Source organism: Cygnus olor, chromosome 22 (assembly GCF_009769625.2).
Source record: "Cygnus olor isolate bCygOlo1 chromosome 22, bCygOlo1.pri.v2, whole genome shotgun sequence".
NCBI classification, from domain to species: domain Eukaryota; kingdom Metazoa; phylum Chordata; class Aves; order Anseriformes; family Anatidae; genus Cygnus; species Cygnus olor.
The window spans coordinates 1,617,635-1,905,992 of NC_049190.1; the positions used below are offsets into that span (position 1 = coordinate 1,617,635).

General features: G+C 46.0%; 5 protein-coding genes and 3 long non-coding RNA genes across 14 annotated transcripts; 2 read left to right on the plus strand and 6 right to left on the minus strand.

Annotated features, from left to right (window-relative positions):
• Positions 1-7,858: 7,858 nt before the first annotated feature.
• On the minus strand, positions 7,859-9,043 carry LOC121058690. 4 transcript variants are annotated; one of them, XR_005814302.1, is made up of 3 exons: positions 8,926-9,043; positions 8,241-8,567; positions 7,859-7,922 (listed from the first exon to the last, which is right to left on the minus strand). It is a non-coding gene; the product is annotated as an uncharacterized LOC121058690 (long non-coding RNA). The 4 variants fall into 4 exon arrangements; XR_005814300.1 differs by having other exon boundaries at positions 8,241-8,570; XR_005814301.1 differs by having other exon boundaries at positions 8,919-9,043.
• Positions 9,044-19,193: 10,150 nt separating this feature from the next.
• Positions 19,194-49,647, plus strand: DRD2 (dopamine receptor D2). Of its 2 annotated transcripts, XM_040534524.1 has the most exons (8): positions 19,194-19,432; positions 38,301-38,613; positions 41,375-41,484; positions 43,041-43,177; positions 43,826-44,016; positions 44,868-44,954; positions 45,589-45,928; positions 46,422-49,647. In XM_040534524.1, exons 2-8 carry the CDS (start codon positions 38,332-38,334, stop codon positions 46,613-46,615), a joined length of 1,341 nt encoding a protein of 446 aa, XP_040390458.1. In that variant the 5' UTR covers positions 19,194-19,432; positions 38,301-38,331; the 3' UTR covers positions 46,616-49,647. The 2 variants fall into 2 exon arrangements, with proteins under 2 accessions (XP_040390458.1, XP_040390459.1); XM_040534525.1 differs by lacking the exons at positions 19,194-19,432; positions 38,301-38,613; positions 41,375-41,484 and adding an exon at positions 41,765-41,899 and having other exon boundaries at positions 46,422-49,644.
• Positions 49,648-67,283: 17,636 nt separating this feature from the next.
• ANKK1 (ankyrin repeat and kinase domain containing 1) lies at positions 67,284-76,334 on the minus strand. Its single transcript, XM_040534591.1, has 8 exons — positions 75,907-76,334; positions 73,186-73,480; positions 72,630-72,781; positions 71,642-71,691; positions 71,382-71,537; positions 70,999-71,117; positions 70,049-70,094; positions 67,284-69,666 (listed from the first exon to the last, which is right to left on the minus strand). The coding sequence occupies exons 1-8, from the start codon at positions 76,092-76,094 to the stop codon at positions 68,318-68,320; spliced, it is 2,355 nt and encodes a 784-aa protein (XP_040390525.1). The 5' UTR covers positions 76,095-76,334; the 3' UTR covers positions 67,284-68,317.
• Positions 76,335-76,526: 192 nt separating this feature from the next.
• On the minus strand, positions 76,527-87,639 carry LOC121058708 (nascent polypeptide-associated complex subunit alpha, muscle-specific form-like). Its single transcript, XM_040534589.1, has 6 exons — positions 87,405-87,639; positions 81,130-85,603; positions 80,338-80,577; positions 79,495-79,651; positions 78,864-78,993; positions 76,527-78,368 (listed from the first exon to the last, which is right to left on the minus strand). The coding sequence occupies exons 1-6, from the start codon at positions 87,460-87,462 to the stop codon at positions 78,217-78,219; spliced, it is 5,211 nt and encodes a 1,736-aa protein (XP_040390523.1). The 5' UTR covers positions 87,463-87,639; the 3' UTR covers positions 76,527-78,216.
• Positions 87,640-88,238: 599 nt separating this feature from the next.
• TTC12 (tetratricopeptide repeat domain 12) lies at positions 88,239-108,373 on the minus strand. Of its 3 annotated transcripts, none has more exons than XM_040534594.1 (21): positions 108,174-108,370; positions 107,796-107,947; positions 107,157-107,187; positions 106,573-106,650; positions 105,938-106,059; positions 105,064-105,123; positions 104,023-104,094; positions 103,288-103,348; positions 103,011-103,199; positions 102,357-102,426; positions 101,199-101,287; positions 99,959-100,127; positions 98,256-98,348; positions 97,988-98,051; positions 96,813-96,947; positions 96,178-96,279; positions 95,807-95,875; positions 94,852-94,953; positions 93,869-93,968; positions 91,899-92,124; positions 88,239-88,706 (listed from the first exon to the last, which is right to left on the minus strand). In XM_040534594.1, exons 1-21 carry the CDS (start codon positions 108,232-108,234, stop codon positions 88,691-88,693), a joined length of 2,061 nt encoding a protein of 686 aa, XP_040390528.1. In that variant the 5' UTR covers positions 108,235-108,370; the 3' UTR covers positions 88,239-88,690. The 3 variants fall into 3 exon arrangements, with proteins under 3 accessions (XP_040390528.1, XP_040390526.1, XP_040390527.1); XM_040534592.1 differs by lacking the exon at positions 88,239-88,706 and adding an exon at positions 90,611-90,952 and having other exon boundaries at positions 108,174-108,373; XM_040534593.1 differs by lacking the exon at positions 88,239-88,706 and adding an exon at positions 90,611-90,952 and having other exon boundaries at positions 99,959-100,124; positions 108,174-108,368.
• On the plus strand, positions 105,936-133,331 carry LOC121058714. The gene is made up of 3 exons (XR_005814313.1): positions 105,936-105,946; positions 122,526-122,536; positions 128,914-133,331. It is a non-coding gene; the product is annotated as an uncharacterized LOC121058714 (long non-coding RNA).
• On the minus strand, positions 115,609-228,457 carry NCAM1 (neural cell adhesion molecule 1). The gene is given in 21 exon segments (XM_040534590.1): positions 115,609-117,794; positions 117,796-117,838; positions 120,236-121,018; positions 122,841-122,957; positions 123,377-123,584; positions 136,333-136,513; positions 137,877-138,001; positions 154,372-154,503; positions 154,680-154,850; positions 155,599-155,695; positions 156,050-156,234; positions 156,803-156,953; positions 160,710-160,739; positions 165,190-165,332; positions 165,861-166,030; positions 166,243-166,360; positions 166,852-166,989; positions 167,854-167,997; positions 168,729-168,947; positions 170,482-170,556; positions 228,183-228,457. Coding segments are annotated over 21 exon segments (3,408 nt in total). The 5' UTR covers positions 228,235-228,457; the 3' UTR covers positions 115,609-117,668.
• Positions 228,458-228,679: 222 nt separating this feature from the next.
• LOC121058712 lies at positions 228,680-239,729 on the minus strand. The gene is made up of 4 exons (XR_005814312.1): positions 239,588-239,729; positions 230,556-230,645; positions 229,518-229,874; positions 228,680-228,887 (listed from the first exon to the last, which is right to left on the minus strand). It is a non-coding gene; the product is annotated as an uncharacterized LOC121058712 (long non-coding RNA).
• Between the last annotated feature and the right edge of the window lie 48,629 nt (positions 239,730-288,358).

Sequence of the window (288,358 nt, forward strand, 5' to 3'; positions counted from 1 at the left end):
CTAAAGCAATCTCCGTTCATCTCTGCTGTTACCCAGCTGTTTCCATAGCACCTCTGTGCCTCCCAGCCTCGCCTGTTCCAACACAGCCCTCACCCTGGAAGGGACAAGGGGCAACGTCCAGATGGTTCCTTTGCCGGTTTTTCTGTGCCTTCAAAAGCGTCTTAAAAAGTTACTTTTAACGCCAAGAAGGAAAGCAATACTTGAGCGTTTGGGGATGCAGAGGATAGATTATGTTGCACTGACCTTGTGCTAAAGAGAGCTAGAAACAGAGGACTCAGTGGTTGGGATGCTGGGCACACACACACTCTGGGTGGCGAGTCACGGAAGGAAGGATGCCCTTTGTGTGCACAGCATCGTGGTATTTCAGATCTGCTTAAATCCTGGCCGGGATTAGGCATTTGGGTAGCAGCCTTCTGGCTTCCCTGGTAATGTACCCCTCGGTTTCTGTGTTTACCAGAGTTTTATTATTTGTTCTCCTTCACTTGCCTCCCAACAAAACAAACTCAGCTTGCGTGTGCTTTTTGGAAATCACAGTGAAATCAACTTGGACTCCTGTGCTCGGCCATTAGCACCTGCTGACAGCCAGGGCCAGGTGCGGGAGGAGAGGACAGAGGAAAAGCAGAGAGAGAAGAAAGCTGGGGAAGGATTTTTCTTTTCCAAGTGAACTGGACACACGGCCCAAGAGGTTACAGGTGGGGCAAAGGCGTGGAGATGCGCTGGGTGCAGCACAAGTATGTGACAGCATCTCCTCCTTCCCTGCTGCCAGCCCAGCAGCCAGCCAGGAGCTCTGCCTGCGAGGGTGAACTGGGCTAAGCATGAGCAAACCAAGCACCAAGGACGGTTTTAAAAGAGCAGCAGGATTAACACGAGGGTTGCAGCTTCCCTAGTGAAAGGAGGGTGATTTCCTTACAGCCAGCCATCCTCTGCCCTGTGTATCCACACTGCACAGCAGCAGGACCCAGGCTCATGTCAGTAAGAACAATTCTAACCAGGGGAAACAAAAGCTGCGAAGATAAATTCTGAAGAGTGGAAAGACACATCCAAAGTAGCAAGGAACAGCACAAGGACCAGATCAGCAAGAATCACCAGATCAGCAAGGATCCAGATCCTAAAGACAGAGTTTTCTTGTTTGTTGGTTCAATAAAAAGCACCCTGTACTGATATTTATCAGCTGGTTCAACCTAAATTACCTCTGAGAATTTCTCTGTGCAATTAGCAGTTCGGTCCCTCTCTTTTTAATAACATACATATTGTGATTGCAGCACCATTATGTGCTGCAGACTAGGTGGTTAAACCTGAAACAAATGCAAACTAATACGCAAATTGGTGCTTGGAGATTATCTGCAGGTTTTTTTCCTTTTAAAGATCATTTACTAACTCATCAAACAACCCTTTGCTAGTAATGGAGGGCGGAGGAATCAGTAAGTGGAGATGGTTGCAATGTTCTTGCCGAGATGTTCTTTTCCTCATGCTCTTTTTTTCCAGCATTTTTCCAGCAAGTTCCAGCAAAACTTGGGGGAGAGAATGAAAGAAAATCCTGGTCCCTGGGCTGTTGGCCTCAAATGCAGGAGACCCAAAGGCACCTCCTGTCTTTTGGGCAAGATCCTGCAAGATCCAACCTAACTAATCGGGCATGCAGCAGTGACCTTTGCTGGCTTTTATTGAACAGGAATGAGTCTCCTAAAGGACAGAGGCTCATCACGGCAGGCGAGCTCTGTGCAAACAGAGGCAGGTCTGCTACTGAACTTTGCAGAGGCTCCCGCTAGAGAGACAAACACACACGTGAGTGAGGAGCATCCCAGCACTGTAACCCCTTCTTGCAGGCACCGAAAGCAAGCAAAGCCTGCAGCTTCCACCCTAGCATGCCTTTTGGATGCAAAGACTGATCGGGAGGAGGAGAGTTCCTTGGTAGCCCTGCACCAGGACAGTCAAACCCTGCACTTTGTCACGTCAGCTACTCTGGGAAAGATGCCAAAGAGAAGCTTCCATCAGCACCATCACACCAAGGGCTGGGTGAAGGATCCATCTGCAGCCAGCAATCTGGCACTCGTGCATGAGTGGAGGAAGAGGGGGTGAAAAGCTCTGCAGACCCTAGGAAAACACCTGGCCTCTCTTTAAGGCTAGCTGCTAGGCCTGTAGTTTGCTGTTGAAGTTAAAAGGTAAAGCAAAAGTTTAAGTCCCCCTAAAATCTTAAAGAAAAGATCTCGGCTGCACATGGCAGATACTGCTTGTGGGGTTGTTCTTTCCCAATACCCAACTGAATCCCCAATGAAGAACTTCATTAAAAGAGTCCACTACATACAGCCTGAAAAAGAGGCTGAGCTGTGTTTAAGAGTAGGTTTCCATTCCACTAACAAAGGTCTTTCACAACAAGACACGCGCAGGGTAACTGGCTTTTGTGTCAATGACAGACCAGGCTAGGTGAAAAGTTGGCACAGATTTTGCATCCCCTGCTTCGACTTTCTCTTGCTCAGAGCATCTCCGGGTCCTGAGCACAGATATTTCAGCATTCCACGGGCTACATTAGCACAACAACATGCTCCCTACGTACAAGGTGTCCCAATTGTAAGGCAAATGCAGTAACAATAGGAACGTGAACTTGGCACCTAGTTTTCTTCGCGTGACAATTCAAAGGCATAATTTCTGTGACAGTTTCTCCCTTCTTAGAATCATAATTAAAAACTGCACTTAAAAAAAAAAGGAGGGGTTGCTCTTTTCCCATTTAAGGGAAGAAAATCCTTTCATGCTCAGTTTAAAAGCGAGACTGTGTGAGAGGAACTACTGGGGTAAGTCCCTTGGAAACAGATCTAGTTGAGTTACTACCCTCTTGAACAATCCAGGTAAGTGCTTTTTCAAGGTTAAGTAAAAGTATTTATCTTTCAACCCTTTGAGAAAGCATTCTGGGACTTGTGTCAGATGCTCACGCTTCCCTCTCTTCAAAAGGAATCCAGAAACATCCTGTGAATTAATACAGAGAAGGAAGGGATAAAGTTAGTGAGAAAGAAGAGAGGCAAAAGCCCCTGTCTCACCTTCAAGCAATGAGTATGCCTAAGAGTATGCCTAAGCAAGGGCAGGCAGGCCACCTCTACTGGTACTGCATGAGGACATAAATGGCAACACTGAGACCACAAGCCTCACGCATCAAGGATCCCGATCAAGGATCCAACACTGCTATACAAATAAATATACAAGAAATGTGAGGTGGAACGTTTGCTGCTTGTGGCTCACCTTCCTTGATAATTTCATGACACAAAGCATGAAAGAATAGCCTGGTGTCACTAGCAGACACAGGCAGAGGCTAGGAGAAAATGTAGAGGGCAGCCAAAGTTGGGTTGAAAAAACAGAAGCAGGGCAGGATAAAAATATGCAATCTTAGAACATGACTTTTTACACCTATCTTGCCTTTCCTGCTGCCACTGTAAAATAATGAAAAGAAAATAAACAATTAGAGCTCAGACTGATACCCATGAAGCTTTCGCTGATTACTGCTTCAATGTCGCCTGACCATATGAATTACAGAAGGAAAACTCAGGAACTGCAGCCAAGTAACACCAACACTCACAATTTCATTGGAACAGCCCCATTTCTGCGATGACAGGCAGAGAGATTCAGAACACTCAACTAATTACAAGGTGGTGGTAATTATTTGTATAAAACCAATGTTAAAGGCAGATGAAAAGTGCTGGTGTCATTTTTTTCTGCAGAGTTACAAGGCTCAGAAATGTCAAGTCAAAATTTAATTTTGAAATATAATTCCAATCCTTTTGTATGTACTAGTTGAGGCTAATGTCAAACTGGAACACTCACTGAGAATAGCTTTCTTTAAGGAAACGGACCTATTTTTAATGCATCTTCTTTTTTCCCCAAAAGATTAAAAAGGATTAGGCAGAGATGGCTTCAACCAAAGATATTTTACAATAGCTGAAGTAAAAAACAATAATGAAAGAGAGGAGGGTCAGGACAATGATAGACGTGGGGGATGATAGCAACACAAAAAAGGACAGCACCATGTTAGGATAAGGAATATCGCTGAACTTCTGTAGACACAGCCCTAACTTATGAAGAAAAGATGCTGTCTCCGCTAACAGAGCACAGAGCCCATGTGAGGGTCAAAAGGTGAATATCACCATTTTCCTAATTACTGAGTTACAGAAAACCTCTTGTTGAAATTAACCACACAGAAGCCTAGGAGTAAACAAGAACAGTCTGCCAGTAACAAAGGAGCCAACGACAACTGGAACAACAAAATTTTATTCCAAGCCGAGTTGTGTATCACACTAAAGAAACAGGAAACACACCGTAGAACAAAGTATTTTACTGAGTAAGCTTAAGATAAAGCACTTGGGATGAAGTACCTGCTCAACCTCTTCTGACTTATCATTACCCCAAAACATAGAAAGGTGCATCCTCCCCAGAAATAGTCATTTGTTACTCCCCCCATCCCAAAATCCTGCTCCCAAGTGCTTTAGCACAGCACTTCACCGGCAGAGAAAGAAGGACTCAAAGACGAGTAAGAAAGCATTTTCCAGACGAAAGGGAGTTGTCCATTCAGCTCCAGTGAGTGAGAGAAGCACAGTACATTGCTACAAACCCGAGGATAACAAAACATGCGCTCCCCACCAAACCCATCTTAAACCAGCTCTTCTCACCATGCTAACAAGCGAAGGAGCTCCACCCACTGCTGCAGGAGAGCTCCGAAGCAGGCACCCTGCTTTGAAACTGAGGCCACTGTGAGTGAACATGCCCAGCAGCAGCCCCAGAGCCTGGACCCCTACTTAGGGAGGAGGAACTTAGGTCAGTTCACCCTTGACAAAGGAAGACTGAGAGGGGATCTCACCCATGTTTATAAATACCTGAGGTACATGAGGAAGAGGGGTACAGCTAAGATCTTTTCAGTGGGCTGTGGGGACTGGACAAAGGGCAATAGACACAAAATGGAGCACAGGAAGTTCTGCACCACTATCAGTGAGGGTAATGGAGCACTGGAACAGGCTGCCTAGAGAGGTTGTAGAGCCTCCTTCTCTGGAGTTATTCAAGACCAGTCTGGACCCCCACCTGTGCAATAGGCTGCAGGGAACCTTTTTCAGCAAGGGGGTGTGCTGGTTTGAGTTAGGACAGAGTTAATTTTCCTCCTAGTAGCTGGCAGGGTGCTATGCATTGGATTAGGATGAGAAGAGCGCTGATAACATGCTGATGTTTTAATTGTTGTAGAGCAGTGCTTACACCAAGCCAAGGACTTTTCAGCTTCTGGCTCTGTCCTGCTAGCGAGCAGGCTAGGGATGCAGCCGGAGGTGGGAGGGGACAGACCCAGGACAGCTGACCCAAACTGGCCAAAGGGGTATTCCATACCATCTGACGTCATGCTGAACAATATACAGGGGTGGCTAGCCGGGGTGGAGGGGGGGCCGGCTGCTCGGGGATAGGCTGGGCATCGGTCAACAGGTGGTGAGCAATTGCGTTGTGCATCACTTATTTCATACACATTATTATTAATACTATTATTATTATTGTTATTGTTATTTTCCTGTCTTAATAAACGGTCTTTATCTCAACTCACAGACTTCACTTTCCCGTTTCTCTCCCCCATCCCAGAGAGGGAGGGGGGAGGGTGAGCGAACGGCTGTGTGGTGTTTAGCTGCCAGCCAGGCTAAACCACAACAGGGGGTTTGACTGCACAAGCCCTCAAGGTCCCTTCCCACCCCTACAATTCTGTAATTTTTTTCTTCTATGCTGGCTGCTGCAAACGAAGACAAAACCATCACAACAAGGTTGGAAGCTCCAACTCCTGTACCTGAAGCAAACATGGAACCAAAGGCAGCTCCTCATAACGACCAACCTAACCAAGACAGCCTCAGAGGTCCCCCACCCTCCCTTACCGTAACAAAGTCAACCTAAAGCAGCTTTTCTCACCATGTTGATGCACAGATGAACTCCACCCGGTGCTGCAGCAGGGCTCCGAAGCAAGCTCCCTGGGCAAACGAAGCTGGGCACACACGGCAACTGCCCAAGAGCCTGGACCCCTGCTTACAGGGGGGCTCGAGGAGCTGTTGACAATTTAAAGTGCCCAGAAACCCAGGGCAACGGCACCCTGAGCTACAGGGCTGCCCTGGGCCCAGAGGCCGGGGGAGGCTCCTTCTCCCCTAACTGGGGAATCCAAACCTGAGTCCCGCTAACAGCTCAGGCACCCCACAGCTGCCAGCGGAGCAAAAGGCTCCCAGACCTAAGCCTGGTTACAGGCAGGTCCACAGCACCCCAGGAACCCCAGAGCTCAGCCTTCCCCCGCCAGCAGGAAGGACAGGCAGCAGAGCAAGACGGCCTAATGCCGAGGGTCGGGCCCCAGCCCTGGTTACAGGGAGGGGGAAAACCCGACCCCATTTCTAGTGGCCCCAGGCCCATGTAAGGCGGGGCCACGGAGACCCACCTGGCTACAGGGGGCTCCTTGCAGCAAGCGACACGGGGGCACGCTCCACCCTGCTTACAGGGCAGTACCCCACGCCTCAGCAGTGCCACAAAGCTCCACAGAGCACGAGGCTCCCACCCGTGGCTGGCCCACCCGGCTGCGCCACAACTTAAGCGCTTCAGGAGCCCTACAGGCACACTAAGCCCAACCTTTAGGGACTACAAACATAACCCTGACAACAGAAGCAGCGCCCCAACCCGCGCCCTCTAGAGAGCCGGGAAGGGGCTGTTCCTGCCAGCTGACTAGAGCAGCTGGCTCCAGCGCCCGCTTACAGGCTGGCCCTGCTCCTGGGGACAGAGGGCTCCACAGCTCGTGGCACAGACCCCGACTACGGGGTTGGCACTCGCACAGGTCTCCGGCAGGACAGCCAAGCACACGGGTGCAGACCCAGGCCCTGGCTACAGGGTGGCATTGCCCATACTACTGTTGTGCCACTTGACTGCCCTAAAAAAAGGGGTCAAGCCTGGGCTCCGTCCCTACCCACGGGCTCCCTCGTCAAGCCGCACCGAAAACTCGGTCCCCCCAGGGAAGTTTAGGCTAAGCTGCAGCAATTTTAAGAGAGCCCTAAGGAAAAACTCACTCACTCCATCACTCACACCGACCTGGAGAAGGAGCACAGAGGACAGAACAGGGACAGGTAACGTCCCAGGGAGGAAGGAGAGCCCAGCGCAGCCAACTCATGGGTGTCAAAACGCCACCCGCAAGCAGAAGGCAAGAACCTCAGACCTGCCCGGAAGTTACAGTGATGCCGGAGACCTCCAGAGGCCAAAAGGGCTTCTGGTGTGGCCAAGTGGTACTACGCACCCCAGCTACGGGGCAATACTACATAAGAACGCTTAGTAATACGTTGTTCCAGCAATGGCTCATCTAGTTCATAGAATAGCTTTTCATATAATTCATATTTTTCATTTATCATATAATATTTGTCATATTATATATAATATTATGAAATAGCTGATGTTATAGATTACATCACATATTATTTATACAGTAGTTTTTAATAGTTCATCATGTTTAGACAGACAAGTAGTTTAGACAAAGAGCTAAGTGGCCGAAAAAAGGGGGTGGGGAAAGGCTCTCCCCTGACTACAGGGGGGCCTTGGGGTCCAGTGAGCTCCGAGGTCCCCCCAGGTGTGGAGAGAGCAGCTGTGCCCCTGCTTACAGGGGGCTGCTCCCCCCAGGCAGCCGAAGGAGCAACGAGGCAAAAGGCCAACTACAATAGCAAAGACCCGAGCCCTGCTTACAGGGAGGTTGCCCAGCACAAAACCAACCTGGGCACCTAAGGTGCCAGCGCTGCTGTCCTCTACCTAGAGCCCTGCTCACAGGGCGGTGCCTTTGCCCAGGGAGCCCTCCTCTTTGCCCCTCGTCTGTCTTCTGCTCCCTCTTCCCGTCTTCTGTTCCCTCTTCCCGCTCACCCTTGCCTCGTCGTTCCACATGATGCCTCTTCGTCCTTCTGCACCAGCTGCTGCAAATGAAGGACAAACCATTAGACATGTGTTGGAAGCTCCAAGTCCAGGGCCTGAGGAAAGTAATACCCATTTCCAAGTCCACCTTCGTTTGGATAGTCGTTATGAGGAGCTGCCTTGGGATCCCTGACTTTGCCCTACCAACACCAACTTAAAGCAGCTTTTCTCACCATGCTCACGCACAGAGCAGCTTGAGCCACTGCTGCAGCAGGGCTCCGAGGCTGGAACCCTGGGCAAACAGAGCTAGACACGCACAGCACAGCCCAAGAGCCTGGGCCCTTGCTTACAGGGTGGTCACGCAGTGCAAAACCAACCTGGGCACCTAAGGTGCCAACACTGCTCTCCTTACTGTAGCCCTACTGACAGGGCGGTCTGTTTCCCCAAGGTGCCTTCATTTTTGCCCCTCTTCAGTCTTCTGCTCCCTCATCCTCTTGCTGCTCATTCTTGCCTCACAGTTCCACATGATGCCTCTTCCTTCTTCTTCACAGGCTGCTGCCAACTGAAGTCCTTACCGGTTGACAGGGCAGTACCTTTGCCCAGGCTGCCTTTCTCTTCAATCATCATTCCTGCTGCTCTACTCTTTTTTGTCATTCATAGAACAAGCTCCCCTAGATGGATTTTTTTTTTTTTTGTTCTAGCACCTGCTGCTAAAGGAACAACATACAGGTTAGAGATTGTCATCTACTAGTATCTACTACCAAAAAGCAGCCATCTAGCAAACAGAATGTTACTGCACATTAAGTTCTTCTCAGCATTCTTGTTTTTCTTCCTGTATATACTTTCATCCCACTATAGCAAGAGATATTGGTGGTATTAGTTTCTACCCACCAGCCCCAAGCCTGCTCTATACTACCGTCCCCTCTCGTCCCCTCAGCACGGCCCTGCCCACTCGCCACTCTCCCTCCCCATTACCTCAGCCCAGGCGGGCTCTCCCCGCATTTCCCCATGCAGCCCCCCAACACCGCCCCATCTCGCTCCCGCTCAGTACCGACTGCTCACCACCTCCCTGACGGGGCTGCCCGCCGCGATCTCCTCAGCACCTCAGGATAACACAGCGCAGACCGAATGCATGCTCACCAGTTCCTCGGGCAATACCTCACCTCTTCCCTCAGAGCGCCTTATATACCGGCCCGGCCCGGCCGCCAGCCAGTAGCAACGCGGAACGGCGCCCGCCACTTTCGCCTTGGCGGTCGCGCCCGCCCATTGGTGAAAACGGGCACGCGGCCGGCTTTGATTGGTTGAGACCTCTGAGGGCGCCGTGGTAGCGGTCGGGGCTGGCAGCGCAGGCGTGCTCGCTGCCCTGCCCGTCATGGCCAGGCCATCAGCCGTGAGGGGTTTGTGTCCGTCACAGCAAACGGGGGCCTGCGGATGCGTGTTGGAAAACTTGTGCGCAGCTAGCCAAATAAAAGCTAAAAACCTCCTGGTTCCAAGTGACCAATCAGGGAAAATGTTACATGTTCCTTCCAAAGAAATAGGTGTCCCCAAATAAATTAAAAGTATATAGTATATATTTTTGTTATTTAGTTCTCCACAGAAATTTCTAATATCACTGCCTCCACAAAAAAAAAAAAAAAAAAAAAAATTCTTTGAAACTCAGAAATATGACAGACAAAAGGGAATATTATTACAGAGAAAATGTTAAAAAAAAAAAAAAAAAGTCTTATGTCAGGTAGCTCTCTCTCAAATCTTCTTACAGACTGTCGTCTAACTTGCTCTTAAAACTCAACAGCAAGATAATATCCTATTGCAGCAGTTTATTCCTTAAAATCAGTCTGCAGTTTTTGAACTTTTAGTGCCAGTGTCACAGGAGTGTCTGAGCAGCTCAGCTGTGGCAAAACGCATACAGCTGAGATCTACTTGGCTACCTGTGCATCCTTAACTCTTAATGAGTGAAAGTCATACTAAAATGCACTTCATTTTACAAAAACATTAATGAAATCAAGTATTTTAACTATGTATCTGTCATGAGAAAAACAAACAATTTTAAAAGTTTTATAAAAGTAATTGAGTGAAAAATGGTAAGTTTCAATTAAGTTGAAGTAAACAGGCCCAGATCAGGGTAGACTTTAGTAGTGCAGCCTCACAAACATGGTGGTATTGCTGCAGCCCCATCAATTCTGATGTCACTGATTTTCTTTTCCTGCAGCTGGTGACAACTTGTGGCTGGTACTGGGAGAGAGGGGGTCTGAGAGCTTTTCAGAAGGTACTGAAGGATTTCTGTAGCTTATGGAGCCTGGAGCTTATCCCCCAGGCAAAGTCAACACTTACCACATGGTTTCTGATGTTGCAGCAATTTGCACAAAAGCACTCATTATAAATCATATCCACATATCGGTTCTGCCTGCAAATTTAATGCTTTGTACATGTTTCTTTGTTTATTGGTTTTTGGCAAAGGTATCATTCCAATGGTCCTTCTCAGCTCTACCTTGCAACAGTACACAGATTCTGCCTATTAACTAGCTCTAGTAGCTGTCAGTAATGCAGGAACAGCTCCCTATATTAATGTGATTTACACTTAAGTAGTACAAGACAGTAAATTTTCAGTATAGTCTAATGGATACCAAGATCTCCTGCAACACAGGGTGTAAAAACTAGGGGATCCTACCACACATGGCCCAGCCAGCTGCTGATAGCAAGCCCTGCTCTAAAGATTTTGATGCTTTGATTATGTAAATAAGGGAGATTATTCCATCCATAAAACTCTAGCAAGATAATCATCAAACAATAAATCATCACAACTCAGGCAAACACAAGTGAATTTTGAACATTATCACCATAATTACAACTGTATTGCTGTTATTATCTGAGCGGGATAGAGGACATCAGGCCCCAGATATTATTCCCTCCTGGTTGCGATTTAAATTGGTTGACATTATTTAGCCTGTAGGGACATTGCATAGAAATGTCTTCAATTTTCATTTATTTCAGCTTCTCTGCAGCCATGATTTCCACTTGCCTAGCACCCTGTTTTCTGGCTGATTTAGACACGTCAAAGACCTAATCCAAAGCATACTGAAGGGAACAGCAGCCTTCCTACTGCTATCAAGAAACCCAAGATCAAGTCCTAGCCCCCCCCTCCCCCATTTGCTAAAATTACCACAGTCAGAGCTGAAAAACTCTTTCAGTCTCTCCTGCCTAAACTCAGTTTGATTGTCACCCTTAACTGACTCTAGTTTTGTAAGATCCAAGCACAGTTCAGCAGAACTTATGTGTGTATACACACACTCAACTCTTACTAACACGTCCCCTCAGCTTTCTTTGGAGCGTGCCCCAGTGCAAACACCCAGAAAATGATATATTCTCAAGAGTAAAGCATGGTCATTTGCAGCTCTTTCTAGCTGCTTTTTCTTTGGAACAGCCACTTTCCAAGCAGTAAGAAAACCAGGCTTGGAGCTCCCTAAAACTATGCTGCAGCAGGAGTTCCTTATTATGTTAAGTCACAGGTACCTATAGTGTTTCAACAAATTAGATGATGTTTCACTAGAGGTTAATTTATATTCAAACATAATCGATTATAGGGATTTGGGACAGACCTATGTTGTGAATTTAGGTGACAAAGGATGAGATTTATTATAAATACATTTATAAAGGAGGAAAATGTCTGATGGCTTGGGAAATTTAGAGATATTGAAAGAAGAATTTGACATCTATATTAACTCAAAGCCCTAAATGGGCTGGGCTTGTTTACATTGCTTCAGTCTTATTACAGGGTGAATTCTACCAGCTGTCTTGCTGAGCAGTCATTTAGCCTTAAACTATAGTTAAAACTGTCATGGTTTTAAGCAAATTATATTGCGTAAAGTAATTATTTCCCTAACTGCAAAGAGAATCCAGGTAGCTTGTGAATCTCATTTCCGAAAAAAAGAGCTAGCAGAGCGCCCTCTGCACAAAATATAGGAATGCAGAGTTAAGGATTTGGAAAGGTCTCTAATCCAGAAAAGGGTAGGAAGGCTTGATTAGTTAGTGGTATACATTTGGGTATGAAGGAGACAGGAAGGAAGTAGATTTCTGCCAAGCCAATCTGTTAATTAAACAGATTGACTACTACTTCCAGAACATCAAGGCAAAACTTGTTTCCTTTACAAGGTGTTGCTGGACCAATAAATGTTAATCCTCATGATTAATACAAACTTTACACTTACTTTGTCTGAGGGGAAATTGCTAAAGAGCCATTTTGGAGAAATGAACTACAGCAATTAGTGGTTAGCCAGGATAAGGAGGCATGCAATGGGCAGAGGTCTCAGAGTACCCTAAAATCACCGTTTGCAGCTGACACTCGCCACGTGTAACAGGAAGGCTCCAGTATGCTCATTTGAAACTGCTGTGGGGCCTGAAAACCTTAAGCTATTCAAAAATGTGACGGCCTTTCTGCTGTATGCATTGCGGCAAACCATGGCTGGTGTCTGGAAGAGATGCTTACTTAGCTCCATACTGCATGGATAAAGAGCTCTCAGCTACTCACGGAAATAAGCCCTGTGCATGGATTTACCGTTTGTTTGGTTCATTGCTGTATCCCTTTCTGATCGCTTCTCCTTGGAAATCAGTGCCTGACCGGTGACTTTCCTTTATATAATCATATTCACCTCCACACCTGGTGCTGGCTCTCACTCTGTTTTTAATTAGGAAGGAAAAGCTTATTGCAGACAAGTATTTCTCCAGGACAATCCTATTGCAAGGCTGAATTTTACACTATACATAGTTTGTCTAGTGGCAATTTAACATTGCCATCAAACATTCATTATAACATCAGAATGGAATTTGCATCATATCTGCGTGCTTCCTTTAAAATGTGTGCTGCCTGAGAATCCAGCAATTAATTCACCCAGCAGCAGGAGCTCATACAATTGCTATCAGCAAGGCAGAGCACCACTGAAGCACTGCCTGTCTTTACATGGACTGCATTGCAGTCCACTGAGTAACCAGCCCACAACGAGGGTAAATTAGACGTTTTGAGGGCTATTCAGCTATGTTCCTTTAGCCAGAAAACAAGACAGGTTATTTAACGGAGGTACTTCTGAAAACATGATTTGTCAGAAAGGCACACTGGAGCTAAATTCCCAGTGAGGTGTAGATTTAACTGTGGGATGGGACAAGACTGTCTTTGGTCCCATAAGAAGGTGTCCTCAGTGTGCTCTTCTGCCTCGGGGTTGAAATCTTGCAGCAGAATTATTTATTAGTACCAGCTAATATTTTTTTTCTAGAATAGATAAGGCAAATCACCACTTACAAACTTCAAAGAAGGCTAAATGGAGGAAGACACCTGTTTTATGCTCATTTTTGAATGAAGTCAGGGTGAAAGGGAGAAGGAAAGTGGGAGTGAGAAATCACAGATATCGCATTAATAATAATGTGATAACAATGTTTAGATAAAAATTTTTCATTTCGATGCTTTTTAACAGAGGTGGGATTTTCAAATGCATGTATTACTGTCTTTCTTGGAAAAAGTTTTACATTAAATAGAAAACAAGAAGTTTCTGAAGATCCCCAAATCCTCCAAGACAAATTGCAGTTTGATTGTTCCCGATTGCTATTTTGATAAGCAGGCTTCCAAGACAGGCTTTACATAGTGTATATAGTTTCTCCTCTGGGCAATGGGGAAACTGCTTTCCATTCAGTTTTAGTGATGACCTGAGTTTAAATCTTTTCCTGCAGAATTACAATGGTGTGTATATTTGTATTAATGTAATGTCTAGGGACTGCAGTCAAGAACAGGATACCATCAAAGTACAGAAAACCTCTGCCCAGAAAAGCTTATGATCAAGACAACAAAAAGACCCTTTTAACTCCATCTGATGTGCTGATGTGCCACACAGGGAGTCTGTGCTACAGCGAGGAGTGAAATCCCCGTGGGCTGATCCACGCATTAGCTGCTCGACCATGGATCGGTCACAGCCAGCCACGCTGGCCAGGTATTAAAACCCTTGTAAAAAGTGAACTCCCTGGCTGCTGATGCTGTCGGAGTGTACAATTGCTTGGCTTACACAGCCAGAAGTGTCTTCAGTGCCAGTCCAGCACCGTGACCTGCACGTTTGTCAAGTGCTGGAAGCATGGCCAGACTTGATGGTTATGCCAAAGGATCCTCCTGGGGGACAAGGTGGGATTGCCCACCTCTCCTCGGGAAGTGTGCCTGTTTGTGCTCACAGGCAGCAGCTGTGTGAGAGCCACAGGCACCCTGAAGCCATGTGTGAGCATCACTGAGGAGTCACAATTAGCTTTAATTACACCTCTTCACTGGCTGCTGAGCTTTGGAAAAATAACAAGGGGGTACAACAAATAATAATAATAATAATAATAAAAATAAAATAAATAAAAAAGGAAGAAAAGAGGCTCTTGCAATCCAGGTGAATTTTTCCAAGCTGATTGCCAACACTCAAGGTTCCCAGGGGCCTTTGTTAGCAGAGAAAAAAGCACCAGACAAAGAGATGGATTGAACAGGGAGACTTTTTTGTCTCTCTTTTAAAATAACCTAGCTAGCATTCAAAATCTGGGACATTTCTACCTCTACTCTGCACCTGTCTTCAACTGAATGGTGGCCATCACAGTTCAACATTTCTCCACTCCCCTGATGTGTGACAGGGGATGTCTGACAGCACCTGCTCAACTCCATCTACACTGAAATACTTCGGTACTGAATTTTCTTAAGGTTAATCAGAATTCATAAACTGCACCTAGACAGGTGCTTCCAAAACCTCTCGGTCTTGTCCTTACCTGGCATGAAAAATATTGCATACGGTGAAATGAGTACCCAGCACAAAAGGCACCAACTGGTGAAAACCAATGGTAATACCATGGAATCGTGCTAACTTTTAGCAGTGCATTTTTTATAGTTAACCACAAGAAGCAAATTAACTCACTTTAGTTTCCAAGCAGCCACCCTGAAGGAGAGGAGTGTGCTCCGCAGCCCCAAGAGCTTCGGTATGCATATTTCTGCCCTTCATTCCCTGACAAATTGTTATTGACAATCTGCTTCAAACCTGGATTCGCTCTCTAGAGGCTAAAACAAATGTTTTTAAAACAGCTCCAGCAAATTTTATTTTACTTGAATGTGCACTGATAGCAGTTCCCCTGTCGGGAATCCTGTGAGAACTGTGTAGACCACTTTAGAGGAAACAGCAGCTGAAAGGAATACTAAATGGTTAGAGGAGAAACAGCAGAAGTGGCATAGTGCTCTTGGAGGATATTTTCATAAATAAAATGGAGTTTGGAAGGTCTTCAGAGCACCCTGTGCATTGAAGTAAATGTGTTAATTTCCTTATTCTCCTTTTGCAGAAAGGCAAAGAGGCAGAGAGACGAATGGCAAGGTGTTCACCATACCTGCACTTACACCGTGTTTCCTTTTTTATTCAGAGGCCTCAGCTTAAGACATCAGGGTCAAATCTGGCTACCTGTGCTTGGTCGTGTCCGGCTACTCCATAACGGCACACAGAGCAGCTGAAGTCACATCAAATATTTAGCAGTAAATCCTTCTGCAAGGAGACAGACCTTAGTCACCAAAACAGGTAGAGAGCACAGATCAGGCGAAATCTTCGCTGAGCACGAGATGCTAATTTATACATAAGATCCAAGTCCCTGGTAATCCAGAAATTTTGTCCTAACTTTAAGCTATGACAGAGTAAAAAAATACTTTGAAGTCAATACTGACTCTTTATCCATGGGAGAAAGTAGCATTCTTCCAGCCTGTCTTTCGAAAACACGTAAGAAGATGCGAATTCTTCTTTTCCTATCCAGAGAGATGTCTATATTCATCTTGGCTTATGAGGAAATTTTCAGAAAACAAAACAAAACAAAACAAAAACCACCTTGAAATGAACTGATTCAGTCATTTCCTGCATATCATGACCAGATTGGATGATAGCTTCAATGCACTGAGAGTGCCACAGGTCTTTTGCAAGGAAAAATTCTTCTACAGAAGAAATAAGATACAAGAGTCTGATACTGTTAATTGTTTGGCAAATAGACTAAAAAAAAGAAAGCAGACATTTAAGTTCACAAGACACATTCTGACTAACCTGCCTTCCTGAGCTTTGAGACTTTTATTCAGAAATCTGACGTCTGCTCTGAAGGGGAGCATCTCGGGCCAAAAAAAATAATAAATAACTAATAAATTAAATTTTAATAAATGCTTGTGTGCTCTTTATTTCTAATACAAGTGGCACAACTTCCAGCCAAAAGACTTTGCACCAGTCCTCTGTGACGGAGGACTGAGCAGGAGGTGAGAGAGAAGCCCTGCCAGCTTCCATTCAAACGCACATGTGGATCCACCTCGACCTCTCTGCAAGCAGTCAGGCTGCTCGTGGGTGTCCGTAAAGAGAGGAAGAAAGAATGACAGCCTGAACTGTGACTAGGCAGTGCAAGAGGCAGTGGGACTGGCATTTCGGCCCTCGTCTGGGGTCTCAGTTGCTAAATCTAGAGTGTAATATTGGCTGCAGGGCCACAGAGAGAGGAGTTGTGGGGGTGAATGGCCTGGGCTTATGATTTCATTTCTCTGACCTAGCCCCTAGCGGCACAGTGCTGACCTTGGGATGATCGGCGTTCTAGGAGCTTGCAGATCCGGAGTTTTTTACAAGATGCTCGCTCCTGGGAGCTAACAAGCCCTGCACTGTGACCAGGAGATTTCTGCCCTGCTCGGAGTTAGTTTTCCTGTGACGGACTTCATGAGAAGTCTCAGCACCATTTCAAAGTGTGCGGGAAATACTTGAATGAATTACATCATATTAAGGAGTTAGATTTTCTTTGTTACCCTTGAGTGAAAACTGTGCATGCTGAAGGAGTTTGCTTTGAAAATCCTCTCTGTTTTCGTATTTATTTAACATTGATGCCAGAAAGACAAAGCCAAAGAGACAAGCCTGACACAGAAGGGAGCACAGTTGTGACAAAGTCTCAGTGAAGATCCGTCTGTGGTTCAGGACTGGACCCTAAGAAACCTCTGTCTTGTCCTCAGTGGAGTCAGAAACATTTCATCCTCTGCGTTTGTTGCCAGCTTTTCCTCACATCAGAAAAATAAAGCTGTCAGTCAAGATCTTTTTCTTCAGAGATTTCCACACCACCAGCATGTAATAGAAGAGTACCATAATAAGCTATCCAGCCGTGATGATCCTGATGACTGATATATCACTGCCATTTTACATTGTCAGTGGCATGGTGCAAAGCAGGAGGTATCTTACCTTAATCTGCTTCCAGTGCTGATCAGATGACTAAGTATTCTGTCAGAGAAGCAAAAGGAGAGAACACATGTTGAAGAAATATTGCCGAGCACTCATGATGTTTGCCTCAGGAACTGTACTCCAGTAATTACACCCCTAAAATCAAAGAGGAGATATGTCCCAGGAGAGGTGTCTACTCCAAATTAACCAGTTACAACCCCTCATGATTGCCTGCTTGCAGAGAGCTGCTGCTGAACAACCTCCAACCAAAGAGCAACTCATGGAGCCTCCTCGATGAGCAATCACAAACCAGAAATGCATTGGGAAAAAAAAAAAAAAAAAAAAGATTCTGCTTGTGGACAAAACTCTTATAAGGTGGTTATAATTGTGGATTCGAAGTTTCATTTTACTTTGGTTTCAGGTTTGGGGTTGATTTTTTTTTTTTCTTGGTGTTTTTGTTTAAGTGCATCACTTCTTGCTGTTACTGTGTTTCATTCTCTCCAATGATTCATCTAACTCTGGGCCATTTATTGAAATTCTTGATACAAAATCCAAGGGAAATGAACCTCACTTTAAACTTTGCAAGGACAGCTACCTAGTCCGTGTAAAGCCCCTTGCACTTTTCTTCAGCTGATGTTTCCTCTACAGGTACTGAGAAGCAGTTCAGAGGAAAATGTCCAGGTTACTGCAACGTTACAGCAATGCCTGTGGCTGTTCCTAGGTTTTGTGCTGAAGGTTTCAGCTCTGGTGTTCATTTGTCTCCCTTGGCACCGCATGCAAAACTGACAGTGTAGCATTACTTGGACAAAAAGGACAGTATTTCAATAATGCTTGGAAAGCCAAACTGATTCGGTGCGACTGAGATGCCTCAGAAAGACAAGTATATGTCCATTTCACAGCAATTCACGTGCGTGATATCCTAAAGGGGTCAGTAGCTCTGCTATAAAATGTTTAAGGTTCCACATTCAGAAAAGCTTGAATGCACTGTTCCGGGATCCACTCCTTTGTAGAAAAACTGCTAGAAATAAACACTTTTTGAAACCTAACCAAAGAGATGGGTTTCATTCATTTTTCTCTCTGTTTAGGGTTATGTGGTAATAAGAAAAATACAATAAGAAAAGAAAACAGAGCCATTTCTGTCAACAGAAACGCTTTCTTAGGAAACACCTTGACAATTATGGACCCCTAATACTCTGAAAGTTAGGCAGCATGAAAGATATTAAAATATAGGGTAATAAAATATTGCAACTGCAGCTACATTTTCATCATCCTTTCAGGAAATGGTTCCTCTTGGTATCTGAGTTGCAAGGAGACCTATTTACCTTCGCAGAGGGTCTGAGCACCGCTGGGGATTTCAGCCCGGGCGCTCAGCAAAGCCCCGGCCCGTGCTGGGACTTTGGCTGGGGAAGGGTGCAGAAGAGGGCTGCTCGCTCGCTCTCTCTGCCATCGATCCGCTTCTTTACAAAGAAAGTACACAAGCTGTTTTCAGCAGAGATAACGCCTAGAGGCAGCATCCGGACTCGGAAATTCCTGCCTTCCTTCCCTTCCCTATCCGTACCAGGGGGGCACTCTGCTTTTGCCTTCCACCTGAGACCCCGCAGCCGTGCCGGGAGCCGGGCTCTCACCCGACAGTGCGGCCAGGGGCTGCCGCATCCCCTCGCCATCCCCTCGCCATCCCCTCGCCGCCCCCTCGCCGCCCCCTCGCCGCCGGGGACCAGGCGGCAGCCCCGCAGCAGCATCCCTCGGGGCGCGGGGCAGGGCAGGGCAGGGCAGGCGGGGAAGGGCAGGGCAGGGCAGGCGGGGAAGGGCTCCTTTCCCCCCCCGGGGGGGCATCCTCGGGGCGGGGGCCGCCGCTGCCCTCCCCTCTGCGGGGCTGCGGCCGCCTCCGTGCCAGCCCCGCCGGGCGCCCCCCGGCCCCGTCCCCGTCCGCCCCCCCGGGGCCAAGGGAAGCGCCGCGGGTCCCCGCAGCCCGGGGGCAGCCCCGGGGGTCTCGGGGGGAGCAGGGCGGTGGGATCGAGGCGTGCGAGGAGGGGCGAGCCCAGCCCAGGCTCCGCGAAACGGGGCCGGAGCCGCCGCTTCTCCACCCAGCGCTGAGCCGGGGGAAAGGGCCGGGGGATTTCGGCAGGAAAAAAACCGCTCCGAAACCGCTCCGCAAGTTCCAGCAGCTGCCAGAGCAGCTTGGGGTGGCTTTGGGTTTGCTCCTCTGCGTGAGCGTGGTCGGGAGGAGTGCCAGCGAATACCCAAAAGTCTGCCCCAAAACCCGGGAGAGCCGGAGGAAAGCCGCGGCGGAGAGTTGGGGTGCTGTGGATCTATTCGGCACAAAGTCCTGCCACCGCTGCTGGAGACATTCGTATGGCTTGAAGGTAAGAGAGAAGTGCTGATGCTTTTCTGCCAGAAATCCAAGCGTTGTGAATATGCCGGGAATGCGATAGAGACAACAGCAGATGTTGTAACCGCCACTGCCTAGCAGTGCAAATAAAGACGAGCAAAAAAGAAAACACTTGTCATTGTACCGTCTGGTCTATTGAGGCTGTTCTCTTTTAAAAAGACTAGGTGAAAGCAAGTTTTGAAATGAAAAACAAATACAGAGTATTCTGATTATTTTTTTTCTTCTAAAACACTAACTGCAAACCAGTGAACAATTGCTTTAAATACTAAAGATGCAGTTAGGGATGCTAACTAATTAGGGTTGTTTGTAGAAGTTTGGTGCTCAGTGTTGCTCTCACGTACACACAATGGAAATAAAGTGACAGGGAAAACTGTAGGAGGAGGACGCGTAGATGGAATATCGTGTAGGTCCATTCCCCGAAAGAATGAGAGTGTGCAGATACAGTGTTTGAGGAAAAACACTCTTACCACACTCATTTTTATAGATAAAGCAAAGCTTCTGTCCCTTCCCTGCTTCCCAACACCAGTGTCGATGTGGAGCTATCCTTCCCAGTGAAGGACGGCAGACCCGTGCTAATCACGCTTTCCAGTAAAAGCCCTGAAAGGCAAGCTGTCAGAAATTCTCCTCTAAATACTGGGAAGAGATTTTCTGCGAGGTTTGGAATAACCTCTGTGGCATGAAGGAAGCCCGAATTGTTCCTGTGTCTGTCTTAATATTTTCCATTGTACTTCAGCTACAAGTTGCATCTGCCTTTTTGCAGACGGCATAAAGCAGGGAGTTGGGGCAGGCAGGCAGACAGTAGGGTTGTTTTGGGTCAGCACTGTATTGTATTCAGCACTGAAGTATTTTTGTTGCAAGTTGTTGACTGTAGGTGGTTTCTACACAGATCACACATCCTCACATGTTAATTGTCAAGTCTCCTCAGCCTGACTTACGCACATGCAGAGCCTGGAGCCACAGAGCTAACAGCATGTGGAGCATGAATCACTGCTCTTCAAGTAGGGTTTGGAGTCAAAAAGAAAAAAATAACTTTATTGTTTTATAAATAACCAGCCATGAAATTATGATATAACTCATCAAATAGATTGCACACACAATTCACGGCAAAGTAGCATGGGTTGTATTTCTCACATGTTCAGTGTTTCGCTTAGTTGTTCCTCTTTAACCACACAACGATGTTCAGAATTCACGTCCTAAATTAAGTAAAAGTCCGTGAGTTTCTTTGTAGCAATTTAGAAAAAAAAAAAAAAAGTCTATTGACAATATTACTAAATCCATCAGAGGAGTGTAAAGAACCCTAACAAAGAAGTGTGAATAGCACAAACTCTGTAGTTTTTGTGTATTTTTTTCTCCATTTATCTTCTTTTCCATGCTGCAGAAATTCTGCTCCCTTAGAACCTTTATTCTTTATGTGCCATCCTTCTGGGCAGAGTTGCTGTGAAAGTATTTCCACTGATCTGTGTAGCCTGTGATTACCTGCTGCTTGCACAGACAGTGGATGGCATGGCAGGCAAACGTGGTGGAGAGAGGAAGAAAGAAGGGAGGACTTTACCGTTAGAAATGGCAAAACTGTAAAGAATAACCATCTATCTACAGATTATACAGGTGTGAGTTTGGACACTGCCTTTCCCCTTATTATTATATCCTGGGGAGTCCCCCATACGTACTTCACGCAGCTGTGCATACCCAAACCCAGTGCGTATAGCCTGCCGAGCTTTGCATTTGCATGTAACTTCCATGGGCACGCATATATTGGGATTGCTTGAGTGTAAAACAGCTTCAGCTTGGTGCACAGTGGCATTCATAGTGCAGAAGTGCATGTGTCAGACCTAGAGGGAAGTACATGAACCTCTGGAAAGCAGGTGAGGCTGGGTTAATAGTACAGGTCAACTTGTAGCAAACATGGACCGTATCCAGAAGCAAACAGCTTCCTTTTTCCGTTGCATTTTCCTTCTGTGTCACTCCCATACTCTGCCTGAAAGCCTAGGTTATGATTAGATAAGTGGTCACCCGGTGCCCATCCTGGCAGTGCTGCACAGCCCCGTCCCAAATCCTCACCCCGTCCCAAATCCTCGTGCTGCCCGCTGCCGTGGGCAGGCTCCATCCCTGCAAACCTGCAAAGCGAAGGCGATTTCCTGCATGTGCTCCTCCCGCGAGGGGATCGCAGCTGGCCGTCCACTCACTCTGCATGCGCTGCATGCATGCACGCAGCAGGCACAGAGATTGCACTTGAATCCTTCCCAGCCTGGCTGAAGTAGGAGACACCTGCCTGGGAAAGACACTCGGCATTTCCCTTAATGGCACTTCATTGCGGGCTCGGTGTATTCTTCCTCACATCCTCGCAGGGCAGCAGACTCAGGCTGTTCCTGCTGTTACCAAAGGCACTGGTCAGTAGATAACACGAGCGATCAACGTGCTGCTAAATGCAACTGGAAGAGAACGGCAGCGTTCTGCAGTCAGGTTGAAAGGTCTGAGCAATGGCACAGGCTGCAATCAACAGGAAGGCCCTGCACATAGCTGCGAGTTCTTGTGCGTTCTTCTAAAATCACACCTTTGTATTAAAACAAACAAAATCTCACCGTCCCACTCTCTGGTTACGCAAACTTTGGAATTTAAATTTGCCTTTAAAGAGCTTATAGTGCTTATACTTTGGTGTGTCTCAAAAGGCCACAGGGAATTGCACTCTCTGTGGTAAAACCTACTCTCGGAAAGCATAATTACCCTGGGTGCCTCTGTGTTCACCACTGGATTAAACAAAAAATAAAAAGCAAAGCAAAGAAAAAAAGAAACCGCCTTATTTTAAAGCCCCTTGCTGCTGAATGGGTCACTTCAGTCCTACTGGATAGACAGAGCCCACACTGTGTAACATCCAAATCGCCCTGGGGTTGTGATAACCCCAAGGAGCAGATAAGAACTGCCTTACCCCGAAGCTTTCTCATCCTTGCCATCTGAGGTATTATACAGAATTATCTTCTGAAGCTGCTTCTGAAACTGCAGGGAATAGTTGGATGGGAAACAAACAAACAAACAAACAAACAAAGCCAAACAAACCTTACAAAATCAATCTTCCTCCAGAAGGGAGCAGAATTTCATATTACTTGGAAACTTTTGGATGTTTTTATTTCCACTGTATGAATAAAGCCATGGAATGCACTTCTAAACCCTGCTCTCTCTTTTTATAAAGCATTTGCTTGCTCATCTCTGACAACCTTTTGCTTGACTTACCCTTTTTCTCATATACTTCTTTATGTAAATATTTTTGACAAATCTTACATACAGATTCTCTAATACAACAAGGAACTTAAAACAAAATACTTATTTTCAAAGGCACAACTGTTCGTAGCTCTTTGGATATGAATAAGAAGGATTTGGCTCATGAACCTTACAAGCATCTCATAATAACTCTTTTTCAATTTCACCCTCTGTGCACAAAGTCCTTCTGAACACTTAGGAAATCTGGAAATGAGCATTGGCTTTCTCACACGGACACAGCTGACTTTTCATAGCTAGGAGATGTAGGATGGGGAGCAGGTTCACATGACATGCAATTTAGCTATAAAGCTTCTTGCCACAGGATGCTAAATGTTCCTAAACGCTGTTGACCAAAGTCTAAGGGGAGAGTAGGCAATATCAATTCCAAGGGAAGAAATCCACTGATGGTTAATAAATGTATAGAAAGCACCCTTGCTCAGTGAATGCCTGCGATATAAACTGTTGTCTGATGAGAGAGTGCTTGTAAAAACACCACGTCCACTTGCTTCATTCTTATGCTCTTGCCCAGGCAGTAGTTTTTGGTTAGCACTGGGGAAAAGATGCTGGACTAGGTGAACTTTGATCTCTCATTGTTATCCTTGTAAGGCTACAGGCAGAAAATACAGTAGGCTACATTTTAAATCACAGTACAGTTTGAAATTTATGGAGGAAAGATTTGTAAAGATTTGTTTTGGGTCTAATGCCGCTGTATTTTACAAAGGAAAACTTTTAGTAACTGCATTTGCTTTGGCTAATTCTTTAGGCGCGCACAAATGAGACTGATTAATTTGTGCCAGAGAGTTGCTAACAACCTTCTCTGGGGAAGGGGGAGGCAATTGTTTAAGTCCTGTCAGATGCATCACTCCTTGTGCTGTTACAAAACCAACCTATATTCAATCTAAAATGGTTGCTAATAAGTATTAACTCCCCTACCAATTGTTCCACCTCAATCATGTTTTCTCTTGCTGTCCTTCATCTGGATATTTTTAGCATTATAATTTTTTTAAAGATGTGACTATGTGTTCAATTGCTTCTCTGCTGTACATCCCTCCCAATTATCTCGGTGGGTATTTTTCTCTCAGCCCCCTAGAACGGGTTTATTTCTGGTTTACTCTTCCCTGTTGGTTTCCATGTGGTTATGTGGGAGGCTGCACACTCTTTATCAAAGCAGAGAGCCGTGATTAGTCCATTCAGAAAATGTAAATGCAGCCTGATGTGTTATGTAGCACTGGAGAAAAAGAGAGAGACTGTGAGGAGCAATAAAAGCAGGCAGGCACAGAACACAGTGCCGAGCCCTGTAGGTAGGCCTGGGTGATCAGAATGACGTCCACACTTCAAATTTCAAATGGAGCTAAATAAACACCCAACCTGTGCACTGCTGTCTGGGGAGGGCTAATCAGAGTGCAATGCAGTCCTGCTGAAGTAAGTGAAATCCGCTGTGACTGTGCAGCCCTAGCAGTTAACAGTCATTTTGATTTGTACCTCCCTTCCTGTGTGTGTTCCATTATTTATCCCAGATCTCAGACTCTGTAGCCTCGGCTGTTTCTATCTGAGATGTCCCAAGAGCTGAAAACACACTTATTAGCTGATAAATACATGTATTTGATTTTACTCGCTGCTTCAGGTTGCCAACTGCTAGCGCTGTGGATGTATCAGCAAAATCAACACTATTGAGGATGCGCTGCACAATTTGCAGCTTTATAGAAAAATGAACTCTTCACCAACATCGCAGGTTTTTGAATCATGTTCCCTGGGATGCTAGAACTGAGAAAATGTCTCGGAAAAGTTAAATGCATTACCTCATGTATTACACCTTGCAAATTACTTGTCTGAACAAGTAAATGAGCTGAGTACTGGCCCCAAACACTATTTACGTTTCTCAGATAATTTGGAGTTTTAACAAATTACGGTTCTGTCTGGTGCAGGCAATCTGCTGACCTCCAGTTACCTCCCTATCTGCATATTTCAAGCTTTCACGTGTTTCTGTAACAATCCAGAGAATTGTGATTATCTACAGGATTGAAGAAGCCTAAAGTTAGACGTCTAACCTTTTTATCTGCTTTCTCTGGTGGCCACTCCAGGCAAGAATACCTCTGAGGTAGAGCCTTATCTCCACGCTTGGAAATCTCACCCTCTCCCACATCAGAGAGAGCAGGGTGCCTGCAGCCAGCCTGCTCTGCCTCAGACATCTACGTGCAGAGACTCATTTCAGTTAATCGTGCTTGAGAAGCTTCAGTTATAAAGATCTTATTAATTTGAAAAAAATAAAAATTGGAAGAAAAAAAAAGCCATATATATGATTAAACAAGAACCACCCTGGTCCCAGTAGGTGCATCATTTATACTCTCTGTGGGGCTGTGCATGCTTTAAAAATGTGTTTGTGGTGGTACAGGAATACCTCGGCACACCATGACTGTGTGAATGGGCTGAGCATGTGTAAGCTCCTTACTTGTGCTTTTTAATGGCAAACTGACAGTAATGATTGGAAGGTTTTAATTATCTGACTAACTGGGAAATCACAAAGTCAACATCCAAATCCCCGTGTTAGGAAAGATTTCTTCGTGTCATTAGTTAACATCGTTGTTGTTATTCACAGAGCGTGGCTCGTGTTGGCCATGATCCATGTCTGGGGACCCCAGACCTCCGCCAGTGTAAAGAAGGAAGAGGAGGTTATTGAAGCGTTAGGGTTACCTCTTTTACAGCTGCACACAAGGGTACCAGGCAACCTTTGGGCTCCCCATGTAAACGGCGAGCCCCCAGCACCCGCCCAGGTGCAGGACAGTGTCTCCTAGGCACAGGATGGGGCACTGGGCGAGCTGTGTATTTCCCAGGCTTAAATGAAAACGTCAGCTCCCCACAGCTGCAAGGTGCAAAAGGTGTCAGGCTCCGGCCACACGGAGCGTTTCCCAGAGCCGTATGGCCCTGGAGCCCTGCAGGATGCTGCGGCACACGCGGAACTGGCACGCTGGGAATCACATCGTATCGAGAGCTCGGCTGGCGCAGGTGTGGTTTCAGAAAGCTTCGAGTAAACTGGGAGATGTTGCTACGCTTGGTGCAAAAGGAAAAGTGCTCGTTCAGCAGGTTGGCTGGGGGGAGGCAGCACTCATTGAAAAACGCTGATTTGGTGCCCCCAGCCACAGCACTGCTTCTGCAGAGCTTTAACAGCCAGGGCTTGCCAAAAACTTCATGGCCAAAACCATTTCCATTGGAAGTTGAACTGAATCAATGTTTCGCAGAAAGTAATCCCTTTTCTTGCTTGCTTTTTTACCCAGTACAAATTCAGTAATATTTCCTCACTAACATTTGGTTTAGCTGCAAAAGTTCTGGGTTCAGAGCTTCCGACAGAGATTAATGGTCCTAAAAGAGAGATCGTCTCTGTCATTAGGATTTTACCATCCCCTTGTTCCACACCACCAGTAAAGCCCAAATATTCTTTCTAAAATAGAGGCATATGCATTTCCTTTGAAAGATGCTTTACTAATAAAAAGAGAACTCCATGCGATGACGCTGTGCAATTACTCGCTATGTAGGAGGATGTTTGTCTACATATGATGTCTATTGCTTTGCAATTTCCTTTGCCGTCCTTCCAAGTGTTATTTTTATTTATCTGTAGATTTTTTATTCTTACTGCGAAAGAAGAATCAATTAGGAAATTACAACAGCAACAGAAAACGATGAAAAAGGATAATAATATACTTAAGATCCTTTGGCACTTCACATTGCAATTCAGCTAACTGCTGAATTTCTGATTCAGAAGGCCACAGAAACAAACCCACAAAACCTCACGTAACAGACGGTTTATAGAAACAATAAATGTATTTTAGAAAAAGAAAGAAAAAAAGAACATTAAGAGGAAATTATAAAGAAAAGCAGTGACTAAACATGTGCTGGAGACAGTCCAACACTGTGGCCATTTCTACCAGCATTTCACCCCACAGGTCTTTTCCTGAGGATGTCCTTCACGTGCCAGGCATGGCAGCACCTCGACCACTACAAATGTGTCTGATTTTCAGCTGAGTGAAAAATTCAAGTCAGAAACAACAACAGCAACCCGTGCTTACGCTGCAAACTGTTTTACTTACAGACGTGGGTTGAGTTTTTTGATTTGTTTTATTGTTTTTCCTGGAGAGACCCACACACTCCAAGGCCATGTAGACTGCTACCCTGGCACGCTGCTGCTCCACATCCTCTGTTGCCTCTGCTCAATGGGAAAGGTGCAGCTTTATCATTTCATGAGATTTCCATCCTTGCTGTAGATGTGATTTCAGCCAGAAGTACCAAGTTTCAGCAAAACAAATATATCTGAGAGGTCCCTAAGGCAAAAAGAGATGTAGAATATAAGGAGGGGTATAATGGAAGTGTTCGCATCCATCACTCCAGAGGCTCTGAGATAAATGAAAGGAGGGCTTATCAGTGATGGCAGCTGGGAAGAGGGCTTAGAATTTGTCCAGCTCGGCATTTGGTCTGCTGGATATGGGGAACCAGTAGTTTCCCCCGCAACCCATCCCGTGTGTGTGTGTTCAGAACCAAATAATAGGTGCTGGTGCTTGCTCTTTGCTTCAGCCTTGCAAAACACAGCAGAGAGGCCACAGATGGTAGCAGCACCGCGAGGCAGCAGAGGCAGGCCGGTTTACACGGGCAAGGGATGTCACATTCACACGTTCCTGACTGAGGCTTTCCACTCTTCTGGCTTGTGTTTATCAGAACGAGAAAATATTTAACACTAGGAGAAAATTCACTGTTATTTTGGTACTGTTACACAACAGTTTGCAGAGAAGAATCAGACATGGGTTTGGTAGAAAACAGCAATTAAAACCTCCTTTGAATCTCATTGCAAAGTATTTCTTCAGAAGGGGATGCCAAGACTGAGCTTTGATGGGAGGATGAAGGGGACTGTGTCTGCAGGATGAGCATGTAGGAGAACACAATCCTTCTTGCAATGTTACCAGGCATTTCTGTTGGGAAGGCTGGTGCCTGCTGGAAGGTTTTCCTTGGACTTCTCCGCTTGTTTCACCTTCAGCAAACAGGGCGTGTTTGTTCAGACCATGCACATTTTGCTTTTAGTCGTCCCTGCTCCCTTATTTATACTGCTGATGAATAAAACAGCCCCTGAAGATAGCACTGGGTTTAGTCCTGCTTTAGCTGTCACAATTACTTGTGCCAAGCACTCCATAATTAAAAACATTAGCGGCTCCTCGTAATGTTTCATCGGAAAGAGTATCTGCTCCCTCCGAGATAGGGTGGAAATATTCATGACTGTCTGGAGCCCCATTAATGACGTTCCGGATTAAATGAATATGCAAAGGATATGACATTCATAACTAGAGCAGGTCCAGCTTACTGGGTGCATGAATTGGACTCCTTACGGCTGCTGTTTGCTGTGGCTGATTTAAAAGCTTCCGATTAAGCCAAGTCCTTGCTGTCTTAGGTGAGCACCTAGGCAGCGCTTTGGGACAATGGTCACAGCCACAGCATTTTTCCAGCTGCACCCACCCAGGGAATTGTACTGCAGGAGCTGTCGGTGCACAAATCATCCCCAGCTCTCTCTCTTCCCTCACTTGCACGGAGGGAAGCTGGGGACGGTCCCTGGGGACCGAGGCATTTCTGCAGTGTAAACAGCAGCCCTGAGGATGTTTCCTTTCTCGTCCTCTCCCGGTGTTTGTTCTGCCGATTCAGTTTACTAACTTTTCAGGGCAAAATGTCTGCTGTGTATACTAATGCCTTTTGTACGTTAATGGCTCGCAGCAGGAGGAAAATTTCACAGAGGACGTGAAAGCCGCCAGGTAAAACCCCCCAAAGCGGCTGTTCAGTGTGCAGGGAGCCAGAGGAGCACAGGCAAAAGCCTCGACCAAGGTGGGCTGTGAGCAGAGGCCTCGAGATCCGCAGCCAGTGTGGGTTGAAAAGCAGCACTCGTGTGGCCGAGCTCCTGCAAGCAGCTCTGCCAACTGCGGCTGCTCCGAGCTGGCCTCTGGAGCCACCTCCTGCTTGCAGTAGCTCTTTTCTGCGGGTTTCAAACCCCAATGACTCAAATCACTCGGGGGATCAAACATCTCTCGGACTTTGAAATTGCTTTTGGAGCTTTGAATAACATTTTTTCCCCTGGCTAAGGATTTGCTGGTGATGCTCCATGGCAGAAAGGGGGGTTTATTTGGTCTCAGAGCTCCCACCAGCCCTGCTCCTCTGCTGCGCAAAGCTCCCACCAGCCCAAGCTCACCAGCTGGGCAAAGGGGCTGCAGCAACAGGTGGGTTTCCTTGGCCGTGAGCTGCACATGAGCTGCAGCTGGACTTCAGCAATCTAATGAGCTTATGGGGTGTTAATGAAGGCCTCTGTGAGAAGTTCAGTTTCGTACCTCCTGACCAGCAAAACCGAGCAGGACAGGCGCAATCTTCACCCCCCCCTTCTCCCGCCTTAGCTCAGGATGAGGCGAAGCAGCCATGGAAAATGAGTGCACCGTGCACCAAGGAAGCACAACGCAACCTGTGTCAGCAAAAGGGCTCTCGGAGATCTCTGATGAGCCACAAGGAGGTGGCCGCCTTCTTCTCCCACTACCAAATTCCACTAAACATGGAAGCACTTAACACGCAGTGTAAACCCCCTGTGGTCTCACGCAGCTTGTTTGACACCAGGCAAATGGTTCATAAGAGAAAAATGCACCCGCATCATAGACAAAAACCTCCCCTCCTCCTGACCCTGCTCAGTGCAGCCAGGGGAGCATTGCCATTTAGGAAACCAGGAGAAAACCACTCAAATCAAGCTGGTGAGGGGTTCGATAAGACATTTAATTTCTTTGCCCATGCTTGAAATCCCATCCTGAGACACTGGTGGGATGAAGGACGGCCTCTCTTTATCCCATCTGCCTCCACGAGAGGCTGGGACCGTGGACGCTGGGTGCTGCAGCAGGGCACAGGGCAGCGCTTGGCTCCCACGATCCCAGCGAGGGAGCCAGGCAGGGGCACCACCGGCATCTTACCGGGCCGTCTGATCGCGAATGACACTCCTTGTCACATCGCATCTCCAGGAGCTCAGCCAAAAGGCTGGGGGAAAAGGCGCCTGAGTCCTCTGGAGCCTGCCTGCCCGCCGCGTGTGCCAGCAGGAGGGGCTGTCCTCAGGTACCCCAGGGACAGGAGGGGTGGCAGCGAGGTGTCACTGCCTTGGCATCATGGCCAGGCACAGCAATTTCCTTCCCCAGCCTCTGCAGGGTGAGGGAGGACACCAGGGATTAGGCCCTGCCAGGGGGCCCAACGCTGGTAACTCTCTGCAGGCTCACTCTCTGTACACTTTATGTGCTTTCTTCCTTTCTTTCTTCCTTTTTTTTTTTTTTTTTTTCAATCAGTGCCCTGGCACTCCTAGGCAAGTTTTATTTTAAATATTGCATGTGGCTCTTTCTCTCACTCCCTTACATGTCTGCTTAAGATCCAAGTACATACGCTATTTCTGCTTCATGAGCTGGGGGCCAAATCCATTTGAAATACTGACAAAGCTCCCCTTGGGAAGGAAATCATGCCTAGTAGCAATAATTCTTCTAGGAATGCGCGCTTCTGTATCACAACAAGTAGCAGCAAAAAAGATCTCTGCCTCCATGGGCTGACTGAACTGAACGAGGAGGGGGACACGATAATGCAACAGCATTAGAGCTGCACGTATACTGCTCGTATGAAAGGGAACGTGCTGCTTTGCGTATCTGGAAGATGCTCAGGAAGGCTGGATCGAGATGATCAGACAAACACTTGCCGTGGAACGGCTGTGGTGCAGAGCAGGACCCACACGGTCCCTCCCAGCCCTTTCCAGCACTACTGCTAGGACAGCAGAGGCCAGTTTGCTGAGGATCCAGCCCCATTCCTGATGGCTGAGCGCCCGCTCTGCGGCAGGAAATGTGACAGGACAGGTCCCGGCCTGGATCTCTGTCCTGCTTCCATTTACATTTTGCTTGCAAAGCTGACCAAGGTGGGTGCTGGAAGTCAGCATTTAAGCTGATTTAGGCGGAGCTGATTTGGGTCAGGGATTAACTGATTAAAGATCATTAGGATGTGAAATTTGAGAAGCACTGGTGGGTGTAGGAGGAATACACAGAGGCTCCTCGCCTCCCCTGCTCTGACTGCAGCTGCCCTTTGTGCCCATTCGGCAGGAAGGACAGGGCAGAAATTCATCTCAGGTACCCCTGAAGTTACAAACACAGGGAAGTGGCACGGAGAGCGAGACGGAGTCACGGAGTCACGGGATCTGCTGTGTGATTGACACAGCTGCCTCGAATCTGCACAAAGAGTCTATTAAAAGGGGCTTCATGGAAACTATTAGTCACTTACAGTTCAGGGCAAACACCCACAAAATCTTGGAAAAAGGGGAGGGGAAGGGAAGGGAAGGGAAGGGAAGGGAAGGGAAGGACTCTGCTTTCCTTTGGAATTTGCTTCTTTGGCAAACGTTTTTGCAAACAAGCTTAGTGACAAGAGTGGCAATGAAAAGACCAGATGTTAAATGAATGTTAGGTGGCATAAGTGGAAGGCAAATATTTGATCTCCTCAATCTGAATTATTATTATTTACTTTTAATAAAGTGTGGCTGAAGGCCTCAGTGCTGAAACATCCTTGTGCTAGGTGCTGCATAAACACAGGAAGCCTCACTGCAGGGAAAAATTGTTTATTCAACCGAGGAATTAACACAATCTACTTCTGCAATCAAATTAAGTTATACTCTTCAAATACCAAGCATCAAAATGTGGAGTGAACGTTAAACAGACAAAACCAAGTAATTTTTAAAATCCTTCAACATTTGCCACATTTTAACCAGGACTTAAATAAACATTTTGTTCAAATTTCAACCACTTCCGTAGATAACTCTTGCAGATGGGAGAGAGGAGATTCATCCTTTTCATTTCCTCAGAAATAATGCAATTAGCTCTACCAATGATTAAGGGTTATTTGCAGACATTGGTGGATGATCTCAAATATATAACAAAATCTAAAAGGATCGCCAGCATCATAAGGCTGGGAGGTTATTAGATTAGTCAGAGTCTCTAGTCAGAGATTTAGCATTGGTATACGTATAAAAGAATTAGGGAAAAATGGTCTGTTGTACAAAACAGGATGTTAGGTCTATAGTAATGCAATAGTTAATCAGAACCGATGTCTTTCTAGTCAGAAGACCTGTCGCTGACAGCAGCCATCTCCATGTGAGAACACTGGAGCGAAGCGATGTACGATATCTACCCTATTAATTCACAGCCTTATCTGTGGCTGTTGCAGACTTCGCTAGATCCCGCGGTACAAGATCTGGTGGTTTCCACAATTAGCTTTTGGGTGTGCCTGACAGAAGACTTTGGAAGGGGTCTTTGTTTTTGGGAAGGGAATTGTTCAGCCTTAAACACTGAAAATCGAGGTCTGTGCAGTATCTGGCTGGGTGTCCAGAACCGAGAGCACATACAAGTGATTTAAATCCTTGTCTGCCCATCCTTTCCACCAAGCTGAGAAGTGTTCAAGTGGGCTGCGTTTGGAGCAGCTCCAGCCTGCAAAATTCTTAATCTGCCAAATGCTCAGAGGATTAAAGCTTGCCCTGTACCCACGTCTTCTTCCAGAGTAACAGGAATCAATGGCTCTGCCCCAGCAGCCTGCCAGGCAGGAGCCAAACCTCTCCCGAATTACGTGGGTAAAGGGAGGGATGGGGTTTTCTGGAAGGAGATTATTGTTGGAGGAAGCTGCTTATACGTACTTCCACTTTGGAAGGAAAACTACTGATTTGCAATGTAAAGTGCCCTTCTGCATTCGAGATGCCTGTGAGCTGCCAAGCCTGCTTTCAGGAGGGCCAGCAGCAGGAGCGTGTGCTCCAGCGGCTGCCGGGGAGCTGGAGGAGCCAACGCTGCAAGGCTGGGGAACCTCACCAGGGCAGGAACAGCTCGGGATTGTCCATATCATGATAGAGGATCAAATCCCTAGAAATGCTCGCAAAATGTGTTCCGAACTTGGATAACCAAAATGTTTTGAGTTAAAGCTTTTCAAAGAAAAGAGCATGATTTAACTAAAATTTCAGAGCAGGCACTTATTTTATGTTTCCTACGTTTTATTTTTTCATTTTGATGCGAGATGTAACAGGTTTGAAGTCTTGATGTATTCTGAAAACTGCACTTACTCAAAAAAATCCACAACTTTTTGTTGCTAACATTATTATTTTTGATTTTAATATAAAAATGGTAAAGTTGAAAAATTACAAGTAAGTTCTGGTAAACCCCTTTGAGAAGGTGCAGGTCTTGAATGAAGAGATGGCCTTTTTGGAAACAAAATCTGCATTTTGTTGGCAGAAAGACATGCTAGGGCAAGGTATATGTTGCAAGGTATATGTGTTGTCTCCACTCTGGGGAGAATATCACCGAATTTCTCCCTTCCAGTAGATCTTGCAAGAGAAAAACACGCCCCACACTGTCAAGCCCTTAGTTCTGGGCACTTACAGGAGGAGCTGCCTCCGTTAGGTGCTTTACAACACACTCCTGGGGGACACACGCGTGCCTCCTGGTAGGAAGACACAATTAGATATTACACAAGACCAGGTGAAATGCAGCAAGGTTTCTGACTCAGAAGTGAACAATAACTGTGGTTAAAATGCCGTGCACTTGTATTTTGAATAACAAAGGACTTGAAGAGTGGGGACCCATAGAGGAAGGCAGGAGAGGAGGAAGCTTTTCAAGAGGTTTTTGCAAGGAGCTGATGGGAAGAACTGTTGTATTGGGTAGGTACGAAGGCTGTGTGATGCTGGAGAGCTAGATTTCAGCTCCAAAAAAAAATCTTTGTCTCCAATCTCTGTACCTCTAGGTGCAAAGGCAGCTAAGACTACTGCTTGCACAGTGCTTCTGAACAGGGAGACAAAACATCTCTTCTAAACCAGTTTCCCTTTCTCTTCCTCTTCCACCACTTCCCTCCTCCAACATAACATGTCATTCCCCTTCACTGCAGTGCCTGAGCAGCATTCTCAGTGGAACTCAGTAAACAGCATCAAGAGGCATCTTCAGGACAGAAAGGATGGCAGTTTGACAGCTTTCCTGTGTCCCACTGATTCCAAAATTTCATATGAAAATGACAATATTCCGGGAGGCACTGTACTGTGCAAACATCACTTAGACATTGATTTCTGTGAAACTGCCTTTGGAGCAATTCTGTCCCTGAACACCTTTCCTATCCAGCCCTAGGCTAGGTGCTCGGTAACCTGATGGGCATCTCTGGGTAGCTGCTGCAGGGGGAAACAGGCAATGCAAGAAAAATCTTGGGAAGGGAGGCAGAGGATGCTCTGGGGCTGCAGGAGGAACACCTGCCAGCAGGGTGCTGCTGCTGGTGGGTTTTGTCGTCGTGCTGCCAGTGGGCCTGCGCAGAGCTCGGCCACCGCAGGTGCTGGGAGGCGGCAGTGGAGGGACGGTGATGAAGCTCCATCCCCCTACATATGTTGTGCTGGGGCACAGCCTTTGTGCTGTTTTAGGATGAACCAAAGGCTGGCTGCATGTTTTGGCAGCCCGGACCAGCCCAGCCCCTCACCAAGGCTCCTGGGGCCTGGGTTGTGGTGTCACAGGCAAACAGCTTCGGGGCTGCCAGCGCTGAGCACCGCATGAGCACCAGGGTTGCGATGCCTCTTTGCCACAAATCTAATGAGGTGATCAATCACCAGGAGCCAAGGAGAAATACCTGCATTGCAAACAAATCCATTTCCAGTTTTCTCTCCAAACAGAGCAGGGAGTTAGCTACAGAGGGGAGAAAACCCCTGCGCTCGCAGCCTCCACCCAGCTGCATGCGGACCCGTGGGGAGAGGCTGATTTCCTCAGGATGGCAAACAGCTCCCAGGCAGGCCGTGCCGACCAGGGGCTCTCGAGGAAGCTGGTGTGGTAGGGATCAGCCAGGGCCGGCCACACGCAGCTCCCATGCAGGGGAACGCAGCAGAAATGCTCCGGGTGGTGCTGGCTCATGGCTGTGCCGTGGCATCAGGTGCAAGGCTGCAACCGTGCTGCTCTGTCCTGCCCTTGACCACTCGGCAAATCCGCAGCTGGATTAGCCCCGGCACGCTCACAGTCTGTGTGGGCTCCGAGTGGGAATTAAAGAGGCTTTGCTGCAGTTAATTCACCAAATAATTTGTTCCGTTTCAGGACTCTACCCCCACCCACGTCCCGAGTCTCTGCACTGACAGACCCCTGAGGTTCCCTGCTTTGCCTGGGGCTGCTGACACTCCACAGGTCCCACAGGGAGGGCCCTGAGACCTCCTTTCCTGTGCATTTGTGGTCCCTTCCCTCAGCCACTGTAAGAGCATGCAGGTGCCTGGACAAAGCACTCTTTTCTCGAGTCAGCTTTGTAAAGTGCTGCCATGAGACTGTCAGCAGCAGAAGAAGCAGGGCTCCGCACCGCAGCGCTGAAAGTCTCACGAGACGCTCTAATGGCCGCTGTAACGCTGCCAAGTGATGCCAGTCTGAGTCGGGAGAAATTAAGGTTATTTTTAGGATTGAAAACTCAAACTGTCCAAAGTTAGGAATTAACAGAGATTAACAGAATTGTGCCTGTAACTGTTGTTTTCTACCATATAGATATGTACTAGGTACAGCCTTTAATTACACGATCACAAATTGTGCTGTTTTAGTTCCCTTATTTCAAACAAAATATTTGGAATTTTGTGTTTTATTTACCCATATATATATATAACAGAAACACCAAACCTTCCCATTTTTCCCATGTTGAGCCATAAGCATTCAACTTTTCCCGTGCTGACCAGCTGACTGCAGGAGCACAGAGGAGGCAGAGCAGCTGTGCTGTCAGACAGCCCCACCGGCAGCTTCCGCAGAACCTTACACAAACTCCAGCCTTTGCTTCTGTTTCTGTGATACTGTTTGTTTGTGTGAAACTGTGGAGAAAAGGAAAATAATTCCCTGCTGACCTCATCTCTCTGTCTAACCACACCAGAAAACCAGAGCAGACCTGCTCAGAGCCTCTCATGACAGTGGGTTTGGGAAGGGTGGCAGGGACATACACCTGGGGTTTGTCCCTTCCATTGACCTTCCAAGCCTTCCACTGACCACCTGAGCAGCAGAGAAAGAGGGGTTGTGTTGCAATTCTCTCATCAGGAAATGTCAGGCAGCATCCATTGGGTTACCCTAATTCGCAGCTGCTGAGAATGTGTCACGACTCTAGATCCAAAAACTTAAAAATCCCAGTGTACAAAGCCCTTGTGAAAAAGAGAAACAAAACAGAACAAAACAATTTTCTGTATAGATAGGTCTACTTATAGAAAAAAAAAAAACAAATCTTGCAGAATCTGCAGAGGAAAATGGAAGAGAATTTTTGCTCAGTTTACCCAGGGTTTCAATATCCTCCCAGCCTTGCCAAGTAAATCACCGATACCTGGACCTAGGGGACTGGCTGTGCACAGAACCTCCACTTCTTCATTTCACAACTCTTTCCTGAAATTAAAATAAAGGTTGAGGATGCTGGTGGCTGGTGTAACAGTTCTGTGGTGCAGATGGGTTTGCAACCAAAAGCCAGTCCCATACTTTTCTCTTTTTTGCACCAGGCTAAAAGCTGAAACAGACCAAAGCCACCACACAGAATTAGGAGAGGCACAAGGTTGCCTTATTACTTGGCTCTCTAAAATAACCTTGCTGTTCATCAATATGATGCCACTGTGGCCTGCACAAAATGGTCTTGAAAACACCTCTGCAAGACATGCTGTAAATGAAAGCGTTGTAGTTTTAATGCGTGAAGCCCTTCTGCATTTATACACCATGAACTTCATGCGAAAGCCACTGACGTGGGCAGGGTGCTCAGGGAAGGGATGCGCACGACCTTGAGCTGTTTTTGTTCCCCAGACCAGAACTGAGCCCGAGCTGTTCTTTGTGACTCCCACTGGGAGCAAACACCCTCTCACATCAATTCTTCTTCTGGGTTCTGAAGTGAACCTGACTTGTGGTTTTGAAATTTTGTGGAGTTATCAGGTTGGAAATGAACTGCGGTCAGAGCTCAGGCGCTGGAATAGCCACGGGGCTGATCCTGCACATACCAAATCATTCCACTCCTTTTATACTTTCCAGATACTTTTCTGTGTTCCTGTTTTTTTTTCTCTATCCTGCATTTTATGCATGTTTCTGCCTTCTGTAGATAGCTTTGCATTATCAAAGGGCAATGGGAGAAAAGAAAAAATTGTTGCTGCATTTAGCATTGATTTTTCCCCTTCACTCTGAGTCACATAAGATAACATTTAATTAATTTCTGACACTTTGACAGTTTTTAAGAAGACATTTGTAGAGCTATCAAGTGCCGCTGATAGCACTGTCAGACAGACACTTCTTGAATTATCAGCTATTAAGGACCCATATGCAACAAATTTCCAGGGTTTATTATACAAATTGTTCTTTGAATGAAAAAAGCACACAAAAGCTCAGTGAAACATAAAGAAACCATTGTTCCCAGGTGAATTTGATATTTGCAAATGTTTTGCTATTTTGATCACTTGCATGGCTTTATAAATCTAATTTGCTTTGTCTTTTGTTAGGAAAATGAAATGGCCTGCTTTAGGGTGTCTTGAGAACATGGCCAGATTTTCACATCACAGTGGTCTTTATGGAGATGCAGCTTGAGAAATACGAAACACTTGATTTCAGGAAGTGCTGAGCAGTGAAATGAGGTCTGTTTAAGATCTCTCAAAGCTGAAACTCCAAATCCAAAGCAGCCAAAATCTCCAGTTGCTTTTAAACAGCTCTTGCCTTTATTCTTTAACCGTGCTCTCTGACACGTCACCAGTTTTTGATATAGTGACTGCTTCAGGTAGAGACCGCAACCCTTTGCTTTTAAACACACACGTTACCTTGGCAGGGGCGTGCAGCACGAGGCCAGCAGCCAGGAACAAGGAGACAACTTGCCATGGTGCCCCAGGTGCCCGATGTGACTGGTCCTCCCACAGCCAGATCTGCAGAAGCTGGGTTCTGGGCGGCTCCCCGGCGTGTCCTCCTGTTCTCCCCTTTGAGCTGCAGCCTCACCGGGAGATCCACAGAAGGCAGGCACGGTCCAGCACTGACTTCCAAACTGCTCTGTCAGGTCTCATCTTCATCACAATTCAGCCCGTGGTTCTTTTATTTATTTATTTCCGTGCTGCGGGGAAAAAAACATAATGAAAAGCAAAGAAAAAGAAAAACAAACACACAAAAAAACCCAGAACCCATCCCAAAGCCCCATGAAAAATAAACCAACTGGGTCATAGCTCATCTGCTCTGAACCTTGTGCACCTAACATAGAGCTGTTAGCAGACAGGGAATGTCAGGAGAGCTGATGCAAAGACCGCAAGCTCTCTGCCTGAATTAGCTGTGCCACAGAGCAACTGATATCCCACACCACGGAAACCTGGGGATGAACTGCGAGTAGAAGCAAACTTCCTGAATCCCTGCCTAGTACCTGACCACCAGCTCAGCCTCCCCTCTGGCTCTTTATCACATTTCCAGTCCGCCAACCATCTGCACATAATTCAGGGAAGGGGGAGCAGGATCTGGGGAATCCCAGGAGTCAGGTAGCATGTGCACGACCATTTTATTCTTTATTTTACATGTTGACCTTTGACTGTCTTTTCAACACCTTCTTTGCATCAGGGTGGAGCTGGGACCTGGCACATTTACCTTCATGGATCCCCTAAACCTCTCCTGGTACAACGGTGACATCGGAGACAGGAACTGGAGCAAGCCACTCAACGAGACCAATGCGGACCAGAAGCCTCAGTATAACTACTATGCCATGCTGCTCACCCTCCTCATCTTCGTTATCGTGTTTGGCAACGTGCTGGTGTGTATGGCTGTGTCCAGGGAAAAAGCCCTTCAGACAACCACGAATTACCTGATCGTGAGCTTGGCAGTGGCAGATCTCTTGGTAGCAACTCTGGTCATGCCATGGGTGGTCTATCTGGAGGTAGGTGACCCAGCTGTTTCTCCCAGTACCAAATGTTTCTGGCAAGTGGATGGAGAGAGGGAAAGTTTAGCAGCCCAGACATCAGCTATTTCAAGGCCTCCCGATTTTCACCAGACAAAGGTATTTTACATTTCCTAACAGTTGATCAGACCTTGCCAGGAAATGGACATGATAACAGATGACAGATTCACTTGAAAATATGCTGGTGTTCAGAGGGCTGAATTGCAACCCAATTACATTGAAAATCTGGCCTATAAATGTGGAGTGAAAGGACCCCAAGTTTGTTTTCAAAACTACACGGGCAAACCATACATTCCCAAGCATAAGAATGAATCTGCAACTACATCACGGGTATCGCATTAAAAAAACTGCAACAAACAGTAATCAAAAACCTCTTTCTGAAGGACTACTGTAGTAAGAGGAGCACGCAATTGTAGAAGTACGATGTAAATCCAGAGCTTTTATGTCACAATATATGAGAAACAGATTCACAAGTGAGCTACTTGTCACATTCCTGCTGTTAGCGTCGCTTCGGTACAAAAGAGCTCTATGCTTCTGCATACAGAGCCATATTTGAGTGGCACAGTGTTTTGTGAAAGCCAAATACTCCCAAGACTGCTACCTGTTTACCCGACAGCAAATTATCCTTGCAACAGTAAATAGCAGGAAAGAACGAAATACATCTCTAGAGGAAAGAGCAGGAGAAGCTACACTTTCCCCTTGCTGGGAAGCCCACGTTCTTCAGCCAGCCTGGAGCTGGAGCACCATGCATCACAACCAAGAGAGAAACCATAAGACTCAAGCTCCGTTCAATTTACAATTTATATCCATGCATTTGTTTAGGAGAGAAAATAATGAAACAGAGAGGCGAGCAGTGGAAGCCATAATCAATCAGTCCATTAAGTATTAATGCGAAGCAGAACAAGCCCACTGACATGATATGGGCTGTTGAGAAGCCACAACACTAATTATCACTCTAGTTAATTATTGTTTGTGTTGCACTTTAAAAATGTAAAGCATTGTGCATGTGCTAAAGCGTATTAACATGACCACAGGCTGGTTGTGATTGTAGTTAATGCCTCTGGGATTAGTTACAATCATCTATTGTATTTCTCTCTTATAACACTCCACTTTAAGCAGAGGCTCATGCTGTGAGGAGCTCTGGCTCTCTGAGGGCCAGCTATGAGTCTCTCAGACATGTTGTATATAATGTGGAAGAGTAAAGCACAGATGATGTAAGATGCTCCCCTCTTTCTGCACTCAGATGTGCACGGAATTGGCCAGGAAGCTCAGATTTCTCAATCCGCAAAGTGAGACAAATTCAGCTCTCTAGATTGCTGCTGTTATTGGTGGACTTCTGCACTCTCTGCTCATATCCACACTCTGTTAAGCCTACTGGTAGCTTGAAGCAACAAAACCCCTGACGATACTTGCTGGCAGAGAAGGAGCTATTGCCATGATGTGTGTTAGGCACACTATGGTGCCTCGCTGGCTCTGCAATCTGAAATCAAAACCGTCCAGAGCCCTTTGTTCTGTAAATATCTTCATGGCTTTTAGGCTTTGTGTCACAAGGTGGTGCAGAAATGAATGTCAAAAGACAGAAAATGCTTTTAAAAATCCTTCTGGGTGCAAACAAACTTCCTACCTCCAAACTTCTGACGTTTCCCCTACATAAATGAAAGCGCTAAGAGAAAGAACTGCTGTAGTTTGCAGCATCTTCCATAAAGTCAAATCTGGGAGTTCAGGAAAGTGATTTTGCACAGGCTTATATCTGGCTGGAAACCTTTGCCTTCGGGCAAATTCTAGTCAAAGTTACTGATGTGACTTTGTCTCAAGTGCTTTTTAAATCACTGAGTGTTCATCTGTCACTCAAGCTTCAATGCAGTCATTCTTTCTTTCTTCTTCATGCTGCCTATGGTTATGTATATCAGAGCAGAAATAACCAAAGAATAGATATCTTATTCATTCTATTTTCAAATGCAGTAGGACTCTATTTTTATTAGAGGGAAATATACTTTTTTCATCACATGCCAAATACAGTAGTCCTAATAATTGCTATTAAACTTTATTTTCAAAGTTTGGTTTCAACAGCAAGATATGGGAAAAGAAAAAGTCTACTGGTAACTAGAAGTGTTATCATAAATTATTTGTCTTTATTGCAACACGTAACACATCAAAAAAATTCACTATGAATTAAATTAATTTTGGTCACAAGAAATTATATGCAAGGAATTACTTCCCCAATTTCTAAAACTAAGAAACAAAGGAAAGCTTCTGCTTCTCTATTACTGATCTTTGCTATGTATAATTAAAAAAAAAAAGTGTCTAACAAAAAACTATAAATACAATTGGGGTTGCTTGTCATATAAAATTAATGTATTTCCTTTCTGATTCTTATTTGTAATGCTTCAGAGACCTACATAAGTTACCGCATAGTTCCCTGGCTTTGAGGAGACTTGCACTCCCATGTCTCACTGCAATATGAGCCAGGTCTGTGTTCGCCATTTGCGCTGTGCATCTTGCTCTACAGACTAACAGGCTGGACCCGAGAAGGATAAAAACTCCACCAGCCCTCAGGGAAATGCTCCAGAGGATGGTTCGGATGATTTTCCTTCTGGCAGTGCCATCATTTGAGACCTTTAGTCTAGAGAGAACAAAGTCCTCAAAGGGATCAGTGAACAATCCTGCTTGGCTCAGCATGGGACTGATCGAATGCGACCAGATTCCAGCTGCAATTTGACCGTATTCCCTCTCTTTGCAGGTGGTTGGTGAGTGGAGGTTCAGTCGCATCCACTGTGATATCTTCATGACCCTTGATGTCATGATGTGCACCGCCAGCATCCTCAACCTCTGTGCCATCAGCATTGACAGGTGAGGGCTCTGCGGCAGAAAGCCATGGCCACCTTGACACGGCCTGGGGGACTCAAAGACTCAGGAAGGGTGACAGCTAGTGGTGCTAAAGTCTTTGGGAAGAGTGATTTAGAGGGCACAAATTACTTTAAATAGTACAGTAGATGAGGCCGGCTGCAGCACCGGGCCCCAAACCGCAGGTGGTTTGGGCCCTGCCTCGCCTGAGGCTGATGGGGGGGCGGGCGTTGCCCCCAGCCTCTGCCTACAAAAGGCCCTGGGAGGGCAGCTCCACCTGGGAGGGCTGTGGGGCCATGTGGAGAGCTGGTCTGTCAGTGAAGGGAAGTTTGCAGTTGTCCTGGGCTAAAGATATCACCAGCGCACTCCCCCAGCCTGGTGCGCTCCACAGACTGCTGCCCGCTGCTGATGTTCTAGGCAGGTGGGGAGAAAGCTGCATCCCGTGGGCTGAGGGGAATGAGGAAAGGCTTCAAGGCTTTGGGATGCTTCATGAAAGAGTTTGGGGTGCAAGTGTTTTTCTCTTCTCCCCTTCTGTTCTGGGGTGATGATGTGGGACAGAATATAAAAATCCAGTCCACAAATGATTGGTATGTGACTGGTGCTACAGGCCTGGTTCTTTCCTAATGGCTGGTTTTATAGGACACCAAGCCTGACAGTAAAATGTGGGAAAGGTTTATCTACCAGGGGCAAAAGGGTTCTGGGACAGGAATTAGCAGGGCTCGTTTGCAAAGCTTTAAACTAGATCTGAAGGGGGATGGGGTTGCAGCTGGGCTTGCACAGGTGGGGCAGAGCTTTAGCAGTGATGAAGAGCACCTCCCTGATGAGGAAAGGCTGTGGGAGCTGGGTCTCCTCCTCTTGGAGAAGAGGAGACTGAGGGGTGACCTTATTAATGTTGATAAATATGTAAAGGGGAAGTGTCAAGAGGCTGGAGCCAGGCTTTTTTCAGTGACATCCAATGATTGGACAGGGGGCAATGGGTGCAAGCTGGAACATGGGAGGTTCTGCTTAAATATGAGATGAAACCTCTTCATGGTGAGGGTGACCAAACTGCCTGGGAGGGTTGTGGAGTCTCCTTCTCTGAAAACATTCAAAACCTTCCTGGATGCGTTCCTGTGTGATGTGATCTAGGTGTTCCTGCTCCAGCAGGGGGATTGGACTAGATGATCTTTCAAGGTCCTTTCCAATCCCTAACTTTCTGTGATTCTGTGAGGTCTGAGCCCAATTCAGTCAGAAGCAGTCATAGGAACACCACCTGAGGATGTAAATGGCTGTCTGTGCGTGTCCCCATTAGTTCAGTCCTTCTGTTTATAAGCTTGAGTGATGGAGCAGTGGGCAGGCAGAAGCAGGGAAAGAGTGGAAGAAAAGAGCTTTGCTGAGCAGACCCCAGTATCATGCCTTCCAAAACAGGGAGTGTGGAGATCTTGGAGATTCAGCAGCCTGACTTACCCTGCGTTCTCGTGCTGCTCCAAGCGTTCAGACACAGTAACCAGCTGTGATTTCCTGCAAAGTTTGTTGGCACTTGCAGAATAACCAAAGCCTGGGTTTGTATCTTCACTCTGCAGGTACACAGCGGTAGCGATGCCAATGCTGTATAACACCCGCTACAGCTCAAAGCGCAGGGTCACCGTCATGATTGCTGTGGTCTGGGTGCTTTCGTTTGCCATCTCCTGCCCTCTCCTGTTTGGCCTCAACAACGCAGGTGAGTTCTGCCACCTGCAGATGGCTATTGGCATCAACCTGGCTTTACTGGCTCCCCAGGTAGTCTTCTGTTACAAGATAGGAATAAAGGCGTGAGCCTGGTTTTAGGTGTCCTAGGATGCATCCATCCCTGTTTCAGGTATGCCCTCCCCACACCAATCCAGGATATGCCAGCTGCTTCTAGTCCTGTTTCATCTCTCGTTGTTCCACACCAGGGTGGCAGAGGCCTCAGATCTGCAGTGACATGAAGCTTACACGATGCTTGTCAATGTCACATTAATGTTTGTCTGCTACAAAACCCAAATCAGTGTTACCTTAAAACGTGATAAGGAAAGGCAAGGAGCAGATGTCTTCAGCGAGACAGGAGAGAAGGGAAATGGCAGTTCAGCTTGCAGTTTCATGGGAGGACTGGATTGCAAACAGCATGGCATCAGCGCTTTCAGTTGTTGGCCAAGTAATAGCCAGGGCTCTTGGGTCTGTGTGTAACTGGCAGTGATACATGTGAGGGTCTCTGGCCATGAACTGCTTCTAGCTGATGTGGTGGGCCCTCCACTCTCTGGGTATCTCTCTTCAGAGAGAGAGAGAAGGGGGAAGCTGGTGCTAGCCCTGAGCAGCAGGGATGACGAGCCCAAAATTTTTTGTCTTCCAGATGATAATGAGTGCATCATTGCCAATCCTGCCTTTGTCGTGTATTCATCTATTGTCTCCTTCTACGTCCCCTTCATCGTCACCCTGCTGGTGTATGTGCAGATTTACATCGTGCTCCGCAAGCGCAGGAAGCGTGTCAACACCAAGCGCAGCAGCCATGGCCTGGACTCAGACACGCAGGCACCGCTGAAGGTAACCAGACCCTCCGCCTCACGCTCGCCCGCCACCGTCCTTTCCCTTTCCTGCCCCACTTCATCCCCAAAGCGCTTCCTCCTCTCCCCAAAAAAGACTGTCTGGAGGATGTGAAATATTGGATTACAAAGGTGAATGCTGTGTCGTGAGCTGTTTGGGAGGCCCGGCCGCACACGCTGGATTATCAGGTCACAGGCTGGTGCTTCAGAGGGATGCTTCAGCAGGTCTGCGTTAGGAGCCATGCCGTTAACTAGACTGCATTCCTTTGGCTCTGCTGAGTTTGGGTACCCCAGGCTACAAGCTGTGCCACCTTCTGAGTCAGCTGTGCTGACAGAGATGCAGAATTTCAGTGGCAGTCAGTTGTTGCATGGCTGGGGTACCAGCTCCATCCCTGGTAACAACATGTCTGCAGAGCAAGCAGCCTCTTGAAGCATGCAACAGGCATGATGCTGGTGGAGTCCAGCTGAGCATGCTTAGTGTGAGATGGTCAGAATTCTACTCTTGCAGCATGTGCAAAGCAGCTAGCAGGGATATGTAGTCCCGGAGGTGCTACCTCCAGCCCACAGTGCCCCAGAGGCCAGGGCCATGACAAGCAAAGGAAGCAGCGAGGCAGGGTGGACCAAAACATAACCAGATCTCTGTAGCCTCTTTCCTTTGGTAAAGAGCACAAGGGATACTTGCCTGCACTACTGCTTCTCTAGGGTAGTTTTCCATCGCTGTTAGCAGCTTAGTCACATCGATGAATTTCTGCTTCATGCCCTGTGTTTGTATTTTCACTCGCCTCCCTTACCAGCTACCCTTCCTAATTACTATCTGCTTGTGTAACCTATGAGCTGGTGCTTGCCCCTTAGGACAAATGCACTCATCCAGAAGACGTGAAGCTCTGCACAGTTATTGTGAAGTCCAATGGGAGTTTCCAAGTTAATAAGCGCAAAGTGGTGAGTGTTAAAGAGAAGTGGTAGCTTTTCAGAGCGCTTAGTTTTCCCCTTTTCTCAGGACACAAAATGAATTTACGCAGTGTGGGAGAAAATAAGCTAAGAACAAAGGTTACCATTCAATCTAAAAATTTAAATATTCTTCCTGTTCCTTAGAGTGAGGCAGGGGGTTTAACATCATAGAGCTCAAAAAGCCAGACTAAGCTCACCTAAAGATCAGCTATAAAAGCCATGACATTTTAACATTTTTTCTCTTTGATTTTCTTCTCTCTATTATTTAAGTCCTGGACTGCATTGGCTATGTTGGGCTTTGCTTGTTGATTTTGTTTTCATTTACCTATATTCTGAAATAAAATACATGGGGAGTGGAGACAGCGTCTCCCATTTCTCACCCTCCTTGTGCAGTACAGGAGTCAGAGTCATTCTCTGCAGTTCTGTCAATCTCATCTATCCAAATGTATCCTTACGTGTCAGTGATTTATAGCCCGTTCTTCAAGCATCTACCAAAAAAGGTAGGGAGGGAGAAGAGGGGTTGGTTGTTTTCAGCGTCATCCAGCTTCACTCTGTAAGAAACGTTCATTGCTGCTCCCTGTATATTTACCTGTCTTTATGTTGTGGGCATTTGATTCTTGTCCAGGAGGCAGAGAGTCACATAGAGATGGAAATGGAGATGGTGTCCAGTACCAGTCCCCCTGAGAAAACCACCATCAAACCAGCAGCCCCAAGCAACCACCAGTTGGTTGTGCCGGTTGCTTCTAATCGGGGCACCAACTCAACCCTGCAGGCACACTTGGGCAGCCCTGGGAAACTGGAGAAGAATGGACATGCCAAAGAAAACCCTCACACAGCCAAGGTCTTCGAGATCCAGTCTATGCCCAACGGGAAGCTAAGGACCACTCTTCTCAAGGCTATGAACAGGAGGAAACTGTCACAACAGAAGGAAAAGAAAGCCACTCAGATGCTAGCCATCGTACTTGGTGAGAGTGCGCGTTGGCTTCGTCTCGTGATCCTGCAGAAAGCCAAGAGCTACCCAGGGTTAGGGCATCCATTTTGAATGTCCAGTGTAGACTGTGAATGTCCAGTGTAGACTGTTTTTTGTTTTTCTAGGCCTCAACAGAAATAGTTGCACAGGATGCATCAGTCTGTGTGGCTCTCCAGAGGAAGGTGACCTCCCTCCCAGCCAGGAATAGCACACAGTGCTGTACAAGGGGCTCACAAAGCTGTCCAGCTGCAGGGTGTGTGCATTGCCAAAAGGCATGGGTGGTACAGCTACAGCACAAGAGGCAGCGTAGTTCAGCAACAAGATGGCACCTCTGCAGGACTGATTTCTTTAATGTAACCAGTGTACTTTAATCAGCAAATAAGTTATTCGCTACTTGGGTACTCAGAACAAAACAGACAGAAGGCTTACTGTTCTCAGTCCCAAAAATTTTCTAGTTTTCAGCAATCAATGTTTTTTTTTTCCCTCAGGTGTTTTCATCATCTGCTGGCTCCCGTTCTTCATCACTCACATCCTGAACATGCACTGCGATTGCAACATCCCCCCAGCAATGTACAGCGCCTTTACGTGGCTTGGATATGTCAACAGTGCTGTCAACCCAATTATTTATACCACCTTCAATATTGAATTTCGCAAAGCTTTCATGAAGATCCTCCACTGTTAAAAGGAAAAACAGTAACCACATTTTTAAGAATGAGTGGGGAAAAAAAGAATCGAATGCCATTCACGCACACAGGCAAGTGGGCAGCCATGAAGAGGTCTCAAGCTGTTGCATTGGGCATGGGGAGTACAGTGCCACAGCAGCGCCGTGCCCATGCACCTCTTGGCAGGGACGTAATGAGGACCTTCATGCGGGAGGGAGGTTCTCTTGCCCCTTGAGGTGACCTTTGGACTCCAGGACATCGATCCCAAGGGCAGCTCTAAGAGCTACCCTCACACTGTGTTTGAAGTGGAAGCAAAAATGGAGACGCGCTCACTTGATTGTTCCCTGTGGCCATCTGACCCGGAGTGCATTAAACAGACGCTTGCAGAGCCATGTGCAGGGAACAATGGGTCACTGCCGCTGGCTTGCGTGTTAAGTCATTGACACAATCTCACCAAAGACAAGACCATCTTTTCCGCTTTGCAAGAGGAGCCAGACAGAGCTTGCGGAAACTCCGTGCAATAGCTTTGCCTTCACCTCCAGCTGACTTACCCAGTATTAAACTGCTGCAGCCTTGAGGGGGAAAAACAAAACAAAAAACAGTAACAGGTCCGCAGGTGCGTTAGGAAGGTTCTCCTACCTATGGATCCAATCCTTGCAACAAGCAATGGGCAGAAGGAAGAAAGGGAGCATAAGTCTCAGGTGGGACTGCTACATCAGCATAAATATGAATAAACAAGATGAATCAGATAGAAGCCCAAGCCAAAAAAAAATAAGCGGAGAGAAATTAAAGAAGTGATACCTGGTACTGCATGGTATGCACTTAGTTCAAACAGGACCCCAACTCCCATCAGCAATTTTTGCTCACCAGCATTTCATCTCCAGTCTCTCACCAGAAGTTACAAGATGAGGTGAGGAGTGATAGCATGATGAATGTAGAAACATGAAGACTGTGCCAGGAGCAGCATCTGGAGCCATGTCCGTCTCAGATGTGAACTTGGACAAGTCAAAGTTAGGTCCAGTTCTTCCTACCTAACTTGAAGGTATCATAAAGCCAAGGATCACCTCAGATATGATTTGCCTAAGTCTCTCAATAGAGAGTGTGCAGAGTGACATCGTGCCTCATTTAAATAAATAGCAAATGAAATAAAGACTGTGTATTTTGGAAAAAAAGCCAGAATAAAAGCCCAAGTACGTCCATACCTAGATCTGCTTCTGTGTCCGAGTTCGACTCTTGAAAGGTCTGGATGTTTCCAGCTTCTCTTACCCTCTACTAGCTCTGTTTCGCAGTTTAAAACAACTGAAAATTCGTAACAGCATAACACCACCGTGCTGACTCTGGCTTTGCCAAATCCACCCTGTACTTATTAATTGTACTCAGTTCACAATATATTTTGTAATATCTCTGTAAATAAAATACAGTAAGATGAATAAAATGACACAGAAATAGGTCTGGCTAGAAATTAATGTAGGCTCTGGAGAGCTCAATGATTACAATAGCCATATGCAGAGGCAGGCTCCCACATTCAAGTTACCTGCTGTTTTCTAAAGATGTTAAAATATAATCTAGAGAGCAATAGAATCCCTTTTTTCTCTATGCAGTTTGTTGAACATGCACGTAGTTTCTGCTTCAGAAGAGATAAAGATCGCTACCAGGGTGGGCTTCTTTTGTTACCTTTTTTCCTATATTGTTAACAAAGCATTTCGCTGTGGGATGGGCTGTGCTGGCAGTATGTGTTCCAGCTGCATAGCAAGGAGAGACTGTGTCAAGCAGCTGTAACGTACGCTCTTGGCGGTCTTCTCACATTGCAACAGGAGTCCCACCTTGATCCAAAGGTTTCCTATCTAATCCTTCTGTTGTGGAGGAGGCTGATAACCAGTGTTATTAGTATTTAGCCCGTGGGTTGTGTAACATCTGAATGTGGCTCTTCAAGATCTGGTCGTAGCTATAAATTTAAATTACAAATGCCTAAATGTGTCCTGCCTTAGTGAGGGGTTTTTGCATATACTTTCTGCAGAAATAGATCCTGTGTAGGAAAAGAAGAGCAAGCCCCTGCTTATCAGAGCAACCTTTTTTTGACGTACATGAACCAGGTGTTACCTGATGCTTCCAGAACCAAAAGTTATGAACATATAGGATGTGGCCAGTCACTCCTCTGTTAGCACTGTAATGCACGTCTCGGGAAGCTTTGTACTTTGTAAGTTAATGGGATTATAAGGGTAAACAGTTCTTACAGAAGCATAAAAAATTGTTTTTTCATTTGAAGACTGGAAACACCAACAGAAGGGGTTTCAGGCACAAGATTCGAAGATGTTAACTGTTCTTTTTTTGCCAGTTTTAACCGTGCACATTCACTCAGGAATGGGAATCGTTTCAGACTGGTCCGAATTAAAGGAGTCAAAAAAACATAGAGTGGAAAAAATAGTAACAAGCTACTACTCAGTTTTCTAGCATGTTTATAATTGCAAGGTAAAAAAAGTGCCATTTGGCTTAGTGAATTACCGGGTGGGGAGCTGAATCAAAATAGAAAATAATAAGCTTTGAAGCATTTTGAAGTTGCCATAGGTGATATTTTCCCTGTACTAAAAACTGGTGTGAGCCCCAAAAATAAGTTGAATGTGAACAATGTCTTAATTTTATGCCATACCTTTACTTCATGTTTAGTGTTAACCCAGGATGGGACGAAACCATCATCTTTGATACTCTGTACCTTTTCCTGATATTTTTTTTCTGAGTTGAACCTTATAGCTCAACACACCTGAATTACTAGATGAACAACTCTTCCAAAGCATCATGGAGAAAAAGCTGCTGAAGAAGGGCCTACGTCCTTCTTAAGTTCTCTAAATTGTACCAAAAATAACAGGTATCATTTCCTAGAGATTAAGTATTAGTTGGAAAAATTACCTGCAGCCCATCATTCATCCCTGTGACATTCTAAGCCACTTGTTCCTAACACTCCGGACTCAAAGGTATCCTATGGATTTAGGATATCTGTATGTGCATCCCCACTGTCCTTGGAAAGGAGAACAAACTACAGCACTTTCCACCCATGAGTCAAGCCCTCATAACTCTGAGAAAAGACAAGAACACATCATCTCTGGCTTTGCAAAGAATAAATGAATGCCGAGAGCAAGGACAGCCTTTGCAACCTGTGTTTGTACGGTTCCTGGCACAGTGACATGCGGCGCTGGGTTGTGATGGAAGGTGCTTGTGGAAACTTGTGAAAGCGACGAGGAGTCAGCTGCAGCACGCAGGGCTCCCAGGCCTCTCGCCCCCAGACCTGGGTCTGGCAAATGCAGTCCTCACTGTCACTTCCCTCTGAAAAGTACTGCTTTCCTCAGGACTTCAGATGGCAGAACATGATGATGATGGCGAGGGTACTAATTTTCTTATTTTTCTCTTTTTTCTTTTATTTTTTTTTAAGCACAATATGAGAAGGTTTTATTTCTCTGTTCCTGAAGAAAACTAAAAATTGCAAGGTGAATTCTACTAAGAAAAACTTGTTAAGACCCTTGCGGTAGTCCCTATTTTGTGATTCATTATTTGTGTTTGAAGCTTTAGTTCTGCTTATTGAGTCTTCCCATTCCTGCTTTTCCTCCCTGTGATTCACGGCTCACTGAAGCCCAGGTGGCTCTGCACCCCGAACGGGTTTTAATTAAGAAGCTGGTGAATCCTGCCTGCACTGTATCGGCGCTTGCCTGCTTGCTCCCACCACAGTCATGAGACTGTTTATCTTCCTGATTGAAGAGTAAACTAATTACAGTAGCTCTAACCAGCTCGTTACGTCTTGCTGAAATAAAAAGGAAAACAGAAAAAAAAAAAAAAGCCACTACCTCTGTGGTGAAAATCTCCAGTGAGAACATGACTCCCTGAAGAGTCGGGAATGTATATTACCCATCACAAGTACGTGTGACGCCACCAAATGTCCTCATCCAGCACTGTAATTAAATAGAGACTTGCACAAGCTACCCTGATGTCATATGCTTATTTTGTTCTTTTTACCAGAAGCTGCAACAAAGGTGCTTTGCTGTAATGGGTCGGTCTCTAGGGACCTACGGTTATGCTGTACATCACACAGACTCATAACAGGAAAAGATGGCCTTCAGGTGAGATCTTGTCTTTTTTCTGACTTGCTTTGCAGACTAGTTGCATTTTCTTTTTTCTCCCTTATCTCAGTTTCTGCTCAAGAATCCTAGCTTTTCTCTAGACCGAAGTCTAGAAGCCTCAGACTGGGAAAGAAACAGAGACACAGGCAGAAAAGAAATGGCTCTAATCTCCCCAGCTCTCCTCTCTTCTAGACAAAAGCAGACTGGGGAGGATTTGGGGGCGGAAGGGATGAAAACCAGATGAGTACCCAGCCAAGAGCAGTCACGCTGGTGCTTTTGGCATCACCACGGCTGCCTGCGTTTGCTTCTTGGCACTGCTCATTCTGGCACATGGCAGTGCAGGTTGAAGGTGGTGGTTAAAAGCCACTGCTCTCCCCATTTGTCAAGGGCACCATTTGTCAACCTGACTTGTAAGAGTCAGGAGAAACAAACAGAAACGAGTCAAACATAAGCACCAACCTTTTACAACCTGGGTTGGCAGCAGTAAAAAATTTATTCAAGAACTAATCCAATAGATGCATGTGAACCTCAGCCAAGCTTAGTCAGCACGACAGCAAAACCTCAGCCTTAGCTGGCATGCAGATGGGGTTCTCTCCAGATTATTTTTCTTCAAACAAACAAACAGAACAAAATAAACAAAGAAAAATAAAACCACCAACCCTTCTTACTGCTAGGGTAGAAAACTTTCAATCTCCAAGAACTAGCAAACCGAAATTTCACCTTAATGGCAGTTTGGATCCTGGGCACAAACCAAAGGCTTTGGTCTACTTGTTTTTGAAACAACACAGAACAGAAAGATAAACCCTGCCCTGAAGCCTTCAGTTTCCACAGTAAGCATGATTTCCAAAGCTACGACGTTAAACACGTGCTGAACTCCCCTTGCTGCGTGACCCAGCTCAGCACCCCCACGACCACCCAAAAATCAGGCACTGAGATGACTTCCCCCTCCTAACGCAGCAGAATTAATGGTGTTCCCAGATGAGACAGCAGGACACACACACACCAGCTTGTTTTTAGCATGTCTAGCCCCAGCCCGTCAGGATAAAAGGCCAGCGACTACGGAGGTCCTCCCTTCCAGCAAAATTTCATTTTGGAGCCTGCAGACTACAAAACAACCCCAGCCACCAGCGCCAACCAGAGCTGTTCACACCACTCAAAAGAAATAAGGCAGAGCTGATCTGTCCATCTCCTGGGGCATCTCAGTGAGCCCTACAGTTTCAGATCAGCCCTGACAGATTAATGGAGATGCTTTCTTCTGCACTTCTAGGAGGGGGGAAACAAAACAAAACAAAGCCAAAAACAAAAACACAGCCAGTTGTACCTGTTAAATTAACTCATTCTCTGTAATCAAAGCTTTTTTTAATAATTAAAACAAGTCCCTCAACTCACATCTTTCTGAGGATACCAGACTGTCTGTTTCATAAATAGCTTTTGACTCATAAACAAAAACTTTCTTCACCAAAGAAATAGCGATGAAGACAGACTAAATATAATTAATGTATGATGAATAATTAACAGACCTAGAAACGAGTTTAAAGAGATTTAAAAAGCAAAGCAAAATCCAGGCCCTTTAAGTGAGGAAGAACTGCCCGCATTCCCAAGCCGCCGTGCTTGGTGAGCGCATTTACCCAAGCTTAGCAGCGCTTCCCTGCTGCATGCAATCAGCCGTGTCCATAGCTTTGATGAGTCTGTAAAGATTATGTCACTTCAGCCCCAGCTGCAGAATTTCATGCCAGGCGTGCTGAAGGGAAGCGAGCAAGCAGCACGGGGGCTGTGATGGCTGTGCAGCAGGAGCCAGCGCTCCTGGTTGTAACCAAGCCACCGCAGGGAGATCAACGCGCTGCCAGGGGAGACTGTAACACGTAACTGCAATACGATGTGCTGTATGTTAGCAGTGAGCTTTATAAAAATAAAGCCCAAAGGGGGTGACTTTAGCCCTCTGGGGCCAGCATTGGGCGCCTGTCCTGGGGCTGGGGACGGTCACTGCTTAGCGGTGGTGCCAGGGATGCCCTGAGGCACAGCAGATGCCTGCAGCAGGGCCTTGCTGCTTTCCAAAAGCAGCAGCTCTGGGCTGGCAGCCGGACAGGGAAGCACCAAACCTGAGCCTGTGGTCACAGGTCTACTGCCAGGCCCCAGCTCCTCGCACTCATGGAGCAGGGCTGCACACATCCCGTGCAAGGGCTGTGCTGCGTCTTTCTGCAGGCACACGGGGCATGACTGGGACGTGTCAGGGTCAGGGGCTATTGCCATGGGCCTTGGCGGTGGCTCCTGCGTGTGGGGAAACAATTTAGTAGATGACAACTGTCTTCACAGACCTCTGCTTTCCTTACCCACCTGTGGTTTAAGCACTATGCGAACCCTCTCGAGTTGTGTGCAGAGCAGATGGAAAGGCAGCAAACCTCACCTGGGGGAAATCAGGCCATAGCTTCAGGCTTTGTATCTGCATCAGGCATTTAGTGCTAACTATTTTTAATACAGATTTATTAATGCAGTCATGAAGTTGATTTTACAGACCACAAGAAAAAGCTAGGAAACCCCCAAATTAGCATTAACAAGAAACCTAATCTTGTCTCCAAATAATAACAGTGACTCAGGAGACAACAACCAAGAAAGCCTCTGCAGAGCTCGCGAGCTCTGTCAAACCAAGCTGCAAAATGTCCAGGGCTACAGAGGAAAACACAGGAGCTGAGAAGATGATGAAAAGAGACAGGTTATAAGCTTACAGCTTGTCTATGTGAAGAAATCAGCAGTCACTGCTAATCTGAATAAATATTCCTGCACATGGCTTTCATAATCCCTCCCTGCAGGACAGCTTTAGTGCAAAACAAAATTGGCTTTGATCAGGCATAATTCTTCTGGTTTATTAGAAAAAAATATATAAAATAAAATAAAAAAAAAAAACATAAAGGCTGCAGAATGGCTGCTATGGCTCCTCACAGGGCACCAAAAGACTCCAGCAGCAGCAGGGCGGCCGATGCCTGGTCTGAGGCTGATCCAAACCCTGACATAACCACGGTGCCAGCATGTCAAATACGCTCCGACATGCCCACGTCTGGCCAGGATGAAATCCATTGCATCAGATGATTCAGTGGCACATAGAGCTGATGTTAAAGAGCTGCATTACAGCTTTGACAGCCCCCTGGGCCGTGGGCTGGGCTCACTGACAGGGAATAGCATGGATGAGGATGAATGAAAGGGTTTGACCAAAAACCAAAACTGGTGAGTCTGGAAAGGGGCTGATCCAAGCCTAATGAGTAGGCTGGCTAAAGGCGGGGACACTGGGGACAGGGACTTAGGCACATGTAGCACAGTGCACTCGTTTTGCTGTTACAGAATCACAGTATCATTAAGGTCAGAAAAGACTCAGAGAAGACGTTTTGCTATAAATGACAGTTCAAACGCAGAACAACAGGGAATCGGCTCCCGCAGTATATGTGCAGGCTGGAGTCTAGATGAGAAAGTCACACCAAATTAACCTGGGGATGCAGATTTATGACTGAATTATTGTGGCTTGGCAATTTACTGCGCTATGGTAATTGAGTTTGGGCATGTTCTCAGCTGGTGGCAGATGTGCAGCAAAATGCTCTGGGTTACGCGCTTTCATTGTGTTTACAATAACACACTTACCTTGCACTTGCTTTGAGTTAAGATTACACAGAGTGATTTACTGTGGCTCAGGTGCATGGAGTAACCTGTTTAGCCACGGAGCTGTGCCCGTGCGTCTGAGCCCACCTATGCACAGATCCCCCAGGCCTGCATGGGGGATCTCAGGGCACGTCCGACTGCCTTCTTGGAAAACAAGCTCAGTAAATGACTTGAGGGATGAAAGCAGAATCACACAGCAAGATTACAGAGAGTGAAGCACCAGAATGCGATCCAGAGAGCTCAGTGCAAGGGAAAGGATTGGTAAACTTTATCTACTTATTTGAAAAAGCAAGAAAGTTTTCCATGAAGCAGCTTAATTTTGAGACTTTCTTCTTCACCCCCAGTCTGACAAATACAGGCTCTCTGAGTGACACAGGGTGGTTGGAAACAGATCTTTAGGTATAGAAAAGTAGATTGAATGTTTCACCCTGTCTGCAAATGCAGTTAAGCCAAGTCCCAGAGCGAGAGGGACGCATCAGAGCTGGACTCCAGACCCCGGTCTGCAGAGAAAAACCTCCGCTCTGGTGGGACAGGGACCGCCAGCTGCTGAGCACAGCACGCACAGGACACATATCTCCTGCTGCTGGAACACATCCTGCAGCTTGTAGAAAGGAGCAGGCAGCCCCCTGGGCCAGCGGTCCCAAAGGGGCTGTTGGCTGGTCCAATGCAGCCCCCTGCAAGCTCTGTGCCTCCTCGCCCAGCACCGTCTGCCTTGCCCCCGGTCTCATTCGCCAGCTGCCTCCGGAGGCTGCCCCGACCCACTCAGCACCTCTCCCCCTCACCCAAACAGTCTGAAACCCTTTAATCTCTGCTGATAACCAAAGGTGTGCATCTTTCCACACGGAGAGGGCAAAGAGTAGATGAGCTGAAAAACATTCAATAACAACAATTTGGGAGTCGTTTCTCTGTCGGACGTAGGGCAGAAAAATCCCTGGTAAAGCTTTGGCCTTTCTGCTCACATCATTTAAAGCTGATTTCCTCCTGAAATGAGAGTGCAGCCAGCTCCCAGGGAACTAATCTTTGCAATTTAGCCCCTGCTACCCACACTAAGACAGCTGAGCACAGGGCACTTGACATCGAGGTTCAAGCAGCAGACCAGGCCGTCTTAAGCATCTGTTGTATTTGCTGGGTTCAGCTAGATCAATGCAGCATAAAAGAGGCAATTAATCAATTGTGCCCAGCTGCTGTGACCCAGGAAATCCAATTGGAGGCAAAATAATTAATTATCACAATTACCCTGGTATGTTCTGATGGGCTGCAAGAGGCAACGCCCCAGGGTGTGCACCCAGGGGACAGGCTGAGGATCCCAGCCCTGCGCTTATGGGTGGCAGCAGGCAGCAGTCCCTCTGCCACCCCCAGGTGCTCAGCACAAGCAACTGGCAAACCTCAGCCTGGCGAACCAATTTTGCCAGGCAAAAAGGCCAAAGAGATCCATTTCAAGCAAGGGAAGGAACATCAGAAAGCCTTTCTGAGCTGGGGAGGGAACAGAGCTCCTGTTGGCATGCACAGCCATTCCCTTCTAAATTCATATAAGCTCCCCAGCCCAGGTGCAAAGGGCAACATGGGGTTCCTCTGTTGCTCCTTTATGGATGTTTTTCCATCAGGAAATGCCCATTTCTCCCAGCCCTTCAGCAACGTGAAGAGTCTTGACATCCTGAACACCTTGTTAACGTGAAAACAATCTAGAATGCTCTTCTTCTGCCAGAGCCTCAGCAGGTTTTGGAAAAGTTCCACCTTTTGTCTGCTTTTGTTTTACGGTGGCTGCTGGTTTTGTTCCCCCCATTACTCTTTAAAAATGTCTCAGAGGGTTCGTGCCCTGTGACATCTCCCTGCTCTCACTGGAGTCCCTGGGGACAAGCCCTGAGCGGGGCACAACCGTATGCAGGCACTGGGAACAAGCTGGCTGCCAAACGGACCCACTCAGCTCCCCCAGGAGACAATAAATATCCCAGCAAAATAAAGGCAGGTCAAGCTCTCCAAAACTTTTCGGCAGACTTGTGTCACTTCCAAAACAACACATTATTTCCCCAGACCTCTTATAAAGATTTTTTTTTCCTGTTTGGAGCAGACAGATACGTTTATCCAAAGAATAGCAATAACATCTCCAGTTATATGAAAACACTGCTCTGCCTCACTGAGAAGCAAGCTTTTATGAAGAGCAGAAGTGCCGTGGAGTAAGCCCAGATATGCCCCAAACTTAAATGCTGTCGAAACCAAATTCTCTCAGCATCCATAGGGTTTCTCTTTCTGAGGCAATGGCACTGTACCACAACATTCACAGCAGTGAACAAAGTCTCATTTTACCCTTTATTGCAGTTAATTTCTGTACCTCTTTATTATCGACCCTAGCCTGACCTTCCTCTCCATAATTGCTCCGGAGAGAGAAGGAATATCTTTTTTATTTTTATTTTTTATTTTAAATTCAGAAGCACAATTGCCAGAAGTCTCTAGGCTGGAGAACCAAGTCATGTTCTGTGGGGGCTGGCTGAGATTTCTGTCCATTGGAAAACTTTGATCTTTTACCTCCTTCATTTTCCAGTTTTGAAACCTTATTTTTTTTTTTAACAAAAAGAAACCAATTAGTGATTAAATAACTAACAGGCTAATGAGCTATCACTTACGTGTTTCACAAATTGCCTCTGTTACCTGAATGGTACTCATGCAACTCAGGGTATCATAAATGGATATTTGTATTCTCGAGATATTGCAGCCAGTAGATCGAAAAAATCTCTGGGATATTTATCCCAGGAGTTCACACTTGCCCTCCTTAACAAGCGGCATGAGACAGAAGTGAGCTGTAACAAAACCAGCGTTAAGCTCTTCACACTGCCCTGCTGTGGAAATTGGTTAACTTAGGCTGAGCACGTATAGGGTTGACTCGGTTAAATGGCTGCACATTACAGATTTGGGACCCAAAGCTCCAGTCTGTTAACCTGTGTTCAGAAGTTCCAACTCCAACAATAAATCTTGGAGACTCGCTTACAGAAAAGCTCCGCCGTCACCTCCCTGCAGAAGAAGAGCAACTTAATAAATGCAGCAGTGCTTATTAGTGACTCATGAAAGCATCTGCAGTCTTGCCTGTGAACCAAACAGAGCGCAGCTTTTCGACAGGGATACAATGAGAAACTGCCTCTCTGAACCATTAGGTGATTAATTCTGTTCTCATAGGATTTTAGCCAATTTGTAAGCAAGCTATACAGGAAAGCTTGGCCCATGATCCACGGCTTGCTAACAAAAATAATAATGTTACGTATACTTTTAGTTTGGGACTGACCTATTTGCAGGTGCAATTATTTGAATCCTTATATAAACTACAGCAGGGAAAATACAGATTAACCTCTAGGTCTTTTTTTGGTTTGTTTGTTTTTAAACTGTAACAACAGTGCAGCATTGGAGCAATTGGAAGGGGAAGATATCTCCCTGCCAAACTGCCCCCACGCTGCTCAACTCAACTACAATGACACAAAACATTAAAAAGAATATTTTATTTTATTTTATTTTATTTTATTTTATTTTATTTTATTTTATTTTATATTTTATCTTATTTTATTTTGTTTTATTTTATATTTTATTTTATTTTATTTATTTTTTCCCAAAAAGGAGAAAAGGGTTTCATGCTTTGCTCTAAGCCAGAATAAAGGAAAGCAGCAGCTGATGAAAGGATCAAAAGATGTTCAACTTGCTGGGGACGAAATGCCTGGCAGAAGAAACCAGCACATGCTCCTTGATGCCCAGTCAGGCATTTCTTCCCCTTCCTCTGATGCACGCGGGGATGGAGCCAGGTGGAGAGCTGCTGTTGGGAGCCGTGAAGCCTGGCCCTGGGAGCTCCGGTTCCCCACATCAGGCCTGGCCAAGCCCGCGGAGGGTGAGCACTGTTTTGCGCACCTGGCACCCGGTACATACAGACCCTACAGCTGCCTCCTTGTAAACACACAGAATTCACCACTTCTTACATTAAAATCACATCAGTGCTGTCAAACATCTTGATTCACTGCACGTATGGGGCCATGTGGGAAAAAACAAACAACAGGCATTTCCACTGAACAGATTTCCCCTCCAGCTGTATTTTATTCAGATCTCCCCTCCCCAACACACAATTATTTTAACTTAATCTCGTATCTATCGTGATTCCACTGCTGCTGAACAAACACCTTTGTCACTGCAGAGCAGAACGAGTTTTCCCCCTGGGATTTCCCACTGCTGAGAAAAAGCCACTTAGGGAGGCAACCACTGGAAACGCAGCCAGGAGAAAGTGGCGGCTTCAAAAGGTTTCTGTTGTGAAAATCCAGGGCTCTAAAACACTTCAAGCAAAACAGCGCCTATGGGGTGAGCGCGGCTTCAGCCCGAGCTGTCTGGGAGGAAGCGCCACGGTTGCAGACAGTCTTTGAAGACGTATTTGTGTGATAAAGCATGTCAGGAGCTTTGGAGACAGCAGGGAACGAAAAGACAGAGGTTGTGACAAGGTTTGGCTCGCTGAAAGATCTCATGTCTTACACCAGGGTGTGGACAGGATGGACAAGGAAGAGCCTAGGTTTTAATGGACAATTTTTAAAAACAAGAATTGAGCAGCTGACAATAGAGAGGAAGAGCAGTGTGTCACAGGCAGACATGTGGCACCCCAGGCAGGAGGTGCAATGATTTAAACGACGCCGTGCTGTGATCCTCTGACCAGATTTGTCCCGACAGAGGAGGTCACTCTGCAAGCAAGCTGACTCAGCATGTAGATAACACCGGGGATGGATTTGTACTGAGGCAGGACAAAAACTTTCCGATTCCTTTCCAGAGCATGACATCCTCCTGTCTGCACTGAGCTGAGGGCAGATATATATTATTGGGGAAAGGGTTTTCTTCCCCTCATCCTCTCCCGCTCTGCACCACCCTCCTACCAGTCTGTGCAGCAGAACCGAATGGTGAAAAGGGCAGGAAACACTGAAATCTTTTCCTTCTTCTGCCTCTTCTTATGAATGACTTTTCAAAAGAAACACAAGATGATGATGGGAGGTTAGAAAGGTGGTTCCCAGAGCTAGACCTGAATTTAAAGGTTGGGAATATTTTTTCCCCAGAAAAGTCTCTTGGTACTGAAGAGTGTCCTCGTTCCTTTAGTGATGTTTCCCAAAGAGCCACAGTGAATCAGGAGGGATAAATTGCAGAACTGCTGGAGAACCATAAATCATGCACTTATGCACGATAGCCCTTAGTCTGGAGAAGAATCTCTTGGAGGAGTTTTTTTCCCTGGTTTTGGAAAGGGGAGGAGATAATGGGAACAACTGGCCAGTCCTTGCCTCTAGCCCTGTTCCTAGGAGGACCCCAAGACTTGTCTAATCACAAACGGAAGTTAACCCTCCTCAAGCCAGATACTTTACAGAGCTCTAGATACTTTCTTCTAGAGGAGAGGTTCTAGGTGTGACACCTGCATTCATTTCAGATCAGAAAAATGCCAAAGTGTTATCAATTGACACTGACCATTATTTTGATTTCAATAATATTGAAACAAAAATATTTCATGTTTCATCAGTACAAAACACAAACTGAAATACTTCAAGACGTTCTGCTGTAAAGAGTTCCCCACAGAAAACCTAAACCTTTTATTGAAATTCCCACAAATTATTTTGATCACGACAAAAACACCTCTCCTGCAAACAAATTTTTCATCAGGACCTTTATTGTTCCATGCTAGGCATGACGAATGCCACTTGCTCGCTTTCCCTTAGCCAGACTGTGAATTTCTCATGTGAAAAATTGTTTGTAGTCAGATACAGCACTAAGAGAGCAGACAGCACTTAAGAAATCGATAACAGTCCCAGCTTTCACCCCTCTAGTAAGAAAGTGAGATGTGGCAGGACCATTCCCTGCTCCTGCTGATCTGTTACCTCTCCACTGAATATATTTGTGGTGTTGGTTGAGAACTGTGTGTGTTAAGAGTCGGAGAGGAAGCAAAAAGCAGGATACTAATAGCATCCACTGCACTCCAAAATGCTCCTTGGGATGACTGGAGACCTTGGCTTGCTATGGATACAGCTGTATCCATAATACACTTCACTTAAATAACCTGAGGAGATTTAGGAGGTTTGGGAGATGCTATGGGCATTCAGTAATATGGGCAGAAATCCTTGATCACTTAAATGTCTGGAAGTGGCCATTAATGCAGACGGTCTCAGTGCATGGAAAGCCTCTGTCCTGAAAACATGGGATTTCCCCACTTACATCGTGTTAACACCCTAGCCATTTCTCCATGGATCTCCTGGGTGGAAGCAGTGAGAACTCAACACAGACAGCATGTTCAGCACTCCCAGATTAAACCAGTGTGGTTAATTGAGTGGGAATTGCTGCAGGAAGAGCAAATAGGATCGAGGTCAGTGGTGCCTCCAACCCAGTGCAAAAGGAAATAAAATATCCATCTGAAAAAATAAGTGACCAGAGTGGTTGTTTATTTTATTGAAGAGCTAGTAGAAGCTGCTGGGGTCCAGTCTCATGACCAGAGCTGTATAGAAATACTTTAAAAGCACCCCTCCACCCTCTGCATTTCAGCAGCAAGCATTTCATTAACTAAAGGCATCTGAAATTGTATATGAACCCAGTTGCCTCTGGAGCTGATTCTTCAACATCTTCTACAATGCATAGTGCTAAGTAAATGGAAAACACTGTGAAATCAGACCGGGAATGAATTACACCAATTACCCATGTGCATCTATAACTCTGCGAGGTGCCAGATGACAGAGGTTCGGCCTGTCTGGCTTTAGCTTTTCAGCTTCACAAGTACAAATCACAGAAAACCCGAGTTTCAGACACATTAAGTCCTGCGCACAGCGCTGATGTAATCTGAACGTTGCCCCCTTGCGCTGTGAAGTGTTGCATTTCCCGAGGGATTTGAGCGACAAGGAAAGAGGTTTTGGGGAGGGTTGGTTTGGAACCGGCCCAGCGGCAGGGGGCAATGCACGGGGTAGAGGTGTTGGGGTGGCTCTCCCAAGCCATCCTGCCTCAAGCACAGCTCCACAGAAACCCCGACACAAAGCACCCATTGCAGGAGGAAGCTACTTGGGGTTGTGGATCGCAGCAGATACAAGTGAAGCATCCATTCTCTGCCCGTGTGTGGGTCACCCAGGGCTGCTCAGCCTCACAGGGAGTGATTTCCCTTTCTCAGGTTGCAGCCAACCTGGAGGGTTGTAGCACTGCTTTGTTCTGCCAGCTTGAGCCCCAGATCCAAATTCTTCTCAGCTCTGGGCTGCTTGCAATTTGTCCTCCAGAGCAGCTGTGACCAGCAGGGAAAAGCAGCCACTCAGTCACAAAAGGTGCACCCATCCCACACACCCCGTGCCCAGAGCAAACTCAGAAGCTTCCCTCTAGCTTCAGTCTCACAGCAAGATGCAGAAGGTGCTCTCAGTGCAGGTCTGTTGCGAAAAACATCACGGGGAGCCCTGCCATCTAAGATCACTGACAGGAGCATGCTGCTCAGCACCATTTACCAATGGCACTTTTCAGATGGAAAAGAGAAAGTTCGTTTCCAAGCACACGGGTCCAAAAAGAGCCAGGTTAAGTTTGGCCTACACAGGCTGATGAGAAATAAAACTTGGCACTCCTTCCTCGATTTCCATCCACAAATCTCAGAGCCTTTTACAAATATTAGCAGAGCAGTGACCTTCCCGGCTCGATTGCAGAAACCAGACACTTGGAAAGCCTCATCCAACCCCCCACCCTGTATGTGGTCCTCACACTGTGGCTGCAATAAAAGCATTTCTTCTATTGCAATAATAATAAAATATAATAGCGCTGCAGAAAACGAGAAGCACAACATGACTGTGTTGTGTATCGGGGCAGCGAGCAGCACTGCTCTGCATTCTCCCAAGCAACTTCGGATACTTTAAAGACATGATTTTCGTGAGGCTTGGGGCTCGACAACATAGGTCTTTAAAGGAGCCGAAGCGGTGCACTCAAGCAACGAGCTGTTCGGAAGATTTACGTCCTGCTACTGCTCCTTTCGAAAGGCACAGCTGATGTGCTGCCTTGGCTGTCAGCGTTGGCAGCCCTTGGTTCAGAACATGATATAATCATCCGTATATTTATCAGCGGGGACAAAAGACTAAAATGTATTTGAACAAGTGAAAAGGGGGGATGGAGACCCACGATTAATTTTAGAAATAACAAGCTGCAAGTTGCACAGTCACAAAGCGGGGGCTGGAATGCAGTTTTCCAGAGTTTGTAAAGACTCATTTAATTTCTATAGAAACTGAGCAGCAAACAGGTAATTTTCTCTGAAAATTGCTTCTATCACCTCCGTAATGCTCTGTAAGAGGAATACATTTCCCTTGTGCCTTCTTAATCCCCTGTTATTTTCATTATAAATTTAATTAAGCTCTTCTGGAGAACGCTCTATGACATACGAGCTGAGTTTTGTTTTTCTATCGGGGCGATGATAGAAATGAGCTGCTGAATTATGTGGCAATTGCATTTCTTTATTCTGTGTTAATTTTTCAAATGAGATTATGCAGTTTGCTCCCCCAGGTCAATCTGTACCACCAAAGCTGAGTGCAGGAGCCGCATGGGGATGCCCAAGAGGCCGAAGTGCCTCCAGCCGCTCCTCTCCTCCTTGGTTCAACGCTGCAGCTCCCACCTTGCAGAACATCCCCAAGGAAAGCAGGTGAATTAAAGCAGCTCTCAACGCCACAGCAGAAAGGAATCCAGAAGCATCTCACTCCTTCTGGTGAAATCGGTGTTTGAGGATCCTCCCTGCACTAGGGCTCAGCTGAACACCGCTGCCTCGCGATGTCTTCTGCCGTGGGCACTGGCCCTTGGAGCAAGATGTTGGTGTTGTTCCTGGGGGGCTACAGCTGCCCTGGGCTTTACGGGGCCAGTTACCAAGCAACACGTGCAGCATCTTCCCTGCTCCTCAGAGCAGGACCAAGGCACCTCGCCTTGTTGTTTGCCTCTCTGCACATTTTGAAGAGAAGATTTATTCTAGGCTGATCCCCTGCTTCTCAGCATCCCGCTTGCTTCATATAATTAGTTGATAATCCTGGATAAAATCTATCGAATCATGAGATTGCCAGCATCTGCAGTTATACAAATTACGTCTGAAGGCATTATAATAATTACAATTTATGTTACCAACACAAGGGTTCTCAAAACAGAATCTAGGCTGTCTCTTGTGCGAAAACCAAACCCGTGCCCCCTAATTTTCCATTTTCCCCAAGTGGCAGCTGAGAGCAGCTGCCTCTCCTCCCGCCTGGCAGGCGGCTGCAGCACTGCCACGAGCTGTGCTCGAGCTCAGCACCTGGCTTGCCAAAGACCCACACGCAGTCTTTCCACATCTCAGCCACAGGGTTTCCAGAGCTGGACACAAACATCAAGAATAAAACCTCAGGTGGCACCATCATTACTGAATAATTAAAGATTGAATGCCTGTCATTGCTCAGCATTTGTCAGGGATGCTGCTGTCCTAAAGCCTTCAGTTCAGCTTGCTGAAAGCAGAGCGGTAATGTAACATCAGCATCCCCGAGAAGGGAAGGAAGTAAGCAAGAAAAGCTCATGTGACATGGGCTGACATCAAGGATGAATAGGTAAATATATATATATATAATTTAAAAAATATATTAATATTAAAAAGTCTTAATTTTACACATTAACACACTCCCTGGTTGCTTCTCCCCTCATCCATCATGACAAATGCCATCACATGTAGGAGTACGGAGGCCAGCAAAGCAGCTAACATGTATGGATAAGACACAGGGAAGGGAGCTCCCATGTCCCTGCCCCTTGCTGAAAGCCACAACAGCACAGACAGGCTGGGACACAGGCCCTGTGTGTGGCAGAAGCCCGTCCTTCACGCCTCACTTTTCTCCCTCTGCCTCTCTGTCTGGAGGTTATAGCGCATAAAATGAACACCAGAGGTTCCTGTCACAAATCTGGGCCCCTGGGAGCTCACATCAACAATCCCCCCCCACACACACTCCCCCCGACTTACTTCAGTTACCACTGATGGTTTGGGTTGTTTTTTGGGTTGTTGGCTTTTTTCATTAGCAAGACACTACCAGTGCAGGGAGACAGACATGCCTGCTGCCAGCCACATCCATCATCTCGCAGAATTTCAAGCATCACTGCTAAGAAAAACATCTTCAAAGTGGTGTTGGAGAAAAAATGTCACACCAAGGGAGAGCTATCTGTCTGCGCCTCATCCTTCTTTAATGTTACGCCTCTGACAGCTTAACAACAGCTAAACAGCTTGGGTCTCAGCAAGAGATTTCCAAGCTGTTTGAGAATGAGAAACAAGACGTTTTAATTAGAGGCAAAGCTTCCGCTTTGCTGCCGCCGCCCCTAGGCGTGAGGCTCGTGGTGAGGAGCACTGCGGCGGCACGGTGTGCGGGCCCTGGGCGTCACTGCACACGCTGCCTGTCCCCAGGGAGGACACCCGTCCTCTCCACCAGGCATGGAGCATGGTGGTGGCATTTTAGCCAGGCACCCATTCCCAGCTTTGCTGTTGTCGATAACAGTGCAATGAGTTTGCCTCCAGCACGCCCAAGAAGTAACCGTAACAATTGCAAGACGCATGCAGAGGTATTGTCCTTTTTATTCTCCTGCAACACAGACCCACGGATATTTGCCACGGTTCTGCTGTCCACACGATGCGGTAAAACTGCCTTGGATTTCAAGCTCCCATCAAGGCGCTAAGAAGCACGGGGAGATAATTTCAGTGTATTATATTGCAGGCTTTCCCCTGATTAACCAGAAAGGGATAACCCCACCCAGCCATCCCTGCCGGTGGAAGATCCCCAGAAAAGTGGCTTTGCGAGAGTCACCGGGGACACCGGCTTTAGTCTTTGGTTATCTGCCTCCCCCCCATTTCTTGGGCACTGACTTTGTGCAAGAAATGCAATTATCCTTCTACCCTTACACTCCAACTGTTAAGAAAAGCACCAGCAGCAGCACAGCCTCTTCCAAAGCCCAGCCTGTGTTCATGCCCTGGCCTGAAGTCAGGGCACATTTAGCAGCCAATGTTGGGAAACAACTTGGAATTTCAGAACTGGGCTCCAAAGCTAAACAGATGGGTTTAGCTCTTTGTCAGGGAACTATTTGAATGGTGGAGAAAAGCATGGGGACCGAACTGAGCTAATGAAGCTCCCCAGTCATCTGCGGGGCAGTTCTGCAGATGCTCTCTCTGCACAGAGTGCTTCATCCTTACAAAGGGAAGCTCATCCATGAACGGCCACTAAAGGGTCTGTCTGAAGTGATACAGCTGATGTATATATACAGTCTCCACACTGTGCAAGGCGTCCCTTAGGGAGATGTAACTGGGGAAAGGAAGGAAGGAAACTGAAGAGATAACAGCACCATCTGATAAAGGCTTCACCCTGTACTGCACAAAGGACACAGGCTACAGAGTTCCTTTGTCTCACTTACGGCAGCCCCTGAACCCACCCTGAAAGTCCCCTTCCTCCTCCAACTCTTTGGAAACTCACATCAATATCTGTAGTTAACATAAAAATTAAAATGAAATTAGTAGATATTTTTTAATCTTGTCAAGATAGAATATTTGGGTTTTACTAGGGAGCAGTTAATGAACCACTTCATTTTTTTTCCCATAAGTAACATCATCCATTTCCCCAGAGAAAATGGTTCAATTGAAAACAAAGTCAATTACATCCCATCACATTGTAATAAAGTTAGTCTTCTGAAGACAGCCAGAAGAAGAAAACCTTTTTGGCATATGAAAAATGGGGAAGGTTTCCTTCAGGATCTGACGGCGGAGAACAGCAAGGCCGTGTTGCAGACACCAGCCCTATTCCCACCGGGCGAGGCAGGTTCCAGAGCCCAGTCGAGGACGCTGCTGCCCCCTCCCTCTGCCTGGTTTATGGCACAGCCCCCGTTACATCTCCAGCTGGTCAAATATCAAAAGAAAATAAACGTGCAAGGAGTGACTAAGAGATTTTTAATAGCAGCCATGGTCATTACAGCCATCCCACCTGATCTTTTATTTAGCGCAGTCCAGAGAGCTTCAGTGGGTTACAGCTAATCTAAGGAAAAGCACGCTGTGCCGAGCAGTGAAATACAGTTATGACTCACACTTGACAATATATCATCATTTCCACGGAGCACTTGAAGCCTGATGTTTCTGTTCCATCTCCCTGCTCTGTCCTGCCCAGCCAGCTGCCAGCTTTCCCCATACAACAAGCAACCCTCAGGCACAGCGAGCCTGTGGGGAGCTGCTGGGCACAACCTCCCTGTGTTAGGGCAAGTCCAGCTTTTGGCCAGGGAGGACAAGGAGCTCCCTGTCCTCTGCCATTCGCCCTGCTCACACACTACAACATTTCTGAGTGGGTAAAGCACCAAAGATGGCACTGGAATACCAGCAGAGCAAATGAAAACAGTAAGAGCCATCCAACTGGAGGAGATGGAGCCTCCAGCACAGCTATGTTGCTTTTCAGCCTGAGCACAGCTACCAGAGCTCGTACAGTTATTTTTCTAGAGCCCACCGTTGGCTCACTGCTGGGGCAAAATGACCTGTTGGCACGATGGCTGGGACCTGGAGCAGGGCTGCTGGGGGCTGTTACTTGTTGAGTACTGCCTTCCAGTCACTTTACTGCGGGGTTTGAGACCAACAACTAATCACTGTGCACATAAATTGACATTTCTGTCCCTTCATCTATAAAGGCTGAGAAGCAACGCTTGCCAAAGCAATGGCTCCCAGCTACTAACGTCCATAAGGAAAGATGCACCCCCTCTGGGGAGCCGTGGAGTGTTTGGTTATGTTGCTGTATCTTTCTAGCTAAGACGAAGGAAGAGCCATCATCCCATGCATGCTTTGGAAGTCCTTAGTAGATCACAGTGGGATTGGCACAAGCTGTACTAAAATACTACTTACTAGGAGAAAATAATCAAATCCGTGAAGACTGCATGCTTTCCAGAAAGATAATCAAGCTTTGTGTGCTAATTACCTGAAGCTAACGGGTGTAAGCAAGCCCCATCTGAGTGCTTCCATGGAAGTGCTAAGTACTTTCCTAGCTACTCAGTGCCTTTAAAAAAGCAGGCCATGAGATTTGGTTACCCAGATTAAAGACTGCTTTTCTAAGAAGGAACTCTTTTAGCCTGTGAAAATCTTAAAGCAGCATTTTGTCACTAGGACTGGAGGTTATTGGCAGCCTTCATGGCAGAGAACAGGATCCAGAACCGCACCCCTTTCTTGGCTTATCCTTCAAGTCCTTCAAGCCATCTTTCCAATGACAGCCTCAGTGCTGAAAGTCTGAAGTGTGGAGGTGGTCAATAAATAGTTTGAACGTTCATGAAAAAAAGCTCCTGGCTCCTTTTTTTTATTTTCTATGAAAGGATTGGGTGGAATTATTCTGAAATTTCTTTTCTCTATGTTGCTTCAATTTAAATCCTTCTTACTAGTGATTTTTCTCCCTAGTTTTATTTTTAATAAAGATTCTTGTTTCAAAAATGAGATGTCAGAAAACCTGACACATTGCTGTACCATATGCTTAGTGTCTATTTCCAGCAGCAGGTGAGAATCTCAAGATTCAATTCCCACCTGTGCCAAGCCATTTTACACCAATCTGCTCTGTAGGAAAACACGGAATAAAAGCAATAAAATCTGTGGAAGACATGTATATATGTGCACTGCTGTGCAGTTTCAGCATTGTCCTTATAAAAAGGGAGTTCATATATCCATTTCCATCCCCCCACAATGAGTATCACAACAGGAAAGCATTGCCTAAAGCCAACAACACAAAGTCAACTATAAACTTGATCAGACTCAGCTATTAACTTCTATAAACTTGGTCAAACTCTCTAAAATAACTTGTCATCCTCCTTCTATAGCTCTGTTTACTTTTACTTTTTTAGTGTTTATACTTAGGAACTTCCATTAAAGAAAAAAATAAAATAAAATCTCCTGCAATCACCAGGTGCCAGGAGATGGTGGTTTAAGACATAGCACCTCATGTTGGAAAACTCAAGTCATAAATGCCAGACTTGATGAGTCTACAAATCTGTCCTTCTTGGAACAAATCTGGGTCTTGAAATCTTTGCATCATTCACCAGAGTCCTATTCCCTGATTTATTCATCAGTGAGTCCTTGCCTTGGAGCAGCGTAATGATATTTTCCTTCTGATGTCTAATTGCCAACTGGAGGGCTGTACAGCCAGTAATATCTTCCACATCCAGCAGAGCACCGGCCTTAATCAAGGTCTTGATAATGGCCATATTGCCCTTGAGGACAGCAAGGTGCAAGGGTGTCCAGCCCACTTTGTTCTTAGCATTGACATCTGCCCTGCACTCCAGCAGGTTGATGACGGTCAGAAAGGAGCCCCGCTGGACTGCAAAATGCAGGGGGGCCCACTCCGACTTCTCAGCGATGTTGGGGTCTGCCCCACATCTCAGCAGCTCGCAGACCACCGGCTCTTCGCTGTAGCGAGTGGCCAGGTGAAGCGGCGTCCAGTCCATGCTTCCTCTGGCGTTCAGCTTGGCGTGGCTGTCCTTCAGCAGGTGGATGATTTCGATGTGCCCTTTGAAAGAAGCCAGGTGCAGCGGGGTCCAGCCTTTGTCCGTCCTCAGCTCCACGTTGGCTCCATATTTGATGAGCTTCTCGCAGATGAGGTACTTCCCCCTGGCCACAGCCAGGTGCAGGGCACTGTAGTGGTTTTGATCCAGGCTGTTGACAGAGGCCCCGTTCTTCAGCAAGTAGTGGACGACCCTGAACTTCCCCCGCTCCACCGCGACATGAAGCGGCGTCCTGTGGTTCTTCTGCTTCTTCTCCAGGTCTGCTCCTTGGCTGGCAAGGAGTTTGACCAAGCTGACATGCCCAAAGCAAGCTGCCACATGGAGGGCCGTTTTCCCATCTACCTCCTGGGTGTTGGAGTCAGCCTGGCGCGACAGCAGCACTCGGGCCACGTTCTCAAAGTTGTTCTGTGATGCCAAGTGCAGGGGGGTCCACCCGTCGTGCTCCTGAGCATTTACCTGTGCCTGGTGGTCCAGCAGGAGGCGGACAATTCTGTCGTCCCCATTCTGAGCTGCGAAGTGAAGAGGCGTCCAGCCATCCTCATCGGGCATGTTGATGTCTGCATTGTGCTCTATCAGCACCGAGCAGATGTCCGGGGACCTCCTCTGAACAGCCATGATGAGCGGGGTGTAGCCGCAGACTGCCCGGCTGTTCACGTTGGCTTTACAGCTCAGGAGAAACTTCACCTTGTCCACGTCTCCCTGGATCACCATGACGTGAAGCAGCGTGAGGCCGTTGTCGTGGACTCTGCAGATCTCCTCGGACAGGATGTCCTCGGGACTTTCGGTCTCACCCTGAGAAGGCGGCACACGGACCTCCTCTTTACCCGTTTCTAAAGGTGGGGGAAACAAAACAGCAGGAAGGGAGTGAGACCAAGTGAAATGGCTTGGTGTACACAAATTGGGAAGGAGGGACGGCAGGTGAATCTTCATACTATGCGATGAAATAAAGAGCATCTTAGAGATAAGGATCATGAAGTTAGGCAAGACGGCTACAGGCAGTCTCTTACAAAGCAAAGAGGCCAACCTCTCCGTCATGGGAGCTCTGCTATTTCCTGTATGGTTCATTTTCCTTAACTTAAAATGAAAAGTCACCCACATGGAAAACTTCCTTGAGCCACATCCTTATCTCTGGAGAACAAGGAAATAAATAGGCTATTCTTGTGGTTTTCCCCCTCTTTATCTTTGAAATATGAATAAAAGTTCCCTACTCACCAGCACTTCTGGGGACTTGGGAGAAGATAAACTCTTCTTTGTCACTCTCATTTTCAGGAAGGGGAAAAGAAAAAGCCGTAAGAGAAAGTTGCCTATTTGCATTATATACTTTTTGCAGAGTTCTTCTTCGCTCTAGAATTTCATATTACCATTAAAGTAGTTTTTATCCAGTCCTGTGAAAGTCAGCAGAGCAAATCATGACACTAATAGGAATGCAGGAACTTGAAAACGATCTCTGGATATCAGTGAGGTTTTGCCCCTCTCACTCCTCTGCTCCCAAACATACCCGTACTCTACCTCCTTATTTCAGCACATGCCCATGGCAGCATCTCGTCTGCTCATTTCCCTTGTTGTGCAGAGAATCCAGACCCCCCACTCCTCCTCAATGTGCTGTGCTGGATGGTCTCGCTTCTTGCAGACTGCACAACTAGGCAACCCCCCAGAATAGCTCTAGTCCTCAACTACTAATTCTGTTGAAACATGATTTTTTTACTAGTCACAGAAACAAAGGGATTTAAAACTCTTTTTTTTTTTCTTTCTTTTTTTTTCCCCAGAGGTTATTTAAACTGGAATGTCCTCAGTTCCCTGAAGCTAGAAAATGATCAAGTGAGCTCATATGCCAGTGCCATGAGCAGAACCTGAGTGAATCTGTGTCTGCTTGAGCTTCTGTTAACGACCGAGGCCTCCGTGACAAACCCCCTTCCTCTCAGCAAGCAGAAAGAAGGGTCTTCCTCTTGGACTGTGTATCATTTAGCACACTGGCCAGCTTCCTAAATTTATTTATTTATTTTCCCATCCCCCTAAAAGAACCATGGACTTAACCCTATGCAAACAAACTGGGCAAAGGGTGCCCAGTGATGGGAGAGGAAACCTAGCCTCGGGAAGTGGTAAGACGAGGGAAAGGTGTCTGGGAAACTTCCCGAGGGCGCTGGGAGGCCTCCAAGGCTCACCTGCTGGCTCCCCGAGATGGCAGGCTTGTGGGACATCTTCCTGACAAGGCGCTCGTTCTCCGGATCTACGACGAGGCTTTGTATCAGGGACAGCAGCATGTCTGTTTCCACAGGGATATCTGCAAAGGGACCGTGAGCTGCACCGACTGCCCACACGCTCAGGGCCCAGTCGGCGCCCAGGGCTGTGGAAGTCTTCCACGCAGCCCCCGCATGGGGAGGGAGGAAAAAGGGAGAAAGGGAATGTGTTGACAGCAGATGGGCACCAAGCATTTCCACGGCAACAGGCAATTTATCTGGCAACGACTTACACACAAGCTTATCCCCCCTTTGTGAATCCATGCAGCTGACCTTTCCCTAATCTGTGCCACGTTTGGTTACTGCACCTGTAAAGCTTGGCCGCTGCTTAGGGTCCTGGTCCCAGCACCTCTTCATCAAGTCTACCATCTGCTGGCACTCCCCTGGCCAGTCGTCACTGGTGGGCTCCAGGCAGGGCCTCTTTCCTGCTGCAACCTTGACTATAATGGCCATCATGTTGGCTCCTGAAAAAGAGCCACAGCGGTGTGTGCTGGGCTTTTCTCCATGAAGGTGGGTGTAATAAACATTTCATAAGTGCAGAGCATGTAAGAAGTGCTCTCATATTTACCTGCATAAGGTTTCTTCTGCATAAGCACCTCCCAAATGACGATTCCGAAGCTGCAGGCAACGAGAGATCATGAGCAATCATTCCCATTGTGTTCTCATTGTGCATGGACATAAAATCCACTTATTGCTTTCATCTTCTTGAGAAATGGAAAAATTAGGAACGGCGTCCTTCAGGATGGAAGAACTAGGATTTCATCCCCCATGCCCCAAAAGGACAATATCTTCTGAATCACTGCATACATCTCTAACGTCTCAGCCGCAGGGCTGGTGCAGTGAATGAGTGACTTACAGCATTTCCCATGAAAGTCAGGCTCTAAGTCCCTTTGTAGTCCATTTTATCCCTATTTTGTCACAGAGTCCCTGGCTAGTGCAAGTTCATGTGCCCGTGCAAATCCTTTGCTTTTTGTCTTGGGTTGCTGTGCAATGCAGTAACCAAGGAGCTGACAAATTTCCATAATGTACCTTGTATATGTGGGTTGCACAGCAATTTGGCCAAAAGGAAAAAAGTAAAGTTAAATATCTTTTCTCCACCTGCTACTGACCAAAATGAAGTTGAATACCCAAGTAGCCAAGCAATGTTACAGTTGTCTTAAAAATCAAAATAAATCTTAGCAATGGCTGCTACGAAAGAGCAGACGCCGTCTGCTCTGTGCTCTAATCCTACTCCTTTCCCATAACAGCTCTCAGCAGCCTAGCAGGGTGCGAGGGAACCTAAGGCAGTCTGGGAACCTAATGCAGTCTGCAGCTCACATGGGACCTGGAGAGGAACAGCTGGTTATCCACACACCATCCCCTGCCCTCTGTTTCCACCTCTGAGGTCAGAGCAGCACACATCGCTCCCAGTGCTCCCAGCATGTCCCACACCAAGGACATTTGCAAGGCAGAGAGCCAGGGGGCAACAAAAGGAGGCGATGCCAGAGTCTCTCTTCCTCTGTGCAAGAGCCAGGTGACAACCCCGTCTCACCTCTGCACAGAAGGGCAGCCCTTACCTGTACACATCGTATTTGATTCCTGGGGGCTTGGTGTTCTGGAGGAACATTTCTGGGGGGATGTAGCTCAAAGTGCCTCTCAGAGCAGAGCTTTCAATGTATTGCATTCGGCTCGACTGCTCCATCCATTTGGAGAGCCCGAAGTCTGAGATCTGCAAGCAGAGACAATGAGAGCCCCCTCCCCAGCACTCGCACACCTTTCCCTATTTCAGCTGGGAGATACCTCCATCCTTTGCAATCAGGAGTATGAGGAGGCTCCTAGCAGCTGAAACACAACAGGACCCTGGTAAGACTGAAGCCAGTGCTTTCCTCTGAGTCCAGCAGATCAGCATTTGCCACAGAAATGGACCCCAAAGTTCCCACTTCTGGCACAGATTGCCTGTATGATCTGGAGTGTACCAGGCAATTTGTTTACCAGCTGCTTCTTACAAGACCCAGTGGTCTATTGTTCACTGAGTGTTCCTGAAGATCACACCTCATTAGGTTTCTGGACTGAAAACAATACATGCTACTACTAAGCAAAAATAACCTGTCCCTACAAGCATTAAGGTCATACCTTGACATGCATATTCCCGTCTAGGAGAATGTTCCCTGGCTTTAGATCTAAGTGAAGCAAAGGAGGTGTCATGCTGTGCAGGAAATTCATAGCCAAGCCCATCTCATGGATAACCCGGAATTTGAGCTGCCATGACATTTTGTGAGTGGGGAGAATCTTCTCCAAGGACCCTCTGGCCATATATTCCATCACTATGCCCAGAGGGCTGTTGCAGACCCCATAGATAGTGACAATGTGCTGGAATTTGATTTTCTCCATCTTGGTTGCCTCTTCCATTAGACAGTTCACACTGGTTCTGGAAAAATAAATAAATAAATAAATAAAATAAAATAAAATAAAATAATAAAATAAAATAATAAAATAAAATAAAATAAAATAAAATAAAATAAAATAAAATAAAATAAAAAGGAACCAAGAGATGTCATCAGTGTTGGTCCACAGGCAGAGTTACTGAGAGACCGTATAGTTTAGGGATATCCAGCCTTTCCAAGCAGCCCTGCAAATCCCAGAAAGATTCATTCCCATAAATCTAAAGCACGAGGTGTTAGGACTTTACAAAATGACCTGAGGATTTTGTGGGCAAATTCAACCACCAGCCTCCTAGAGGAATCCTCATCCACCTGCTCGTTTTCACACCTTGGTGCATTCCCCAAGTGCCGCTTCCCCGAGAGCACGACATGGGGAGCAGCAGGGTGCTCCCTGCCTTTTTCATGCCCCCTGTCCCCAGGACACGCACGCCGGCTCACGAACCTGCAGGGACCTGCCCATGGCTAACCTCTGCCTGCAGCTTTGGTCCCGGGGCAGTCTAGACATGTCTGCCCATTGTTGCCAGCTTTGCCAGACCTGTTCCACTAAACCTTTGCATTTCCCAACCTGTTGAACAAGCCGGGGTGCTCAGAGCACCCCTGGTGACAGCAGCCAGGCAGTAAAAGTGCCAAACCTGCACTCTTAAAGCACGCCTGGGAACGGCTCTGGGCTTGCAACTACATTATGCCAAGACACTAATGTGTCTAAACTTAGTTCAGCTAAGCAAATCCCTCTGCCAGACTTCCTCCAGCAGGCTCCCCCCAGTAAAACACAGCTCTGAAGGAGTTGTCTCGGGTATTTTGCTTCCCATGGAGGAAGAGAGGCTTACCCCGGGAAGGCAGCTGCTACCCGCAGCACGGAGCGCAGCCCCCTTGGTGCTCGTCCCTCCCAAAGAAAGAAGCGACACGAGTGGCCTCTGGTCCCCTTCCTGGGACAGGACCAGGGCTGGGCACAGCAGGAAGGAGGATGCTGGAGCCCCAAGAAATGAGGCTTGTCAGGGAGAAGAGCAACAGCCCCGAAGCAATTCTATAAGAATCAAAGTGCTTTAACTGTCTGGGAAACCTGTGACTGCATCTGTGGTTCTATTTTCTTTCTATGTGTTCCCTGGGATTTTTTTTTCTTTTTTCTCCCTAAAAACTGTCATCCCCAGCAGATCTGCAGACCAAAAGCCTTTGCAGCTGACAAGGGTTGAAGCAAGAGCACCTTTCAGACACCCTCTGTCCTCCCAGGTGATGCACAGGTTCAGCTGCACTCACCGAGCTCCTGCCCTCCTTGCATGTGCGTGGCCACTGGGATGTCTCGGATCACCCCACTAATCCACTGAACAAAATCCCACAGATTCGCATGGCTGTGGGACTGATGCTGGTCCTTCCAGCCCTCCTGGAAAGGAAGAATTTGGGGCAGAGCCATAGTATAGGACAGGATGCTCTTGCCTCGTAATCCGGAGCTCGTGGGGGTGACATAAGCATGTTGCTAGCCAGAGCAGTCCCAAGGCTGCTTGCCATATGTAAGGGGAAGGAAGGCCTTTGAAAAACATACATTAGAGTGCTAAGTTGTTTTAAGGGCAAAATAGAATAACCTCAGTCCCTAGGAGACCCGTACAGTAACTCATAAAGGCACATGCACTGCCAGATATTTTTCCTAAACTCAGATTTTCAGATTATTTTTTTTTTTTCAAATCCGGGTGACTGCAGAAATATTTTTTAAATCAGCTAACACTTCTGCTTGCATTCAACAATTCTTCTGGAACATCTACTAGGAGTTGAGATAATCCACAAGATCAAACCCATTAGAATGGTACACACAGAATTAAAACTGATTGACTTGACACATTTTTTTCCCCAGAAGAAAAGTGCAAATGTAACATCTAAAAAGTGTAACATCTAAAAAATGTAACATCTAAAAGTGCAAATGTAACATCTAAAGAGCGCAAGCATCGCAAACTAAAGGGGACAATCATACAATCTATGATCCCATGAATCACTGCCCAAATGAAACCACCTCACTGTTGCCAGCAACATTACAAGAAAAGTCCTATCGCTATGTGATTTTTAACCAGACAGGATCCTTTCAGCTTGAACACAATAAAATTTTAGATAAACAACTTCTTTGTCTCAGCAAGCGCAGCAAAAACAGCTGGAAATTCTCTGTCCTTGGGCTTTAAATCTGGCAACTTTACTAATTTAGTTTAAAGTCTACTCCTAACTCCCACATTTCAATGCTGGCTGTCAGAAATAAGCGCTCCTTTCCCCTTGCACGTGCACATACGCGTATAGGAAAGAGAGTCAGACCTCCAGGTCGCTGGTGCTTGCTGAGTACCCAAAACCTCTGGGGTCCCCCTGTGGACACCTCGGCCAGTTTTAGCACCACGTCACTGCAGACGGCTGTCCTTGGTGGAAGAGAGCTGCCAGTTACCTCTCCGTGCTGGAGTCCTGCAGCAGGTACGGCGAGCATTTCACCGCATAGACCGTCCTCCACCTCCTGTGCTTGACTTGGTACACGCACCCAAAGCCTCCGCTGGCCACCTTAACCCAGTCCTCTTCGAAATCCTCCTTGCTGAAGACGGTTAAGCTGCCCAGTTGCGGGTCTGCCTCCGCAGTCATGACAGACAAGGCAGCCTGGCTGGCTGCCTCCCGCTCGGGCGCTCTCGGGGAAGAACCAAGGAGCTCCTCTGCTCCCGATTTGCATGGGGAGGTGGGGAGTTACCCGAAATGAGCCATGTTACTCACTGCCAAGAGGTGGATCCCGAGCATCACCCTCGCCCCGTGCGAGGAGCCGCACTGCTGCAGTGTCTGGAGCCTCGCTGGGCACAAATCCCCATCCGCCCGCCTGTCCCACATCAAGCAGGGCTTACACTAAGCCAAGGACTTTTCGGCTTCTCTCTGTGTCCTGCGAGCGGGCAGGCTGGGGGAGCAGCAGGAGCTGGGGGAGGGGGGGTGGGGGGGGTGGGGTGACAGACCCAGGACAGCTGACCCAAAGTGGCCAAAGGGGTATTCCATACCATAGGACGTCATGCTGAACAATTATATTGGGGGGGCTGGCCGGGGTGGGGGGACCGGTTGCTCAGGGATAGGCTGGGCATCGGTCGGTGGGTGTTGAGCAGTTGCGTTGTGCATCGCTTGTTTTGTACACATTGTTATTAGTAGTACTCTTATCATTGTTGTTATTATTTTCCTTTATTTTCTGTCCTAGTGGACTGTCTTTATCTCAACCCACAGGCTTCATTTTTCTGATTCTCTCCCCCATCCCGGAGAGGGGGGGGTAAGGGGGAGGCTGTGTGGTGCTGAGGTCAAACCAGCTCCCCCCCCCCCCAGACAACTCTGACCCCCTCCACCATAACCATGTTACCATAGGGTGCCTGCTGAGCACCACCCCGACAGTTCCCCGCCTGCCCCAGAGGCAGCCGCTGCCCCCCGGGCCCTGGTCCCACCACGGAAGCCCCACCCTGTGTCCCCCCCACTCTGCTCCTGGCCGTGCTTGGGCACCGTGCCCAGCTCCTGAGCCACGACCAGCCTCTCTCCGTGTTCCTGAGAAGCTGCCGTGCTTCAGACGGGGCCGTGTTTTGGGTGCACGTCGGTGCAAAAAGCAGCATGGCTTTCTGTGTCGCTCCTCCGCTCCCTGCTGCTGGTGCAGAGCCTGTTGTTGTAGGGAGGAGGGCAGTCCTTCGGCTAAACTGCAGGGCTGGGGCGCAGGAGAGCCAAACTCTTTGAGCTATGAGGTACACAGGCTTTTAGTTTGCTTTATGCCTTGAAAGCTGTAAAGAGTGTTTAATGACACTTGTCTGGGGCATAAATGGCATTAACAACTTAGCACAGGGACTGTGTAGGTTAAGTAAGTCACTGTCGAATACAATGTGGTGCTGATTTCCTTAGCACTACTGCTGTGCAAATAATAATTAGTGTTTCTGCAGGGTAATTGTCATCGGGTTTTGATCTAGAATTTGTAGCTACATAGCAGATCTGCAGAGATTCTTGTAGGGAAATGGACCCAGGTAGAAGTGTGAGCTGCTCCTCTGCTGCATTTGGCACAGGTGCTCTGGCAAGGGCCCCTTTGCTGCCTGCATCCTGGCCCCAGGGGTAAAGAACCTTAGGAGTTAGAAGGTGAATGGGGTGTTTTTTATGTGCTCTGAAGTGCAGACTTATGGACAAAGCTTTTGCGTGCTGAACTTTTTCCCATTATGTAGATTTTACTAACAGGCAGATACTGGAAACTTGCTTCCGCCAAAAGCAAGAGAACACCAGCATGAGCACAGGCGAAGAGAAAGGGGACCCAGCTCCTGAGACGTGAGAAAAGCCAATGAGATGAGCTGCTGAGCTGGATCTCTGAAGCTCTTGGTTCCTGTCCCTGTTCCCAACCAGTAACCTTGAGTTTTTTTATTTTCTCAACAATCTGGTCTCCCTGATGGCATGGCTCTAGTCTAGTGCTTTATTTTAGGTAGATCTACTGCACCCTGACAACTTTTCCATTTCTGTGAACAGACTGTGTGCTGGTGCTTGCACATATGGCATTTTAAGCTCTGCTCTCCCTTTTAGCTGAGCTGCTCCTACAGCCCTCTCCATGCTGCAGCTTGTGGATCTCCTTCACGCTTAAAGCAGAGGCTGGAGAGCTTGCTCCCTGGGTCAGCAGAAGCTCTACAAAAGCAATACAGTGTGCAATGCAAAATCAATCTCTCTTCTGATCGTTGTAGCTGTGGTGTGGGATCTGCAGAAGTCAGCCGCTCCTAGTTCACAGGCCACAGATTTCTCCAAACTGTGGACAACCTAGGCTTTTGGTTTTCCGTCTGTGATGCAGCCAAAGGCTGATGAAAGCACTGCCCAAAACTGCAAAGCCAGTCAGGGACCCCAGCAGAACAGGCACCAGCATGGCAGAATCAGGACCTGGAATTAAAGTAATCGAGCTGTGAACAGCGTTAAGGAGGTAAGGAAGAAGAAAGGGGAGGCTAAAACCCCATCCATCTTTACAGCACACCAAGCAGGTAGGACTGCTTCTTCCATAGAGTAGTCTGGATGGGTAGTTCCCTTTCTTTGGGAAGACCTAAACACTTTACCTTCAGATCTCACAGTAAATACTCTTTGCATAAGAATGTCAGACACAAAAGTTAAGTGACTCTCAGAGATGGTGCCAGTGATTTAAGTAGTCTGTCATGCTCATGACATGCCGGAATGAATCTCTCTCCTTTTTAACTGCTGGACAACAGCTGATTAACATAAACCAGCTGCTGTATTTCACCTGCGGACAGAAAGAAAAATGAAAACGCTCCCAATTGGTGACCAGCCTTATTCTGCTATCATTTTTCTTACAGCAGGCAAAGTCACACTGAGCAGAGACTTCTGCAGGAGAGAGACAGAGAGAGATGCAAATCAGGGACCCACCTTCCACAGGTTTATAGAGAAACCTGTCCTTGGTTCGCAGAACTGGACCAAACGAGATCAGGTTGTGCAGCTGCCCAGGGCTGTTCCTGTCACCTGGCTGGGGAAACGGCTCCACACTGTCAAAGCAGCCCTGGGGAAGATACGTGGAAGGCTCTGAACGTGTCCCAAACACGGCGGTGCCTGGGCAGAACCCCGCACCAGCGGCTCTGCTCTGTCCCCATAGCTGGAGCCGTCCCCTGGGCTCGGGCTCCGTCCAGTTCTGCTGCTGCTCCAAGGATGATTTGCCCAACACTTGGACCTGCCCCTGTGTCAATTCCATAGTTCCTTTCCCTAGCGATTAACTTGCTTGTTATTATGCTTCTTCGGTGGACTACACGAGGCAAAGGTAAATCATTTGTGGTCAGAAAGTGAAAATAAAGCACGGTGAGCTCAGTTGGCTTAACCAGGTGTAGAAATTCACCTGGGGCTTTAGGAGACGCACAGTGTGCAGGAGATTAAAAGGAGGGCAGGAGGCAGAAAGTGGAGCTCTGTAGCCTACCATCAAGGCTCTTTACATCGACCGCACTTGCTGGAAGCACCAAATCTTTTCAAAAGATCCTGAGACCAGCGAGGGCGGACCCTTCCCACTTACCTGTTCGCAGCCCAGTTTGCCGTGCAGACAGACATTGAGCTCGCAGTGCAAATAGGCCACCGAGTGATTCAGCATCTGGAACGGCTGGATGGTGAAGCTAGCAGCTCTGGGCTCGCTGCTCTGCAGTAACTGGATGTGTCTGCATTCAGACAGCAGCCTGGCAAGGACAAATGGAAGCAGCTTCAACTTCCAGCACCCCCTGAGTAAGGGAGGGAGGAGGGAGATGTGCTGGCACTGCTCTGCACAAGCTCTAGGCCAGGTGTCTGTAGCTGCAGGCAGAGTCAAACAAATCCAGCAGCCTCAGCACCCCAGCCTGGACGTGTACCTGCTGTGGAGGCCAGCACCCTCGAATAGCAGAACTGTTTCTTGGAGGGTTATCATGCTAAACCATAACAAAGGCTGCTGTGATGTGATGACCCTTCTCTGATCCAGACACCTTCAGAGGCAGTGCAGAGGTGACCTCCCCTTATATCCAGTACAGGTAAATCTGAAAGCCCTTTTTACTGATGGCAATAACATGCAGCACTGCCAAGACACATTTCATGGCCCGGTGGCTTTATAAACATCAACCCATGAATCCTCCAACACCCCTGTGCTCAACCCAGACAGGTTAGGCAGCAATAGCCGTGAACTTCACATGGAAGTGGGACGGCTCACTGCATAAAATAACGGGTGAAGGGAGGAGAGCCCCACGTCTCACGGAGCCCTTGGTGCTGACAGCGAGGGGAGCAGAGCGCTCCTGGACTCGTTCTCACCGCTTTCGTTTTGCTCAGCACCAAAGAGGCCGGGCTGCAGCCCTGGGACAAGAGTGAGGGGTGTCCCCAGGCCAAGCCCATGCCGTACCTGGGGAGCAGGCAGCACACGGCGCCGGGGCCCCCCGGGCTGCTGGACGGCGTCACGCAGCAGGAGCGGACCCGCAGCACGGGCTGGCTGCTGCTGCTCCGCACAGCCAGGGAAGCCAGGAAGGCGTCCTGGGGAGGTGCTGAGCCCTGCAGCTCCGGACTCGCTTCTGCCGCAGGGCGCAGGCTCATCTGCACGGTGTAGTTGCCAGAGCCACAGGCCTCGTCGCTGACAACTGCGATCCTGGAGGGAAAAAAGGAAAGAAGCTGAAGCCCAGCCCAGCTCTGCATTAGGATCACCTCCCTAGGTGAAACCAAGCAGATCGGTGAGCTCAGTTTGCAAATGAGCTGAATCAGGTGAACGGCAAGTGGACCCCGGCATGGCAGAGCCTCCCATGGTCAGAAGAGCCTCCTGCGGCTGCACAGGCACCTTGTCTGAGCGAGGGAAACGTGGGAGCGTGGCGCTGTGTGGGGATATCTGCCTCTTTGCTAGCACATTGATCATACTAGCAGATGCTTCCACTTGCAAATCTGCACGTAGAACTGTTTTGGGAGGAGAGGCAGAGAGTCAAAGGCTACTGTGAAAAAGAAAGCGAGGTCCAAAGGACAGCATTAATATCTGAAACATGAAAAGATTTTTTCCTCTAAGATGTGAGGTCATTGCAGAATGAACTAAACGTTTTGGAAACAACAATACATCATACCCGTGATGCTGAGCTCATGGAGCCATTTGGATATTAACCCCCCACACCCCGTAAATCACACAGCCTAAACACCAACTCGCTGTGACAATTACCCGCTGAGAACGGCACCGTCCTGCTGCAAAACCCTCCTCTGCCGGGATTCACTCAGCAGTGCCCTGGGCTCCGAACCCGGTGGCATTAGAGCAGATTCTGAGCCTGCGGGGTCTCCGTGGGTCACCCCGTGTGGTGCGGCCTCCTCCTCGGCCTCTGTGCCCGGGAGCAGCCCCTCGGTGGGTGCGGTGGCCGTAGCACCCTGCCAAGGATCGCTGGCTGCTGTGCGTGCTGCCACGGCCCCCGCAGGACGCGAGGGGCTCCCCGGGGTTGGAGGCAGCGGGCTCAGGTCTCTGGTTAGGAGCATCTCAGCACCATCGGCAGCTGCTTTATTTAAGGCAGCTGGCTGATTGGTAACCTTACTCGCAGGTACAGAAAGTGATTTTGCTGTAGATGGCCCCGTGGCCTGCCCAGCAGCGTGCTGGCTGGAGTGGCCAGCCTCCTGCTCCGTGCTGGCTCCCAGGGGCACCTTCTCCTCCCGTGCCCGAGGTGCCGAGGACGTGGCTGCCCGACCAGGCACCTGGCTGGCGGTGGCTGTGTCCCCTTTCAGAAACACGCCCTCGCTCTTCGCCCCCGATGCAGGGACCTTAGCTGAGCTGCTCATTACGGCAATTGTAGGAAACACCACGTTCGGGTCAGATTGCAGAGCTGATGTTGGCAGGAAAAAGACTTTCTTTTGGCTAACTGAAGTGGCGATATAATCATTCTTAGCCGCAGAGAGAGAAGTCACCGCTAATGGAGATGGCGAGGTGGTCTGTGTCAATTTAGGCTCGCTCTCGAGAGCAATCACAGGCTCTGCAGCCACAGACGGCTGTGCCGGAGCCACACCAGCCTGGCTGCCGAGAGCTGCTGCGGGGGGCTGCTCTGTCTTTGTGCTAAACACGGCTGGCAGAGACGTGCTGGTTCCCAAGAATCCACCAGCTCCCAATTTTCTCGGGCTTGCGCTGCCTTCAGTTGGTTTCCCATTTTCTCCCACGTTGGCCGGTGAGAACAATGCAGAAGGTGCTCGACTGCTTTGGTCACGTTTCACAGCCAATGGCAGGAGAACGTGGGCAGACACCGGTGAGGGCAGGCTCGCGGGGGACCTGCCGTACATCCTCGGGGGGGTGCTGGTCGCCAGCAATTTCCCAGAAGCTGCTGTTTTGAGCTTTGTTGCAAATAGGGTAGGCGCTGGTACTGGTGTTGGGGTCTCCATCCTGACAACAGGCTTGGGCACAATGGTAATAAATTCCAAGTGCTTGGTGAGATCAGGCTTTATAGAGGTGGGGGGGACGGGTGCTGCTTTAGCACGCAGAGTGACTCCAAAAGAGGCAGTGCTGCCCGCTGCTGAGCCTCTGCCATCATTGCCAGCTGGAAATACTGAGAAAGCCGACACAGTGCTGGGTACAAATGGAACTTGTGACAGCAGCCTTCGGAGCGACTCGGTTCTTAGCTGACTTTGCGACGTGGCCTGCAAAGGCACAACGTTTGGGGACATCTTTAATGGGTATTTTACAGTTCTAGCTGAGCTCAAACAATCTGTGCACGGTGCACGGGCAGAAGAAGACGGGCTCACTGAGCCCTGGCCATGGGTGGTGGTTTGCAGCGTCAGTCCCGTACCGTGCTGCACCTGATCCACAGCCCCTGCGACAGTAAACGGAGGCTGGGCCGGCATCGGAAGACCAGTGAGCCCCACTGCTGACAGCAAAGGGGTTACAGAAAAAGAAAGCGGCTTTTCAGCTTTGAAAAATCCTGTGGGGGCTGTAGGGGGGCTGTGCTGCGCCGGCACCAGTACTGGTGACCCCGGGGAGGCAGGAGGCTCGGTTGCCATCCCACCAGGGGAAGGCACCTCAGCCCCTGGGGAAGGAGCAGCAGCTGCCTGCAGCCCCTCGGGCAGCCCCTGTAGGTGAGGAGCCTGCGCTGCTGTGCTCGTCCTCAGCTGTGGGTCCAGCAAGCGAGCTGCTGCTGGGGCAGCGGCTTGAAAAGAACTAGGGATGGCCACGTAACTCGCAGTAGTCAGCACTGGCTGAGAAGTTACTTTTGCTTTCTCCGCTCGCTGGTCAGAAGCAGTGGAGAGAGTAGTTTGAGGTCTCAGAGACTCACTAGCGGGATACGAGGAGCTAGTTTTCTCTGGGACATCATGGCTGTGTTCATGGGTAACCACGGTCAGACCTTGCTTGTTTGTGAATGAGAGGGCGCTTTTGTGGTCATCTTCACCCTGAGGAGAGGGCACCATCTGTAAGTCTGCTCTGTCCGTGGCAAAAAGGATAAATACAGGCTTAACCAGAATTAAGCTAGAAGGACTCCCATTTCGCAAGTTTGCAAGATCTGCTAATGAAGAGTTTGATGCTGCCAGGATTTGCTGAACAGAAACCAGAGTCCCAACACTGATATTAGGGAAACTTGCAGGCAAAGGGGACTCTTGCATGGGAAGCAGGCATATCATGCCGTCGGTATTCCTAAGCAAAAAGGACAAATACAGGGATGACGGGAGCATTTTAGGGTGATTGGTTCTGAGAGCACTGAGGTTTTTGGTAGCTGCATCATGCGATGCACCAAACTGCTGCAGCAGTGCTTGGGCCACATGTGCTGGAATCTCAGAAACAACAGGTACCGCTGGCTCAGGATGTGCTGTTGTTGTGCTGGACTGGCTTTCCTGTGCATGGGGTGGGTGCAGTCTGGCAACAAAAGCTTCCAGGCTGCCAGCGTGCTGGATGGGGGAGGCTGAAGGGGCAGAGCTGTGAAGAGAAGCTTTCTGGTTCTCATCATGCAGTCCAGAGGGGCTGGAGACCACACTGGCTTGTGGAGTCAGGGGAGGAGAACCAGCCTTATCTACCTGATGTGGAAGACTTTTCTGTCCCTTGGAATCTTCCACTGTGCTCATCTGCGGCATCATAGCGAATGCTTCCCGAGGTCCGGGATGGGCCAAAATGCCTCGAACCTGAGACCCAGAACCAGCAGCAGCAGATGAAGTCAGCACATGGAGTCCTCTCGCAGCAGAGGTGGGGACACCCATCGGCTGCAATCCAGCATAGGAAGGAACAGATGTAGCTAGTGGCTGAAGTGCTGCGTGAACAGCAGCAGAAGTGGTTACAGGTAGAAAGGCTGCCTTCTCAAAGGTAGATGCACCTGGAAGGAGTGGAGATGTTGCTCCTTTTAGCTCTCTAGTAGTTTGGGAGAGGTTTAACGTGAAGGTTTGTGACTGGCCTGATGAAGATGAATTAGAAGAAGCCTGCAGGCTCTCAGAGGATCTGGATTTTTCAGGCTTACTTGTCATCATCAGGTGATCGGCATCTCTTTGTAAAACTAGGACTGTGCTTTCCTGAGCGCTCCTGTTGGTGTCATGTGAAGCATGGTGTTTAGTACAGTTGAGAGTCTGGGACAAGAGGAGAGGCTGTGGTTTATCGGCTGCATTAATGGGCCCTTGAAATGGAGGTGGAATCAATTCGTCATGACCTAGAGCTTCAGGATGCATCGGTAATGAAGACGACTGTGCATTGCCTTGCAGGAGCTGCTGAAGAGCGGGCAATAGGGTTGTGTGTCTAGAGCCATTTATTACAGCTGTTACTGAGTTTCTGCCTTCACTGCCTGCTGGTTCTTGGTTCAGAGATAAAAGAGGGGAAAGCTGAACAGCAGTTGTCTGTGTCACTCTGAAATAGGCTGCATCAAGGCCCACCGAAGCTGGCTTTTGTGGGAATGCAGAAGTAGTAAATTGAGCATCCACACTCCGAGTCCTCTTCACGTATGCAGGTGTCACAGCAGCTCTGCTGTCAGGCTGGACTTGGGGACTTGCGTCCCTTGGCCTTTTGGTAGTGGGAGGTGCTAATGGTGGTAACCGGCCCACCCCTGCGCTTACAAGAGCTATCTTAACGCTGGTGGGAAACGGAGATGGTGCTGTTTCTTTTCTTGGAGGATGGAAATTTACCGTCGAAGTCAGAAGAGAAATTTTAGGACTTGGCACCTCTGTCTGCTTGATAACAGGAATAGGAGAGACAGCTGCAACCCCCCGAGAGTCTTGGTGCACCCCCCCAGTGGGAGTGGGCTGGGGCAGCCCGGCACTGGAGCTGGTCGGGCTGACAGCAGCCTCAGGGACAGTTTGTGCTTTGCCTGGCACCGACCGCTCTGACTGTTCGGGATGGGTGGTGGCCTGTGAGCCTCGTGCAGAGGTGGGGACACTTACATTACTCAGGAGATCGTTAGGAAATGCGTCTCCATCCTGGGGTTTTAAAGCAGACAGTTGATCAGGCCCCTCCAAGTTTCTAACCACTTCCTTAGGCAGTGTGGCTGTCTGTGTGTGGACAGGAATGAAGTCAGCTGTCATTTCACTGGTAGGATCAACCCCTGCAGTCTGGAAGTGGAACGTCACCTCCTCCGAGTCACCTCTTGTGACAGGGAGCTCCTTGCTGGGCACCGGGCTGCTGTCGGCTCTCAGCTGGGCTCCTCTGGGAGAGCCCAGGCCTGGTGCTCCACTGACTTGAGGCTCGTCTCTGGAGGCACCTGATGAACAGAAAGCAAGCTTTTGTCTATTTCCTTGTAGGTGAGCTTTTCACAGTTTGCAGCAGGCTGAGAGGGAAGCAGAAAGTTTCAGGAGGAGGACGGGCAGCTCCAGCACTGCTGTTCTTACAGGCATTACAGAGAACGAAGCCCCCAGGTTGCCCAAGAACAGGCTGGTAGCTCTTCAATAGCACCACAAAAATCGATGTATATGTGACTGAGCTCACCCACCTGGCCCCCCTGTACCCCAGTCCTGTGATGAGTTTCCCCATCCATAGTGGGTGACCAGGCTGTACAAAGCTGTTTTGTTTTGAAAAAGTGACACAGGGCTTAGTAAGTTTGCTACCTTTAGCTTTTCACATCCAAAGCAGACACTGTGTCATTTTAGAGGCAGACCTAAGGTTTTAAATGCTATTGTTTTGTCCGCACATTTTATTTTTTTCTCCTCACATTCAGAAGGTTGACATTTGCAAGGATGCTTTCAAAGCCATGGACTAAAATATTAATGTACTTTCCTCCCCCAAAACTTTAAGCATTTTTCCTTAGGCACCTGCCAGCAACTGCATGCATCTAAAAACTAAGATGTGATTATGCATTTAAGTGCTATGCATTTAAATTGTGTTTTTGACAAAGGCAAAGCAGAGGCTGGGCAGCTTCATTTCAGATAAAAGCCCTGGGGTTGGTGCCCAAGTGCAATGCCTTGAGAGGAGATGATGACTTGCCCATGGTCACCTGCAGAACCAGTACTACTCCGGTAATAATGAGCAGGGGAAGCTGATAAAAGGGAACCCAGGGCGCTGATATATTGCTAAAAAACAAATGGAAGTTAATGGATGATAGAGACGGGGATATTAAGCTTACAAAATATTTTGAATTGTGATTCTGCATAAACAGACAGAATTCCTGTTGTTTAGCCCCAGCTCGGCAAAGCAACACAAGTGATCTGCCTAAAGATATGCATGCACTCAAATGCTTTACTGAATCAAGGTCTCAGATTAAGAAAGTGTTATAAATATACATAAATACACCTCGCAATGGGACAAGTTAATTTAAAGACAAGACAAATAGAATTACAAATTTGGTGGAAAATTCCTTGAACGCCCACTCCTAAGTTTATCTTTACTGAAGAAACTACCCTGCCTGAAGACACAAAGCTGCTTTCAAGAGCCAAGTTTAATTTATGCACCCTTGCAGGGTATGCTCAAAGGCTCACAATAAGAGGTAGAAAGTAAAGACTGACTGGTGCCCTGCTATGAGTGACAGTAGCCCTAGGAAGTTGCTCGAGGCACGACAGCATTACAAACTCACCACTGCTTTCAAACTGTCAGAAATGTTTGGCCAGCCAGCTGTACCCAAAGAAAATGCAGAACAGTGCACTGCTGTACGGTGAACAGGCAAGACCATGCTTAATGTAATGAAAAATGATGCCTGGAAATATATTTTTTAACCTGGGCTGCAGCAGACATGAGTTTGGCCCCCAGTTCTGCTATTGACCGGCTCTACGAGAAGTGGCTGTTTGGCTCTGCTTTCCCCCACACCCTTCAGGGAAGGGACCCTCTCCCAGTTCAGATTCATATCACAGCTGTGCCCTGATCCCAACACTCCCACAGCAGAAACCATTGAAACCAAATCTTGAGCCTTACAGCACAGCTGCACAAATGAACAAGTTGCTCCTTCATCTCCTTGCTGTCTCACACCTGAGACTGATGGCACAGTACCTAACATAGGTTTTCTGCTCACTGACACTATAGGAGAAGGCGGCAGAAAGACAGCACATGAGATTAGGACAGGGCACATCACTCACCAGATAAATCCAGTAGTTCAGATGCAATCAGGATAAAGATGGGAAACTTTTCCTGCATTTTGTGAAGCAGCTCCTGAGTCACCCCAACAACAGTCTATCCAGATCGGGAGCAGCTTGCTAAGGACTCACTGCTGCCCTGTAGCAGTGAGCATTTGCTGGGATTGTTCTGGAAGAGTTTTGTTCTGGGCAGAGTATTGGGTTACTTTATAAGAGCTTAGGCCAGGCAGCAACCAATAACCTGTTCCAAAAAAAAAAATAAAAAATTAAAAGCCTTCACCAATTGGAATCAAATGATTTTTAACAAGAACTTGTGTTCATGTGAATGGCAAAAATAGAAAATGTGAACGTGAGAGGTTGCCTGTGCAAAGCAGCACTTTGTTTCTGAATTAAAGGTTAAAATGGTGCCTGGTCCAACAAGGGTCTGAAGTTTCTGACGGTTTGTGCTGAGGCAGACATACACAGGGATCGGCCTGGATGCCCGATGGAGGCACCTCACTAAAAACCAAACCATTCTGACCGCTTTTTGCCTCCGTGAGCCCAAGGGGCACAGATTCTCTCCCCACGACCTGTCGGGTAGTACTAGGCCACAAAGGAAAGTGGCTGTGGTGCTGCCACCACCACCCCGCTGTGCCCAGCCTGGGTTTCTTCCCCAGGACACAGGATGAACCAGGAGAGGTAGGGCACAGCATGGGCCTGACCCCTCCGGCTCATTCTGTGACGCCGGAGTAAGGACCATGGGGAAAGAGCAAGCATGACAAACAGGCTTAACAAGTACAGCTTAAACTTTCATAATAACAGAAAAGGCCAGAGGCTTGTTAAGCAGAGTCACAGTTACGCCCCTTTCTCCTTTGGGACTTAGGCCCCGGCGTCCTCGCAAATGTTGGCCTGAAGCTTGCAGGCAGTACGGGTCAGGCACCCTTTTAGCAGCTGCACACATACAAAAGCAAGAGAAACTCTGGGAGACGGGAAATTTAGAGCAATGCAGGCTAAGGAGATAAGAGAGAACATTATTACATAGCCACGAGTGTTGTGAGTGCAGTGGAAATCGCATCTAAAAAATGAGCAAAATTCAGATAAGCAGCATAATGACAGCTCAGAAAAGCACTGTAAAGGACACCAAGGAAGAGGTGATTGCTCTTGAGGGTAACAACAATAAACCATTATCTGCCCTTCAGCAAACTGATGAAGTGTTGTGCAGATAGCACAGCAGGTTAGGTACTGACAGACCCCATTTCCAGTCCCAGCCACGTCACTCACCTGAGCAGGATAAGCAAGGTCAGGCCACTTCATTTCTTTCCCACTCTGTAAGTCGTTTGGAAAAGGAAATTATCCTGACTGGCATTTGTACAGCACCTGACACACAGGGACACTAGTTTTAGTCAGTGCCTTAACCCCCAACCAGCACACAGTAATTTGTCGTGTTAGCTAGCACAGAGCCGTGTTAGCTAGCACACAAAATGCTCCATTTCCAGGAGCTCCACACCTCCCAGCTGCAGCCTCCTTCCTCTGCTGCTCACTCTTCTGACCCCTGCCTGGCCTTGTCTGCACACAGCTGACAGCAGGCCCAGTCCTGCATTTCTTAGATTAGAGCTGCTCTTCCTGCTTCCAAGGCACTGTGATCAAAATTTGAGATCTGCCGTTCAACCTGTATCAAGCTGGCAGGTTCTTTGTACTTCAAATGGGATTATAGCTTGTACAAGCTCAATGACCCTTCAGAAGTGGCCCAATTGCTTGGGTCCATGCCCCAATCCCAAATGACAATAGTGCCCGGCCTGCTCATAAACACTCTGCAGTACTAATGCTTTTTGATGAGGATGAGTGAGTTCAACGACCTTTTGCAGAGGGAAATTAGAAGCAATTCTGTTACAAGTTCACCATTTTCTTTTGGGAGCAATAGCAACTGGAACGTCAGGGCTTCTTTTAAGCAAAACCCAACTTGTCAGTCAAATTCAAGAAAGACCTTTAGCTTTCAGGCTTTTAAGGGGATTTCAACTCCTGCAATTTTCTGGTGACACAGTACACCTGCAATTCCCCTCTGACATCCTACCTCTGTAAACACAGGGTTCAATGGATTTTTTCACTAAAACAATGCTTGGCATTTGTCAAAGTCAAAGAGCAGTGCTTATTTGGACTTGAACACTCCACACAAGCAGCAATGTTTGTTACATATTTGCCTAGGCAGCATATAATTTAAAGGTAGTGGTTTAAAAAAAAAAACAGGGAGATCATTAGTTTTCATTGTGAGTGGAGAAAAAACAGGCACATGAGAATTTCCTTCTTCTGAAGCAAGAAGAGTCAGCTGCTGTTTGAAAAAGGAGATGATCTGTAATTTATCAGCCGCTGTTCTAAAGGGGTAAGTTTACATACATAGACTTCAAAGTCTTCAAGGGATATGTTTTAAGAAGCATCTTAAAAACCCACTAAACCTGTGCTTTTTTTGATTTACAGATGATTAACACACACTCCTAGTACTTTGCCTTGATTCTAAGGCTGTGTTTTATTGCTGACAATGAACTTTGGCAATAAAGCTGCTATACTTTAATGCAGAAAGCAGGTTCTTTACACCAAACTCTTCTTCATGTGATTTAAACTGCCTTTTTGGAAGGGCACATAAGAGCAGCAATGGATTAATGCCTTGCTTTTTAAGTTACACTTTCCTTGCCATTACCCTTAAGTCATTATTGACCTCTCCAGAAAACAGACATTTGAAGGATGCACTACTTGTGTTATTGTATAAAAAAATGACCATAGAGCTGATTAGAGAGGAACACAAAGGGCTATGAGAAAGTACTTAGAATCAAGATCAGCTACTGTTCTTACTCTGCACAAAAGTAAAGGGCAATGGAATCTGACTAAATTTACCAAAACAGCAAAACTAATGCTTTTAAAAGCAACCACCCCTAAATTGTACATAAACTGCATTACCGTACGTTATCACAAAGACTCACAGCTTAGTGAAATTAAGGCCGAAGTATTTAAGCACCCAGGAATGATATTTAAGCAAAGCAGGAGGTGATATCACACATGCAATACCAAAGCATAAATTTAGCAATCAATGTAGAGTGCATGGGGAAAAGGATTCTCCAAAGTGACACCTTACTCCAGAAGTGTAGAGGATTATTTCTATTTTCTTCTCAACATTGGGTTCTGTCACCAACTAGAAAGTAGAGTAGATGACCCATTACTCAATAATTAAACAGCAAGGAACTTGCCCCTAAGAAAGGGTGACATCATTTATTAAGGTAAATACAAGCTTAGCAGAACTGTTATTTTTGTAAGCTTAGATAATAAATTAACTTCTTTCTCCTGATATTTACATCAATGTTGTTTCACTGGCTTCTTTGTAGGATGAGCACACACTTCTGAAAAGTGGTTGAACAGGTTATCTGCTTTGAGTTAGTTTTATTAATAAAAGAAGATATTCAACAGCAAGGGCTATTAAACAGTTTTTGTATAAGCTTTCTTGAGGACATCAGATGCTATGTATGTATTTCATAGAAGAGTTCAGGATGGCCATGCCATTGAGTTCACGCAGTTGAACGACATGCCTGAAAAGACAACAGAAAGGTTGCTCAGAGATATGAGGTGACTAACAACAAGAGTTTTAAGCTACCACTGCTCTGCTGTACCCCATGACCAAACCATCCGGGATGTTTAATGCTAAATTTGAAGTAACAGGACAAAGCGTTTCTAAATTATTATTCCCCACAAAAAAAAAAAAAAGGAAATAAGTTCTAAATAATAGTTGACAATTGTTCAAATAGGTGAAATTTCAAATTAACAGAACCAACTAAACAAAGTCTTTCCCTTTCATTCTTGCGAGTGTTTTGCCAATCTCAGAGCAGATAGTTTAGCTATTGCTCATCTCAGAACTCCAGCAGGAGCAAGGTCCTTGAACTTCCAGAACCTAAGCGTTATCCTTTGCTTTCTGCAGTGGTTCTGCAGGAATAGTAAACATGCTGGAATTCAGTTCTACCAGAATGCAGCTCGGTGTCCAACTGACAGTTTGCAGCTAGCTAGGACTCGGCACACTCTTGGCAGGCAGCAGCACAGGCATTCTTTGCTGACATTTATACTTATGTTTTGCATTTATTTCTCTGACCTCTACAAAGAGAGCATCACTCCTCCCATTCTTCCAGCAGAAGCAACATCAAACAATGCAAAATGAACTCCAAGAAACAACTTACATAAGACCACTAAGAACACAAATCCTAAAGCAAAGCTGTGTGGACAGTAACACAAATGAAAATTCCATTGGAGGAAGAGTGATACATTTCACAGAATAGTTAAATAAACTGCTCATGTGCTCTGTACCTGCCAGGTCTACGAATGGAATTGACTTATGCTGTTTTGGCGTTACTAGATTTCCCCATTTTTCCCCCCACCAGACTCTAGTTCCCAAGTAAGTTCTCGTATCAGTTTTTCAAGAATTATCAACTAGTAACAAGTGAACAGTGCAGGAGAAGAATAGTGTTTTTGGTTTTTTTTAAATACCTTGGTTCAGCGACACACAGCTTCCCCAGAGCAATTGCAGCATTCTCCTGCACTGAAGTTCTCGTAGCGTCACCACCAGCATGTTTCAACAAAGTCATCACAACATTGGAATTCAGTAATGATGTCGCTGCTCCAGGAACTACAAGGCACTGGCCAAGGCAGAAAGCAGCATTTCCCACGATGATTTCATTCTCTGATTCCAAGAGCTTCAACAGCACACTGAACCCTGCGAACAACAGATTTCTTGTACAAGAAGTACAGACTTGTTCAAATAGCACTGATATTTTCTGTTGCCTTTACCTACACTAGAGGGCAAGCATTGTTCCATGGAGTGTATTTTTCTAGATTTTTTTTTTCTAGAAAACTTGGAAGAACAAGGGAATTTCTTAGCAAGGTTCAAGGCCCAGTATGCTTCACCTTCAGGTCCAGTCCTGCTTCACCTACCTAGATATTTTTCTCACAAAACTCAATCTACACTCTACTCTCCATTTGTTAAGTAGTCCCCTGAAACAGAACGTGCCACCTTTGTTGCTTGCTAAGGGATATTGCACTGAACTTGAAAAAGCAACCCCTCTCACCCTACCATACCAGCAAACCAAGAACAGGGCTGAGATTGTGGAAAGAGCAGCTGGGAAAAAATGGAAAAGGAACATAAAAATGCTCTGTGTGTGTGTATAAATGTATGCTTAGCTAACACAAAGCAGCTCAGCTCCATGTACTTCTGTAACCTACACTAACGTACGGCAGCAAACTATTTGGGCTATGCTCCCGACACAGAGCTGTACAGCAGCTGCTGCTGGCATCTGTGAACAGCAGCCCCATCTCCTCAGGCCATAGAATCTAGAAAGAGGCTGCTTTCAAAATAAGATACACCCATGGCCTTCACATGCATGAAGTCTCCTTGGGGTTACATAAGTTTGACTTTATTTCCTTTCCTGTCCCCATCTGTTCTTCCTAATCACATTATGCTTCTTCACTTTTCTGCTGCAAAAATACCTTCTGAAAAGGGAGGGCTGCTCCAGACTGCCACAGCGGTACCAGCACTGGCCAGTGAAGGCAAACTAACTGGCCCAGCTAGAACATCACTTAATGTCATAGGCTTTATAGCTTGATTTCAACGGGCTCCTAGCAGCAGAGCAACGTCTGGGTTGGCAAACTGAGATGACAAAAATAGTGACTTTTCAAAAGATGAATATCCAGAGTTTTGCCAAAAGCAAAGAGAATTGCTATCGCTAATCTGAGGTAATGTAAGCTTCATCTGCATATGACAGTGAAACTAATTTAGGGTCTACAAAAGGAAGACGGTGCTCTGAGAGACTTTTAATGAGTGTAAATCCTTAGGGTTCAAGTTGAACTACATGAGCTGACAATTTCTTGACAGGTTCAACCATTTAGATATCACCTAGGTATTCTCAGTTGTAATTGCATAAGCATTAATTGAACCTGGATTTCAAAGCCATTCAAGCAGTATTATACCATACAACTAGAGCAAATATTAGTAACTCAAAAATACTCCAAGACACCTACCTGTCTGATAGCATCATTCCATCTCCACTGCCATTTCCTTTTAATAGCGAACTCTAAACAACCTCAACCTCTTGAAATCAGATCTCTAAATGAAGTTGCTTGTTTTAGCCACTAACATCTGGAAACATGACCCAACTCAGTTAAACTTTACAAGTACTGTTTTCAAAGATACAGATTTCTGGCCCTGAAAATGTATAGCAAGCTATTTTACAAAAGTAAAGCACAGTTTGTCTACATCAGGCTCATTATCTGACGTGCATGTTTCCATCCACACACAGAGCTAAGGCTCATTAAGCATTATGTCAGGCCACATTATTCAGAAAACATCGCTAAAGTCTTGCAAGAGTAGAAGTGTTCAGTTCTGTTCTAGAGAAGAAAGTCATTGGATGATGCTGACATTACATCTCTGCATTCAGTCTCCAATTAATGAAGTTGTCACTTACTTTTATCTGACTTCACCACCTCTTCTTGAGCTTGTTTGTTACTTCTTGTGCAGACAGAAAGAGTCTTTATAGCGTAATTGGATGTGATCTGTCCTCCAGCCTAGATTTTGATTAGAATAAAGTGTACACTAACAACCATACAGTCCATGCCCCAACTTGCTCAAGGTTACAGAATAGCTTAGGTATCATGGATACAGTTATTCCTTAGGCCTAAACCCAAATACAAAACTAAGACATTTGTAGAGTAGGTATCTCAAGATGAACAGATGCTGAACACTAGGACAAGAACCATCTCCTCCCTGCCAACAACATGCACACACAATTCCTTGAATCTCTGGAGCCCAATTCCTTTCAAACTAACGACTCCTCTGATGCTGGTTACTTACAAGAGCTAAACTGAACACCACAGCCTTTTTCTAGACTTATTTTATCCACTGGATAGTAGGAATGTGGCATCTACACCAGCCTGGGAGGATATACATTCCACTAAATATACAGACATACAGCAAAACAGTGTCTACAAATTAATATACGTATATATTTAGGGATAAATTCCTCCCTGGCTCGATTCAACACTCACTGGTAATCAGGGTAAAGGGTTCCACTGACTTTCGGTGGTCCAAATTTGACCACTCCTGTTTTAAGCTTGAATCCTCCAACTGAGCCTGCAGTAGCAGATTCTTACATTTGCACGTCCCTGCAAGTAGAGCTGTGCACAGGTAGAGACAACTGGCTCATACGTAAACCACTGAAAAATTTGGGCTACAGACTACAAGGCAGAAGCCTAGGCTCAAAACTCCTTAAAACTGTACTTGAGACCACCATTACCCTGATACAATGGACAACATAGGTGAAATACGTGCAGTCAGAATGACTGCACGGGTCTTTTTCCTTAAAAAAGGAGGCTAAACACAGGGGCAACTATGGTTTTCTTCAGGGACTATAATAACACAAATAAAGCGAAGTCAGCTGACACAATTTACCTTCAAGAATTTGATCATTTTCTTCACCACCCCTTCTTTCACTACTGCTTCTACTGCCAAAGAGGATGCCGGAAGGACACGACTTAACACTCCAGTGGCTCTCTTAGCAAGAACAGCGTGGGAGGAAAAAAAAAGTAATTTATTTATACGGACAATTTTATTTAAGGAATTTTCACATTATTTTCTTTCTGCAAATTGTTGAATAAAAGCAAAGTAATTAAAGCAATAAAAGTAGAAGTTTACAGAAATATTAGGAACATTCAGGGCATGGCTTTGTTATTGCTTACTGGAAACTCAACTCAGCAGAGTTTCTAAAGATTCAGTGTAGAGAGAGGTGAGACCAAACCAAGATCGGGACAACTCCCGGCATACTTATTTATTGAAACAAATACCTAGTAGAAACCAGCCCAGCACTGCTGGCATTGAGTCAAAGTAATTCCAAATAAAACAGATCAGAACAGTTCATGTTAGTTCAGAGAGGTGAACCGACCCCCAGCTGAGACCACATCTGCTTCTACCCATTTGCCTTGAATAATTGCTATCTGTGGGAGTTACACACCATTAATAGGAGTACAGCCTCCTAGGAATGATTCACATAGAGGAATTGTAAAAAGAAACAGCTGTTAAACACCCAAATTGTTCTTGCTCCTTTGCTTCTCCATTGATTTAATGCTTTATACTGAAAACGAGCCTAAGGATGAAATCTTTTGTATGAGCTTCTATTCAACGGATTTCAAGGGAACGCTGAAAACTCCTGCACTAAATGGAGTACCAAAACCCAAATAATCTAAGTGGTATATTATTTCGTTAGTAATAACAATACTCAAATCTCATTGTAGGCTTTAAAGCCTGAAGTACAGGCTTCCACAAGAGTTGCACAGGGTAATAGTTTGCACAGTAGTGTTGAAGACAGATCATCTGTCAACCTTTTCATAGACTACAGATATCTACTTACAGTCACAATTCTTCCATCCTTATCCCCGAGGAGAGACATGCATCTGCCACTTATGTCCACAGCAAGGCACTGAAAAACAGTGTCAAGAACTCAGGAACAGCTGATTGCCAGAAAGCATTAAAGCAGGAACAGGTTAATAGACAAATTACTCTACACAAGAGAATCCAGGGGAGATTAGGGCACCCATGGCTCGGTGTTACTAACAGTTCAGCACCCTATTGGAATGTTCCTGTATAGCTTCAGAGACTCACATCAGGCCCATTTACGGGGACAAGGGAGGAAGATGCTCCAACCGCTCAAACAACTCTCAGTCTCCAAGAAAGTGATATTAACAAGAAAGCTACCGAAGAACATTCACAGATCTTGCATACCTGGATGATCGCATTTGATTCAAGCAGTAAGTTCATCATTAGGCCCAGCACCGCAAACAAACACTCCTGATACTTGGGAGTGTTCACATCAAAATATTCATCCTATGCACGAAGGAGAAAAAAGTCTAGTCAATTCAGAGGTTCAGAATGGGCGCTTCCTCAGACTTCTCTGTGCGCCCACCTACTGACCAGTGTTCCCCGATGCACCAAAAACTCCAGGGAAGAAAAAGTTCTGTGAGCACCAGTGACAACGACACCTTTTTGATACGGATTTGTTTACGTGCAGGTTTCGCTTTGAAACTTATGATGTGTAGGGAGTTAACAAGATCCTTTCCCAACCCCTGAATTCTTCAGTTCCAGAGGACTGAGTTCATATTGCATCCTTATCCTGAAAGGGGCTGCCTACAGTAAAGGACCAGTCATTCTCCTCCACCCATCTATCAAGCCACAACTGAGGTGAACAACAGACTGCTTTGAGACTTCCTATCATGCTATCAGACTTAAAGGATATCAGTCAAGGGTCCACGGCTACTACGGGAGGCAGGCAAACCCAAGTCACCAACATCACACGAGTGCCATTTTCCAAAGCAACAGGGTTGAAAACACTGTTGTAGGGAGCCATCAAGTCTCCTTACCACAAGCTTCATGCAGGCTTGCCAGCACTCTTTGCTCTCAGCCATCTTCATTCGGATGACTGCATCTGCACACAGATTCCCCATGATGCCAATGCACTGGGCAAGGGCTGCCTGGTTCACCATCTTGGCAGAGGTCTAAAAAGAGAAAACAGAAGAGTGGAGTACGAAATTAAGAACACATGACAGGAATACCTATATGTTGTTTGCTTACCTCCCTGTCTGGGATTCCCGAATCTTTCTTGCCGGTAGTAAAGCCAAACTGCACAAAATTTGCAAATCAAACCCGTTTTCACAGCTAATCTCCCGCTGAAGTTCTGACAGTTCTACATCTCAGCAAAAAGTGACTGGCTTCTGTAGCCCCTAACCTCGAACTGGGAATGTAGCCTCTAACCTCAAACCTCTTACTTGGGCCACCGAACAGAACAACCTCTGCTTCGGTTGCAATTCCAGGAAGTTCCGTTCAAAAGGAGAGAGCAATAACCCATATAAAAATGGTATAATTACTGCATTTTCTTGGTGCTCAGCTGGAGAAGTGGAAATTTCTGAGCAAAGTGGAAATGTTTACCTTCCAGCTGCACCTGCTCTTCTGCAACAGAACCCGTCTCCCCTGTCATCTTCCTTCTTCCTGAGGATGAATTTCTGTGTCAACAGTATTTTAAGTTTGTATAGTTTAAATAAATGATAACCAGAGAAGGGATCTGAACAACCCAACATGTTTTACTTGTAGTCTAATGTGATCTTTTTACCCTGATCTCTTCTTAGGAGAATACAGAATAAGCCACTATCCAAGATCTATTTAGTTAGTGACAGTGGATTAAAGTCACATTACGAAAAGTGTAAAACAAAGCTGAGGGGTGAAATCATCGCCTGACAGATTACCACTGGGAACCTGCAGCCAAGTCTAGAGCTTTCACTGAGTACGCAACATGTAGAAACCAAGCACTAAATATTGAAGACAGAGCATTTTCCTGAGGGAAGCGTATGACAAAATTGGATTTATTACGCCTACAGAACTTGAAATGTAACTACTGTAGTCCTGCCACAGAGGAGTTCTGTCTATGAGCAACTGGCTATAAAACTGGAAGGAGTCGTGAGATGTGGTACAGAAGAATAAACCATATTAGAAGAATATTAGAAGAATTAACCAGAGATATAGAAACTGAGACTTTTCGTACCAGTAACTGGGTGAATAAAGGTAAAACACCTGTGGAAAACATGATGCGACACTGGGTTTTGAACCTGTTGGGGATAAAGAAAGCCATATTTGGACACTTAGAGCTTTAGACCAAAGTCACACAGAAAGGCAACAAAACAGCAACATCCAGAGAAGGTAAAACAAGTCAACAATGTACCCTTGCAGCAAAGAAGACCAACAGCCTCTATCATTAGGTCATTTAGTACATTTCAAAGCACAGGTTATCAAAATGAAGAAATGAAAGTTACTTCTCCTCTTGAGTTAAATCAGACAGTATATTCATGGCACTGCTAGCTCTGGCATCAGTGGTTTTGACGAACATCATCAAGATCTGCAGCCATCTGTTATTAAAAAACACACAAAACAAAACCAACAAAACTTACATCATCCCTGCCTTAATAATTAAAGATCAAAATTTTATTTTAAGTGTACCAACACAGTTTATAATCTTATGATCTACTCTCCTTGAGTTCACGAGATTTTGCCCAAGTTTCACGTACTAGGCCCTACAAATATATTCAGTCACCTAACTGCCCCTAGGATTTTGGCACTATATTCTCTCGCAAGGTCATACCTCTTTGCACAACAACCACAAGTACCATGTTCCATCAGCATCAGAACACTTTATCAGCATCTAAGCTTCGCAAGACATTTGAAGCCTAGCTGCTTTGCCACTGACAAACATCTTCGAGATGGACAAGTAGAATGCAATAGCCAGGGCGGAGAACACTGTCAGCATAGCCTAGTACTGAACAGCTTCCGCAGATTGTAAAGGCTCACAGGGAAGGTCAGTGATGATTGCATGGCTTAAAAGGACATGCTGAGCAAACCCAACAGTCCATGTGTGTATGCGTACGGGTAAAAAGGTGTTACCTTACAAACTTTATAGTAGCAAAGAAAAATTAATCTCCCGCCTGAATAAAAACATCCTACCAGTCACCTTTTGAGCTTTTGGAACAGCATGCTCGCTGCTATGGGATTTGGAGCTGCATGGAATTTACAGGACTTGAGACTGCAAACCCATAACCTCTGCCCCACAATAAGCACCTCTGCAGACACGTGCTGGCATTTCCACGTGCTCCTCTGGTGAGCTGAAATTCCCTGCTGCTCTCCTCCAACTTCGTAGTTTGGTAAGAGAACCTATAGTTATCAATTAGCTCCTGAGCATCCTAACTCTTTTATAGCAGTCAAACCCAGGATCTCTTTCAGAAGTTGCCTGAAGAGTTTTCAGACTCCTGATATTCCAAGGCAAAGTAATATTATTTGCCTCTTTTATGCTTCCCCTTAGACATGGCTCATTTCTTTAGCCTTTCTTGCAAGCAAAAAGGTCTTGTGATTAATGTTGTATATAATACAGTGAAGTGTGTACATCTGTTGGAGAATATTTTCTGTTCACCCGTCTCTTTAAACCATTTAGTGCAAACCAGTACATTAAAATTTCTCCTCTGCTTAACTCTAGAATAAAATAGCAGGACAATAGCATAGAGGTAATAGACTGTTTCTTTCTCTACTCAGTGAGTCATGGCAACACTGAATAATCATAAATGCCAATTACCAGATGAGGAGCGATTCGCAGCTTGAAACCATGAGCTATTAAGAGACAGCAATGTAAGCTCTTGCTGGAGTGCTAGACAAACACACACTTGTGGGTTTAAAAAAAGGTAACTATGCCTCAAAAATACGTTAATGTCCTCAGAAATAAGCCCTTTCTACTTAGTTGCACAGGCCTCTGCAAGTATAAAGTTTACTAAAGTTGTTTTCTCCATGTGCCTAACTTCCACTTTTGCTCAACTAGGCCTAGCCCTCTAGGGCAGAACCCTCAATGTCATTATATTCCTTTCAGGAAGTCTGACACTTATTTATTGCTCAATGTGGTGCTAATGGAATGAGTTCAGGATCTCTGAACCCAGGGATTAAGCAAGCTTTGCTGAATTTTAGTTGCATTAACTACCTGGATAGGTCCTGATGCCTGACCAACAATCTCCTCCCATTTTCATTCTCCGAGTAGAGCATGATTAGTGCCAATGTCTCCTTTTGGATCTCCGATGCACCAGAAGCAAGTAGTTTTGACAGCTGTGCATTCACATCAGGGTGAGTCAATAGAAGCCGTTGATTTTCTTCTGAAAGCAGAGCACATCTAAGAGCAATGTCACACATGATGAAATCCCCATTATTTGATACTTCTTTCTCTCTAGGTGCTGATTTAACCGGTTTAGTATCTTTATTTCATCCACTAACGTGCTCATTCGCTCTGGCGTGTTCACCTTGCATAACATTCCTGCAGAGCAATGCTAAAGTAGAACTCACTAATCTGCTCTCAGCTTCATGACTTCATCACACACACAGGTGTTTGAATTTCTACTCTCACAAGCTACATGTTAGCTTCTCAGGCACCATACGTTGCTTCAAAGGAACAGACACCAGAACCGTGAGCACAAAGTGCTCCTCTCAACAGATCTACTTTGTCAGCTGCCTGCGAACTGCAAGCAGCCAGGCCGTCCAGGCGCAATAACACACTGCCCCACCAGGCGAACACATGTAGCTGCACGAGTGTTTCTTTCAGCTACTGATAGGAATATAAAGCAAGTTTTCCTCCTACCATGCTGCATGAATATTCTCTCGGGCATCAGTTGTACCCCAGCCTAGGTGCAGATACCAAACTTTCTGTATTGCCCTCGAGTGGCAGCCTTGCCACACCAGTGGACACTTCGCTACCCCAGCCCATTTCCTGGCTGCCTATAGACGTCATAGAAATAGAGGCTAAGGCTACCTAACCGGTGACTGCTTACTGTGAATGACAAAGGAATTCACCCTTCCCTAACAGTACTTCTACACAGCCCTGCTTTTCACTGGTATAACTGCTTAAAAAAGATAAAATCATAGAAGTGGTATTGTCTTAAGAGCCAGCAATAATCACAGGGAATTTACTTTCTGCCCCTTCAGTAGATTTAAAACTTTCATAGAAATAGCCTGTAAGTTTCATCTCATGATAGACAGAAGCACCACGCTGTGGTTGCTGTCAGCAGCATACACCCAGCACTTGTGTTTGACCATTAAATCTTTGTTTACAATAAGGTCTAGACCCAAGTGCTCTGGGAAAGTGATGTTCACGCCAAACAACCATTTTAGACACAGCAAGTGCCATATTAACAGTACATTAACAATGATTAATGTCGGTTACACCGTTTTACCATTCCCGGCGCAGACAGCTTGCCAAAGGAAGAGAAGAGAAACAGACAAATCCACTTCAGCCATGTTTTTTCTCTCTGCACAGAAGCCCCTAAATTAGAAACGTGAGCTTGTAAAAAGAACTAAGGACAGGTGAAACAATTAGGGTTAGCTCTTTGGCTAGGAGAAATCAGTAAAGCCTCGCAGAGATGAGGCTCTGCCATACGAACACTTAAGCTTATAAGCCCCAATACCAGCTTATTAGTTAAATGTTCTTAGGACTCCCAGACTTGTTTTCCCCAGGACCTCTTCTGAGGCCAGATTTATGTACTACTAGCTCTACACGACCCTCAACACACACAGACCCTACACAAACATTGTAAACCACAAGTAATAAATTCAGTTCTGCACTGACAAAGTTGTGGCTAGCCAGGGCATACCAGCTTGGTGCAAATTTGGAATTATGCCTCAGGAGAAGAATAGCTCTCATGCCTCGTTTAACCAGATCATGCTGCTCCAAACCAACTTAGCTGTGCAAAATTTTCAGATCACAACTTCTGCAGAACTATTATTTGTTTCCATTATCTGTCTGGAACTGACTCAGATATACATTCAGACAGGAGATTCCTTATGAGGCAAAGATTAGAAAGCAATTTAGATAGGTATTAGTCAGATGTGTTTCTTATTTACCAAAACACGGTGTAATGGCTGCCAAGAAAATACAGCAGCAGAAGATACAGGTCTCCAAAGAGAATCCTCTTCCTTGATTACAGGAGTGAAGAGTTTCACAGGTTACATTATAGAGCTGAGGCTGTTTACCTACATCAATTATTAGCACCACGGAGTCCAGCCAGCATACTTAAAGCGACTAACTTCTTACATCAGATGTTCTTTTATGGAAAGCTTTTATAAAATTGCTCTCACCACTAAAGATAGGGTAACTGCAGAAATAGGAGATCACAGACAGAAGCAGGAACTCGGGAATTCTGTCCACTGCATCTAAGAGAGCACTGTTTGTTTGAGTCAGATATAAGCCAGTCTATTCAGACATTAAAATCAGTTATTCCATTATTATGTGATCATTTCATCTGCATTTCATGAGGTGATTGTGTTTCTTGAAAACAATATTTTCATTTCCTTATGCTGTAACATGCTACTGTTCTCTTTTGGAGAGCTCTTACCGTCTTACGACCTCGTTGTCATTGATGATACTGAATCCATTGTTTGTTCTAAATAAAGTTTGCTCAGTGCCTGAAAAAATTTCAGAGATAAACAAGTCAGCTCTGTGAGCCATCTGGCTGATGCATCATTGTGAAGGCAGACACCTGCTCTTCTGTAATACAATGTTGAAGGAAAAGGTCACTGGATCAACAGCTTTGGGGAAAGAATGTTTGCATCATGAAAAGAAGGCAAAATCTTCAAGAAAAATACTTAAAGTAGAAACTGCTTTGAAGCTGAAGACTACTCTAATTCATGCCTGGTGCTGTAAAAAATGATCGACTTCACATTAAAGGCTTTTTAGGATGGCTTAAAAATGAGAATAGCTTTGAAAATCCATATACTTTAACCGAGAATTACCTACTTAAAAAAAATAAAATTAAATACCTCTTAAATGACCCAAATACTTAAGGAAGTCTCAACAGCTCTGCTACAATATCAGTTTAGTTATTTAAAAAATAAAAAATCTACTGACCATAAATTTTGAAATATCAAACAATATTGATTTTATTTTTTCAGAGGAACAGTGCTTTTGTTCCTTTAAAAACTACTCCAGTTGTATTCATCTAGTTGGATTACAACTCCCATGACCAACCACCTTTGCATCAAGTACTCACAATCTTTCACGGCTCCTGTCAGAGCTCTGATCCCTCCTGTATAGAAGAGGATATTCTGGTCAGGCCTGTCAAGTTTCCGCAGCAATTCTTTTACTGACAGAGCCGCAAGTTTTCCGGACAGAAATTCCTTCATTGCTCTGTCTTCTTCTTTCATTCTTTTTTCCTCCAAGTTCACCTCATTTATACAGTCTTGGAAATCAAAAGAAAACAAAGCAAGTTGGTTAAATATTTTGATCAGAAAACAAGGGTCAGCAGTATAAAACTTTATATTTCTTACCTTTAAACAGACTTTCCTTTTGGGGATCAATTTGTAAGATCTTCTGGTAACACTGCCTAGACTTAACTCAGAAAAGAAATAGGCTCTTAACTTATGATAAAAATGGCAAGATGATAAAAAAAATATCCTAGTCAGAATCATGCTGCTTAAGCTCAAAAGTTTTTGGGCTACAGTACTTAGAAAGTCTGAAGAACAAAACTTATGAAGCAAGGCAAATCAAAACTTTTTTTTTTTAAACCAAAAGTGTGAGATGAATATTATTATCAGTCCCTAGATCTGAAACAGCAATAGCCTGCTATTCCAAATTAGAAGGAAAAAAGTCAAGTACAAACCTGGGAACACAACAACAACAAGTTCCAGTGACAAAACAGCAAAAAAGGCATAAAATGAAAGTTGCACGAACTCTAATTATCATCTGGGATTCAACTTGTGTGTCTTGTTAGCATGCTTGTAATTAAACACATCGATAGGCTTGGGATAGCAAGTACTTTCTTCACAGACCAAACTGCCAACAACCCTCTCACAGTGGACTTGTGTAGACTTCTACGGTCCATCCTCTATAGTTATTTCTATTAGAATCATTTCTGAAAGGTTTCCTCATCAAGGCTCTTTGTTTTTGAACCCTTTTTTGTTTGTCCAATGCACAAGACCACAAATTAGTCCCTCTCACTCACAATGTCACACCAAAATCAAACTGAAGCACAGTCTCACAGCCACAAGATTTAGTCAACTTACCTCACTGTAGTGCTTAAGGGCCAGGTGAGCTTTCCCCATTAGAAAATAGGCTTTAATACATTTTTCACTGCACTGTGTTAAAAAGGAATTATTCATAAAGTATTTAGAAACTTGAGACGTTAAATACTGTTTCAGATTTCTAATTAATAGTTAAATGTTGGACTTGATGATCTTAAAGGCCTTTTCCAACCTACATGATTCTATGATCTACTAGAGACATCTAAAGTTTATATGCTGAATTAGTACCCCCTGGTACTAACTTCTCTTCTGCATGCAAGGAACACAGGCTTTGGTCTGGTTAAATGCTGAAAGCCGCTAGTGCTAATATCCTTCCCAGAAAAACTTACCCAGAACAAGTTAGGTAATGTTAAGGCCTGCATCAATAAGTCTGTAATCACAGAACTTGTATAATAACACAACTTCCAGATGTGTTTTTATGAATTCTACCGTGAATGAAATTAGTAGTAATTTCCATTAGCTGTACACAAATAAATAAATATAATTGTTGAAACATCTAAGTCAAAACTAACAATCCAGGTGACCTTTTACAGTGCGATTATGTGTCAAGAATAGTGATTTCTTTAAATGATGCTGCCAGTAATATTAATAATCTGTTAATCGTGTTGTACTCATGGGCATCACTGGTGTAACACAACTCAATTTGGATTCAGCTATTTGGCATTTTATGTAATGTTCACCTTTTCCACCTGACATCAATACTTGCTCTTTGTGAGCTTAAAGACTCACTTTTTCCTTTTCCAAAGGATGGGCAAGATATTGCTTGCCAAAGTGCACAGTTATAGTTTATTGTTACTTTTTGTTATGACAAGTTCTTAAGAGCTAAGAAAGTTCCGCATACAGGTAGCGCTGAAATATAAACTGCCTTACAGCATTCAGGTTAACTCAGGATGCAGAAGTCTGTGCGACACCACCACATACTTCCATTTCCATTAGCAAGCTGTCTCCGTAACATCAGCTATACACACATCCTTCCTCCAAGAGCATTTAACCTGATCATAAAATACAGATTGCTGAACTTACCTTCAATGCCCATTCGCAATCACCAATGGCTTTTTCATATTCATGCATTTTCAGGTAGGCCTGAAATACGACCAGGAAAACCCAGAGAGCAGAATTAGAATACGTCAATTTCCAAAAACTATTCCACGAACATTAGCTAACTAAAAGAAATTACATTGTTGATATGCCTAGCTATTGATTTTGCAAGATAACTGCTATCTGTTTTTGAATTTCTTTTCCTTTTCACCGGAGTTTGTAATTTAGAATACATGTAATAAAACAAAATTTAAATGATACATATGGATTAGACCAGGCACTAAGAGAATGCAAAGTAAATGTTAACATTCTACAATTATAAAAGTGACCCTTAAAAAAAAAAGGAAAAAGGTAATACATTTAAACAAAACTATACTCCATAATGATTTTCCCCCCATTTATTCTGGGGGGAGCAGGGGCTGACCTGTGCTACCTCCAGGAAGAAGGAGGCATGAATACCTCCCCAAGGACTTGCCCCTGCCAAAGGGAAGGTTCCTGGGAGCGTCAAGTACCTTAATTAAGAGGAAAGAGTTTATACCTCTAATAATCATCCTTGTGCAAGTCTTTCATCAAGCGTGTAAAAAGATTAAAAACTTCAGTCTGTACTGCCTTGCTGTTAACTTGTAGCCACAGAAGAATTTACTGTTGGTAGTATTGTAGCAAAGCAGAACTCACTAATTCCTGGAAGCGGAGAACGGCCACGAAAAACTGCTTGCACTGCACTTTAAGCCTCTCTATAAGGTGGCATATATTACCTTTTATGAAATTCACTTAAGTAACAGAAAAATCCTTTTTGGATTCTATCCTGGCAATGTAATACTGAAAACAGTACACGGGTAGCTCAATTTCACGTGCTCACCTGTGCTCTGTTGGTATAGAGTTCCTGCTTGTCTTTCAGTTTTTCCAGACCTTCAGTGTATCTCTGAATGGCTGTGTCATAGTCTCCTTTCCTGAAGGCATCATTTCCTTTCTCTTTCAGAGCTGTATAACAACACACATGCATTCAGAATAACATATTTTGGCATTTATTTTTGTCCCTAAACGGTGACTGAGGAAACAAGCCATATCCTCCTGTTGGAACAATCATCAAAATTCCAGTCCAGCTCCACTGCAGCTATCTTTGTTAGTCGTTATTTGCAAGGGACCTCTGAGCTCTTCAGTGCACAGGGTGCCCAGCCCTCTTTCAAAGAGGAAACTGAGCGTCTTTGCCTAGCCCACCTTTTAAGCACTGAAACCTTCTCCCTCCATCCCAAACCCTTCTTATAAGAAGGAGATTATGGAGAAGAATAGGCTGCAACGCTATATGAAGTATATAACCCTGTTATATCCCGCTAATTGGCGATGTCCACAAGACCACTGTCTCAGAAAAGCAAATCATTGCTTCAGTGTACCTAAGAATCACATTAACAGAGTATCACAACAGACACTTAAATCATCCCAGTTCCTGCTAGGTAGTTTCTGAAGGCTTTAGCTAGAAAAGCCTTTAGCACTTACCGTTCGCTAAACGTTCATTTCTTTTTCTTCGTTTAGCTCGTTCTTTTGCATCTTTTTCCAAAGCTGCCAGAAAGCCATCTTTGAGACAGAAAAGTTGGTGGCATTTTAGTTACAAACATAAAAATAATTGCTGTATTAAAATTAATCTGTAGATGAGAAAGACGTCATTTCTAGGGGATTTCTTCGTCATTTTTCTACATAGGGAATCTTAAGGGGATATTTCAAAAGTTAAACTGCAATGTGAATGTCACACTACTACACAAAAAGACCATCTTACTTTTCAGGATTTGCATACTTGCCACAAAATAGCTCATGTCTAGATATAAGCTTGTTTCTTTTCAAATTCAGAATACCAGCTTTGTACATGAGGCCAGAATATGATGACAAACTACACCAACAAACTTCCTATTTATGAACAAATGCAACCATACCGGTAGATTTCTAGATGCGACTGAATTCTAAAGAAAAGTTAGCTTGGATTTTAGTGGGAGTGGAATTTGGTCTTGCATGAAGAGCAATTCTCACTCCATTTCTGCTAAAACAGGTGGAAGAGCTGCTAAATGCTAGAGGGAACACCGTCCTACCTGGGTTCACCGCCTCTGCAGTTGACACGTCCTAAAAAAGAGAAATACAGCACACACATGTACACACACAGATACTTCAGTAAAACAACAAAGGAACACGTGGTTAAGTTGCTCAAAGCTACAAGCGCTCTGAAATACCTGGACTGACACATTACGGATATCAGTTTGACGCTTTACCAAGAGATGGCAAGGGCAGGCTTAATTTCTTCCAGCATTACCAAAAAGCTTCCATATGCATCATTAATGAGGCACGTACTGAAATCCAGACCTCCCACATGAATCGGAGCCTAATGAACTTAGCAAAAAGACTCTTGTGTCTTCAACTGGTTTGACTTATACAGCTCAAATCCCTGAAGTGCAAGTAAAAGTTACAAGTTTTAGCAACTCAATACTTTCATCCAGCTTGAATAAATTCAAGGGAAGTACTTTGTGTCATTAGCAGCCTTAAGACAAAGACAACATGACATGAACTAATTCCCAATAAGATAGCTAGGGAAAAAAATTTTAAAAAGGTTACATTCAGAAGAGGTTTTTACGTATTGTTCAATTTTTTTTCTGCTTGGCAAGGTCTGCGAGTTAGCATTAGCTGAAAACACCTAAACTGCATACAGCTTCAACTCTAAAGGGAAAAGCCCTTACAGAAGCCCGTGTGTTGATGACTGTTCTGTTCACCGTAGTCTTGCTTTCTTCCTGCTTGCCGGTCTCCTGCTCACGGAGCCTTTTCTCTGTTTCTGCAAGGGCATTTTCCTTCACAGCTGGGTCCGGAGAGTTCAAGCCTTGAAGTAAGTTGGCTAAAAAAGGGATAAAGGAACCAATAAGGGGATGAAGAAACCAATAAAGGGATAAAGGAACCAACGGCTACCTCCGGTCACAAAGCGACTCCGGGCACCAGCGGGGCCTCGACACAGGGCAAAGTTTTCCCCTTTTTCCCCTTTCCTGCCCCATTTTCCCCACCCAGTTTTTCTCCCGGCGCCCTGCCCGGGGACCCCCGGCCCCCTCCGGCCCGGCCCCGCTTACTGATGTCGTCCACGCGGCGCAGGAAGCGCTGGAAGTCCTCCTCCTGCCGCCCGGGCAGCATGACGGCGCGGTGCCGAGCCGAGCCGAGCCGAGCCCAGTCCAGCCGAGCCGAGCCGAGCCGGGCCGGGCCGGGCCGGGGCCTAGCGGTGCCCGCGGGCCGAAAGATGCGCAGCGTCCCCGGCGTTGTTATGGAGACCGCGCCCCTGACGTGGCGGCTGCGGAAATGGCGTCTGGGGGCGGGGTTCTACAAACACAGGGGCGGGCGGGCGGTGGCGGCCATTTCGCGGCCCCTCAGCTGGCTGAGTGGATCAGAGCGCAGCGGCCCGGGCTTGGTTTCCTCACAAAGTCATCGAGTCGTTAGGGTTGGGAGAGACCTCCAAGATCATCTGGTCCAACCATCCCCACCGATGTCACCCACTAAGCAATGTCCCCAAGCACCACGGCCAACCCTTCCTTGAACGCCCCCGGGGACGGTGACTCCAACTCCCTGGGCAACCCGTCCCAATGCCTGACCGCTCTTTCTGAGAAGAAATGTCTCCTAAATCCCAACCTAAACCTCGCCTGGCGCAACTTGAGGCCATTCCCTCTAGACTGAGGCCTCCTGCTGCTGCTGCTCTGTCAGACACCCACTGGGGCTGCTTTGGCAGAGCAGGCAGGCTGTCTGTCCCGTGGGCAGGCTGTCTGTCCTACTAGCAGTCTGTCAGTCCTGCTGGCAGGCTGTCTGTCCTGCTAGCAATCTGTCCATCCTGCTGGCAGGCTGCCCGTCCTGCTGGGAGGGAGTGCAGCAGCAGCAGTACAGACCCTTCTTTTCTCCAAGGAGCATTTCAGATCCTCTAGCCTGCCCAAAAAGAAAACAGTAAATAAATAAATAGTGAAAAGGGGTTTCTTGGGTCAAAATAAAAGTTAACTGAGGCATGGATTAGCAGAACCAGCCACAGGGAGAGGGGGCCTCTTTTAGGAAACGTGCATGCTCATCCACAGCGATATGCCTGAGCCCTTTGTGCTCTGATTTTTATACCACGCCGAGTGTTTTTTAAAGACACCCTGCAAAGACTTGGGTACAGCGACTGCTTTCTGTCCCTGGGAGGGTCAGGCCCCGGGTTTGCAGGGCCTGGGGTCTCCATTCTCGGGCGGGACACGCAGCCTGCCAGCAGCAAGACAGCCAGAGGATGGCACCATCCTCCAGCACAAACACATCTGGGCAGCTCTCCCAGAGCTGTCATTTCAGACCTCCCTCTGCTTTGTCTCCCGAGTCCCCAGAGCAGCTTCCACGCACCCACCAGTGCGTGTGCAGGCAGACCCCAGCTGTTCGCCCAGCTGTGCTGCCGATGCCGGAGCCCTCCGGGTGATGAAGATGCAGGAAAGGCGATGCAGGGACTGGCTGATCTCCGGCAGCACACACGCCGAGGAGCTCAGGAGCTGCCCAGCCCTCCTTTACACCATGTGGCCCTGCTGGGATGTGTCAGATGCGAGGTTCAGAGCACTCCCTGCATCCAGGTCCCCCCGCATGGGCACTTCACCCAAAGCACGTCCCCATCAGTTCACGCACGAGAGCTTGTGTGGCTCCTACAGCCCGATGGGGCCTTGCCACCATGCTGTGGAGACGCATTATTAGACCCAGAAGGTTGGAGATTGCAGCAATTGGAAGACATCAGCCTCAGAGCATCACTGAGTCCCTGCTGCCCCAGGGTATTTTAATCCCAGACATGGTAACGCAGCCATCTGAGGAGAAGAAAGTGAGAAACGGAGAGGGAGGTGCTCTGGCGAGTCTCCTGAAAGCGGCAGCGTTGCCTAAGACGTGGAATACCAAGGACAGGCCACTGCGGTGTCTGCTGGGCGTGAAATTAGAAATCTCACTGTGAGCTTACAAATCTCAGCCACGTTCATCCTCCTGCCCGTCAGCGCCCCACCGCACTGCTGGGAGGAGAAATGCGTTCCTGGGCTGTGTGTGCCCACAGGGTGCTGAGCTGCACCATCCCTGCAAGCCCCTGGCCCCAAGGGCTGCCAGGAGTTGCCTTTCATGCACATTTAATAAATATGCTTCCTTCTCTCCTCTTGCTGCAAGGCAGCTCTGCTCATGCAAACCTCCATCCCAGAGGCGGGGCTTGGTTCACTAATGAAGCTGTTTCAAATCCAGTGTCTATGGTGTCCAATTAAAAATACCCAGGAGGCAATAGCTATATTGCTGAGATGCTCAGCAGTCTAGCTTGTATTCGTTATCCTAGGAAATCAAGGGAATAAAGCCACCCCTAAGGTCTAAGAGAATAAAAAATGTTATAAATAAGCCACAGGCGAAACAAAGAGCTGGGCTTGTCGGTTCATTAAGTCTGCTTTGGAGGTGCTGAGCTGCAGCAGGCAGATGCGGGCCAGGCTTCCCTGCTTGCCTCTCTCTCCTGTCCCTTGGGTGCTGCATGCGAGCAGCAGCATCGAGCCCTGTGTGCTGATGGAGAGTGAAGCGTTGGGTTCTGCCTCTCCTGCAACAGCACTGCGAGACAGAGAGAGGGAAGGGGGGCACTTCGGAGGGTTTCTGAGCGCTGAGAATTTGCAGATGTACCCCTGCAGATGGGTGGGAGATGGGCAGATGCTGTTCCTGCAGGCTGTCACTGGGTGCTGCAGTCCAGCTGTCCCTGCACTCTGCTGCCAGCTTTGCACTCTGCTCTGCTCTGTTCTCCTCTCCTGCCTCCCGGATACCCCCCTGGGTCAGCGGCCCGGATCCAAAGCCTTTTGGATTATAGCTGTGGCATCTCACATCAACTGCATGAAAACGGCCTTTACTTCTGCCCCTCCCATTCAGCTTCCCATTCTCTCCCCATGCAAGAAGCTGCCGTTCATTCTGCTGTCAGATCCATTGTTTATTCCTCCTGCTCCTCAGGCTCAGCAGGAGGGCTACAGAAGAGAGCAATTTGCTAGCGCTGCATGGAGAGCTGCTGCTCGCTCCCCGTGCCCTTCACATGCTCCTGTAGAGTAACTCCCAGGGCAGCTGCGGTGCTGTTCTGCTGTGGGGCCCCTGCCGTGCCAGTGCCCCCGCACAGCGCCGTGCCCACCAGCTGCACCCAACAGCCAGAGAAGCCCGAGGAGAGAGCTGAAGGACGTGAGCCTCTTGTGGGCAGAACAAAGCTAATAACACGGCTGCGGAAAGTAGAGTTGGGATTCATTTAGCAGCCAGGCAGAGATTTCATTACAGCAAAGGAAATGAAAATCTTGGGTCAGCTGTGCCGTTCAGCTTATGAAGAAGGCAACACCTCTGCTGTAAGCAGATCTGCTTAATCCCTCCCGGTGCGTGTGGCTGTGGCGCCTGCTCCCCGTCTCAGCTCGGTGCAGCCCTGCTAGGTGCAGGATTTTCCTGCCACTTCGCAGCTAACGGGGAGAGCTTACCTGGGGACATGCAGGGCACAGAGCTGCCTTCACAGAAATGGTGCCAGGGTGGTCATGTTGCCATACAGCTCTGTGCAGGAGCGTTTAAAATGAAGTCCTGGAAGTGTTTGCAAGTCTATTCATAAATCTGTATCGGTTTTTATTATAGCTATGGATCAAAACATATTAAGTATATATGAAAAAATATCTGTCAGGGATTTATATCCTATCCAGGGATTATATCCTATTTATTAGGATTGGTGAGGTGCATTTGGGATCACACAGTCATTAGCGGAGTCTACCAGCAACAGAAGGAAACGTCTTCAAGCTCACTCTCCCCTTGCATCTGTTCTCTCCTTGCACCTTCCTGATGTACCCATTACCTTGCTGCAGGCCTGTGGGTTGCTGATGTAGCAGCAGTGAAGCTGGCCTCCCCCGCCGAGAATCCAAGAACCATTTAATTGTTCAGGGGGTATGGGAAGGTGGGGGGCTTGAGAATATCTCCAAAAATTCAGGCAGCGTAGACTTCATTTTCAGGTGGAAATTTCCACTTTGCTGGAAAAGAGCCGTTTTCACACTGATTAATACTTCTGTTAGGATGATCGTGCTTGTACTTTTTATTCCTTCCCCACACAGATGCACTTTCTGCCACCCGTGTCCTCCTTCGTGCTTTGCTTGGAGTCCAGCACAGTGTTTGATCCTGGTTGAATTTTCTGGGTACCACGAGGATGTGAGTGTTGCCCCATGACAATAACACCAAAATGGCCCTGGTGCTTTCAGCCCTGCTGTTGTCCTGCCCTGCTCTCAGCCCAGCCTCCCTGCCTTTAACCGGCGGAGAGAATTACTGCCGCTGGCAGTACCTCTTGGACTTTCTTTGTAATTACTCCCTGTAATTCTCAATCATCTTTGATTTCAGTTTACTTCTGTCCAGATCTCGTCTCATGCAGTGTTCTGGTCCACTCCAGTTGCTTTTTGGTTACCATTATACAGAAATGAGAGACGTGGCTGTTTTCCTGCAGGGTCTCACTGTGCTGAAAACAGTAATTATACTTGTTGGTACTACTATTCAATGGGCATGGACCCTGCTTGAACCCTGATTCTGCTTGAACACCTTTCCCAGCAAATTCCTTTCCTCCAGGAGTTTGGACTCTGCAGGTTTCAGGCTTTTGAACGGTGACGGTGTTTGCTCTGGGGTTTATCAGTTACATCAGCAACAAAAACATTTCCCAGTTCCCGGTGGATTAAAGCTTCCAGAGAGCTGAGCGGGGCTTCCAGACCAACGGCGGGGCGATGGTCCCACAGCGTGCTGCTCTGCCACTGCACACAATTCTGGGCCATTGTCTCAAACAGGGGGTGGGAAACTGTGATCCCTCATTAGCGGACCTGCTCTGACATTTGCCTTGCAAGGAGGAACTGAGAAAGGGTTTTAGAAGAAAATGATGCCAGCGATGCACCCTCAAGCACAGCGTAGGCACGAATCATTTGTTCGGCTGCATTCATTTGGAAATGAAAGCAATAAAGGGATTGGATCTGTGTTGCCTCGGGCTAGGATTCAGCCCCCAGACTAGGGTGTATTCAGAGCCCGAAGATGTGGTTTTCCTATGGAAGCCGGAAGCCACGTTATAAGTTAACATCGATTTTGACTGCTTCAGCCTGCTGTCATTTTCCAAGAGGAGACTGGGACAGCCTTTTCTAAAGCAGTAGCACCAGGCACATACGGGGCCAGTCACAGCAGCTTTGCTCAAACACTGACCGCAAAACACATGGCAAGCTGCGTTCAGGAAGAGAAAGAGGAGTGCTGGCGAGGAAGCAGAAGAGACAAAGCCGTTCTCTTGGGATAACAAGTGCTTTAGCTCAACACACTTACCACTTTTTTTCTTCTGTGAACAATTCTGGCAGCCGTGTACTGCCACGTACCAGAGCTCTCATTTCCCCGTCCACATCTCCTGAGAGATCGGTGCTTAGGACAGAATTGAATTTGGTTATGTTAGTCCAACATTAGCCCAGGCCAGGGCCCTGATCTGGGATGTGATAATGCCACTTTTATAGCCAACACTTGTGCACACACACACACAACACTCACAGCCAGTGAACAGAGCAATGTTTTTATGGGAAACCCGGCTGACTCAGATCCACAGCGGGCATCAAACAGCATTTGTGTGCTAGTGATCTCAAGGACAGAACCCGAGGTGCGACAGAGGCTCAAACTTCAAAAATATTCCTCTTGTAGAGCATTCAGCACTCGGGAAGCGCTGCTCAGTGGAGACACGTGCGGTCAGGTGCTCCTTCTGCACATCAGGGGTTCGGAAAGGCACGCAGGGTGCCCACTGGCACCGTTACGCACCTGGTTGTGTTCCCTGCTTCGCTACAGCCCAGGGCCTGGCTCATGCTGTCGGCATCCCATGGTTGGATGATAAACACTGGGAGATAAACGCGCATGCAAATACAGCCCAGGGAACCCATGCTTGCACACGGGACCTAGCAGAGAGCATCTGAAGAAGAGCAGACGGTAGGCGTGAGCTTTTTTTTTTGTAACTTTTATTTGAACACAGTATTCTGACAGAATGCAAAGTCAAAATCCTCAGTTAGTATCAGTATTTACACCAGTGAGAATGGGAATAAAGGTGGAATCGATGTTTCACTCGGTAAAAAGATTTTTTGTTTTTTCGTTTTTTTAACAAGATAGAAGGCCCCCAAAAGTAGGGAATGCTGGGTAAGGATGTCAATGGAGGGTCTGAGAACAACTATCAAAACAGCCTAGTGTGAAAATCTGGGGTTTGAAGGCTCCATAGAAAAGTGTGAAAATAAAACTCCACTCTAAAAGCTGAACAACTGGATGCACTATTATCTCATCATCTTTACGTATGGTGCAGCATGAAATGCAATCACTCCACAACTAGAAGCTGATCAGTCTGAGTTGCCATATAGATATATATATGTATGGCATGGATACATATATAAACATATACAGCGCAAACGGCATCAGGTTGGTCCCTCTTCAAAAGGTGAAATAAAACCAATGAAGCCTAAGCTACCTTCGGAGCGGGATACTTCTAAATTAAAACAAATTCTTCTCTGGTAAGGGGAACTATAAAAACACTCCTCAGAATGAATCTACAAGCACTGGGTGTCGGGCGGTGTCACGGGAGCATTAACAGCAGGAGGACAGACAGACCCAGGGCTCAGGCACCACGGGGTGACTCCCGCCTTGGGATGATGCTCACTCCAGCAGTTGATAAAAACCCACTGCAGCCAGCAGGGTAATTTCTAAAGACGTGGCTGGGTGGTGGATCGGGCCCTCAGCTGGTTACCTGCTACGACAGAAATGCCACCCCAGGTGACAGTCCCAACTTTCACCCGGCAGGCGCTGACCAGTGCCCCTGGACAGGTTTCTGGTCATTAGCATTTGTTCCCTATCGGCTGCCCAGCTCTCAGCGGGTCATAACTTATGAGGTATAACATAAAGAGGACAACAGCAGTCAAAAACGTCACAGAAATGAGGAACAAGCTGTTGTGGCCATCCCAAGGAACAGAGGTACGTATTGCCTGCCACCGGTCAGTTCTCCACTGCCCCAAGGACCCTCCCCAGCTGCAGACCATGGTGAGTTTTTATGGTGGACTGATTTCTTAGAAAAGAAAAAGCCCTAGGGACCACAGACCACATTTTGCCTTACTTACACCAACACTGCTGTCCTGGGTCAAGCAAAGGCCAAATCTGCCACAAGGCTTTGAAGTGAGGACCTATCCTGCCCTGATGTCCTGCTCGGGATGGGTATTGCATGCGTGTCTGTGCCTGCATATCCAGTCATCCTCCATTTCCATCCCCAGGAGCTGAGGAAAAAAATGCAAAAAACCCCACACTTAGCAAATGACAAAACCATTATTTTCACAGTTTGAAATTCTGCGATGCCACTGGAGAAGACTGCGTACTTAGAAGAGTACAGCAACGAGAGTGGCTCACTTTAGCTGAGCCAAACTGCAGTCTCTCTGCCCCCCATCATCCTTCTGTTTGTCACCTTCGCACATCGGAATGGATGCCATCGTCAGCTCGGTTTTGTTTTTCATTTAAAGGCTTCTGTTCCTCGTAAGAGTTGTTCTCTTTTTTTTCCTGAATAAATTCTTCAAATCTGAACTATCCGCTACACCTTCCACATTCAAACTATGTTGAAGCTTTTTTTTTTTTAATTATTTCAATACTATGACAAAAAACACGTTTCACACTAAAATAGTCACGCACCCACAGTGCACAAGCTTGCAGATCTAAAGTAGAATTAAAAAAAAAAAAAAGAAAAAAAAGAAAAAAGAAAAAAGAAAAAAAAAAAGAAAAAACAACCCCCCCCAGAGAAGGAACAGCTCTATACAACGCGCTGGTCTACCCCTGTACACCTCTGCCTTCCTTCTGCTCAAGCGTCTTCTCACCCCTAAATCTCGGTATTACTCCGTGACTCCCAGTGATAACTCCCACTGCTAAGCTCCCCCCTGCACAATGATGCCGCATCAGCCCCTTTTCTGACTCTTAAAGACATGATCCAAAGACCAGGGAATCAAGGGGAGCCTTGGCACCGCTTTCCAAGCACTGATTGCATGGTTTTGATTCTGCAGAGGACCCACGGACAGACGTGCCCTGCTGGGGCTGCCTTTGCGGGAGGGGGCTCACGCTGCCAAGCATCCTTGTGCTCAGGAACTTCACCCACATGAGAGAAGGACGTTCCTTTTTTTTTTGGTGTTACCACTCCTCAAAAGCTAACTTCATTTTTCTCTAAGTGCAGAAAGTCACTGCTTTTAAATCAGCTTTCTGGGGTCAAAGGAAATGGCGTTTACTGACGTATTAAGGAGAAACTCATGTCCTCGAACATCTGAGATAAGACCAGCCCAGCCCTAACTGTACAATCTCTCTTCTGCCTCTCAAAGCTCTGGGAGGGTTCCATGAAGGAAAAGGGAGAATGTCCTAAAAAAGCAGAGATGATATTTTTCTTATGCAGTCAGGCCCAGGTCCAGCAAGGGACTTACACTCTTCATAAATTTAAGCATATAAGGACTCTCGCCAGCAACTCTCTCATTCCAAGCTAAGCGTGTGTTTATGTGGACTGCTGGGTACAGACCTCGATTGGTGACAAGTGGTTGGAATATCCCCACCCCCCCACCCCCCAAAAAAACAAACCAAAGACCAGCATTACTCTTTTTCTTACTCCAGTAAGAAATAATAATAATAATTATAATTATTATAATAATTAAAAAAGATAAAGGGGAAACTACTGTAAACATCGATATTTAAAAATGTCTCCCTTTGCAAAGCAAGCATGCTGCTAACCTAGCATCTATAGACTGGATTCACTTAAAAAAAAAAAAAAAAAGGCAGCTATTTTACACATACATTTAAACACAACAAAAGTTAAAAAAAATATTTGTCAATTGTAAACACTGGAAAGAACAAAAGTTGGCAAAAATTAACATAAAATTTAAAGAAATGTAGAGTCTGAATACTGCAAATTGAAATATATCCCCCGAAGCTGCAATTTTGGCATTCTTCCTAAAAAAAAAATAATAACCCCCCAAATAAATGTCTAATGTGGAGAACAGAATTCAGCCACAAAGAGCTCAAGACACTTTGCATACTGAACAAATACAAGGTGAACAGAAATTATAACTTATTTATGAGGCTTTACATATTTCAAACTCGACTGAAAAGTATAAAAATAAATTGTGGACTTTGTTCATTAAGGACCATCTGTACCAAGTAGTCAAGCAGTACAGTGGTTATATCTAGTATACTAACCAAGGAAAGAACAGGGTCTTTTTTTCTTTCTTTCTTTTTTTTTCTTTGCCTAAGACTAGTTGATTTTGAGCTCCTCAACGATGTTGTAACTGGTATTTGCAATTTTGCCTATTTGAATATACAGGGTCAGCTAAGCCCCGGTTTGGTTGTGGGTTTAACCCTGTTTTTAAAATGTATTACTTTTTAAAAGCAAGTGCACAACAAATAGAACCTTTCTAAAAATCTTTTTAAAAAAAAGAAAAAAAGAAAAAAAAAAGAAAAAGAGAGAACCCCCCCCCCGTTTATGCATTTTCTGTTTTGTTTTGTTTTTTTTAAAAAAAGGCAACAGACACTAGAGGAATGAGATGTGTGTTGTGTTTCGTGTTTTAAATGCTTGGGTGAAGTTGTTCTGTCATTTTTTTCATCTGTCGCTGATCATGCTTTGCTCTCATTTTCATTTGTTTGTGTGGCTTCGTTTGGGACCGTCTTGACTTCTGCTGGAGGTGTCTTAGTTTCCGTTGCTTGCACTTCAGATTTGTCTTCTACTGGGGTTTTCCTGAGGAAGAATCACCAAAATGGCACAGTTTAGAGACAGAGAAATACAGACCATCTATGGTGAATTAGCGATAAGGAAAGAATATGTTTCTGGAAACATTCGAACATAGCTCCTTGACAGATGCAAAGATAAAACCAACCTCCCGTCCCCCTCCCCTCCATTCCCCCCAACATTTAGCTCTAGGATTTCCCTCCTGCCCTGAGCTGACACACGAGCAGGATCTGGTCTTAGGCTGCAGCAGAAGCACAAGGCGTGCTGCGGTGTGAAATGCCACAGGAACGAACAGGAAACCTCACACAATCGCAAAAGAATTGGATTTTTACCATCACTAATTACGTCACCCAAACGTCCTGTTGGAACAGACTGCCCCTCTAGCAGCGAATCTCTTTTTCTACAGGAGCTCATTCTCAGAATTTCACAGTACGCAGAAGGAAACACAACAAGTGGATTCTGTCAGATGCCTTTTCGCAAGCATACGGAAGGTCAACAGCTTCCCAGGCTACAGCTCAGATTCATCAGCCTGCCTTTGGCACTTCACTGAAGAATGAGAGACGCCTGCCTGTCCAACACTCTCTTCGCAGCCAGAAGCGCCACGTCTCTGTAGCACCCAGCAGCACACGGTGGTAGCTTTTACCCGCAGGGAACTGAAGCGGACAGGGGTTTCTCCGCGCCCATCAAGCTGCCTGCCTCCCTGCAGCCCCGGGGCATCTGGGGAGCCACCAGACATCCCAGGGAGGATCTGGAGCTGGGGGGGCACAAGGCAGTGCTGTGGAACCATCACGTGGCAGCACGTCCCCCGATTTAGGAGAGGACGGGAGCACAGCAAGGGAGATTGGGAGACCAGGGCCTTAGGATGAAGGACAGAGTAAAACAGCATGGGTTTTCACTCCGCTGTGGGAAAAAGCCTAACTCTCGGCTCTGCGATGTCTGCCTGACTTCTCTTCTGGAAGTGTGAGCACCATTCTAACCACAGTGTCAAAGCAAGACGACCCAGGCCCGTGCTTTATTTTGGATGAAATGCAAAGCTGCCAGAACGAGGCAATTTTCCTGGAGAAACGAGGGTGGAAGAAGTTCTAACCAGACCTGTCACTTAGGATATGCGTTCACTGTGGTAGCTGCAGCATAGCTTAGAGGTATCAGCGTGAGCTGCAAACCTGGCTCAAGAGCAGCTACTTAGGTCCTGGCAGCAGTCTAGCTGAGGCAGCGTAGGGCCCCGTGTCACCAACACGCCTTCCTTTGCCAAAGCCCAAGATGCGGTGTGGACTCAGCCTTCCGGGAGCTTCTCCCAGACCAGATCTGAGCTGCCTGTTCAGGAGTCTTTCTAGTTACAAACCACAGCCCCTGCTCAGGCAGGAAAGAGGAGGTGTTCCTTCTATTTGATTCTCTGCCTTTGTCAACACGTGGAGACCACATAGGAAGCCCGAAGGAACGGGGAACTTCAGCGCTTGTGTCCTAAAGAGAGGCTCATTCAGCCAGCATTTTCCAAGCTTCTGCTCTAACGTCTCTGTCACCACCACTGCCCAAACTGGCACACCAAGAGCGCTCTTGTCCGCCATCTGCCTAACAGCTGAGGACCCTGCCCCCAGTTAGCAGGTGGGGACTTCAGGCTTTCACTCTCCAGGTACGGCACCTCCTGCCAAACACCAGGTGCAGACTCATTTCAGCTGAGAAAGGTGGGTCCTGGCCAGAGGGAGTAAGGCTCCAAAGGACTTGTATGGCTGTCCCGCCTCGGGGCGTGCCGGTGCTCTCTGAATGAACCAGCTGGGTATAAAGGTGACCAAGAATGGTGGATGGAGACTTGTCTCTGACGAACCAGGACAACAAAGACACCACCCAGTTCTCCTGACCCAACTGTGAGTGCTCCCCCTCTCCCAGACAGGATCGCATTGCATTGCCTTACCCCTCTGCCTTATCCTGTCCCTTCAAGCACAAACCCAGAGGTATCACAATTTAGTTTCATACAGTACTACCTTCTGCCCTGCCTTACACTGATGTCAATTCTGACTGGCTTCACTAATCTGTTAGGAAATGGAATTTGGGTGGCTGCAGGAACTCAGAGCCTCAGAGAACAGCGCTTCCTTTGCACCAAACCAAACTGTTTCCAATCTCTTTCACAAAAGAATAATCTATGATAGATAAAACTGCAGAAAAGTATAAAGAATCACACGTTTATGATAAATTCCTGGGTTTGTCTTTTCTCTGCTGCCCTGGCACAGCCTATTCCTGCTTTCCTCCTGGACCTTTAAAGCCAAGCCCTGCTTAGTTGGTTTACTGGTGAGTTAGTTTGCTATGGAAACAACGAGATTAGTTCAGAGAACACCCAACAAGAACACAGCACAAGCACCAGTGCACAAGAGAGACAGCACACAACCAACAGAAGATTAAAGGCAGCCATACTCGGTCTTTGCAGGTGCAGCAGGTACAGAGCTGTCTGCAGTGGAAGAAGCAAGCTCGCGAGCTTGCCCGCTAGTCACACTGGCAGGAGTAGTAGTGCCAAGAGCTGCAAAAACATCCTTTGCAAGATCAATGTCTGGTGTCTTGAAGGTCCCTTCGTCCATTTTAAAGTCCTCATTCTGGGAAGGGTTTGTGGTGCTGCCTGAAGCAGCCTCGCTCTTCGCATTGCTTGGGTTCTTGGTTGTCTCTGTTGGGCTCTTCACTGTGCTGGGCTGCACAGTTTCCTTCTCGGGGCTCTTGGTGCTCGAGACCTCCTGCTTGGGCTCTGACGGAGCTGAAGGGCTAGTGAGGTTTGCAGGGGTCGGGGCAGCCGACTTGTTACCAGCTGCCGCTTTGGAGGTCTCGGCCACATTAGCAACAGTGCTGGGGCTGAGCACTGCGCCTTGGTTGGACAGGACACTTGAAGACAAATTATTAGCAGCTGGAGTAGAGCTCGGGGTGTCGCTGAGATCGACAAGGGGGGCCACTTTGGGGGTAGAGGAGGGCGGTGGTGAAGAGACTGAGGCGGCTCCCCCTTTGGCTGGAGTAGCCTGGCCAGGCGACATGGAGTTGGAGTCGGGAATGGCCGCGGCTGGCATGGCAATACTGGAGGTCAGTGTGGTGGTCTCGCTGGTGGGGCTGTTCTGAGCAGTGGCAAAAGTTTCAGTGATAGTGTCAGAGTTTGTGGTGCCCGTAGTTACAGAAGGCAGCATGTCCTCAACGGTAGCTGCGGTATCGGCGGTGTGCCTGTGAAGAGGACAGGAGTAGAAGAGAAATAGAGACAATGAAGCCCATAAACGACAGCAAGGGAAAGGGAAGCAGAGCGTAAGCATGAGAAGGCAGGTGGGTGGCACGGCAGCAGCAGCAGCAGCATGGCATGTGGTTACGACACAAACACAACATGGAGGCAGAGAACGAGAAACTTTTCAGAGATCAAATGTGCAAAGGGTAGCAAGGGCTGGCAGGGACGACTGAAGGACAACTAGGAAGAGAAGGAAGAGCAGAGAGGACACAACCTTCAGGAATGGCTTGTTCACGCAGATTTTGGTTCAAGTCTTAGTCAACGTAACCCCATCGACTTGCAGAGAATCTTCTCTTTTAGCCTAACTTCCCTCTCTTCCTCTTACACCTAACCTTACAAGGAAGCTTTCTACAAATTCCCAAAGCTCGCAGCCTGGTGCCATCTGTAACCATGCAACAACGTCCCGGCGTAGGACCCCTGAATTCTCCCCCTTGTCTTGGCCATATCCTTTTGCCAAGAAGTCTCAGATCTTCATCAGACAGCACAGAATATTTTCTCATACACACACTTAATATATATATACACACACATGTAGCTTTGGGATGATGTTTTCCACCCTTCTGAGCACGTTCATGTCTGCCTATTGTTCTAGATGGAATAAGGCTCACTTCAGGACAATGTCTGACTCTAACTACACTTTAGTAGCCGTGCTATAGCACTGATCAGTGTAAGAAGTACACAGATGAGGCTGGAAAAAACACACAAGAACTCTTACTGCATGAGAAGCCAGCGTGCCTCAGAACACCACCACAGGCTTATTAACTAAGAGAAAACCTTTGTAGAGGAAGGTAACTGAGCTAAAACCCTGGTAAGACAAGGCAAGAAAATCATGACGAGATAAATTCCAGCTATTCTACAGTGCGCCACTTCTGCATTTCTGTACTGCTTGTGGACACGGCCTCCTTTCTCCTCTTGCCTCACACAGACTTCCAGCAGAGTCGTAGGAGCAGTGGGCCCCACTGCTAACCTAATCAAAGTTGGTGAGACAACGAAGGTGGAAGAACCTGACCACATCACCACTGTGGTGACCCTGCTGAAGGAACCCAACTTGTTCCATCAATCCCAAACCTGACCCAAACATTACCAAGCATTTCAGCAGCTTCCTGCAGTGAGCTGCTGCTTTTATTACTCCAGAAGTTCTGGAAACGTACTTGGAAGGCACTAGAACGTCAACAATTTAGGAAACAGTTTAATGTAGGCAGTGAGCAACACTTAAACCTTATCGAAACTCTGTTAGCAGGGATTCACAGATTCAGGTCCTGAACAAATTCTGATACGAACAAAATTTGTAGGTAGTTTTCAGCCCTCCCAAGGAATAATCAGACTTACCGCGCCTCCCCCAACATGCAGAGCACAGCAACTCTGCTGCTGTCAGTATAGAGGGCTACTTTCACCACAGGGTGTTCACATGCTCATTAGACATCGGTAGGGCTGAGCTCAGACAGGATTCAGTGCCATCTCAGGTCTAACTTTTGCTCTGGATCCCTTGCAACAAACCACAATGGGTGCTGGATCTACGCACTGGACCGGACCAGCAGAGACAAGCCTTTCAAGCAATACTGCTTCATTCACCCTCCAGTGCTGGAACTAGGAGTCAATCAGGAAAAAGAGGAAGCGTTTTCTCACCAGTATGTTGGGAATCAAGTACGGAGATTTTACCTGTCTTCCTCTCTTCCTGCCCTAAGTCATGTGCACTAGAGATCAGGGATTAAGGCAACTAAGGGCACCGGACTGACACTGTGCTAAGATTGACGGTTATCAACATACTCTGGCTCTGTCAGTGGGGTGGTCTCATTGGGCTCTGTGTGTTTTCCCCCATCATGGTTGGGGGTCCGCTCCTCTTCAGTCCGCACTTCCACGATAGGCTCCTTGGACTCATCTTTCCTGTAACAAGGGAATTACATAGAAAATGTTTCCCATTCACATTAGGAATCCTCCTGCAAAGACATACTTGAAATACCAATGGTGACTGACAGAAACAGGTTGGCTTGGTCAGCAGATCACTTTTTTTTGTCACCCCTCCTTCCAATTATTAGCTACGGTACAGAAGACCACTATGATGTCTAGCATATGGGTCAGCCACTTGATAGCTACTCAAAGGAACGGGACAAAACCTGAGAAATGTCTGAAGGAATCCCTTCCTGGAAATAAAAAGCAGAAACAGCATGGCCCCAATTATTTTCGGTACCCTCCCAGCAGAGATGGGAAAGCCAGAACTCCCTGAAACACAGTTTCTTTTCTGGAGTTGCTGCTGGGACACATTGCTCAACGGAAGGAGTAAGAGAAGTGATAGCAGTACTCACGAAAAGGCGGCTTTGCCCTCCTCCATGTCTTTGCCCTTGGCTCCTGGTCCAGACTTGCCACATAAGTTGACAGCAATGCACATCAGCAGGCCACATTTGTTCAGGAAGTAGCAGGTGACATCCACAGCCACCAGGAGCAGCACAAAGATAACAATGAGAATGCCTACAATGGCAGCAGTCCCAAGGCCTGATGTAGGGCTAGTGCTGGCTTTAGAGACCAAAAGAGAAAAAAGAAGGCGTCATAGTTAGAAAAAGGCGACTTGGGGCTAGCTATGGCTCAGATTTGGCAATACTTAGGTTGCAAGCATGGGAAACTTAGAAGGCATGCACTCTTTCCCTAGCAGCCACGTGTTATAATTAGTACTTTATCCTTTAGACATGCAGGACAACCTACCTGAAAAGACAGATTCACTGGGACCTGATGGGGCTTATCTAATCTCTGCTGGACTAAAGCCAGGAAAGCAGACTACAGAGAACTCTTCTGCTGCAGCGTACACCCAGCTGGAGCTCTGAACTGCTCCTGCTCTCCTTCACCACCTCACCCAGGCGAAGGCTGTGCCTGGGGCACACAGCGACTGCCACTGTCAGCCAGAACAGGACTAGTGTCATAGCTGGAAGCGAAGCCTAGACTCTGGAGCGTGACGTGCGCTGGTGGGACGCAGAAAGCTGATGAACACCAGCGAGGCCTGAAGGTCGACTAGCCCCTTACATGGCACAAATGAACGCGGTGCAACCAGCTATGCAGCGCACAAGCTTCGTTTTCACAGGGGTCGTGCAAAGCTGCTGCCTGTCTCCCCACATATTCTTGGTCCCAAGCAAGCTCTTGTGTGACCAGGGACTCATGAGCTCTGCCACCTGAGACCAACTTTCGTCAGCATGAAGGAGGCAAAGAGCGGCCCCTGGCAGGGACAGATCAGCGCCTCTCAGGGTTCAGGGATGTGAGCAAGGCATGCAGCAAAGCCGGGACTCACTCCAGGAAGTAAACGAAATTGCTGGAGGAACCAGACTCGCCGAGGTTCTCCCTTCTGCTCGCCTTGCTCTAACAACTGCAGGCTGGGAAGGTCTGCTAGCTTATTCAGTGGGGTGCTTGAAAGAACCTGGTGGTGGCGGATCACCCTGACGAGAAGAACTAGTGGCTCCCTAAGGAAAGCTCCAGGTTAAACCCCAGATCCATCCTCCACTTCCCCTGCCCCCGTGAGAAGCACGTGCTTGCCTCAGAGCACAGAGGGACCGGTGCCAGCAGGCTCCTCAGCAGGTCAGTCGTGAGAGTACGATTTGTACCAATGAAATCTGAAGCGATTCTTTAAGGCAGCAGCCAGGCAATAAGCAGCAAAACCCACAGGCAAGATATGCATGTTCACATGCGCTGCAGTAGAGAATTGGGCCCAAACTCATGCCGCTATCCGAAACTTACAATCTTCGATGATTTCAGTATTTGAATACAAAGGCGAGACATTTGTACAAGGCAAACCTCCAAATTTACAACAGCCAGGGCAATTCTGCACGGCTGCAGGAGCGAGCCCTCTAGAACCAGGTCAGGAAACACCATCTGGGCACGGTGCTGTGCAGGTCAAGCACCGATAACGCTGCCTGTGGTGCTGCCTGGTTGCAGCTTCCCCTGCCAGCTTCCCCGACCAGCATTAAAGAAAGGACACTTAAATAACTGTTTGGTTATTCATTTCTCTCTTACCAGCTAAAACATTACCTGCACAAGGTTACCACAGTCCGGAGCATACCAGGCCCACAGGACTGTGCTATCCTAGCAAGAATTGACCCCTTCCTGAAGGAAACTCTCCATACTCTATGAATTGGTTGTGGTTTGCAATATAACAATACCCTCCTTTGCTGAGTGATATTCCAATATGTACCTAAAGGAGGAGCTGCTCCTGAGACAAAAATCTAAAACCCCACGTCAAACCTCACCCCCCAACAAGCCTCAGAACTTACAGACACTGTTATCTGCAGTATCACAAGCAGCTTCAAACAGCTGGGCGGTGTTACTTGGGGCCTTAGGCTCTGCAAGAGGCATGGCCTCAGGTTCTGTTGGTCTCTTCAGGAGGGGGAGATGACTTTTACTGTGCATTTGACTTCTCTTTTGTGTATTCCTACTTTCTTATTATCTCCTCTCCCAATAGGAGGTGACAGCAGAAATGACTGGATATCAGGATCAGGGTATAGGGAACAGGCCAAAGGAGGAGGCGCACCCCTTCCTCCGGTAAGACCCTGCTATCCAGAAGCGAACCAGAGAGAGTAGTCACAAGCTGTTCACGTCTAGTCCACAGACTGCTGAGCCGACCAGTGAATGCTCTACGAATATTTTGGCTTAGGTACAGCCAACGGCCCAAGCAACCTTCTAAGGAAGCAAATGGCAAAGGCAGGCAAGTTGTCACTCTGTTGACACCGTCCTGGTCACAGCAGCTGCCTGTGCCAAAACCCAACCTCCACCACGTTTCCTCAGCTGTGAGACAGAAAAAACTCCTTTGCCTTTTCCAGTAGACAAAATGCCAGCAGCTGAGAGGTGCTGAAGGAAGCCTGGATAACACACAGGGTTGCCCATACAGTACTAACCTTCAGACAAGTGGTTTTGACTTCCTACCTGCTTATCAAATGCCAACTGCTTCCTTAGAAACAGGAGCAGATAAACATGAGTTAATCCTGGCAAAGCACTGGATTGTCACAGAACCAATACGAATGGCCTTGAATGCTGTCAGATGGGGCTTCCCAGCCTCCTGCTAGCACGCCCTAAGCACAAACTAGTTTTTGTTCCACTTGTTTTATTCAGTGATTCTTCCCAAGCCGACCTGCGGGCAGAGATTTGGCTGTTGGCTCTCAGGCAGTTCAGCACTGAGCAGATGTACCGAGCCACCCCAAAGAGCCTGCTGGTTTCAACCACCACGTACCCTGCGCCTCGCAACGGGACCGTGCAGTGAGCAAAGGCCTGTGCATGTCACAGAGCTTATCGCTGATGTTTGCAGAGACAGCTGAACGGGACCAGCACGCTCATCATTGTCCTTGGAACCTGTTATTTTTCGTTCAATTAAGACGCGATTCTCTTTACTTCTCATACATTTTCACCACTGGATGTCACAACCCCCAACCACTCGGAATCTCTTCTCTGCTGAAGAGCCCTGCAAAGCACCCCTTGACCTGTGAGGCTAAGTGATGTTGACTTTGGCACGTGGAGAGATTACTTCCAGGGCTCTCACAAAGAGGGTCACTCCTGTTGCTGTTCTTTTATTACTTAAAACCAGGAGGTGGGACGTCCTTAGCACCAGGTAGGTAGGTGTTGTTTCATTTTGTAACACCAACGTGTGCTGAGAAAACCAGACTCCAACAGGAAAAGTTTTTTGCTTATTTTATTGTATCTAGAAGTCACTCTGAGGCACCCAACGCTGACACTTCCATCACAAGTCCTTTAAATGCTTGGCAGAATGTCTGTGCTACAGACCAGCCCCGGCCAGCACCTTGCAGGGAGCTGCATAATTAAATGAATGGATGAACCTGTGGTACATGCAGGAAGCGAGGGGGACATACATTTGGTCTTCTAACGTATTCGGTATTCTTTCATGGATTATTCAATAGGTAACACGATCCCGCTCCCAGCAGCTCCTGGAGGAAAAACTAAGGATGTGTCAAACTTCTCATCTACAACATCTTTCCAGGAACGAGCTCCTTGTCATGCTACTAAAGACGCACAAGGGAAAGCATCACCCGTGAGCTACACATACTTTCTCACTGCACCTCCCAAGTCTACCTCATCCCAGGCCACCGCTGCTGGAGTGACACAGAGGCAATCTTCTCACGTGACAGAAACCGTCTTCTGGAGAATTTCATTCAAACAAGATTCCTACTCTTGGCCTCCATTCTGCGCCGGCTTTTTAAGGCCTGTCAGTATCAACTACAAGTCTCTTAGGTCAGGAATGTTCTGTGGCATAGATCACACGGATAGCCTTATCGCTACACTGCCCACACGCTGCAACCCACCGCACATGACCCACTGGATCGGTGAGGACTGCAAACCCAAGCCAGGGCAACCAGCCTCGGTCTCTGGAGCACAGCCACCACCTCTGGCTCCTCAGCAGGCAGTTCAGTAATGTTTTTTTCAAGTGATTTAGTGTTTGCACATCGTATGGGACTTGGGCAAGCTGCTTTACATTAACGGGATGGAACCGACTTCTTCCCCAGGCAGGAGGCACAGTTTGCTGTACCACAGGAGATCAAAAGGTTGAGGCATTCCCAAGGGAAGGCGGGCTGGCCTCTTACCACTTCACTTCTGGCAATACCCAGCACGTACATAAGCAGGGACGCAAGGAGCTAGAGATGAAAGTACAGTTCTCTGGGGCACGGGTATGACTAATGGGGAAAAAATCAGGAGTATCAATAGTTGCTGTTCACTACCAATGCTAAGGAATAAGGCTAGTCAGGGAAATTAAAAAAAAAATAAAACAGGACTGACTTCGGAAACTCAGCCAATATAACTTAACAAAAGAAATGTGCAGGAATGAACTAGGTCAGCGTAACCCTAAAAATACCTAAATGCAGCAGAACGGCACATACAATAAGGCACTTTATTCGAGAAAAGATACAACAAATTTCAAAAGCTGGAAACAGAAGGTGGATGAGCTCAGGCTAGAAATAACGTATGAAATTTTTACAGAAATTCCCACAAGAGCAGAACGCCATGTCTTCCTCTACCAACACGGTTGCACGTATCTGCTTTACTTCCTAACCAGAGGTGTTATGGAGATTACTAAGCACTACTGCAGAACAGGCTGTCTGAATACTCACCTTGCTATTTAGGATTAGTAAGAGAAAGCAAAAATGGATGAAAAATGGTTCCTGTTCCAAGTAACACTTGCCGCTCCACACAAAATGACAATAGCAGGTTCTCCTGTTTGCATCTGCGTGTTTGTGCACAGAAATGTTTGTGCATTTCTGTGATTCATGTTTGGGAAGCAGAGTATTGGGTCTCTGATAGCCCTTGGCAAGCATGAAGATCCATAAGGGCAGGAGACTCTCGGCTTTGCAAAAAAAGCAAGCAAAACCCACAACAAAACCAAAACCAAACCACCAGTGAGTATCAGGCCCCACAAAATGACTGATCTTGCTAATTGCAACGTGTGCAATGGAGAAATTGCCAGACTTGTACTCCAAGGCCCAGTGATGGCTCCATGATTTGATCTGCAGCCTCAATTTTGCTTTTCCCTAGCTTTCTTGAGAGGCACTGAAAACACTTGCAAATGGAATGTGAACAAAACCCTACAGGTTTACAAACAGAAAGCCTGGAAACTGCTGCAGGTATCAGAGGTTTTATGGATCTTGTCCAAACCACAGGCACATGCTACCAGATAACCTGCAAGGCTTTCCCCACACCAAAGGTTAGATATAATTGAGAAAACATGCTTCTATGAGTAACAACAGATACAGATGTTCAAGCCTAGCATCAGTTCTGTGTTATGCCACTGATTTTCTTTGCGACTCTAAGCACCCATGAAAAAGCAAAGCTTCAGACACTGAATACTATATATAACTGCCAGAGATCTGCTGAAAACAATATAACCAACAGTTTGTATCCAAGATGAGCCCTGCTGTCTTTCCTTCTGCCTTGCAGAGGAATCCAGATCGACTGGAGCACTGGGCGATCATCAGCGGGACGAAATTCAACAAGGGTAAATGCCGGGTGCTGCGCCTAGCTCAGAGCAATGCGGGGGACAGGCACAGCCTGGGAGCTGAGCGGCTGGAGAGCAGCCCTGCAGAAAGGATCTGGGGGTGCTGGCTGACAGCAGGCTTAACGTGAGCCAGCAGGGTGTCCTGGCAGCCAAGAGGGCAAACTGCATTTTGGGGTGCAAATGCAGCATGGCCAGCTGGCCCAAAGGGGTGATTTTCCAGCTGTATTTAGTGCTGGTGCAGCCTCACCTTGAATACTGCATGCAGGTCTGAGCTCCGCAATCCGAAAAGGCTGTTATGCTCCTTGAAAGCGACCAGAGGAGGGCAACAAAGCCGGTAAAAGGGCTGGAAGTCACGTCCTGTGAGGAAGGCTGAGAACTCTTGGGTTAGCAGGTCTGCAGAAAATAAGGCCAAGAGGTGACCGCATTGCTCTGCAGCTTCCTGAGGAGGGGAAGTGGAGACAGAGGCACTGATACCTCCTCTCTTGGAATGGGTTACAGGACACATGGGAACAGCACAAAGCTGCACCAGGGGAGCTTCAGACCAGATATGAAGAAGAATTTATTTACTGTGAGGGTGGTCAAACACTGCAATGGGCTTCCTTGTGAGGAAGCTGATGCCCAACGCCTGTCAGTGTTCCAGAAGCACTTAAATAACGCCCTCAGCAAAATCCTTGAATTTTTGGGTAGCCCTGAAGTAGTCAGGCAGTTGGACTCAATGATCTTCGTAGGTCCCATCCAAGCGATCTAATTCCAATCTCTCTTAGGGCCCTTTTGTATTTAGGAAGCAGGAGCATAAACCTTTTCTAATGCTATGCTAGGAGGGCTCCCATATAACTACAAAATAATTCCAAGTCTCCTCAGGGGTCCTTTTGGTTTCGTTAGCACGCGGATACACTTCTAACAGAGACTGCTGCTGTCTTGCAACCACAGGAAATGATCTGCAGCCAACCCACAAACTCATCACGAAGAACACCCAAGTTATACCGAACGTGCTGTCAGTGGCTCTTCAGCATGAAGTGCTGCAGGACAGCAGTCCCGAAGAACTGCTGAAACCTGGTGGGGCACTGACCAGCTCCACACGTTTGGAACCCACTGCATAAGGCCATAAAAACCACCGAGCACTTCTGTTTACAAAGATTCGGTTTCTTCTATGATAGCTACAAATAACTCCTTTGTCTCTAAACACCCAGAGGACAGCTCCGAATGGGTAGAGATCTCCCTCCTTTCTCCTCCAAATCCTATCTTTCCTGCTCCGACCCTCTGGCCCAAGGGATCACGAGTAGCTGCAAGAGGAAAGGCAGCCAGGCAGAAGAGTACAGGGAGAGTAAGGGCAGATCTGCAGAGGAATGGCCTTCTTTTTGCACTGTTCTCAGGTTTTGTATTTCAGACAATGACACTGGGCCAAGTTAATTTCCTGCAATTGACTTGGGCCCAGAATTGTTTCTTTTCTAGGCTGGGAAGAAAACCCTGCGATTTTCATTAACTTTCAAATCTCCTCCGCTAGTTCTGGTCTCATAAATTCTAATTCACGACACAAATTGACATTTCAAACCTTTCACCGACTAGCAGTAAGAGTAATATAAGAATCCTTATAGACCTCATGTTGTCGGCGCTAACCTACTTTGTCTGTGCATTTCGTAAAGGAATTTTGCTGTTGCTATAAAATGCAGGAAGCATGGAGTATATTACTCAGCTTCAGGGACCAGTGCATTTGATTAAATTCCACTGATCTACAAATATTTTAAGAACCACACATTCCACCCTACAGCTAAAATGATTTAGGAGTTAATCAAATTAACATTTAGACTCTTAATATCTCTAACTAGTTTGCTGGAGCCCCAAACAATTAAGTATACAAAAAAAGCGTCTCTGCACATAAAATGCATCTCTGTAAAAATGTAGAAACTTAACAACAAACCAGGAATACAGGTGCCGGAATCCCATGGGCCAAGTAAGATCCTGCAAAGCTCTGCAGTTCATCACACACACATGGAAGCACCTCTTCTAAAGCCCTCCTGTAGGTATGAGTTATTCCCCCAGAACATTTACTTGCAAAATTGTACGTGTGCTGAAAATCTGAGTGCTTAAACCTCTTCTGGGTCCAGATCTGAATCTCTGTCTCATCTCCGACTCCACAAAAATAGCGTTGGCTTTTCTGCAAGCTTTTAAAAACTTTGTTCACATCAAGAACAAGACCTGGAATCTTGTCCAGTTTTGACTGTCAGACCTCAAGGATCTAACATGTTACAACCCACATAAACAAGAGGTGAAAATACCACTTATGCTCTTTATTTTTGCAAGCACAAGGATGGGAGCTCTTTTTGCTTATTTTCTATATCAATTGCATTTTCAGCTCAAAGGGGATTCATTTCAAATAACTTGAGCCATGTAAATGATCTGGGCTTTGCTTAGTCACTAAAGGGAGCAGCCCATGGGAGGGTAATGCACCTCCAAAGTCTTGAATAGGAAGAATGGCTTCTGGAGGCGGTGCTCTCTCTTCACCCAACAGTTACGAACACTAATAGTTTAGGCAAGATCATTTTAATACTCTGAGTTGGATGCTTACTCTCACCTAGTAACCTCTGTCTGTGGATAAAAAAGAAAGCCACAGGACAAGCTGGCGTCAGATCTACAGATGAGCTTAAACTCAGCTAGGTGGAAGTTCACACGACTTAGAATTACTCAGAATTACATTTACTTGAGCTGTACTTCAGTAACGCTAAGGTGTAAACTCAAGAGATCAAACAAGTCTGCTACGCTCTAGAATACCAGAAGCAAGAATGTGTTGCATTTTCGTGTTTTTTTTTGTTTGTTTAAATAAGAAATCCACATGCTTTTGTGTGCGATGCCTGCAAAAAGTTTTCATTTATAATTTCGACAGACAAGAAGTTCACAAATTATCATGAACAAGGTCTGAATGAACACAGCAGAGTCTTATGTGCAGAGCATAAAATGCATAGTTAGACAAGACTGATGGCAGGGTTTGTTCTTTGTCAGAAAGATTAATCCCATCCTGGACAACTGACAGAATTTGAGACGTTCAATACAGACAGCTCAATAACTACATCAACAATTCATTCTTTTCAAACCCAGGCCCACTTTCAGAGAAAGAGACCTAGATGGAGAGAGAGCCCTTTTTAGAAGGGCAACACATCCGAATGGATTTCCCATCGCAAAAGACAATTCACGAGGGGCACAGGGTTTTGTTGTTTTGTTGTTCTTTTTGAATAAAAACAGCAAAGAAGAAAGTCACCTGAAACTTGTTCATCAAAATGCAATACACAGAACTCAGTAACAAAGCTGCATATTCACACCATGGATTAATCCTGTCTGACAGCGTCACATGCACAGTTAACCGTGAATATGATTAAGGATCAGTAATAATAATCATTTAGATCATCAGGTCACTTGATCCAAGCTAATCCTTCCTGTTAAAATGGCAAAGAAAAAAAAAAGGATCTCTCTAGGAAGTTGGTAATACAGTAAGTGGAGGACCAGAAGACGTTAGACAAGCATCCATTGCGAACTTGTATGTTCTTGGGCTGCATTACGCCCCAGAGATCCGCTATGGGTCAGGAGATATTTGACTGCTCACAAGGGGCCAATGAAGTCCCAAGGACTGAACCACACAGAAGGGGAAAGAAAGAAATGTCTTCAGTGCAATTCCCACGAGATGTTTATATTCAGGCCACCACGTCAGGAAAACTTTCTGATGGCCATCAATTCGAACCCACGTGCAGAAGCCCACAGAGAAATATGGGCCAGCAACAGGTTTCTTTCCTTTTCTTTCCTTTTTCAGTCTGCCAGGTTACATTTGTGGGTGAGGCTTTAGAGAAGTTTTGCACAACACAGCGGTGATCAGCACCAGATGTGTGGACAAATCAGTAAAGATCGGTTTGCATGGGGTTTTTTCGTTTGTTTGTTTTTAAAAGGCTTTCAATATTGTACCTTCTTATGACAAAAAAAAGCAAGCAAACAAAAATATCTTCCTTTACATCCATTAAAAAGGACAAATTCATTACAAGTAACAAAAAATTGTTAAAACACTTGGCTTAGACCATTTTTCCTCATTACAAAATATTAACTCTTTCAAATTAAAGATTTTTGTTTCCTCCTGAACTGACAGGATCCTCTGAAACAAAGTTATCTGCTTTCACACCTTGGCGGGACCCAGGCCTTTTCAAGCAAATATTGCTTTATTTTAAGTTTCTAACAGAGCAAAAGCAGAGTCACTGCAGAAAGAAGCAATGAAACAAAGGAGGACGACGTTGATGGACTTCCCAAGGTCGCTGCAGGTGCCAGACAATGGTTCCCAGGAGGGGAAAATATGGTTGTTTAAAAAGCAAATTTGGTGCATGTGGCAAGCGTGGATGTGTCCCGTGAGATCCAAGGTGACATGTATGACGACAGACATAGGAAAGGAATAAGGGGGAGAGGGGAGGGAAGGAAGGACGAGGAAGAAAGAAAGAAAGAGAGAAAGAGAAAAATAGATAAAAAAAATTAGGTCATAAATATAGAAAACATAAGAATCAAAGGTTTCTTTATTTTAGTAAATTAAAATGGCTAAAGGTTAGAGGATAGCATTAGCACATTCACACCGACAAAAGGGTCAGGTTCAGAAGCTCAGCAATGTCCAAAGCCGCAGAGCAGCGTCCGGGTCAGGGCTTACGGGGTTAGCAAGCAAATGAGATTAAAAATGATGGAACAGAAGGCTCAGTGATCAACACGAGAAAATGGCTGGCTGGTATTTGAAAGGACAACACTGCCTTTTACAACTAAAGAAAACAAAAGCTTTTGCGGAGCAGACCATCCACCTGCCTGTCCAAGTTCTTCCCCCAAAGCCTGCTGTACCGAGGATTTAGATAACAGATCCAGGTGAGCAAAACCTCAGAGGCAAGATGGACTCAAGAATACGGGGCTGACTTCCATTCGGCCTTCTAGTTGCCTGTGAACTACTGTAATGCAATTATTATTCTTTTCAGCAATACTCTTATCCTTCCATCCACTTTAGGAACACTGTGAAAATTCTACAGATGATGGTCCTACAAAGGACTCTACTCAATAAACATACATTTAGTCTGCATAAAATATCTAGCTATTACTGTCAAGCACAGCAATGCTATTTTAAAGGTCTTGGCTCTGGCTTTGCTTATCTAGCTCATTTCGAAATCAAAACACAAGCTAAACTCTATGAAAACAAGAGATGCTAAAGCAAAGTGGTAGACAGAGCCTCTTCCCTACTGCAATTGGGCATAGCTGCCTTCATCTCCAGAGAGGCCATGTCAGAAAAAACTACCCTGCCCTCCTGAAGTATTGTGCCAAACATGATTAGTTTGGAGTACAGCTCAGGGAACCAAAGGATCTGGAAATACCTTGAAAGGCCTAATGTAAGCCAAAGCTCTGTACAGAATGAAGACAAAAAAGCTAGAGAAACTGAGTCACCAATCCAGCATCGGCAGCAGTAACCATGTCACTGCACAGTGCTCTACTTGCTCCTTAACCGAGGCACATTCTTCCTAAGGATCAGCTGCGTCCATCTGCTGGGTCAGCCCTGCAGCAAGATGCAGTTTGAGAACAACTGCTTTTCTACGTGCTTCCAACATTTCCAAGCGCAACACTGGAAGCAGCAAACTCAAATACTGACTCCTCCTGTGCTTCACATAGTAATTCCAGAGAAGCCAAAGAAATTACACCCATGAAAACAAAATGGATATTTCAAGAATTCCCATCCTTTTAAGAAGTCCTTGCCCATGTTTCTGCTGCATTTAAAGGGCTCGGTGACAGCTGTGCTCATCGCTCCTCACATGCGATAGACTACAGCACGAACTGTATATCGCAAAGGAAACAGAGTTCTCCAAGATTGCTATTAGACCTGCGCAAATCATCCCAGCTGTCCCAGGTACCTCTTGGCATCCCACTGGAGCACGTAACAAAGTCTAAGAGAAAATACCAGCACCAGAAAGCATCACTGGCTGCAACCAAGGAGTGTGGAAGAACAAAAATGTTTATCAGTGCTTGTAACTTTTCCCTGAGGAGATATACAAGAGCGTAAAGGAACCATCTATTCGCTGTTCCAGCCTACTGCATTTGACTGTTCTGGTCTGAAATACCATTAAGGCACGCTTTGCCAAATACTCCCCACCTTCCCCTGCCACATTAGTCACAGTTGTCCTTCAAATATGCGAGGGTAGTAAGTAGTAGTGCTGCTGAAAATGAGAATCAGAGGGTAAGTTGCTTAATGAGTTACTGAGTATTCTTCCAACCAAAACTGCAGCCCTGTTCAAACACACATCCCAGTCCCTTATGCCCCATTTCCCCTCACTCTCCCTACCCTCATCTTCCCTGCCACAAACATTGTCGAGCCCCAACCACCCAGGTCACTCCTTTGTATGTCCAACAACGCTATCTGACTTAATCCAGTGGAGTTTTGGCATGCAACCGCACGAGCTCTCAGCTGTTTACTTCAGACAGCACAGGAATAGGGGCAGATTAAGGACTGAAGTCTCAGTGCAAGGTGAACACTGATGAAAACTTTCTGATTGTTCTAAGGAAAACGTGAGACTGAGTTAGAATCTAGAGGACAGAATGAAATCAAATCACTCCCTTCAGCACAGACTGTCAGCACCAATCTTGGCAAGAATATGCTTAAATTGGGCTGCGCAGTCAGGAGGTGGCTGATACATCAGCTTCAGTCCAGCTGAAGTTCGTCCATCTGCCTTAAAGCAATCAGAACTTCAATTCACAGGTGGTCCAGCAATTTCACCCCTGAAGTTCTTTTTTTGTTTTGTTTTGTATTTTTAAATTGTGCGTTACTATACCTGCGCAGAAATAAATAAAAGAAGGATGAACTGGATGGACAAACGGGCAGTAAGCAAGCACCAAGCAGGTTTGGAAGGGAAATCTGTATCGTGAAAAGCATTGCGCCAGAGAGCTCTTCTGCTTCAGTTTGAGCTGGGGATCCTGTTTTCAGAAAGCACTTTTCTGTCCACTGCTTTTCTCATCTGGTAATCCCGTTACCCTGATACAAAAAGCCAAGGTTCCCTGTGAACAGTAAGACAGGGTGGTTGTGCAGCATTCCTGCCCGTGTACTGCTAATGCTGTACATACGGTAACAGGGACTGCAGTACACGTATGTACGTGGCAAAAACTAAGCTTTGGATGGGTAACCAATTATGATAATGGCTTTAAGCAAGCAAGTTGTCAGGGTTACTCAGGCACATTAAAAGATGCAGCACCGTTGCATTAATTGGAAGCAGAAAACAATGGTAAAGCTTATGACTGCCGTACCTGGGATGACAGTGGGCTGAGCAGACGTTCGGAAAGCGTAGTGAGCTGGTTTGGACTTCCCTTGCTGGTTTTCAGCTATCACATAAACCTCGTACTCTGCATTCCAGTCCAGAGACTTGAGCATGACGTGGTCGCTGCCAGAAGGAAGTCTGATCTCTGGTTTCCATTCTGAGGAGTGCTTCTGCAGAACAGCAACAAGGCAGGCAGAGATGCAAAACATACAGCACAATGTTAGCAGCCAGCTTTGTGAACAAGGTAATAGCTAACTAACAAATGGAAAAGTGGGGAGGCTTCTACAGAAGGCACATGCTTCTCAGGTAATTCCGAGGTGCAAAACAACATTTGCTGATAGCTCTAAGTGGACAGGACAAGAGATGCTGAAGCAGTCTCTTTCCTGCTCAGAAATCTGTTTTCTGCAGTATTACCACGGCTGAATCTGTCAATTCTCCCTCTCGTCTATGTCACATCATGAGACTACTTCAATTTTAGAGGAGAAAAGCTGCAACTTCTGTACGTCTCTGCTCCACAAAGCACTTTAAGGATGTTCTTACATGTCTTTGAGTATCAAATTTTTATCATCTGCAGGACACACTGACCTCTTACCAGGGGGCTGGCACAGCTTATCATGACCGTTCTACTCTGCACTGTTTAAGAAAGATTTTAAAAGGGGCATAAAACTATCAACTTTGATAATTCCTACTCCAATTTTTCAGGGAATCCAGATGTCCACTTTGCTTGCACTTATTTGAAAAAGCTATTTCCAAGGTAGTCATAGGTAGTTATGGGGCAAGCGGAGTGGACTAACAAGCTGCTTCATCTCTGCTGGAATTTATGGTTCTGTGACACTAAATAATCCTTTTGATACTCCAAAGACACTCTCCGTTCTAAGAAGCTCTTGGTAACCCAAAAAGCACAAAATGATGGTTGTGAAGAACCACAGTGCAGGTCAATTACAAATGAGATCTGATTTAGTTAGCCCTAAAAGGGAGTTGCTTCCAATAGCATCTCTTACCTTATTATTTGGGTCTAAACTGTTGACGCTGAATGTTTTATTCTATAATCTGGAGAAAAATTTGGTATTGAAGCACCTGTTACTCAATAATACGTGACAGTTTTAATGACCAATTGAAAGCTGTGGTTAGACACACCTCTGAATATGGGCAATGCTCTACACTATGAGCCTCTGGTCTCGTTCCAGTTGCTGCTGGCAATCCTGTCTCAGAAGCATATGTAATGAAAAAAAACCCTAAGTGTATGTAATTATCATATGCTGACAGTTCCACAGAAGATAGAATGGAGAAATAATCTTTTATAATCAAAGTGAAAGGAAAGAAAATGAGACAAAATATTTTAAGTTGCTCCTGTGCATATCATGTCTCGTTTCCTGTCCGCTTCCACTATGCCTGCTCAGCACGTACTTCTCTACTGGCCTACCTGCAAGATCTTAGCTTCAGGGTTGTCTGCCAAGGTATCTGCTTGCATCACAAAGCCTGAGCACTGAACAGACTACATACAAATCAGGCTTGAGTGTCAGTCATACTTACGGCTTTGTATTTGATCAGGTAATGTCTAATTGGAGAGCCACCATCATCCTGCTTGATAACATTCACTTTAATGGAGTTTCCATCTTCTCCCATCTGACCTTCCAGTTTGGGTGCACTGGGTTCCCCTGAAACAATGGTGGATTTACCTTTGTGAAAAACTCATTAGGAAAAGAGCGCTCAAAAATCAGAAAAATACTTCACTACGCTAAGCTGCCAGGGTGGTGGCCTTACCCTGGCCCAGACACATAGGACGCTGCATGTCTAGAGACACAAGTATTTGCAAGACTCAAGTACTTCTTGAATTTGGTAGTTTGTTTCCACTGATGTACTTTACCATTTCTGTGTGTGCCTAAATTGAGTCAGAGGCTAAGTGAAAAAGACCCAATCATTCTGCAAGGATACCCTGGAGCAAACCCCAATTCTTCGCTTTTTCTGTTCAAAAATGCTTGTGTGAAACAACCTGGAAAATTCAAGTTACAGAACATGGCAAACAGGCAGGATTCTCCTGTGCAACACGGAAAAAGGGAGCATCACTGATAAGGGACATCATAGTTGTCGTACAGACCTGTGTTTGCACTTTGAATGCTGTTTAGGTTTTATAGTCCCTGGACCAGAGACTCGCTGTTTGTGGCCGCTTAAGCGGGTGTGAAAAAGTGGTACTGCATTGCAACAGTTTCTGTTTCCGGTCTGTTTGCACTGGTGCATCTAATTGCAATAATGAACACAGGCTGGAGAGAACTAGAACCCTTTCGCTCTTCTGTACATTTTTAAAAAGAAAAAAGCCATCGTTTCCCAATTTGCATCCCTGACATCAGCAGAAAAAAACTGAAATTTCATTCTCCTCTTCAGGGCACGGTGATTTACAACAACACCCTTTCACACCTGTGTCTCTAAGAAGTGCCCTTTCCTCGCCAGTTTCTCCCTAACTTTCACAAGCAACCTGCAGAGGATGCATTCTCTCTCCCGCATGCAATCATCCTGTACCACCTCTAACAAAACTAAAATCCACAGGTTGATTGTATATTCACAACATCCCACTTCAGAAATACTGCAGCAGACTGATAAAGAGACATTCTTCCTCCTTCCATTTTCGTACTACCCCAGGGATCAATCGTTTCTCAAGTGCTCTGATAGCCTGTGAACGCACTGTGCAAGAGACGTTACTACCTGCTTATTTGTTTTTATGGAATGAGAAACCAAGCAACCAAACAACCCCAACGACATAAGCATCAAATTAGAAAAAGTACTTAAATGATAAAAGAGCATTGGTCTCTTTTTTAAAAATGACACGGACCACAGGAGAGCTCAGATCCTGCTAACTTCGTCACTGCCTGGATGCTCGCTTTGCTCCATTTTATGCAAGATAGAGGCACAGGTTCCTCTACACCAGTGCTCATCTGAGAGTGGACCTTGAGCTATTATTTCTACAGCTCTGAAATGTCCCAGGAGCTTAAATGCTACTGGAAGTCTGTAAGATTTGAGAAAAATTATCATAAATCTTGCTGAAGCTTGCCAGGCTGTTTTATAGTACTTACTGACTTCTTTACTATCGGCTCTGTGCTGTAGTCTCAGTGTTTCACTCATGAATTCTGGGCTTAAAAGCTGTTTAGGAACTTCTGACCATTTCAACTGTTATTCTCTAAAGGCTAATCTACCCAATTTCTTTATGGGTAATTTGAGCAAAAGCAACACTGCAATTATTTGCAAATTAAAGCTTACAAATCAGCTGCAGTTGGCACTTCCAACAAACTCCTGAAATTAATTGCACTACGTTGGCTGGTCTCATTACAGGCTCCTAATTCTTACCAGTATTTTATACATCTATTAAAGTGGCTGGGCGTCAAAAAGCAAAAAAAAACCACCTCCTACACCTCCATTTAGCCACAGTCTGTACAGGTCTGCTAACGCTGAGCACACACCTTACCATTCTAGCTTCAAGTGGCTATGGTTCTGCTAAAGCACGTTTGTCTTTACTGGTAGTGCTGCTTGGGATTTGGACAACAGGCTTTCTTAAAGACACGCTGACATGTGCCCCAAAGCGTGGTGAAATGTACAATTGAAACATGTCCAATTCTGAATGTATCCCCCAAGGAGAACAAGACCAAAACTCGGTGACGTTTGTGACTTAGGAGCCTGAACGAATGAGAACAAAACCAGGACTCTGAAATAACATTTGTGACCTTCAAGTTCAGCCCATTGCCTAAAACAAAACTTTTAAAATTTAGTTCTGCTGAATTATACTAGAAGTGGAAATAAATAGTAAGTCAGCAGTTGTATTAACTTTGGCAGGCAACACCAGCTACGCAAACTTACAGGAGCTTCTGTATTTCAGCCCAAAAACCATTCTCAATTCTAAATCTCTTCTGTCTGGATTTGTATTCAGCTGTTAATGGAAAGCACATGCAGTTTTGACTGGCAAGAGCAAAGGCTAACGTTCCAATAACTTTCAGAGTTCATCTTCAGAAGTAATTTGAAGCCCTTCCCCTTCCACCTCCAAAGCAAGAAATCATGGGGAATTTTTTTTTTTTTTGGTGAAACATCAATGAAAAAACCCCAAGACCTAGACTGAAACAGTAATTTTAGATTAATTCCATTTCCTTGCAGGATAACACACCAACTGTTCCATAAAGGTAATTACAATCCACGGATACACAGTTCTTTAATGTAAAATGCATTTGTGTCTCACAAAGTCCTAACTTTTCTTAAAGATGTAAAGATGGAATGCTCCTGTTTGCCATGCTTTTCCATGTTTTTCTGTATTTCTCTTTTCCAAATCCTCGCTTTTGCCTACATCCCCATGACAAGGCTTCCACGGCAGGAGGAGCGGACACAAAAGCTCTGCGTCCCGACATGTAGCAGGTTTCTCCGTGACTGTACGTTGAAAGCACAAACGCAGGGCTCTCAAGGTAAGTGTGGAGCTGCCCTTGCACGGACATCTAGTGCAGTTTGAAGCAGCCCAAGTTCTATTGCCGTGTGCCATATTTATCTTACGGGAGGTGCTACGTGCTCCTCTGGAGCTGTCCGGGTTCACGCAGTACAGGGCCAACTGCATCACGTCCTCAGTAAGGACAAGAGAATTTCGTGATTAACTGCTGGCCACATTTGCCATCTACCGTACAGACAAAGGGGTGGATTTTTGTCTCTGCTGCCAGCTGAGGCTGTATATTTGAGAATCTCTTCCCAGCCCATGTTTTTCCTGGAATTATGAATGCTGAAATCAGGGAATGCGTTACAGTGAAAGATAAATGTGAACAGGTGAGTTCTTGATGAGCAGAGGTACCTCGCCTAGGTGTACTGAAAACACCAGGTTAACCAAACTATTACCTACCTTTCCTCAATCCTGAAAGAAAATACCACTGAATAGGCTTTGATTTCGAATACTGAGATGATGAAGCTATTACTGGAATAACTGTCCAGACTACTAGCCAACAGTGAAATGAAAGCAGGAGCAAATGTCCCGCTCTACGTTCATTTTCCCCACACAAGCAAACTCCCAGTAACAACTGGGCTGTTCATGGCCTCTTACTCTGCTAGATGCTGAGACACCTGACACTGCCAAAACATTCATGAGCAGCAATGCTTGACTTCTGCCTTATTTGTAACAGATTTGATGAATGGCTTCATTGATAACTAGACAGTACAAGATCAGCATCTCCTTGGTACTCTTTCCCATCCTCATCTCAGAAAGAGAATTATTACTAGGCAAACAGATGCTGAAGTCATAAGGGAATACTGTAAATAAAGAATCAGACCTCTTATCTGATATAGCCTAGATTTTTTTTTTCCAGTGATTGAGTACCAAGTCTAAAACGTGAATGACCATCCCTTGTAAGGATGCTCATTTCTGATACAATGCTTTTATAAGCTAGATTTGCCGCTGTACTTTATACGCAGCAATTCCAATGACTAATTACCCTCCCTGCTGAAACCTTTCTTCATTTTGAATCGCCTAGTTTCCACATCCTGGTTCTGTCTTTTCCCAGTTGTTTAAATACGCTCCTGCTCCAAGAAACATTCCCTTCAGATAAGAAAACATGGACCAGTCCTAGGGCTAAAACCCAACAGTTCTAGAGGTGCAATACCTAGTGAAGAATATTTGACATTTCTTTCTCCATGAATAGACAGAATTTAATTGATCTTAATCAGGCAGATACAATCCAGATAGAGAGCTGAAAAATTAAAAATGGGTTAGTGTGTAGTTCCAAACAAAGGAGGAAGAGGTTTAGTGGGAGAGGTTTAGTCCAGCAGAATCAGCATCTCTATAGTAAGTCAGTGTCAGTAGCTGAAGAGAAAAGGTTGTCGTAAGAAGGTTAGAGAAAAAACTCATGCTCTTGGAACATGCATCCTCCCTACAGGAAGAGGGGCTGAAAAACAAAAGTGCATTATGAAGGTGTGCTACATGCCTGGGGTCTCCCATTTACACTGGGTCCACTGGACACACTGCAGAAAACAGCCTGTTCCAGCCGCGCTTGGTGGATCCTTAAAAAATCCTCCTCGTGAGGACACTGCTTAGCTTACTGAGAGCACGGCTCCAAACGTGCCAGACTTGCTCCACTTTGAATTCGCTCTGCTGCAGAGCAAGGGATGCAGGATCTTCTGCTTTCACTATGTGGGGTGCTGATGCTGAGCAGTTACGTCTGAGCCATAGGGCGCCCTGCACGCTCCTGGGACCGCACTGCCCCACGCTCAGCCCAGCAGTCAGAGCACCAAATCGTACAAGCGGAGCCCACTGGAGGGCAGGATAAGGCAAGTAACCAAAATCTTCCCATACTTCACTTGGGAAATGGCGCGTTTTTGTTCAGAGATGTAAAGTTTTCAGGTTTCAGCAACCCTGTAGACTTTGCTAGAGCTTGACAACTTCCACTGACTTCAACTTCACCCACAGAACACTTTTCCGAAAAGGAAGAGAATAAACCAAATAGTGTTTTACACAGTCTGCTTCTCCCAGTTGAAACTAGATTTGAGCAAACCCTCTGTGAAGCTGAATTCGAGGCAGCTCAGCTTTTGACGTGGGGAGAGAAGAGCCATGAAAGTGCAGTACAAACTTTTCCCTGGTCAGAGGGCACTAAATTTGTGCTGGACCCCAGAAGTAGCAGTGGTGCAATGACAGACTGTCACCTCTCTTCTCTTCTCCTACCACGTTTTCCTTTTGCCCATTCATTGAAAAGTGGGTCAAATGTGGCACTAGACAACTGCACCACTTGAGTCTATGAGCCTAAATCCTTGTCCAGCTGGCACCCGAGAACAATCCTGCATCCTTGCCTTGCGTAGAGAATACAACTGCAATCTGTCTATGGTAATTTCTGCAATGCATGAATGAGGAAGCAGCTGATTTCTGCATTTTTTGATCGCCATGTAAATGGGATTAGACTGCGATCTACAGTGTCACCATTTGAAACTAACATCAGCCACAGTTATGCAAAGTCTCCACAAGTGGTAAATACACAAGGGTGAAAAAGAGTAGGTCGGGAGTCTTCACAGTGTACACAAGAGAAACGAACACTGACAGTAAGAAATAAGGAACAAAAACAGAACATGCAAAAACGAGACAACCAAGCCTTCAACCCTCCTGGATTTCACCCAGAGATGGAACAGACCAGGGAAAGAGGGGCTGCCTCCACTCATGCAGTCATGTGGGAAGGTTACTGGTGTTAGTTTTGTTTTCCTGGCAAACCCCACCTCAAATCCTTTCCTGGTGGTGGTCCAAGACAATAAGGTCATTTCAAAACTCACAGATGGAAAAAAAAATCGCTTCCTGGGTTTCAAAATGGTTTATTTACTTGGGGAAACAGAGAAGCACGGTTTCCTCACCTCTCTTTAAATTATGCACATAGTAGCAAGTGAAGTTGCAAAAAGCAAAAGGTTACAGAAAACGTTTGTGCTACCATATGTCTTACTTGGAGACTAATTTCATCTCCACAAGCTGCAAGGGTCAATCATTGGCTTCTTGATTTTGTGGAAAGCACCAGCCACTCTAACTGTTCCTGTTAAATGAGTTCAGACCTGGATTAATTCCCTTGCCTGGCACTGAGACACTGTGTGGGAGGAACGAGGTGCTCTGGCAAGAGAAGTGCAACAGTACTTCTCATGCATATAGCGTGAAGTGCAGTTCCCATCATCTACTCTGGGCGTGCCTATACATACCCTACGCTATAAAAGCATATTTCCTGCTCTAGCTACGGTTAAGTTTTGCACTTGAAAGATTTCTTTCTTAAATCATAATGTGACATGCTTACCAATAACTGACTTTGAGAGATGAGGAATTTCTAATCCTTTTGATAAGCGACTAAACGTGTAGAGCATGAACATATGTACGTAAACATATAGCACAGAGTCAAAGTGTTGCTGAAACAACAGCAAATACAGTGGTTTGTATCACCTGAGCATCTCACCCCACAATTTCTCCAAGAGCCTGTAGTTGGCACACCGATCATTTAAAATGCAAAAGGATTTTTGCCATCGGTATTAATGGCAGACGCAGGCTTGGATGCTGACTGGGGGATTCTGCCAGGGAAAGAAGCAAATGACTGAGCTGCACGATTTTTGTCGTCCTGCCCCCCAGCTAGCTTCAAGCTCAGCGCAGAAGACCGAAGTTTAGTTCTTCGCATGCGGACAGTGCTGGGCAGCTTCTCCAAAAGGCCTGCGGGAGGATTTTGGAGCGATGCAAGTTGGAGGGCCCTGGCCGCAGACCGAGGGGCTCCTCCCCCAGAGCTAGGCAACCCGTCAGAACAAAGCGTTTTACCTTCTGTTCACCAGCGAGGACGACATCAGCAGCACCATGCAAGGCACATGACAAAGTCACATGATACGCACGCACATGATGGGTTGAAAGGAAAGTGGAGTAGGTCACATGGAAAATACAAAAAAATTAAAAAACTGATGTAAACAATGGGCAAGGGAAAAAAATCAACAACAGAATTACAGACTAAATAAAACAGGAACCAAATTAAATTAGCCAGTATATCTCAAACACTGGGGAGACAGTAACAACGCCTGCAAATAGAGAACATTAACCCACGGGCGGCGCGGAGTTAGGGTGTGCCGGGCACAGCCACACCACTGCTCAGTGACAAATACCGAGTCGAGGAAGAAACAAAAACTGCAAGAGGAGGACTGCGCCCCACAGCTTGGGCAGCTGAAGGACTCCACGCGACTGTTGGAAAGAAAAAGGGAACACATCGTTATTCAGAAACACTCCACGCATCAGAGGTGAAATAGTCAAAATCGTAGCTCACAGTTCAGTGAAGACAAACCTCGGCACTGCACATTGAGGTGTTCTCCCTTCTGCTGAAAGAAATGCCTTCCTAAGTATTAACAATATCTTAGAACCCTACTACGTGCATGCATTTCCAAGGACAGGGCTTTTTGTCTCAGCTGCAACCAGGGTTTGGTCAGACTGCCAGTTACCACCGAGAGTGCCCAAGCTCCACCCAACACACGAGCCTGATGATTCAACGATACACAATGAGTCCCGTGCAGTGCTTTACACTGGTGATTTCATGTCTGCGAGGGTATTCTCTGACAAGGAGGAATGAAGTGCCCTGCACTGGAAGTTAATGACAGAGATGGCACGAGGAAGACAGCTACTGCTGGCAGAGATGAAGAAGCCTACAGACTGTATGGCAAGAGTAAAAACAATCAAGTGTTAGACAGGAGCACACCACTACCTCCATACCCAGTTTCTCTTCCTAAATTATCATCTGATTTTTCACTCGCCTCATTAAAATGAGGCTACTTCACACTGCTCTGGCACTTCCCCGGTAATTTTGTGTAAAGGAGAATGAAACCCTTAATCTTTCACCTGCTCCTGTCTGACAATATTAAGGGCATGCTGTTATTGGGAAAAAAACTGATAATACAAAACGTAAAATCAGTTTGTTTTATCTGAGCTTTCAAGCCATTGTTTCTCGTTATGAATGTAGACTCATGCAACTCCAGACAGGTGCACAATGAAGGAGGGAAGTTTAGAAGCTGGACTGCCTGGAAGGGCGTTCAGCACCTTCTGCTCACGAGGAAACACACTGCCAAATCCCCACTAAGTGCACTATCAATCTTTACATGCTGTAAGTACATGAGTAGGTTTAAAATTAGACGAGAGAGGTTGCCTTTAAAAATCACTTCCTCCCGAGGGAGAGATTTAGTTAAAGATCAAGGGCGAATTAGCAGTATAAATATGACTGAAAGCAAATTTGGATGAGGCTTCTAAGACACAGAAGACTTCTGAAAATATTAGTTAGCTTAAAACCTTGAAATTCATCCTATTGTCATAGGCTGAAGCCAGACAGTCAGAGCACCGATTGCCTTGGAGCATTCAAGAGAAATGAGGCCCTGGTACGCACGGGCTGCTACTCCCAGGCAGTACTTACCGTGTGAATTTGGAAATGCAAGGGCCTTCATAATCAGACCTGTCTCTCAGGATTACCAGTCCAAGGAACACGATAAAAATGTCATTTACAGCTCCTGTTATTATCGTGGCTTGTTGAGAGATATGGACCATTGACCAGCTTACTTGCAGACCGTATTTAAACAAAGCACGAAAAGGGGAGACGCCGTTTTGTCTGCCCTGTGAGAACGCGTCTCCCTCACTCCCTAGCTTCGCTAGCCAACTAGATCTTAGATTGCAGTTGTCTGTGAACATTAAACTCCTTTGGGTTCAGCGACCCAGGGTAGATCTTTCTGGTAGTATTTTGGTCAGAGCAGCAGAGAATATACATCTGTACTTACTTCCTGGCAAATCTGAAATGAGCGAAAGGAAAAAGAAAATGAATATGAAAGACAAATTACTTAATGGACAACTGCTATTGAACTTTCATTTTCATGTAAATAGGCTCCCTCCCCTGCCATTTTTATCTTAATATAAATAATACCTAGTGGCCAGCCTCATTTCTTGGGGAAAGAAATTCCAAAGCAAAAAGAGTCACCAGCTCTATGGGATGCCAACATGACCTTTTTCCCCAAGACTGCAACCTATTTTGACTGGATGCACTGTGCAAGATAACAAATATATTATAGAAAAACGCACTTGGCTTTCCACCTGCATGTCACTTGCTCAGTGTCCTCAACCTCCCTACCTCCCTTACCCTGCAACTTTGGAATCCATTCACCTGTATCTAGAAAATATGACAGAAGTTCCCACAGCTTCTGGAAAAACAGCAGACTAGACAGAGGAAAGACCCAATTCACCACCTCTACTGGAAGAAAAGAGGAAAAAAAAAAACAACCTTCTAATGTGACCTCAAACATTTTGCTATGCAAAACAGATTCTACAGTGGAAACAGCTGCAAGAAAGCCATCTTCATCACTGTCTCTGATACAGAACTGTTTAAGTCAAATGAGGTACATGTTCCTAAATCCCTTACTAGGCTCTAGACATCTCTTCCCATACATTACTGATCACACGTTGAAGTAAAAAACTCACTGAAGTCAGCTAAGAAGCTCTCCTCAGCTTCGTTAGGTTTCAGTTATATCCATTGTTCATTTTACTGACTTCATGGTGCTACACAGGAGCTTCAATTTCTAATTGCTCTCACTTTCATTCATTTACCCACTGAGGTTATCTCAGAGCAAGACACAAGCTCATTCAGCAGTGTCATCAATAATTAAATGAACCGAAGTTCTAGGAGCATCTGCCTTGTGCAAATGCCCTTTTATGCTGTTGTGTATAGCATATTCATGTGCTGCGGAACAGCTTAGCGTGGAAAACAAATGTGCCTATTTGCATAAATCAACTACGTACACAAATGACAATGATACAGTGAGAGGCCACATCTGCTTCTGCTCAATAGAAGAGCATGAACTTCAGCGTAGGTGTAAATGCAAACTTTTACCCTTAAAAGAAAAAAAATTAAAAAATTAAAAAAATAAACCCACCAAAAGAATCCTCAGAAAAAACAAACAAACACACACAAAAAAACAAACTATGACAGCAAACAAGCAAAAACAAAAAATTCACATGGAAAATGTCTATCATGAACTAGCTTCTGGTATCTTTTCTGGATAAAAAGACCCGTTATTTTTTTTAAAGAACAAGGAATGTCCTACAGAACAACAGCAACACATTTTCCTTCACAATTAAAGCCTACCCCCACACATGTAAAACCAGAATGGCGTACCTGCCTCCTCAAAAGCAAACTCTAAGACCATTAGTAGACCTGCTGCTTGCCCTCTTTTCCCCTGCCCTTCATCCTCTCTACTTAGCCCCAAATCTGATTAGAATTGCAAGTTCTCTTCAGCAATGCAGAACTGCTGTCACTTCAGGTGCGTCAGGAATTAGTTTGACATATTTATCCATAAAAAATACAGCAAGAAGAAAAGCGTTTCCTGTAGTCACCAGCATGTAAAAAAAGGTACATTTCACGTCATGTGTAAAGACCATGGAGTGTGCCAGTCGTACACAGTAATGTTTTTATCTTTATTTTTAAAGCTTCCTTTGACAGTTGTAGATTAACTTCCCCTCCATCAGAAAACTGCCAAATAACCACGTATTTCATGCTTTTAGTATTTTCCATTTAGAGGTCACGAACCATTTCTAACCCACTACATGTAAGCACACCGGCCTTTATCTCAAAGACCATAGTCACAGCCATACGTTTTATTGAATCAGAAGAAAAACATTTGGGTTTGTCTAAATGATTAGTTGTTGAAAGCAAGCACATGCACTAGATAAACCTCTCCTTAAACTGGTTGTCTTCATCTTCCAGGACTGCGTGGCAAATATTTACTTGACTTCTGTCTGCATGTGATAGGCTACAGATCGTTTGCAAGCAGGGTCTGAGGTTGCACATCTAATACATCCACTCCGTGCCAGGAAGGTGGATCACTGAACTCTGAGCAGATCATCTAAAACAGACTTTTCGCAATGGTTCTTCTGCCTTCGAATCAACTAAATCAAGTCTTATCTAGTTTTGGTGACTACTTGGATCCAGCATGGAAGCGTCTGCTTACCTGACTCAATCTCACAAGGAACGGCTCAGTACCAACCATGTACTGAGCAAGACCTGAGGGGATCCCAATTCCATCCCCAGCTGAGATGAAGACTTGTGAAGTTCTTGGACCTCTTAATGCTGGCAGGGGATCACTGGCACGACGGGAGCAATGCTCCCTCTCCCTGCAGTGCCCTCTCCTGTAAGATACTCTATCTCCTCATATACATCTTCTTTCAACATCCAGTATCAGAAGTTGCAACATTACCCCTCTCTCTCTAAATTCACAGAAAATAAGCAGGACAGGATATCAAGAAGATTATCCAGTCCACGTCCCTTTTGTGAGGGCAGCTTTAACTCTAAAATTCACTAACGGAAAGCATGAAAAGAAAACATTCCTTTTTGAAATCACCATCTAAATTTCTTTCTTTTTTTCCCTCTGTGTGTCTTCTAAATCCTCTATTTCAATTTTTTACCACATGCTTGGTAGGATGACAGGAAGAAGAGGAGTCAGAGCGGTACCGTGCTGGGTTCTTAACAACTACGTGCTCACATAACACTTTAATGCCGGATTGTTGGTTAGCAGACATCAGAACAACAAAGCATAGCGCTTTAATTCCCTCGATGGAAGGGCTGCAGCATAACAAATAGCACTCCGGACCAAAGGGGAGCAGTTCCCATCTACTCACTTGGTGGCTCTGTGCTCTCGGATTCAGTAAGAGGCCGAGTTGCTATGGAAACATGAAGGATAGATAGGACATGTAAAGGTGAAGCATAGCATGAAAGTGAGTTATAAAAGGCAGGGAGCAGGGGTGATACAAAGGAAAGAGAGCAGGCCTAATGAAGAGAGAATGATACTGAATCCTCATGGCAGATGTTTGTTACCTGAAGAGCCTGCAAAATTGGGCCGTACTGCTGCTATTTTCCAACCCCTCCGAATCTGATTTCAGAGGTAGCTACGGTGTTTCTGACTAATTTTGACCCAAATAGCAATCTAGGTTCACATCCTGTCATCTGCTAAGTCCTGGAATTGCCAGAGGCCCTCCAGAACAGCATCCCATTGCTAGCTTTGGCCAGGCCCAGCTATAAAAGACAAAGGAGCAAAGATTCCCGACAACTTACCCTCCTGATACAGAGATCTCTCTCACCTTCATGCGCTGGGGCCAGGGTACAGGCAGAGAAAAGGAGGAAACAACATGTCTACCAGCCCCAAAAGAAGTGCCCTGAACTTCTCTTTCTGTTCACAGGATGGCCACTGAGAGCAGAGCTCTCCAAAGACCAGCACTAATCCACCTAGCTAGCTTTAAGGGAGAACACCCTCCGTTTTGCTGCTCATACATAGCCACCACATTCTGGTTCTCTTCTCTGCACTGTGCATTCGTAACTTCTCTTCCTTGCGTGTTAGCCAGAGCTCTTGCAAAGAAGAAAAAATGAAGCAGAATACGATGGAATGATAGATGACTGCTCCATTGCTTTCTCAAAAAAAAAAATAGGGAAATACTGAAACGAAGAAAAATAAGGCATTTTTTGAGAGAAGATGGCAGACTGAAAGCCCCTTAGGATTGTTGCTAAGCACTCCACTTCCAGGAGCTAGGGCAGACTGTACAAGCACCAAATACAAGGATTAGAGGGAAAGAAAGACAAAAAACAATGTCTCAACTTCCAAAAGCCCTCGGGAGAACGCAGCATGAGAGACATGAGTTGTGATGATTTCTCTACTATAGAACATCTTGAAAAACAAAAGAATCATCACTGGCATGTCTTTGTGACTGAGCAGAGTACAGGTACAGCTACAGAATGAGGTCAAAATCAGATCTCTGGGGTTCATTTCTTTTCCTTACCCATCACGGCACCAGTCCTACTGGCATGAGGGGTGAACAGGATGGACCTTTGTGTGGTTTGCAGCCTAAGTCTGATTATGCAGATTTAAAAAAAATGAAGCAGGATATAAAGAAATGAGTTTCCTTACACAGCTCCTGAATGTGACTTACTAATAGGGTTAGTAAAGCACACGTCATTCACTGCTGATCACTAAAGTATCTTCCCCCTCTATTTGGCTCTGAAACTAGACTCTTGTTTGCTGGGCTAAGATGATTTCAAGAAATTTAACCTCACATGACAAAAGCTGAGCAAGTCTCATGAAGAGTTGCACAAAATGGAAAAAGCTGATCAGAAATTTTAAAATCAAAGGCCAGTGACAACACTTTTACCAGCTTTCACATGGGCAGGATTTCACTCTGCGACCTTCTCTTGATCCCTTTCCCTCCACCAGGCCAGCACACCTGGGAGCTGTCTGTGGTTTTTCTCTGTCCTGGAAGCTCCTCTAACAAGAGACTCAGTTTTTACTCAGGGGGAAAATATATATAGAAAGAGAAAAGAAGGAAAACACCCAAGGTTGTTAGCCAGACCGCACCACACTCAGTGAGGAGCTGCATGCAGAGCAAGGCGGAACAAGACAGCCTCTTCCATCATACTCACTCTCTGCTAAGCGGGAGGTGGGGGCAGCAGTACTTGCTAAAGGAAGAGAAAGGAAAGTGAGGAGGGGAGTTGACTCCTGTTCAATGCTGCCAAAAGAAGGACAACTAAAGAGTAAAGTGTTAAAGTTTTGTCAGATCGAACCTCTCTGGACACAAAACCCAAGCAACGCAAGTGCTACCTCCAACTCCAGACTCGGCACCTTGCCAAACCTGTATTCTGGACACTGAATTCTTGCTTTAAACCAATTTTTTTCATAATGTAGGATCACTGAACACATACCATTGGGCCTTCATTTGCCTCTAAGATAGGGAGAAACTACTTTGGGGGAATGTGCCTGGGGGAGATGGAAAGGATAATGACAGAGACATCTCAGCAGGCTTTACAGAATGCCCTCAGTTTTTAGACTATTTGAAGTAGAAAAAATTGGTTATTTTCTCTGGTTTTGACTTGGCCCATAAACCGGTAATATCGTGTGGCCATAATTCAAACACAGTTGAAAAAATGAATTTTTGCTATGCCAGTGATCTCTTCACCACTGCTGAAACCCGGTTTGGGATTTGAGAGCCCCATAGAGCACAGAAGAATTAGAGAACCAAACGCTCAGGTGGAACACAGCTGCAGGGCACAAGCTTGCTTGAAAGAGCATCAGCAGAATTGAATTTGGAAATGAAAAGATGCTATACTCCACTAAGAAGGGAAAAGGAAATAGAACTTCCCATACAGGGGTGCAGAGTTAGGGATTACAGACTAATTAATGGCTGATTGCCGCATTAAAAAAACAATAGCAAAAAACAATTGCAAAAAACAATTGCAAAAAAAACCAAACCCCTCTACAAGAATTGTGATTTAATATTCTCCTTCAAAGGCACCTACCTGTCCCCAAGTGGTGAACACGAGCTTTGGCACACAGGTCTGTGGATGTGGCTGAAAAAAGGCTTTTAAATATTCTTTTTCCTCTCTGCTGTTGGATCTTTTCCCATGGTACTGATCTGCACGGAGGCTAAATGCCTACGGTCTTATCTCCCTTGTGTACCGTTGATTATGTTCAAATTTAGAAGGGCCTACCAAACCGTTTGCCCGACGGCTATAACACCAACCATGAATAACTTCATTTAAGGGCTGAGTTACTTCTGCTGAAATTAACAGGCTCTGAACAACTTTAGGCAGCTTTTTGCGCACGCAGTTCAGAACCGCGTCTTCTAGTTGACTCTGCAGCTACCGAAATTTGCCGTTCTGCCTGTCCATCTGTCCATTCAGCTCCCCACCTTGACTACCTGTGTGTCTTGTTAGTAGTCTGCTAAGTACGAGCTTTTGTATTACACAATCTTCAAGGAAAAACAGTGCAAGTGTGGTTCAGTTAGTTTATTCAATGAGTTTAGTATACCATCTACAGTTACTGGAAGACTGTTCGAAGAGTACTACATGTAAAGAATACTAGGGAGAAGAAGGGAAAAAAGTGAGGTGTTTTTTTTCCTCAAATCTTTTGCTTGTTTCAAAATTTTGTAAATATTCAAAATTCGGAAGTTTTCAGTTGGCTCTTAATTGGTATAAAACACCTGAAATTCAGCCAAAGCTTTTGCCTTAATTTTTGAAAATTTTTAATAAATTCCTAAGCATGAAGCCTTCCACTACTCCACTCTCATCAACAAGCTAACCTTTATCATTAGGCAAGCACTTTAAGTTAAATGTTTGAATCACATGCTGTACAATAAAGACTAAGATGTTAAGCCCATAGTTCTGTTCTATAAATGACAAGTATTAACCAGAACAGGATGACTATTCTAGTGTCAGTTTTGTTAGGAAACAGACAGTACCAGATACTTCATTTCTAACGACCCTAGAAGGAAAAAGGCACTAGATTAAAAGCTAGTGCTATGTATGTTAGGAACAGAAAAAGTGAAACAAATGCAGAGAGGCACTTACGTGAGTGAGGGATACCTGCAGTTTTTCCACGGATGGAACACAAACAAAAAGACAGATAGAAAAAAAAATGTAGAAGAGGTGAGAAAAGGAGACAATGAACATGGAGCTGGAAATTCAAAACACCATCAGCTGTCCCAAATCCAACCCTAGGGAGTGGGGTAGGCAACAGGAGTTACTGCAACCAACTGGATATTTATTGGGAGGGCTGGCTGACTGCACAGGGCCTGGATTTCTAAGCAGCAAGACGCGTACTGTTCCGTTATGCTCAGCAGCTCTGGTGAGGCTGAAGTTGGCAGACCAAATCAAGACCATGCACAGATCTCGGGGCCTCCCAGCATGCACATACATGGGGTAGGAATAACACCAGCTCTGAGTTCAGAAGACAGTCCTGGACAGTGGTTTCAGAAGAGCTATGAAATAGGTACGCAAGTATGTGTGCGATGGCAGGAAGAAGAACGGGCTCTAGATCTAAATGCAAGGAGAGCAGGAAAGAAAATCCCAGGAGTTGTGAGGGGTTGACTGCAGATCCTAATATTTGGATAAGGCTGGGTACAAGGACAAAAGACGACCTCTTCCCTTCCTGCTTTTGTCACACATCCCCTACCCACTCTACACTCTGCCGCAGCAGAGCATCCCGCCATCAGAGTGGAAGATTGCCCAAGTAAAGCAGACGAGAGGCTGTGGAAATTGCTCACATGCTGCATGGACATCTTAAAGCAGTAATCTGCAGAAGAGAGAAATCCTCCTCCCTCCCGCCACAGTTCATGGCCACTCTTTTGCTGAACTTATTAATTTCTGATTTGCAAAAAAAACCTGTCTTGCAACAACGAAGAAACATTACATTCTTTATGAGCATGCGCTTCCCAACCCACTGCTTGTTCTTCTTAAAACATCGTTGAACTCTCCATTGCATAACCCCTTTTCTTGACAGTATGCAGTTTATACTAGTAACCCAGGGCACAGACTAGTGCGAATAGCTTCCCTGCCTCCCACCTTCAATGAAGATTTTTAATTAGTGAAAGAACTCATTACTATCAAAAAGTACCGCAAAAACAATGGGTGCAGCAAGGTCTGCAAGAGAAGAGGGTGTTGTCCATGCACGACAGAGATTCCCTGGAAAGATGCGAGGAAAGAGAACCAGAGAAGCAGAGGGAGGTCTCAGTTTTACTTACGAACTGGCTGCGTCTTGAAGTCGGATGGCAGGCTGATCTCACCCACACCCTTGCCATTCACTGCAGACAGTCTCACAGAGTAGGTTGTCTCAGGCTTCAGGCCACTGATAGTGATCGTGCCCTCCATATTTGCTGTGACAGAAACAAAAGAGGAAAAACAAAGAAAGGCTCAGGCCTGAGACAACAATGAATGCCATTTTCCTACTGTACTCATGCCATGTTTACGCCACGTAACAAAGCCGCCTTCTGGGTCCAAGCTCACAGTCATGAGACGCAGATGGAGGAGGTAACTTGTTTTATCACCCTACCTTCTTTTGCATCATACAGCCTCGAATGCCATTCTCCCTCGCCCAGCGCTCTCCACTCTGCCTTGTACTTGAGGATGGGCACCCCACCAGTAGCTTCAGGTTCATCGAACTCCACCCGGGCAGTACTAGAGTATGGCTCCACTCTGTCAATAGAAGGAGAGGACGGAGTATCTGGGGGAGGAAGGGGAAACAACCAGTGATACATAAGACAGCGGGAAGAAAGGGTCCCCAGCTCCAGTGGCAGAGTAAGCAGAAAACTCAAAATACCAAGAACACCTTGTGATGGCTTGATAAAGGAGAGAAAGGCAGGCCTGAGGCTCCCCTCAAACGGCTTTTAAGAATGCTAATTAGTGTAGAGACCTTAATCTTGTGCCTCCTCTAACATGTCAGAGCCTCAAAGTACATTCTCCAAAATCACATCTTTTCTTTAAGAAAAAAGGACAGCCTGAACGGAGCAGCAAGAGCGTTCTGGATGCTGTTCTGTCCCTACAGAACATCAACAGAGTTGATGATTTAGGAACACCAGAGGCCCTTCGGGTCTGCTGTGCAGTCAGACAGTGGGCCTTTTCATTTGGTACATAGTGGTTTCTGTCTTGCATTGCTTATATTATTAGGTGCATTTTCCTAAGTTTGAGAAGCACACCCACATGCATGTGCACTTTGACAATGTCTGTCAGAAATCAAAGATCATAGCTCTGTCAAAATGTACTGAAAACACTGAAAAGAATGAGACCCTTCAAAAACAAGGAAACAGATGGCAAGATCTTGTCATCTATAACCCATCCCAACTCAAAAACCTACGAACAATCTCTTTCAAAGTGGAAGCTGGCTGTCCTGTTAACCTGAACTAGAAAAAAAATGTCACTCCAGCTCAAGGACTGCCTTTGCCTTTCCGTATCTCCCTGTCTGGGACGCTCACCCGCCTGCACAAGAATGAACTCTGAGGACTCCTGGCCAATGCGGTTCACAGCAGTGCAGTTGTAGTTTCCAAAGTCATTTTCAGAGTCTGGTGTCACCTGTAGAAGGAATGAAGGTGCATGCTCGGATCAGAAAATACATTTCACTCTGCCAATTACATTTATGTTTTGCCAGGGGAAGAAACAACAATATAGTACGTGTGCTGACACTCTGAGGGCTGTCCACAAAGGGTAGAACTGCAGTAGGCAGAAAGTCAAAAGCAAGGAGAGAGTGGTGTTTTCCATTACCCGATGCCCTTTGCATTTGTTTTTTGGAAACACCGCACAACTTCCTGCCCACTAACAGGGTGCCCTGATGAAAGACTCAACTTCATCGACATCAAAAACAAATTACTTGATAGCACTAAGCCTTCCTGGCTGCATATCCCTTCTCCCCTCCATGCTTATCCTCACCTCCAAGTAGCTTGCTGATGGAGTGTTGTAGATCTTGATGTTGCTGTAGTTTGAGCTGGGAAGCAGCTGCCCATCCCGGAACCAGGAGATGACAGCACTGGGGTAAGCAAATACCTCACAGGTGATATTCACTTGATTCCCTTCCCACGTATAGACAGCCACAGGGCCCTGAAGCTTTGGGGCATCTGAAAGAAACATATTCGTGAAGGCAATAGGAGCCAGAAAAACTCTGGAAGTAGTCTAGTCAAATTGACTGTAAATATTCCTTGTCTGGGGCCCAGTCTGATGTGGGAAAGGGAAACTAACGTAGGAAGAGGACAGCCTTCTCATCCGAGGGTTGGTGGTGGTGCTGGTCTTTTGCTGAAGGACATAAGGAAGAAATCAGCTCGGTCCCAAAGGCTGTTCCTAACGGAGTGTGGGAGGATAAACGGAGAGCACGCTGTGCATCTGAGGAAGCGCAACACTGACATACCCAATGAACGAGGCTGTGGCAGATTCACGGCCCTTAATCTTCCCGGGGTGCAACCAGCACCTCAGCTGGAGTTAACCAGGGCAACCATTTGTGTGTGAGCACACTGCGAAACGCGACTCCAATGGTAGCATTATTTCAGACTGAGCTGCTTCTCATGCCCTCTACCTAGATAATATCGATTTCCCTAGTTGTACGTGCCTCTGTCTCACCAGAAGACAAGAAATCAGAGGCAGCCCCCTCCCCGCCATCTAAATACATGAACCACCCCCCTCCCTTCTTACACTGCACTTCGAGGTACATGGCTTGGGAGTCCTGCCCGATGGTGTTGCTGGCTGTGCATACATACTCTCCGGCATCTGTGTACTGAATTTCTTTCAGAGTCAGGGATGACACCCGGGCGTGGCTCCGCACTACGATGCGCCCATCCAGGGTCTGGCAGAAAAGGAAGAAAGAGTCAGAGGCTGAGCTGTGAGCCTGCAGCGCAGACTACAGGGAAAAGAAGAAACGAAAGTCTACCTCGCGCCAGCCCTCCAGTGCTCAGTATTTCAGAAGTGATCACCTGGCAGGTGAAATCACGAGCATGTCGCAGCATTTCCAAAAGCCACTCAGCCTTGTTGCACAGGACCAAGTGCCGTGAGTGATTAGAAGGACTCAGGTGATGGTAAAAAAAATTTAAATGAAAGACCAAAGTACCAGGTGTGTCTGAGGACAGCTGGATAACATCAAGCTGCTTCTCAGAACAACAACTGTAGAGATCCAGCTCTGTTAAAACATTTTTGCTAGCGTGCTCTTGCAGAAACCCTCCCCAAGTGGTTCTGTGTTTTCACTCTGAGAGAATTCAAGACTTACTCTTCTCTCACTGATACTTGTTGTATTTCAACATCCTTGAAATGGCACTAGTGAGAACACAGATCCAGCCCTCAGAGCTAAATCAGACAAAATGAAAGCTCAGAGCTTTAACCCGAATGCGGCACTGAACAGTGAGCAGGGCAAGAAAACTACATGACCCCTCTAAACACAACCTGCTTCAACGTGTTGTGACGCTTCAGGAGAACTCTAGAGCAAACTCCACTGGTTACATGCCAGTTCAGAAATTGCTCCCACAAGCAGGAGAGTGTAGGGACGTCAATGACAGAGAAACAAGGAATGTAAAATCCAGGCTACCATCTGTTCCAAGGGATTGCAACCACCCAGGGGTCCCAACCCATATACCATTCCCCGCCCCCCCCCCCCCCCCCCGCCCAAATTGGATTGCGGCCTCTTCGGCCTGGGACCAAGCCCAAGCGCTCTCTTAATACATGAAGCACAAGTGGCTCTGGACTCCTTTCTCCACACTGGTGCTTGTGCAAGCTCTTGCTGCTTGTGATCAGCTCGGAAGCTTTAAAGGACAAACTTTCTCATCTTGTTTCCAAAATGACGTAAGTACAGGTGAACAAATTAGATGCCCTCATTGCTGTGCCTGCTGCTGCAGACCGATGCCACAAACTCGACTGCCTCTCCTGCACTTGGTCCCTCATGTTGCTGGAACCAGTTTTGTATTCCATGAACACACGCCATGGTGTGTGCTGTTTCCTAGAAATGGAGAAGGGTCCCTTAACGTGGCATTAGTCCGCTGTGGTATCTTACACAGCAGAGCTCTGCTTTTGTCTTTCTGCATTGGCCAGTTATGCTGCGATCACTTTGCCTGACCTGTGATTTGACTCCAAAATCCAGCTCACTTCTGAAATTATTGCAGCAGGATCCACAAATGTAAAGGCTCCAGAACTGCAAAGGCTACCAGCCTTCCTTCAGCTCACGAGTCAGGTGAATGGTCTGTTTGTCTCTATGACTCCAGTAGACAAGAATATGAACATGGCAAAATATCAGCCCACGAGCACTGCAGCAAAGCTAATTGTATGTTGTGTCACCTCCTTTCTACCCACTGCCAAGACGCCATACGAACAAAACAGTGCCAGGCAGTTAAGATAAAACAAAAAACTTTAGCAATAATACAATCAATCCTGAAGAAGCAGCTCTACCTCTTAATACAAAAGGCACATGTAAAGAGAAAGACAGATCAGGAAAAATATTCAGAGAGAACAATATCCACACAAAAAAAGCACACCATCACTTTTCTTTATCGATATTTCAGCCCAGCAGACGCTAACAATTCCTGGCTAGTAAGAGGCACAGGATAGGTAGAAACTTGTGAGGCAGAGACGTGGGCAGCTGTAATCCCTTTACCTAGCCTCCCTGGTTCAGTTGTTTTGCATCCCGCTGTGTCCTAGCAATGGTGAAAGCACCTAAGAGAGACAGGCAAGAAGTCACGCCATACCAACTGCCAACGCTACAGAAAAGGGTACGATGGTGCTCCACGCTGCCGACTGCTACAGGTTATCCTGAGATGCACACAGGTGTTTTCCTCCAAATTCTGACAATGCCACGGCATACAGTCACTACGTAAACAGCTGGTGGAGATTTTAACACCCTAGTGTTAAGACAGGCAGGAAATATATTTACCGCCTCTCCCTCCAACTGAAGGATTTTTCAGTCCTTTCATCAACAAGCATCTGTGACAACTTCACATGGGCTCCTCACCCATTTCCCACCCAGGAGATGTCATTACGGAGCAGCACCTGACAATCCTGACCACAGCACCAACTCCTGTGAAGGAAGATGAGTGCTCCTAGCTCTGTGCTTGCACTTCACTAACCAGAACCCATCTGTAGCTCTTCCCATCTGTAAAGTTGAACTAACTCCCAGTTACCAGCCTGTGATGATGCAACAGAGGTGCAATTTTGCTTGTAACTGAGTTTTTGTATTAGCCACTTATTTTCCAGATAAGTCTACACAAGCTGCAATAATATGCTTCAAGAAGTTCTCACTGACAAGTCAGATACTTTAAGACAGAGAAAATAAGGAATTCAGAGACAGCAAGCTTATTAGTATTAGTGTTCACATTAATAAAAAGCTTGAGATAGAGAGTACACTGAATACACTGAGGGGGGAAGGGATAGACAATTGTCACAAGAATTAACAGGAAGAAGGAATTAACTTGAGATGCGACTACTCAAATTCCAAATTCTTGAACACAAACTGATCCGAGTCTGATGCTTTCACTTGGCACAATTAATCTGTTTCAAGAGATGATTTCAAAGGAAGAATGGACAGTAAGTTCTCAGCCCCAGATAAGGGAAAGACTGGTGGGGCTTAAGTTAGAGCTTCAATTTCACTCTGTTTAGGCCACATCACCCTTAAGACAGCTTAAAAAAATAAAAATAAATAAATAAAAAAAAAGAATTCAAGATAGTCAGAGCGTCCACAAAGCTGATTCTAAACATACAGATTGGAGTCATCCGGTTCCGGTAGCTCATTTTGTTCTCCACCTGACCTCTATTTATTTGCTTGGAAACAGTTTCTGGTCCATTTTGAAGCAAGCATTTCTACAGATCAGGTGAATGTAAGGGTGTATTAATGTGTATAGAATACACAGATGTAAATAACGCTCATTGTTACGTTTAAAATACAGCACTGAATGTGAAACAGAACAAACCAGACTTGCATCAAACACTTACTGTATTATCCTGTACCCTTCCACTGACCCTTGCAAATTAAAGTGAAATAACAGTAATTTAGGAACTGGGAGCATTTTTTTTGAAACATATAACTTGTGAAATATTTAACTGCATTGATTTTGAAATGGAACATGATGCAGTTGTCCTTTAAAAGAAGGTCAAAACTTAAGAAGTGCCATGAGCAAACAGATGAGTTGGCTGGAGCAACAGGCTATGCTTAGAAAAAAAATACCGTCCCAGAATGCATGCTGTGGCTAATTCTTGAAACTCTAGAAAAGAAACACGATCCACGCTTGTAGCATACAAGAAAATCATGGAAGTGGTATTTGTCAGGTTTCACATTGGTCTTCTCTACCTTCCCCCTTCCCCCCCTTTTTTTTTTTTGAAGTGCCAACCAGGATTACTCACTCCCAACACAGCTAGTTTGCTCATTCAAAAGCACATCACTACATGCCAAGCAACTTCTAACTATTAGCTGTTTCTTTTATGTATTAATATTTTATTTACTCATAATATTAATGCTGGTTTAGTTGGCGTGGTTGCTGGACTAGAGATTTGTTAATCTGTAATGCTTAAAAACAACAACAACAACAAAAAACCTAAGAAGTTTGCTAAAGCTCTGGTAATCTTATACCTCTTGCTTCTCGGGCCGGGTCCACGAAGCCTGGAGAGAACAGATATAGAACACAACAACAACAGGGGAAAAAAAGCAATAAAAGTTTATCAAAGGTTGCTTTTAGGTATCATAGTGTATGCACCACACTACTTTCTTAGTACATGCAGGCTCCAAGTTGTGTATCTCGTGCGTGGGGTGGCTGTGATTTCCATTTCCCAACCTCAATTTCCATTTGCCTTCGGAATATAATATCCTAAAAACTGATCTTCAAGTGACTAAACAAAGGCTAATCATATCTAGAGACTCTGCTTCTGTTCTTAAACTTGGGTGACTATTTCCTCTGTCACATCTCACCAGTTCTAGAAACAGGCCCCCAGCACACAAGGTAAATGGATCTGATGACCTACGTCACTTAATTGCAAAGTTCTCCACCAGTTTGTTAGCCACCCGGACATGCTAATTATTATTAATGCTCGTAGCATTGAGCTGATCATGCATTTGTACAGGTTTTTACATGCAAACTGTACCAGGAGTAGGAGCCCTCAAGCTGCAGAGCACTGAAACACTCTGACCCCTGCACAGGAGACCACAGGGCAGAACCGTGTACCTCTAGCTGACCATGCCCAGCTCATTACGGTTAGGGATGTGCACACCCAATCCTTACTGGGCTCGGGACAACCAAACTACAGGCATCAGTGAAACATGCACAAACCTTACTGGTAAACATACATTTCCCGTTCAGAGAGAGACAGCAACAGCGTGGACCATATTCACTCTGGTTTGGAAAGACCAAAGTTGCTGAGTTCCCTTTTTCCCCCTATGAATTTCATGTGTTCTCCTTCTGGTGCCTATTTCAATCTCAATTTGATCCATTTCAATTTAGGAGGCAAAAATCACCTGCTAATATCACAGCTATGATAGCATTTTTGAATGCGGGGCACAAGCATTGCTGGCACGTGGATATAACAGCATACACAAAAGTGACGTTACAGAAATGGAGATGAAAGTTAAAGAAATGAGAATAAAAAGCACGGTATTGTTTCCACAGTGCTTCCAGTGAAAAATACAAGACTTAAGTATTAACAAATGGTACAGACAGTCTCATTTTTGTAACATCTTAGATAAAAGCAGGCTATTTACTTCTAACTTGAGGCCTGAGGTGGACCCACCTGAAGAAAAAGCTCACCAGCACACGCATGGGCTGGGACTCTGCCCAGCACTCCCATAATCTCATCAGTTCTATAGATCTAGATCTCTTGTGCACAAGTTCCTGAAAACTGAGCAGGCAACCATCACCAGAGTTCAGCATAATCCCTTTTTCATGTACGAGTTATGCTCTCTACCTGAGCCAGCCAGGGGACTGCCTCATTCGTATCATCCCTTTCAATCCTCTCCAATGAGTTTCTATAGCATCAGCACAGAGGGATGGAAAATCAGATGTGCCTTTATCCAGTGGTGTTCACCACCTGTCAACCTAGAGGTTGGAGGTGAAAGAAAGAAAGAAAGAAAGAAAGAAAGAGGGAGGGAAAAAGCCCATTCCCACACTCCTTGAGCCTGCTGCTTCTTTGTACTGGGGCTGGCAGGTGTGGGGGAACGGCAGAACCACCAGCTCCATCCTGGAGAGCTTCAGCTTAGCTCTTCCTCACTGAGACCAACAGATACACAAGCTCACGTCGGTAGGATGCACATTCCCCAGAGGGAGAACCAAGACCCTCATGCACACCAGCATCTTCCCTTCAACTAGGAAGCAAGGAGTTAAATGGGAGCATCTTCGATTGCAAGGGAGTTTCGGGGATCTGCCAATGTCATCTACCCTCTGCATCACTGAATATATACCTGCTGCCAGCGATGGCAAGATGTTAAAAGACCTCCAGAAAAGCATCGCCTGTTCCCCATCCCTTTCCTCACACACTGAACTACGCTGCTGGGCAAGACACCCAAGACTGTCTCAGCAACTGTTTCATGGAAGTTCACATAAGAGTAGTCAGTCACTGCCTCATCCAAAAATCCGACAGGAAGCATAACTGTGTCTGCAATGAGATCATAAAACCTGCACACACCAATATACAATAGATTAAAACTACATAGACACTGAAGCGGAGTTGATGTTCTGCAAGAGAGAGAGAAGCAGCATGTCTCTTTTAAAGGGTATAACATCCAGTGAAGGCGATGAGGAATACAGCATACTGGCCAAAATCAGCATTACAAGTGGTAACAACGACAACAAAATTCTCCTCCCCACATCGGCACAGCAATAAATACTTGAGGAAAGACAAAGCCAAACCATTGCAAATAATTATGGTAATGACTTTCCAGGGCTGTTAGCTCTTGCTATGTTCTGCAGCAGATAGAGAGGAATTTCAGACTGAAAGGAAACAACTTTTTCCTAAATAACGTGTTTCTACATTTGCAACCAAAGTAAACCACTTTCTTTTTCCCTCCTCTCAAAGTACCAAGTGCTCTGAAATACCAAACTCATGGGAGTTAAGGCACCTGTACACCTTGAAAAATAAGGACTGCTGTACGGTTACTGAAGTAAACGCCCTGTAGCAAGACAGATGCATCCAAGTTTCTAACGCATGTTCAGAGTTAGGGCTCAGTATTTTTAGAAATTGTTCTGTCTCTCCCACACCATCCATTTACCTGTGCTGTCCCAGAGACAGTAAGTGGATGGTAAACTGAATGCACACAACGTAGCATGTCATCAGAGCCATTCTGACCTGAGGATTTTCTGGAAGTCTGTACCATTCACCTGAACTTGCAACACAAGATTGAGGATGAGAAAAAGCAGAGAGAGAGAGAGAGAGAGAGAGAGAGAGAAGAAAAGCCTGCCTTGAAAGCGAACGGCATATGATAGCACATCTTTGTCGCAAAGGTTTGAACCAGTACATGATGAACATGATGGTACCTCAAACCTTTGATTTTCTCCTCCTCTACTAAGAAACTACCAGAATATGTAACATCATTCCTTAATATCCATCACTGCGTTAAACAAGATATGTGAGAGTCTCAAAAATGCTTAGCAGTTTTGCCACTGAGATCTCATTAGTTTAATTGGGCTGGACAGACTGGACTCTCTGTAAACAGGCTCTCTGACAGACTTCTGCTTGATTTAGTCTTATTTCGGTTCTTATATTCTTCTCTGTCAAAGCTCTTTTCCCTGGCTGGATTCCAAATTCTAGTGCTAGAAGCGCTGGAGCATTTAACTCTTCCCATCACACTCCTAGACTGAGACAAGACCATGAATAACCTTACCCTATAAAAACAGGCCCGCCAATCATGCTGTAGTCGAAGCCCAAGCACACAGCTTTCAAAGGCAATGGGAATCTCTCCCCAAACTTTGCAGGGATTTACACAAACCTTTGAATCCGAAGACATGAAGATTTCTCTGCTGGGGGGAAATTAAAGCTAAAAATCTTTGGCGCCCCTGATAAAAAAGTTACACATTACCGACATCGTGAAGAACTGACACCACGGAGATGATATAAAAAGCTCATTTGGGAGGCTGTAGTGCAGAATGGCAGCTACGTGGATGTCTGACAGTGGTTACCTCTAAGACTTTAAATGTCTTTCAGCAGCTACCTTCATGAATCAGAACCCCTCGTATTCACAACGCAGCTCAGCCTTGAAGTATCTTGTCACTAGAAGATTATTAATGAGCAGTAATTCCTTATTCCAACTTTTGTCTAAGTTTTCTTCAGCTCTAAACTATGCCTCCTAGTCAACTTACTACACAACCACTATGCAATATTCAGAGTAACAAAGCCCATCCTATTCTTGTCTGGTAAAGGGGAATTCTGCCCAATAAAAATCCCAGCACCTTTTTCAAAAGAAAAAAACTGCTAATTATTTTTGCCTTTTAAGAACAAAATGATGCGATCCACAAAACAGGTGAACACAAAGGCAGTGAGGTTTTTGTGCTTCTAGTACATGCAGAGTTAGCATACAGAAGGACAAGAATGAATTAACAGGTTCATTTTGGTCCACTACATCTTGGAGAGAATACCCCACGCCTCTTCACCTGCCATACTCCCGGATGATATCGTTATCATGATGACAGCACGGACAACACTGGAATCAGGGTACTCGTTCCCACCTCTCAGCTTGGAAACAGAAGACAGAAACCCCATTCACAAGTCTCCTGCGACTCTATGTCCCTTGGCAAACTCCTCTGAAAAGGGGCCAGGGCCTAGTGCTTTGTAAACGGTTTCAGCTCGGACCCACACAAGCAAGAATTACAAAGCATTTTGTCAGTTGTTACGAACTGTGATGGCTCTTTGCACAAAAGGACACCTATGGCGTTACTTGAGCTGTGGAGCTGGCCATTTAGTAGATGGTCTGCAGGACCACAAGTGTTCTCTCCATGGAGGCAGGGAATCACCGTGATTTCCACGTGCATCTGCCTGTTGCCATCATGCAGCGTGTATCAGCAAAGGCAGGAAGGTAAGAGCAGCACTGATCCCTGCCAGTGAGACCATGTTTTGGGGAGTGGTGATACCTTCTCTTCATTGCTGATGTTCCGGGTTGAAGTTCTCCAAGTGATGGAAGGGATTGGGTCCCCCGACGCCTCACAGGTCAGCGTGATCTGATCCTCCAGCTCCATAGCTGTTTTATTCTCCACGTATGTGATTTTGGGTTTTGCTGAAAAGAAGGAAAAACAACCTTCATTCAGTTGCTGCTCAGAACAAAGCTTGCCTGTAAACAGCGACGTCTGAAACAAGCAACATGGGGGAAAAACGCTTTTAAACTGGCAAAAGTTTACTGCCATATGGAGAAGGGGACAGAGCGATGTGTGAGTGATGCCCAGGATGGGGGTGTCTCCTTGCAGGACTAGAAGACCTTTTCTACCTCAGCTTACAGCTTTTTTGGATTTGGATTCAGCCCTCTGGGCCTGGAAGAAGCCTATGAACCTCACACCACCCCCATGCACAGGACTGTATTTTTTATCAGTGAAGCAGCAGAATGGAGTGGGCAAATGTTTCAGACACAAGCTCAGAAATTGTTTTGCCTAGCATGATGGAACAGAGGTGCACAGCACTATTTGGGAAAGACGCAGTGTTGGGTAAGCCCCATCAGGCAGTATCTGGGATAAGGAGGCTACTTCCAGCTTCCACTAGTGAGCTACCAACAGCCAATGGGCTTGGAAAGAGAGGATGAGACCATGCTTACCAAAGACTTTGAGATGAATGGTGGCATCCTGCTCGCCAGCCTTGTTCTCAGCAATGCAGATGTACTCTGCTTCGTCACTCTTATCCACCTTCTTGATGATTAGCTCGGACCCATCATAGTTAAAACTGTATTTCTCTTCATCATCCTCCGGCTCTATTGGCTCGCCATCCCTGCAGAGCACAAAGCACACTGGCTGTGTTGGGGAGAAGCAGTCAAAGGCTACTTGTTTGAGGTTTTATGTTAACGAGAACTGTATTATTACCCTGAAACACACATCGTAGTCTATATGTAAGAGCTATATACACCACTGTGTTTATAAACACCACCTTAGTGAAAACCTCCACGGTCACACAGAATCAGCACGCTGTGTGCAGTATCTTACTTTGTCCACGTCATGGTTGGCTCAGGAAAGCCATCAGCATCACACGCTAAGGTGACAGACTGGCTGAGGTTGGCAGTGGCGTTCATAGTGCTCTGCCTGGCACGCACAGAAGGAGGTACTGGAAGAGAAGGAAACCACGCTGAAGTTAGCAAGGGGAGACAAAAGATGTAAGCAAGAGTAAGCCCTGGAAGGCTCACTGTAAATTTCTACAATACAGACAGATGCCACTAGTGATTTAAACCCTTGAACTGTCACTTGCACGTTTCGACCAGCAGGTTTGATGCATGAGCTCTCCAATCAGCTTAGGGAAGGAAAAGCAGGGGATGGAGAGATGCACGGAAACTTGGTACCGTGGACAAAACCACTTGTGAGTCTCAACCGGATCAATACCTCACTAAGTCATTAAGCTTAAGCTTTTTCTTGGTATGATGATTTCCTGTAAACAGCTGGTAAACACTCATGGATGTTTTTACTTGACACAGCAGAGAAAGATTAGTAAGCTGTTGGTAACTTCTGAGTGTGAATCTAAGGCAACGTTTCCATCAGCAGCTTGGAGTGCAGGTGCTATAGGCCTCTACCATTTACTAATCTTAACTCTGCGCTACTCACCATTTACGATGACCTGAATATCTTTGAAGTTGATCTCCCCACGAGCCAAGATCCGGCCCTCACAGCGGTACGTCCCTTCATCTGTTTTCTTGATTCCCCGGATCTGCAGGTAGTTGTTGGACAGGACTATAAATCGAACTAGAAGAGAGAAAAGGAAAGTTCATCCAAGGATCCTCAGGAAAGCTCAGCGCAGTTAACAGGTTCTTCACCTCTCCTTGCCCTTTCTGAGTTGGAGATGAGGCTTAATGTAATGAAACTTCCCTTCACATCACATTAAAATGGCGATACTGCAGTAATCAGACCTGACATTGTCAAGAAAGAAAACCAGACAGGGATAGCAGACAAATCGCTCTGGTCCTTTTACTCTAGTATACACGCAGCTATGAAAAGATAAATACACACACACACAAACACATTTACATTTCAGTACTGTCAGAGAAGAAGCAATTTCAAACTCGACCCTCTTGCCCAAGGGTGGCCGAATTCAAGTCTTACTACAGTTCCCTTGTGCCTGCAACAAGATGTCGGAAACAGCCGAGGCACTAATGCTCGGCTGGAGGCGGGGCTCTGGAATCCTCACTGCCAGTGAGAGGCCACTCTGGGCAAGACAGTCTGTAGCATCTTGAACTAAAAGGAAAAGCTCTCGCCAGGAGCTTTTAGCCATTTTTCCTTAGGACTACTGTAAAGCGTCACAACACGCAGCTCTTCTGTCTGATGACATTTTCTGTTCATCTGAAAAATGCTTCCAGCATTTCCTAGCCTAAGCCAGTGTCAAAGCCTGATGACCGTCTGTCTCTGTGGGAACATTATTGTCCTGCCTCTGCCAAATCACAGCACCTTGAAAAACCATATTCACATCCTAAAACCTAGCGTTACATGCAAATGACTTTCTTCTCCCTTGTGAGTGCTACCACTTTGTTTTCCTGAAATGATCTCGAGCCCCGATGGGAGATGGACATTTGACCCCTAAACAGACAAGCACCGACACATCTTGCACCTTACCATCTTTTTTTAGGATAACATCCCTGCCTTTGTGTTTCCAAATGATGGTAGGAGGCAGCGAGCTGACCACATCACACACAATCACAGCATCATCTCCTTCCTTGAATTCCTGAGGAGTGGGAGCGTTCTTGAACATCAGCTTTTCTGAAAGCAATGGAAGGAGAAAGTCACTGCAGCTTTTTCAACACACCTCAAGCTGTGCTCCCAGCTCAAGCTTGGGAAAAAAAAAGAAATCCGAAAGGGCATATCTTCCAGAAATCTGCTTGCCCCAGAGGGGAGGATACACAGGATAACCTGACCCAATACACTGCACTGCGACCCAGGAACCCCATTTTCCAGCCCTGCCTCCCATGCTTATCAGCGGGCCAAATCATCACTCTGCTTAGCTCACAGATTTGCCCACAAGGTGAAAAGAAAATGTCAACTTGGAAGCTACTGCCCAGCTCCCCAGCAAGAAGCGGAGGAGCTGCTATCATGGCTCTGTTGGACAACATGCCAATAGCTAATTATAAGCCTTCTAAACGTGTGAAGCACTTTACTAACATTAGTCTTATCTCCTAGCATGTTTGTCATCCACAGAAGCTGCTCTGTCTGCTTGTTCCTCCTGGACATTTATGATGTACCAGAATCTTTTCCTTCTGCTCTCTTGTCTTGCGGAGTAATTTAAGCAGCAGACAAGCTGTTAAACACTTGACAAGCAAAGGTCTCAATATCTGTTTTCCCCTCAAAACCAAGGAGAAGAATCTTCTTAACACCCTCCTTCCTCCCCTTTAGCAATAGCCTTTTCTAGGAAGGTAAGGCGTCTCCCCCTCCCTAGTCATGCCTCATACATGTGCAAAGAAGACCAGAAAATAGCCTCAGAATTGCTCTCTTACGGAAAATTTTGACATTGACGGTGGCCTCGGAGTCTCCCTCCTCCACGCTGCTGACAACACATTTATAGATGCCAGCATCATCAATGTTGGCGTTGTAGATGGTGAGGGTGGAGGAGAAGTCATCGTTTCGCACCACTGAGATGCGCTGTTGGTTGGGCGTCAGCTTCTCGCCATTAGGAGAAAACCAGGAAATGTCTTTGTATTTGGCTTCCCCTGCCACTAGGGACAATAACAAGAAAAAGCGAATTGAAACGAGTTCCCAACAACTATGCACACAGGGCATTACATACAACCAGGAGCACTATGTGGAAGACTGAACCAAGGGAAGGGCTTATCATAGCTGAGAAGCAAGCAAAGAAAATTATCTTACACCACTGTGAATGGTCAGCTGCTGTCCTGCAAAAACGATATTAGTTGTTTGCTTTTTTTTCATATAATCTAAAGGGGAACAATTTCATTTCAGCTCAGAATGGCCTTCCGTGCATCCTGAGATCCCCTGTCCCAGCCCCTCCACCACATATGCAGTTTGAGGAGAAAAAAACCATATGATTTCCCGCTTCAGCTCCACCATGTTTTGAGTAACTGCCTGTATTTGCAGGCTGAGCTACTTTGTGTATCCAAATGGTGACATTGCTGTAGCAGCAGCTCTGGCATTGATCAGCTTAAACCTCCTGCCGCATTGAATGTAAATAAGTATTGGTACTAACTGGGTCCAAGCAGCGCCTCTCCTGCAGCTCCCATCTCTGCATTCCTGTGCTGCTTCGTTCTTTGGGACAAGCTCCTACTACTGCGGAGGCTTTAACTGATCCCCAAGTTTTCTGAATGCAAGTGTCATCAAAACAGCACTTGCAGAACACTTCCATTTTCAATACAGCAGCATTAACAAATTGTTCTGCAGTTGAGCATCCCTGGATCAGACAACGGCATTACTTGTCCCAGCTGGTATGCTCCGGAGGAAGTGTGGGCTTCCGACAGCATTTTGCGCCCGGAGCTCACGACATCACCTATCTGATCTGTGCCAAGCTCCGTGATGCGATTATTGGTGTGCCAGCATACCAATTCCTCCCACTAGAAACCAGGCTAGCTGCTTTCAAGAGGACACGTAGATAGTAATTCAGATAACACCATAAAATTGTAGATCCCGCTCTGGGAGACATGGAATGTGTCAGCACTGCACCTCCTGGTGCAGGAGAACAGCCTGGGGCAGTCAGGAAACTAAACAAACACTAAGTTTTGTCACAAAGAAAAACAAAACTACAGATTTCCAGCAGCATTGAAATCCTTAGCTGCAGAGATGACGACTCTGAAGCGCCCCAGCACTCCTATTAGTGCTCTTAGCAATTCATTAGAATAAAAATTTGGGAAGAAAAAGTACCCAGCAAAACCAAGCTTAATTCTAAATTCAAAAGATCAAAGAGCTGCGGAAAGATGCAAGGTGCCATCGTTGTGGCTATTGCTCAAGCTTAGAGACAACATTTCAGTTGCTGTTTCTTTTGTTTCTCCATTTTTAAAGCTGTTTGCTAGAGCTGCTTTCTGCTGCCAGCTCTCAAGGGAGAGTGCATTTAGTGTTCCTGGTAAACAGCATGTGTTGCCTCTGCTCCTCAGCCTCATAAAAATATAAGGGCATATAAGAAAGAAAGAGCAAACAATCTTGCAGCTAGATCCAACAAGAGAGCTTTTACCACTCTTAATACCTTGATCAACCAACAGCAAACCCAGATGTAGACACCTGACGCCATAAGCCATCACTCACCTTGACATAAGAAGAATTTGGATTCTCCAACGCTGATCTCCCCCTGGCTTGGAACGATATCCACTTGTAGAGATGCTGGAAAAGAAAGGAGCATGCAGGATGGGGTTAGACAGTAAGAGTTGTCTACAGCCAAAAAGCTTGGCCAGGCTTCCGACCCCTGTGCCGGCTCTACACATCCAATGCAGGAGCATAGGGTGGAAGGTGCTTGGCTTCATAATCATTGCTCTTTATCAGTATTTATCTGAGCGTACAGTGCCGGGGGTCCCTGAGGATCCAAGAGAACTTGCTAACATTCCGTCACTTCCAGTCCATCATAAAACTACACAGAATGACACAGAGCGATTGACCTTCAAATCGGCACCACACTGCAAAACACAGGAGTGGGGATGGGGTGCACACCAGAACACCAAGTGGCTTTTAGGGACGCCTCTGAATGTTAACTGGAACTGGCTCCAAGACCTATTCTGGCAGCACTGTGTACAGGTTATCTTTGCTTTGGAGATGACTTCTTGCTCTGTAAGATACTCACGCCAGTCCCAGTCACCAACCGTCACAGGTGGGAGTCCCTGGCTCCCTGGCAGTATCTTCCAGTCTAAGCCCACGCAGCCAGTGAATCCAAGGTGCCCACAGCAGCCAGAGCATAGCTGGGTGAAGAAGGCAATCTCCTCCAGGACGCACTGATGAGGACTGCCGACAGTTTGTGACTTCTGCCTTCACAGTAGTGGCTGAGACTTGCTTCCAAGTTCATCCAGGCACTTTTCACCTAACTCCCTAGCGCTGAAAAGCACTAGCGCTATACTTTGGTGTATTCTGGTGTCTTCTCACAGAATATCATCAATCCTTTGGCTTTTATGCTAGAAGTGAGTTTCTGTTTGTTTTAAACAAGAGACGGAAGGGGTTTTGGCAGCAGAGACACAGGAGGTGTTCTGTTGACCCCTGTGGGTGAAGTATCCATTACATGCCTGTCTGGAACCGAGGGAGCCTGGAGTCAGTGAAAGATGAGGTACCTCCTGAGATCCCTGCAGCTCAACGCAGACCAATCTCCAAAGAATCATTTAAAATAATCTAAGTTAGATAACGATCCAGACAAAATATCTGAGGATACTGTTGCTGAAAGAAATCAAAATTATTCCTAGACCTTTTAGATCTCCCTTTGGACATCTTTATTTAATTCACATGTCTTGTCTGAGGGTACTCTCTCCCTTTCCTGTTTTCAATGAAGTACACATTGCCCTTTTAGCTCTTGCATTCAGCCTGTTTTATTTCTGGGTAATCTAATTCCTCTCAACTATACTACTTCCATATAATTCACTCCCAGACAGAACTGCAAATACAAAGAACCAAATATAATAAAAGGCTAAAGGTTTATTAGATTCAGTGCAACAAGAACTAAATAGCCTCCTTCTGTAGGCTTATTTTTTTGTTCTTGTTGTTCTATAAATCCTTTTGACATCTGAATATTACATCTGGATTCACATTCTCAGGTGCTCTTCCTGGGAAGATCTCTGCCACGTGGAATAACTGCAAAGGTACCGCAATGACCTTAGCATCAAATCCAGACAGCTGAATTCCTCCAGAGCAGATTTCTGCTTTGCAGCGCTAAAAAGACCATCTAGAAAGACTTACTCTGCTGCACTGCTATAGATTTGGACTTAACCTTCTGCACTACTATGGCGCTACTCCTAGATTTGAGCACAGGCATCGTTACAAACTCAGCGAATGCCTTGGGACAGCAGCTGCAGCAATGTGCAGCGATGCAGACACCCAGAATGACATTGCAAAAGTTTCCAATACAAACACCATAGCAGCCAGAGGAATCAGCAGAAGACAGACACATTTTAATAAATACAAACCTCTGTTGGGACCTCTTCCCAGTGTTTTCAGATTGTGAACCACTAGCAACATTCCTCATAGGACTTGGGAAATAGTTTGGCCCACAAACTGCGGGGCTTACATAGCAAGTATATAGCCTTACGCAGAACGAAGGACCTCTGTCTGCTACCATTAAAAAAAGGACATAAGTAATAAGATTTTCTGATAAGGTGTCTGAACTCAGGGCTCTACAGCACACTAGGAAAAGGGATGGGTTTAGAAGGCGGCTGTGCGACAGATGACATTCTGCAGGCTCGTATCCCAGTGGGACTTAGCTCACGTGTCCGTGGTTCTGGGTCACGCTGCTGGGACAACCTGGGTGCTTCTATTCTAAGATGCTCTCCCTGCTTTCATCTCTCCTCTAGCACACATTGAGTTCCTTCAAAGGACAAGCTGTGTAAAAAAAAAAACACGCAGAAAAGGCCCCCCCTCAGATGCTTATTCTAAGAAAGTGCTGACACACTTGAATCCATGCCCTTTACACTTGATTTACCTTACCCCAGAAAAACTGAGTAACACCAATGTCATTCAACAAACTGCTGCTGTCAGAAGCACTGATTTATCTTCTCAAATTGTCAGTGTCTTCTTGAATGTTGCTATTAAACAGTGACAACGTGACTCCGAAGTCAGTGGCAGACAGTGCTGTGGTAGTACGCTGGCTGGAGAAATGGTGCAGAAGAGCTGTAGCAGCACTCGGCCAGCCTAGGTCTGTGCTACCTGTTCTTGTTCTGGCACACTTCAGTGTTACAAATAACCCCCTTAACATCCAGAGCCTGCAATTACCTACCTACCTTTCTCTTCACAGCCACCACCAGCTGCTCTAAACTGCTGCAAAACGCGACCAAAGGAAGCCCATCAGCTTCCTGCCCTTCCCCGTTTCATTAGCAAGTCAGACAGTGGCTCGACGGTAGCCTCGATCAGTGGCCACTATCACGTACCTCATTGCCCATGTCTGTTTTTGTGCCAGACATCCAGACTGTCCCTATGCTTCAGCGCCATCCTGCAGCACAGTAAGGGAACTAAACCTGTGCGTTCTTCTCGTCTTTTCTCTTGCCTGCTGATACCGAACTAGACACCAGGGACTGAGTTCCCTGGAACTTCAGAAGACATAACTAATGAATGCCAACATTACTCACAACATTTTAGTTTCTCATACAGCTCTTTGCCCACTGTCTGCTGCTCTTTTGCACGGCCTTTAAGGAAGCCACTAATGCATTGGTGTTATCAACAAAGCTCCTACTCAGATTTCACAAATACCCAGGTTCTGCTGCAGAATCATTTATATAAGCAACTAACAGCAACACATGCTAAAGAAATCTGATAGATGGGCATTGCTGGCACTTAGGAATCCAAGTCTCTTTACCTTCTGACTAGCGTGCAGTCCCAGCTTTGGAGGAGTTGAGATGTTCAAGTGCTTTTCCACCTGTTGCACTGGAATAAGCGATTTAACTTCTTGCAGAACTGGAGCTTTAAACTCTCAGAGAACGCAACTCAAAAGAGATGTTGTGGCTACTGTGTTTTGCAAAGGTAGCTACGCTCTGCAGTAAAACACAGCAATTTCGGTATTCCTACACTGACTAAACAAAATACACCATAGACACTTCTGAAAAGACCTTCATCCGCTATCAGCGTATTTTGGTTTCCTGACCGTCAGCACCCTTTCTTGTAAGATGATGTCAGCACTGAACAGAAGCAGGTTCCGCCTGCACACACCCAGCGCCCTGTCAGCGCAAGGACATTCTGAGAAGCTCCCCCCATGACTCAAATGAAGTGCCAGCTTGCAGCTTTGGTGATGGGAACGGCAAGGACGAGGCAGAGACAAGCACCATAAATCCATCTGTGCTGCCAAGGAACAGCTATGACACCGGGGCACCTCGCAAGGGAAGAGCTTTCTGCCGCGGTGGGCTCTGGAGCTGGCCTTGATACCTCGTCCTGCACCCCTGCCTTGGAGCCCCGGCTGAAGCCAGCGAGGCGAGGTGATGTAAAGCTTACCTTTTCGGTAGGATTGTGACTACCTAGCGAAATCAGTGACAGCCAGGATGGGGTTCATTACAACCCAGACAAACTAATCAGACCTCTTGATTTCAAATACAGTAAGATATTTTGGATTTTTATCTTTTTTTTTTGGAATGGGGAAGAGTAAATCTGGCCTCTTTGCTTGCACTGGGTGGAGCATGCTTTTTTGTCAAAGTGGTTCTGCAAAATCAACTTTGTTAAAGTAATTAAGGAAGGGGACGGCTGCGTGTCCAGAAGCTTTCAGTCACGGAAACTGAAAAACAGATCTGGAAATTAGGTATCATCTGAGAAGCAGCGTTCCCCTGAATTATTCATGTCAAGCTCATCCGTACTCTTTATTTTACACCAGGGAGAATTCAAATCCAATTGTTCTACTGATAAAGACAGGCTGAAACAATTTGCTGACATCATAACCTGGATAAACGGGTTCATCATAACAATGAACCATGTCTTAAATTACACAAACAATTGTTCCCTTCCTGCTACTTTATTGCTTAGTCTATGATCAGGCTCACGAATCCAGCACTGACATGGATTGTAATCACTAATTATTATTTTTACTTTGCAGTTAAGAGAAACAGAGACTATTTTTTCCCACTCTTCATTTAATAGACACTGTAAGCCCATTTGTATTCTGCTTCCAACTTCAAGCAATAAAGGCCTTTTTAGCAACACATAAAAACTGCATTAAAAGGCCTCTTCATAACCCCACAATAACACTTTTTATAGGTCTGCCCTCCCCCGTACCTTTTATCTGGTTACAAAGTTCCCTAGCCCCCCAGAAACGCTGAATAACTCCCCTTTGATTCGAAAAACTCCGTTAATGCAGCTTCGTGTTCATCTGTAGTTAAATATAATTAGCTTTGCATTTCAACAAAAGAAATGAGCTCAAATTAAGACATGATTTTGGTAAGAGGCAGGGAGGACGTCCTCCCGCTGGGCTAGGACTAAGGCTAGCACAGCAGGCTGTACCTGCTAAGCAAATAACGTGCCACGTGGAGCAGAGGTGAGCCTGCTAATTGCTGGGTAGCGGTTCTGCGTCTCTCTCAATTCACAAGGACTCGAGAGAGGCAGAGTACAGGAGTGCAGCGAGCGGCAGTCCCAGCCCCAGGCCAGAAGCACACCCTGACGCACACGCTGCTCTCGGAGACCCCATGAGTGTCTCAGGGCCCTGAGTAACTACTGGGAAGGACGCAAGGCCCTCCGCTTCCAGAGACAGGAGGCACCGGCGCTTACCTGGGACGTGGCTAAGCCAGCATGAGCAGGCCTTTTCCCCCTTCTCTGACAGCTTGTTTGCCTGTCCTCTAGGCAAGGCTCACGGTTGAAGACCGAAGATGTTGCCACGCTGCCTCACCCACCTGTTGCCTTTGCTACACAAGAATTTATCAATCTGTTTGGAAAAAACAAACTGGATGTTCATTCTTCTGCGGGTACTGTAGACAACTAATCTTTGGAACAAATGCTGGCAGATTCTACATGGATTTTCTGTCTTTCCTCTAATTACCCTACATCAACAGCTGCCACATAAATCACCTTCAGGGTGGTGGAAAAAATGAGGGAAGGAATCAGCTTCCCTCTCCGTATCAACTCTAACATTCTCTCAGCATAATAATATTACGAACTGAAACTTTTACTGACCCATGCTTCTTTTTAACCTCATCTGAAACGTCTCTTATTAACACTCCAAGTCTCAGTGACAGTCCCGAGACACACTTCCACTCGTCCAAAAGCTCACCCTAAATAAGGTCAGATTTTCAGTCTCTTGACCACTGAGAAAAATACCATTCAAGCTGAAAAAAATGAAAAAGAAATGAAAAAGAAAACTTGGACTTGAACAATAAAACTCTACTTGTGCCTATAGCCAGCTCAGCTCACATTTTCTAGTTCCTGCCAACAGATTTATGACCTATGCATGTGTGCCGCTTCCTCAAGCTCTTCCGTGCTGTTCCTGTCACTGAGTATTACTGAAGCAAGTCTCTGCAAGCGCAGGCTCTCTACAGACGGCAGTTAGCATGCTATGAATTCACAGTAAGAACAAGCTTCCACTAATACCAAAATAGCAAACAAGGATCAGTGAACAAAGTACTAACTAGCCTTCGGAGAATTCTTGTGAGATTAGTACCTCACCACCCGGTCTGTCTGTGAAAGCCTACCGTCCTACAAAAAGAGAAAAACAAGGCAGAGTTGTTCCCCTAAACGGGCAGGTAACATACTCAGGTACAAATTCAGATTATTCGAACCCCTGGGCTACCACACTGCAGCTACTCTTCTGTTAGACACGTTTACAGGAGCCCCGGTATCCCAGCAGCTCCTCGCCTACATCCTCCTGCCTGGCTTCAGCGCAGCCCCCTGCAGCCACCAAAAGCAGCAATTCCTCTTCCTGTCACGGACGTGCCCGGGACAACTGTCGCAGCAAGGCAGGCGCTCTTCCACTGGACGTGCATCATTCACCGTCACTGCAGCGTTAAGAGGAACCACAGCTCAAAACAATGCCTGCTTTAAATAAAACGGAGAGGGATTTGAGATGGGTTAGAAGTGTATACAGTTGGAGATCCACGCCTGAAACAATATGCCCCCTTGGAACTGGCGTATCGGGGAGCAGCCGAAAGCTGCAGCAGTTGTTCCGAGGCTCATCAGGCTCCCTTTTCCTTCCCGGCCGTTAGCCCAAATGAAACCAACCCAGACAAGGAGCCATTTGTTGGTTACAGCTCCCGAGAGGCAATAAGGAAAGGAATTGCAAAGAATAATCTTCCAGGTAGGAATTTTTCACATCCCACAGCTATGCCTACGGGATCAGCTTACTTTTTTGGAATCAGAGAGGGCAATGCCCCCGAACCTTCCTTAAACTGGACGCAGGCCATAAATCTGAGAGTCACAGCCATCGCTTTTGTGACAGCAAACACCGAACAAAGCATTGCCTCAGCCAGAACTTCGCCAAGAATCCCACTTTTATTCTGCCAGATGAAGAATTATTGGGATCGACTGGATCTAAACAGCGTTCAGCACCTTCCAGTTTGATGGAACAATTTGCAAAAAGCTCGGGATGCTCACCTGCCTTGCTGCAGCGCTTCTAATAATAGCCCAGTAAGCGAACTGACTGAGCACTTTGTGCTTAGAAGAAAAGAGCTGCTGGGGCCTCAGCAAGCACAATGCCCCAAGCAGGTAGAGAAAAGGAGATACAGAAAGCTGGACTCATCTGTTTATACAAACACAGCAGGCAGGACTGCAAAGAACAAGCCTGGAACCGTGCAGCCGCGACACAAACAGAACCGCCATTTGCAGGAACCCACCAGCGGCGCTCTCTCACAGGAGGTCACCCGTTTCTTTAGGTCTTCCAGTCCCTAGGAGGCTTGGCTAAGCAGGTACGCTGGCTGCTCTCACTGCTTTGAAGAAAATAACTTCATGTAGAAAGAGTTCCAAAATATTTCCCAAAACACCGTCCTTACTATCTCTTAGGTTTTTCAAGAAGTCGTTAAAAAAGGAATTATTCTTTTGAGAAGGAAGTGTGGGCAAAGAAAATGAAGTGCAGAGCAACAAATAACAGCCAACCCAAGACTATTCCCAGCTTTCTGAATTCACTGATCCAACTCCGCATCCACCCTGTAACAGAAGAGCTCACAAAAGCCTGACTGAAGCAGCACCTGCAGGGAGCCTTGGTTTATGGCCTCAGTACAGAAGAACAAAGCAAATTTAGAGGCCCGGGGCCAGACTGCACTACCTTCTGTCATCAGGCTTGTGGAGTCTGAATTACGCACCTCGCTTCTGCTGACCTAAAGGCAGCTCTAAATACGGGCAGCTAGAACCAGCTGGGGCAGGACTCAGCATCCACGTATAGGCACTGGCTTTTCAAAGAGCTCGCCCTGCCCGCTGACACCATCTTCGACACCTGGAAACAAATGGGTTTATGGAAGTTGCTGGAAAGAAATGCAGGCCGAAAGTTGAAGTCTAGAAGCGAACCAGCTCACAGCACCAACCTTCAGTTTTCTGTCCCCATTGCTTTTCTTTTGCATTACGTTTCTCTGTGACATGCAAGTGAAGCTAAGAGAAAACGCGTTAGCTTTTTCCAAATGAGAAGCAGGAAGGTTTGAGTGAGTTGTAGTGGCAGAACCCTAAGTTCACTTCTTAAAGACCGTACCTTTAATTTGGCTCATTTCTAGCTACATTTCCTCCATTAAACTGTGAGGTGCATACAAAATTCCAGAAATAAATAAAATTGACTAGAAAAGAAAATGTATCTACCAAGTGCAATGCACACAGCTTTGTGAGTAAGGGTAGAATTTGTAAAGCTGGCGAGTTTGGCAGATTATGGTGAAAGCATTCAAGATTTAAGATACAACAAAGGCTTAGCGAGACAAAGCCATGCCTCCTGTACAGTGCCGTGTTATTAAAAATGCACTGGCTGCTCAGGAATAGGAGGCGGGCAGCCGGGATTGATCTCAGCTGGTCTGCTGATCCAATTCCTTCTTCCCCAGTCACCATGGTAACTGCTCAGTAATTCTGACACGAATCGGAGGAGGGGACTGTCGATACCTTTGGGGAATAGCAAAACAAAGATTCACAGGGGAAGCGAACAGCAGCTTACCACAGTGCCGTGACAACACCCAAAGAGAAGGACGTGGCCACAGCAACGCCCAGAATCAGGAAAAAACAAAGCCACCAGGACCTTCTCTTGACTTTCCTCCAGCCTCCGCGGGATAATGCAGCACCCGAAGTAGGTCCAAGCTGATTTTATAGGAGGAAAATCCCCCTTCCAAAATGCCTTTTGGCTGCCGGGAGTGGGAGAAAACTCACTCACTTGTTGCTTTAAGAAACCTGTCTGCTTTCCCAAGGCAAACACGTCTTAATTTGCCTCCTAACATAGTGTAACCTATGCGATCAGAAACCTAGCTGCCTGCGGGGCTGGGCATAGGCCCACGATGCACCCCACGAGGGACAAAGCCACCCGTCCGAGCTGAAAGCCTCACGCAGCAGCCCAGCCCAGCCCATCTGCCGCCCCGCAAGCGGCCGCTTTAGTTAAGCTGCACCCTGCCAAAGGACGATGTGCTGCCGAAGCGGCTGCTATCAGCGAGCCAGCCAGCCCGTGTAGCCATGAAAACACTGACAGGGAATTCAGAGAGACTGCTTCTAAGCTTAATTTAGGTCAAAACTGGTTTAATTCCGGACAAAGTGATATACCTAAGATGATACAGGCAACGTGGGGCAGAGAAAAGGAAGAATGCAGATTCTGCCCTTCCCTTGCCCAGGTTGTGACCCAGTCCTTCGTAAGTAGGGGATGTTTTCAAATATTGCCCAGAAGTGCTTTTATTTTTTGGTAAAAGATACACTAAAACTGATACCATTAACACCTTCTCCTGCAGAAACGTATCAAGCAAACTAAAGCTTCTCAGACATATCAATAGTTTTATGGGGAATGGTTTTATGCCTCTTCTGATGACATTCTTGATAAAAACGTTTTATTGCTAAATAGCCCTATTTGCCACAGCAAATATTTTCATTTACCAAAGTAAGCCAAGATGTTTTATGGATCCATTAAATCACAGAATGGACAAAAGTAATTGAAAACTAAGGAAGTTACAATCTTCTGCTGAACAGCAGCAGGATGGATGAGTGGCATTGCGTTATGGGTATAGTAAGGAAGAAAATGAGAACAGGATTTGTAAAAGCTCAGGATTTTAATCTTACTGCTGCTAATTTGTCTTAGCAGCTCTGCTGAGCACCACGTACACATTCATTAGTCATCAGGAAGCTGCAGTCTTCTCTGGAGCAGAATTACTGCTTCTCTTCCAGCGCAGAAGTAGCTAACGACCCTGGAAGAGCTCTTGGGATGTCAGAGTCATTCTGAAAAAGAAACAATCCCCGTGATGTGCATCCGCTTCCACTACAGTCTACTGCAAGTTCACCTTACTCAAACTGCAGTAGCATTAGAGCATGAGATATGATACTCAAGTCTTGAAAAGAATTCTTTTACCACCTTATTAAAATGGCAATCTTGTTTTGGAACACATTTTTAGCAACAGTTAACACGGGACTAGCTGGGAAGTTTGAAATTAAGTCTTGTCTTCACAGAAATGATTAATTTCACCGTAATGTTCCTGTCACCGCAGTCATCCAATTCGCTCAAGGAAGCTGCAGTCCAGGTCTGGCTCATTCTTTCCGTGGATGGACAGCAGCTCCCGTTCTGTGTAGCAATGCCTCCGTCTGCCTGACCTATCACACGTTGGCACTGGAATTGCTCAAGAGGAAAACAAACATCTCTTTTTGGTCACTTTGGTTAAAAGGAAGAGCAAAGAAAACAGGAAACGTTTTTTCCTGCTTGCTCCCAAGTTTCTCACCTTCTGCTTAACATTACACTTTTCCTAAAGCACTTATATCAAGGTAACAGCAATCAGTCCTCATCGGTACACCTGCCATGGCGGGCATCTGTTCTGCCCCAGACAATATCTGTTTTTCATCCGGCTCACTGTTTCTGTTCAAAATTAATGAGAAAAGTGGCTGTAACGGTACGCAAAAGATCAGGTCAAAAATCAATTCTGTCACTTGGGCAGCATTGTTACCTGGCCATAAATCAAGCGAGCCCGTAACACAGCGGTGCCGATTTGCTGACAGCAGCATCCAAGACTAGCTGCACGCACAGCCACTCCTAACCCACAGGTCACGGATTTATTATCTATGAACCTGTCCTTTGGCAGCTCAGGGGAAGACAAAGAAAATCTGATCATTAAAGGGAGAAGACAAAGGACTATTCTGCCGAAGCAGACCTCCTCAGCTGTTCCTCTGACATCTTCCCCTCCAGACCCTTCACCATCCTTGCAGCCCTCCTTTGGGTGCTAACTACTATTTCACGTCCTGCTTACACTGCAGGGCCCCAGCCCGCACCCAGCGCTCGAGGTGAGGCTGCAGCAGTGCGGGGCACAGCGGGACAACCCCTTCCCTCGACCGACTGAGCCTGATGCACCCCAGGACGTGGCTGGCCCAGAGACTCAGGTTCAACAACCTTCTGGACAAGCCTTCGATGACGATGAGCAAAGCCAGCCCAGGGACTTACAGCCCAGAGACAAAGCACGGCCACGGGGTGGAAAAGTCGATACTGCTGGAAATTTGATTGCTTGCTAAGCACATCACCGTCTCTTGAAATACCACTGTAATTTGTGGGTATGCTGCAGTAACATTTAAAGTAGCGTGTGTTAACTGGGAGACCTTTTGCAACTACCACATTTATATAATCTCCAGAATTTTCGCGAACCATTAGGGCTATTAGCATTATCAAGACATCTTGGCGTTGAATAAAACCTAAAGCATTAATATAATGAAAACACAAGTCAGAAGATTAGACAATAATATGCTAATACACTGGCCTATTTGCTTAAGAAGCACAGGAACTTAAAATGCCTTTAGGCAAGAGTGAAACGAGCTTGTTTACTGCCTCTTCTCTCTGCTGCTGCGCTGCTCTTTCAACTACGCTGTTATCAGAATCATCTCTCTCAAGTTACAGGCAAAAAATTAGTGGTTGTCCTCATCTAAGCACTACAACATTCAGACGAGGAATAGTCTACACGAACTCAAAATTCGAAGTTGTTTACAGCTATGAAGCTCAAAAAGGAGCAGTCCCAGGAAACTGCCAAAAAGCCCAGAACCAACCAAACTTGTCGCCTTCCCCCAAGTCTACCCAAGCTTGTCACAGCATCAGCTGCAGCTGAGGGGATCAAAGTAACCAGGCAGAAAACAGGGAAATGCTCTGTCTCCTCTCCTGAAGTTCTGAAGTGTATCCAAGACTTGCTAGACTCAAACCCTTACATATAAAAAACGTAACGAGACAAACAGGTGTCCAACCGGAGCCCTTGAACCAAGAGACTTTTCTGATACGGCCTAATTCTCTCATTCCATGTTCTCTCTGGTAATTTATTCCATATAAGCAAAAGAGCGGATCAAATTTATTTAGCTCTACACAATGGTTTGCATCTCCCCGGTACGTTGGTCTCTGTGCAGAGTTAGAGCAACATAAGTCAGTGCAGTGGCTTCAGGCATCGAGCAGTCGGCGTGTGTAATTTATTCTGCGCACAAAGTGGCCCATAAAGATGATCGCTCTGCTACAGCAGTTTTGATGGAATGGAAAATAACAGGTGAAGGTTGTAAATTACGAGAACTCAGCCTAAGCCACAGCTAATCACCAAGATTACTAAGAGGCAGCCTTGTATTAAAACTGTAAAGGCAGAACAAAACCAGGACATATTTAATCTGTCCTAAAACCACTGCAACTGTACCAAAACTACTGATCAAAATTGAAGCGCAAATCTTTAATCCTAGGGAAGCAAAATGAACCCGGCCAAGCCGCAAGTATCAATCTCTTATTTTTTGTAGCTTAGCACTTGGCTACGCTCACATTTTTTGTTCCACCTCACCCTGACCCGCCTAGAGCCTCTCTCCCCAGGAGGGTAACATCCCAACGCCTCGGCCTGTGCAGCTCGCTGCCCGCCAGAAGCGGCGATGTCTTCTGCGTTTGCAGAACCTCGCAGCACGCCAGCACGCTTCCCTACCCGTTCTCTCTGAAGCAGGCTGTTGGTATTCTCTGCACCGCTCCGAGTCTGTTCTAGGATGCAGCATTTGTTTCCATAGTAATGTCACTTGCTTACCCTCCTTCATTGATTTTGACCAAGGAATGGCTCTGTCTTGGCTGAACTTTATCTCCTCAGTATAATAAAATCAGCACGAGAAGCGAGGCTGCAAGTGCCTTGATTACTGCAATAATGCGAGGGGCCTGCAGTGTTCTTAATGAAACTGGCTCATAGATTTATTTAGTGGCTAGACTAAATTACTGCATCTGAAGAAAGGCAGCAAGAATCCAGCTTCAAGCTTTTATAAGACGCAGCATTTGCTTTTTAAAAGCCGTTTCTTACACACAGGAAAGGCAAGAATGCCCGTCAAATACCTTCTGAGAACTGGTGAACATCCGGTTGGCTCTCGCTAACAGCTGCTGATGAGCCTGATGGCAAAAGCTTAAATTAGGGGTAATATAATAAAATGTAAACAACTAACATACTGGAGTGGTAACCAAGATTTTCAGAACAGCAGGTCTTAATTTAAGGATCGCAGAAGTTGGTCCTGAGTTAGAGAAGCTTTCCTCCTTCAGGTTCCATGAACTACCTCAGACCCTGAATCATTTGGGTTCACCAAGCAGCCCAATATTCTGCACAGAACACCCGATGTCAAGAGGTGTTTGGTGCCTGCTCTGCACTTTCAGAAAAACCGCATCTTTTTATTGAGATGTGTTCCCTAAATAGGAAAATAGGGACTGGCACAAGGGATTATACAGACCAGAACTGCAGCTAAGCTCTTTAGGGCAGGGCCTGTTGTTTTGTTCCTGGTTTAAAGAGCACTTAGCCGAAGAGCACCCTGGTCTCTACAGCCCAGTGCTCTCCACAATACGGCTGAGTTCGGTGCAATCGCTGGGCCTGAATGTTACTCAGCACCAGCTTTTGAAACAGAAACAGGCAAGGTTAATCCCTGGGATAAGGTGTAACCAGGGAAAGCCCCCGCCTGAGCCCTACCTGCTAGTGGCTGGGGTACACCCTGAAGCAGGAGGATTTCTCAGGCTTCTGAAGCTCCCGTGTATACATCCATTTCCTTTGTAATTCTGTCAAGCTCTTCCTGACAGAACTTTTGCCGAGAGGTCTACAAGCTCCGACATCCAGGTATCACTGGTGAACACAGATGTATCTCGTTCAGAACAGCAACCACGCAGCATGGTTTGGACTTGGAAAAACAATGCACGGCAACTTCAGGCAACTGGACATTTCCAATCAAGTCATTCGTGACACAATAGGGTCTAAGGAAGCCTCAAAGCCAGCAGAGCAAATTAAAATGTTTCTCTAAATGTAACAGCTTCATAATTCAACTGTCCTTCCTGCCACCCTCTGTCATAATTAGGCTTTTCATCATCAAAAATGTGAGGGAATACTAGCGCAACCAGTCCTGGAATACAGAGCACAAGCAACATATTGTTAGACTGTAAATCTCAATGCTGACATTAATAAAATACTGTTTATTGCTAACGCATTAAAACAGTGCTTTATAGGGCGCTTTGTGGGGGGCAGACGGAAACGACTCTTTGAACCCGCTGACATTTGGCTAGAAGAATTTTTAAGAGAAACTATTTCCTCTCTGCTTAGCCAGCTCAGGAAAGAAAATGTCAACTAAATGAATCCCAAGTGAAGAATTAATTTCAATCTATACGATATAAACTATTACTTCTACCAGCAAGGTTAACTCTTGCATTAGTCTTAATAGAGCAAAGTGTCCCAACTTTCCCTTTTCCTTTAAAACCCGGCACAATCAGCAACCACACCGACGAGCTGCTCATTGATGCTTTTTGTCCCGGCAGGTGACCGGCCAGACACCATCGGAGGCTAAGGTAACACTTCTGGAAGGAACAGCATCAATTCAGTGTTCACCTTGTATTTCGTAACGAGAAATGAAAGAGGCAAAGAAAATCTCTTTCTGACGAGTACGGCGCGGAGATGTGTGCCCAACCACTGAGCACAGCAGTTAGCTCGGTGTACGGACAGTACCTGACTACTCATCGTGCTGCCCTAGGACGTGCTCCTACCGGGCACACCGACCCCATCCCCAGCTCTCCTCTAACGCCTTCCTACCTCCACACGTGCATCTCTGAGCTACTCACTCACCCCCAAATTATCTCTTCATCACACCTCACTGAAGTCAGACACCAGTGCAGTACAGACTCGGCTCACTTTCAAACGATTTCAATTCTCTGACTGTAAAAGGGGGACTGTGCTGTCTTCTTATCTTGTCTCACCCATCTAGAACGTAAACTGGGGCCACTCTGCCCATGTACAGAGAACCACCTTGCACACAGCACCCACTGCAGTTAGAGTTAAGTCTACCACGTTTTGCTACTACTTACAATGTTTGTATCGCAACTGTAGTGTAGGAACTCCAGTGAGGCAAGCAGGGGTGGGAGGGCTGAAGGAGAAAGTTGCGCTGAAGTGCTCCGTCCGAGCTGGCTGCAGTGATCTGTGAGGGCAAAGACCTTTGAGGCCACCTGAGGATTGCCCCCTGAAGAGCTTTCCTCCCCCCATCGCTTTCCAGGGCATGAAATAAAAGCCCAAGAAAAACACCAATGTTACATGATATCTAACAGCGGAACAGAAAACTCTGAAGAAATAAGACAAATGTCCTCTGGGAGTCCAAGAAGAATGCAACTGCCCTCAAACAGAGGAAAATCATACACACAGAAAAGAAAAAGTAATCAACGCAGAGTCTTGCTGAAAGAATAAACCTAAGTATTACCGCACTTCCGTGATTCAAGTAGCAAAAGACAATGTACCACTAAAAAAAGCTTTTATAATAATTGTTACCGTTATTAATTGCTCTTTACTATAAAAGTCCCCAGGGACTAGTGAGATGCGCGAGTGTCTGACTCTCCCAGATACAATATCCTGCCTTTTATCTCCATCATCAAAAGCCAATGCTTGTTTTCATAGACGGAGTTTCAGTATTTCATTTCCTAACCTTACCCAGAACCACAGCTATGCAAATAATCACCAGCAACATGAGTCACAGATGAACACGGGTCAGTCAGTCTCTACCGATCTGACTTGTGCTTTCATTTCAGACCGAGAAACAGCGGAGCTGTAACGTGCAGAAAGCCAGACACTACAGGGACGAGGGGCATCAGCCAGCTCTCACAAAGCACTGAGGATGATGCATTACATAAAAACTAAATGGATACGATAAAGTTGTCAGAGGTGATCAATAATTTCCATTACCAATCTACTTTGAAAGCCCCAGCAGCAGCAGTTAACAGCTCCGGGCAGCAAACTGAGCCCTCCCTGCAATAAGGCCAGGTCTTCGGGTCCAGGCAGCTGCCGCTTCCCACCCAGAAACTATTTCATACGACCCACACTCCTCCACAGACACTTCCAGTGATCCAGAGAGAAAAGGGGCGTAGTTTATGGAGGGAGCTGTGAGGACAGAGTAATTGCTTCCACGTGTGTATCTATCACTGACACGGTGGGAGCTCAGTAATGGAAACAAGAGCTGGAGATGTTGGTGCAAGGGCTGGTATTCCGCCACGTACCTGTGCTCTGCGGCACCATCCTGAGCAAGCCACGAGAGGGAGCGTATAACCCACGGCACAGGACAGCCTGCTGCGTGCGCTGCTGCGACTGCCGTGGGCAGCAGCCTTCTCTGACAACTCAAGGCTGGGGAAACTTGGGGGCAAGGCCAGAAAGGAGCCAGAGAGGAGAAAAGGGTGCAGGAGAATCCAAGCTGCGATGGGATGAGCTATGCCCCAGCAGTTCTTTAGCAGCAGCAAATGGGCAGAAACGACGTTCAGCACAGCAAGACCCCATTCATCCCGCTGCTCAGGCAGTACCCAAAAATCAATTGCAATCCACCCCTGCTGCAGGCGGCCTGTTCCTTGGACAGAGGTCTTCAGCCACAGTGAACATCTCTCAGCCCTGATGGCCGCTGTCCCGGCCGCATGATGCATCCCCTCCAGCTCTCAGGTATCTCCAACGCAACGTGGCTGGACTTCTGTTTTACAACCAGGCACTAGCACCACAGGGCATGTCCTGTCACAGCTGAGATGGTGCAAGCTCCACAGACCACGCTGAAAAAAGTCATTCTTACATTTGCATCAAGAGCATGAAATGTACGGCAATCCCAGTCAAGGACTGGAATTCAACTCATCCAGCGTGGCAATGCGATTCTGTATTTTGTGCTTCCCGTGAAGTATTTGTAATTAACGTCAGTCAGAAAGAATAGCTTTTCAGAGACTTGGCAAAAAAAGTACTAAAAAAAACCATCAGTGCCAATAACTTAACAAGAAAAGAAATCCTGCAAAGGATCTTCCAGGAAAGGAAAAAGGATATTTATGCCTCCTCTCCTCATCCTTTGCCAACCAAGCACACAAAATAATCCTTTGTCACTGCCCATAAAAACGTCCCAGATGGCACCAAGACAAACTGTAAATACACGTTTTTTTCCTCTTAAGCCCATAGATTTTAAGGCCAGAAAGAATCACTGAGCTTATCTCCTTCTTTGAAGGATCTGAGGAGGAGGAAAGGCAAAATCTGTCAGCAGTGGTTTAGTCGAGTGGAAACATCATTAACTGTGGCTAGTTTGGGCCCTAATGTATACAGGTAAAGCAGTTTGGGTCCTACAAGTTCAAGTACTTGGTACTTCTAAGCCAAACAATGGAAATGAATAAAAAAATAAACCAGCACATCCCCTTGGTTATTAGAAGGCACAAACACTTCATCGGAGAGGAGAACATTTACTGTCAGTTCCCCAAATGGCTGCTTCTGCTTTCCAGCAGAGAGCGAGCGAGCACGAGCGGTGCCCCCGCCAGCTGCTTCTCGAGCACGTCCCTGATTTCTTCAGACACAGACACCTGGGGAACATCCCATAAATCGCGCAAACAATAGCAGCTTTCCCTCCATTTCAGTTTTGCACAGAAGCCACCTGCTCACAGATTGGGCCATTCAGATATTGCATGACAGATTAAGAAAGTGCCCTAATTTCAATGAATTTTAACCTAATTTTCCTGTGCCTCCAGTGAGCTCTGCTGTTCTGCCAGCCAGCCATTCATGACACGCACCCACCGCGGACGGACCGGCTTGCTGTCCAGAGTACAAAGGGATCTCATTCACAATTATACCATCGCATTTCCACGTCCTTGGAGCTAGGATCAGAGCTGATACAACACAGACTGTAAAAGCCAAGACACCGTTAGTACCAGGGCGGTCTCCTGGGTCCCATTCCTCACCGTCAGAGCCACGCAACCAGCAGCTGCTGCTTTCAGCTCTGTGCCTCATGGCTTCCCCGGCCACACCGGTAACCTTCACCGAGAGCAAAGCCTGCGCGGCTCCTTCTGCTGAAAGGACTCGTGAGCACTTGGGTACTCCCGGCTCCCGAAGTGACCTGCTGCAGTAGCTAAGGTAGGTTCTGCCTGGTACACTTCATTTATCTAATGAAACCTCGAATCATGAGTTCACATGTGGTGAGAAGAGTAGGAGCCTGCTACAGTGTTTCCCAACAGCAGTACTGCGGCACCAATGTGTCATTTGGACTACCTGCTGTTTCAGGAAAGGCACAAGGCTGGAATGCCTTTCTGCACACTCCTCTAGAATAAGGAAACACGAAGTCTTCACCTTCCAGGCATTTTCCACACCACTCCATTCCTCATTCTCTTTTCACTTCTCAGTCCATTCCAGTCCTGCCAATTTATCCTTCAAGATGAATTAAGTTCTCCAGAAGTATCACCTGTTATTCATAGCATGTTCACACAATACTTCGTAAATTAAGACCCTAAACCTTGCACAACATTTTAAAGCAAAATCAAAGCTCAGGATGAAAACAGACTTGAAAGTATCCATCTCCTGGGAGCCCAAGCACAATACATACCATCCATTACCGGGACATCAAGGCATTATCACCTCGGTCAAGGACAAGCGTACATTCCACTGTAATTCAGACAGTGGTTTGGCTCAGGGAGACAACAGGAGATCAACAGCCCCGAAAGGCAAAAACTGACCTTATGTTCCCATTTTCCACTGTCTGAAGACGCTGTCATGAGGAAGGAAGAACTGACATCAAAGCTAATTCAGTCTAATGGAGAAGTAATATTAACCTACTCCCAGCAGAAGCAGCAGGTTTGAGATGTCCGGTTCCATCAGAATGCTTTACCAGTTCAGACCGTAGGATATTTGCGTCCCCAAACTGCCTCTGCCAAACCCCAAATACAGTGCGAAGTGCCAAAAGTTATTTTTCAACCTTTGCTGTGAATTCGAGTGTTTATTACGATTCCAGCAAGAAGATGACAGATAATTAGTGGAGTTCAGTTTGAAAACTGTTCTTCTGAGATCCATTAATATCCTTCCTCTCTGTACTCCTTCCTCAAAGTGTTGAACCTGCAAATCCTGGATGGCTGCACTTACCTCTGGAATACAGTGATGAAGTTAAAAACAAACAAACAAGAACAAAAACCCCACAGACAACAACAAAAAACAGAACAAAAGCCACACTGGCGCCCCCCTCCCCAAATTTTTGCCCTTCATGATTTAGAATAAGCACACAAACTGATTTTATTCTACAATAATCATGGAGCAGGAAAGAGAACTCAAAAAATGCAGGATTAATGTTCCTATTGAATCTGCTGCAAACTAATTGGCTTGGGACATTTGGGATCCAGCTAATGAATTTTGGAGCTCACAGGGCTATCAAGACGCATGCTTTACAAAACCTTGTCCTCTGTGTCACTAGCTCTCATTTAGAAAGTAAGGTATATTTAGGATTCCTCTAACCTTTCTAATGATGAACCAAGCATGGGCTTCCTAGCTACCCCTCCCTTCTCATCCTTTCTGTGACTGGTTTGCCTACAATTAATCACAGTTTTATTATAGATTGCTACCAATCTAGAAGAATTAACAGATAATAATAATTTATAGCTAGTATACCGCTGCCTGCAGTCTGTGACTTTCACATGAAAGCAAGGCAAATGAGTTCTGAATACCTCCTTACTAAATTAATCTCATTGTCCTTAAATTATACTGCTTTGTTTTTAACTGCTGTAGAGGTGAAAAGAGTTCCATCAGAATTCCCACCTGATTTGCTTGTATCTAATAACAACAATCGCCAGGCATTGCAAAACGTTCAGTAGCAGAGACCTGACCCGTCCTGTTTATCTGTAGAAACGGGATCCACCGTGTGCTGGGGGTTACTGTGCTCAGTGCTGCGTGGGCTTCGAGAGATCCCTCGCTGCTTGGTTTCCCCGGACTGCAGCCACGCACACATCCTACAGCTCCTCTGCCACACAGCACTCAGGGCATAAATAACAATGAGCATTCTTAGTAGAAATAAGAACGGGAGAGGGAAAACTGCTGCATCTCTCCTCCCTCCTTCGACGCTCCCCTCTGATGATGAGAACACAGAAAGCGAGGGAGGGGAAGCTGGCGGCAGACAACTGCTGGGACTCGCCTCCCAGCGTGCACGATACAACTGCTCCTGCCTGCCACTTCGGCATTTTTTTCCTACATGTTTTATTAGGAACAGATGGGGCTCCTGGCTATTATATTATCAAGCCTCCCTACACAGCTGCGCAACCCTGAAATTGCAGGAATAGCAATCTCCTGAATACATTTCTCCTGCTCCTAACAACTGCTTGCTCTGCTGCGATGCAGACCATAGTGGGTCTGGAAAGCGTCCTTCCAGTGTCAAGAGCCACGGATGGGTTTATTTTGAGCCACAATGCATTTCTGTATTCCACAATTGAATTCTATGAACATACGCCAAAAATCCTCCTCCTCCCGCCCCTCCCAGCCCCCAAGAGCAGCTAGTACAGTCTGTAAGAAGTATGAAGCCCATGGGCCCACAACAGACCACAGAAGTAAAATAAGCAATTCTTACCCACAGTCACTTGACAGAAGAGAAAGACACATCCACTAATTCTAAATTGCTTCTGCTCTGCTTGGATCAATCCCGAAAGGAGCCTACACCCAAACCAGAAGTTTCCAGAGCAGGAGTAAAGCTGCAGTGAAACAACAGCGGTGGGCACTTAAAGCTAAGCAGCAAGTCCTGTCTGCACAGAGGCCGAACCCTGGGCACAGCAATCCCCATAAAGCCAGATTTTTGTCAAAACCTGGAAACCAAGATTTGCATTTGCAACACAGGAACCAAACCAAACTGAAGTTGACACTGAAATTTGGCGCAGGAATGTGAAAATATAGGACAAAACAAGCAGTTTTGCGAGGAGTGAAACAAAAAGTCTGGTTGTCAGCGGATCAAAAGGTTTCAATCCTATATGGATTCTCTGATGCGCAAAACAAGCAGTGAGCTGCAGGTTTTCTCTCAATGGGAAATGAAAGCTTTTCCCTTCCCAAAGCTTAAGATATTTACATCCTTACCAAAACCGGTTAAAATAGTTTCAGCATGTTAAAAAGTGCTAAAAGGAAAGAGGCATATGCATCAAAGTGCGTTACGTCTGCAGGAAACAAGGCTAGAAAGACCACAGGAGTGAAAAAGAATTATACATAAATGATAAATTATACAAAAATTTTACATGGGTGACTCAGAACCAGAACAGTGTCGGGTTCTCCTGACTAACTGGAAGGTGAGCAGCAATGGCAGCAAGAATCTTGACTGCTGTTGGCGAAATTGTCAAGAAATGCAGTTCTGCTCACTCCCCAGTTGGTCCTAAGCTGGCCTAGTAAATAAGCGTTTCCCTTTGGCACAGGTGAGTCATTTATTTTTACATGAACGTCTCGCTGAAAGAATTAAAGCCAATTCTCCTTTGTCCTGCATAAACCACATGCTGCACACATTGCATTAAGGCTTAGCCAAATAACTGGGATGTTCCCAACTGAGCTCTCTCAGACTGATGTTCAAGATTTTAATCATTGCCTCTCCCTCTTCAAATTAATTTCCACGACGCCATTTGCAGCAGAAATGCTACCTTCTCAGAAAACATACAAAGAGCCGTGGCACAGAAATTAGCATAGAGAGCAATCAAGAACAGAGGTCAAACTGAGCCACTGATAATCCAGCACAACTTCGCTCCATTTACTCTGACACTTCAAGGAGCAAAAGGAAAACAATTCCTTGTGTAACAACTGAGAAATACTTGGATTTTATCCATGCCAGTAAGGTTCCTTAAAAGATTTTCCTTAATCACAATGATTCCAGATCTTAACTCTCTCTCATTGTTGCTTCTGTTTGGCTACCGTGCCACAAGGGGCATGAGGGCCAGGTTCTGTGGGTACCATCTTCCCGTGCATTCAACTCATCTGGCTCTGCTCTTAATCAGGCTGATCTCTCCAGTCTTTTGGCTTTTATTTTTAATGCCACAGACGCCTGGGCGCATCTCCTAGTGGCATGTCGCAGCGCACTTCACTAAGGCTTCAGTCCTGTGATACGGTAAGAACAGTGGCAAACCTCTCAATGCCAAGGGGTTTTTTTTGAGGCCTAGAGAACGAAGAACACTGAACAGGGTGAGCTGGATCCTGGGACTTGCACTCTGTGATTTTATTTCTTGATTTTTATCCACTTCACTAGATCTCTGATACCAATCCTGAAGAAAAACATACATACAAACAAGCCAAGCCCTGAAAAAAAAGAAAAAAGAAATGACAAGCAAACAAAACGTCTTCCCCTCTGCCCCCGATTCACCTCCAGCACGCCGATGGGACTCGCCCACAGCAGCAGGCTTTGGAGCACTCGCCCACAGCAGCAGGCTCTGCGGGCAGCTCCCCCAGCTGGTGCTGAGCATAGCCAGGGGCCCAGTGGGCCTCCGCCAGCAGGGTGCCCAGTGCCCGCAGGGCCCCTGCTGCTTCCCTGGCAGGAGAGCAGATTTTGATCTCCAGGACCAACCGTGCTCGCCTATGTTGGTGTGCAGCATGGTTCCATACACATAAATTATTAACCCAAGACCCTGGAGCTTGCTCACGCCGTCTCCCTCCTCGCCCCGATAGGAACTGAGATACGAAACAATGCTTTGCTGGAGCCCCTGGCAATTACCTGGCATCCTGCAGGACTCCGACACACAGCTGACAACGCAATTATGCTCCGAACGCTACAGACAGTGTAAATTATCCATGTGCTGTGAAAGCTGGGCTGCCTTACACTCACCGCAGCTCTCCCCTAGGATCCAGAACCGCTGCGAGACACCAGATTCAACCTTGTCACTGCACCCCAGCAGTTTTTGGAAATACCAACAGAATCTTCGTTTTTTTGCCCTCCTTTTCTCTTCTTGCATATCTTTCTGTGCTCTTCCATCTCTAATGAGAAGGGGTAGTGCGAAGAGAGCTGTTAATCAGGCAGCGCTCACAACAAGACGAGTAGATAACCTCCAAATAGCAAACCAGCCTGCCAACAAGTGAAGGGAGCGCAGGAAATCTGCAAAGAGCCACCAGTTAGGAGCTTACGGGAAACATGTCTGAGAAGAACAAAACCAAACCGTGACAGCAGCATCTTAAGGCTAGCCCTAACTCGCACTCCTAATGGTATTGTAGCATCCAATTATTTACTGACCTGAGCGTGCTGTGAGCGTTAATGCAAAGTGCACCCCCAAAAACGACAAACCCCGTGTGGTTTTGGGGCCCTTCCCTTCAGAGCGCACAACAAAGGCAGTAAAACAATCTGTGCTCCATGCGGGCGTGTATTAAGGCAGGGAGCAGGTAACTGAATGAGCCGCCCCTATGAAGAAAAGCATGAAAAAGCAAGGTCTCATTGGGATGTTAATGAATGCGGCATCATTAACACGAAATGACTGGCTGCAAAGTTAAGCACCGAATGTAAGCAGACTTTGAACCAAGCCAAGCAAGCTAATGGCTGCATCAAACAAGGTCAATCATTGCACTGCCCCAATTATTAAAGGGGGAATTCTTGGTGTTATAGGACGACATGAAAAGGAATTTACTGTCGCTTTTATGTTTTACATTCACTCTGGGTGCTACAGTTATTCCAAGTATTTGGCATACCGCGTTTATTTACAACACAAAGGGATGTTTTGTTTCTGGTAAAACGAAGGACAAGACAGACTGACAAGGACAGAGAAAAATAAGAGGGAAAAAAAGGTGACAAAGCAATGCGCCTGCAACGTTGCACTGAAGGGAGCACCACGCTGAAGGTTGGAGTGGAAACACTTAAAACAACGGAGCACCACACAAAAGAATTACATTGCCAAGGGCAATTCCACTACTTTTCAGTGCAGTCAAGTTTTACTATATGCCAGGCATAATAAATAAGAGCAGGCAAGCCAGAAAAAGACATTTTCAGTCAGAGCTTCCCTGCTGTCTGTGCTGCACGAGCACACCATTTTACAACAACACTCCGAAAAAAAAAATCCTCTTTCTTCATGGTTTATTTTGAAATTAATCTAGCTGAAGGTTGGATAAAATTTCAGAAGAACAATGTAATGGCCAAGGTTAGGAGCTAGGCTGAATATAAACTTGATCACGGGTAAAGGAAAGAAAAAATGAATCAATTGCTTCCTCTCCCTCTCGGCTTTGGGCTTTTTCTTCCAGGCAGAATTCTTTTTGTTGTGCAAGTTCCTTTAATTTATTAATTTACTGATTTGTAAACGAGAGCATGCAGGTCACTGCAGTAAATCACAGCCCTTAATTTCATGTGAAAGAAGGGAGCGTTACACTAACACGGGGCCCTCAAAGAGCCCTTTGTTAGGGTGGAGGCTTGCACATAAATAGGTTTCAGAAGCCCAGAGAAAGGGGGTTTAGAAAAGAAAATGCCTCTAGATTTTTGTACACTTTGTTTTATCACCTTTCAGAAAGTAAAGCAGCTGAAAATAATCAAGCAGAGATAAACCCGACAATTAACCTTCACCTAGCACACATGTGTAACCATTTGCACTATTTCAGGAGCAAAGAGCTCCTCCAAAGAGCCCTGCGCATCTTTAAAGTCCCAAGAGCACAGAAGCAGCAGAATAAAAGCACAAAACCGATGGCATTGTCTTCAGTACCATAGCAGATTATACGATCACCAGTGATATGATCGGTACAGCTACCAATCCCTGCCATGCTGTTCCACCAGACGAATTCATAATCGAGGACAACTGTTGCACACCGCACCTCTGGGTTAGCTTAGGTTGTCGACCCTTGCCTCCTCCTGCTCCCCTACCTCCCAGCTGGTATCTTACGGTGGTTTTTTAGCATTACAGATCTTGTCTTGCATAAGAACTACTACTCTTAGTAAGACCACGTCTGACATTTCCATGTCAACGCCTGTGGCAAATGGGGGAACGCTACCAGAGATGTTCAGCCAGCACTGTGCTGTCTGGGACTTCTCCCTCGACACTTGGTCGTGGGCTTCCCATCAGCTAAATGAGAAGGTCCCAGAAGGTCGTGCGTGGCCAAAGGGTAACCCAAGCACCGCAGCTGGATTTCCCCCAAGATTAGCACTGTGTTCTCCACAGCCACTGAAATAAGCTAGAAAAAAAGCTTTCAGATAAAACCAGCCAAAAAGCCAAGGGCATCAGAACGGAGCTGACAGACATGACTTAAAACCCCACAGCAAAACGCCACATCAGCAATTAGTGGATGGACCATTAAAGGGAGCAGTGTATTTTTACAGCTGATTAACGTAAGCAGTTGAGAGAGGAAAGCAATTCCCTGCGCAGTGACCATGCACACTCACAACCGATACGTGCTCGACTTGTACCAACAGCTGACAGAGCAACGTGCACCATCTCCACCGCGCTCTTCCAAAGCGGATTTCACATCTGACAATTTTTTTTCTTTCTTTTTCCCTAAAAAGGAGGATTTGTGTGGGAATGGGAACATTTCTAACACGCAATGAATTACCCTATTCTCTGACACAACGTGCTGGTGTCTATAATTAAAGATCTTCAAAATGGATGCAGCAGTTTTCTAAAACTGAATCCCACATTAATTATACCCTCACGCGATGATCCTGCATTGTTACGCGTTATAAATGGAACAGTTACCAGCACATGATGTGACTGGTCATTAAATCGTGCAGGAACGAAGTAGCTGAACTTGGTTCGCACAGGCACGTCCTCTGCACTTCTTCCCAAAGGAAAAGAGAGCGCTCAGCTGGTAGCCAGCAGTCCAACATCATTTTATCGCAGGCTTAGCTTGCTTGCCAGCACATGTACCCGAGCACAAGTCAGGCACAGAGGACATGCTCAGCCACCCATCAGCAGATCCGTTGCCCAACGCTACTGGTCAGAGTCTGATAGAGCAGCGCCTTTCCAGCTGTGACCTGGTTGTCCCTCGGAAGCCTTCAGCCCTTAAGCCAGCGTAACCGCCTGCGGCTTCAGGAATCGATTCCACCGTCAAGCCTTAAGACTTGTACTGTAAAATTCAACAAACGTCTGCTCCGTTAAAAGGGCAGCCTCAAATATTTCCACCATTTCTCTATTTGCCTGAAGACCAGAAACAAAATCTTGGCGCTGGAGTAAAAGGGCATCTAAGGTTTTTATGTTTGTTGGTTTCAATAAGCACCTCAGATGTACACGGACCCTTTTCTTATACCTCCCCCACTCAACTCCTCCTCCCCTTAACAAAAACACCACTAATAAGTTTTCATATAGGAAATACTACAACATGGTAGTTATCTCCACAAAATTAAGGAGCACCTTCTGCCTCAGTAAAGACTGCAGTCCTACAAAACCACCTCCAGTCCAGCGTGAACTCCTCTGAGCAGACAGATGCCAGTAAGGGTCACAAGTCCAAGTTTCTTGACATTGTGGGGTTGGTATTACATTTACTAACTTGAAATCAATTCCAGAAGCATAACTTATATTACATACACCCGGCCAGCAAGCTAAGAAAAGGTTCCATCCAGTCAGAACCTTTCCAGGCTTGCTAGGTCTCTCATGGAGAACCTAATTTTCCACAAACTACGTTAAAATCTACATGAATTTTCTAAAGAAGAATGCTTTCACTTCTTTTGCAGTTTAGTTTCTGAAAAGAGAAGCCCTAAATACCTCAACTTGCAGACTTCGCTCATAGCTGCGAGTCTGCTGTTCACATCTCCTGCCGAAGGCCTCTCCGTGCCTTACCAGCCCCATCTACAACACCAAACCAGCAATAACGTAACCACAGGAAAACGATGTCCCAGTGAACGGTAACTCAACTAATCCTTACAAAAACTTCTCGCCTGGAGAAAGCAGCCCTTCTTTATAGGGCTCCTCTAAGTGAATGCTTTCTTTACGTGATCAAAAGAAATGCTTACACGCAGCACACCGAATAGCATATCAATATTGCACTCACTGGCTTTAAAATAAGCATTTCATCAGTTGCCCATTACAGTTCAGAAGGTTTCTGTTTACTTACCAACATGTTTTATCAGACAGCACGTGTAAATCAGTATGGTAATCGTATGTTAAGTCTACCAGTCTATGGTTGATATTAAAAAAAAAGAGCATCAAATCAATTGGTGGTAGTCCTTCCTTCATCCGTCTTACGTTTCTTTTTCCTTTTGTCAGTTATGTTACCCTAATGGAACACACTTCAGACCAAGAGCAAGTCATTGCCAGAGTGCCTCGATTGCATACCTCCATCCAAACACTTACAGAGCAGTGCCCTTGGTATGGAAGAGGATGTAACACCTCCTGCTGTCATGATGATGAGCTTCATTCATACATTTAGCCAATGAAACAGGACAGCGCGGTGGCCTGCTATCTCCAAGTGTGGAGCACAGAATTGTACACGTCCCCAGCTCGAGTCAAAACCACTGTGCCATGTCCCTTCCAGCCCCCAGGAGAGGCTGCTCCATACCCATCATTCCTACCCCACTCATGATCAGCTCTGTCAAAGTTAATCAAAGCGAGAGCATAAGACGTAATAAACAGTGAATCGTGACATTTGTGCTGAATTATCACCAACTGCATTTCATAACAGCCTAATGACTTGATGTTCATGATCAAATTAGCCTTTGAAGATGTTAACTCGGAATTGAGCATAATGAAAAGCTTAATTCTGATGTCTCAACAATGCACATTAAATGCATGTATTATAAACAGCTCGCAGTTTATGGGATATGACACAACTGACTACAGTCCCTATTTGAGGCTGCAAAGAATGTTAATGGGTTTTAGTACAGACAGATGAAGATTGCTGTATTACGAAACAGTTCAATGGATCCAGAATCATTTTTAGCTGTCACACTAAGCAGCAGTTTGCTGTCCTCTTAATAAGGCATCACAAACTTGTGGAACCCATAAATGGTCAAAATCCCTCTAGGAGCAAATTCGGTGACGTGAAGTCTTGGCCTACGAACCGTCGTTCAGTAAGCACTATAAACCCTTAGGAAGAGCTAGAACTAAAAACCAGACATTACCTGAATATAAACACAGCAATTTGGCAGAAATAGAAGAGAATGGGAAACGAAAGCCTGGACTACATGAACAATAAACACCGAACAAACACCAGCATCAATGACAAGTCAGAAACCAATCTGCACAACACAGATATTGCTGCACAGAGCCACCATGCCTAGCTGTGACGCAGTGCACAAACCATTAAATACGTCTCAAAACTAAAGACCTACCCTCAGTCACATAAAAGCAGTGAAAAAAAAATCTACGTGTTAATGGCAGCCAACCCTTGGAAGCAAGAGAGCTAGAACAGTGATACTTCCATTTATAAAACCGTGCTTTCAGTAAGAAGCAAAACTGGAACCCAGCTATCGAGTATGCTGGAAAAAGATCTGGAACAAGTTGGTTATCAGGGAACAGCTGATTTGTTTTACAGAAAATGCAAAGATCCTCTTCCTGCTAACCCATCAGAGGGATGAATGGATAGCTGGACAGACAGTCTGAAAAAAATAAGACTAGACATACTGCAGGGAACGGTCTTTCTGAAGTCCACAGGGAATGGATTATACATGGCTTAAACAGTCTAATCCACTTTATTTCAGCAGGTCCCATATAAACAAGGCTAGAATGCATGTTAAATAAAAGCCCCATGAAATTTTAATGAAAAGCAATATGCAGTTACATAAACTAATCTTCTAAATGGAATCACTTCACAAGTGGCAAATTTCACAAAGCCAGAAAGGGTGTTTGAAATAGAAGTCGTGAAATAAGCTTAGCTAATGAACACGAGCAGAGATGGCAATTTCCATACAAACAGGCATTCACACACAGACTTCGACAGTGATTTTGCACTGAATTTTTAGTACTCACATTACTAGTTGCCTGCCAAGAGAAAGAGACAAGTAAGGGAGACCTGCACTTCCCACTGCAAGAGGAAATAATGTTAGCTACGCAGTTCCAAAAGAAACAAAAGATGACTGACAGATCCAACATGCCATCACGGATTTCAAGGCAAGTCAGAGCTACACTACACCTTCTCCGAGCTCTGACACAGTTTACCAAATTCTCTCGTGTGACACAAACCGGCTTTGAACTAGTTCAGCTCACCGGTACAATGTGACTCAAGGATACAAATCTGAAAGTAAGAAGAAAAGTGAAGGCCACAATTCCACCATTTACTTTCTCAGACTCCAGGGCCCCCTTTGCTCTGCCTGCCTGCCCAAAAAAGCACCAGCAGTCTGCAGGAAGTCTGTCACTCAAGTAACTGCCGTATGATGTATAGCCTCTAATTTTGTGACAGGTTCAATAACGCTCCAGTCTGGCCACGATATTGACGATCACTATCATACAACTAGCAGCAGACAGGAATAGAAATATTTCAAAGCAAGTTCAGATGCTGCTTACTGAAAACCACCAGGTTTTCCAGAAAAAAAATCTTCGCGACGAATACCAAGAATCTTCCTCTGGGAGAAGTGAGCAAACTACTTCGTATTTAGATGTACTTTTACATTATCCTGAAATCTGTCTTCACAAGGAGGGTGAAAATACACCCTTATCTACCTACCTGTATCATCATAAATCAAAATAGCACCATAAAAAAAAACAAACAAACTAAAAAAAAACATTCAGATATGCAGCATTCCAACCAGGAGTATTACAGGAATGAAAGAGAGTGAAAAAATGCAGCGATAAATTCCATTAGTCTTCTGTTCACTGTGTCACATCAGATTCTCTTGAAAAATATTAAAAGATGACTGTGTCAAGAAATTGGTACTGTTTATCAATTCAGCAAACAAACACCAAAGAAAATAGACAAATAGTATTTTTTTCCTCTAATGGGTAAAATAATTGCAGTAAATCATATGCTTCATTCTTTATTTGTTTTGAATAGGAAGAAATAACAAAGAATAAAATACTAACTAAAAAAATGGGCTGTAATAAAATGAAAATCAGAAATAACCATGCTCTACATAGGCAAGGATATCACATGGGCTTCTGCTTTCAGTTGCTGACAAAATCTGATTCTCTCAGATCCTACAAGTGTGTTCCCAATTCAGAACTTCTAATTGAACATCTGCATCTTGCTATGTCTTCCAAAACAAACAAAAAAAAGAAAAACACCAAAACGAATAAAATGAACCAACCCCCCACCAAAACAGCAAAAGGGAAAAAAAGGAAGAAAAAAAACAAACAAACATAGGAAGAGAGACACTAACTACATGAAATTGCTTTCAAGTTCCCAGGGAAAACACCATCTACAGCGCTTACTTCTTGGTAAGACACACTTGGTGTATTCACCCAACAGCCAACTATGGCAGAGATCTTCACCGGCATCTATCACAACCAGGCAGCCACGCAGTGTGGCAAAGCACGTCTCGTGGCTGCTTCGTAGGAAAAAATAAAAATAAAATCAGTGCATATTCCACGAGCTCATAACAGAAGGATGTCTTCTATCTGGATTTGGGGCTGTTAATCCCTGAAACCATCACTCTTGAACACTGGGTGAGAATCGTAAGACATTTCCTTTGTTTTTTTTCTAGGAAAAGCTCCGTTGTTTGCTTTGAATTGCTTTTAGTTTTGCTTATTTACATTTCAGAGTAAATAATAGCATGCAGTTGTTTGTTTTCTAATGAGTCCCATTAAAAACTCGTTCCAGAAAGCAGCTTTTTCAGGGAAGCAGCGATGTTACAGTTCAGCTGGTTATACATTTAGGCAACTAACTGGCAGGACTGTCTCAGTAATCAAATGAAGACAGCAAATTACCTTTCTTTATTAATATCTCAATAGAAACACGCTTAGCAAAAGCCAGCTAATTTGGAAAAGCCATGCATATGCTGCAAAACTTTCAGCTTCCTTCCTCGGATGGCTTGAAGACCGCATCTTCCCCAGCTGTGTTTGTGAGAGCTCTCCGTAACTTCCATCGCTCCACGGCCAGCAGACAAGGTGCCTCTGCTTGCCACAGGACTGTCACCCGCCTTACCGACTCCATACAGAACACACGCAGCTGAATGATGTCAGCTGCGTAAAACAAAGCCTTGTTTGGCCAACAGCGCAAGTCTCCCACTCATCACTGAAGGAGCTCCCAAGGCAGAACTGCTCCTGATGGCTGCAAGCGCAGCTCTGCACGAGCTCCCGGGAACATATGCTTCCCAGGCTGCTTTCCACGCAGGAAAGCCAGCCCGACGCCCAGCTGCCTCCATGCACACAAAGAACGCCACACGGTACCGCGCGCAGCATTCCCAGGGCACGGCACTTTCATTCGACCACTCCTGAGAGCTATGCTCCCTCCAAAAAACAGAGACCGGTTCCTGAGAGCTACAGCAAGAGAACCTGCGACACGTCCCAGAAAGAACCAAACCCTACCAGCTCCATCTCCTCACCCCTCCGCTCCCTTGGAGAGCCTCCGTGGCCAGGGGTCCGTGCAGACTGACTGCACTAGCACCGTTCTGAGCTTTCTGCAACACCAAAGCCTTCGATACACAAAGACATTACATTCCTTAAATATGGGTTACACCTATCTTGGGAGTGACCAACAAAGAGTCCCTCCCTTCTTCCTGGATTATGAATTAAGAAGTCAAACCTATCAAATACATTTTCAAACAAGCAGTGATACCATAACCTTCCGTATTTGTTTCTGCAAGAAAGTTGTCATTATGAATAGCTCTCTTGTTTGCTCTGTGGCACCACGAAGTGCAAGCGTCTAGCCAAATCCTTCACCAAGCTGTGTTAGCTTCAATTGAGGATGAACAACAAGGAAACGGGGTTTTTCTCTGCATCACACTGCCGCCTTCATTAGAGTCACAGCCACAATACTGCCACTAATTGCAAGTCTATTAACTCCTCAATGAAGAAAAGAAAAAACCCAAAGGAGTTTCCTTCAGAGCAGATGTGCAAAGAGTTCACAAGAACATTTTGTACAGCAACAATTATTAAAAAGAAACCACATCCAGATTAGTTTGAATGCCCTGAGAATTATATTTCATACATAAATAAAACAGTCTGTGCTTCCTGAAGGCTGAGGCACTGAGATAGTGACAGATCTCAGTGACACTTCTGTCCATGACAAGAACTCCCTTCAGTACCTCTCCCTACTAAATGCTGTACTAATGGTACTATATTCCTTATAAAAGAAAGAAAATTATCTGTTTCGTGACGCTACATTAAATAAGAGCAAAGAAATCAACTGGACACTGACAAATGTGATAAGGTTACTTTAAATACAATAAAATCCCTATACTTCATACAGGTACACAGGGCACCAGCTAGAGCAAGCAGTCATCAGACCTCCCAACACACCAATTATCCCACGGAGAAGAGGCCGCGGTGTTCCTTAAGCAGAATCCTTCCTTCCTCCAGAGGTCAATCGTTACCCGCTTCCTGTGCCCGTCCTTTTGCACGCCCGTTACACGCGTGGCTGTGGCAGGCACCCGGGAGGCCGTGCGCTGCCCTCGCTGCCGTGAGGCTGCGTCCAGCACCCTGCCACACAACACAGAAGATGCTGCGTCCAGTAACGCTGCTTTGCATGACTGTAATCACTCAGGAACGTGCCTTTCGGCAAAGCGAACTGGATAAAATCAGCTGCTCCTCCAATTGTAAATCCCAGTCTCCGCATGGCCACAACAGAGACCTCCGCAAGCTCCTTGGGAGCAAACTACAAAACCGCTCTGCTGCCGTGGTCCTTCCCAGGAGCCCAGTGCGGCTGGGAGGGCTGGCCCTGCCCCAGCACCAGCACCAGCACGTGCCTTCCCTTTGTATTCATCACAGCGAAACCATCAGCATTTGCCAGTTATTTTGACAGAGCTGTATTTCCCCGGTCCCTTCGCTCTATAAGGAGACACGAGGACCAGCTTTCCCGCTCGTGGCAAAACCCAGCATCATCACCCTGCTAGCTGAATTACAGCACTGACAAAATCCTATCTGCAATTGAGAATTTGCGGCTTTTTAAGCTGTTCCTATCAAATGGAATAGAACTTACGTGCATAATTTTGACAAGCCTTAAAACATAGATTTAGTTAAGTGTTTTCTAGGGGAGGGTGATCATTTAAATGAACTAAAAATCAAGCAACTGCTGCCAAGTTAAGTCTTGGCTCTAACTTTTTCTCTGGAAGTGCTTTGTGGGTAGACAGCTGAATGGATCGCTATACAACTTGTGCTGCTGGCATCTAATTATTTCCGTTTTTGTGTTCTTTGGCTGCATATGATAGTTTTGCTTGTACAAGAAGTGTCAGCTCTGTAAAAGGGCATCTGTACTGAACAGTGTTTTAATGTTCATTTTATATGGGGGGAAATGCTCGAGCTCAAAGATACGCAATCAATTGTCTGAATGCCAGTTATCCAGAGCTTTCTGCTAAAATATGAACAGCCAATACAAAACAATGTGAAATTAAGACTTTTCAGTAGAAACTGTTTTAAAAAATTGCAAAAACTCCATGGCACGGAGGAGACTGATAAGAACCAAACACAGTATTCCTTTTACAAGCATACCGCTGATTAGAAGGCTGGTGTTAAAATACTGCCATTATTTTATCTCCTTCTTTATCCGTATTGGGAGTTGCTTGTTTCAACTGTAACTACACCAAATTTTGCATCGTCTGATACAGCTTTTATTTTGTTTCTGTGAGTAGTTGAGCTTTTCCCCCTAGCTTCTTTCTCTAGTGAAATGAATATGCAATAAAACCCATGATAGTTCCTGCTATAACTTTCTGAAGCAATAGCAAAACTTCTGGTTTTAGACATTTAGGTATAGAACAAATTAAATAAATCACATCTTCTGTCAAATAAACAGATAAGAAATAACAGGGTTTAGAAATGAAAATGGCTAGAGGCTGACAAAAATTTTGTCTGACAAGACTACAATTATTTGTTTTATGGTGGAGATAAGCAGAGCAATACTCAATAACATATAGTATAAAGAAAATGTTATAAAAGCAGGTTTAAAGCTGTGTCTAACGATCAATAAAAATTTCAAAGGACAGAGAAAGACATCTTATAAGCGCTGTTAGCATTTCAAGATCAGCCTTTGCAGAAAACCTAATGGTTTCCCAGAATGCTTAGTAGCTGCGGAACAGAATTCTGTCTTCACCGTCATGCTAAAGACATCCTCCGTGAGATTCTTCCAGACGTCAAATATTATTTTCCAGAGGAGAAAATTTATCAAGAACACGGACAGGTAAAAACTGCCCCTACTGGGGAATCATGTTTTTAGCATCCAAAGCAAGACACCTGGAATCAGCTGCTGCCAGAGGCAGGAAGGTGGGCTAGGTGGTCAACAGATCTAGTTAGGCACAGTAATTTGTAGGTGCCAAAAAAGTTACCACTACCTACTGCATAAATCAACACAGGCTGAGGCAATGGTGTGCTTTCTCACCTTTAAAAAGGGTTACCTTGAAGAACTTTTCTTTCACGTACAGCCACTGTGATGTACTTAGACCACTAATGCACCAGGAGGCCAGCAGGAGCCCAGGAAGCCGCACACCTTCCAGGATCAGATCCTCAGTACACTGCCAGGGCAGACACCCAGGAAAGCTACCAGAGCACCGAGTATTTCACAGCTGCTTGATGAAGAATTTCTCTTATGAGCGTATCAGCAAAGTACACAAAGGCATCTCCTACAGAAACCGCAAGGGAATAAGCCAACTCAACAGCTTTTATTTGTCTTTCCATTGTCAAACAGACAATGAAATTCCACGCTTTATTAATTCAGTACTGAGATCACCCAGTGACGAACTGTAATTAAAAAAAAAAAACCAATACACAAAGTTCATTACTTTCTTTTGACCAATGCTTTTACACATCATCTCCTGCTCTTTAATAATGCTCAGTTTGTTAGCCTTGAACATATTGCTACCAGCCAGGGCTATTTTCCACAGACTGCTGTAGAGACTTTGTAAGTTTTCCAGAATTTACAAACGGAATTCCTGAAAAGATACCTCACGAGATTCTGAGCCAACTTTCTGACCTCCACCTTCGCCAGCAGGCACAACCACTCACGCAGGGCTAATTTGTAGCTAGGTGTTTTGCACTGTGGGTACAGAGAGTAAATAGTAGCTGTAAAAGTAGCAAAACCAAGAAGGAAAGTAGATAAAAGGCACTATCTCAGGAGCAGGCAAATTCAGGACTGGAAATTTTCTGCGCCCTCTATTTCCCTGGGTGCGTACAAAAGCCTTTTCAGTCTTCAGTTCATGTGCTGGATACAGTACTGCAATACTAGTGCGGACCAGGATTTCACCTCTAAGGACAACAGGTGCTTAAGTTCTGCCAGAAACCTAAACAGCAGGCCTGTGACAGAACTGCCTCGTATTGCAAAGCGCAAGTCAGCGGCTGCTCACACCCCCAGCTCAACAGCCACTGGAGGGAGGGCACAAAGCAAAGCGTGAGTGTTGCTGCACCTCAGCCATGGACGTTCGCAGATCACTCACAGGGCTAGGACTAAGCGCCAACCTCCCGCAGAGATGCCCACGTTTCTGTCTCTCTTTGCACAGAGCAGCAGTTTGTCAGCAGAAGCGATGGTCGTCACTCTGAGACAAACGTCAAGCTGTCACGGTACGATGAGGGAAGCAAAGGAGTTCTTCCTTGCGTTCCACATTACCTCTACTCGGGGTGTAGCTGTCACTTCCTGCAGTAATGCCAGCTGGCCTTCTATGTGTTTAGCTTCCACCCACACTTTCTGCTAGCTGGTGCTGAGACACCACTCCTGAGTCCCACTGGAACCTCCCGAAGACTTGCAGTGGGCTGGCGCCGCGCACGCCGCATCGGCTCCAGCACGTGACGAGAGGGAGGTTAAGTCCAACGGCAGACCGCGGCCCATCTGTGCCACTCCTTGTCACAAAATACCTCCCACAGCACCAGCACCATGACAAACAACCCAACTCATTAAGAATATCAAAGACACCAAAGAAATACAATTAATGCACATGAAACACACGATCCTTCGTTAGCATTACAAACCTGGAAGCAGTTAACGGTGGTGAACACACACACCACACAAGGCTCCTTGGCCTCTCCCATCCCCTTTTTATATTCCAAGCAGAACAAAAAGAAAAAAAAAATGGGTTTTGCTCTAACATACGATTGTTTTATCCAACAGTATACGAGAAACACAGGAAGCTAAGGCTGATCAACCCACACGAGCAGAGTTATTCAGCTCAGCTCAATCTACTCCTGCTTACCACCTGTACGCTGTTCCATCTGGAGCCATCCAAGAACAGGGACAAATGCCAGTACAGACAGAAACACGAACCTATACCATGGAAGCACAAATAAATCTACATAACACCTAACCTTATCTGTTTAATGCAGTTTAATGCAGGGACAAGTTCTCTGTTTAATGCAGAAGTGCCTACGTTGCCAACAAGGGTTACGAACGATTCTCAGGATACATCAGTACCACCAGAGAACCTCGAGTGTAGGGAACCATGTCTGCTAAAGACAAACATCACAGTACGTCGTAACAGGAAAAAATACATATATAAAAAAGGAAGCGCTCTAATTGGGGAAAAAAATACTGGCATTCTCAATTCCTGTAATTTAGGTTTCCATTATAACTGAAGAGAAAATTGGCTCTTCAGATGTACGAACCTTAGGCACAATTCTCAGCTGACAGAACCGCGCTCCATGCAGCAACACGGAAACTCATACATCACCCCTCTTCCTCTCGGTACCTTCCAGGTCTGTTTCTCCTCAGAAGACTCCCTATGCCAGTGAAGGCAAACCACAGGTGAGGGCAGGCAGGCCAGCAGCTCTGTCCTCCAAGTGAAGCCCTGCCTCCAAAACCCCTTGGTGAGACACCAGGCAACATCAAAGCGCTGACATCTGTATGAACAGGGCACTCATCTCCCGACCACATTCTTTCGGTAAACAGACCTCCTTTTTCAAGGGATTGCACACTTTCATTCAAGGCAACGCCAGAAATTGTTTCTCTGTGATTACAGAAAATGCGAGAACTATAGATAGTTGCAAGAGGAACTGGACAGATAGTAAATGTTGTGTTTTCAACACTTCTGCCTGCAATCGCACTGTAACACACAATGCAGCTGCACAGTTATAAATATCCACGGTAACCAAAGATAATTTAAACTCTGTGGCAGTATCTATGTACTTACGTCTATATCAAACATTCCTAAAATCAGTACCAACTCGTGGATGACAGGGTGCTTTGGTTTTTGTTGAGAAGCATTTCCTCTCTTGATGGAACAACACTAAGCCTTGTTGACTCTTGCGTTGATTCCATTTCCTCAAACGACTGTTTCAAAGATTGCAGCAAACAGTAAACTGGAAGCTTTACACCACCAATACACAAATAATTAAATATGGACTTCAATGAGTCTCGCTTTCGCAGCTACTGCTGCAAGAAAAGCCAAAAAGCAAATGACAACTACCATAGCAAGCAAAAACCACCGTCCAGCCAGGGAGCTCCAAACCAGGCCAAACTATGACTTGTTTGTAGAAAGAAGAGAGTGTCGTCCTGGTGGGGACGCTCATTAAACGCTGCACTCAGGGGGATGGTTTCTGAATTGGAACAAACAGGCAAGGTGATTTTGTTATCAGCCATTTCCTCCTGGGACATCCTTTACTTTGTCAGAGATAATGAGCTGCAATTACAACAATAAACACTTATAAAGAAAAAACAGATACTAGCTACTAACAGGGCACGCATAGTAAGTGATCTGCACTATGCCAGAAATGTCATTTATTTATTTTAAAGGAAAAATCGTCTGTGGAAGGCTAATGATCAGATGAAAAACCCAACACAGATACTTCTCTTACCATTACACTAACACTGAAACACATACGATGCTTTGCATCACTGAAACCCCATCAGAGTTCTACTCCTAATGACCTTCTCTATTTCTCCTATTCTTCCTAAAATTGCTGCAAACTGGTCAAAAACAAAATCTCAAAGTTTGGTAACAGATGGTATGAGAATGTGGTATCTGATATATGAATAAAGCATGAATTTAGTCAGTTCTGTCATTTTGTTAAACAACAACAACAAAAAACCTGCGAGAACATGACTCATTGTGGTTCTGAAACAAAAATTATTGCAGTTGAAAATATCAATGTGACTGCATTATTAAGCTTCCTTGAAACCTGGTAAAAAGTCACAATCAACTGCCCAATCCCATACAGAAATCTCTGAGTATAGAACCAAGTACTTTTTCTGGGTTATAAATAACTGAACTTCTAATCCCCAGGTAAGGAGATCACCACACGGTGATCACTACGTGTGAAGCTCCTTCTTGCTATCCATGTTTTACATTCCATGTTCACACCCATTTTTATTTACTTATTCATGGAATTCAGGCAGCCTTTGGCTGGCTGCAGTACCTCAAGACCACCACCACAATCACTTCCCCATACACCGGTACACAATACATGAACAATCCCCACCTAGTATCTAGGTATTCCACTACGTGTTTTTTTTTTAAATAGGATAAATATTTGCAAACATTTACAGGATGCTGCTTCAAGTCACTGTTTCTTCAGTTGAGAGCTGCTGTCACATCACACCAGGCTGCCTATCTGAACGCCCCAACACAGGGCCTTCTCTTTTAAGCGCTCATAAGTAACCAGCATCTTTCAAGCTGCCGAGTCCAGCTTGAAACAACATCTGCCACAACTTTTGGAGACATTAAGATGAGTAAGGAGACCGCTTAGAGAAGGAAGTCTTAGTTGACTGTTGTTTTACACCAGCTCTACATCTTAACCCGAGCCACTCTTCCGATGGTACTTCTCTTATCCATCCCTTCCAGTCTGCATCGTTTCCCCATTCTTACAAACATGCAATTAACCGATGAGAGCCCCGCTGTCCCCAGTCTTCTTACTGATTTGTAAAGCGCCTAAATCTGAGTGCAATAAATAACAATTTTCTGCACTCAGAGACCCCAATCACTTGAACGTATCGGAATGAACCCCCAGCTCTCTCACATACACTGGCCTGTCCACTTCATCAAACACCACAGGGAAGCGTGTTCGTATTCGCTGAAATTCCAAACAGAGACAGTGAGATTTTGGCAATGCACAACCAAGGTCACTTCAATCACAACTTTTTTTTCCTGAACCTTCTCCCTCAGCTCTCTCCAGCTGTACTAGAAATATTTCCCCTTAAAAGTACAATTCCCTCTGAATTAACTTGGATTTCTTCCCCTTCAAGAAGGACAATTTTTCTCTTCTCATCTTAGCATGAAAAGCCTGCTGCTCGTAAAATGCAACTCAACTAAAATTCTGACATCGTACTGGAGTTTAAATTTCTAAGCAATTTACAGCCAAAGACTTGTATGAAGTGTTCTCCTTGGCATCTTACTCAGCATTATGAACTCAACACTGAACAAAGAAAAGAGCAACGAAAAGCAGTTCGAAGTTGGAGCAGCGATCCACCTGTCTCTCCGAGACATCAAAGCACATGATGCAGCTGCTCATAATGGGCAAGCACTCAAGGGAACACGAGAGCTTGTGCATGAATTTGATTAGTTGGAAATGACATCATGATTTATAACACAATTTTCCAATTCTAAAGCAGTAATCTATAATGAATTAGACAAGGCTCATATGGGACCTGCTTAGCTTTAAACCAGAAATAACTGCATTATAATTTTCCCCTTTCTTATTTTTTCCACGCTAAAGGGGAAAAAAGTGTAACCTCATGACAGAAAATGGAAAAAGCAAGTCAAAGCTTCAGAGGTTACAATTAATCATTTCATCAAATGATGAAAATACACTATAAACAAGAATGATAGAGTGCAAGTGGCTGATATCCAAGCCTTCCATTAAAATGAAAATTCACTGGAGATGTATGAAGACATGATTTCCCTGCTTCAATTTATTATTGATGTTCATGCTATACTCTTGTTTGTATTAGAAGGAAAAAAAATCCAAAAACAAAAATCAAACAAAAATATTAACTTGAGTCACCTCCACAGTCGTAAATCTCAGTCTCCAAGTCAAACGCATCTGTGATGCACATCAACGTGTCCAGGTATCATGGGATTCTCGATCTCCTCCATACCCAGCTGACCTCGTGAGCAGTTATTTCCTCCCTCTAGGTGTTCTGAGGGCCTGCTCTGCCAAGCTGGACAGCTAAGAGCGCAGTCACAGCGCCTCCAACCACGCAGCAAGGCTCCTCAGACCTCCCAGAAGGTAGAGCAGGGCAGGTGTGCTCAGAGATATCGCTCCGGTCAAGCATCCATTTGATTCCACACTTCCCATGGCCTTCTTGTTTTATTCATGCATTTGCCATCTATTTGACACGTTCATGTTGGATCGTTTGGGGACTTTTTAAACGTGCTATCCATCTCACCAGCAAGACTCACCTTCACGCCACAGAAGCTTGCTTCCCATAACAAGGACGGACTCGACTCTTCTGTTTTTCTAAGCATGCAAAAGGGTGCAAGGGGGGCGGGGGGAGGACATATGCAAAGCCTGCTTCCAAAATTCTTTCCCTTGCAAATTTATAAGCATAGTGTTTTCCATCTGTTTTCAAAGAATGTCAGATAATAAATTACGTTCCACCTTCTGTTCTGGAAAGCAGACCTTGTACTCGGCCCCCGCCATGTCTCCACCCACCTCAGCCAGCAGTCCTGACTGATCATCCCAACAGAACAAACCAAACAGGCTGAGATACGCTTCAGTAAATTTCCTCTTTTTAAGTTAATTTACAATGAGATTTGTGGTTGTCCGAAGAACAGCAGGCATCCGATCCCCATCAGCCTCACGCAACAGAGGCTGCTCCCAAACGCTTGTCGCCACACTTGACACAATCAAGTCAGTACCAATGCATTCATTCCTGTCTTGAACAGTAATATCCAAGCTGCAAACTGGTAAACAGTATGCTGCAAACTAGAAGAAAAAAAATTAAAAACAGAAAAAATGGCAGTGGAAAAAGCCTTTGGGAAATAATGATTATAACCCAGAAGGGTAATCTATTTTCACAAACTCCATAAAACCTCTGTTTGGTAGCGTATGCCTGAATAAGGTTCAAATAACAAACGTTTTACCAGCTCATACGTTTTATATACTGCCTGAAAATTCCACGTACACTGTGAGGTTTTTACAGTGTTTACCTACAAGCATTTCTAATTAATAGGAAAATCTTTGCAGCATTAAAACAAAACTACACTAAGATAAGAAAAGCTGAATCACCTGGACTGGCATGAAATTCAAAAGCCATGAATAATATTACCAACTGTCTCCTCACAAAGGGTTACATTCTGAAAGCACATACATTTATGTACAAAATAATAGCATCACGATGGAAAAAAAAAAAAAAAAAACTAATTTAAAAAAACCAACTGTCATTTTGACTGGAAGGAGTCTGTGCAGATCGCAGTGTGCCGTGCCTGGTGAAGGATAACTATAATTACATATTAGAAGCCAGACTAACAAATGAATCTACAGCTCCAGAGGGTGGGGAACCACACAACTAAAAGCGACAAAGAATGTCAACACATAAATCAAACTGTTTCATGGTACTTGCAACATAAATGCCAGAAGGCAGATTGCCAACTAAACTGAAATGTATTTTAACTCCCTCATGCGCATCACCGTGGTGTGTCTGATGAAGCCACTATCAGCGTAAACATCTCGACAGAGATTTTCAAGGATTACAGCCTTGTCATTTGGGTTTCAAGCTGCCCTTGCCCTGTTTCATGAGTAACTTCAAGCAAGGAGCTGGCTGGCACAGGTTAGATTTGAGATCCTGAAAACTGGTGTCGGATGTTAAACATTTCTCAGTGTTACAAAACCCCCGCTCCAGACAGAAGGACACAAAGCCACCAGCTGCTGGCGGAGTGCCTTGACCTACCCCAAGAGCACAGCAAGCCCCCAAGGAAATGGCTTTGCACGACTCCAAGAAGTGCAACTGAGGCACAGCTGAAGGATCAGAGGCCTTTAGGCGTACGCTGTTCAACATTTCCAATACTGATAAACGGACGGGGATTTGCTGTCACATTTGTACTTCTCTGAGTCTCCAAGTTCTTCTGAAAGACTTCACGCCTTCAAATACAGGCTGGACAAAAGACAGACATTTCAAGAGCAAAAAGAGACGTCTGTTTTCTGTGAAAGAGCCACTTACTTGCAAAAATTGCTTGCCAGAAAGGTGAAGGGAATAACTAGTATTTATTTAGGGTGGGAAGGAGATCGGAGACGGAACTATACGTAGTCTGCAAACACAAGGGCAAGAACTCTTCAGCTCAGATAAAAATCGTAAGAGAAGCTCCATTTCTCTTGTGTAGCACCAGATGAAAATACCCACCAGTTCCGGATTCTAAGCCAACAGAGGCAAAACTACAACCCTGCTTATAACTCCTCCCCAGCTTCACTGCAGACTAGATTAAATGAAGAAAATAAGTCACTGTTTGGTAGAACAAAGCCTTATTCAGCATTTATTCTCAACTAGCATCCTAAAAATCTCCCCTACTGGCTTGAAACCAAGGCCCATATGAAGCTCATGTATTTACAACGCCATTAGAAGCACCATTTGGTAGGACTGACATTGTAGGTGCAAGACGAGAGAACTGAAGTTCCTGCATGTCCTCCTCACGCCCCAGCTCTACTGAGATTTTCTACACTGCCACAAACGTCCTTCTCAGCACCGCATCGTCACCGACGGCAAGGGATCGTTGTAGCCTGGCTCCTCTGAGCAGGCTGTCGCCTTTGCACAGCACCCGAAGAGCTGGCTGTACGGGAGTCAGGATCTCTGCCGAGCACCCTCTTTGTATCAAGTGCACAGAAATAGCTGTCGTGGCCCTTTCTACCCCTAGTGTCGGAACAAAATACGCTCATGTCATACCCAATGCCCTTCAACAGGATCATGTTTAAATCATTTTGACACTAACCAAAAGATAGAGAACTTGGATGATTATAACCCACTGGAAATACTCGTGCCTTCTGCTCGTCAGACCGAGCTTCTGAATACTGACTTGTTTTGAGAAAGCCATGGAAAATTCATCTGCCCATCAAATGCTTTTGATATGCTGAAAGCCGAGATGTCAGAACCGCATGCAGCCAAACGCGTTATCCATCTATTCAGGAGGAAAGATCTATCTAGCTGGGTTCTTGCCATCACTGTTACAGAACCACCCCCTTCTCTCTCACCTCAATGTTGATGATGCATTTCCAATCCCACAGTGCAATCCCATCCCTCCCTCTTTTTTTGAGAAACATTTTTCCAAACACTCACACAAAATACCAGATTATACTGAATTTCCTTTGGGCGCTTCTCCCTTCAGGTAGTCAAGTAGATTGCAAAGATATTTTGTGAACAATCTGCAGTGCAACTTCAAGTACCACCACTCTGGGGAGGACGGGTTATTCTACCTCAGAGACATGACCATATCACACCAGAAAACATCTGCAAACTGTGCCCACAAAAAGCATCTACAATTAGAGATGCACAATTCACAGGGTCTTGAAGGATATTTTAGTTGTATAGACAAGGTGAACAGAGGACTGTTCGTTATCATCAATGTCTTATTTATACTGTGCTATTCCCGAATCAAAACCTCCCGCCATAATTCACAAAGTGCATTTCCTTTTTTTTCCTGGAGAAAGCAACTTGATAAACAGAACAATAAATTAGTGCCACCTAGTGGAGTTCAGAATGTTAACCTGGACCAGCTTTCAGATCATACCTGTCTTTTACTGCACTGTCTGTAATTTATGACCTCTATAAATACCACAGTAAAATAGAAGCAGAAATAACAACAGGTCTTCCCTGCAGCACACACAGCTAACCAAATGTATCAGTGTAACATGCATTTAAGTCTTCCACAACGTCCAGGAATCTGTAGAAACAGCAATCGAAGCCTGCTACGTGCCCTTACTCATCAGAAACTCATCTTTCCAGCTATTAAGCATGCAGCCAAAAGTTCTGCAACCTAAATATGGGCCAAAAGGAAAACCAACAAAAAAAGGTTCAGTAGAATGGAAAAAGTAAATTAAAAAAAAATATATGTATAACTGCTTCCAGACGTTTTGAAAATACAAAGCATGGGGAGGTGTAACACAGTGATATCATTGCACCCTATTAAAAAATTGACCGTTTTTGTGTGATTGTGTAGTTCCTGGTTTTCGTCCCTCTGCAAGGGCACCAAGATCATTTTTCTGTTACATGTCAATAAAAACATGGCATTTCCACTGACTACCATTAACCCACCAGCTACTGAGCGAATTCAAGCAACGTTTGTGTGAGCTTCCCTACCACTAGATTGAGAACGATAAGCCTCGCTGCAACACTTATCTTTGTTAATGCTTATGTGCAGAATTGGTTTGAAGCCTGTGTAAGAGATATCAATACCCCACATTCACAAAGCTTACGGAACGCAAGGTGATCATCCTTACCCAGTGATCTTCACACAGGACACGAAAGAAATACAATGCAGAACAAAATCCCAAACCACTCTAGGCACTTCGCCTCACTTTCTCTTGACAACGGCCTCTTAGAGAACAAATACCTCTCAGCACATCGTGCAATTCCTACAGCTAGCTGCACAAAAATACCCTATAGCACAGAAGTGCCACGACTCAAATGAGGAAAAAATAAGAGGGATACCATAATGTATTCTTCCCATGTCTAACCTGATAATATAAAGCAGCAGCATAACCAAAGTTACCCCCATTTCACAGCACCTGCTTCCGATTCACGTAATTGTAAACAAGACAGAAACGTGGAATTAAGTCCGCTCACCAGAGCATCCTGGAAGACAAGGAGCGCAGATCTCACGTATAAAAACGGAAGGCAATTTTGAGGGCATTTGTCCAGCACCCAAAGATGAATGTGCTTTTCTGTCTCATACCCAACAAACAGAACACAGTCCAAACAAAACGGGAACACGTACCACAATTTCGATCAGAAGATTGCCATTTGTAGTAATGCATTTTTTGGCTTTTTGAGAAGCACAAAATATGATTATTTCACTTTCCATTGATAAAACATCATCGTAGTTTTTTATGTGATTATAAGCAGAAGTACAAATTTAACCATAACGCAGTGCTAATATGCCATCCTTTAAAAAATAGGAGCTAATTAGTTGGCACTAGAAGTCATAAGTAGGGTTAAAAAATGAAAAATCCAATAATAACTAATTTCCTTGAGAAGAGCCCATGTAAGCAGCCAGCCACTCCTTCGTGTTGGTGCAAGCTACGTATTCTTTTCTCATGCACCCACATTTCACTCATTTTGCAGAGGTACAGAAGGCTACAAACTGCACAGCAGGTACTTCAAAACTGCAAGCAGAATTACACATGGAACGCTAAGATCACAGTCAAGATGCTGCAAGCTAGAAAACACCCAAAAGTTGCAGAAAGAGGTTAATGTTTGTTAGAGTTTCCACATAATTAAGGAGTGAATTGTACTTCCTATATGTAACAAAGATTACATTTTCTTTTGGATACCCTTGTATGGGCTTGCGTTTGAACAAACAATACGTTAATGTTATGATTCTTTCCAATATTCAGATGTTCTAATAAGACAATGGACTCCGAAAGAGCTTGCATTTACGTCATTGGTTAGCTCAAATGGGGAAATTTTGTTAAGTTTACATCAAATATGTAAATGCAGATACTTTAAAATGCTTCTGGATCTGTCACACTGTCAGGCAGAGATATTTTTAGGTCTAATCCATTTAAAGTGCTAAATTCCACAGGAATAAGCAGCATTGCTTTCACTCACCACTTCAACTAAATTCACTGCAGTCTGTCAGGAGGAGGAGATAAGATAAAACCATTCACCTGATGAGAAAATATTTTACTTTTTTTTTTTAATAATACTTGCAGGTACTTCTGTATGTCCCAATAAATAATAAACCAACTGCACTCACACACAAGGCATTACAAAAATACATAAACAATGCCGGGTCTTAACACGCGAAATAATTTAGTGTGGAATTTGCTACTTGTATCTCACGTCTTATTTGCATGTACTAATCGAGCTTCATGAGAAGCACTACCACGAATACACAAAACCTCAGGAATATGGCACTAGTTCTTCTCTAAACCTGATGCTGTGACTGTAGCTGGCTACAAAGACACAAGACAGAATCTTAAGTTCACGGATAACAACAACCGAAACAGACAATTTCAGAGAACAAAGGTGTCTTTTTTTAAAGAAATTAACCAAACCAAAACACTTCAGTACACTGCAAATTGTCTTCTGGCAGAGAGACCAAATGAAAGAATATGGGATGTGACAGATGTGGCAGGTATTAGTTTGGTTAATGAATTACTTGATGATGTTCAGATTTGCTGATGATAAGTGAAGAGGAAGATTATCATTCTTAGAGCAGAACAGAATGTGTGAAATACCACAAAATGTTGGCAGTCTAAGTATTTTCATTACTAACACTGCTACCATCTAATATTTCTGAGTGGGAGAAGATCATTATATAAATCAATTCCCTATATTTCTTCCTGAGAATCCACAGCAAATCATTATTGGAAACAGCAGGCCCAGCGAATTGTAGCATGAGCAGTTAAGGCAGGTTTGATATGGAAAAAATGCTTTCTAATTAGGCTATTTTTTCCTCCCTTTCCATTGAAGAAAAATCTCTCTTTTTTCAGCAGGTATAAGAAAGATTACCGCAACCCACTGCAGCTCACAGGAACGCCCACGTAGGGGAAACGCAGTCTTTGGCCAGTCTGCAGGTTTACACGGCTCCTCAGCCCAGGAAGGACTGTGAGCCTCCAGCTGTGCTTGCTGACGGGCTGCTCACTCACCTCCATCCCTCAAAGAAGCATCGCTGAGGTGAGGCAGGATCCTCCCGGGCGATCCCACCCAGCCAGCACTGTGCGGGTAACGGCTCTGAACACGTGCCCAGGTGCAGGATGCGCCTCCTAATGACTGACAGCATGCAAAAACCAACTGAACGAGGCCATGACCATAAAAAAGACACTTCTTTGCTAGGAATGGGGGCATCCGATCAACAGAGGCACTCATGTCCCTCTTAACTGGTCACAGGACGTGTGGGACCAGCACAAAGCTGCACCAGGAGGTTCACACCAGACAGCAGGAACCGATTCTCTACCGTGAGGGTGGTCCACCACTGGAACAGGATTCCGAGCGAGGCTGGTGATGCCCCACGCCTGTCAGTGTTCAAGCAGCCTTTGGATAATGGCCTTAATAAAGTGAGCCGTGAAGTAGTCAGGCTGTTGGACTCAATCTTTGTAGGTCCCTTCCAACTGAACTGTTTTATTCTATTTTCAAGCATTAGACAAAATAACTTTTATTCTATTAAACAGAAACATATCACCACATATCCTTAATGTGCAATTCGTGTTAATTTGAAGCAAAGAATGACAGCCTTTTCCTAGCTATAAATACAAGCAAACAGAGCAGTTTGCAGCATTCTTTGCAGTACCTTTTCCATAAAGCACAAACTGCTCTAAATTTGCTTGTAGAAATTAAATATTTTATTAAATACTCATTTTGGAGGTAAAAGAGAAAAATGATAGAGCTAACCAGCCAAAGGGAATCCACAAAAAGCAATGGCAAAGCAAGGGAGTGAATCCATATTAAATTAAATCTCTACTCCATACGCCAAACCTCTTCTTATAGGTCAATGAGTTTTCTTAAGCAAAACTCAGCTTACAGGACAAGGCTGAAAAATCCTGCTAGTGACAACAGGAAGAGAAACTGAATAGGATTCATATCTCTCCGTAAAATTCAGTAAGGTTGTTTATTTTCCCTTACAATGACTTTCTTAGTATCCACTCGAGCTTGCGAGCTAAGTGTCAGTAAGAAATACACATACACATTCTTAACAGTATGCCACGACGACTGTTTTCCTCTAACAAACACCAAACCGCCAGGGAGTATATAATAAATGCTGAACACCTTCAAGTCACATCCCACAGATCACGAACAGATTAAACTCCAAAAGGATTTGGGGAACTGTGCAGTAATTCTGTATGTCTGTTCACAATCCCTAAAAGCATGTTATACTTCTACGAGATTATCTTTTGAAAACACCACAATTGAAATATGTTTACAGTAGTCTGTTCTTTAGAATTTTGCAGGCTTATAATAATTTAATAAGTTACTTGGACAAGCAGCTGTTGATTATATTTTCTAAAATGGTATACACAAGTGTCTGATGACTGTTTCTCCCAGTATTAACATATTCAAAAACAGAAAATCAAGTTCTTGAAAAATTATAATTAGCCAATACTGTCAGCATGCATTTTGCATTCTAGATCACGAACTGCGCAAAATGAATGTTTTAAGCACATTGATAAGTGCTATTTCAACTCACAGCGACAGAGAAAGATTTTAAATGGATTATTTTAAAGGCTTTCAAAGTATAGAGGTTGACTGTATAAACGCATCGTTTTATCATAACAATGCCACACCTTGCACAACCATCCAGTAAGTTCACTCTCATTAAAACGCATCACAGATAGAACTAGCATTACCATCAGTTGTATAGATTATTTGCTGCTACACTTAACCTCTGAACGCTGCAAGTGCTAAGTGCTTTATCTAAACATACAAAGAAAATAAATGAACAAAGTAATGGAAAACTATCACCTGGGGCTTTTTGTTTTTCTTCTAACTATAGCTGAGGTAACGGCAACCCAATACAAGCGAAACTTCTGATTCTATATGAAAATCTTTCCATCTCTACCTTAGAATCTATGTGCTTGTACGTATGCACTATGAATCTGTCCTTCTCACTAAAATACAAAAACTGTGAAAGCAAATCAGAGAAATGTTCTTCCTGTCTTCTTGCAGTAATAGCATTAGCAAATTGATGCTTAAGTCCTCATGGTCACAAAAACAATTAAGAAGCAAAACAACAACAACAACAAATGACCATCTGTTCAGCTAAAAAGATATCATTTTGTATTACAGAAGACAACAAAACCACCGAAAACTCAATTCTTGCAGTTAATTTCCGGAAAGATTTTTACAGATAAAGCAACTTCACCCCAGCCAGAATACCAACACCAGATTTTTCTCCTGGCTTTAGTTCAGAGGAGGATAACTGTTTCTAAACCTCCCCTGGTTTACACTACTTCATTCAACACATTGTGAATTTCACATTAAAAGGAAACTACCTGATACTTTTCTAGCTAAACAAAATTAATTTCAGTGTAAAAAAATATGCCCGAGTAGGTCATAATTCAAGGATAAGCAAAAGAAAGGAGATACCAAAGACTTCAGCAACAGTAGAGCTCAATATTATTGATTAAACACAAACGCGCGATAACATCTTTGGATTTGGAAGTAGAGCCATTATTTTAGTTATCCCAGCTACAATTTCTCCCTTCAACAGATGTCTGTATTTCCTCATCGCCACCAGCATAAACAATGGCAACAGAGGAATAGATTTAGATTCACCTGCACTTCAAGCAGAAGCTGTTGATGATACTACTCATAACCACCCCAATCACAGACTCAGTTGGCAGGCCAATGTTCTTACTCACTGTGCCGCAGCTCCTTTCAAAATCGAGTTCCCCCTGCAGTGGAAAAGATGTATATTTACGTACACACATGTTTTATCTGTACGTCTTCCCATTTAGGATACCAAGCGAAACAGGTTGAGGGCTATCACTCAGTGAAACGTCTCTACCATGTCTCTTCAGACACACAGTTTCATTTGTAGGTAGTCTGTGGAGCCAGAAGTTGGACTCAATGATCTTTGTGGGTCCCTTCCAATTCCGGGTGTTCTCTGATTCTACAATTCTACCATCCCCTGAAGTTCAAGTTTCAAAATCTCAAAATAAAAATGATGCTTGTGTGTGCTTTTGTTTTGGCTCGTTCTTTCTGTTTCGGTTTGTTTTTTGAGACTGCAGACATCTTCCTTGCTTAAATGAGGATATCTAACGCAGAAGAAAAGCTCACCTTCCCTGAATTTGCAGCCAGAAGACAAAAAGTGCAAAGAGAGCAAGACTCATTAACTCGTCAGCCCACTTTCCTCCAAAGTAACAGCTGCGGTAGTGTAAAACCACATTACCAAAGGAATAGACGAGCCCTAAGAAATCTTGTTATGCCAAAACTTATGCAACCTGAAGACCACCCCAGCCTTCACATCTCCCAGGTATTTTCCAAAGGTATCAAAGGCCTGGTGGTTTGGTCACTGTATTTATAAAAGGAAGGCGCTAAATGTTTTGCTAATATTTTAATTTAAATCCTAATTGTCTGAAAATCCAAGGAGTACTTACAGATTTAATGGAGAGGATCTTGCATCCTGTAGATTACATCATGCGATGATGAGTCACTCCCCTCTTAACCCTACCCCCAGCGCTCAGCCTCCTTACGCGCCAGGACTGCTCCACATGAAACGCGATGACCAAATGGGACTGTTCTTCCACAAAACACTGCACTAATTCTCCTGCATTCAGTCTTTCCACTTGAATGGAATAAAAACCCTTTTCAGAACAACAATTCCAATTCCCCCCCCCCCCCCTTTTTTTTTCTCAGGCACACTATGGGACTCCTCAGTGCATGCACAATGCAAATAAGGCAAACTTCCTTTGAAAGAGTGATTAATATGCAAAGACAGCCTGCTTTTTAGTGGGATGTGAAGAACCACCAACAAGCATTTCCAAATTCCGAGGTTTCTTCAATTATTTCCTCTGTTTATTTTAAACATCAGATTATGCAATAATACCACACATTAAGACCAATTTGCCAATATTATGTAAACAATACCAAACTGACTGCTCATCTTTTGTATCATATTTAAATGCACCCTTGGGTATACTAGCTAGGAAGGCATCAAAATAAAGCAGGATTTAAATTTGAGTGCATCATGTGTCCCAGTCTTCTTGTTAAAAAGATCACATTTAAAAGTCCCGTATAAAGAGTTGCACTTTTTTTTTGTAAAAAATACATGCGTGTTCCTTTAAAATAAAGCAAGAAAATTTTACAAAACCTAAAATATTTAAAATTATATTACTACCTTATTAGAAACTCTTTTCAATGAGAATTAGTTTGTGTCTCAATATGTTACAATTCCAGTACCTTTCCAAGATATTTTTTCAGGAGACATCTGAAAATCCCATTCAGATTTGAAGACACCAATTTTCTATTTCCATTGTTTCAAATTTTCATCGCAATTTTTCATCACTTATCACCAGGTCAACTACATCGCCTCAGTACAACTCGGCTAGGAATCTCCAATGGCAAGAACCTTGCACCTCGAGTGCCAATACACCATACAAAATCAGGTCAAAAGACAGTTTAAATACATTAAGTGACCCATTTCTTATTCTAGCCCTTCACTTCACACACTTCCCAATCATTTCGCACAGCTTTAAACACTCCCTTCCCTCTCTTCGGAAAGGCATTCCAAGTCAGTGAGTGTTGTAAACTATTATTAAAGTAACCAATAATTAACGTTCCTGTTTACCTTAAAGATTTCAAGGTTGACACGTACCATTAATACAAACAACAAAAAATCAAAGTAGATGAAATCTTTCAACAAGAGCCTACTGCACCCCCTTTACAGCAGCACCTGCACGAAAACCACAGAGCTGCTGAGCTGGGGGGGCTCTGGCCCAAGGCCCCAGCGGGCAGAGGCAGCCAGAGCCCCAGCAGGTTGCGCAGGACGGGTGCAGCCACGTGCTGAGTGCTACGATGCAGGCTCCCCGGCCTCTCTGGGCAGCCTGTCCCATGGCGCAGCCGCCATCCTCGCAGCGACGTGCTGGGTTCCGTTGGGTTTCTTGTGGGGATGCAGGAAGTCACGCCTGAACAGTCTGTGCCCAACGCTTCCTGTCCTGCCACTGGGCATCACTGAGAAAAGCCTGCCTGCCTTCTTCCCTCCCTCCCCGCAGGTATTTACACACATTCAGATCCACAGAGCGTTCTCCCGGGCTTAAACGCCCCAGCCTTCTCAGCCTCTCCTCGCACAAAAGATGTTCCAGTCCCTTCGCTGGCCTCTCCCCAGTAAGCCCTTATCTGTTTGCTGCTGGGGAGCCCAGAACTGGGCACAGCACTCCAAACGTGTCCTCACCAGTGCTCGGCTCTGTAGGCAGATTGTAAGGAATCACCAGACCTTCAGACTTTTAAAAGCAATTAAGAATACTGAGAAGTATCTATCTTCCTTGACAAAGATCCATTTCTTCTAAAGGTCTCAAAAAGTAGAACGTAAAGAGAAGAAAATAATTTAGATTCAAGAAATTAGGAGACTGATGACTCTGGAACACTGAAGACATTGAGGAGCTTCTTTGTGTGTGTTCTGTCCTAGCAAACAATAAGACGAGAAGGTGATGGATATCTAACTCAGAATAAATCAAATGGTTTCTCCATTCTAAGAAAGTAACACTTTCAATGGTTTCATTTTTTCTAAACCCTGCAAACAATAGTTTGAAAACCCTTTTCCCAGTAAGTCAAAGCTCAGTTTAATCAACTGTAGAAAAATTACCACCACTACTAGCAAATATATTTAATTCTTTTCGTAACTTTTTAAACCTTTACAAAGATGATTTCCAATTCATTGATCAGGACTACATTCACTCATTGCAAGTAACTCTCTCCCAAGGCTTTACTACTTCTGCATTTTGAAACTTCACGTGCCACTTAGCCCATCGCCCTCTCAAAATATTCACCAGAGCCCTGGTTCACAGAGCAGGGAGCAGACGATACAGCTTCTGAAACTTCTATTCCTTGGTCTATGAAATAAATCTCAAATATGTTCTGTTTAGAATTCAAATGCCTTTTCCAATTTTTCCCTCGCATCATTCTACCACGTTTGTACTAAATCAGGCAACTCCCAGTTTTCACAACACATCCCGCGGATCTCTACAGCTGTCTTGCCATAAGACATGGGATGGAAATAGCTGGAGGATCAACCACAACACGTATCACGTTACTGTTTCTAGCCTAAACTTAATTTTCTTGCATCAGATTTACCGGCACAGGACTCCATCCTGGCTATTACGAATTGCTGGCGGAAATAGCTGCAGGGTCAGTTTCTGTCATCCCCTGGTTTTGGGTCCCTCGGGGGCCTGACTTCAGGCCAAATGAGGGCACGTTTGCTACTGATTTCTGGGGGCTGACGTATCCTTACAGACCTTCAGTACCTCAGGAACCTGGACAGGGAAGAAACACAGAACCTGTCCTGCAGAAAAGCTGAACTATCACGGACTTGAGCTGAACATTTCTCTCTCTCATTTCTAAATCTGAGGTCTAATTTTGAATATGCTGTAGAAAGTTGAGGCACATTCATCTTCAGGAGCAAACACCTTATTTCTTCAAATGCTGCAGGACTGCCTTCCTTCTGATGCAACTCACAGTTGACTTGCAAGTCTAAATGGCAAGCTTAGCAGATATCCGTACCAACTATTCACTTTTTCAGTGTGATGGCTTAAGAATTTGGACAACTCACCCAGCTCGTAAGTACAGTACTACGTGACTATTCCCCACAGTTTCTTCCTCAGTGTAGCTACTGAGGCATGGTTTCACGATACCCCTCTTCTCGTTGGAGAAGGATGACTGCCTAGCGAGCTGAACGACGTGTTACTGCAAAGATGATCATTGCAATGGCTGCTGTGTATTCATTTCATTTGCTCCTATCTCAGGGTCTGTAAAAACTATGGATTTTCAAACCCCGCAACATAAAGCACGCTTGAAAGTAACCTGCAGACGTTCCACTCTATCTGCTTCCAAAAAGCGCTCCTACAATCTAGAATTTGGCTCACTCCACTTTCCAAAACAGTCTGGCAGAGCTCAACATTTCCTCAAAACATGTGTTGGCGGTCACCAACTGAAAGAATGAAGCTCAGAATCTCCCAACACCGCCATGCAGAGGAAGGAGCTCCATCACCGTATCCAAAGCCATTTTCATCCCCAGATTTGTCTCCACACTGCAAATAAAAACATCCCTACTGTGCAGAAAGAGAACTATCTGTGGACCAAACTCAGCAAATTACAACTCTGCTATTCTAAAGCAATTTGCACATGCTTAATTGGGCAAAACCTTCCATTAAGAGCTATTCCAAAAAAATAAGCTTTTCCATCAGCGGCTGCCTGAAGATCTGAAGTTACCAGGACTAAGGCCACTGAATTTCTTCATCTGTCCAAAGTCCAGTTTCTCAGAAGAATCTGTTATACATATACTGCATGCAATAAAACAAAAGCAACCTCGGATGACAAGGCCACATCCCATTCCAAAACAAAACAAAAAAATTGCTATAACCAAATCTGTTGGCTAGTTTGGGTCATTTTCAAATACATCATCACCTCCCCTGCGCGCCCCAACATGTTTTGACTCAAACTTTTTTTTCATCTGTCCTTGGAAGGTTCTGAAGCCACAGGTATGACTCGCTGTGGACAGCAATTACCTGCCGTCTCACCTTTTTCTTAGACAGGTGCAAAGAAGACCATCAGACTTGAACCATAAGTGAAAAAAAGTATTCTAACCTGTAGTTTATCCTTGCTTTTTATCTGTTCCACTTCCTTTAGGCGCCCGTACTGTACACTAAAACCCACACGGCACATCTCACTCCAGCACTTCGCAGGAGCTCAGACCCGCAGCAAGGCCGGGGGTATGGGGAAGGCCCGAACGGCGCCGTTTGGCTGGGGGTAACTTCAAAAGAACAGGCTCCAAATGAGCAGCTGCAGTGGGAAGCTGCATTTCAACCCCACGAACTGAAAGGGCATAATGGCACTGCCCCAACCCACCTCATTTACATCCCTTTGCATCAGCAAGGGCTTTAAACTTCGCTGATGTGGTTTCCTAAACAAAAGAAGCCAGAGCCAGCGTAGGTCTGACCTTCAAATTTGCTTCTGTGATTTTCATGTCTAACAGAAGTCTATTTGTCCGGCGGCTCTTTTTTCCCCCTTGAGAATTGGAGAACACGGATGAAAACCAACACACCCAGACCCATGGAAACGCGTGCAGGACAGCGCTCAGAACAGTGGAGGTGCCTGGGAGCCGCAGTTCTCCGACAGACACACCCGCAGCCAGGTGACTCCCAGACCTTCTCCCCGTTACAGAAAGCCAGTGCAGAAAGACAGAAGACACAATTCAGTCCCAGCCGTTTTCAAACTTTTATATTTACAATTGAGTTCTGCTACTTAATCCATCCCACTTTTCAGATCTTCGTGAAGATATAAAATGAGGAAAACAAAGACAGCATCTTTTCACTTCACCTCAAAAATGCTGTAACGGACCTGACAGCTGCCTGGGTAAAAGCTGCGATCCACACTTCCAACGAACACAGCTTCTCCCCAGCCTGGTTACACATGTGGGCTGGTTAAGTTGTAACATCCATCTCCCAATTTGCGAGCTGTGAGTACAACAGAATTGTGACCGACAGATCAAACTCATTCAGAAGTACATTGCCCTGCAAATCCAGTACTTCAAAAGCTACACACAAACACACACAAAAAAACCACCAGAATCGTGCATTCTCTACAGAAATGATCTCAGCAGATGTGCGAAATAATGAGCAAAACGCAGCACAGCCTTTTAAACGAGAAAATAAAACGTACTTTTGTCTCTTGCTAATGCTTTTCTCTGTTCCTTGCAGACTGATGGCAACAGATGCACTATTCCTTCCTCCTGCCCCCAGCGATTGGTTCTGCTTTGCTGCCAGCCAGCCAAGGCAAACCCATGGCTACCAAAAAAACAACCTCCATAAAACCTAAAACACACTACCACGACCACCACCAGAAATATTAAAAACAAACAGCCAGGCCACTCTGTCACAACAAGAAACCAATCACTTCCCCCCAGTGCAAGAAGGTCTATCCGTAAAACATTTCTGGAGATGAGCCGAGAAAAGGGAAGGCACTTTCAGTCTGGAGAGCAGCCACAATCTTTTAACGCTTAAAAACGGTATTCATTCCACTACTATTATATTAAATGTCCTTTAAAAAAAAAAATTCACGGCAGGACTTCTCAATTTCATATGCCAAGAGGATAAAGTTTATATAGAACGCTGTATTATTTAAGAAACCATAGTTCTCAGGATGTAAATGAAAGGAGATGAGCCATCTGCTGCACCTATAAATCAAGTTCTAAGTTACAGGAGAACGCACTTTTCATTTAACAGTAAATTAAATCATCGTTGTCCCAGCCAAAATAATACATACAAAATACGGAATTATTCTAAAAGATGTGAACGTTTGCTTTTGTCCTCAATCTGTCACGTAACCACTTCTCAGACAACGCTCTGTTCAGGTATTCTTCGCTAAAACGCCTCTCTCTTGCCCCCTCCTTCATGTTAGCTACTGCAAAACTGTAGTGAGGGTTTCTTTATTAGCATCATCACAGCTGTGCCCCTCCCCTTCACCGACTTCAACATCCCAGCTGCCAAAGCCCCACGCGACAGCCCCTCTCTGCCCTCCACCCCAGAACGTGGTCGGGTCAGCAGAAAGGAAGGAGGCACAAGCTTTAGCAGACCAAAGCATCCTTTAACGTGGAAAACGTAACTGATACGCTGGATGCCGTTTTTACCATAAACAGTGCTGCTGCTTTGTTCTGGCTTTTTAATATTTTATTTGGGTTTTGTATTCTGCATTTTGTGCTGCTTTAACAGTCCTGTTCCTGTTGTGCAGCTCTCTAGGCACTCTGCATTCATAATTACTATTATTATTGCATGAACGTGTATTTGAGTGGGGCACTAGATGATCTAGAGATCATTTTTCTTTGCCTACTCCCATCTATTTTCCCTGAAAAACCTACTTCATTCTCCCCTCCCACAGCTGAGAAAGCCTGTGCGAATGTGTCAGAGAGGTGGCAGCTAAGGAATCACAGACAGCAGTCTGGCATCTCGGAAGGGTCGAGATGAAGAATGTATGCAGAGATGGTGATCGGAGGGCGTGGCCGAGCCAGATGCAGAGCTAGCTGGAGCCGTGCTGGAAACGGGAAGACAATCCCCCTTGTTTGGTGATACGTGCTCCCTAATCAGCAGTAATCCTGATTTTTAAAACTATAATAAAGTATATAATAGTGCTTATGTCACGGGAGAGCCATGTATCATTAAGGCTGGGCGTTGCGCTGATGTTAAACAGGTGGGTTAACTTGGCAGCAGGCTCAGGCACACTGGTGGCAATGGTCCGGCACGAAGGGAGCTGGAATTGAGCCACAAGATAGCGATGGTCGGTATGTACGATGGTTCGTTGCCAGCTACAGCACCGGCAATTGCTTGAGGAGATAAGGAGCCACCCGTACGGGGATGAGGCAGCGAGGAGTTACGGCCGGCACCGAAGTGATGGGTGAAAAGGAGCCGTGGTTTGCGAGAGCAACGACAGGCACGAGCTGGGAGCAGGGACACCGAGCTGGGTGCAGGAGGCACCCGAGCGAGCAGTGAGCTGCCGGGGAGCGCTGCACCGAGCCAGCACCGGCGATGCTGGGGAAGCAGCTCCAAGAAGCGACGGGCTGGGAAGGGGTTGGAAGAACCACAGGCGGTGGCAGCTCCGGGGTCTTCGACCGCTGATGCTTGGAGAGAGACCCTGGGGGGCTGGGGGGGAGGCACGGCGTGGGTGCAGGGCAGGGGGTGGCGGCCCGGGGGGGGGGGGGGGGGCACAGAGCCTGGATCTGGGGGCTCACAGCCCGGATTTGGGGACACACAGCCCGGGTCTGGGGGGGACACAGAGCCTGGATTTGGGGGCACACAGCCCGGATTTGGGGGGCAGGTGCAGCCCCGCCGGGAGGGAGGAGCGGGGGCTGGGGGGGTGCTCGTGCACGGCGCCGCTCCCTTCGCGGCCGCTGCGCGCTCCCCTCGCCCCCATCCCTCTCCCCCCGCCCTATTTTTTTTTTTAATTATTAATTCCCCGCAGCTGCTCGTTAACTGCAGCCGCATCCCTTCCCCTGTCTTGCAAGGGGGGGGGACCCGGCGGCGCTGCACCCCCTGGCCCCTCACACCCCCCCCTCATTGTCTGAGCGCCCCCCCCCACCCCGCCAACAAAGCCCCCTCACGGGCACCGGGAGCCCCTCACGGGCTGCGCCTCCCTCGCCTCACGACCAGCACCATCACCACACGACCACCACCACCACCTCCATCACCACACGGCCGCGACCACCGCCCGGCCGCCCCATTGTTCGCCCCGCCGTACCTGCGGCTCTGAGGAGAAACAACGTCCAGGGCAGCGCGGTGGCTGGCAGCATCGCAGCCGGCTGAGGGACGGCGGCCGTTGCACCTTTTCCTGCAATTCGGAAGAAACGCGGCTCGCCTCTCGGATCTCCCCCCGGATTTTTAATAAGGCTTTTATTTTATTTTTCTCCTTCCCCCCCCCCCCGTCTCAATTCACGTCTTCCCCAGCCGCTCCTCAACGGGCTCCGGTCCGCGCGTCGTCCCCGCACCGCCTTCTGCCGGCTGCGCCCCGGCCGCCTCCCGGCGCCGCCGCCGCCGTGACTGACAGGCGGCCGCAGCACCACCGCCGCCCGGATCCCTGCGCCGCCCGGCCCGCGCGGCGGGTGGCACCGCGCCGCCGTGTCCTTCCACGCGCGCCCGCCTCAAATAGTGCGCCGCGGGGGGACTGGTGGGCGCTGGCGGCCGCCTGCAAAACCCGGCGCGGAGCGAGGAGCCGGAGCGGCCGGCCCGGGGCTGAGCGCGGCCCCCCCCCCCCCCAGCGCTCCCCGTGAAGGGGGCTGTGGTGGTAACATGCAGAATAAATTGGGAGGGTTAATAGGTTGTGATTGCTGTCTTAAAATGAAGTTTGAAACACTGTGAATGGACAGTTCTGAATTCATAAGGACTCCCGCCAGCAAAGGCTTTGACAGAAAAGTGACAGCTATAAGCCATCCAGGCCCCAGATACCCTACATAAAGACAATATCCTCTAAGTACAGTTATACATCATCAGTATTTCAGCGCTATTTTAATACCGTCAATCCATTCTAGCACATCCCTATTTGCAGGCCTGAAGGATCTCTCCAGGCCAGAGCCTGTTCTCTCAGTTTAACTCTTTTCTGTTCAACAGAACCCTTCCCCCTTTCCATTTTATAAAAATGCTTCCCTAGAAGAAACAACAAAATTACTTCTTGCGATCTGATTGAAAACATGCGTGCTCTGCTGCCTTGGCCCGCCTAGCCCACAGCCTCATATTGCAATGATTATCTGCAGAGCAACCTTGCTGCGCCATGCCACATGTGGTACATGGCTGCCCCCTGCTCCTCCTCCAACCCCCTCAGCCCCCAACACCTCACACTTCTGGGCTCAAAGTCCCCCTCATAACACAAGGTCACTCATTTAGATGGGTCCCAGCGGTTTCTGAACATTTATCAGGTCATATACGTTGGTAACAAAGAGCCAACATCTCAGTGTTTGGGATAAAAACCCTCCAAAGAAAGTGTGCCTTCTATCCTGACATAAGTAAGACAATTTTGGTACATACAAGGTACTTCTCTTATAATGAAGAACATACTGAGCATACATCAATTATTACATACCCATAGCGGATTAAATGAACTGGTGGCTGTAGAGCAGAGAGGCAGGATCCCTGCCATCCATCACACCAAAACATCTTGTGAGACTCCCACCTTGTTTCTCCAGCCTTTCAACTGCTGGTTGACAAATGTGGGAAAACATAGTGGCAAACCATCTGCTGCTCCCTCAACTCTGCCATCAACTCTCGTAATGAGCTTGTCCTGTAAAAGTCCCCCCAGAAGGCAACAAAACATGGTTTCTTGAAATGTGGTGGTCTTCAGACACCAGCTGGATTCCTGGCACTGGGGGACATCTGCCTCTGCCCTGAGCAGTTAGGTAAACTCCTTGCCATTCAGCAGCATTGAGAGCCCAATCATTTCCTAAAGAGAAGAGACAGAGCTGTCGTACTTTTATTAGCACTGTCAGAACCAGTTTGCAGAGTTAGTTCTAGTTCCCAGAGGCCTTACACAAGTGTCTGTTTCTTTCCATTCACTGCAAAGAGCATCTATGTAGGTAGCAACCTCATAAAAATTACATTTATAGCATTCATAATAAGAGATCGTGGGAGTGCACAGGTCATTATATATTGAATGATGAGGCTATAATACTACTTTAGAAGCTGCAACTGTTCATGTCAGTCTTTTCCATGAAATTTGAGTCAACTCCACAAAAGTCAGAGTATACCTGCAAAAAAGTATTACTTGCATGTGTTGAGCTATGGTCTTCTAGAGAATGTTACATCAGTTAACAAGAGTGTATGGGCCATGCCCATGCATTTTTTTCCTTAATCTGTAAAATAAAAGGGGCAAATCACGTGGGCAGGTTTTGATTGTTGACTTCATTGGGTTCTTGGCATAAACAAAAGTGAATGGTAAATTTGGATTGAGTTTTCTCCCTGGGTTAAAACCAGCAGCAATGGTGTCTATGAAACTAATGCTACCTCTGCTCTGCAAGCGGGAGAAGTGAAGCAGAGTTGTAGCTATGCAGGCATTTCACAGCATCATGAGACAGCAAAAGGACTCAAAAGCCAGCGTTCCCCTTTTCTTGATGTGACTGCTCACCGGTTGCTGTTTGAGGCAGGGTTGTTACAGGATGCACTGGAAATTCTCTCTGCCATCAAAGCATTGTGTGGGGTGAAGAGAGGACTTCAGCTGTCAAGCTGAAAAAATAACAGAAGAGACAGTTATATTTCATAGTCGGTCTTTGTGAAGAAAAGTGTACCATCTAAAATCGCTGCTGAGGTCAAATCCCGAGATTCAGACCTGATGCAATAGGACAGTAATAAGCACTGCTGTACAGGCAGGTGGGTATGTTGCTGATGCTTTTCATCAACCCGTCCCTTATGCTAGCATCATTAAGCAGAGGTAATCTACAAAAAAATTACTTGCGTTTTTCTGTGAGAACTGTTAGACCCAGGTATATAACCCACAAAAATAGACGTATTACTTATTTGTAGGTGTACATCAGTGGCACACCAAGGAAACGCACTTTAATAGTCTCTCTGGTCAAAATGTTATTCTATTCTGTGCAGATATTTATCGTGACACATAACACTGCGCAAAATGCACCTCAGATCAATACTCCTCTTCACAGGTAGACAATGCAAGCAGAGATAGTCCCTTCAAATACCCTTCTGTTTGTAACAGATTTTTGTTTAATAAAGTTGTAATAAAGGGGAAAGAAAATAGCATCTTCCCTTCCTCCTTTAAGCAATATGACATACAAACCGAATTGTTAAGGCTCTTCTGGTGATGTCACTAACCACAAGAATGAAGGTGAAGTCATCAGGATTGGGAGAGAAAGTTACAATTCAGAAATTCACAATCTTGGCGTTAAAAACATGTCTTATCTACATACCTGGCACAAACTCTGACATTGATCTCAACATTTGTCCTGCTCTGGGATTTCGCTTGCTACAGCTGTGTGAGCAGGTAATAGTTCCATGCACAGAACAAAGAAATGTGTGCATGCCTGCTGTTAACCTACTCATGAAAATATCATGGGAAAGAAACCTCATGAAAATAGCCTGTCAGTCTGACTCACAATGGAAATGTCATTGACAAACTAACAGCATTTTTAGAAAATATCTGGTAGTTAGTTGCCACACTTCTTATCTCCAAAACTCCTTCATTCTTGGAGTTAAATTTGAAGTTTCATGTGCACAATTCTGTACAGAAAACCATTACACTTACCGTGTGCAGTGCATGTGTCATCTTAATATTCTTAATTTGTGTTAATCTGTACAGTCACTCAGATGTTTCAGTTCGGAAAAGAGACTCCCAGCTGATCAGAATCACAGAAAATAACGGGGCTGTAAAGAGTGCATCAGGATGAGCTGCCTGTTTTTTCACACTCTTCCCATGCCTTTACTAGAATCTGTTTTAATTGGAGCACTGCAATTAACCAGGGCATCACCCAGTGCCTCTAAATGATAGCGGTATAACCAGCACCAATGCCTACCTGTTTTAGAAGAACAGCTGTCCTAGTTCTGCTGTTATTTATACTAACTTTAATTAGAAGACACCATCATCATATTATGTGGAGTAATACATGTGTAAAACCAGTACATGCAAAATTAGAACAGAAGAGACTAAAGCATTAGGGTGTCCCTAGCTAAACATTTGGTAGCAAGTAAGAAATGGTTATCTTAATTGGAAAAATCCATCCCTCAACCTGCTTTTATTTAAGAAGTATAAATACGCCTGACAGGAATTTTCAAGCACATATGAAAGTTATGAGAAACCACATTCTAGCAACACGGAGCTCCATTTCACATTTAGACCCAGAATAAACAGATTTTTTTCATACAAGTGGATCCGAAACGTATAAATGACTGGGGGGGTCTACTTAGCAACTTAATGACGGTACTCCCGCCCCCTTATGGTAATAATAAATAATAATAAAAAGGTTTTGCAAGAGGCAGCATAAAAGGGCCCTTTATGACCCTTCACTCTTCTTCTCCCTTACTGCAAGGGTGGTTCCTGCTCCTCTTGGAAGAGGGCAGAGGTGCTGAGTGTGCTGACACTCGGGGACATAAAATCCTAGGGTACGCAACCCATGTTCTGATTCATGTTACTTCCAGAATCCTCAGCAGAGGTGGGACTAGAACCCAGCAGTCCAATATCCCATTCATCAACCCTTGTTCCTTGATTGCTATCTCCCAGCAGTGCCTGAGGAGTTCCAAAACCTTTTGAGACAGAGATTTCATGTCTGTGAGGCATTCTGTGCTCGATAAGCCATGGAGGAGGGATAGGAAGCTAATGGTGGCTTACCCTTCACAGCTCCTCTACCGATCTACTTAAAGCCATCAGCTTTCATTCAAAGGAAAAACATCACACAAAACAAACAAAAAATACCAAAAAACCACCATAGCTCTTACCCACAGTCCCAGTATGAAGGAAATCTAATCATTTGCTCAGGAGCTTTTTCATTTGCTTTCTGTAACGCTAACAATGGTAGCTTGGCCCTTGATATAACCAGTCCCTTGTCACACAAGGAAAACTCAAGAGATTTTTCTCTTCTGTAGTCACAACATGAAACAAGGACAAATTTTATGCAACTATGTAGCAAATTACTGTTTCTTTCAGCTATTGTTATGCAAATAGAAATACAAAGAAGTTTATTATTATGATTATCAAAAGACTTTTCTAAATCCCCCTAAAACTAAGTTGCTCAGAGAGGGCTCCAGGTGACCCTGTGGCTAAGGAAATCGATTTATTTGTTCTTGGGCAATGTTGCTGATATATCGCAAGCAGCTTTCATTTTTCTTTCATGTGCTTTCGGGTCCTTCTGTTGGGATATTACTGGATGGTCATGTGTTGCTCAGACATAAGGCTCAGACTTTTATGAGAGCAAATAATTTTGTGAGCTGACAGAAGGCAAAGAAATTACACTTGGACTTACTATTAAAATGAGGATTGTCAACTGGGTCATTCTGTGAGTAAATAAAGTCCTTGAAGAAAGCACTGGAATTTATGATGGTCTGAACAATCACAGGTCATGAGGTCCACCAATTAAGTTCTCTCCCTAATTGCTGCTATGTCCAAGAAAGAGAAGAGTTGCTTGTCTTCCCTATGCTGCACTGGAAAACACAAGTCTTTGCACTTCTGGAGAATAAATTGTGCAAGTCGATGATGTAGTAGGAGAGAGAATAATAAAGTGAGTGGTAGGGGATGCAAGTTATAAATAAAATGCAAACATGAACCTTCATGAGACAGACAAAGTAAAAGTATAGAGAAAAAAATAATTTGAAAACATGATTCTGTTAAAAAAAACTAAAGCAGCAGCACCAGCCCGGCAAACAGTTTTCATGCTGCTGAATAACTGGCACACAGTGCATACTTGTGCCTTTTGGAGAAGACCCATCTGCACAGTAACCTGCTAAGACTGACAATTATTGGGGATTTTTCTGCCTTGAAAACATAGTGCTAAGCTGTTTTGTTCTCATAATCCCTCCATCGTGCCCAAAAGGAGGTCTTCTGCTTCCTATGGGGACTCTTCACTGTTCCCCTAAATTTCTGTTACTTACACCGTGCTCTTAAACACTATTCAGGGGGCTTTGTCCTTGGCTTGAGGGACAAGCCACGTGACAACGTACAAGTTGCATCAGCAGCTAAAGAACTGCTCCCACTTCTCAGTTCGTGCAGCCCCATGCTCGAAGCTTTCCTCTACCTGCAAGGCAAGTGAACAGGGTTGTGCTGGCTGCATCAAAACGCATGGGTAGGCAGTTATTCAAACAGAAAAAGGAATAATTCCATTTAGAAATCAGCCCGGAGCACAGCTTAAGGCAACATGCAACCACGCAACATCTTCCCTGTCTTTCAGGGTTATGTCTTCTGTTTCCTCAACATCTTCCGTTACAACTGGATTTAAGGCACAGAAGAATAGCACTGGTAATAGAATCTCAGTCTCTGATTCTGTATCATCTCAGCCTTACATTGCTCTAAAATATTGTAGAGAGGATAAAAATGACAATAGTGGTGTTTCTATTTTTGCATAATGGTCTTAAGATGGTGCTGAAATTCAGTGAGAAAGAAAACATCCTAAAAAATCCTTGCTGGTGAGGCAGGATCATTGTTCTTGAACTGAATTTATCCTCCGCTTTAGTAATAAAGACTGGATCAAGACATCCTGGAATCAGATCTGGCGGGTTTTGATAGGCACATTTAGGTAATTGCCCCATCCAGGATGACGAAGTCCAGCAATGAAACCCTTCAGTACCCCATTAGTATTTTAGTCCTTGCCATAATCAGCCTGGTGGGATGTGCAGAGGCCAAAACCACTTAGAGAATCCCCAATGATGCCACTGCAGCTGTTGCATAGTCAACCCAGATTATGACTTTCAAAGGCTGGTCTGATGAATCTTCCCTTGCTTTTCAAAGCCAGTTTTTATCACTGCTCTTCTTGTAATGTAAATCTTGGATCCAAGTTAACATAATATTAAATAATCACCTGGTTGGAAGGATGTAGACAGACACTTCATTCCTTTGGAGGACATTGTCTGTTTTATGAAGCATTTCACATTAATAGCTGTGGCAGTTGATATCTCTATACCTCGAAGTGAAAGGGCTTAGGCTAGCATAAATGCTAATCAAGTCCCCAAAATAGGATTAGAGCCATGCCTTGGACGTGCGGTGCTAGTACTTTTTGCAGAAGGAAGTTTCGTCCCTAATGAGGTGGTTGTTAGGTAATACATAAATGGCTCTGCGCCGATAGTAGTAACATGAGTAATAGCAAATGAAGGAAGATGATGCATTTCTTCTGCAGATGTCTACCATCTGCACAGCGGCACCAGCTCTTTTTGGAGAAGGGCCGTGCTTATTATGAGAGGGGAAAAAAAAAAAAAAGAATACTTGCTAGCAGTCAGGATCCTCTCCAATGACTTGGAGATCCTAGTCAGGTAGGATAAATGTAGAAAGAGCCCGCATTTAGCAGAGCTATGCTAACCTCTGCAGGGATGGCTTTTTTTCCCCTATATGAATGGATTTCTAAGTAGAAAGACATTAGACAATTTCAGACAAGCTAGAGGTTATAAGATGTATGCATATCACTGGCCATATGCAAGCCATCTCAACACATGACATGACCTGAGAGAGACCTGGTACCTCTCTAGTCACCTGCTGCCCTCAGAAAACCTGACAAATATCCGAGAGCTTCTATTTAGAGCTTTGGAAGTGTCCTCACCAACTTAATTAAAAAATAAGCCAAACGGAAAAGGTAACTTCCTTGCAACTGGGATGTTTTTACCTTCTCGCTAACTTAGAGAAAGCAAGAGCACAATTACAGTGCCAAAGCTTTGCATGCACTGAAAATTTTACTTCCCAGTTATTTCCTTTCTTAACTCCTTCACATCAAACCTAGGAGTCTCTGTGCCTCTGTAAGACAGTTCATCCTGCTAAGAGGTGATCGCCTTGGGCTGGATAACAGGGTGTTCAGATGTACAGCATACACTGTTCGTTCCTTTTGTCTGGGAGAAATCATTGTTACTGTGTTTGCAATATTCTACTCGCTGTGCTTAAAGACAAAAAGCACGTGTTTCCACACAGAACAGAAATTAACATTGATTTTGCGCATAATATTTTTTAACAGTCAGTTTGTCCCTTGGGGATAAGATATTTCGTTAATTCTCATGAAGAGGATAAACATCCCCTAACACCTAAATGTAACATACTCTGGGGGGATGTCACTGCATTCCATCAGCAGTATTGGCTAAGTAGTGTGATTCTACATCTTCCTTTCTATTACTACATATTTGTGTCTATTTTTACACTTGCTGAGGATTGCCAGTATAAGACTCGGGTTTGCCAAAGCTGTTGTTTTAGCAGAGCACTCAGGAGAACCAAACCAAGTGCTTGATAAAAGCGCAGTGAAAGGCAGCCCCTGCTCAGGACAGCATCTTGCCTAAATAGGTGAGGCAAAGAAAGGGAACTTGGCCAAACACATTGAGAAATTAGCGTTAGTGATGTGCCTTGTGCTTCCACCTAGGAGATCGTGGCCAATAGGAAATGAAAACAAATCTCCTGGGCCTCGGTCAAAACCATGAACCAAAAGGCCAGTCTTGCATTTAATTCCATCCTCCTGCTTTCAGGAACAACAAAAGATGACTTCCCCTCCCCCTTGCCCACTCCGCAGAAAGCCCTATTGCCATATTGTTGGTAATTAAGAGGCTGACAGCAGAACAACCGGGGGCTCGTGCAGCTTAGCCGTCTCCTACGGGCGCGTGGCATCGCTGACCTCCTGCTACCCACCGCACCGCTCTGGGCTGCGAGCTCACCCCGCGACTTCAGCAGCAGGGCTCGGTTTACAGCAAAATCTCTGTCCTCTGGTCTAGATCAAGGAGTTGTTTTGTTCTCAAGTGCTTCTTGGATCACCACTTGAAGCTTCACTATTTGTTTTCAGCATCCTTCAAAGACCCAGAATCAAGCTGATTTCCCTGACAGCATCTGCGGGACAGTTCTCCATCCTGCTTTCTTTTCTTATGCACCAAGTGAAAAGTTGGGCTTTCATTGACATGACAGAACAGCTGTGTGAACCTCCATATGAGAAAGCAGGGCCCAAATATGTTATTTACCTGTGAAAATTGCTTCTTGAAAGGAGAGCAGCACAGAGCATTCACACCACATAGATGGTCCCAGATCAAACCATGTTCAAGGCTATTGCATGTCATATTTCTTGCAACAGTTAAATCCAATCCAAGATTTGTTCTTTCAAGTATAGATAATGTTACAAAGCCTTCAGATGTATAGAATCTTGCCCTCTTTAGCCATTTTTAACCTTGATTTCTTATTCTCCAAGTTCTGTAGTGAAAGGGATCTGACTCCTTTTCTACTCAAAGACAAGACAGCTTGTGAAGATGTTTTCTGAATGGAAATCATTGCCACACTACAAGCACCCTTCCATTCTGTTTCCATTTTTTAACCTAAAACAGCCCCTTGGGCATCCTAACCTCCATTGGCACAAGCACTCCATCAGAGGAAATGACTCAATTACTCCAGCAATCAATATCTACAATGCATTTCTTTCACAGTATTACTAAGAGTCAGATATGTCCATATAATCAGGCCATTAAATATAGCCATTTGTAATGAGCTTAAGTTTGTTGTCAGCATTCACTTTATAGATGCCAAAACGGTTATGGAAGTTGTCATGAAAGGAAATCACAGGGCTAATTTTGTAAGCTTCTATCTTCTGTTTCTGACCAAGCATGCTTTCTGAAATAATCCTACCCCAAAACTGTCTTCCAGCTCTGACGACAGCCAAAGGACTAGCTGCTTGGGGTCCGGTTGGTATTTCCTTAGTGAGATAATACTTTAAAGGTACATGTGCATGCTTCAAGTATTAAGAAAGCAGCCACTTCTTAAAAAGAAATACCAAAGGGCCACATTCACACAACCACAATTCCAGCTAAGCCAGCATTCTCCGGGGCACTTACCACTTGACACAAATCCTCTGAGTTGCTCATTATGTGTAACTGGGGACCTACGTAAAATAAAAGCCGTTGTTGAATTTTACCCACTTTTCAAAACATTGCAGTTGCGCCCATGGTGTTGTACTATATACATATACAGGATATGTTATAGGAATAAATAGGTTCACACAATCTTTCCAAAGTTCCTTATCCAAACTCCCCTTGCAGATTTCATAGCAGTGATTCACTAATGGCTGAGTTACAGCCCCATAAGAGGGATGGTCAAGGTAAATGCCAGGTATTTCACAACACTACTCCCAGGGTCGTATCTGTGTGCCATTTTGGTGAACAAAAACTCCCAGTAGCATTAGTGACACGGTGACTTCACCCTCATTCTTTCCTGCTTCTGTGTCGCTCTACTTCTGCTGTTATCAATGACTTTCAGATAGAAACCTAAAGGTTCCCAAACCTCTTCCTCATGCTCCTGTGCATTGTCTCCAGAATTAAGGGAGAGCTTTGCCCTATTCTTCTGGACAGGGCTGGAGCTGACCCTTCCCCATTGCTAAGCAACACACCCAGCCTGATCCAAGCCCCAGCGCCTATTTTTGCTGCAAAGTAAAGGTCAGAATATTCAGAGGGAGCAGAATTGTTTCTAATTGTTTATTTATAGTACCTTTAACACGACTTATAGAACATGCTTATTCCTTGGGAATATGTTGCACATTTAAACTGTAATTAACATCTTCTACTCTGGAACTCACCGTAACATGTACCAAGTTATTTGCATCACTATCACAGCCTCAAGATAAAAATCCAGAAAAAGGCAAAGAGGCTCAAAAATATCTTTGAAGTCAGAAAGGGATTACCGCTGCCTCTCACCCCTCGTAGCATACATTAGACTCTTTGTTTGGTGTCAGCAGCTTGCCAGACTGTCCAGGCTGACAAGCCTTTCTCATCAGGAGGACTTCAACCCACCCAGGCTCTCGCCTGTTTTACCTGTCGCACAAATCCTCCTGCAATGCGTTGTGCTCTGTTCTGCAGCACAGCCGCCTTTCTCAGCGCAGCTTTAGCAGCACGCTGTGGCTAAGAAGCTGTCAAAGCTGCCGGAGCCTTGTTTTTGTGCTTGCCTGGCTGGCTTGAAGGGAAGGCTGCTGACTCCTACCCTGTCTGCTTGTCCATCACCATAGCCCCTCTACCCACCAGCACACCTTATTTAGGGAATATACGTGAGGATGATTGAGTCACAGTGAGCAAGGAATAACCTGCCTGCAGTTGTTTTGTTAAGAAGTAGCTTATCAACTGAGATCAAGGAGTGTTACATTTGTGCCTTTGCTGTAGGCAGCACTCCTGATGACTCCAGAAACAAGGTGGATTTTAAAGCCTCCGTGGCTCACCAAGGCACCTCTTCCTACTGCAACACAGCCGACCGCTTGAAGGAAGCCCTTCCCTGAGGGCTGCAGGAAAATACCTTGAAGAGGTGCTCTGAGGCATGGGGGACACCGGAGTTCTGTGACTGCCACAAATTTGCTACCGAGAAATTTGAAGACCAGCAGCCCAAAACTTGACATTGCCTTGTTCACTGCACCCTATTCCCAGTTTAGGGTGCTGGATGGAAGCTCAGGACCCTGGTGGTCCTTTAAAACTCCCCCCAGCGCATGGCTCACCTCAGGTTCTTGCTCATCCCACTGTAATCAGCACTGCTCTTAAGTCACCTTTACATGTACTCACACCTCAACTTCTTCTCCTCAGATTTTCCCCAAGATGAGCATCAAAGCAAAGGCTGAAACAGTTGCGCCGTTTTACATAAATCCTTCATATAGGCAGTCACTGCCAGGCAGCACCAAGAAAAAAGCAGGAGTGAAAGCTGAGGTTTAAATAGAGGAAGAGACATCCTCAATGGAGCACACTAAGGGTGAGATTAATTTCATCTGGGTTAATCCCATCCTACAGCAGGTTCCAACAATAGATCAGAGACACCTGGCACAGGAGCTGAGGGGAAGCTGCACAGGTGTGGATATCTGCACTGTAGAGTTTTAAGTTTGGGATCCCACCAGTTGGAGTTTTTGGGTATGGTTTGGCTCTATTGTGTAGGTTAGTTCAGAAGTTGTTATTTTAGAAAATGGGCCATGACTGTATTCTGGTAAACTATCCAGAGAATTCATATCAGTAGAAATATATTTTCAGCTTCCTTATGCAATTAATTTCTGTTCTTTATCAAGGCAAATGGTATTTGGAGAAGGTGAATACTATCATTCATGGTCTGTAGCCTGGATTCAGCTCATCAAAGTTTATGTAATTAACTGAGGCAGTAAAGTTCAGCACTTATCTCTGTCTCTCTGAATGGAGGGAGAGAGGTACTTCAAATGAGAATTTATGCCTCCTAAAATCTGAAATTTTCCAAAGAAATTATATTTTTGTAGTAAATTATTGCTTTTTTCCCAAAGTACATTTTATTATGTAATAAAAAAACATTTCAAAATTTGAAAACCCACACAAAACAGAAAATCTAGTTTCATCACAGATCCATTTTCTACCCACTGCCCCAGTTCATGATTTAACAGCACGGACAGAGTTGCAAAATAATACGTCTTGGTGTAGGGGAGTCAACGAACATTGTGTGGTCTTATTGCTAGCATAACAATACAATCTCCCAAATTGCGTTCTCCATATAAATCACAGAACAAATTGAGCAAATAAAAGAAAAATACAATAGCAGAGGATTCTGTTTCTCATTTCAGTGGTCTGGTTCCAGTTCACAGCTCTTCAGTCTGAAAACAACGCTGATGCCACACTTGCAGCCTAGCACATAGATCCCCTGCATGTGGTCAAATTCTTGCTGTTTGTGCGCTTCTGATACTTGTGGGATTTTATTTACAGATGACTTTATGTGCCATAGTGCTCATCACAAACGGCATTAACTTCAAAAACTAAACTCATAAAATGAAATTAAAGTTGATCATGCAGAAGTTCTTAGCCTGTGTTTTCAACAAATCTGTTGAGGATGAACAGCACAAGATAAGCCGACTTTTCCTTCAAGATAAGCTTTATTTTCTTGCCATGTGAGATTCTCTTGTAGCCAGTGAGATGAACATTTATTAAAATTTCAATAAATAGTAATTCATGTGAGATAAGAATTTTCTACCTCCGAGCTAGCATGCCCTCCAAAAGTTATTTTTGGAAGGATGTTGCTCAAGGTACCGGGTCCTGTTGTCGATGTACTGCTTTGTCCCTGGTCTCTTTTACACTCAGAGCATGAGACTACAGCAGAATCTGTAAAGCAATATTAATGGACTGATACAGAAGAGCTCACGGTGGGAAATTCAGAGGTGATGTCAGCCTCTGGGACTTCTTTTTCACTCCGCTTGTGATTATCACTATTATCTTGTGCTTATGTGATTTGGTCTTACAGTATATTTACACCACAGATTTTCAGGACAGGAACTAAATTTTGGCTGGTATTTGGAGCATTTAATAACATGGTTTACTGATAGGAGCTTTACTGATGGCTTTTTTTGCACAGCTTATGATCCCTTGTATACCTAGGCAGAGTTTAACCTTCTTAATTGACCTCAGAAAAGAAGGCGCTTTTTATTTTGGGATGTCTTTGCGGTTATTTTAGTCCTCTCCTGGTTTCGTAGGGTGCTTACGCAGGAATGGAGACATCACTTTCCAGCTGCCGTCCCCCACGGCGGGCGGCACAAAGCGCACTTGTCAGCTGCTGGTCAGGGCTCGATGTAAACAATCACAGATGAGTGCCTCGGCGCCTGTCTCCCTTGAATGCTGATCTTCAAGCAAAGATGCCGTTTGAAATCCAACACGTCTTTATAAACAGGGAAAGAGAACAAACCTTAACGGCAGCTTGGTCGCCGTTCGTGTCGCTTGCAAGGACCGGGCAGCAAACAGATCCTAAAAGCATTGCCACGTAAAAAATGTTCGAGCCACTGCTGATGGAGAACGAATTGAGCGAGGCAGACGACAATTACCTGGCTTGGACCTCTGCCAGGAGAATTGTATCAACACTCTACTTGTCATGTATAACGTTATAGGGTCTTTAATGGGATTAATTCATTGCAGTTGGTTGTTCAGATAAGGACGCAGGGCTTGTACAGGCTTGCACCTGTTGCCCATCCGTGTGACGGTGGCTCAGCGTGGGGCAGCAGGACGTGCCCTTCACATCGCTACCAGGATACTTCCACCAGCCCTAGAAAGATCCCCTCGTCCTGCATGGGCTTCTCCTGGCGGCTCGACCTGCAGGAGCGGGCAGGGCCACAGCTCCAAGCACGCCGCTGCCCGCGGACGGCAGTGCTCTGAGCCTGTACTGCTGGAGAAAGCCAGCTCACTCCGTGCACTGATTAACATATTATTCCCACCAGCTTTCTGAAGGAAGGAGGTTGCTGTGTGGGCTGCCTGTCTCTCTCTCTGTCTCACTGCACATCTAGGATGCTGCCAGTAGCATTCACTGCCTCGGCGGCCGGCTAGTATGAATTCTTCACAGTAAACTTGTGACATTCAGATCTGTATAAAGCAGAGCCCTTCAAGTGGTCTAGCTGTGGCATTCGTTTCCTGCACTAAGTCCGTTACAGAAAGGAAAATAAAGCGGGATGCGGCGTGAATAGCAATGGTGGCTGCGGGAACTGGCTGTACCGCGGCACTGAGCGGCTCCGAGCACCCAGCCCCGCACAGGGGTGCGCTGTCTGGGGGAATGGCAGCTCCCACCACCAGCCACCCACCTTCAGGCCACGTCTTGACTTGTACAAGCACTGTACGATTATTGCAGATGAGGCGTGGAAGAAGAAGACCTGTATTTCATAGCTGCATTTTCCAAACGCGTTGTTCGTTTGCTCCAGGGTATTTATGGAGCGTGTTTTGCTTTGCATCTTCGCAGCATCTAATGCAGGTGGCTCCCAGGCACAACTAGCAGCAATAACAATTGTCATGGTCTTCATCACCATCATAAAATTAGAGATTTCACATTTATTTTCTGTACTTACAGGTAGAAAAAAGGCACTAGAGCTCAGGAAGCTCAAGTTCCTTGATCTGGAAGCTCCATGATCTTGTGGCTGAGCTGAAGAGCCCCGCTGAGCTCTGGTGTTTGGTCATCTTCTTCTGCGACCCTCTGCAGTACCTTGCAGTGCTTCTCCCTGTGAAATGTTCCCATTCTAATTATCCAAAGTGTTTAATAAGGAACAGGAATATTGCTAGTAATTTAGCATATCATTAATGATGTATTGCATTAATGCATGTATCTCTGAAATTAACCTTTCATTCAGATGACACATCTTCTGGTTTTGGAAAGATAATGGCTTCCAATTTTCATTACTTCAGCTTCTTGCAACTTTGCAAGATTTTCCATAACACTCTAAACTTCATTAGGATATACCCTAAGTTATCTAACACTGCTTATGAAAACTTCCCATGCAAGTACTGAAATAACTGCCCATCCTTCCTACTTACTAAAGAGACATTTTTAGGAGTCATATTTTGCCTTGTCTATATTGCTATTTCTCTGGAGTTTCTAAAAATTTATTTATATATATATTTTTTTACTTTGTCATTTCTGTGTATCCCTGAACAGGTGCTTTCTCCTGGGAAATAGCTTGAAGCCTTTTGGCATAAGCATCTCTGTACACATTAGCTTATGTCATTCTCGGGGGAGGACTAACCAGAGCATGACATTGGGCTCTTCTACTTGAGACCCTGCGCACAATGCCAGGTGGGGCTGCCTGCCAGCAGCTCCCCGAGCCTCGCATGCCATGCGGGCAAGAAAGCATCTCAACCTCGAGTCGTCTGTGGACTCCGAAGGTCTGAGCCCAGAGCTTGTAAGATACCGAGCTTGTTTTAAATGCAACAGCTGAGAAATGGCGAAAGGCAAAATTGTAAATGCGGTGTAAATTTTGCTTCTGTTCTTGAGTAAGATTTGCTTCGAGGATGAACGAGTACTGCTGGAAAGCTCAGAGCCTCTCCTGTGGCTGTGATTTTCCAATTTGGTTCTCAACTGGTGAGAAAAACTGCCTGGTGTTTGTACCTTTGCTTTCAGAAGCATCTCACTGATATCTCTCTGCCACTAGCTATAACATCTTAAAAGTAGAAATGAGATTCATCCTCTGTCGGTGTCCCTGCACATGAAACAGCATAGCCAGGGGCGCTCTGGCACGGGGGTCGGAGACTTGGACTTCCTCTGCATACAGGATGGGAAACCGTGACTCTTATGAAAGGCAATGAGAAATCTGCTTAGGCAACAGCTGGAAAACTGAAGAAAAGGTGCTTGCCGGCTCACAGATGCTGCATGGGCTAAGGGACCCTGACTGCGGCATTAGTTAGCAGTGCCCACAGTCCCTGTGAAAGGAGGTCACTGCCGAGCGTGTTGAAACATCGCCAGGAGCTGCTGCTTTGCGGCCAGCCGTGTTCTCACCCTCAGCAGTTTTCTGTGGCTGAAGCACACTGATGGCCAGAGTAAGAGCACAAATTGCTTTTGGAGTCCGAAGCTCTGCCAATGCCTTTGCTCTGCTTTTCTGCCCCATTCTTGTTTTAGTCTCCCGCTGACCCCATCTGCGAGAGGCAGGGTGCCCGTGACGGCGACAGACACCTTGTAATGACCTGGAGACACTCGGGGCTGCCTGTCTGCACTCATCGGGTGCATACAAGTCCACTTTCAGGTGAATAAAGCCAGGCACTGTGCTTGGAAGCCCCTCCATCGCCTGTCTGTGCTTTATTTTAACCCCAGTGAGCCCCTGAGAGCCCAGTATTGGAAACTGCAATGGGGGAGGAAGAGCCGCAGGCTGGGTGGGGGCTTAGCGGGGCAGTGCCTTGCTCCCCTCCCAGCCTGAGCCCAGGACACAGTGCTGGAAGCCGGGTTCGTTATTTTGTTCACACACCGTGCCTCTCTCCGCCGGCTTGGCAAGGTGCTGACGTTTTTTTTTTCGGTGTTGCCAAACACGCCGGTGCTGTTCTGTTCTCTGGGAGCGTTTCTGAGGATTGACTGTTCCCCGCGTTTGGCTCCCTGGAGAGCCACAGCACCATCTTCTGCCTGCTGCTCCTTTTTGGTCCCCCACCTTCTACGCTCCCAACCTTTCCGCACAAACCTGAGGGCATTTCTTGCCATTTCCCCAGGAATTAATGGAGCCATTATGGCACGTTTCTGCCTAGTCTGACACGCTCAATTTCACCTTAACACAAGCATAGGCTCATCTGTCAGTGCGGGGATTCAGAGATGTGTCACAGCCTTGCACACGCACACACACACACACACAAAAGGTGGGGGGTGTCTAGATAAAGAGTACATTAATGGCATTTGGAAAAAATGTTTGGATGGAAGCTGTTCTATTCTGGGTGATTCTTGGGTTTGAGAACAGATCAACAATTTTGGTGAAGGGAATGCACTGACGGACCCTAAGCTGCGTTCTCAAAGCTGTTTTTCTGTGCTAGAGCTGTCCTCCTCTCCCATTACTTCTCCGGCAGTGAAGAGCTCTGTTTCTTTGCCGTGTTTGGCTGCTGTGGAGTATTGCCAAACCAGAGACCCCAGGCTGAGAGAACACTGCAGGCGGTCGGGTCAGCCGGTGACCCGCTGGATATCGATTGCTGGCGCTGACGAGTTTGTTACTAGGATAAGCAAATGCCCTGGGGAATTCTGTGCCTGGCAGGCAGCCCACATCCATACCCAGTGCACAGGCTGGAGTCGAACATGAAGACTACGTGTTAGCTACACTGACCCCACCCAAGTCTCCCAGGAAACAGTGCTCACATCGGAGGCCTTTTGGGAAACCTGAACGTCCTTTGGCAGCCTTTGCACAGCCCCACACACAGCAGGACTCTGCACTTTCTCTCTTTCCAAATCCTAACCCTAATTAGAGTCATAGAATTTCAGGTTGGAAATGAGAAGACATTTCTTCTCAGAAAGAGCAGTCAGGCATCGGGACGGGTTGCCCAGGGAGGTGGTGGAGTCACCGTCCCTGGGGGTGTTCAAGGAAAGTTGGACGTGGTGCTTAGGGACATGGTTTACTGGGTGATACTGATGGTAAGGGGACGGTTGGACCAGATGATATTGGAGGTCCTGTCCAACCTTAATGATTCTATAATTAATGAATATCATGGGCTGAGGTTCTGGGAGCATTTCTTTACACAAAAAAGCAGATGGCACAGGCTGTTTGTCAGCATCTCTCTAGGTCTCAGTGCTGCTCAGAGATCTGGTTCTTCTGCTGCTGCCTGTCATCTCTTCTACTTTAAGCTCCTGCTGGAGATGCTGAAGACTTTTTTTTTTTTCTCCTTTGCCATTCCTTAGAACATCTGCTAGCAAGTCCAGATGTCAGTAGCAACTTTCTTCACATGCCAGGCAGTTTAAACTGAAAGCAGGATCCTTGGTTGTGATCTAGCAAGTGCGTTGTTTTGGGAAGGCAGGACTGGCTCTGTTAGTTTAGGAGGGAGCTCTCAGACAAACACAAACAAAAAGCAAAACAAAGTCACTGTTTTAAAGCAATTTGGCTTTCCTTGCCTAGGTGAAGTACCAAGATCTAGAAGACAAGTTTACTAAACAGATTCAATTCATCGCTCCTTCAAACAGATTTCCCCAAGAGCAAGAAGCCCACCCCAGGCCTGTAATGTAGGTTAAATCGCAGTTTTCCTCTGGATATAGAAGTGTAACTAGATTTGTTGATAGCAGCAATCTTCCTACAAATTTTTCATGTTGTTTTGGTTCTGGGCATATTTGACATAAAATATGAAGGTAACCAAGGGAAGCCACACTGATAAAACACAGACTTTCTCTTTCTGCTGCTATCGAATGAAGAATGTGGACCGTGACCAGGAGGGAAAACATTTGGTTCAGAGCAGGTCCAGACTTTATAAAAGACAAAAGCTGAAGGCTGTGTTTGGGTGTGAGTGGTGGCAGTGTCCTGGTCACCTTGTAACAACCATCCCAGTAAATTCAGCCTCCTTTATGCATGACCATGCCCTGTGCTTCCATGAGAATCAAGTTCCTGAGTCCCAAGATGGACTGGGCCAGATTTTCCATCTCATTAGTTATCTGGAAGCATCTGCCAACTAGAAAATGCCTCCTCTCGTGAGGCAAACACCCCACTGCCACCTGGGCCGAGGTTTGCTCAGAAGGAAGGCTTTGACATTTTTTTTACTGTTCACATTTCAGTTGTGGTTTTTTTTGATGAGTTCATTTGCCTTTGTGTGGGTTGTCTGATTGCAAGGCATTCCTTCACAGAGATAACATAAATATTTACATGGTACCCTACATCAGAAGTCTCTTTTAAAAATAGAGCGATTTCACCGTTTACAGTCTGCAAGTAACACTTGCAATTAACCACAACGGGTTGCTGGCATTAGCATCCAAGAGACAGATCAAAATTTACAGGGTCTGATGTCATGGTGACTGGAGGGGTTTTTTTAATGCGCGTCTCAAGAAAATTTGTAGCCTCTATATTGCTAAAGAGCAGTTCTGTGCCAAATTTTGGATTGACCACAGCTTCTGATCAGCTAGTGACACAGTGCACAAGTGTGCTCTGTGAAATGCTGCTCTTGTATTATCTTTGCTTGGGTTATGAAGGATATTTTATGGTTGGCTTTAGGCAAGGCAGAAAGCTGCCAGCAGCACCGCACCTTGCCGCAGTTTTGGTGCTGGGTGGCGGTTGCAACGTGTGCAATGCTGGCGATGCTTTAGTAAGCACGGCCTGAAAGCACCTTTTGGGAAACTGTCAGCAATGCTAAGGGCATTTCCTCCCTCTTCTTGAGGTCTTTCTCTTCAGGGAACGGTCTTGATCAGATCCTTCCCTGCAGGCTCTCTCACCCTCTTGGAGCTCGTTGGGTAGAGCAGAAGGCTCTGCTGCAACGCAGAGACCAAGCTGAGATGTCCCAGGCATGGAGACAAGTCGGTGTGCAGATGAAGCCAGGACCCAAGATTCCCCTCCAGGAAACAGAACTATTTTATGTGTCTTTTTTTCTGACTAATGGACGATGCCGCATCACATTGCCCTTTAGATCACCAAACTCCCAGTTCCCGTGGGCAGAGCTGCCGAACAGATGCAGCCGCGATGCCTGGAAGCAGCCCTGCTCCTTCCCGCAGTGCCTGCCCAGGGAAGGTGGTGGGAGGGCGGCTGGAGCTGGGGACCCTCCCTGCACCCCTTGTCCTGCAGCCTTGTAGCAGCTTCGTGGGGGTCCCACCGCTTCTCCCCTTCAAGTGGGAGCAGCAGAGCTTCTGTCACCAGCCGAACTTTATTGCCCTCCTCCATTACCTCCACCGCGGAGCGTAGCTGTCCTCAGGCCTGCTGCTTCTGCAATATAATTCCCTTTTTTTTTTTGGCTGAAGCCAGCTGTTTCTGGTAGTCTGTTCTCCCGAGCCTTTTGGCACCGCAAGCTGCTGTGTCAAAATAAAACACCATCCCCTGCACTCCCCCACGCTGGAGGTAAAGGATGCCTGTTTGCACAGGGTACTATATTTTCCACAGAAAGTTGTGCTTGGAGCCCAGCGAGAAGTGCGGGGAGGCTGTCAACTCGTTTTTCACCAGAGTTCAAACACAGGCTAACAAACAAGTGCCGGGGCCTTTCCAGCCGGCGTCCTGCTGAATCACAGTGACATGCAGCCGCGTCCTCATGCCGCAAAGAGGTTTTTGCTCTCCTCCCTCCCTTCAGGTCTCTGCGCATTTCAGCCCCTTTTCACTTTGAGTCTTCTTCAGGCAACGCGCTGAGTTTCCTGCCCGCCAGTTCGGGTTTAAAGCTGGCTGCCTGCTTGCTTTCCCCGAGGGCAAGGCAGCACCGGTGGGACACGGAGTCAGAAAGTCTCGAAGCGCCCCAGGAGATTCTCGGTGCCGGAGGCGAGCAGAATTCCCGGCTTGGAAGGGGCTCGGGGATCTGAACATTTTCTCCTTGTTATCCACCCACCTGCCCGGCCAAGGCAACGAGGATCCAATGTCGCGGGGGTGTGCTGTGCAGGAGGAATGCGTGACCACGAAAACAAACACGGTCTGGCGATTAAAGCACATCGAGGAGATCCGCGGGGAGCAGGGGGAAGAGGGGTCTGAGAAGGGAAGTGGGAGCTGGCTCCTGTTCCTGGCCACTGACCGGCTGTGTGACCTGGAGCGAATCCCATCTCCTCTCTGTGCCTGCTTTTCCCTTTTGATATGTCAAGTGGGATGATGTCCCTTACCTAGTTCCCAGGCGGGGGAGAAAGGCAGCCTCATTACTATTTCCCATATCACCCTCGGCAGCCGCAGCAGAGGTCGGGCCCCTTTTGCTGGGACATCCCCACGGTGAGGGCCCTGTCCTGAGCGCCAGGAGGCAGGGGACAGAGCGGTGCCACGCTGCAAAGGGGACCGAGTCTCAGAGGAACTGCATCTGAGCAGAAAAGAAGCAGAAACTCCTAGAACATCACAGCATGCGAAAGGTGCTGATGTCCTTACACAAGGCCTTTAAAACAACATCCGAGAGCACCAGCACTGTGTCGACACAACCACGCAAGGCTACGACCGATTGCTGCTCCCTCCTGCCAGCTCAAGGGTGCTTTCGTGGTGTGCTGGGGACACCGGGTCCTTGTGGAGCGGCTCCCAGGGCTGCCCTGGGGAAGGGGCTTCCCCTCCAACGGGGCTAAGAACAGCCAGGTGCCCCCCGAAATAATGCAGCCGCTGCAATGAGAATGGGCCGAGCACATTTTAAAATGAAACGTGGGGGAAATGAAAAGTATTTGCTGTTTTGGAGCAAGGAAAATGGCAGGGCTCGGGTAAGAAGCTACAGCACGCAGACAGGGAGATACAGCTCCAAAGGGACACTGTTGTTGGCACACACCTGTGAGGGGATGAGAGGCGTTGAAAAGTCTCACCTCCGCTCTCACCCTGGCTTGCAGAGCCCTTGCTGCCAGGCTGTGGGTTTAACTTTCTGTGCAGTCTCAGGCGATGAGCTCCTCGCTGTAGGTATTGCAATGAGGAGCCCACATGCCAAAATCTGCTGGCGCATCGAAAACCTGCTTGAGTCAGAGCTGAAATGCCAGTTCAAGCTCTGCAACAGCTGCAGGAGCAATAGGGGAGGCAGGAAGGGTTCTGGGAGTTTCAGAGCGGTGAGAACAGTGCTGCTGGCAAACTGGGAGGTTAGAAATGACTACGGCTTTAAAGAATCGGAGGAATGCAACTCTGTTTACAAGCAAATAAATAGAAATAACTTGCAGAGCTGTGTAGGACATAGAGGAATATATGTCCCACTTGTGCCCTGTCAGAGAATAGCTTCTTGGATGCTGTCTCTAAAGCTGTAGATGCTGGAACGGACACGAGGGACCTGGAAGATGCTTACTACTGCCAGCCTTCCTGAGAAATAGCTGTGAAAAAGGGCAAAGGATCAGTGGGGAAGGCAGAGGGGTGGGAGTGCTCAGCCTTGCGTTGATGACCCAATTAACCCTCCACACCCTAAACATTTCAAATATTTGATGTGTGACTCCGCACAACTTTCCTGCTTGGGGTTTTTACATCTGCACAGAGATGCTGATGAGATAAAGCTGTGTTTTCTTTTGGCTGGAGAACGGTTATAAAAGGAAAATAGTATAGCTGTCTTTTGCAGGTTGAGATGCATCCAAGCATTTCCAACCCATGACAGCATTTGGTTGTTCTCTGTGCACCCAGTGATCAGCAACACCCCTGCTGTGATGCTCACTGCTCTCATTCTCCATCTTGCAGGATGGGGCAAGAGTCACGTTAGCCCAGCTGGGTGGAAATTACCCTATCACTAAGCAATTCTGCTTCTGTCTTTACCAGAAAGTGTCTTTGGAGTTAAAAACACAGGTGAGAGCGCTTTCAACCAAGGTAAGGGATGGAGTGGATGGAACTCCTACTGGCCACAGTCGATCCTTTCCCAATTTGTATCTGGGAATTATGGCCGTGATAAATATAGGGCACTGCAACTTTAATGAAAGGGCACTTATTGAGTGAAGTGCCAGTGTCTCCAGGTGGCTTGGACAATTAGAAATTCTCTTTAGTCCGTCCTCTGGCATGGATTTATGAAGCAAATGCAGTTGCCCAAGTGATTCAAAGCCCTGTGTCTCTCTTAAAATATGCTGCATGCATGCCATCGGGCAGCCAGGAAGCTGTTCCTTATCGTGCTTTAATTTATCTCCATGACACAAGTGAAGTCAGAAGGGACTCTGCAATGATACTTCAGCGTTGTTTCTTGAGTTATTTTGTGGTGTGCCCTAGTGCGGAGCTCACAAATTCATGAGTGGGGATCACAGGAGGCGATTCCCTGCCGCAGCGAGACTCGGTGGCTGCAGAAACGCCTCCCTGGCACATGTTTGTAATCGAAACCAGTTAAAACCTCAACGAGCAGGGGCTGGGGGTAGGAAGTTTCTTCCCAAAAATAAACACGAGGGTGGGAGTAATTTCCATGTTTTTTCATTCTGAGCTAAAAATAAGCTTTGCAGAGCATCTCTTCCATTGAGAAGGGATGTGCTTTGTTTTATCAGATAGTCTCATCTTAACATGTTAATTTCATATTTGGGCTGTGATATACGACAGTGAGACTTCATATTAGTATTTCATAGGAGAGGATACGTTCTGATACCATCTGTGTGTAGCACTTACATTCCTGTTTTTCCACACGGACAAATAGCTGGAAATTACCCAGCACTACCTGGCTTCACTGGCACATGAACGCGGAGCTCTTTTTCTGCACGTCCTCACCCAAAGCCCTGAGTCCTGGTTTGTCTTCCATGTTTTTCAGTATTTAGGGTGGAGAATGCGTCTTCTGTGATGCCCCAGTAACAAGCACAATGGACATTAAGCTCAGCCGGGACCTTTGTGGGCTCATGTAGCAATACTCCTGAATGCTGAATTTATTACGAATAATCAGGCCCTTCCTCAGAGGCAGGGATGAGCCAGTAGATTTCACCTCGGAGTCTTTAACTGGAAATTCTTGTTCTGGATCCAAATCCTTGCTGTAAACCCAGTCATCCATCTCCTAGATGGCAGTGACAGCCAGCCCCATTCTTTTTGGGTTAAGAGGCTCAGATATTAGTGCAAATCAAAACTAAGTCCCTCAGTCGTGGCCCTCGTGAGTACTTCTAAATCAGAAGCATCACAGAGAAAGGAGCTGCTTAGGTCAGCAAAGCTCAGAGAATCCCTCCTTGGAAAAAACAAACAAACAAACAAACAAAACAACAACAACAAAAACACCACTACCAATAACAAAGGTCTGGCAATGAAGTTGGCATTTTCTAACATTTTCTTCCTCTTGGAGGCTTCTTGTGACTTCTGGCGATATCCTGGCCTGCATGAATTCATCATTTGGGGCAGGGAAGATTTAGAAGCATTCAAATCATGCACACCTCAGCTGTTATGCAAGTAATAAATAATAATAATCATTTGCAATTACTTCCTAACATAATTTAGTTTTTAAAGAAGAGCTCAAAGTAACCTTCCTTTTTCCTAAAGTGGCTGTGACACAGGCCCCAGCGGGGCCGATAAGGATTTAATTGTGGCACTAAGTAATTTATCTGATGTAGAACATCAGGAACTGAAGTGGAGCAGGTTAGCAGCGGGAGTATTGCATTGTTGCAAGACCTTTGCTGACATTCAGCTGTTGTGAGGATAATTGTAAAATAGGAAGGTGAGTTCTTGGCTTTTAGGTCTAACCTTCACCGTTCTGAGCTCTGGATTTTGTGGGAGAGTTTTAACCTTAAGGTACCCACAGCATTAAAAGCCCAAAGCTTTTGGATTGTCCTGGTGACACAGGTTGAGCTCGGTTTGCAGGGAGTTAATGAACGTCCCCTCAGAAGTGATAGCAGCACTTCAGAAGATCTCCATATTGCTGGATTCTCTGTGATCCCCAGGGAATGAACCATAAACGGCTTCCCTGCAGAGATGTGACAGCTTCAGCATCAGTCAGGCAGTGATGGCCACACTAATTCCCCTAAATTCTATCCTATAAAAAAAAGTCGTTGCTGGACAGGGCAGAAAACTGCCCGGGTAGGGTTTCCCTGGGATGGATTGTTTCTGGTTTCAGCTTGGCAGAAAGCAACCAATGGTCTGACTGTGCCATTGCAGTTCTGCCAGCTTCAAATGGTCAGATCCTACGGGTTCGGTGCACGGAGTGTGGGCAACACATTCGGGGGCCGAGCTGACGCCACAAATCACCGAAACAAGCACACCAGAGCAGAAACAATGCCAGGTACAAGGACAGGAGGCTGGCAGCCTGTTAAACACCTCATAGACTGCAGTTGGATGCAAACGTTAAGGAATTAAATAGAGACACGGGGAAGTGGAAAGGATCTCTCTCACGCAGGCTATTCCCAACAGGAAGCCTCCAGCCCGTGTCCAGGCTCCTCCTGCATCCACGTGGGCTCACAGAGCGGACCCAGGTGAGGCTGCACCGGAGCAGTGTTAAGGGAGTTAAATGAAACATGCCACATAGCAGAGCTCTTGGTTATTTTTTGTAAGGTTTGTTTTGTATTTTATTATTGAGCAGAAGTTGCAGAATCGCCCTTTGAAACAATAAAACCAAGGAGACACGACTAATACTGAAGTTGTACTCACAGTCACTACGCAGTCCCTGTCTCAAATTAAGCTTAAGTTTTGGCTTATATACCAAGCTGGAAATAGCAAGGCAATATGTATGGCCAGTATTTCATGTGCCATTCCTTTTAGATGATTAGATGGAGGCAAATGACAGGGCTTCTGATTTAAGGCTATTGACTTTTTCTTATTTCTCGAGATGGGTGCAGCAGAGACCCATCAATTAAGTTCTTACAAGAACTGGCTTTACATTCCTTATTTGAGTGCATTTCTCTATTAAAATGCAATGTATCAGTGAGATAAAAAGAAACACCAATTACTGCTCCCCAAATGTTTACTTTTTTATAGCAAGGAAAGGTAAACATGCGGCCAAATCCTCTTTTCTCCCCCTCCCTCTTTGGAGAGGTCGGTAGAAACTGTAAATATTGGTACAAACACATCCTAGATGTTTTCCAGATACCTACCAAACAAACAAATCACTGACTGCTCAGAATTTCCAGCCTCCCCCAGGAACTAACCCACTTTACCCGTCGAATGTTACGTTGACTCGGTTTTGTGAAGGAGGTACTTGACACAAGGGCTCAGTCACAGATTAATAGTCACCAAGCAGCTCTAGTTAGGGAAATGCTTCTTGCTGCTGCAGGTGATATCTATCTTAAAGAAATAAAGCCAGAGATATCATCCAGATGACAAGCCGGCGGAGAAATCCACGCTGTGTATGTTCGAGCGAAGCAACCTTAAGAGAATAGAGAGAGTGATTTAATAAGCCAGAGAAATTGTCAGATCCCTCATCCCATTCTCAGGGAGACAATGAGAATGAGGCAAAGTCACCGGGACTTAAAACTTCTATGTCAAATTAAGCACGTGCGTTATTGCTTTGCTGCTTGGTGGCCCACGTCCCAGGGATATATAGAAGAAAAAAAAAAAAAAAAAAAGGATCTTCTGTCCCTGCATTACAGGAGATGAGATATCACAATTCCCTCTCACAACAAACAGGGTGGGCTGCGCAGGTGGCACCAGCGCTACCCCTGAAGGCAGGAGAGACCCGAAAACCAGAGCCACGACCACCCGCGGTCTGCTGGAACAGCAACCAGGGAGCGGCAGAAGGAAGCAACACAAAAGGAGGAGGTGGGTTTGTGCTCCTCGCTCCCGTGCCAGGAAAGCTTGTGTGGGCGACACAGGCAGCGGGTGGAAGTGCAGGTCTGGGTTTGCTCGTCTCAGATAGAAGGAAGTTTCTGATCGCGTAATCCTCATCCTGCCTCTTTCGTGTTTTTGCCTCCTCAGTGTTTTTTGTTTCCTTTTGCTTGGTGGCTGGGGAGTAAGAACTCCTGGATGATGCAAAGCACCTGAGACTAGGGAAGACGCAAACCCTGGCTGGGTTTTGGGTTTCTCTTTTCTGTTAGTTCCTGGAGACTGGATTTTTCCCTACATTTCCAGTGCACAGTCAGTGCCTGATGAGACTTCCCCCCCACCCCGGTGTACAAGAACCTGCTGCTGCACATGGAGAGCAAAGCCAAGTGGTTTATGGTGAGAAAGGGGGTCTGTGGTGAGGGTATTGTCTCCCTCTGATCCAGGCACTGAATGACGGGTGGACAAAGGGCCGAGTCAGGATGACTAGCTTTCGGGTGCTTTCCTTGCAACGTGGGCACATTTTTCAGACTTACCGTGTCCTCTTTTTGCTGTCCCGTACCATTAACACCTTGCTACAGCTCCAGAAAAACCTTAAAACAGGGTAAACTTTTCCTCTCTCCCCTTTCTTTTCAGATCTAACAAGTGGCTCCTGAGTACTGTCCCTGCTGCTGACAGCTCAGCCCCAGTCCCTGCTACAGCATTGTGAGGGTTTGGCATTTGACAGATGAATTTGTCTCTGCATTTTTCGGTCCTAAGGACAAGTTGTACAAACTGGAGAGCAGAAAATTCGTTCTGCCTTTACAGCCTCACAAAAGCTTCTAGTTGCTATCACACATCGTGTGCCCTAGACACGGCAAGAATCCCGTCAGTGCTTGGCATCGGGTTGGTGTATTCATGCCCACACGATAGGAAGGTGGAAGAAGACAAGATAAACCCGACTGCAAAAAAGTAGGGGAGGAAACGGGCACAAAGAGTTAATTCTACGGCCACTCCTTTCGTGTAAATATTCAGTCCTTTCTTCAGGGGGATCCCAAATCGTGACTGTTTACCAGCTTGCTACAAACAGAGGCTTTCATTGATAGATGATTACAGCTCGGTTTCTGGACTGGCTGAGACTGATCTACACCAGCTGAAGAAACAAGCCAGCTGTTACCACTGCCTCTGCACCACAAGATGAAGGCTCTGCTCTGCCTTTCCGCAAAGTCTCCTCACCCTGTCCCCATCCTTATCAGCTGCTTGTCCTCTTCGGTCTTCCCAGGACTCGCCTTTTACTGCTTTGTGGCCCAGTTTGCAGAACTATTTTTGCTAGCAAACCGTCTTCCACTCCCACGTTGCAATGGATTAAGAGCTTATAATTGCTGTTGCTTTAAACTCCTCGCTACATAGCTGGTCAAAGCAGGTTTAATTAAAACAGCAGCAGCCGCCTGTCTACGGAAGGGCTCCCAGAGTTGGCGGCAAGCAGCGGGAGTTTACAGGAGCGCATCCCTGGTACCTGCAGGGCCCTAGGGCCTTTCAGGGCAGCCTGGATGTGCATAAACAAGCCACTGCTCCCTGCAGGCTGCCTTCTTGCAGGATCCAGAGTGATTTTTCTGTACACTTCACTCCCACCAAGAGCTCCTTGCGAGCAGAAGCCAGCAGCTCGCCAGCATCGCACCCAGCGCAGGCTGCATCAGCACGCAGCGAGCCTGCCTGGCTGTGCTCGGATCCCGCAGCAGAGGGGTTTGCCTACAAACACTCCTTTGCATTTTGGAGTGCGGGGGTGCAGAATCACCACCCAAGTGTTCAGCTGAGGGATTTTCAAGTCTCCTTTTTCTCACTTGTGCACCGAGTGCCTCCTTCTCACGGCTGCTTCCTTGCCTCCGCTGCCAGCGCGGGGAGGGACTGTGCGAACTTCTCCAGCAGCCTCGCTAGCAGCATTCAACAAATTCCTCCATGGAGAGTCCTTAATAGCAGTCGCCCACAACTCCTCTTTGTGCCTGTTCGCTCCTCTCCTGGCTGCTGCCAACGCGGAGCCTGCTGACCCACTTCCTCTGCGAGCCTCCCTCCTTGGGTTAATTCACAGGGAAACGTTCCCAATGCCTCAAGAAGTGGGAACGCGAGCTCTCTGCAGCACTTCACAGAGGAGGGAGCACATCCATGTGAGCGCACAGCAGGAGCCAAGGCTGACTGTTGATGCAACATATCTAAGTGCAATGTAAACACCAAGGCAGCAGATGATTTGGTGCTGAGAGAGCTCGGCTCTAACCAAAATGCGGTTCATTAGCTGCAAGGGTTGCTGTAGCAAGTTCAAATGCAGCAAGAGGCAGGGGTAGGAGGAGGGAAGGGACAGCCCATTTAAATTTTTGCAGCGAGCCCTGGCAGGGGGGGGTGCGTGGCGGGTGTCCTTCAGCTCATTCCTTGCCTGCTCCTTTCCCTGCAAGGCCATTTCAGCAGGTCCCCGTGGGGAGGAAGGGTCAGTTGCAGCCGGGGTTTGTAACTAATTCTTGCCAGCATCTACACAGTTATTGCTATTGAACGTCTGTCTCCAAAGTAACCCTCTAGTTCTACATGGCTCAAAATCAAGGTTTCTTGGCTGGTGAGGCAGCACCTCGGCCTGACAGTCCCAGGAATTTTTGTTCCTTGGTTTTTGGAAGAGCCCCGTGAAGAAATTCAAGATGAAGCTGTAGAAGGAAATGCTGTTTTTATATAATGCAGAGAGAAGCTGTGGAACCCCTCACAGCAGGTCCAGAGCATGGCAGTATTTGGCAAAGGAGCAGAATAAGGACTGTCAGAAATAACCCCACATATCAAGAGGGGCATTTGGTGTCCTATTTAAAAACGTCATCTAACTCCATGTAGCAGCTCTGCACAGACCGCGTGCTCAGCATCTGCTATCGCACTTCCTTCTACACTGGGTATTCTTGTGCTTCTCTCTGGAGCATGCAGAGGATGTGGGCTGGGCTGCTTCAGTGGCTCTTTTGTTTGAAACTCCCCCACCTTCCCCCTCAAACAAAAATCTACTACTTCTTCAAATAATGTTATGTTTTCGTAGGAAAAAAAAATGCACTGGTGGCATGGCCCGCAAGAGCAGTGATGAACGCTCTGCACAGCCCTGCCGAAAGCTGACGTTTAGGGATCAATTAACCTGTCACACCAGCAGCACCATAGTTTTCACTGCAGTCATGCCTGATTTATCCCACTGTGAGCAAAGAATCCCATTTCCTAGCGGTGGGAAGCTGACACAATCCAAGTGCTATGAAAGAAGAGCAGAGATCTAGACTCCAGGACCACAAAGACCAGCTGCATTCGTCACTCGTGTAAGCACATTACTATGATTTCAATCACAGAAATAAAATGTGGGATGATGCCATTCTTCACTCTCAAATTTCCATGCTGTGCAGGGTCTGTGCTCTTTGTGTCTCCCCACGGTTTTCTCAGGACAGCCTATGGCCTGGGAAATTCCCAGTGAGACCAAGGAAGCAGTTGTAGCAGCACTCCCTGAGCTTTAATAACCATCATCTGTTGGAGAGCAGTTCTGGAAAGAGCAAGGTGAGGATGTGCTGGAAAGCTCTAACAGCACGATGAGAGGTCATCCCAAACTTCACATTAGTTTCTGTTGAAGTTGATTTTCTTCCACAGTGACAGCACACACGAGTGTCAAAGTTGTCAAAGCTCAGCCACTGAGACTGCCGTGAGAGATTTGAGAAGAGCAAAGATCCCATTGTTCCCAACAAACTTAAGATTTTGAAAGCAGATTTCCATAATTGGACAGTCTTCATTAGTAGATGTTTCACACGAAGCTATTTTTTCCCCTTAGCCCTGTTTGTTTTTTCTCCCTCCCAATCTCATTTGCTGATGCAGATCTCAAATCAACACGCCTCAGAAGCTCTCTTGAAAGAAGAGCATATTTTCGGTGTCTAAATATGTCCTGGTAAACAATGAGCCATCTCTTAGGCAGGGCAGGAGGGAACATCATTGGTAAAACTGCTTATAGGAAGAAACACTCAAGGGCAAAAGAAAGAGACTAGAAGCCAAAGACAAATGCAATGACAAATCCACACATGGGCTGGATCCAGAAGGCTCCCACCTTACATCAATAGAGCTTCCAGCTCCTGCATTCACAGATGGAAGAGATGCAGCAATCATCATATGAAAGCAGCCAGGCATGCTCACCTTAATGGGCTTTTTTTTCCCATTTTTAAAATTTTTCCATATTTCAGCACCTGAACCTGCTGCAATGAACCAGCTGGCATTTCTACTTTCCCTACATTCCCAAGCAAAGTTTCATTTTCACCAGTCGTCCCACTGCAGAGCCTCAAGGGGGTAAGGGACACTGACCAGGAACTGACTCAGAAACATCGATTATCGGCAGAAACAAGGGCTTCAGCTCCTTGCAGCCATAGGATCAGCACAAGTTCAGGAAATAAAGATGAGTAGACAACCTTTACTACAGCGATGATTCTGGCTTCCTGCTGGTCAGAGCTTTCCTCATTCAGCAAAATAGAGATCAAATGCTTGGTGAACTGCAGGCTAAAATGCTGTTAGCATCTCTCCAGAGTTTGGGAAGAAATCCTGTTTTAAGCTGCAAGTATTGCTTAGGTTATGAACAGTTTGAAGCAGCCTACAGGAGCTGGTTTGGAAGGATGGGGTTCTAAATATTCTTTAATTAACCTATTCATTATAATTAGATACCACAGCCACTTATTTTCTAATCTGGAAAATGAACATTTCAGATGCAAAGGGGAGGTTTTCTTTCTTCCCTTTAAAAAAACTTTTTTGCTATTTAGTGAAATGTTTAAATGCCTTGTCATCACAGAAGAAACACACAAAAAAGTGACACTGGATGAAAGATTAAGGAAAATGGGGAAGATTAACAAAGCTTGATAGGCAGGCAATTAAAATAGAAGTGAAGGATCGTTAGTATTCATTACCAGAACACACAGGCAGGGAGGGCTGCAGCTGTAGGAAATCCCCAGTATACAACTGCAGAGAAGTCTTCCCCCAAATGGTTTGCTCTCTTCACTGCCGAGGTTTCCACTGGCGGTTAAGTGGATTAGGTGCTTTTGTTGTCTCTTCGCCCTCCAAGCCTTATCTGGACTAAAGGCAGCTTGAAAGGCCTTTGGAGTGCAGCAGCACCAGGTTCAGGGCAGGTGAAGTGGCCGATGCCACAGGGCCACCTCCTGCTCAAAGCCAAGGCCAGGCAGGACCCTGCTGCCCTTGGGGTGTCGGGCAGGAGGGGTGCATCACCCAGAGAAGAAAGCACCCACCAGGCAGCCATGGGACTGCCTCCCACTGGTCCCAGTTTCTCCCCTTGTTCTCTCTAATGAGAAGAAATTATTACACACACACACACACAAAAAAAAAAAAGAAAAAAAAGAGCGAAGGAATAAACAAGGTGATAAGGTCTACACTTGCACAGTGATTTCAGGCATAAAGAAGATGAGATTACTGCAATTGGCAAACAAAATTTGAGAGGTGGAAGTCAGGCTGCTGCTGGCAAGGACGAGATCCTGCACTCCAGTCGATCCCCCGAGCGCAGTGCACCAGTGGTGACCCCCTTCACTGTCGCGCAGGAGAGGAGCAATGCCTTGGTCTCCAAGGTGAGGAGATACTGTCTTGTGGTCCAAGGTAGAAGGAAAATAAGAGGAGTTGAACACGTGGCTCAGGCACCTAGAAGGCCTTTCACTGCATCTTGAAAGCAGAGCAGCATTGTTTGCATGTGACATCCCAGAAGATCCCTCAAGACAGAAGAAAGCCCAGAAAGTTTAGATGGCTTCTTTCCAAGGGAGAAAACCAAATGAGATCCGTCCCTCCAAGTCCACTGAAGTTCTTGAATTGATCCTTCATGCTATTTTGACAGTAACCAAAACATATACCTGTCAGTTCTTGAAAGTCTCTGGATGAGGAAAGAAAGAATTTGTTTTCACTGGAGCAGTCATGGACATAAAGAGGAATTTCCACCTAGCTCCGTCTTCGTCCCTAGGATGCAGCCATCAGCCTTCCTGGCACCCATTTCCCTTAAGCAAACTTGTTCATCAAAACCCAAGCTGATAATCACATGCAGCACAGAGTGCTAAATACACAGATATGAAAGCAGGACAGAAAATGAGCCAGAGAGCTGCGGGAAGTCTCTCCTGCTAGAAAACTGCTCGGAGCCACCACTGAGCCCAGGGAACTGCACCGGCTGTGCCTGGCCGGGTCCTCAGGGCTCAGCTCCGGGCAGGGCTCAGCTCCGCTCCCTGAGCACCAGCGGGGCCGTGGCATTGCACCTGCTGCGGATTACACCTGATCTGCCTCAGCAGCTGTGCGGAGAGAAGCCTCTTTGCTAATCCTTCTGCTAGCGGGGAAACAAAGATATTTCCTTCTGGGTCTCACGCGAGCGCAGCGAGCTGCAGCACGCCACAGGCAGCAGGGTGTAGGTGGCAGCTCGGGCGCTGCAGAGAGCCCATCTCCTCCAAGCTGTTCGCACACCTTTGTGGCCCTGCAGAGGTTCCCCCTGTATCACGGACTCATTAAGCTCCTGGTTCTGATAATACGTTGTCTGATGGCTGCTGTGTGACTACAGGGACAGCCCCGTGAATGAGCACCGAGTCGAACCCTGGCTGGAGTAACCGAGGAGCTCTGCTCACAGCAGCGCTGCCAAGTCAGGCTCTTGCTTCAGCCTTTCCCCAGTTCTTCAGCATTTGTGGGCTCATGGCTCTGCTGCTGAGAGCAAAAAAAAAAAAAACACCTTCCTTCTCCAAGGGGGAAAAAACATGGCACAAACTGCCTGCTCGCCCTCACTTCCAGCCCTTCCGACAATGCAGTCAGCCCCAGCCTAGCCTCCCCCATTCCCAGATTTTCCTTGTTTTGAACTCTGGAGTTCTCTTCGGCCCAGGCATTGATTTGCTGCTGAGTAACTTCAGGCCCATCAATTTCATGTTTCACAATCCGATCTGATAGATTAGGGGGATTATTTAAAATGAGGGCCCAAATTAGCCATGTTACTGACAGGCAGAAAGGAGACAAAGACTACCCCTGGCTTTTCATCCTCCTGATGCAAACGCAGCCTTTGTACCAGCACGCTTCTTACACGGCATTTGAATGGAAACACTGCCAGAGCTTGTTGGACCAACTCCTGGAGCTGATAGTTAGGAAGCTAAGATCAAAACATATGTGTGCGGGGGGGCCGCACGCACACGGTGTGGGTACATCAACAGACAGACGGGACTTCCGCGCGCACGCTGCACGGTGCAGCTCTGGGCACAGCCCAGCTCAGCAGCTACAGCTTGCGTTTCCTTCCTGTTCTCCCACCGATCTGAACCAGCTTTCCCAGTTGGTAATGGGTCCAAGCTGAGAACAGGAGCTGAACGCAGCCGGCGATGAAGCCCTGCTAGCTCAGGCTGCCTTTGCAGGGCTCCACGTAGCAAGGGCAGCATTTTCCACTCAGCCCAGGCCAGAAGGATCCCTGCTTGCTCCTACGTGGTGGAAGGGTTTTACTTTGCACCCACATCATCCAGAGGAGTACAGACAACATGAACCCCCCCAAGGGGTGAAAGCAGCCCTACATTCCCTGTAGCTCTCTGGTCAGTTCCCTGACGCAGGAGCAATAAAAAAAACACAAAACATTTGCCAGGCCAGCAGCAGAGCAGGTGCCAGCAAGCCAGCTATTTTGCTTCCTGCCCTGGAGGAATGAGAGGGCTGAGGAATGTTCCTTCACCCCCTGCAGCCAGTTACCCACCCTGCCAGGAGCTCAGCACCTCCCCTGCACTGATCCTGCTGCACCATTAAGCTCAGCGGCTGCTCCATCAGGGCTGGGGGGCTCTGGCGTGGCTGCTATGGAGAGAGGCAAACTCAGATGGTAGGAAAGGCCATTATCAGCATGCAGCTACAAGGAAAGATTTATTGCTCAAGCATCTTCTTTCCTATGCTTTGGGATCTTTTACACAGCTGCTTTTTCTTGAAACTCTAATCCGCTTGACAGCCTGCTGGTTGGTGGCTGAGCAGGGCTGCGTGCTGGTACCTGAGTCACATCCTCTCTTTAGAAATGGTCAGGCTTGATTTTAAGGCTCAGTAACATTTGTTCTTTTCCCCGAGTGAACAGAAAGACAGCTATTCCAGCAAATGCAGTTCACGTTAGCCCTGCTATCACCTTTGGTCTTCCTTTCATCCTGAAGCGTTCACGTAATGGATGAACAAGCAAATAGAGGTCCAACCTGCCTCGCCTGTCCCGCAGACATCACCGCCATTCCCAGGCTGGCTTTGGACACTTGGCTTAGCACCCATCTCCACACCAGGCCTTTCAGTAGCATCCTGCTTTTTTTAAAGCAGGATCCTGCCCTGGATTTCATCACACAGCCTCTCCCCAGTGCTCAAGCCCTCACAGGCAAATCAGGGTTGGAGGGTGCACGTGGGCAGAAGGCCAGCCCCATCCTGCACAGCAGCTGCTGCGGACCCAGGCAGAGCCCCCCCAGCTCCATGTCTGCCGGTGGGCACACGATGAGAGCCCTCTTGTCTAGAAACAGACGCCTGGATGGCCAAGAGATGCCCTGTCCTTGCCTGATCCTGTGCTCCCCGTTGTGCAGATCCAGCCCAAGCAGGCAGAGGGGTCACTCCCTGCAGGGCAGCAGTGGGTTGTGTTTGGGTGGAAGGGCACTTCCATCATGAGAAAGGAAGGGAAAAAGCTTGCTTTGCAGAGGGCGGTACATGCTGTACTTGGCTGGATACTTTACTGGGAATGAGCTGAGCTGGTAAATGTCTGCTTTCTATTCTTCATTGTGTTCCAGCTTGTTGGAGACCTCCAGACATGCTCCACTTAGAGAACCTGCCTGCAGAATGGGCTAAATTAGAGGGCTGCTTCAGGGAGATTTTAAGGTATTTTTGGCCACAGTGAACTACTGTAGCTCATACACAGAAGTTGAGCTTTAAATATGGAAAAAGACAACAACCCAGCTCCAAATGAGGCTGATGAACAAATCACGAAGGTTTCATAGCCCACTGAATGTTCAAAGAAGCATGAATACATGGCAGCCACGTGTATCTGTGAACCACATACTCTAAAGGTTCATGAAAAAAAACACATTTTTCTTCTTATTTCCCATTTTTGTTAGAGATTTGAAAGGAGAAATACGGCTCAGTCTCTCCATTTCTTTAGGGATACTTGTTATGTGTGTCTGGTACCCTGGGGAGCCTGTCTCTGACTTGCAGCTAACAGACCCACAATACTAATGAGAAATAGATCATACGAATGATATAACCAAAGTGATTCGGTCTGAAACAGGAGGCAGGACTTCACAAACACTTCTGGATACTTCCTAATTGATAACAGCAAAGAAGAGCCCTCCCAGGAATAAAGGAAGAAGCTCATAGCTGAAACAAAAGACTAGGAATCAAAACCACAGCACACTATTTCTGGCACAAGAGTTCTGCAAACCTGCGCACCTCTGAGTACAGTAGCATCATTACATACAAGAACAAAACATGCTCCAAAAGGATGTTAGGAACTTTCATAGGTACTGATAAGTTAAAATGATGAACATTTCCAGAAAAGAGACTGGCTGAAGTGCTGATAAAAAATAAATCAAAGAACAAAACCTGGACACAAAGAACCTATGTTATTTTTGCTCATCATTGATGCAACTTTTCCACAGTTTTGTTTTGCCTCTCTTTTCTTCCAGGAGCACTGCTTGAAGCTGACAAGATCATGAAAAAGATTCACCTGATGTGTGTATGTATATATATATGTATAAAGAGAGAGAGGGAGGTATTTCCAAGGAAGGCTATACCAAAGCAAAAGGCATAAGCACAGCTTTTCTAGATTAGCAGAGCCATTTAGGGATTTTTTTTGGCTTGTAACATTTCAGAAAGCCATGTCAGGGTGTAAGTAGAACCCAGCTGCAGCTTGCCAGCACCTGAGGAGCCTTGCAGTGGCCTTGCCATTAGCTGCCTTAACTTCAGATACAGGTGGCTTCAGGTGAGCCCTGCTGCTAATTAACGCCCCTGCTCCTGGAAATGAAGCAGCGCTTTGAAACTGGAGGGAAACAAATTGGTCCCTAGGGAAGAGAGGGATGTGTGGCAATGCTAGCTGCATCATCTAAAAGGCATCGCGCAGGCAGCCAGGCCACTTCACTTCCCACAGCAGGGGCTTTTGTGAAAGGAAACTGAGGATGAAGGGACCCCCTGGGGACTGGGGCCATGATGCACCTGAGAGCTGCAGCGTTAAAGCTGCTGGGGCCTTTCTGCAAGTGTTTTGTGATCCCAAACCTCTGCTGTTCCTAATGGGGTCAGGGCAAAATGGTATTAAATACACCGCAGCCCAAGTGAAGAGCGCAGGTGAGGGAGGACGGGGTTTGCATCACTGAACACATTTAAAAGTTGAAAAGCTGCCAAAAAGATTCCTTAACCACTAGAAGGGCAGCATTAAAGCCAGTACCCTGCCCCTGCTGCTTGGGGTGTCTGCTCTCAGACGGCTGTGGCCGAGATCGGTTCCCCAGGTTAGAGTCATTTAGTCATGTAGCAGCCTACCTTTACTTGGTTTTCCCCAGGTTATCGGAGGGCTGGTGTCTGGCTAGGTCTTGGGCAGGGCTTTAGGAAAGCACTCTTCTTCTCGTGTATCTGTCACAACTTTTCCGTATGAGTCAGGGCAAGTTGTTTTGTGTGTCTGCACCCTGGTTTCTGATCAGTAAAATGGGGATAACTACCTCCCCTTTGTCCTGGGGAGAAACGGGCATGGCTGTGACAGCCTTGATGTACGTGTTGAGGCTAAAACCAGCCGAGGAGCTAGGCAGCAGCTCTTCAAAAGGCTCCGAGGTCCCCTGTGAACTGCCTGGTCCTGCCTCTGCACAGGATCCGCACGCAGGGATGGGAGCATCACAGCCCCTGGGACAGAAAGCGGATGATCAACATTCCTCACAGCCACTACTGTGCTGCTAATTACTTTTAGTAAATGCATGCTGTGGAAATCGCAGTTAATTTATGCCCAAATTAAGCTACATAGTTTCTATTATTTCCCTCAGACACTTGATGTATAAACAAAAAGTTTATCAATAGCAAATAAGCGACATCAGCTTGCTTGCGGAGTCACTCCCTAAGCTAAGCATGGTGTCTTTTCAAGTAAGTCCTGAGAAAAGGTTATGGTGTCTGAAGTCGGGTCACGGGTGGTTTTATTTCGGTGAGGAGCAGTAACTGCCTTACCCCACGCTATCAAATATCTTCTCTGCATGTACAGAAGCCCCGCGTGCAGTCTCTCCACTGATTTTTTAATGGACTCTGTCTTATGATAAGGCCGTATGCTTTCCCTGACAAGAAACAAATATTGGGATTTTTCTTTTCTTCTTTTTCATCCCAAAGTCTTATTGCTAAAAAGACCAAGTTTCTTCACTTGACTGTAAAAGGTAGCTAATTTCATGGAGGAAAACTGTAAGTGTTGCGTTTTTCTCTGGCATTAGGGAAATGTTTTCCAAAATGTCCTTGCTACTCTTTCTGAAGAGGTGTACCCACATTCCTGCACAGTTCCTTAGATTTGTGGAGCAGAGCACGGAACCCATCATTCAGCCGCAGCGTTCTCCTTCATACTGTGTAAATTATGTACAAAGTTACGGAGGTGTGTGAGCATTTATAACCACAATATTGTGGAGGTGGCAGAGCACTGCAGCTGGGCTGCCAAACAAATCAGCCAGATGACATTCAGAGGTGCTTAAAGGAAAAACATGGACCCCTTCCTAAAAATTCCCTACTCAAAATTTAGTTTGAATTAGGGATGAACACACAAAAAAATACAGACATTTCCCAGAGTTCTCTCTGCCTTTTTTTTTTTTCCTGCCCAAGGTCCCAAGCCCACTCCTTATTCCCAACAAATAATCAGTCATTCTGAAACCCCAACAAAACATATTTGATGTGTGCTCAACCTGAGCTAACAGAATAACTCCTTGGTGCTCTGTGCATAGAAGTACAGCATAGCCTACACGCCCTCTCAGCTCCCACCACCCCCTCTTTTTTTTTTTTCATGTTTTTACAAAAAATCTTTAAAAATAAAATAAATACAAAATTCTCTAACAGGCGCTGCTACCAGTGAAACCCAGGACACAGCTGTCTGTCTCCTGTCCCGAAGCAACAGGCCAGGCTGTTTTGGCAGATGGGTGCTGTTCTCATTTACGCACGAGTCGCAGTCCCACAGATGCTGAGTAAGATGCGGCTCCTCGTGCCCGTTCCTTCCTTGCCTGGCAGCAGGCTTGTCCGTGACCCCTTCCTGCAGTCCTTCCCCGTGCAGGGCATCTGAATCCCACCGAGGAACCGCAAGGGCACCCTTGTTTTTGTTGCAGAGAGGTGCAGGCATCCTCATTTCTGGTTAGTCGCCTGTGCCATCATTATAAGAGCTCTGTTCTGCTGTTTGATGGGGTTTCACTTTCATACAGTCAAAGCAAAAACGAGCCCAAACTGCCATCTGCGATGCAAGTGCTCTTACGATTTGGAAATATTTGGAGTCTGGAGATGTGCTGCATAGATCTCAAGTGGATCTTCTTCAGATGCTTCCCACCTCCTGCCTGGATTTCCCTCACACTCAGCTCCGCTCCCAGCCCTCTTACTCACAACACAGGTGCCTTACGTCTTATACTGCATTCACATTCCCTTTCCCTAATGAATAAGGTGAAAAAACGCTCACTGCTTTTTCCAGCCTTACCTTGAAATACAGTTTTTGGCTTAGTCTCTGTGCCAGGGACTATCTGCATGTGTTTAGTAGGCCTGTCACTTACAAACGCTCATCCCCAGTGAATCACATACCGTGCTCTCCGAGGGCTGCTCCCATGAAATGAATGGGTTATGCTGATTCTTGCAAACCACCGAGTTTATTTTCTGCCGGATGATCTTAGCAGTTTAACAGCACCGGGTGACAATTTTTACTATTCCCTGAGAGTCCAGGAACTGAGCTCTGAACTAATTGCAGCACTTTGGTGCTAAGCACTGGTGCGCTCTCTCTTTCCTTCCATGGGATGACTTAGTAGGATTTTGGGGTCCCCCCCCCCCCTTCCTTTACACCTCCGGATGAGGTAGAGCTTTGTGTCTCTGTCGTGGACCAACATGGTTCAACAATTTTTCAGGGTAACTGTTGGTGTAAATAACCCAGATAATCTTGGCTGCCTGCACTACTTTTGAGAAACACATTCTCCATGATTGTTTTTTGCAATACAGAGCATCAAGCTGGTTAATTCCTGTCCTTGACAAAAGTGAATTACACTCTGCATGGCAGCTGAAAGCCAGTTAAAGCCACCATTGGAAGTAATTGGACACCTTCAGGTCTGCTGTCCTCCCCAGTGTGATGTGAACAACTACACCAGGCACAGAAACGCCGCCCCGATGACAGAAGTGTTTTCAGCTTTCACTGCTCCAAAATCCCCCACCCCTAATCCAAGATATTAGAAAAGCTACAGAGATGTTCCCTTCCCAGCTTTTCCAGAATGTCTCTTGCTTTCTAAATCCTTTTATTAATCTGAAGATATGACTAGCCTCAGGTAATGACATGCATTATTAAACATTTATTAAATGTACTGAATTAATTATCTGCATTTATTGAACCATGGTAGTAGAAAATATAGACGTTCTCCTCTTTAGCAGCTCCAGAATGTTTAAGAAGATTCTCTAGGGAAAGGTTTAGGTTCCTAGGACATGCAAAGCTGTAGATGAATGAGCCTGGTCACAGAAGTGTCCTTCTGCTACCACCTCCAAATGCCACCACTTTTAGCTTTCTTCAGGAATGTTGCTCTTTTCCTTGTTTTGTTGCTTCCTGCTAACACCTGCGTGGCTGTCGTTCTGGATTGCCACCAGGACATGCAACCAAACCCACCCTGCTCTGCAGATGGAGAGGGAGCCTGCAGCCAGCAGAGGCAGAAGGATGGCTTAGCTTCCCGTGACTGCTGGTGCTTCTTTGCACTGTTTGCAGAGCTGATGCCTTCACCACCAGAAGCATGGTAATTCAGTTCATATTCTCTGGACCTAGAGCAGATCTCTCTGACAAGGTAACCTACGCGTTTGTCCCTTTGACAAATGGTGTGTCGGGCCAATTACCATTTTGAGAGTATCTTCTTGATATCTTTTTTCATGGCCCAAAGCAACCAATATATATCTTTTTAATATCTAGGGTGAACTCCTCTCGGGGTTGAACATCCCCAATCATAACGTTTTCTGGTTCATCAGTTTCACTTTTTGCTCCTCCTGGAAATGACACCCAAGTATTTACACCTATGCCTCGGTGCCTGTGCTGCCGAGTTCCTGCCTGATATTGGTCACTTCATCACGAGTGACAGCTCCGGGGATGGAGGGAGGCCGTCGATCAGCGCTGGACAAAGGCTGCAGGACGCTTTGGGCCCTGCGGCTCCCAGGTCACGGTTTGCATGTTGGGATAGCCGTGTAGAGTTTCAGTTTTAGCTTCTTTGGAGATTATCTACGTCTTGAACAACTTTGACAGGTCTGGAACAACTTTCATTAGTTTCTGTATAAGTCTTAAGTAGTGGATGATGTTTTCCACACACACTGGAGAGCTGTACTACAAATACCAGTGGACTCTCCATTAGACTAAAAGAAGAAAGTGCATGGGCATCTTGGCCTCCAGGGTAGTAACTGATTTTTCTACAGTTTTCGAAATTGGCTGGAAACTTGTAAAATGCCCTCTGCCATTTATCTTTCCTCTTTGTGGATGTTAAACTGGGAAGGAGAATTTTTAACAGCATGTGTGACTTGTGCTTAAATAGCACCCTGCTCAGTGCTTCTGGTTTCCTGTTCAGAAGTGAGAAGTTAATGCACTTACTACAGTAAACACAGGGGCCGAGGTAGAATTTAGGTTATCTGAATGTGGCCTCGAGGATATACCAAATGTGGGATTGTGGTGGTGCTCTGTACATCTGTCATGACCACCTGTTCTTCCATTTCCTGAGCTCAGCTTTATAGATGGGCTTTGGAAGGAATGTATTTTGAATCACTTGGCCATTTGCTTCTACTGGTGTGACTTGCTAGCTCCACGAAACCCAGGAACTGCTCGCACACAACAAAACTCCTCTTTATCCTGAAAGGGATCATCTGTGCCAGCTCATCCACATATTGCCAGAAACATCGGCTGATTCACGAGCAATTACTGCAAAACAAAGCAATGAACCAATTCTTGACTGCACATTAGAAACTGGGACACTTCCCACGAATGCTACATCTCTTTGCAAGGGCTATCTATCTGCAGATGGAAGCACTGTGATATTTCACTCATGCCCCCCTGGATGGCATCTGCTTTGCAAGGTGCCGTTCCAAAAAGGCCTCCAGCATCCCCTGCCCTAAGGACCGGTGAGATCTCCGAAGGGCTGAATGCCAGCTGCTCACACGGGACACGTGGACGTGGGGGGCTCAGTTCCTGCAAACGCTTGGCTTCTGGACTGATGCTGAAGTCAGCTACCTGAAGTCCAGGCTAGCTCAGCCTGCATGATTCATTTTTCATTTATGAAGTGAGAAAACTGGTTAAAAACAGAAACCTGGCAGCATCTGAGCAAAGGAAATATCCCTTAAACAGAAAAGATGAGAACTGGAATCTAAGTGGAGCGTGGGTTACAAAGACTGTATCTCTCTGCTGCAATTGCACATGCTGTTTATTCCAAAGTCTTCCCTGCAATTGAACTAGATGGAAGGAGAACAAGTTCTTACAGAGCACTTGTGTGGCAGAAACCGTCTCTTCTGGTGCAATACTTGCTCCGCCATCTGTGAAATTAAGAACATTAGAGGTATTCTCACTGGAGCTCCCTGACGCTTCCTAAGCTTAGAGGAATGCTGAGGTGGGAAATGTTCCTTCCCAGAGCCTGTTGATTGAATCCATGTGGAAATCTCTACCTGACAATTAGGCTCATACGCCTGAACTGGAGCACAGTTCTCCGTCAGTTGCTGCTCTGGAAATTTAACCCCTGCAAGAAGTGTTTGCTCATTTCACAGAGGCATCCTGCTTCCAAATATTCTGGGTAAAAGAGCACCTGCATATCAGTCGCTAATGGGAAGATGTGACCCAGGAGTAGACCAGAGGTAAAGGGCACGTTCACCACAGTTTACACATGCTGGGTTATGCCACCAGAGCCACAGGTAAGAGATGAATGTGGGTGCTCTTGTTGGTGCCAGGTAAGAACTGGATGGATACACTTGAGCTGCAAGAGGCCACCTTGATGGCCCCTGAACGCAGGCTGGGCCCATCCAAGTATCCAAGTGATACAAAAACGAGTAAATGCCTCTTCGAGGCAACGAGAGGATTTGCCACTAAAATGTTTTAGTGAGATGAATCTACTGAACTAGGAAATGTGACAATATTCTGTGACAATATTCTGTGACTGAGAGAAGGTTTTGCTTCAGCAAAGAAACACCCCAAAAGATTGGGCAGGAGATAAATGTCAGCAGTCACGGAGAGATCGCAGCCTCTTCTCTTCATGCAGAGGGGAAAGAAAGCCTCCATGTCACACACAGCTATAATTCACAGCTCCCAAGGCCAAAGCAGCTTCCTTTGCTCGCAGGCAGAACGCTCCTCACAACAGCTAGGCAGGTGTTTTTCGCTCCCTGTCGTTTGCCAGCCTTGGGCTATGGCTGCAACCCCAGTATACAAAGTCTAAATCTGTTCAGAAGATGGGAACGGTACCCAGAGCCACAGCTTTCAAGAAAATGCAAAAACTATTTGGTACAGACCTGGTAAGAGGCTTGGTTGGGATCCTCTGCTTTGGATACCACCCCCTCCATGCCTCAGGGCAGGTTCTTGGTGTAGGGCACTTGCAGAGGTGAAGATCTTCAGTTTCCGAAGCACAAACTAGGGTCTCCCTGATTGTCACAGCGCTGCTACTAACTGCTCCTCTGGAGGGACAGCCTTGCACTGAGTGGGAATGCCGAGTCCCCTCTCGGTTGCAGGAGCCACACACACTTGGTGAGGAGTAATGAGCCATTGTGAGCCTCCGTGTGTGCCAACGTTTTCTCTGCAATGCACATATTTTGAGAAATGCATAGCCAACTCTAAACCCAGGAGCTGCTGTTCATGTTTTTTTCACTGATCTCTCTCCTTGAATAAGGTTTTGAATAATGGGAATTCGTGTTCCACCTTTTCTAGTAAATGAACATCTTTGCTCTTCATTTTGAGAGAGCCCTGCCTACCCTTCAGCCTGGTGCAAAGAGGTTTTTAGAGTCCCAGAAATAAAGGCTGTGGATTTGTGGGAGCCAGTAAGACAGGGACCAGTAGCTGGCTGAAAATTCAGGATTAGACCTTGGAAGAAATGTACCTGTCCTCAACAAGAAAACTACTTTTCCAGCCCCAGTTTTCCCTACCCTTTGCCTTGCCTCGGTCCCAGCCCTGAATGTACAATCATCAGCCACAAATAACTGAAAATTCAGGAACTGGTCTTGGGAAGAGCTGGTCCCAGTCCTCATTTCCTTATCTCTTATTTCACAGCTGACTTCATTCTTCAGAGAGTACTCTGACAATCCCTATCTCGGTTTCCACCTTTTATTTTCAACTTAAATACTTCTGCCTCAGAATAGTTGTTTTTATCGTAGCCCTGGCTCAGTTGCTTTTCTCCCTCTTGAGGTTTCATAATGTTGTGTTTATCTAATGATAATCTCAGTTCTGACCAAACATGAGTATCTACACTAGCTTATTGTTTCATGTTTGCTGGAGTGTTTTGCACCCATTGTTTTGCAGCCATTGCTACTGTAAGGAGAAAAAAAGACAAAAAAAAAAGTGCTTTCAGCTAGTTACATTTTGGTTCAGTTTCTGATAGCATGCCTGCTGTGTAATGGAGACATGTAGAGGTGAATCACATCGCAGTTATTTTGGCTGCAGTCCTGAAAAGTGATCCGTGTGGCGAGACACTCATTGACACCAGGGGCGTTATCACTGGGGCAGGCGGTCTGGGGCTCGGCAGTCCCGGGAGAAACGTGGGGTCCCTCCCTGTCCTCACACCAACAAACCTTCCCATGCAGCGTTAGAGGAAACAGAATCCCCTTCTCTCTGGCTTCAAGCCTTGCCCACGGGGAAGGTGGCATGCAAGCCTCTTCGAGAAGCAGTAGGAGGGAGCTATGTGTTGAAAATGGGGTGCTCTGGCCCCTTCCTCTCCCTGATTTTTCTCAATCCCATTTCTTTGACCTTGGGAAACAGCCATTTCCAAGCCAAGCCTAGTCTCTTTGCCAAGCGTGCTGTTAAATATTGAGGGAAATGTTCAAAGTGAACAACATATTTATCCTTGTGAGGCAAATGATAGGTTTGCTTCAAACCAAGCCCTATTCTGCTGTGATTTACTCTCATAGTCTATATTCCTTTCTTTTTTAAAAAAGTTATTGAATTCAGGTGATGTATTTTTGACATGATTGATTTTGACCTGAATGTGCCTGAGCTAAATGAATCAACGTTGCCAATTTCCCCTGCCCATGACTGAGGAACAGCCCAGCTGATAAGGGCATTCTTCTTTCACTTGGATGTTAGAGCAGTGGTCCTTGTTTCCAGCAGAGGAGCCAGCTGCATTGTATCAACAGCACGCTGAAATTGTGGCAAAAGCATAGAACAAAACTAGGGGTCTTGCATTTCCTTTGGATTCAGCTTTCACCTGTTCTAAGGCAGTTTATTCCAGGTCAAAAGAGAAACTCAGGTGGGCCAATACCGGCAACTTTCATCCCTGCCGGAGCTGCTCCATCCCCGCACAGCAGCTGCTCAGCCCATGAAGAAGTGCCTCACATCGCCCTCGGGAAACCTCTGCTCCCAGGTTTGGCTTGTGCTCAGGAAAACTCCATACGGAGGAAAAGCTGCTGAGATAACGGTCCTTTGGCAGAAGTGATGTGAGAGAGGAAATAACATGGTCCTCGTGGCGCTTAACCCTTCAGCCTAGCACGTGGACATGGATGCTTACTGTAGCCGGTGCCCTCTGCACTGGAAGGGGCCTGGAGGTGGCTTCGTGGTGGTTGCTGTCCCTGCCAGACAGGTTTCCAGAGGCAGCACCCGTCTCTAGATGAAATGAACAGCAGGTCGGGTGTGTGCGAGGGTGGTCTGGCATCAGTCGGTGAGTAAGAGGAGTGGCCCCGGGACATTTGGTATCTCTAAGGTTTGGGAAGTCAGCGGTGAGTTGCTCAAGGTTTCGTCCAGACTTGCCCGCTCCCGGGTGCCAGTCCCAGAGGCTGCTCACCAGAAGGGCAGGTGCAGCTCTATTGATTCCTAAATGACAGCTTGAGATCAAGCCTGGCTTTATCCCCGTTGTCTCCTCTGTACGTCTTCAGTGCCAGGTTCATTAAACTGCGAATCCTTATCTCCAGCCACTAACCCCGGGGACCGGTGTTTAAGTGGGACCAGCGTCCTGCCTGCTGTGCTCACACGGGGTTTCAGGCAGTCCCTGGGGATAGATATATAGGAAACTGATGAAGGCCCAAATAGGATCTGGCCCCAGGAATCACTATCTCCTATATTCCACATTTTGGCAGAAAACTCCTCTTCTTTGTTTCAAGGCAGGTAAGCAAGGACACGAATGTGGACATATTACTTATTCTGTTCACTGTTGCTTCTTCTAACACTAGTATTAAGGAAAACCAACCAACTAAACAACCAAAAAAACAGAGGGCAAAAAGACAGCCAGTGACAGTCACTGCCCGAAGACCTTGGAGCCAAGGCATGTGACCAGAGCAAGCCAACAGCCACAAGACCAAGAAAAGGACCTGCACAGTTCCCAGGCAAGTAGGAACGTTAATTATAACTTGCCACGTGCCCATCCCTTGTCAGCTTGGTAGCTGTTGTTATGGTGAATAAGTAATTACATGAGTGCCTAGAGGCACTGTTCAGGATCCCATAATACCAGAGAAAATCGCTTTCCCACATAGTGCACACAGAGACTGTGTTGCAAGCTTGCTTTGAATCACAGAAAACCCTTTAAAAATAGCTGGGGAAATTCTGTGGAACCTTTAAAGGCTTTGCTCCTCATCTCCTGTTCTCTAAAGTCAAACATTGTCAGAGTGGACCTCCCGATCTCAGCGCTAGCTTGCTGTTTTCCTTTCATCTTTTCTCTGTCTGTGACAAATGAATCTGTATTTACAAGGGACAGCAAAAAAAAAAAAAAAAAAAAAAAAAGGAATTCAGAAACGATCCAGGAGGTGAGGGAACTGTGAGACATACCTGGAAGGCTTGTAATTCTTTTCCTGCCACCAGCAACCACCGAGAAAAGCCTGCCTTCCTTCCCCCCCTCCCATCAGGTATGTACACACATTGATTAAGATCCCACCCGAGGCCTCTCTCCCAGTTTTAATGGCCCAGCCTTCTCAGCCTCTCCTCACACAGAAGATGTTCCAGTCCCTTCGCTGGACTCTCCCCAGTAAGCCTGTGTCTGTTTTCTGCTGGGGAGCCCAGAACTGGCACAGCACTCCAGATACACCATAGGCAACCACAGCAATGAAAAAAGGCATTTTCTGCCGTGCTGTTTCTCAATCCGAGTGTTTCATATTTCTGGGAACGCTTCCTCTTCCAGACCCTGCTGCAGCCCAGCCAGATGTATTTATATGCAGCTGGACAGAGATGTCAAAGTGTAAATGTAGGTCAGAAGTGTAAATGCTGCTTTAACATCCTTTCATTTCTGTGCTGCCCTCCGGTGCCATGGGACTGACCCCGCCCTGGGGTTTATTTTGCCAAGCCAAAATAAAGGCACGGCTCTGCGCATGCCTCAAACATGCCTCATTTTTACCTTTCCTGTCTGCATCCCTACAAGTCCTCTCCGTGAGCCGGAGCTGAGCCCCTGGGGGACTCGATGTTGCTTTAGCAGCCATAAATAACCTGCTCGGAGGAGAACAAAGGCGTGGAGGAGCCTGGTGAAGCTGGGCTGTGGGGTGGCTGCAGCTGGCGAGCGGCTATGGGCATGGCCCCAAGGCCTGGCAGGGGACACCTGGCTCAGGGATGGGCTGCCCAGTATTGATGTCACACCAGGGACACGCAGATGCACGTTTGCTTAAACTAATTAACACGACGGAAGCTACCTCCTCATCTGGCTCTGCTGACGGCTGGCGCAAGCTCGTTTTTGTATCAGTTTATTAGCTCTGATAGCTGATCTTATCTAATTGAATTATCTCCCAATGATGACTGTGCTTTGTGTGTGTATTAGGAAAGGAGAGAGTAGAAACCCAGCATCACTGGGCTTTTCTCCTCCCAGAAGAAAAGAAAAGCTCACTCTGTTGCTGTTAACTTTGGCAAGGCATTGTTAGGGAATTTGAGGGCCTAGGTTGAAGGTTAATGGCATGAAGATAGGATTAATGGCAACTCAGGCCAGGACTCAAGAACCAATATTAAAGCTTGTGGACTGAGAATTGAGCTGTTTTCTCAGTGGACGAAAAAAAGACTGATTGAGAAATGGCCACAGTAATAACAACGGGCACAAAGAAGCACAAAGCCCCAGGGTCGGCAGCAGGGAGGTGCCTGGCCGGAGGCACGCTGTGCCGTGCTTGGCGAGGAGCAGCCCCGTGGAGCAGCGTTCTGGCAGATGATGCTCCCAAGCTGGCTGCAGATCTGAAATGGAGGGATGTCAAACCCAGACTGAAAAGAAGAGCAATATCTGAGGCAGAAACAAAGCCCGAAAGCCCTGTGCTGTGTTGTTTAATTTCTCCAAAGTGCTGTGGTTCATTCTCTAGCATGTTCTCTGCTGCAGAAAGCAGGTCCTGAAGGGCTCGGTGCCTCTTTTCTGGTTTGGTTCACCTCAGAAGCAGAGATGTGCTCCACCAGGCCATCCTCGCATTCTTGCTTTCCTCTTTATCTTGTCTGATGTTTAAGAATGTTTATATTTAGCACAGTGCTGGAAAGAAAGATGTTTTTCAAAAGCCTGCTTCATGCATGTCTTCTCTATTTCTTTTTTTCCTTTCTCATTTTACTGAACTAAAATTCAACGACAGCTTTTGGATAGAGGATAGCAATATTCCATAAAAACCTGCGAAAGGCAGTAAAGTCACTACAGCCTAGGAATAAGCTGAAGCCACTTGGAGTTGCTGCGAAGCTGGACTCTTCAAACAAAGGGCTGCAAATCCAGGGCAGTTGTGTTGTGATGGGACTGACACAGATATTTGTGGTGCAGAAGTCTCCACTTGAGCCAGTTGTCTGCACTCTCTGTTTTCACTTTGTTGTTTTCACATGATTTGCCAGTTCAGGGCACAGGAGGAACACAGCGTGCCTGCAGGCCTCGTAGCCAACCGGCCCTTGGACTGGGAGCACTGGGAGCAGGTGGGACCACAGGGAGTTGCCCAGCTGGCTTTGCTGCCCTCTCTGTAGTTGTTATGAAGTAGTTTGTGTGGCTTCAGTTGGCTTCTACTTGGAGTCCCCTCAAACAGATAGCTTCCCATATGAACTGCTGTGTGCCAGCAGTGCTGGGAGGGAAGATAACAGGTTGTCTTCAGTCTCAGGCTGTTGTCAGAATGAACAACGGGGCCACTGCAGGGTTTCCTTCACCTGCTGAAATACTGGGAGCTGCAGGAGCTCCTCAAAATGAACTGTGGTGAGGGTGTGAAAAAGCTGTGTGAGAACAGAGGCTGCAGTTCTGGCTGGGAAAACAACACCAGGTCCATTCCAGGACCCTTCCTGCTTTCCCTTCCTGCCTTCTCCTAGTCACACTGTGGCATTTTTTGCTGCACAGAGGCAGGCAGGTGAATGGAGCATCTGTTTTCCCCCAGCACAGCCCTCTGCACGCAGTGTTCAGCGCACCCCGGGGCATGGAGGCTGGAGGCTGATGCTATATCTGCGTGGGGCTGGGGCTCCATTCGCTGCCTGAGTCCCTGCAGCCCGGCCCAGCATTGCTATAGAAACAAGGAGAAGGGAAGAGATGTGCAGGAATCTCAGCAGCTGACCAAAAATAGCTCCTACCTACCCGGCGTGCTGGAGCCGTTCACAGCCTGACCTTTCTGCTGGAGCCTCCTGTGTTTTGTGGAGGAGACACAATTAGCTTTCGTGTGGCCCTGTTACGACTCGCCTCTGCAGCCAGCCGCTGTGCTGCCAGCCGGATCCCAGGGCTGGCTGCTTAGGGGGTGGTGAGGGGGGAAAAAGGGACGGATCCCAAGAGAGAGCTGCCCTCTGCAGCCCTCCCCAGCACCAGGCTGGGAGCAATGCAGCATCCTCCCAATGGGTCTGGGTATTTCTGTGTGTCTTCACACGTGAGGCCTGTAATGCCGCTCACCCGCTGGCCCTTCTCAGGGCTCCGGGGGAAGTCTGTGGCTCCTGGGCCTCGGCCGGATTCAGGCCTCCCAGGTTGGAGCTCTCCAGGGATTGCAGCCCTCGTGTCACTGGCAAAAAAAATACCTTGGTATTCATTTCTGAGGCAGGCGTCTGACAACTGTGGGATCTGAGAGAGCCGTGTGCTGTTTTCTATTCCTAGGACAGCTTGAGTCATGGGACCTGAGAGACAGAGCTGCATCCTGCATCCCACCGGGGCTTTCCTCCCGTCTAAATCAGCATGACAGGCTGAGGCTCTCTAAGAAAAGAAAGGCAGATCTTTGTCAGTGCCTCTCAGCCGTTCTCCAGCTGCTGCCTTCCATGACAGAGGGACCGGCTCCCTGGCAGTCAGCCCTTCTCCTCCCATCCTCCCACCATGGGGCAAAGCCCCCCAGAACATCACTCCTCTGTCCCCAGGCTGCTCCCGAACCTCCCACAGTCGCTCCTCCAGCTTTACATGCCTCCCGAAACTGAGACCTGAGAAACTGCCTATAGACAGCCACTGGATTTAAGACTGATACCCCATAAAGCTGTTTTTTCTTTCTTTTCCTCAGGCTTTCAGAATCAGATGGATTTCTTTATCCGTCAGCACCCATGCCTGCCTCCGGAGGGATTTCTTTAGGCACTGTCAGCTCTCTTTGCCCTTGGCAGGCAGGCACCGTGGCTACAGAAACCTCACTGCTCCAAGGAGGCAGGTTGGATGCTTCGTTGAAGGGAGACGACCTTTGTTTTGACATATATTTTGCCTCTTAAAATATTCCTTTTTTGTTGTTGTCATTTTTCTCTAGTGATAGGCAAATCTCTCTTCGGGCTTTGGGCTTGTTTTCATTCTCACTGTAAGAGCTGGGAAAATTATGCAATTTTTTTCCAAAAAGAAGTTACTTTATAAGCAGCGGAGGCAAGAACCACTTTCCTTCTCTCGCCCAGCTACGACTGCAATAATCTGTGAGCGAGCAGTGCCCGGGGAGCCACAGCAAATGCCCACGGCCATCACAGTGCTCATCGGCAGCTGGCAGCGGGGACAGGCCATTGCTGTGCCGGGCTTTTTTCTGTGGGAACAGAGCTCTGACGTTGGTTATCTCCTGAAAATCCTCGCTGCCAAGCCCTGCCCTGCGCATTGTGAGTGCCACCTTCTTCCTAAGCCAAATACTCTCTGGACATGTTAGAACAAGTTGATGAGAGCTAATGAGGCTGGGCTGATTTATTGAAACCAGCTTGCTTGGTTTTTCTCTCCGTAGCGCAGCTCTAAGCGAGGGATAAAGGCACTGACATCACCGGTGTGAGTCTGATGTAACGCCAGGGAAAGGAGGGGCAAGCACACGCTGTTCAATCAGCTGCTCTGGCTGCAGATTTGCTTGGCATCTCCTATTTGTGTCACTTGTCTCAAAATAGGAACTGCCAGCACTTTGCTAAATGCAGTGGAAATTCCTTTTCTTCCAGTGCTGGGGCTCGAAAATCTCCTGGAGCCTCCTCCTCTGCTATGCTGCTTCTGGAGCATCCCACAGACGCGCCTGGGGAAGGTGCACCAGGCAGCTCTGCCCCCCTCTCCAGCACCAGCGTGTTACAGGGACCATTTATTTCTTTTTCTCCCCAAGGTGGAGGCTTCCCAGGCTGCTGCCCTGAGCTCTGGACCTCCTCACGCTACTGCTGCTTCGCCTGCGGTCTGCAGGCACTTGCAGAAGGCCAGGGGCTGAATCCACCACTTCGCAGTCTCTGGCCCAGGCTCCCAGCCAGATCTTTAAGGAAGTAAAAGCGGGGTCTGCAGCTACAGCTATTTGAAGTGCCTCCAAGTTGGCTGCCTGGCAGGTTGTGTAACTTCTATGGCATCTGCAGCAGCCATTCTCCTGGGAATCCTGTGCCTTAAAGTCCCTGACAGAGCCACTCTGACACACGTTCTGCGTAGGTGTTTTCTTTCACCGCTTAATCAGCAAATGGTCGATCTCTTGTTCATGTCCCAGACAAAGCGGGATACAGTCGGACCTAGGCAGGGTCACTGCGGTGACTCGGCCCGGTAGGAACAGAAATGCATTAGAAATTTTCTGCTGCTGGCTGCTGAAGCCACCTTTACAGGGTGCATGCTTGGTATGTCAAACAACAGGAATCCAACTCTGTTTGGGGCTTCAGGGGCTGTAGTAAGACATTAAATCAGCTCATAAAGTGGAAAAAAGGGACAGAGAAGGAGTCTTCCTGTAATGAAGACTCCAGTGGAATACTTCATCCTGAAACCTGCTCAGTGCCAGTCCGCGGCAGCAATGACAAAATTTCAATAGGAAAGCAAATGATTTCTACTAGCTTCATCATTAAATAGTGGCACTAAAAGCTGGCTTTACAAATTAGTTGAGTAAAGAGCCTCACAAAGCACTTACTCTGGGAGCTCCCTGCGGTGGCAGGCTGCTGTCCCCAGTACCCCATCCATAAGAGGGATGGAGCAGTCCCATGGCCCTGGGAAAGCTCTGCTTGTCTGCCTTCTTCCTCTTCCTCATGTATTTTCTTCCTCCAAAAGCTGCCGTTGCCTCTCACTCCAACAGCATTGTCCCTGAGACCGAACTGCGCCGTCAGTAAAATTGTTTTAATAAACGATACATTGTGTGCAACCTCATTCTTGTGTGTTCCACATAATGGGGATTGGAACTTAATAAAAACCAAGTTTTCAATGCCTCATGCATTCTTTCTTCGTAGGAATTAGGCTCTTATTTAAAGGGGGTTTTATTTGCTGATTACAAATAGTGCATTCATGCATCGAAGGAAGTTATTCCTTGATTCTCAGCGGGCAGAAATCAACATGGGCTTCTGACTCCAGAGAGCTGTGCTGATTTCCCCCACTGAAGAGATGACCCTTTCTTCCCAGGCAGCTCTGCCTTTCCCTGAACAGCTTCCAAACGATGACTCTACCCACAGATAAAGAAGTTGATACGTGTCATGTCTAACTCCACAGAAAAGGAGGATTTGTGACTCACAAAGGTACTTACTCTTCCTTGGTTTGATGCCTGGCTCGGAAAGGCTCCTCCTGGCTGAACCAGTGCCTCTGTAAGAAAAACACAAACACATGGAGCTCCTGCTGGGGCCTGGGAGTGAGAAGGAGGTGTCCTGCTGTCCAGGTACGGTCTGGGTAAGCTGAACAGGAACACCCAGCGCCCCTCGAGATCACTGTACCTGTCTGAGAAACCCTTGCAGGCTTCTCTCCTCCCCTTTTCCCAATGACACCATGCTTATAGCCACCTCGAATCCCAACCAAGCCCTATTTACAAGGAGGGAGCTAGGGCACATCTATTTAAGATTTTGGAAAATCTCACATAATTCAAGGGCTGTGGAAGTACCTGAGGAGAGTGAGCAAAGTTCACCAGGAGGACATCCAGGACGCTCACTGCCCCTCGACCTGGGTGGCTGCAGAGCAGCACAGCTGGGGGCAGAACTGCCAGGGAAAGAGCCTGTTCAGCCCTTCGAACACCGATTTCCAGGAGCTACAGGTGGGAAACACAAAGTCAAGAGATGATGCTAGGCAGGCTTCCTTTACTTATTTTGTAAATAAGTAAAATCCTCCCCCAGTCCACTAATATTAGCTCTGGTGTGGAGGCTATTACCTGCACTCTTGTTTTAAACTTTTTTTTTTTTTTCCAGTGTAGCACCTACCATTATGTGGCTGTTCATGCTTTGTTGGGATCATTACTATTTGTGCTTCTGTTTGTTGTTTTATACTTCATTTCCCCCCCTTTCTTGATTTTTAAATGGTCTTTGGTGAGTTCAGCTAGTGTTCAACTTCATTTATTCCTACAAGTGAAAACCCTGTGTTTAACGCCACGCAGGATTCCTTCCACTTCACGGTCTGGTAATGAGCTCTCTCCAAATTGCTCTGCCTTGAGAGTATTCTTGGTAAGGAAATGTGCAACATCTGAATTCACCAAGTATTTTTAAAGTTTGATGCGTTTAAATCTTGGCCTCTGCAGATTTAATCTTCAGTTAAGCTCCTATTTTTATTCAGTCCTATAATCACACATACTTGAGGGTGATTTATCATTTCCCAGTAAATATGGAGCAAAACATGCTCCCTTCACACCTTTAGGATCTAGGCTGTGATCGGGGTGCCTGCGAGGGACCAGCCCATGCTGCAGCTCTCACCAGCGGTGCTGCCCCGCGCCGAGCTCAGCCACGCCAGGAACCAGAGCTGCCAAGTGCGATTTCTGGCTGGGGCAACCAGGCAACTTTCAGACATATGTGAAATCTAATTTGAAAATTAGCATTATTGGTCCCAGCATAAACAGGAGGAGAGAGAACAGGCTTTGCATTTTCTGCTTTATGGGCTTGGAGGTAATGGGAAAATCTTCCAACATATGATTGTTTACCAGAGCCGCAGTCGCAACATCCAACATACTCCAGATTTTTTAAAGCGTTTGTAATAACAATGGTCCAGATCTGTATCTTAGAGAAGCCAAAGAGCGTCTTTCGCTTGGATTCTACTGAGCCATATCCTTAGCAGGCATAAAATGGCCCAGCTCCAAAAAAATTAGCAGAGCTGCAAACATTGACACCAACTAAGGATCTGGCCATATGTGGATTTGGATGAACACTTTGATTTTATATTTTCCAGGCATAGTGCAAAACATTGGCTAATTGGCAACATTTGTATTTAAAAGGCAGTTAAAATAGTAACTGTATTTATACATCCGTGTATAGAAAAATAGATGCAGAGTGGGAGGAGAGAACTCAATGGATGCAATCTTCTGGAATGAAGAAGCTGAAATTCAGTTTTAGGGCAGCAACAGGCTCCCTTTGCAGCCTCCTGTCATTTATTTCCAGCCCATTGCTTTGCAGACCTTAGATTCTTCTCGGGACTGCTTTTGAATTTAGAACAAGTAACGCAGCGACACTAACAGAAAGGCCAAGTGGCTTTTCAGACGTATTTTTTTATTAACCTGCAGGTCCCCAGCTTTCAGCTAGTTGGTAAGTTGGGACAATTATAAAACTGTTTTGCTGCTCCCTTTTGCACAGAGAATCCAGATGAAGATGAAGTGGAAGCCGTGCAGTGTCAGGAAGGGTGAAATTTCTCTGAAATTTCACACACACACGCACACAGACAAACTGCAGAGCAGCAGGAGAAAAGCAAACGCATCTTGGTCCTGCCTCCGAGGGGAACTGGAGTATTGGGAAACCCTACCCCGGGCAGCTGAGCTGGTGGTTTCTTGCCCATTTCCTATTTTTGTTCCTCGATTTATCACTGATGTAGCACAGGAATGAAGTGCCTGGCCCCGAAGTGAAGCCGCAGCGGGACGCTCGCCCGGCCTCCCTGCGAGGGGTGCTGCAGAAGCAGGCAGATCACAGGCGAGGTGGCAAATATTGACTTTAGGTTTGTTTGTGTGAGCCTGATATGAATCCCCACACAAACCCAGCTATTTATCAAGTGAAAAACTATCCCATTATGAGTCCCTGCTCCAGAACCAATATTTGATTTTAATATTATGTGTACAGGCACTTGTAAAATAAACAGCCCTGTTTGCACTGGTATGCAGGCTCTCGCAGACCGCGAGTCAGATACATTGTTCTGCTCTCCTCTCCCCTTCCAGAGCAAGATCATGCAAAACTTTGGGGAAGAGCATAGAAATTGAAACAAAAAGTACAGAGCTGGATTTCAGGGCTGCGAAAGACGTGAAGCTGTTGCCATGGCCTGTGCCGGAGACAACAGTAGATTTAATGAGTTAAATTTTTCCTCAGCTGCCACCTCCGCGTGAAGAGCACTTGTGGCAATAAGATTTCCACTTTGGGGAATGCAGCACCAAGAAGCAAGCAAATCGAAGACAAAAATGATGGCTTAAGGGTGACAATTTCTGTGAACCTTTTCACACCAGCCTCACCACCACTCCACAGAGCTAGTTCAGCACGAGTTGCCTGCTTCCTACTGAAAAAGCCCTCCCGTGCAGTGCTTGGAAGAGGGCAGCTCTGTGACGCTGCGAGCATTTGCCTCCGTAAATGACCATCCTATGGGATAATTTGGCTCTTAGGGTCTTCTTCTGAGTTCTTTCACAGCTTCATGAATTTGAAATTACCCCTTCGAGCTGATGGATTTGCTCTTGGGTAGATCAGGAGCCCAAGGAGAACCTAGGCTGTAATTTTGATTTCTTCCGCAGATTGAACTTGCAGTTTATCAGTTGCATCTGCAGGCTACAAAGCTCACTGCAGTCTGGACAGATGGTTTGAAAGATATAAAGGGTATGAGAGGAATAATCCAGCCATATCCTGCTGGACTTAGCATCTCCTCTGTGCCATTCTCGTTTCATGCCCTGGGTCCCTCAGGGGAACTCATCAAGCCCTGTTTGCTTTGACCAGACAAATGTTTCTTTCCAGTAGTTTGAACTGCAGTATTAAGAGGCCTGTTTAATTAAGGTTTCTGCCACTTAAATCAAGCAGAACACCATGCAGAGCACTGAGTAATAGGACCCTGATCTCCACAGCAGCTTTTTTTTCCACCATAAAGAAAAATAAATGGCGTTCATGCAACTCACTAATCTGCTGTGTGCTTTCCAGCAGCGGTCTCTGATGCAAACTGCGAGAGCCTGAGCTCTTGCCTCTTCTGTGCCAGGGACAGCAATGGGGAAGGGGGGACTACGCTGCCTCCTGCACGCTGGGATGAGGCACTTGGAAGTCCTCACGTACGTGCCTGAAAGGCTGGAGCACTGTGTGACGAGGTAAAGTCTTCCCCGCTCCCTAAAATTCCCATTCACCCTGCCAAGCTGAACGTGCTGTCCGTATTCCAGTCCCTGCTTCGATGCTCCTGCTGCAGGGATGGAAGCTCTGCTGGCTGCTACACCGGGTGGCCCTGAGGATGTGACCAAGGCCGCTCTGCTGGTGCTGCAATGGGTCTGCGTTTTGCAGCTGACTTCTTATTTATTTTCTTCTCTTTTGGCTTGAGAGGAATTCTCTTTTCTTGGCTTTCATCTTTCTGGAAAGCAGCAGGTGTTTTCAGTGTCTCTAATTCTGGAGGATAAATATATTTGTTGCTTCACCTGTAGCTACTCCTTAATAGCACTCCTGTTTACATTATGGCTGGGATATGCTCATCTCTGTCTGTCTTTATTTCCAGGTTTCATTCCACTCCCATATGCAAAGCAGAGCCAGTAAATCTTATTTCATCAGGGTGTATTCATAATGAATTCATATCCAAGCCTCTTCACAGACTTTTGGCTTTAATTTACTGCATTTACACCTCCAAATAAGCAACATATTTTCGTCTTGCACAAGAATAATGTTTTCAGAAGATGTTAGAGCTAGATAGGATAACTGCAGGAGTTCCTAGGAGAACTATTTGGTGAACCAAAGCTGGGCTGTGGATTCCCAGCTGTAACCTGTTCTACACCTTGCACATGAAGCCCTTCTCTTTCTTCTGTGCCTATATTTCTTTAGAGTCATGGCATTGTAACTGAAATATTGTTTCTTCCCATGCTCTAGGAAGCAAGTCTCTTTTTTGTGAAGCATTTCCCAGGTCACCGGTATTCAGCTCATGGGCTCCGACTGGTCCTGACTTTTCATTTTTTTCCCATTGATTTATTTGCAAACTTCAGTATCTCTTTAGCCCGTCTCTGAACAATGTAAGTGGGTCGAGGAGAACTAAACTCTCCAAACACCAGCGTCCTAATTAATGTTCAAAATTAAAGTGCTAATTGTGAAATAGCGTGTGATTCAGCTGCCTCCATTCAAAAGCCTTTTATCAGCGTGCTCGAGGCATGCTTTTCCTTTGTTTTGAGGCTGCAAAGGGGGATTGCAGGGACCTTATAAAAACCTGGTAACTGCTCAGTTCGCCTGGGATGCTTTGACGGAGCCATGCTGGGGGCAGCAGCACGTGCTGTGACGCCGCCAGCCTCACTGGGTCAAACACTCCAAGGAGCGATGCTGCTTGGCTTTGAAACCCAAACGCCAGGCAGGGAGCTGCTTGCTGCTCCATTGCAGGACTTGGGAATGGTGGGAGAAATGCAATCGCTTTCAAGTGTTAGAAACACAGAGACCGGGGAATTTATGGGTCTCACGTCTTTTGCTAAAGCAGGTCCATTAAGCGGACTGCCACTGGTCCTTTCTTCTTGCACCAGCTAGGCTTGAAGATTGTTTTTCCCAGTGACTCATCAAGCGCTTTGTATCATTTAATGCTTTCAGAGATAAATAATCCATGACATCACCTAACAAAGAAAGCAATTGTAAAAAAAATCAATTGTTCTTGGCACCTATTGTGAGCAGGAAACCTTTGGTGGTGGATATTGAGTTACATTCACTGTTTTAGACATTTTTTGGCTGATACTTGGTGCCAGAGGATTCCAGAGCATGAAATAATTTCTTGACGTGGTGTGTTAGTCAGGGATATCAGAGACTTCTGCATCAGCAGGACAATATATGGCACTTCGCTGTGAGTCATCAAGCCTGTTCCCAGCTTTGTGCTGTGACTTGTGTGACCTTGCGGAAATCACTCCTCCTTTCTCTGCCAGCCCGGCCCTCACGCAGCTATTTCACCCTTCTGGCTGTTTGTGGCAGAGCCTTCTCTTGCTCACTGCCCATAAATCATCTAGCTCCGCAGGGCTAACCCTTGTTTGGCACTAGACCTCTTTTATGGGCTTCCAGGGAATACAAACAATAACATCAAGGTACTGAACATCAGCACAGACACAATAGCAACGAGATCTGCCTGAGAACAGAGATAACTCTTCAGCAAAGCCCTGGTTTGTGAGGTGTTAAATTAGATTAGGCTTTGGAGAATAATGAAGGAAATCCAAAGTATCAGGGGTCCTTTCCAGCACCTTACACTGCCCTCCCCCTGCACCGCTGTCTCTGCACAAAGGAGCTGGTCTTTGGATCATCCTGGTTCAAAATGCCCCCTCCTCTATAGCAAATTCCAGGAACTCAGAGAGACCTCAGTGTTCATAAATCAGAAATATCCCCAAAATACATCCTTAAAGAACAGCCTCTCCCCCCCAGCCCGTCGCTTGCTCCCTTAGACAAAGCAGCAGCCGCTTCCTTGGAGTTTTGGCACAAGCTCGCCTTGCCCTGGCACTGCAGGACTTTGCTTACATTCATTAGTGCTCCATTGCATTTGCATAAGCAATGTCTCAACAAGCATGGCCCTTTATCACTGTGATTCATGGAAATGACACAGTGGATGGTTGTGCTAACTTCGCCTTGAAATTAGGATGATTTATTCATTAGGAGCGTTTGTTATGAAGTCATTGCCATTGCTGTTGTCTGCATACAATTAGAAACAAGGGTGCCATGAGAGGTACAGGGTAGGATGAAAGTCTCCTGGGGGGCCTCCCTTGTCTGTGCTCTTCAAAGTGTGCAAGTAGAGGGCAGGAGAAGAGCAAAGCACAGCTCGGATACACTGACAAAACTTCAGGGCACTGAGCAGATCATTATGAATTCTTGTGCTATCCGCTCTAATCGCATTAGTCGTGATGGATTCTGGTGGTGTCCGTGCTGTAATTTCCATTGCTGGTCGGCACTAGTCCACTTAACGTCCACTTTCTGTGGAGTGTTTCCAAGCAATTAGTATTCTCTTCTTTTATCCGAGGGGTCATGGGTTACAGTATGCTACTGAGGAGGACGGGCTGGAAGGAGAGGGAGGGGAGCCAGCACCTCCATCCACGGGGAAAGAGAATAAACCATGGCTCGGCTCACTACAGAGAGACCGGGTGCTGCCTTCCCACCTGCTGAGCCCTGCAGGGCGACCTGTAGGATCACACCTTACCCTTCTCAGATGAAATCCTAGCTCCATCTTCTAGTTTCTCTTCAAGACTGCTGTGGGAGAAAGATCTCACAGCAACACAGTGCAAGGGGCTTATTCCCACGTCTGTAGCTGAAATGCCCCCTTGCTTCTCTGAATTCACATTGTGCCTTCAGTAACACACCTGTCGTGGATGATGTTTGCAAGTTGATCACTTATCCACTCCTAGGAGTCATGGGGTGATGCACACACTTCTATTTATACCCCAAAGACATTAGAAAAACATGTCCTGATCTGCACCTCCAGCTCCCAGAGGGGTGATCAGGCACCCACCGCACCCTCAGCAATACCTGAAAATGCCAAGCTGTTATCCAAGTCTGAAAATAATTAGCACGTGTTGCAGGTTTTTCCTTACTTTTGGAGCTTGAGCTGCTGCTACATCTGCTCCCCAGATGCTGCAGGGTGCTGGGGAGAGGACAGGCTCCCTGGAGACAGCCATGGTGTGTCTCAGGGAGGTGAAGAGACGGATATTTGGTGCTGCTTCTCAGCAGAAACTGCCCTGGGAAAAGGTCAGGAATGTCAATTAAACAGAAAAAAAAAAAGAGCAGGAGAATTACGCACACTTTCTCTGATCACTGCCTTCGTGTATCTTTCCTTCAGGCCCTGGCCCACAATTGGTGGGCCACATGCACCCATCAGCATCCCAGAGCACGGCGCAAGCACTCCCATGCTGAGCAGGGCTCCCACCAGGCTCCCACCCTCATCCACGTAAGGACAGAAAACTCTGCTTTCAGGGATGGGGCTGGCACAGAGGGAGGGATGGCAGGGGGCGGGCCAGCTTTCAGATCACTCTTCTGCCCCCGGGAACTTCCTATGAGCATCACCAAGTTGCCTGTGTGCTGCTGGCAGGGGTTCAAGCCAAGGCAGAAGGTAGGATGCTGCAGTTCTCCGTGTGGTCTCACGTAGCTGGGGCTGAAGGA

Bases quoted from the DNA above. Each gene is read 5' to 3' on its own strand.
- DRD2 (XM_040534524.1), top strand. From the start codon at position 38,332: ATGGATCCCCTAAACCTCTCCTGGTACAACGGTGACATCGGAGACAGG. The intron at 44,955-45,588 runs GTGAGTGTTAAA...ATTCTTGTCCAG, and splicing joins AAGTTAATAAGCGCAAAGTG to GAGGCAGAGAGTCACATAGA. The intron at 45,929-46,421 runs GTGAGAGTGCGC...TTTTTCCCTCAG, and splicing joins GATGCTAGCCATCGTACTTG to GTGTTTTCATCATCTGCTGG.
- ANKK1 (XM_040534591.1), bottom strand. From the start codon at position 76,094: ATGACTGCGGAGGCAGACCCGCAACTGGGCAGCTTAACCGTCTTCAGC. The intron at 71,118-71,381 runs GTGCAGTAACCA...GTCCCTTTGCAG, and splicing joins GCAGCGGCCAAGCTTTACAG to ATATCCCTGTGGAAACAGAC. The intron at 70,095-70,998 runs GTGAGCCTTGGA...CCTGAAAATGAG, and splicing joins CCATCTCGGGGAGCCAGCAG to AGTGACAAAGAAGAGTTTAT.
- LOC121058708 (XM_040534589.1), bottom strand. From the start codon at position 87,462: ATGCAGGAAAAGTTTCCCATCTTTATCCTGATTGCATCTGAACTACTG. The intron at 79,652-80,337 runs GTACGGCATGGG...TGTCCTTGCCAG, and splicing joins GTGTGCTGCCTGCTCCCCAG to GCTGCTGTCTGAATGCAGAC. The intron at 78,994-79,494 runs GTAAGTGGGAAG...TATCTTCCCCAG, and splicing joins GCAAACTGGGCTGCGAACAG to GGCTGCTTTGACAGTGTGGA.
- TTC12 (XM_040534592.1), bottom strand. From the start codon at position 108,234: ATGCTGCCCGGGCGGCAGGAGGAGGACTTCCAGCGCTTCCTGCGCCGC. The intron at 93,969-94,851 runs GTAAATTGTGTC...ATCAAAATCTAG, and splicing joins AAATGATCAAATTCTTGAAG to GCTGGAGGACAGATCACATC. The intron at 90,953-91,898 runs GTATTTAAAAAA...TTGTCTTTTCAG, and splicing joins CTGTGTGTCGCTGAACCAAG to GCATGTCGTTCAACTGCGTG.